At 41.6% G+C, this 265,371-nt stretch overlaps 1 protein-coding gene and 2 long non-coding RNA genes across 27 annotated transcripts; 2 read left to right on the top strand and 1 right to left on the bottom strand.

Moving 5' to 3' along the window:
• Positions 1 to 59,877: 59,877 nt before the first annotated feature.
• On the bottom strand, positions 59,878 to 201,209 carry SVIL (supervillin). 23 transcript variants are annotated; one of them, XM_071805274.1, is made up of 42 exons: positions 201,056 to 201,209; positions 172,008 to 172,096; positions 130,251 to 130,317; positions 125,830 to 125,962; positions 120,634 to 120,691; positions 120,314 to 120,465; positions 119,046 to 119,730; positions 114,200 to 114,283; positions 111,264 to 112,148; positions 110,761 to 110,931; positions 110,066 to 110,100; positions 108,782 to 108,843; positions 108,294 to 108,433; positions 107,421 to 107,516; positions 105,967 to 106,219; positions 104,439 to 104,462; positions 103,069 to 103,372; positions 101,015 to 101,228; positions 95,440 to 95,569; positions 91,322 to 91,399; positions 90,642 to 90,710; positions 84,595 to 84,745; positions 81,823 to 81,912; positions 81,647 to 81,733; positions 80,414 to 80,591; positions 79,939 to 80,111; positions 78,566 to 78,721; positions 77,671 to 77,807; positions 77,018 to 77,165; positions 76,749 to 76,894; positions 75,171 to 75,346; positions 74,934 to 75,075; positions 74,339 to 74,615; positions 72,306 to 72,457; positions 71,016 to 71,121; positions 69,992 to 70,199; positions 69,215 to 69,348; positions 68,395 to 68,550; positions 67,862 to 68,005; positions 63,573 to 63,694; positions 61,281 to 61,436; positions 59,878 to 61,159 (listed from the first exon to the last, which is right to left on the bottom strand). In XM_071805274.1, exons 5-42 carry the CDS (start codon positions 120,639 to 120,641, stop codon positions 61,073 to 61,075), a joined length of 6,516 nt encoding a protein of 2,171 aa, XP_071661375.1. In that variant the 5' UTR covers positions 120,642 to 120,691; positions 125,830 to 125,962; positions 130,251 to 130,317; positions 172,008 to 172,096; positions 201,056 to 201,209; the 3' UTR covers positions 59,878 to 61,072. The 23 variants fall into 23 exon arrangements, with proteins under 23 accessions (XP_071661375.1, XP_065687955.1, XP_071661377.1 ...); XM_065831883.2 differs by having other exon boundaries at positions 125,830 to 125,921; XM_071805276.1 differs by lacking the exon at positions 120,634 to 120,691 and having other exon boundaries at positions 125,830 to 125,921.
• Positions 201,210 to 210,393: 9,184 nt separating this feature from the next.
• On the top strand, positions 210,394 to 228,070 carry LOC139827290 (uncharacterized). Of its 3 annotated transcripts, none has more exons than XR_011737769.1 (4): positions 210,394 to 211,152; positions 211,275 to 211,446; positions 215,563 to 215,630; positions 226,619 to 228,070. It is a non-coding gene; the product is annotated as an uncharacterized lncRNA (long non-coding RNA). The 3 variants fall into 3 exon arrangements; XR_011737767.1 differs by lacking the exon at positions 226,619 to 228,070 and adding an exon at positions 223,226 to 225,191; XR_011737768.1 differs by lacking the exon at positions 226,619 to 228,070 and adding an exon at positions 218,227 to 218,537.
• A 15,043-nt stretch (positions 228,071 to 243,113) lies between these two features.
• On the top strand, positions 243,114 to 254,447 carry LOC139827450 (uncharacterized). The gene is made up of 4 exons (XR_011737989.1): positions 243,114 to 243,586; positions 251,738 to 251,936; positions 252,045 to 252,127; positions 254,309 to 254,447. It is a non-coding gene; the product is annotated as an uncharacterized lncRNA (long non-coding RNA).
• The last annotated feature ends 10,924 nt before the right edge of the window (positions 254,448 to 265,371 follow it).

Raw genomic sequence — 265,371 nt, 5'->3', positions numbered from 1 at the left:
TCTAAGCCATTTCTCGGTGTCCTTGTAAATGTTTAAATTTAGAAGCCTTTTTTTTTTTTTCTGAGCCTGAAAGCATTCTTATGTTTCAGGCTGTTACGATTATGGTAGATTATGGAAGGTTGGGATTTCTGAAAACAGCTTTGCATTAAATACAGATGTGTCCTTTGTTTAAAATGTATTTCTTTGGCATTTTTGTTCATTTTGATAACATTTGGAGGTATGAAGTGAGCCTTATTCACAGCAACATTAAGTAATGCGTGTTTGCTGTTCAGTGGAAGAGTTTTTACAAATACAGTTTGCTGTTTACCTTGAAGCTGGACAAGTTAACATCTGGTTTTGCCCATAAATTATATTTTCAAATTGTTAAAACGAATGTTATTGTTTTTGTAGCTGTAGTTTTGTTCCCCTCTGATTTTTCATTAAATCTCTGTTTCAGCTTCACTGTTCAACTTTAAAGCTGTTCCTCACATGGAAAGTTGTTCCTTCATCATCACACCATAAATAATCGAAGCTGGATGAGTTCCATCACTTCTCTGGCTTGCAGAGCATTGCCCTGCTCCAGCTGCAGAGCTACAGTTTCCTATGGCTAACTTGACATAGCTGCTGGCAATAAATGTTTTACTTCATTTCTTTATTAGAATTTAGATCTCTGCTGTTTAGCTCTGTCAGAGTTTCTGTCATACCTCATTAGGTACTTATTTTATCTACTATTCCCTGAGCTCTTTAGAGAAAGTGTCATAAGAAGGATGAACAGGTTTTAGGAGAGCAGATTTCAACCCTAACTTTGTGCAGATGATGCTGACGTTTGAGAATCACCAGCTTATCTAGGCTCAGCCATGTAGTATATTATATTTCTACAACACATCCACCTACATGCGCATCTATTTTGGAAAGAAATGTATACTTCAGATTCAACTGTCAGTTATTATTATCAAACCTGTACAATGTAGGTTGGCGATTATTATGCATAAAGATTAAAATGCTATTAACCGTAGTAGATTTGCTTGTCAAATTCCTTATAGCTCAGAAAAAGGAAAATCTCTGCGTGCTTAGTATGACACAGAAGAAGTTGAGTCTCGTGAAGAAAATTCTGATGGCTTAAAAAGGTTGTCCTCATTTTGTTGTGTGCTTTTAGAGCTGATCTGTCACATTAGGATTTTCTCCACATTTTGTTAAATTGCCATAATTTTTCTTGAGTAAGAATACTGAAGAAAACCTGAGCCTGCAAGCAAGTTTCAGGAAAAAATGTGTTTGCTTCCTTTCTCTGTGCAGACAGACATGTTTGTGGGATGAAATTAGCCGTGGTGGCCTTACACAGCCATGCACAATTGGGGCAACGTGCAGGATTCGGGCTTCGGCGCATGACTTCGTGTGGCTGACTGTTCTGCGGTTCCAAAGTAGAAATTGCAGATTTGAGTGTAAAAAGAAGTTACTTTTCAGACTTGAGTGAATTTCTAATACATTATTGAAAAACCTTCAAGAAATCCTAAGAAATAACAATAGCATACTTCTCTACTTGTGCTTTGTTTAGCAATTTTATTGATGTAGTAGTACCAGGAGTGTTCTAAAATATGATAGGTCTGGTGCTATCGAGTACAAAGAAAACTTTCTTCCTTCCATTTTTTTCACATTTTATTGACTTATCCATGTAAGCCTTAGAAATGGTGGGATGAATTGTGATTTCTGCTGCTGACAAATCTCAGAAACAGTATTCCAAAGTTATTTTGCAGGAATTTTCAATTTCATCCAGAATAACAGATTAAATCAGTGAAATGAAATGAGATGAAAGAGGTACATAAGCAAACTGTCACGTCTATGGACTTCTCTGCGCAATTACACTGCTGTAGATGAAATTTATCAATAAAAGATCTTCTGCTGGTAAGTACAGACAGTTTGTTCTGTCCAGAGTTACTTAGAATGGCGAAGGGACATAAGAATTAAAAAAATGTCCATACCTTCTCTTTGACTTGAATTTTGTTAAATATTTGTTGTACCGCTCCAGATCATGGTCCAAGGCACATAGATACTTGGACACTCTCTTGGGGATTTACAGCGTAACTCAGTGGGGGAAATTGGAAGAAATATGTGAAGGAAGTAGTGATGATGAAGGTTGGTGCAATGTACTGAATATGAGGTCAGAACGTGCAGGTGTCCTGTAGCCTTAGTCCGAACTTCTCCCTTTACCTGTTCCATGGTTCCAGAGGCTGCTCCCATTTGAGGTCCTTTGGTCTGGAGCATCCTTGGCTTCCTTGGGCACGAGCTCTTCCAAGTGGCACAGCTGACCTTGTGAATGTCCTTGTGGCGTCACAGTCAAACGCTTGTAGGTAGGTGAGCCACATGCTGGCTGCTGGGACCAGTTGCTGCCAGACTGGATTGTGGTCTTTCAGAGTGTCAAGGAAGGCATCTTTTAGCTTTAGTCCGTAAAAGTGAATTAAAATGCTGCATCAATCTTAGCAAAATAGGAAAATGGCTCACTCCATTTCCTGCAGATACAGCACTGAGAAGTAGTAGGTAAAAAAGTGAAAGTTTGCTATAAGAAAAAGAAACTGCTAAATGTGATTTGAGGTCTTTATGTGATGTTGGAAAAGACTAGAATGTCCCATCACCAGGTTAGAATCATAGACTATAATCAGGGAAGTTCCGTAGAAGTGTCTCATGCAGATCTGATGGTGTAAAGCAGCAATTCAGAGGCACCGTGACTGAGATTTTTTTCTTTTCTCCTCTTTTCCCTTCTCTTTCACTGTTTTACTTTTGATTTTCTGTTTTCCTAGCCACCCTATGTTTTCAGCATCCCCTGTGAGCTGCTCTGGCTGAAGGCAATTTATAAATGTCTGGTTCAGCAAAGTCAGCATTGTGTCTGACATCTTTGCTGCTAGCCAAAAGCCCGGCATTGAGTTGTTGTGAATGCTGTTTCACAGAGTGTTTTGCAAAAAATGGTTGCAGGGTACCCCAGAGGTCAGCCAGGCCAGCCCAAAGCAGGGCTTAACACCAGCCGGGCAGCAGGGCAAAGCTCGGCTTTATGGAAACTATTTCTGTTGCTGTTCCCACCGGTCCATCTCCAGTGGTGGAGTCGCAGAGGTAAGCAAGGCTTTGCTATGGTCACTGATACTTAAAGCACAGTCATAAACAATTTTGTGACATTTGTAAAGAAAGTACAAAACTTGAGACAAAAAATTCCCCCTCGAACCAAATAAAGTTGTAGTTTCAGCTTGTGATCTGTCAGTAGTGAGAACTTCTTTTGGCACCAAACCCTGTCGTTTTTGTTGTTGTAGACCATGGCCAAACCTCTTGTCTACCTGCTTGTGCTCCTTCGGCTACTCTGCTTTTTCTGGGACTTCAGTCTCTGTGCCTTTCATATGCAATGAATATGCTACTTTTTTTCTACAGTTGATTTAGGACAAAAATAAAGCATTTTATTTGCTGTATGCTGAGTAATTTTGTGCAGCTTCAGATTTAATCTGACTTTTGAACATACACCCGATGAAGGAGATCAATATACCTTCCTAGTGCTAGAAGCTATAAATGACATGGTGAGGGAGGAAAGCAATAAATATCCCTGTGACCATACCTTTGAAGCAATGCAGTTGCTTTCCACTGGAAGTTTAATTTCTTTGTGTTTTTAGCTAAAAGCTTTTATTAATTTTAGCTGAAGTAAATACACTGCTATACTTTGCTATACAAATAAATCCTTTTTCAGCTCGGAGTCCTTGGAGTTTGAATCCTGTCCAGCCATTTTCTGCTATCTGCCAATTCCTTGCTAAGTGCAAAGCTGACACTCTTGCCAATAAATCCACCTTCATGCCATTTCAAGTCATCTGCCATCTTTTCTCTGCAGCTAATCAAAGTTTGCAAGAAGATGTTTTTTAAAGGGAACTGGCTCTAAATTTGGGCCATTTAAATTACGCAAGTTAATTAAAAGCAATTGCAGCAAACTATAAAACAGAGAAGAGGTACAAATTGTTTGGAATCTCACTCATTTTTATTCTCTTTTGTGAATAATTGGAGAGCATATTTTCCAGGGAAGAATTAGTTTCTTTTTCATGCTGCTTTATGTGCTGCTCTCCTAATCCACTTGTTAGCCTCTGCCGAGTACAGCACAGCAGAGCCCAGCCATGCTTCCTAAGTCAATTGTATCCTGTTAAACTCAAAGCACCATTTTATTTTTACCTTGTGAGACAGCTGGGCTGATAGATGGATGGGACACCGGCACTCCAGGTGACAACCGCCATGTCCACACAGATTAATAGTCTCCTGTCTTTCAACAGCAGCATTTCCAGTGTCTTTACACGTGCACACACGCACATACACAGAAGTACAAAAGGATTAAGTGGGTGGAACATCTTTAACTTGTTTGTTAGTGTCACACTGTACGCAGTGTATTCCAGTTATTTTTCTTTTATTACGATGCAGTAACGATGTTGTTATATAGCTAATGTGTCTGTGGCTGCTCTGAAGTCCAACATACACAGTGGCCACCTGAGTTCTTCCAGGAAATCGGATTAATTGTTAAATTGCTGGAATTTCTTTTAAAAAACGTGCTACTCTTGCTGGTTAACACCACATGTAGGGTTTCAACTCTATTTCTGAGAGTGATTTATTGGTCCAGCAGAAAAGTCTCGTGCTAAACCTCTCCACTGGGATTTGCTTACATTAGGCAGCAATGCAGGTGGCAGTCCATTTCAGCGTGGAATGGATTTTTTCCCCTTTCTTGCTGATAAATGAAGTGCTTATGTAAGGTGAGATATTGAGGAAAAAATGGAAAGCCTGAAGCCCTTAGAGGATCCATGTGAAACTCCACGGTTGGCAGAGGAACACGGGGTAAATCTGCTGCGGTTTCAGTACCTGCAGGAGCCCCGATGGCGCCGCGGCCGCTTGTCCCGGGGACGCTGCTCAGCAAAACCTCCTCGGAGCAGCCAGGACTTGCAGTTGGAAACATTCAGCATCATGGGCAGCACAAGAGGGTGTTTTGACACCAAACTCATTTCAACCATCATTCAATAATAAATCATCCCCATATCTTCATGGTAGGCATCCTTCATTCTTTCAGCTTTCATCTTGTGTTTTCATTTTGTGCATAATAGATAGGATCTGGGTTTGAATTAGTGCTCAACAAATTGTCTGAAGCTTTACTGTATGTGAGACCACTCCCTTTGGCTACCAGTAATATGTATTGTCTTTCTCCCGAATGATTCATTTGGTGTCATTTAATGACAAACATTTGGTTGTTCTCTCTGTCAAATATATGTAAATCTCCTACCAGTGTCGTGTTCTTAAATAATTGCAGTGCTTGATTAAATTAGCCCTTTTAAAAAGGATCCAGGTTGACTAATAGCGTTTCCTGCAATGCGCACCTCTAGAGAAAACTGGGATCTGACTTCTATAGTCAGAACCAATTAGGCTCATCCTTTCCCACCCCCCTTCTCTCTGCAGCGCTGAGATGAATCGCATTTTTCAGGCACAGTTCAAGCAGGCTGCCAGGTCTCCGGGGCTCTCTGCCCCCTGGGCTCCGCATTCCCACTGTCAGCTGTGAAAAATAATTCCGCTTTTGCAGTGGTGTCCAAGGGAAGTAAGATGATAAATCCACAAGTTAGATTTAAGAGGGGGAAAGTGCATTATTGTTTACTCAGCATCGAACAAAGTTTTGTTCTAGGAGATACAGCTGCTGTGAGACATGGGAAAGCCTTCTCAGGTTTAAAGCTTTCTAGCTCATGAAGTAGTTAGGATTCATTTGCACTTAGATGAAAATTTAGAGGTTTGCTCTTATTCACAGTGTTTTTGGAGTCCCTAAAATGTGGCAGTGGTTTTGAAAAACACCAGGCTGAAAAAAAACAACAAACCAACCAAAAAAGTGAATGGTAAACACAGTATAATGAAGACTCATTAAAAAAGTAAAACAAAAATCCTGAACATGTACAGGCTATCTGAGTGTGAATAACTTCTTTCAGATAAAGTTTATGATAGAATAGACTTCTTGTTCACTGCTCTGATGAAAACAATATAATAAGAGCTCCTTTTGAAGCAGAAGAAAATGATCTTTGAGCTTTGGAGGACTGAGAAGTTCTCCCTGCAGTAGGGGAGAGGTGCAGATGTGAAGTTTGTCGCTTGGAATCATTGCTCAGTTCTCTGTGCAGAGTTTGTTTGCAATATTCTCTGCTGTAATGCCATAGCAGTGCTTTGCTGTGGAAAACAGATGCTAGAACTTTAATCACTACTAAGCCTGCAAAGCTGTATCTTCAGTTTACAGTGACAGGAGTCTCCAGTTAAAAAATAAATAAATAGGAGCCATTATAATGAAGCCTTAAGTCTCTTTCCACTCACCTTTTCACCTTTCAAGTTTCCTACACCTCATTATAACAGTGCTAGAATTAATAGACATCAGTATCAATTCAGCACAGCCATCCAGCGTCCTTGCTCTGTACAGGCAAGCCCTATCACTCTGCTAATAAACCTTTAAATGTATCCAAATCCTTCTCAAGGCTTTCAGACAACACAGCAAACAGTGCTTTGCTCACTGTAAAACTGAAGTGATTAGTTTATATCTAAATGCCAAGCTTCTGTGAAATAAAGCAGCACGGTAAATGCAGCCACCTTCCTTCTTTAACTTGGTTTTAATAGCTGGCAGTACTAATGGCCAGAACTGTAATTGGGTGGGATAATTTTGACCTGCTCCATATTTCAACCCATGGAATATTATTATATATTGAAAACATTTTTCTAGACCACAAAAGGCTAATGTGTCTCAGGAGCTCGATTCATTCATGAGGGGCCAAGGTGGCTGTGCATCGCGGCTCACCTGCGCCCAGGCGTGTCGAGTCCTGCCCCTCGCGGTCCCCTGTCCCCGCCCCCGCGTTCCCCCATGGCAGCTGCCGTGGCTGCCCAGGGCTCCTTTGCTGTTCTGCTCCGCCCGGGCGCAGCGTGGGCCAAGGCCGCGGTGCTGCCTGCGCCTGTCAAGAGAGGTTCTCCTCTCCCTCTGCTCCGACCCGGTGAGGCCACATCTGGGGTACTGTGTCCAGTTGTGGGCTCTCCAGTTTAAGAAGGACAAGGAACTACTGGAGGGAGCCCAGTGAAGAACTACAAAGATGATGAGGGGCATAGAGCACCTTTCTTATGAGGAAAGGCTGAGAGAGCTGGGGTTGTTCAGCCTGAAGAAGAGAAGGCTGAGACAGGATCTTATCAATGCTTATAAATGTCTCAAGGGAGGGTGTCAAGAGGATGGGACCAGACTCCTTTCAGTGGTGGCCAACAGTAAGATGAGGGGCAATGGTCACAGACTGAAGCACAGGAGGTTCCATCTGAATATGAGGGTTCCTTATGAGGAAAGGCTGAGAGAGCTGGGTCTCTTGGAGGAGAGCTTGGAGGAGACTGAGGGGTGACCTCGTTAATGTTTATACATATGTAAAGGGTGAGTATCATGAGGATGGAGCCAGGCTTTTCTCTGTGACAACCAATGATAAGACACGGGGCAATGGATATAAACTGGAACACAGGAGGTTCCATTTAAATTTGAGAAAAAACCTCTTTACGGTGAGGGTGCCAGAGCACTGGAACATGCTGCCCAGAGGGGTTGTGGAGTCTCCTTCTCTGGAGACATTCAGAACCCGCCTGGACACATTCCTGTTTGATCTACTTTGGGTGAACCTGCCTTAGCAGGTGGTTGGACTGGATGATCTCCAGAGGTCCCTTCCAACCCCAGCCATTCTGTGATTCTGTGGGAGGAGCTGCCTGTGGAAGGTGCGCTCCCCTGCCCACCAGCAGCTCCCCAGCGAGCCGTGAGAGACGGTCCTGCAAAGACTTAGTTTTTAGGCACTCTCAGTATTTCTGTGATGGTTAATGGTATTTTCATTGCAAGCTTCTGCAGGACTGACACCTGTGGTGTGACATCTGTAACACTGAGCTCCTTCTGGTATGTGATGGTTGTCCATCAGCAAACAGCCATGGCACTGGGCAAATGTACACGGGCATACAATGAAAAGGGAGAATTAATTTGAATTACAGAGCAGCGTACCTTATCTCTTCTAATTAATTAATGAGAAAATTGCACATGTAACAGCAAAAATCTGTTCCTTGTGCTGATTACAGTGATCTGAACAAGTCAAGAAATCTCGATACAAGAACCTTACTTGGACTTCAGCGGATGTCCTCACTAGTAGGTTACTATCCTGCAAGCATTAGTAATCGTGGGATGAAGAATGAGGTTCTGTCAAGAAGCCTAAACTGAGACAGAGGAAAACCAAGGAGTAGTTTCAGATACTTAATTACGAATAAAGAGGTCAATTGCTGTGTGCGATTACTATACAAGTTGGAATAAATTGGTCTGAACTCCCCACCTTGCAGTTTGCAGAAGGTACTGAACCAGGGCAATAAAAGTTGGAGTTGAAAAATTCAGAAGTATTTTCAGAGTTGGATATTTGGTAAGAATGAAGGCAAATAAAGATAACTGAAAAAGTACATAGGTTTTTTATATCTGCCAGTCACTGCAAGGGATTAAGAGGAATGAGTATTTGGTTCCTCATCCTGGATTAAACTCACTGGAGAAATTTTTCTCCCTCCTGTTTGCTCTTTCGCACATGGTCACATCGGCTGTGCAGACTCTGCACAGGTACATGAGGCGCAGGCTTAAGATGCTCATGCTGACTGCATTGGGGGTTTGGCTGCTCAGGTGGAGAGCGGAAAAAAATCCTTAATTGTCATTTTCTTTACTGTAGCCTGTAAAAAATCTCACATAGTATCTGTAAAGAATAGCTGTACCTAATGCCAAGTAGAAACTCATGGTTGAAGAATGACTAGCCATGGGTGGCCAAAGAGTGCTGACTTTCTCATGGACTTCAAAAGTACATAGTTCGCTTTAGATTTTTCTCCCTCACAGTTTTCCTACCTGTAGCACTAGTTATTAACTGATGTTTTATATAATAGGTGGTCTGGGAAAAGTAATTAAGACAAGCAGGTCTGGAAGTATTTTTAGGGATTTCAAATAGAGAAAGATTTAAATATACTTGGAGAAATAGCCTTGAAAATGTAACAGCAGCTTGGTTTTCAGGTGTGCTGTGACAGTCAGTATTTTTTGTTGTCCTTCTAGCTGTACCCCTCTCCTGTCTGCATGCAGCAGTCCATCCCAGCAAAATTTCTTTTACTCATTCAGTGTATAAGAAGCTTTAAAAAAAATGTTAGAAATGAACAAACAAAAACCTGGGTGTTTTTTAGCAGGTAGTAAAGCGGACTGTCACAGTTGACTGAAGTGTATGCATGGACATGTAGTGGGATCCCTTTTCCTTTGGGGAGATGGGCTGCCCGGGGAAGGGGAGAGGTACCAGAACACAGAGCCTACCACTGTCACTTGAGCATTTCCCAGCGCTGCTGAGCCGCAGCCTTCCCAGGGATGGTGTTACCGCCACCGGAGCTGTTTGCAGGCTCCATCAGAGTCCGAATAAGAGAAACGTGATTTGTTGCTGGGAACAGAATACCTTTTAATCCCATAAAAATGCTTTGCCAGTGGAATCTGACACAGGCTTCATGTTAAAATAATCAATGCAAAGTTCAGTTTGCTGCACCTTGGTATTTCAATGCTCAAAGCACTTCAGTTAATGAGCGGGAGCAGGGAGCACACAGCCCTCTCCTTTGCCCCTGAGCCCTGGGGCGCTGGTGGCAAAGGAGGGAAGGATTTTGGGGATGGTGGCAGGTTGGGAAGAGCAGCCCATTGCTTTCACTGCCCAGCTCCGAGGATGGCTTACAGACTCAGCTGGGCTTCAGAAACACTCCAAGAGCCATGTGGTTTAGTTGTCTCTAGTTCTCCGCATTAGGTGCGAGTTCCCTGATCTGGAGCTTGAGGAGAGACCCGCTCCCCTGTGAGCAGCCACGGAGCTCAGGCGCTGCCGGGCGGGAGCGTCACGGCTGTTTCAGTGCCTGGTAGGAGAAAGCCTGAGTGATCACGGCTGAGTCTCAGTGCAGTAGGAATACACTTCCCAGGTCATAAAGTTTGATCTCCTTCCTCACTGCCTCATTGCTCTGGTAGCGCATACTCATCTTGTGAGCCAATAGTCCCCCTCTTTTGCTGTCAAAGCCCAAGAGCAAGTCCCCATGCTAAAGCTACAGTTCCTCTTTGGTGTGTGCAGGTGCATGATGTGGAGTTGATGCGATCGAATTTAATCCATTTCTAATATTCCAACCCACAAAGTCGTCTAAGTCTCATACATAATGTTCCAGTATTCCTGTCTTCCTTACAATATCAACTAACCGCCAGAAACACAGATTTCCTTATGATTCTCACACTTAGTTAATAAACAATGTTAAATAAATTATATTATTAATAATTTAGTGTAATAATTAAATAATATTCAATGGGATAAATATTTTTCAATAACTTGAAGTGTTGAGCCTTTGAAAATGGTGGCACCCATCTTTACTTGATGGCTGCCACCTTAGCACAGCCCACCGTTGTTTTCCTCTTGTCCAGCTTCTGCCTATGGCAAAAGTACTTTGTTCAATGACAGGTTCCTGCATGGCACCTCTTAACTGAGGTGCAGGCAGCTTACATCCAACACACCCCACTGTGCAAAAGGTCAGTTGTCTTACAGACGAACTGTATGAGACTGGGTTGCAGGTAGACAGCTTTTGGGAGTATATATAGACCTTTGTGGACATCTTTCATTGTCATTTGACTACTTAAAGGTTTTCAAATCGTAGTTCTATATTGAGGATAGACTAAAATGGCTACAGTTGTTGACATTGCTTGGTTTTCCCTCTTTATGATGTATTTTTGGCTCACATATTGATGCTCTTTGTTTGATAGATATTTTGCAGCACAGACAGGCTGATCATTCCCAGTTTCTGTGCAACAATTTATTTTTTTTTCAGGTGGGATACCAGCACTTCCAGTTTTACATTCACATTCCCATTTAATTTCCATTGCAGGGTCCCACTGAGTTTGTTGACATCCCTACACCTTCTTACCTGTGAGAGTTAACTTTGCTTTGCTGATCAGTTTTGTTTTCAGCAAGTCATTCTGTGCTTACTCCTGCTTCCCTCTCTGAGGTGAGAAGATAAGGTCTTCCCTCCAAGCTTTTTATCCTTGTTTGGGATTCTGGCTTTTAAACAGCATTTTATGTTTTTGGAGAGAAACGTCATGTTTGTCCCACACTTGAGTTCTTCAACTGATGTCATTAACCTGTTTCACTGACTTCCTAAAGTTTGACATTATTAGAAGTTGAAAGTTTGGCTCAAATATTTACCTCAATTGCTTTTTTTTCCCCCTTTAATTTAGAGTGAAGGAAATCATAACGAAGTGGCATAAGCGTCTTACCTAGATGGACATCAGCTAAGGCAATTTAGCTCAATTCCGTAGTGGTTTTTGGCATACAGAGCAGTACTCGGCCAGGCTCAGTATCAGGGAGGTGCAGAGATTCCCACCGTGGACAGGGAAACCACGGAGCAGAAGGAAAACATTAAGTGTATTGAAACAGTTGTAAGGGGCTCTGCAGGATTTATGGCCTTCGGGGGCCCATGAGAGGTTTATGAGGCCGGAAGGTTTCTGGGGAGCACTTTTGTGTGGGCTTTTGCAGGTGGTTCCCCGAGATCATACGTCTGTTTGCTGGAATCGCCTCCATGCTAGAACTGGTGCTGCAGATGTGAAGGCAGCAGAAGGAGCACAAGTTATCTTACAGGGTGCTGTGTCTGTGCACCCTCGAAAGGCTCTTCAGGCGTGCTTTGGCTTTCTGAACCACAAGTCACATCTTTCTGGGAAAATGGGCAATTTTGCTGCAGAACAGTGGTTGCATTTTCAGATCCTCTGCATCACCAGGAGGATGGGCAGGCTGCTGGCAAGTAGCATCAGTATCAGTAATCAGTGAAGATCGATATACTGCTTTGGAAAACAGTTGTTTGTAAAATGTCTGTGCAAGGCCAGAAGGAAAAAAAAAAACATTGTATTCAGGTCAGCCTTAACTGAACACATTCATTCCTCCAGGTGGTTTTATTTTTTCAGTGAAACTATTTGTAATACAGAAGATAGCAAGTGATTTACTGCAAAAGTCTAGTTTTATGCATATTCTCTTTGAATTTTTATCAGAGGCCTATTAGATGTTTTCTGATGATCAGTTGTTAGAATTTCTTTAAATAGCAACAACATATTTGTAAGTGGTTTATTTAGTGTAAGGCACAAAGATGAGCCGGAAACCCCTCCAGGAATGGTGGCCATGTCAGTGCCTCCTTTCCTGAGATTATCTTTCTAGCCTTTAGGAATCCGCTAAAGCTATCAAGCCCACCTGGAAACAGGTGTCCTTGCCAGTATTTCATATGCTTTTCATCCATTGATCCCAAAGGCTTAATTTGCCCATCCACCCCAACTCCCTGTGTGGCTCTGGTGGGGTTTGCAGCTCCACGCCTGCTCTCCACAGGTGACCGCAGGGCTTCCTTCCATGGGTGACCTGTGCCATGAGGGGGAAATGCAGCCAGGCAGGTGTTAAACTCCATGACAAATTAATTCTCACAGAGTGCTGGGTCTCCCCTTCGCAGGGTTTGAGGTGACACCTCAGTGAGAGTGAAGCCCGTGGCTTCCCCACCTGGCCTGGCTGGGCAGCAGCCGGTCCCAGTGTCGTGTCCCAGCCCATGATGGAGAAGTTGGGAAACTCCCACTTGGGTCCTGGCGGATGGAGGTTACTCTGATTTCCCCAGGCTTGCCTCGGTGGCCACCCCTGCCTCCCAGACATGTTGGTGTTCTGCTGCCTTTCTTGTCTGTACTTAACATCTTTTGGCTTAAATCCCATTTCTTATGGCTTTGGCTAGAAAAGAAAATTATGGAGATGGAGGCTGCATGGGGGTTCCCCAACACTTCCCAGGCCAGAGCATGTCCTATTGCATGTCCCACCTGCAAGCTACAGGCTGGTAAGGTGAACTCAAGCATTTACTGAGCTTCCAACTAAATCCCTGCTGGGGCTAAGAGCCATGAGTATCGATAGTATTTAACTGGAGCCTTTGTTTACACCACTGGTGCAAATATTGTGGAAAGATTATTGCAGAGAGGTGGATGAGGGCTTTTTAAAGCAGATTTCAGAAAGAATGCAGGAATTGATAATTCAGTTTTATGAATCACAAAACTAGGCAGCTAAACCTGGAACAAGAAGCTATTTGGTAACTTGTAGCATAACCTACCCACCATCTAAAGGTATTATCCATTGTTGAAGAGGTTGTTTTAGCTTTGTTTTAAGGGATATACTTGAAGGTAGTTATTTCTCTTGGGTTTTGCTCTCCTATACGACTAGCAGCTGGACAGCATGCTTTCTGATCACATTTTGGTCCTATTTTCAATTCATTTCCCCCACCTGAAAGTATTCATCAGCTGCTATAACCTCTTGTTTCAGACAGCTGCTAGATCCTAGCTGATGGAGTTTATTGATTTGTGACTCTGATCTTGCACATCTTATTTCAAATTCATCACCTGCCAGGGCTGCTGTGGGAGTCTGAGCTGAACTGCAGCAGATTATGGATGAGAGAGCTCTTTTGTGGGCTTTCTTGTGCCACCAGCTGCAAAGTCCCTCCGTGTTCTCTGCTCTGGAGCAGCCCACCCTGATGCTCTGAGAATTCTCAGAGCAAACCCTGTCCTGTTCCCCTCCTGCAGCCCCATGCATGGCTGTACCAAATACCTTGGTATGCCAGCACCGGCCATGCCACATTGTACCACGGGAGAGGGGAGACGAGGAGCTGTACACAGCAGGGCGCAGGCAGTGGCTTGGTGGCCTCATCCCAGCCCACCTCCAGCCCTGCTCTCCTCACACATGAATTATGGTCCCATCCTCTCCACTGCATCAGAAAGCCTGAAAACCTGAACCAGATGCCAGGTTTCACCTGAGTTTACAGACAGCCTGGAAGCAATAACTCTGAGAGGTATAAACTGTTCCTTTCATCGTAATAAGATGTTAACAGGAGGAAAGCCCCGCTGCTCCAGGCACTCCTCTATTAACACCACCACAGCAGCTGGGAAAGGGGGATCTGCGGGATCAGGTTCTGCAATGCCCACCCCCATGCATCCCTCCCTGCCTGCGGCTCAGGGTCTCCAATTCAGATGTAACCCCCTGACACGGTCCCACTCCCTGAGCCAGAGGGTGACTGGTTGTCCCCCTGCACAGCTCAGGGTTCCCCAGGTCCTGAGGTCTTTGGTGAGGGCTGTGGGCAGTGGTGCACGGTGCTCCTTGGAGACCTGAACAAAACATCTGTTTGCCATCGCTTTGGGTTGTTTATAGCATTTTCATGCTCTCTTCTGCAACACTTTATTTTAAGGAGCCTGGTGATACTCCCATGCAGAGTGCAACAGAAGTGTAGCTTGCTCCTGGTTTATGTATTTCAGCTCAGGTTGCCTAATAACTTGTGAAGTTCACAGAGCACGTTCCCCTCTGATGCGAGGCCAGATGCAAGAGCATCATTCCCAGCTTCACGTCACCAGCCACAAGCCAAGCTGCTCTACTCTCCCTCTTGCTTTCCATGGAAAGGGATGTTTGGGCAAAAACAAAATGACCCTTGTTTGATTTGAAGTAAAACATCACATTATGACTTTGTAAGCCAGGCCGCAATATCTCATCTTGCAGCACGAGATCAGAGGAGCAAAACCAGGCAGTGCCCCTCTCCACAGTGCTCTGTACCTGTTCGCTTTTCCATGGTAGAAAGTCCATGTATGCGGGATGTGGCTCTGGCAGCATTAAGGAGGAATGGAGTGTCAATGTGTTTTCTGCTGGGCAACCTTATCTGCTCTGATTGCGCTGGATTTTCAGCTAAGTGTGACTGTGAAGGATAATTACCATCATGTGTTACCTGAGATTACAGGGTTGCTTTCCAACTAATGACACTAGGAGAACCAAGCAGTTGTTAATATTTAATCAAACTCTTGGCTTAACAATTGGATAAATGAGGTGTGTAATTACACAATTACAGAAGACATTTCAGATAGGAACTGTGCTGTTATTAATAGTGAAGGTGAAAGCTGGTGAACATACACTGTTCAGTCCCATCAAGCACATCATTAAAAAAGATCTTCAGCACGAGAAGATAACAACATGTCCTATGAGATGGTAAACAAAGGTTTCAGCTGCTTTTGAGATAAAAAATCCTACTTGGCCAAGAGCGTTCAATGTTAGGAAAACACAAGACCAGATGTTTTGTTGATGTGGCAAGCTGTAATCAGGGGTAGCTAGGGAACATTTAAATACGTACACAGAGTATACCACGCGTTTATTGCTGTGCTTTATGTATCATTTCTCAGCAGTCAGGCAATTATTTTCCCTCGGTTATTAATTTAAAACATTATAGGAAACAGAGAGGTACCTTTTAATTCACTGTAGTACTTACCTGCCTAGTGGAACTTTTCTTTAAAATAAATGTTTTTCGTATAGCACGTGCAAAGTGTTGTGTTTGATCACAAAGTATCGGTCAGAATTGAAGATAGAGATGCTCTCTATAATAATCTCATTAGTCTGTTCTTTTAATCCTGTGCTTTATCTCAGTTCCTTAAAAACATTGTATTTTTTTCAAGTGATATTGATTTTAAAAGGTTGCAATAGTTGCAGTTCTTTAGTCAGCTCCACTATAGTGAGCACTAGCTGTAATTCTCTCGAGACTCAATTAGCAGGATACTGGAAAATTAACATAAAAATCAAAGAACTTATTGACCAGCATGATTGCAGGTTAGTGATATGAATCTGAATAATGCATGAAATTAAATCTTAGAAATGCTTTGCACAATGCAATGAGGCAGCATTCAGGTGTTAATGTGGTTTCTCAAATGAGAGGTTGTAAATCAAGAAGCACATTTGTTGGCAGATGCTATGGGCAATAGTGTTTTGATCCTCTTCTCTTCCCAACTAACATTCCTGAAAAGTTTGCAGTGATCCCAATCTGGATGCATAGATGTCGCTGGGTTTCTCAGTGTCCACTTCTAACTGTGTCTAGATACCACAACCTCTGGTGTGTGCTTTGAGATCATGGAAAGAAATGTCCTGTCGAAGTCACATTAATGTTTGTCTTCTAGAGATATTTACATTAAGAAATCATGTGATCAGAGGAATGGCTGTCATGCTCACTGCTCAGCTGAGTGCTGGTTTTGTGCCAGCAGCTGAGCTGCACCAAGAGCTGTCAGGTCCTCCCAGCATGTGCTTGCACATCAGGTCCTGTTTAGCAATTTGTACTTGGTGTTGAGCACATACTGTGAAAAGAGCAGAACCCTTCAATTACAGTGATGCAGAGCCAACAGAGATAATTAGGAAAATAAGCTCTCAGCCCCAACGAGGTCAAGGTTTACCTATATGACATATTGGTGGAGAATTGTAAAGGAGATACAAGAAATGCACAACCAGAATAATTTCCCATATCACATTAACTTGTGATCCAGTTTAGTGTAACCTGTTTCTTCATCCTCTTTCTTCTCTGCCTCACTTTGAATCTGCTAACCCTGTCTTTCCTAAACTGGTCCCACTGAAATAGTTTTCCTGTATTCTGACTTTGTGAAACACCTTCGTAAGTCTGCATCTCTGCGGTTCCCAGCCTCACTTTTGAGATCTATATAGCCATGTACTGTGCCTTCCAGCCTCCTTGGCAGACCTCTCTTGCTTGTATGTGATACCTACCTCCTTGTGTTCCTCATTGCTTCTAGTACTTTCATTATGTTGCCATCAAGAACGTCTTTGATAAATAAAGAGACTTACAGCTCTTCTTCAATACAGGACGGACTCCTCTGTTTTGCTTCGCCCATGGGCTACCTCTGAATTCCTGGATGAAATATAGTTTAGAAAGCCAGGAACCGTGGAGTTGTAATGTTTGATCATTGCCCAAACAAGCTTAAATATATTGAACCTGTTTGGTTAAAATTCATCTTTCCTTTCTGCTGAGAACCCACCCTCATAGCAGCTCTGTCCATGAATTGTCCAGGCTCTGCACTCCTGGAGGAAGGACCACCTATGGCACTTGGCTGTGAAAGCACTTCATGTCTTTATATCCCTGCATAAACAGATTGGGGATAAAGAAATGAGCTACATGCAAAGCTTTCTACTCCCATCCTTCAAATCCATGCTAGCCTTCCCTCTGAGGGGTGAGTGCCAAAGTGGTGAAATCTCTTTTGGCTCATTTGACACAGCTTTTCAGTGAGCAGCATGGAAACCGCTGTCAGCTGGTGGGTTTGCAGGGGGATGCAGGGAGAGCTGCCCACAAGGTCCTGCCTGCTGGGAGCACGAGCATGGCGATGCACAACGCCCTGGAACAGTCCAGCCTCTTCCTGGTGTGCTACTTTTAAGAGATGGTTTCATTATCTCTAAAGCTTTTTATTGCATCACATCCCGTCAGCAAAGACATGATCTGTGCCCAGTGCTGCTCCGGCAGTTAAGATAAAGGCCTTTGCTGTTGGCTTTTGGGGGAAAGCCCAAGGCTGACAGAGCGACTTTTCTAGCTAAGGCAAGCAAGATTTATTTGTTAATTAACATTCGTGACACCTTGAAAAAAGAAAATGCTGCATGTGTTCTTATGTACTTTTCTAATGCCAAAGTGGCTTGCATTTAAACCTTTTGAAGCCCTAATAACTCGATCTGTGAATTCCAGATCTATTCAATCATCTATAAAATTAAAAATGAAACAGAAAGATATTGAGTCCTGACATCTGAAGAAGATTCCTCTTCTCCCATGTGTGGGGTATTCCCCATTTTACCTCTCTGAGCTTTTAAGTGCAGAATACTGCAGAGTCAGTGACCATAAAGTACTTATGGCATGAATGCATAAAACATGTATTTAATTAAAATGTTAAAATATGTGGACTATTTCAAGGACATGACTTTGTAGCTTTTCGCAGATTTGGCACATCAGTTTGTTATGTACTGTCTGGCTCTGCATGTTGTACTGGGTTCAACTATCCTCAGCTGATACATGGACCATGGTAGCCCTTCCACTCTCTGCAGTACCTTGGTGAGACAGGATACTTTGGGAAGGGAACACACAGCAACAAATGCTGCCTCATGAACACTGGGAGCAGTGAACACACAGATACACACAGACAAGCAATTGTAAAAGAAAGACAAGTCACTCTTATCTTGGTGGTTGGGAGTAAATTTACCTTCCTGCCAAACTGATACCTCCATTTCCCTAGTTATGAATTGTGAAGGAAGCTTTCATGGGTTTCATAAAATCAGTTTGTTCCTGTCTTGTCCTTTGAAGAAAGTCAGTGTCACCCAGACCTCACAGAACTCTCAGCTGGATGCACGTGTTGGCTTCCCTGTTTGATCCCCACTGATCTAAATGTGTATGTTTGCATTTAACCTCCTTTGAAGGGAAGGAGAACCCAGCAATGTACCATTTCTCTGTGCCAAGCCAGGAGGGTCCTTCCATGGGTTTATCCCATAGCCCTCAGAGATGGCATTCAGGGCACTTTGTAATAACTTAGAGGCATCAGCTGTTCCTCTATGTAATAACTCCCAAAAGAAAGAATTAAAAAGAGATTGCACAGAGTGTGGATAAACTTTGGGTCACATCTTACATTTTAATGAAACTCTATCAAAAATAAATCTGCTGCTGTGAGTGATGATAGTCAATGGAGAGTAATTAGAAGGCTTACTCAGTTTGCTTTGAAGGTTTGAATAAAGAAGGGTTTCTTTTGATGCTTCAAGTTCTGGTCAGTGGTGTGTTAAGTCCAATGCAGTCAATGAAGTGCAGAGAAGCAGAATGGCTGGGGAAGCCCAGGGAGAGGGAAGAGGGGCAATGAACTTGCGTTTTGGCAAGGAGGTGACCGCAAGTCTGAACTCACTTCAGCATAGAGACAAGTGAAATAAGGCAGTATTGGGTTCTGCAGGACTCACTTATCCTTTATCTGTAGATTTTAATTTCTATTTGTAAAAGAATAGAGGATGTTATGCAACATTTTTCTAATACTCCAGATGTACAAAACAAAGCACATCTGGTACATAAAATAACAATGAAATTATCAGAAAGCTGTACTGTTCTTAAAAGCAGCTACAAGTACTTGTTCAAATAATTTGCTGGAAAAGGACGTAGCCAATTTGTCAGAAGATAATACATAAGCTTAGAAGGAGGGAAAAATTAAGCCAAGAGAAATATTGCACTTCAGAGAGTTCAAATAAAGAGGTTTCTTTCTACCAAACTTCCGTGGGCTTGCAAGGCATAAATTACACAAACAGCATTTAAAAACAGGAATGCAAAAATCAAAGAGCAAAATTAAAAGCTCTGTTCATGTTCCAGCCGTGTAACAAGTGTGTAGCAGATGTCGGAGGCCTATGGTTCAGAAATCCCCTGGTCTGGATGCACAATTTCCAGTGTGTCCTGCCGGCACGCATCTGAAGGCAGGTTGTAACAAACGTGCTGTCAGCTGTGTAAAATACACAGCCCATGAGAAGAGGAAATACTGCAAATCTGGCAATGACACTTTCCCTTGTGTTTCTCTAAAAAAGCTGCTATTTCTTAGCGTTTCTGAACAAGGAGGCACCAGTGGCTCGAGAGCTGTCACACTCCATCTCGGTGGAGATCCATCTCCTTTCCTGGTCCCTGTCTCATGCTGGTGCTGAGGTTTCCAGTGAAGCACAAGGTAACTCGCTGTGTCTCAAAACGGAGCAGTTCACCGTAACTGCAGCTGACATTTGGAAGCAGAGGATATATCCCACTTTCATGGTCCGTTATAACCTGTTTGGGTGAAAAGACCTGTGCTGCCACAGGCAGAAAGGAGTAATAAAAGTAAGAATAGCATATTGAAACAGTTTAGCTGAGAGGAATTGTCACAAGACTATTGATTTATTTATTTTTATGTTTAAGGTGATTTCTAGCGCTACAGTTCGGTTATGTTCTTTAAATATGTCAGACTTTACATGTTAAGCGATAGAAAAATACCATGCCTCCTACACTCACAGCAGCAGGAGAATCATGTTGTGACGACTACACAAAGTCCTTCCTGCAACTGAGTTGTTCTTAGTTTAAATATTTTTAACTACCAAACTATAATAAAACATCAGTCAATACCACACACAGATCCCAGATGAATGCAAGACTGAATGCAAATTAAAGTCTTTGCTGACGGACCAAACAAGAGGGTTTTTCATGCAGGTCTGCAGGCTTAACATTAAGGATTGGGTTCTCATTTAAATAACTCCCCTTTACGTCACCTCTGCAGTTGCAATGGACCTTACTGTGGGAGTAAATTACAAGCCCGCATAATCTGAGAGGATCTGGATTAAATGCAAATTGTCATCCTGGGTGTGCAGGGATGGGCTGATTGGGGAGAGGGAGGTGGCAGGGGGAGGTGCTGCCTATGAACCCCAAATTAGCTAATTCTGCTCTAAGTACACTTTATTGCTCAGAATTGCTGTGAGTCTGAGATGTGATAGAAAATGCTGATTGTCTGCGCCGCCTTCTTCGTATCACTAAAAAGATTAAGAAGAAGTATGTTCACATTCACATTTCCAATATAGTTATTAAGATGACAAGTAGAAAGTTTTTGGAGTCCAGCACTGGAAGAGCAAAGCACGGGAAGGGAGGCATAAAATGTCCTGCTTCATGTCGGTGGCAGCTACAGTTTCATTTCTGTGGTGGAGTGATAAATGTCAGGAATTCACAATTTTCTCCCAACTCCCTTGGAAGATGTATTCTATAGAATGAAAATAGAAGCACTGAATTATTAAGAATCCTCCCCTTTACATGCTAAAATGGTATGGTGTCATGTTAAATACACTGTATTAAGAGGTCAATTAGAGACCTATTTTGAGTTAATGGAATTAGTTCTTTTTTTATTTTACATTTTAAATGCAATCTTTCAAGGTACGCTGAAGATCAAATGAACAGAAAATAGAGTAATCCAGTTAGAGGCAGTTAATGCATGCAGAATGCCTGAGAGCAATTCCGGGGCATAAAAGGGTGCGATGGGGTGCTGAGCAGGCAGCACCCTTTTATTCCCATCTACATGGACTCCCCTATTCATGTGAGTGAGAAATGATGGGGGTTTTAGTACATTCCCTGTATCCGAGTAGACCATAAAACAGTGGAAAATATGCTTGGGCCGTGGCTCTCAACCACAGTCTTCATTTCACTAAATCTCACAGCACTTTCTTTAAATCCTCTTTGGTTCAGTGGAAAGTGAGTATATAGAAAAGTCCTGAGTGCAATATTGCAACTGGTCAAGGTACAATTGTTGCATTAGTCACCAGACAGTTGTTCAGCCATGGATTTGTGTTGGAATCAGCTCCAAAGGGAAATAGCTGCAATGAGCTTCTCTACTCCTCAAAGGATTTGCTGCTCTCATGATACCCCATGAATATTAATGCACGTAAAATTGCGCCCACACTATGTTACAAGAGTTGGTTGCAAAAGGAGAAGACTCTGGACCAAAGGACAAGACAATAAATGAGGGACTAGGAGTATTTTTGGCATCTAAGGACAGTCCTACCCAAATACTCCCCAGGACCCGTGCTAACATTTCCTTCCACCCTGCCCAAGCACACGTACATTGTGGTGGTTGCACTGGGGACTTGGATTCAGCTAGAAAATCAAACCAAGAAAAAAAGACCATAGGTTGGTTTTCTTCCAGTTGACTTATTCTTGCCCATGTGACATAAACTGCTGCCACAATATGTGTATGCTCTCCTTTTGCCTGGTCTCTAGACAAGGTGCACACAGCACTTCCCTTTTAGGAATACTGTTTAAGGTCACAGAATCACAGAATCACAGAACCACAGAATGTTAGGGATTGGAAGGGACCTTGAAAGATCATCCAGTCCAATCCCCCCGCCGGAGCAGGAACACCCAGATGAGGTTACACAGGAATGCGTCCAGGTGGATTTTAAATGTCTCCAGAGAAGGAGACTCCACAAACCCACAAACTGAGTATTCCTTCCAGCAAACATCAGGGAAGTTAAAAACCCCCATGACAACCAGGGCCTGTGACTGTGAGGCTGCTGCCAGCTGTCTGTAGAAGGCCTCATCAACTCCCTCACCCTGATCTGGTGGCCTGTAATAGACACTCACAACAATATCACTCCTGCCAGCCTGCCCCTTAATTCTCACCCACAGACTCTCAACTCGCTCTTCTTCCGCCCCTAGACAGTACTCAATACATTGTAGTTACTCTCTCATGTAAAGATGAACTCCACCACCTATAGACATACAGGATGGCAATTTTTGTCACAAGAGTTACTGCTTAGCTAAAAGAGATGATACATACAGTGCATGAAAGGGGACGCATCTGTGCTGCACAGAAGAGCCTGGTGATAGTTGAGCTCACACTTGTCCCTGTGCACACCCACCGCCGCTGCTGTGTCTGTGCTGAAGAGACCAGACCCCTCTCCAAACAGCACCGCTGCATGAGCACGGTCCCCACGGCTCCATTTCTGCAACAGCACAGGAAGAAACTCCTCTTGATTCGTTTTGTCTGGTCACAGTTCAGGGTTCCAAAACATTTTGGGCCATGGATTTACTTTACTTTGTTGATTTGCTCCCTGCAGAGCTGATTATTGGTACCTAACAAAGAAAACCATCAGATGCTAAGCAACTCCAATGCTTCTATAATGGTAATTTGAAAACTATATTGGGTGTAAGATTAAAAATGTTGCATTTCCAGTTGGTTCAACCATGTAACTGGGCAGGGCTCTTCTCTCTGTAGCTGCTGGGACTAAAGGGTGGAAGTTGATATTAACATTAGGAGGAAACTTGTCATCTAGGCCTTTGCCACAGAGCCCACATTGCCACCTCCAGCTACTGCTGCATCCCAGCCTGCACCGGAGAGTTGCCGGCAACCACGCCAGCCCTCCCGGCTCGGGAATGAGAGCCACTCACTTTCCTGTAAGCTGGGCCACAAGACCGCTCGTTTCCTGGCACTCTCTGACTCTTGATCTTACTCCACTGATTTTTTCCTTTCCAAACAACAGGGGAAAAGCTGGGAAAGCTGTGGAAAACAGAAAGGAGAAATAGGTCACACTTGAAATTCTGAAACCTCAGCAAAGCTCTTGTTTAAAGTGATTAATTCAGTGACCTCTGACCACAAGGCAGACCTTCAATTTGCCATCAGAGGATAAAAGAGTCAAGATGTGAATGAGTGAAGAAGGGATGAAGGGTGAGTTAATGCTGTAACTGTGAAGGAACGTTGGAAATAAGAATACTCAACATATATTCTTCTTCTTTTTAGTCCTTCTATGGCAGCAGTTTATTTCTGAATATGCTGGAATATCAGGTATTCTTTTTGATCTCCAGTGTTTGATTCAGATCCAGCCAGCAGAGAAGACTGATGCTCTTAATGCTATTAAGTAGCACAGTCTGCATTTATCTGTTTTTCAGAAAAGGAACTAAAAAAGTACTTGCAAAACGGTACATGGTTAAAAGAAAATGAGGTACTCCAGCAGCTTGTAACATTTCCATCTTTATTTGCTGAGGTTTCTCATCCTCAAATACACATTTTTTGTGATGGAAAGAGACAAACTGCTTAGTGACATTGAGCCTGAATTGACTGCAAAACTCCCATGCAGAATATAATCTTTCATCTATAGTTATAAGCCTTTAAGCTGCTTATACTATTTTTACTCTAAATTCACCTTTCATTTGGTTAGTCTCCAGCAATTCAAACTAAATTTACACTTGGAAGTTCCCTAGTAATTTCCAGTTAATACCATTAAAAAGTGAGAAAGAAGTTTTGAAATAAATTGTCTCAGTAATGTATATACTTTTGCTGCTGGATAGCAAGCAGATACTTCACTTGTAGTATCTGATATCCTTCTTATGGTAGCTTTGATAATACCATTTTCTCCCAAGTAGAAAAGAAGATTTGTGGGAAACCTATTTTGAAAATGCTACTGTCCAACAATGCTAATAACGTGAAGACTTCTCCATACTTGTTTATGCCAGTAGTACTTTAAAATGAGAGTAAAAAACCTTGGAGTAACAAAAATTGCCTGATCAGTAACTCCTGTAGTCCATTACTTAGTTAAGGTTCAATCACTAAAAGTTCATACATTCCTTGAACAAATTTCTACATTCATGGGGGCTTTAGGTTCCATTTTACGGCAGCAAAATATCAGACTATTACTGATTATTTGATTTTACTGTAAGGAATAAAGGAAGAAGTGAAGATAAAATGTATAATAAAACCCTGTCCACAACATCATGAATTTTTTAAGATTCAACCAATAACTTATTAGACTTCAATCCATTTCTCAAACAGAAAAAAACTTCTTAAAATTGTGTGTTAGCTCTTTTTTCTGAAGTGGGAGGTTTTTTATGATGCTCAGAAAGGAATCCTGAGAGAACCAATAACTGTCTATGTCTGCACAGCAGAACTACCATTTGAGTTGTCTTCGATTAAATCATTATCTTCTTTCTTCTGCTTTATTCCCTCTGGAGACATATGAAGACATTAGTAGCAGGAATAAAACTGTTGAGAGTCCAAGAAACAAAAATGGGAGATTATTTATATTTACCTGTCTGGTAAAAAAAAATAAATATAGAAAACTGAGTAATTATTTTATACTATTATAGTAAAGGATGAGGTAAAGTTTTGACTTGTGACAGATACGGTATGATAAAACCAGAATTGCCTATAATTAATATTTATTGTTATTATTTACTAAGCATACTAAAGTTAGTACTGATTTACAGGGAAATATACAGATAAAATCCCCCAGACAGAAATTTTATGTAACAAAATAAATTGTAACAAAACTGGTGATGACAAGGATGTTCAGTAGCAGTTAAGATTTATGATGGCAACCCTATAATATAGAACTGTTAATGAAAACAGAAGATTGAAACAATACTGATTTATTGGGTCAGGCACATGAAGGCTTTAATGAGAGCATCTTCCTATTGAATGGCTGCTTGGGGGTGTCCCAGTACTGCAGGGCCCTTGGTAGTTACAGCCTTTACGCATTGATACTGCTAGAATGGAATTTAGAAAAAGTTTAGGTTTTCCTTCAAAAAGGACTGTGAATATGAGGCTTCTGATGTTCAAATACTAGCTTTGTGTGCTTAAAATTAATAGCAAAAATTACAGATAAGAGGCAGAAAAAGTACATTAATGCCTAAAATATGTGGTGTTCAGGAGCAAATTTAGCATAGAAAAAAATGGGTGAAAAATCATCTAACTATGCAGCAGCCTGGCAGGTTGTAGGCACTTATATCTTCTGAAGTAGTGATACTCAGGCCTCTGAGATCCCCTGTTACACAACCACAGACCTGTCCCATCTTGGCTGAACTTAATTCAAGAAAGGTTTGATTTAATATTCAAACATCATTTGCACTCACTGCTAACATTAAATTGGGTAGAGTAGTAGTTGTGTCTGCCTTTAAAAAATGCCAAAAAACAGAAAAAATCCCCAACACAGAGAGACACTTTTTCTCTGCTTCCCTTGTGGCTCACATGCCCTCACTGAAGGGACACCCACAGCTTCTCTGGGCAGTCTGAGCCAGGGCCTCACCACGCTCATAATGAATAATTGCTTCTTTATATCTAATCTAAATATACCCTCTTTCAGTTTAAAGCCATTATGCCTTGTCCTATCCCTACATGCCCTTGTAAAAAGTCTCTCTCCAGCTTTCTTTTAGGTCCCCTTTAGGTACTGGAAGGTGTCCCCCAGAGCTTTCTCAAGGCTTAACAACTCCAAATCTCTCAGCCTGTCCTCACAGGAGAGGTGCTCCAGCCCTCTGATCATCTTTATGGCCTCCTCTGGACTTAGTCCAACAGGTCCATGTCCTCCTTATGTTGGGGGCCCCAGAGCTGGGTGTAGTAGTGCAGGTGGGGTCTCACCAGAGCAGAGTAGAGGGGCAGAATCACCTCCCTCCACCTGCTGGAAACACTTCTTTTGATGCAGCCCAGGATAGGGCTGGCTTTCTGGGCTGCAAGCTCACATTGCAGGGTCACGTTGAGCTTCTCATCAGCCAGCACCCCCAAGGCCTTCTCCGAAGGGCTGCTCTCAATCCATTCTCCTCTCTCTGTATTGTGCTTGGGAGTGCTCTGACGCATGTAGAGGACCTTGCACTTTTTGAAAAAAACCTCAAAATTCCTGAAAAAAATTGTCAGCATAACCTGATGCTCTGAGAAGCTGGGGTTTGTTTTTGGTTTTGTTTGATTGGTTGGTTGGTTTTTTTTTTGTTTGTTTGTTTTTTTGTTGTGTTTTGTGTGTGTAGTTTTGTTTGGTTTTTTTGTTGTTGGGGTTTTTTTGGGGGGGTGATGAGTGTGTGTGGTTTTGTTTGTTGTTTTTTTGTTTGTTTGTTTGTTTGGGGGATGTGTTGTTTTGTTTGTTTTTAATCTGAAACACCATATTCCTAATGTCAAAGTCTGGTAACTAGGGAAGACATTGTGGTTTAGAGTTTCTAATCATAAGTAGTAATAAATAAATACACCTGTCTACCTATTTGCCCAGAATTCATTACATATATTAAACAGAGTATTTGTGCATACATGCGATTTCTCAAACTAAGACTTAATAATTCTTGTCTAACTAATTTTTCATTCACTCCAAGAGCATGTGGACATGAAATGGCTACATAGCTAAGCATACATGCTCATACCTATTAGCAGAGACATGAAAAGCGAAGCTCACACTTAAGACAAAAACTAGTAAAATGTGAGTGTTGTGACCCAGCTCAGTAAAATGTCATTAGTAAAATTAAGGTGAAACATTTCTGAAGACTTAAAGTATTGAGAAAGAGCTGAACACCCTCCATTAGTTTTGGATTACTCCAGCTTGTGAAAGATGCACTTTTCTGCTTATTCAGGGTAAGGAGGGTTGTTATCCTTGGTGGTTCTTGCTCCCAACAGAAGGCTGCATTAGCCTTCAGGTCCCTGAGTCTGGAAAATATCCCGCGGCAGCTCAGGTGGTGCCCACAAGCCAGAGCTCTTCCCTGCTTCTGTGAGCGTAAATGTCCTGGGCTCAGGTTTATGCAGCTCAGCAGGGGTCAGTGGTTTCTGATCCTGGGGACCAGTGTGCTTTTCAGCAGCATCTCCATTTCTCTATATTCCCCGAGCTGGGCAAGGCAGTCCTGTTCTGGCTCCTGCTGCCAGCCAGGGGGTTGGAAAGCAGCTGGGCTTTCCTCAAGCAGACGTGACCTCATGCCTTCCTTTGTTCAGGACTTTCACCAAGTTTTGCCTCTGCTGTTCACTCAGGAAAGGCTTTGTCCTGTCCCTGTCACCCAAACCTGCCATCAGGACAAAGGCTCGCTGTCAGTGGCTCACCAGTGACCAGCTTACCTGCACCTTGCTGAGGAGAGTGCTCCCCTTGACACAGGGCCTGTGGCTCACCAGGCACATGCTGATCAGGCAAGAGATGCTCTCACACTCCAGTTTCCCATCCTTTCAGCTTCATGCCGAGCAGTACACAGCTTCAGGCTTCTCACACAGCCCCACTGCTCCCCAGCATGCCATGGTTCAAGCTCACGTTACAGCCCCAGCGTGGAGGAGTGTTGCTCCAGGGAGATGAGGTGCCTGGAGAAAGGTTTTATTGCTAAGATGTGATGATTTCCAAGGATAAGATATAGACCCATACCAACAGGATTAAATTATTTTTCAAATCAGGAAGAACTGTGCTTGCCGTCCTCCTGCAGATCAGCATGGCAAGGAGATATCTCAGGCCATGGGCCCAGTGTCCAGAGAAGAAGTCGGGCTACTGCAGGAGCAGACCATTCCCCTCTGCTCTGCTATCAGCCATTTATCACTTGCCCTTGCCTGTGATCGTGTCATTTATGTCTGTCCCCGCATAGGTGGCCCATCCCTTTCTTTAGCCTTAATGAAAGAGCAGAAGTCACTGGAAGCCATAGTACCCAAACGTCCATGTGCTTCCATAAAAGCTGTCCCTGCTCTGACACCTCCTGGAAGCTCACGAGCTGTGAATACCACTGCCTGTCTTGCAGATGGCTGTTCCCTGGCCACCTCCAGACTGGCTATTCAAGTCTATGGGTGCCTCCTGGCCAGCACACACCTTGGTGCCCCAGGTACCCCTTAGCCACCAAGGAACGAGGAACCACCTGCAGTAAGGGCTGGTGGTGTTGGGACGGTATCTCACACTCCCAGGCCTTGTGCCAGAAACATCATTTTTAAAGGAAACCCTCTTGGGATCGAGGTGAAGTCTGAAATCTTTCTTTATTCCTTCCATGTCCCTACGGGCACAGCAATCACATGCAACAGGCTGGACCCCCTTATGCTTGGCACCATGCAAATAAGTAGGATTTTCGGTCTGCCCCCACCCCCTGGTCCTCACCTCAGATTTGATGTATTTCTTCGTGATTGCTTTCCTACCTTGTTGTGGTTAATCGAAAAGCATTTCTGGGGTTTTGGCTGTAACTTTATTGGAAATGTGATGCAAATCTTGTAAGCAGATGCAACACAGTTAATGACTCCTCACAAACCTGGCGTGACATATGGGCATCAGTGCTATTGTCAGCATTTAACAGCTGCAAAGGTCAAAGCTAAAAAGGAAGGTGCAAAGAATTATGCGAAGGACACAGAGAAAAGTAGCTGGGATTAGATTTCAGGAATTCGTTCTTTACCAGCCTTATTATTAATTGTTGGACCAAGCCCTACTCTCCAATGTGGCTTTCACATGCTTCGTGAACACGTGAATTTTCCAGTTGATCAGCCAATAATTTGTCCTTTAAGGTCTGTGCAGGGCACAATTCAAATCAGTGGGACTTGGTGACTGAGGTGGATTGATTCGTCCTCATAAGCAGTATTTACAAAACTGACTTTAGTTTCAAGGCACACACCTAGTAACGGTGAAGTCAAAGGGTGGTCATGGCTAGGAAAAAAGTGTTTGACATTTCACTGCCGTAATTTCTTCTATTTTAGTTATATTATAGCTTAGCTTGTTTTTCAAATTCTCTTTATGTTAATATAAAAAGGAATTCAAGCTGAAATAGTTACCATCTGCCTGAAAGAGGACAGGAAAACGTGGTTACAAAAGAATGTCTAAAGTGTGGAGCAAAATATGGTCCTGCTAATGGTAACTTTTCTGTCATTAACATTAAAGATTAAAGGCTATAATATACAGGAAAATATATTGCATGGCTTATCACATTTTTAATGAAGGGTTCAATGTTATAGCAGGAAAGCTCTGAGAAGAAAAATGTACCTCTTGGATTTTATTTGCTCTCTTGGGAAACTACCCTATCATGATTGTAGCCTGTAGGATCAGCCAAATGAACACCAGGCAGTAAGTCAGAAGTCCCCAAAAGGTTAACAGAGCTTCTTCCTAATGTTACAGCAATGATTAAAAAAATTAGCTCACATTAACCTTTCACCTTTCAGTGGATGGTTCAAATCTAGTGTGGGTTGGTAGTGATTGAGAGTGGTTACTATAAGTTTAATGTTTTTTTGGTGGCCTACACAATGTGAGTGGGTGGTCCCACACTGCTTCCCAGGGGAGGCATGTCTGTACAATTAAAACCCCAAAATAACTTGCCTCAACTGGTGCTAGTTAGGAACCTCCCTGGCAATTTCAGCAGAGAACCCTGTGAGGGCATGGGCACCAAAAAAGGTGCTACAGACCACGGCTGCAGCAAAGGTCACCCTCTGGCTTCCCAACAAGGTTTTTGAGTTCTGAATTTTTTATTAGAGAGGATTTGCCGCATCTTTGGTGCTGAGTCTACCCAGGGCCCTGCTCTAGCTTTAGTCCCTTTGCCCCACACCCCTCAGGTCCTCTCATGGGTGGTCCCTAACTCCTTGTCCCCACGCACAGGACATGACCTTCATGCATGGGTCTCACTGGACAAAGTCTGAGGACGTGGCCTGGCCATGTCAGATTAGGGGTCTGTCCTCTTCAACTAATACAATTTAGGGTGGAGGGGACTTTTACCCTATGATCACTGGCAGTGAATGCAGCTGTAGCAACCCATTTACTCCCTGCGTTTGTGTACCTCATCTGCCTCCAGCCCATGGCCCCTGTCTACTTCCCCAAATCAAAATTCACAGTGTAAGCATATCCATGAGATGAGAGCCTGCAAACAAGCACTGCCATAAGGGAACAGGCACATCATGGCCCAAGAGCAAAGAGGTCTGACCCGATGATGTGGCTTCAAAAATACCATTTTTAATACACCCCTTAAGGTTCACCATGATGACTAAGGTGACACTAGCACAACCCTAAGATGTCCTAGTTTTCTATGTGCCTTCAAATCTCATACCAATTGTAAATATTTAATGAGTGATACATGCACAAATGCGTACTCTCTGCAAATCCTCCTTGTTTTCTGTGGAAAATCCTTTACCCAGCCTAACAAACTACTCCCCTTCCTCTTCTTTTGTATTTTGCAGCTAGAAAAAAAATCTCAGGATCTGTCCATGTGTATCTCTTGCTTCTTGGGTGAGAAAGAAAGCAATCAGCGCTCAGGGTTTTTTTCTTTCATGAGTAAATAGTTTTTGTTAAACCAACCTAAGTAAGGTGATTTGCAGTATGGATTTTTCCCATCTAAGTTATTAGAATAAGTTCAGTCAGCACATTCAACCCTCGTCTCTAGTGGTACGTAAATTTAACGCAACACTCAACTCTCCTTTGGTATTTTTGGTGTATACTTGAGTTTTTCTTGGCACAGAGAGAAGTGGCAGGTGGAGTGATCAGAGACTTTTTTCCTTCAAAGTGAGATTACATTTTTTTTAGGTTCCTTTGTTCTGTAAAAGCCTTGGTCTAGTACACTAAAAGCTATCTAGGACTGAGAATTCCATTTCTTTACTAATTTATATGTTTAGTTTAAAGCTGTGCACTGATCTCAGTGGAGTTCCTCTATTTTTAGCATCCTGCTAAGAATTTTTAACCAAAGGGTTTTATGTACAAGGTTTTGCTGGGATTTCTTATTTTTGCATTCCACTGTCAAAGGCAAATAGTTTCCTCTTTCTTCCCCCTGCTAACTTCTTATCTCAGCAAGAGAAAGTGGGACACCCAGGCTAGCTCGAGGCAATGGAAACCTGCCAGCATCCATTCAGGACAACACCGATTGACTTGAGCCCAGGCTGAGCTGGGTATCTTAAAGTTAAAATCTCCCAGTGCATGTAAGGAAGTCTGCTTGGGAAGGAGAAACTGGAGAAAGAGAAACAGGATTTGCAATGGACCGTCTTCTCCAGCAATATACTAAATACAATTCACCTGGCAAAGAAAATGGGAGAAGGCATGCAGCTTTCTTGGCAGGTGTGGAGAAGGCCTTTGACATGATTTAATGGTGGTTGAGAAGGCAAGCACTAGAAACAAATGGGAGTGTACTGGGATGAATTAGATGGATTAAGATTCAATGTGATAACCCAACAGCCTCAGGAATAACTAATGACCTACCCTAACAGAAATGTCTGCTGGGTAGGGAACAAGGCAAAGCTGTTCGCTTTAATGATTTTGCTGGCATTGAAGCCTCTCATTTGGGACGCTCAGCAAGAACAGCTTATAACAAGTATTGGCTGAAGTCCTCCATTTGTGCAAATTGTCTCAGTTTCTTTAGCACTGGACGTGTGACCCTCTGCCCCATTGGAGCATCTGCCTCATTCTGGCAACAAGACAGAAATCAATGCAGGCCTAAACGTGAATGATATATGCATGGCTGAGATGCTCTTTTTTTATAGAAATGCTTTCATAATACCAGGAACAGGACGGCCCAGAATTTAATATCCAGAGGTGCTAGGGACTGCCCTAAATGTTTTGTGTGTGAACAGGTAACAGAAATGATTAAAACATCTGAAAAGGTGACTGTGGCATACAAGCCTTTGACATCCAACAAGATTCCCTTCCATAGCTTTGCTTCTGTAACATTTGAAATCCGAAATGCATGATACTGTACCCAAGAACTGTCTTTAAAATGAGTACTTTGCCTCAACTTCTTTTCAGTCTTACAATTATTCACTGCATCGGTTCAAAAGGAAAATTATCATGATCTTGGCTGAACAAAGTAAAAAAATCTCCTAGTGTGTCAGTTAACAAATTGTATAAGAGCATTGCAATTAATTTGTCTAATTGAAGTCCTTATTTCTTAGCAGTGCCAGGCTGATTCAGTGCCTTGAAGGACACAGATACTCTGCAGAAATGAAGAGAATGTGCTGGTCACAGGAATGAAAATCCCCTTTCCGCAGTCATTTACGGGATGAGAACACTGGGACAAGTGTCCATAAATCTCAGCTTGGCCAATTTTCTTGCCAGCAAGCCAGGGCTATGAAGAATCTACCTGAAAGGCAGGGGGCCTGTTAACCATGTGGTGCCTTCACCGCAGCTATGAGGGGCTGTGGGTGTCTCTGCCAAGGGACCTGTGGGGAAAACATGGAGATCTCCTGTACATTCAGACTGCGTGGTGCAGATCATGGTGGCATGCAAACATGGCTTAAATCTCTTATCCACAGCCTTACATGGTACTAGGGCAGCCCTCAGGCTCTGCATAGCAGCAGACAGCACCACTGCCAAAACACCAAGCATACTTCCCAAATTCAGATGGGATGGGGTGAGGTCAGTTCCTCTCTTTTCCTATGTTTTTGTAATGTATATGCTTGTACCAGCACTGCCTCATATTCCCTTGGACAACTCTTTCTTTCTTATTGCAAAAAATGTTACTGAGCAATGAAGAGCTGCACAGCCATTGAGCCCTTGATGGTGAAACAGCATATACATGTGCAGATGTGGGTGTGTGGCCCGCTAATTGCAAACCGTGACTGTGTATAGCACATGCAATTTAATACAGTTGGGAGTTCGGAGTCTGACCTTCACAGAGGCTACATAAAAATGCTTCCCTTGATCAACCCCAGTTCATTATTTCAGCTGTGGCACCTCTGAGGCATTGCCCTGGGTTTGGAAGATGTCTCTGTCCTGCAACAGGGCCCTGGGTGACATTGCGCTCTATCAGCTGTTATCAGCCCCTTCAATTACTAACAGGTATGTTAGAAAGCATCCAAATTGTAATCAGGCTGAAATGGAGTTATAATGATATCTGATCTGGGAATTTAGTCCAAAGCTTTCCTTTTCCATGATGGTTTTCATTTCCTGTAATTTAGAGCTGGAAGCATTTATGGAATATCACATGGTTTTAGTTTACACAGGAAATCAGCTGCAGTTGTGGGAAGATACTGACTTAGGGGTTTTAGGGTTTGTTTTGCTGGAGTTTTTTTAAGAAATGAAGATTGCTTCAGAGGAAAACATTGCAGACTTCTACCTCTGCTGTCTGAAGCCTCTGTTCTACAAAGTGATCTATGATTATATAGGAACAAGCAGTTTATTTCTGTTACATGATAATCACTTAATGTGAATGAAGCAATAAATGCCTTTCCTTTTTACAGTGAAGAGATAAACCAAGTGCAGGAAAAGATGTGGAAGAGGGTGAGGGGAAGGGATGCTGGGCAGCTGCAGCAAGAGAAACCTCTGGAGCAGGAAGTATCAAATAGGGTGTGCATAAAAAGCCTGAGATGATCTAATCCGATTAAGATGGGAAAGGTGGTTATGTTTTTTGAGTCACAGCTTGCCATTTTAATCACTCTCTGCATGACTCGTGCGGAGGGGATGGGGTATGTCAGTACTAACACTGCATGATGCTGCACCACCCAGACCTCGCCACAAAAGCCTTCTCCATTCCCAGAGGTGAAAAGCTGTTTCTCCCAACAGTGCCAGGCACATTTCTCCTTTGGGTTTGGGTGCAAGTGCTGAAGTTTCAGTCTTGGAGGGCAAAAAGCACTTTTGAACTGCACTCCCACTGGTAACACCATTTCATAACAAATTGCTCCTCTAAAAGCGCCAGCAGAGCGGCTGGGCAAGCTCTGGCTGGAAGGCCGGGGCAGGGTGTGCTGGCATCCCTCAGGAGGCAGGCTGAGAAGTACCAGTTGGGAGATATCAAAGAGCAAGAAAGGCAGCAGGAAGGGGGTGGAAACCAGCAAAGTGCAATAAAAATGCATCTCTTTCCAAAGAGCCCTGCCCACTCCCTGGGTATCTGGTGCCAGAGCAGAGGGAGATGGCAGGCTGCGAGAGGAAGGAGATGGACTGGTAAGTCAATAAGGACGAATGAACCATGTTGGAAATGCTGTCAAAAGCAAAGAGCTGGATTTGCAGGACGGTGAGAGCAGAGGAGTGCTGGCTGCTTGCTTTTTGCACACAGAGGTACATTATGATTTTAAATGAATCCAGAACAGCTGAGGCATTTGTGGACTAAAAGCCAACATAACCATGACCATCTTAATCATCCCCTTGTAAAATGAGCAGCCATATGCGTGAAATCAGCCCATAGATTTTATGGAGTATCTGTTGTATGCTGGACAAGTACTTGGACTGAGGTTTATTTTCTCAGGACTTCAACTCCTGAAATATAAACCATGTAACCTTTCTCTTCATAAAGCCAGAATGTAGAGAGGGGAGGGGGAATTCCCCCAAGATTTACACCGCGTGGCGTTACCTCTCACATGTTGCTGCACTTGACAAAATCTGGTGCTATAGGGATGCTATAAACAATTGTTTCTTTACCATCCTGCATGAACAGCCCTGGTCATGACAGGGAAGGGTATTTAAACAAAGGTGGCATGGCTTTGTTAGCAAGATATCAAGATATTTATGTGCACAGTATTTCTTTGCTATGCTTCTCAAAAGACTGAGGTTAATCAAAAGGAGCCTGTTCCTGAAACAAAATCTTATCCCAAGATGCCTGCTCCTTAATCCCCAGAAAGCAATATCGTATTTCCTTACTGGTGGCTTCTCAGCTAATTGATTTAGTATCAGAGGCAGTGTTACGCTGCATTAGGATTTCTCAGGGTAGGAGAGCTCCTCCTTGACCATACCTCTCCCGGACGCAGATTCTGCAAGGTTTTGTGCATGTGTTCAACCACCTGTGCTGGAGTTATTCCTCAGGCCTCAGCAGTACCATTCAAGTGTATTGTTACGAACATGCATGGGTCTTTTCAGGAGCGTGGTCTGATCGTGTTTTATGTTGTACCATATCCTGTAATATATCACATTGCCACTGACTTATATGTCATGAGTTTCTCCAGCTCCTGGAGCAAATTGTTGGGAGCACGGTGTTTCACAATGGCCAGAGAGCACTCTTTGTGCTTGTGGTCTCATCTTGGGGTTTTCAACTTGTTCCACTTTCATAGAATCATAGGATGGTTTGGGTTGGAAGGGACCTTCAAAGGTCATCTAGTCCAACGCCCCTGCCATGAGCAGGGACATCTCTTGTTCTATTCTGGTTCTTCAGTGTTTCTGAAGACTCCAGGCTCACTTTTTCCTCTCCTCTCTTACTGATGTCCTTGTAGAACAAGCAGAATGCCATAGCCTGTCCTACCATGTCCCAGCTGCTGTTTCTACTACCTGGCAACAAAAGCAGCCTGCACACTCCCATGAATAGTGTTAGAATGGAAACATGTCCAGAGGAGGGTGTGGGAGAAGAAGATGGGGTTTAGCATCACTTATTTGAAGAACACGTTTTTGTTAGGGGGCACAGGACTGGGGGAAGCAGACTGATTTAGGAGAACAGATACTGACTTTGGAAATGGGAAGAGAGATGATTTTGCCTGAGCAGTACTTGTGGACAGTGAAGTGGGGCAGCCAGGAGGGCAAGGAAGCCACTGGTGATCCCTCCTCTTCCAGAGAGGGCACCTCTCTCCTTAGGGTGATCAGCAGAAAAATTCTGCTGAAACAAAGATTTGCTTTTGAGAACCAAACAAAGAATATTTTGAGCAAGAGAGAGGATCCAATACAGAAGATACCACACAGCTTAATTGCTGGGGGATTTTTGAGAGGATGTTGGGTCCTCCAGAGCATTCCTCACTGTCCTCACATGCCGGACATGGACTTGCAGCAGCAGCTGCCTGTGGCACTGGGTGTCCCTGCCCTTATTCGGCCCAGGGGCGGATAATCCTGCCCAGGCACAAACAGTGTATGCTGGGGAATAGGACGTGAACCTAGGATGAAGATCAATATTATTTCATGGTTGATCTCAGTTTCAGTTGTTTTTTGTCTAAGAGAGATTTCCTGGATGCTGCAAATGAAGATAAACTCGCGGGAAGTTTAGTCATAACTTCTTAAAATGTGAATTAGCCTCCCCTTCGTTCCTTCCCTTCCCCTCCTCTTGGGATCAACCTCAAAGCTGGAGCCAGGAGTCCAGGCAGGACATCTGCGCTCCTGCCTCTGCTCCAAGTGCCTTATCTTGAAGTTGTGTCCATGCAAACAGTGTCTGTTGGAACATGATGAATTTGTGCAGATGTATTTACCATCCTGAACTACATTTTAAACAAATTGACAATTTAATATGCATTTATTCCTGTCACATTAAAAAAAAAACAACCCTGCTGGTATTATGCCAGAATGTGATATATAATGATGTTGTTTAGCGGCAACTCTGTCATTTGGTGTTGTTGACAGTAAAATAAATTAACATAATAAACATAATTTGTTCAAAAACATCTAAGTAAAAACAGATGGTTAAAATATTTTGGCAGGACCCGTTAGCCGAGGTTTACATGTGTGTTTAGACGTTAGTGCTGTTTGTGACATATGTTACATATTTTTCTGCTTCCATTTAATATGCAAATGCACACCTCTTCCACAGTTGTACGAACAGGTACTTCACAGCACAAGCAACACAGAGGGTGGAGGGAAAGGATCTTTTTTTTCTCCGTTTTCTGTGTCAGAACCAAATCTTGGCCGTGTAAATGGGAGAAGAAAGTAGCCGTAGAACTGTAAGAAACAAATAGGACGGAAGGTGGAGCATAACAACATATTTGTGTACTGACACAATGGACCTTTTACTTGTGCAAGGCGCCGGTTTTCGCTCGCTCTCCTGACCATGCCAGAACGTGCTGTCCCCATCGGGCCCACAGCCTCCTGCTTACCTAATGCTCACAGCGCTGGCCTGAGCCCCAGCAGGATTAATGGTCACATCTAGTCCCATCCCTCCCTTCCTCCCTCCTGTTTGTGAGGGCTAATGTGAAAAAAAGCAATGGGAGAAAGCAAGCTGTTCTTTTAAGGCAACCTGACATTGGAAAGGAGCAAGCTGGGACTAAGTCTTTCTTCTTAACTACTTCTAAGTTGTGGCTGGACTGATGCAGGCATGTGAATGGTATGAAACTCCTGTTAATGTTTAAAAGTTAAATGTTTGTCAGACATTTTCAAGGTACAGCAGATGAAAACAAGCTTTGTATTGCAAGAGAAACCAGGTGAATCATTCCTGGTCATATTTTTAATGAGTTTATGTATATTTTATATAAATCATATATACATGTGTACATGTACTTAACATGTATGTAAGATGCACCTTTTAAACCACATCTCCAGAACAGAAGGAGCATGAATTCATGGGCATAACATGGATCACCAGTGGCTCTCAGCGCACAGCTGCTTCAGGGGAGCTTTGAGCCAGAAAGCAAAGGTGATCTTGAGTGTCCTCCTGAGAGAGCCTGGGGTGTGCTCGTACCAATGGCACCAACCACACAGGGTGAGGTTGGTTAATATGTGGGCTGGAGAAAAAGGTGATGCCGGTGGTGTGGACTCTTCAAGTCGGTAGTAAACTGTGCATACTTCAGGGTTTAGGGCATATGGAATGTTCAGTACTAGGTGGCCAGAGGTTGTCCCTCCACCCAACTTCGTACCTCTCTTTCACATTCATGTCACATTTGCAGAGGGACAGTGGCTGTTTGTATCTCATCCTCCACTTATCCTCCCCAAAATCTTCTGCACCCCTCCCTTGGAGATCTTCCACTGTCTATCACATCTAAACACCAACAAATACTACTGTCCCATTTATCTCTCCCCTCACTGGCAGCTCTCCCCTCTCACCCCCTGCCTGCCCAGCACCTCCCAGCAGCCTGGAGGGCAATGCTGGGAAAGGGTCTGGGCCACCTTTCTGCCTCTGGAGCAGAGGGGGATGAGACAGAGAGGGGATAATGCCGTTACTCCACATACCATCCATGCTGGGCCTTGAAGCAGTGACCACAGCATTCACATCATGAGTGGCCGGGACCTCATCCCATAGAGGGGAGCATTTTCAGAGGTTCCTCAAAATGTCGTGTTCCGTTCCTTGTGTGGCTCTGCGACATATGATGTCTAAAATAAAATATTATTTGTGAAACTTCATTTTAATTGCTGCTTAATGACTTCTAATATATTTCAAATAGGCATCTGCAAGTTCATTTTGACATTTATTAGAAGCCATTAGATTCCAATTTAATGGTGATTTTATGACAAATGTCTGACATTATTAAAAATGTGATGGTTGATAAATTATAACATGATGTGCTTTTGAGCATTAGGGAATTAGACTGTTTCCAAATGTGACTGGTTTTGATGTTGTAAATTAAATTTTATATCCAATTGATTTACATTTGTGGGCTCTCAAAGTGAAGAATATTAGAAGTTGAAGAGTTAGTGGGGGAGCAGGTTCTGATGAGGGCGCATGTGGTCAGACAAACCAGTGCATGTCCTGATTGCTTGATTTGGGTGAAGGAAGATGGTATTTGGAATAATTTGCTTTTTAGAGGAATTGCTTGATCTCTCCTACCAGTATTCCAGTAAGTACTTTCCCCTGCATTTGTCTAATTATTTGTTTACCACTTTTATTGTTGTGTCACAGAGTATCATCAGTCATCCTGGACCATTATCCCCGTGTTCCAAAGAAAGGACAAGTGTTGGTCCTGCCCAGGCAGCTTACAGTACAGGCAGGCCCAGAGCTGAGGAACATGAAGACAGCATTAGCATCATAAACAGCAAACGCTTGTCTTTGGAAAGCTTTTCATAGACATCATGGCAGAAGAGTTTTTTTACAGACAATTGGCTAATGATTCTTCTTGAGCATGAGAGGGTAAACGGTAGAGAAGAGAGCTCTGCAAACTGAAAATGGGTGACATAGGCTGCCAAGGGATCCTGAACAACAGGGTTCAAGCAGATCATGGATGTGCTTAGCAAAGGAAATCTCTGTCTCAAGTTGCATGGAAATCCCACATTCACATTAACATGTGCACAAAGCAATGGAACACAACCATAAGTATATCTCAGATTTCAAAGTCAGTACAAGACCTACAGATGTGGGAAAAGATGTTTTCTCACAAAGGGCTGCAGGCTTTAAGGAGAACAAATTACTAAGACCACTGTGTATGCCTAGATGGAAAATAGGACTTCTCAGAGATGAAGGTACCAGTCATGAAGGGGAGGTCAATTTGGCCTCCAGAGGTGATAAAGAATCTGGATGTGGTGGAGGAGAGGGTGCCTTTGGGGTTTGTGGTGTTTGGGATCAAAGAGCTGAAGCAACCCTGTGCTCTGATGCAGCTCTGGGGTCTCCTGGCCCCCCTCATCTCCAAGGTAAAGGCAGGTGCTGACAGCTCTGAGCTGCTCTGCTGGTGGAGACCTGAACCATCGCTGATGACCTTGTGGCTAAGGTATTCAACCTTTCTGTCTAATGACTGTCCCCACTGCCAGGTTCATTGACTCTCATGGGGTGGCACAGGAATACTAGGAAAGCTGCCTAGAAAAAGTACCTGGAAAGTGGGGAATTATGTTTCGTAGTCTGTGTTTGAGGGTAATTACCCAAAGAGCCCACACTTCATTTCTGTCCTCGTGGTCCAACAGCTCAACAGTCTGGCAGGACTAGCACAGGCAGTCAGGACTGGCACAAGCAGGCATGCCTGAGTGAGCAAAAATGCTGATGGTGTGGCAGCATCTGTTTCGGTATGTGTGTCTGCAACCCCCTGGGCATGCTGCGAACGATCCTGGGTAGCTTGGTGGCCATAGCACATCTTCACTGATGCCTGTATGTGTGCCTGCTGGATCAAGGCTATTTATTTCACAATTGCCATCACATCACAGTCTGTCTGACAGCTCCACATGGAGCACAGCAGAGTCTCCGTCGGGACATCAGCTGTGGCTTCTTCATTTAATTCCTCATGTACAGCTGAAGGCAGTGGTCATGAAACTTCAGAAGGCGCGCAGGAGGAAGAGAAGGGTGTCAGGTACACTGTTCGCAACGCAGCAGTGGCATGGCCAGTGTGCTGCCTGCTGCTTCACAGGTTCACCACTGGCTGGAGCACACAGCCCTGCAGCCAGTTCAGGTGAGAGGGCCCACCAGGTCCTTTCCTGGGCTGTAGAAGCATTCATCCTCCAAACCTGAGCTGTGAGCTTTACCCAGATACTTCACAGCACAGCATTCAAGGTACCTGCATTTCAGTGGCTCTTACACAGGCCTGGAGTCAAAAACAGTGTCCTCAGTAAAACTGCATTTTCCCAATTTTAATACTGAGACAGGTGACATCATAAGTATCAAGATTGTTGTTAAACAATTGCCCTCTTCTGTAGGTTGCAAGGATAAACCGGAAGAGCTCCACAAAGTAATTATACTGTGTCAAAAGCTCTGCCAAAGCAAGAAGATTTTCTTTTTTAATCCTTACAGGAGGTGTTTCCCTAACACACTGAAGAGTCCATTTTGGCCTCATTAACTTATTTTCTTGTCTATTTTTCAATTCTTTGAATGTTTTTTTCTATTTCCTTTGGGTAAATATTGTTTTACTATATGGGGGTACATGAGACAGATCATGCTGGAAAAATAAAGGCTTAAAAAGAGAACACTTTGCATTTGTACCACCATGGTGCATCTGAGGGTCTTCAGATTTGACAAAGCGGAGCTTTGCTCTTCTTGACTAAGGGCTTACCTCTGCCAAGAACATTATATACAGTGCTAAGGTGTGACTTCACAGCACATTCATCAGGACACGTATGCGTACAATACTTTGCACAAAGTGCTTGGCATGCAAGAGGTCCAAGAATGCATTTGGAGGAGCCAATGCCTTGGAGTAGATAAACCTCAAAGTGTTAAATGGCTCATTCCAGGACATGGCGAAAAAAAAGATGCAAGTCCAGGGCTGAGCTCAAATTCCCTGAGTGTGGCTGTGCCTGTGGCCCAGCCCTGTGCCACCGACCTGCCCAGGGCTCCCCCGGGCACTGGGCACCTTGCGGTTCTCCTGCACTCCTGCGCCTCTTCCTCGCCTTGTATGGAGGTCCTCTGCACAATTAACATTGTTTTGGTTGTGCTTCTCTGGCCTTTTTCTCTCTCCGAATTTTCTGAGAGAGAGAGAGGGAGAGTAAGGGGTGCTGGCCAAAGCCGAATACACCATTCCAGGAGAGGAAATACCATTATACTGGCATCATGAACAAGAGGGATCCTAGTGCTGTATTTAAAGCAAACCATGAGCCCTGGGTACATCTGGGTTATGTTCTCAGTTGTGCTCCGGGTTTTCTCTGAAGTTTGCCATACTTACTCAGGCTCTCTACACTGCAGCCTCTCTCCCTGTGAAAACAGGGCTGTAATATTTTTCCTGCCATCTTAAAAGTATTGAGGTTGTGAAAGACTCAGATACTTAAGTGAAGATGTAATTAAAAACGTAAGATAGGGTGGTTTAGTTCTACCCCAGGTCTCTGGTAACAGAAGCCAAACGTCTAGTTCTGTGGTTTTATAAGGAAGAAATATGTATTTGGACCATGCTGTGCCATCAGGCTCTGCTCCCCAGTGCTGCTGTATGGGAGCTGGGAAAGCTTTGGTGGGGAGAGCCCGGATGAGGGCACCCCCCACATCTGCACTGGGGTTGTACTGCTGCTGTGATTTACTGAAGCACCAGGGCCTGATTCGGCATGCTGCCGAATGCATCAGGAGTTGCTGAGCGAGCAGGGTGCTGCCTCCAGCCTGGCTTTATAACCACCCCAGCACCAAACAGCCCCATTTTGGTGTATGGGGCAGGCTTTGGGGTGTTTTTTTTGATATATGTCCATGCATGTGCATCATGCTGTTCGACTCCTCCCTCCCTGTATAGATGTGTGTGCATGGCTGCAACATGCACACCCTTCTTGGCCAATATGCCTGGGGGTAAAAGATGAACCCAACCACAGATTCGGTGTGCTGGGGTTAACCTCCAACTTGCTGGCAGCTGTTGCAGCTCCAGCTCTGTTTCTTGTTTTGAGAAGAGAGAAAAAAGCCCAACCCTGTTTGATTTGTTCCTGTAATAGCAGCTGATCCGGGATGAATTGTAACCAAGTCTTTATGTGATTATACAGTCCAATCCCCACAGTATGTACACAAAGCTATAAAAAAGAAAAAAGAGACATTTTAAAATACTGTCTGGCTTTAAAAAGGCCTGCTTAAATTGTAAGAAATACTGAATTTCTGCCAGAGATTTTGGTATTTGGGTGAAAATTGAAATCCCCTTACAAGATCTGTTACATTATTGAGCAATTACAAGTATTACTAGTTAAATAATGAAAAAAAAAAAATCAAAACCAAACCAAAACCAACCAACCAACCAAAACCAAAAAAGCCCAACAAACAGTTTTAATGATCTTCTGTTATTGAAGTGTCAAGTAAAACTAAAACAAGATATGCCAATGTATGAACAGTGAAGCAGAGTTCCTGCAGGAGGGGAAAAGCCTGCAAGCAGATGGATATCTGTGGTGTGTCTTTCTCCTGTAGAAAGATGACAACGTAGAGGAAGGAAAGGGTAGGGGAGCTCACTTGTGGTGTGCGTAAGAATTGGCTGAGCAGCAAAGCCCTTATTTTCTCTGCATAATTTTTTCCTAACTGAGCAAAAGCCTGCTATAGAAATGTCAAACATTTTCCAAGCAAGGTTCCAGGTAGAGTGTTGACTTGCGTATCTGAGAAATCACTTAAACTTCCAACTTCATGAGCAGATGTCAGTGTTTTGAATCTGTTTGACATTATTAAAGATGCAGGTGGCACATTGGCACCATTGACTCAGCTTTGGGCAGCGATGGGCATTGCCTGAGAGATGCAGTATCTCATCACTCTTCCCAAAACTCTGGTCAAGCTCAATGAGGAAAGCCAGATTAAGATGAACTATAAATCTCAAAATACATATTTTTAGTAAAAGTTACGTGTGAAGTCCAATTTTAAAAAATTATAATAATATTGATGTTACTGGTGTGTGTGTCATTTGCACATGTAACAGGAAACACACCAGATCTTTCCTGTCATCTCAGGCCAAACCTAGTCAACTGTGAAACTCTAGAGGAGAACGGGATTTAAAAATTGCAGTTTTTGTCTCCAACCTCCTGTTTTCTTGCCGCTCACAGATCTCCCCAGGTGCCTTCTCATTTTCAACAGCTCCCAGCAGCCAGGAACCTTGTAATCTAATGTATTTTTAGAGTGTATTGAGTTCAAACGTCTAATACTCAATGACTGAAACATGGCTGGTCAAGTCTGCCTTTCACGTTCTTGCCTCTATGCCTGGCCTGATCCTGCAATGAGCCCAGCACCCTCAGCTGGTGCTCTGCTGCAGGTGGCTCAGAATCATAACATGGTTTGGGTTGGAAGAGAGCTTTGAAGGTCGTGTAGCCGTGGGCAGGAACTTCTTTTACTTGATCAGGTTGCTCAAAGCCCTGTCCAGCCTGACCTTGAACACTTCTACGAACTGAGTACCCAAAGCTTCTCTGGGCAACCTGTTCCAGTGTCCCATGACACCCACTGTAAAAAATTTCATCCTTATGTCCATTTTAAACCTACCTGCTTTCAGTTTGAAACCGTTGTCCCTTGTCCTGTTGCTACAAGCCCCTCTTCTCCATGGCAGCAGCTTTCATTTGGCTGCCTCGTTCATGGGCCAGGGAGCATGGCAGGACATAATGCCCAAAGGAGCATTAATTCCTTCCTATGGGGGCTGGAGCACCTTCCAGCGAGGCTGTGCTCTCCTGCTCCTCCTGCCCACCAATGCTTTAACCGGAGCAGGGTCGAGGCAGCAGCAATTTGTAATTCCTGGTCCATGGTTTGAATGTTGATGCTGCTCCTTACACTTTGTACAACTCATCGTGTCTCTAAAATAGAACTTGGTGGGGGGCTAAACCTTGGGCACTTTTTTGTGCGCACATGCGTGTGTGTGTGTGTGTGGTTTTTTTTTGAAGTGTGAGCGCTTTATGTCCCAGGTACAAGCATTTGCAGGGCAACAAAGGCCACAGTGGGACCATGCCTGTTTCTAACCGGAGCCGGGTGAGAGACCTGCTTGCCCTCTGCTCCTGCAGAGGACACTGCTGCTCGGCCCTCCAGTGGACATGGCCCAAACAGGAGAAATGAGTGTGTGTGCTGGGCTAGCTTCGTGCCAGGTGGCAGAAAGGACTGGGACTAACACATTTTCCTTAGGAGTTTTTGTGTCCGGACCTCAGACTGATGGAGCTGGAAGGGACTGCTAGAGGAGGAACGTGAGGTGAAAGCTCTGGAAAGTATAGTAAGGTCCTATAGGTTTAATCTGAAGCCTCTCAAACCATGTGAATTTGGCAGGTTGAGTTTCCAAATTCATCTGGCCGAGACACTGAGGAATCTGAGAGAAAGAAATCTCCTTTTCACTTGGTTCCAGGTGGAGTAAGATAACTTGTTCTGGCAGCCTTTCAGTGTCCCAGGAACGTGTCATGATGTATGCTGAAGTGCATGCCCCTACGTGGAGAGTTCAGCATCTGCAATAAACTTGCGCAGCCTAAACCATGCCCAGAACAGGAGGATGCTTTTCAAAAGAAGCTGGCAAATTCTTATCATTGCCTTCAGCAGTTGCAGTTCAGCCAACTGATTTAATAAGGGACTTCAATGTATGTTCTGCTTTCAAAAAGTCAGATTCTCCTTTAATATTCAAAAGGCAACAATCAACCCAGGGAGGAAAAAAAAGGATGTTTGCAAATATGATTGTTTCCTTCAAAATGTGAGTTAACGCTGCATTCCTGCTTAGCTGGCACTGTTTTGACACTTACATGTGAGTATTTAACATGCTAATTAAATGCCTCCTGCCACACAGGCATTGGCCTCTTTTAGCCCTTAGCTGAAGATTCCCCGAGGAGCCAATGCCACTGCCCGGCTGGAGCAGCACTGGGACCCAGCCTGGGGACAATGAGTCCCGGCCACTGCCAGGTCCCCTGGGCTTCTCTGAAACACTTCTGGTGCAGGAGAAAATGAAAACTGAACCAAAAGCATTAACTCTTTGTTTTTCTCTGGGGAAAACCCAGGGAAAAAAATATTCCTCAGTAATATCCTGGAAGAGTGGTTCATGTATAGGATGTTTATCAGTGCTGAGAATCACCCACGCTTTCATACACAAAAAAATATTACAATGATTTCTTACCTGAGAAACCTTTTGATTGTATTTAATGAGCTTCCATTATATTGGTTTATTAGAAGAGAGACAGTCCTCATTAAAATAATTTCCAGAATTAAACTGGAAGCATTACTAGACATATTTGGGGATATAAAAGTCTCATCTATGGGAAAGGCATGTATTTGTCTGAATGTGAAAGCACAAAAATCCTTTTAAATGTGGGGAAGGTGACAGACAGCAACAGTTCAGTTTTCCAAACTGAAATTTTAGCTCTAGTCGATGCTTATTCTCAGGTTCTTCATTATTTCTGTTAGTATTCTTGTTTTCCCATTAAGAAATATGTTAGATAAGGTTTGGAAGCAACTAGATAAACAACAACTGAGTTTGTAGCAGCTGCTAACTCAATTCTGTAGTCTGAAAATAAGGGACAGAAGGGTTTTGTCCCAGAGACACAGACTGACAGCTTTGTGCTCGGCTTTCAGAGCACCTCGGGCTTCTCTCGGAATGATTTATTTTTCACTTTACTCTGTGTTTATTAAGCAGTTTGTGTGATGCATTGTAATAGCTGGAAACACAGCAGCAAAATCCATTTTCCTCATGTTCAGCTGATCACCAGCGCCGTGGAAGCCCTGGCACAGCCTGTCACCACCGCACGGGTCCGTGTCAGACACACGTTCAGTTCCCGAGCCACAAAAGAGGGGAAAACCTGTTGAAATGTTTGCGTGCTTGTGTTGGACGGGGCAGCCTGAAACCTCTGCTTAATGACGCGAGAGGAGTTTACTGTAATTTAAAGCCACTCTGATCACTAATCTTATAATAAAGAAAGTTGTGGGCTTTTTCCACTTGCCCAGCTCCCACCGGCTCTATTGTCCATTGATGTCAATAGGAACGAGCGCCCTGGGTCTGCAGTGGTGAGTCTGACATTTTAATGAGCCACAATGCAGGATCTGAGCAGCACTAAATATCCCAGCCTCTATAGATTATACAGAATTAGGGGAGTGGGAGAGTAAGAGAGAGACAGAGACAAAAAAAAACCCTAACTTTTCTGCCTAGCTTTACACTGACTGGAGTGGAAAGAGCCATCAGCAGGTGACAGGATTGGATCCAAGTCCTGATTTTCTCCTTCAAAATGCTTGTAAAAGCCAAAGCCTGCAAAGAGTTTGAATAAAACATGAGGTGAAAAATTGGGCCTGACTTCTACTGTGAAGAAAAAGTAGCAGTGGAACAGTAGCACCCCTTCCCCGGTTTGATTGTTGCTGCGATCCGAGGAATTAATTACCGCCTGGACACTGTGTCCCTGGCCAACAAACACTCCCAGTATGTTGTATGGAAAATTTATTTCCAGATTTGTTTAGCTGCCTCAAAACATCTTTTCCTAACAAAAGTACTTGCTCCACTTAAATCACAGAGTGCCTGGCCATTGGTTTTATTCAGAAAATAAACAAATATAACGTTTGTTTGTACTATACCTGTTAGACAGTCATGTTGCAGTGCAGCTCGGGCACCTGAAGCCGAGCACCTGAGTTGCCTGTGTGGTCACAGGACCACAAATGACACCCAAAGGATGACCCAGGGCACCCAAGACAGGTGTTGAAAGGCAGGAGGTGTGACTTCACCTTCTGTATCAATTCAAGTGGGAGGTGAAGGGACCCATGATACTCTCATGAGTCATCATGAAGAAAATCTCTCTGAAACCCTTTTTTTTCTTTTTTTTTTTTCTTTTTTTCTTTTTTTCTTTTGATTCACTGTGCTGGCCAGAGGGACCTGCAGTGCTACAACATCTTACATCTGACAGCAGCATGCAAGGTGGGCTGACAGCCATGTAGGATGGACCTCTCCACAGAGCGGTGTATGTGTCTCCTGCCTCTCTTAAGTGCTCCAGCCATGCTGGGTAAAGTGTCAGTATAAAGATCTCTTTATTGATAAGAAGGGTCCAACAAGACCTTGCTGTCTGCAGGAACAGGACTGCAAACTCAATTTTCATGCCACTGACCCCACTACGGAAGTTCCTTTTGGAAATGCACAAGGCCTATTCGCCTCATTTCCCAAAGGCAAATCAACAGTCATGGCATAGGAGAAACATTTTGTCTCTATCACCCTGACTTAATTGGAATTTAATTTCCAGAAGAATGCAGTGTGTGATGAAATCACCTTGCCATTGCTGGTGTGCTGCCAGTGACACGGGTGATAACTGGTTGCAGATAACTATCCCTTTTTATGTCCTCTTGCCTACCCTCTGCAAAATCCACACAAAGCAGGACGTTGGATCTCCTTGTTGTACAAGCAGTGGAAGTTCCAGGTGATGATGAGAAATGTCTTTCACCAACGTGGGAAAAGAGCCTCGTACGCAGCTGGCTTCTGGTGCGAATTTTAGAAAAAGTAGTTTTGCTATTCTACGAACATCAAGCCTCACAGCAACAGACCTGAAGGCAGAGGAGCTGACTCATCTGCCTCTCCTGTGCTGGACTGCTCCAACAGAACATGGCCTTATTTTCTTTTCATACCTGGAGTTTTGTATACGCCAAGGGGATTTCCACCCCTACTTTGGGAAACTACCAACTTTCGCTAGGTTGTACCTGTGTCCTTGCACAAAACACAGTTTTTCCTGTCTCTAATTTCACCCCATTACATCTAATCTTATCCCAAATGAACCACCCTTGGTTTTTATAGCCTTCAAATACTTGCAGAGGGTTATCATATCCTCCCCCTTTAGTCATCATTTGGAAAAGTTGTTTATGCTAAATTCTTTCAGGCTTTCCTCATCCAGCTGTTCCCTCCCACCTCTCATCTGTGGTGGTGCTCTTTGAAAGTCCTCCAGGCTCCCTGCATCACCCTGGGCCCGAGGTGCACAGCAATGATTGCAACAGCCCAGGGGCCGCTCGGGTAGAGCCCCATTGCAGCCCCAGCACAGCCCCACTCTGCAACGTGATGCCTCGGCAAGCAGCCCCAAATCACACAGGCTTGTCCTGTCCCAATGGCTGCTGCCAGTCATCTGCTTTCCAGGTTTCTCTCTCCTGTTGATGAGCAGCATTTCAGATTATTTCCCCCAAATGTATTAACTTTGGTTTTCCCAGGCACAGTCTAATCTGGTTATTTCCTTCTCATATTTCTAACCTCTGCAGCTTCCCCCATATTATTACTACATCCTCTCTCATTTGCTTTCAACTACTTGGGCCAAATCAGAGAGAAAGAAGAGGTGAGCCAGGATGTGTATCCAGGCTCTCTGCCAGCCATTTTGTAAAGAAATCAGTCAGGCCATGAGGTTCCACCTCTCACAAGTCACAGCAACAAACTGGGTTAGCAAATGGACCTGCTTTTTCCAGCCACCTTGGCTACAGGGGCAGGATCACCAGCTGACCCACATGGTCACAGGGGCCTGAAGGTTTCCAGCTCCTATAGTGACCTGTAAGGTGCCTCTGGGTCCTCAGGTATTATTTCCAAGCAGTTATTTGAGGTTAGACACAAAAATGAACATGTCCTGATTTTCAGATCCCAAATGCTGATAGTTTCCATTGGCAATTTTGGTCATGGTGCTACCTAAAGAATGGAGCTCTGGGCATTATTTGACTGAGAGCAGAAAAGTTCACCACCTTTGAATTTCACTTTTGAAATTACTTTCATGGAGGCAAATGAATTTCAGCAATTCTGGAGTTGTTTGCATGCTCATGTGTACATTTCTGCAAGTGTTTGTGTTCTGGTTTTGGAGAGAGACAAAAGGCAGAGGGTCATTATCACTCCCTGAGAGCACAGAGACTGAAGAGGCGATGACAAGGTTCACTGGAAGTCTATGGCCTCACTTGGGAGTGGGGTGGCCTGTGCTTTAACTAGCAAGCTGTTGCATATTTTCCCTCCTCAGAAACAGCCTGAGTCACCTCACACCTACATAAGCTGCTTTCCAGGAGGTGACCTGTTTTCCTGAATCAACCATTTAATCAAACTGGGCTTTATTTTTATTTTAGTTCTTTATGTGAAGTTACTCCTGGTTCACAAGCACTTTCAGCAGCTGTTCATGACTTTTCATCATTGCACCTCTCACTTCCTCGGGGCTTTTTCCCACTTGGTGACTGAGGCATTGTGTCTGCCGATGCAAAGTGAGTGTTCCTAACTTCGCTGCCTTCAGCTTTTAGAAAAACAGCTCTTTAGCAGGAAACAGCTTACATTTCGCTAGACTGCAAGCAATTCTGCAAACTAATATTTACTAAACCAGACTCAATCTGGGGAGTGTTCCAGGTACCCGGCTGCCCGACACGTGGGCAGGCAGGGCCAGCTCCACGGAGGTGATGTGATGTGGTCCCCAGACCCTTAATAGCCAGTGCTGAAGTGCCTGGTAGGTGACACAGAAGTCACCTGCCCAAGCTCCCCCTGCATGAGCCCCATCCCCTCTGCTCTCCTCCTACACTCTGACATCAGATGGTCAGGATGATGACCTGGAAGGTAAAGGCTCTGCAGCCCCTCAAGCCAGACATCAACCTCAAACCTCTCCATAGCTCCAGTTACAGTGCTACGGGGTAAATACAAGCTAGTGCTGCTTCTGCCAGCCGAAGAGCAGCCAGGGCTGGTGTGCCTTGCGCAGAGGTCATGAGTGGAGACCCATGTGCCTTGCAGTCCCTCAAGGAGGGGAAGAGGACCCCGAGCTCCTGCTCAGCTCTAGGTGGGGAGTTGAGGAGACTTGCTGCAGGGTCAAGGGCCCAGGGCAGACCTCCCATGCAGAGCCTGAGGTTACTGGGAAAACTTAAGCACCTCCAGTGCAACTGCAGCATTCCTTTCTCCTCACTCAGACATCTATAGTGGAGCCGTATATTCTGAGCTTCTTCGCAGTCATTGAGTAGAGGAAAAAAGCCTTCTGGATACAATTCACCTGACTCCACATACCTTCTTCCTTTTGTATGAGTTCACACCAGCAGCTGAACTGAGTAGAGCTCTGCTGACTACAAAGAGACAGTGGTGATTTTTTTCCCTGAAACTTCCTCTTAGCTCTTGTGTGGAGACAGGAGGTGCATTCCGTGCGAGTTCCTCTGCAAGTCCGAAGGCTGAAAATGGACAAAAGGAAGAGTAGGCAGGCAAAGCATAACAGTGGCTGCAGTGACAAAGCCATTTATAGCTGCCTCCATGCCATTCCTTAGCTTATCCATTCCTGGCCTTCTCCTTCTCCATAGGCAGGAGCAAAAGCTGAGGAACTATTTGGCCTTCAGCTTTAGTAAGTGCCACAAAAAGTGAGGGAGACTTTAAGCGGCATAGTTATCTTGGCCCTCAAGTTGTCCATGCCTACCCAGCAACAAAATCAGGCAAAACAGCCCAGAGGCATCCCGGCTGGTGGGCTGGGAGCCAGCGCAGGTCCCCTGATGTCAGTGCAGTACTGTGCCCAAGCTAACAAACCCAGGGCTTATTAGCTTAGGTGCAGTGCCAGGCAAATGTGTGGGAACTGCCATCATACCCACTGCTACATCTGTGTGACACCGGGCTGCACCTCGAGCCGTTAGCAGCTCTGTGCAGGGGCAGCCCTGGGCTGCTGCCTGGTTCTGAGCGCAAGGGGCTCATAACAACTCTTGCTTCAGGCCAAATCTGCAAGACCCACCTCCCTCTCTCTTCTATATATACAGCAATAAAACCCATGAAAATGTCATAACAAGTGAGATGGAAGAAAGTCCAAGTCTAGTTTTGGTCACCCATTTGGATCTATGCCTTGGAAATGAGCAAACTGCTGACAACCATCCATCACAAGTAGTTTACCCTCGCTCTGTTAGTTCCCATGTCCATGTCCTTCACTTCTCACTTGGTGTCAGAGACCTCCTGTCTCATCATAGGTATTAAAGTGTGTCTTACATGTTGAAATTGTTGTGGTCCCAAAATGCTTTCAAGAGACATGATATATGCAGGTGACAACACAAACTGTCACCAGTGCACTGGGGCAAAAAGCCTGCTCTTGGTTAGTCCATTAAGCGCTTTCTAAGAGTCTTCCCATTCCAAGATAAAAAACACTTCAGTATTCAGCACTTGAAGTGTTTAAAAATAATAGTTTTGTGTGTGTGCAAGGGGGTGGGGGGTGGCTTCTCTGCAAACTGCTGCGCTGTGATCTGGCTAAATATTTAAGCAGTGGAATAAAAGCCCCTCTCAAACTCCTCCATCCCCGAGCATCCAAATAAGGGTGTGTGTATTCAGCACAAGCAGTCCTCTAAACCCAAGTTCCACATGCTAGCAGGTGCTGCTCCCTCTCTTTTCATCGTCTGAGCGTAGCTGATGTCTCTTGCCAATTACAAAGGCGAGCGAGCACAATGGTGACGGGGGACGAAGCAGCTGGGGGGGCGGCAGGGAGGGGGCACGGAGGGGACCCTGCTTGGCAAGGTGAGCGGTGCCCGCCGGGCTGGCGGGCGGCCCTGCCAGCTATTGGTGCGGCTCTGGGAGGAAAGGGGGGAAGGAGGAGACGACAGCAAGGGAGAGAATTCAAAGTGAAGAGCCTGGGGCCAGCGAGCCGTGGCTGATCGGTGCCAGCTGCCATCCACTGCTCCTCCAGTCAATGTGCCAATTATTTTGCTGGAATAGGGAAGAAAGAGCTGCTAGATGTATGTGCGCACTTGTGGCCGATGGGGCTGGAGGAAGGCAGGGTGCATCTTCGGCAGTAACTCACCCATACACACCGCACTGATCCACAGCCATCACAAGTTCCCTAACTCCTGGCATTCGAGGTGTGCTCCAAGCACAGCCACAGCCTGGCTATCTCAAACTTCTGGGTCCTGAGGGAGAGAGAAAGGGTGGCCATGCTCCACATGTCTATCCCAGAGCAGAGAACACCACAAAACCGAACTTGTGTCTGCCTGGGAGCCATGCCCTGAGCTGCTGCACGGGATGGGACCTCAGCACCAGCTTGTTTATACCAGTTGCCAAACAATCAACTGGCAGGGAAAAGGTTTGGTCCCAAAACTGCCCTTGAGCTGAGGCTGCACAAAGCCGAAGCCCCAGGGTCAGCAAAGAAGGCAGTTGGGTAGTCTTCTCCCCTCTGTCACCTGGGCCACAGTCCCCGAGGGGCAGTCCTGTTCTCACAAACAGAAGATGGCTTTGTCCTTTTCATGTGTTTCTGGGTGGAGGAATGTGGTTCATGTCAACCACAGCTTCTGTCCCCAAACTGGGATTAGCACCACCTGTGTGGGAAGAGGGTTGGACAGGTTGGGTCAGGACAGCTCCAACACCCACGTTGGGATGCTGGGGAGGATGACATGGACACGGCTGCTAAAGGCTTTTGCAGAGGGGCTCGTGCAGCACAGTACTGCTGTTCCATAGCAGAGCACCATGGGCACACGGCAGCCAGTGTCGGCCCATGGACTTGTCTGTAACCCCACCAACCCAGGCAGTGCAGCCCAGGACCAGCAGAGATGAGCTGGCACAGCAGGGTGACCCCTTGGGAAGGCAGCAGCAGCCGGTGGCCCCGGGGACATTTACCGGGCACTCTCAAGGACCGACTGTCTTGCAGGCTGAGCGTTCGGTACCGAACTTGCCGGCCGTGCAGCCCTGCGGGGAGCCGCTCCGCAGGGCACAGCCCAGCGTCCTTGATCGCAATAACCCATCTGGAGCTGCACGACGAAACGGCACAGCCTCCGCCGGGGCACACGGGAGCCGCACTGCCCGCCCCGCCGACGTGGGCCGAAGAAAGCAAAGGCTGCGGCGGGGTCACCGTGCCGGGCCGGCGGTGCCACCTGCCGGCGGCGGGAGGGAGCGGGCCGGGCCCTGCGGCGGAGCGGGCGGGCGAGGGACCCGGGGGTGTATCCCCGAGCTGCGGCGCCTCGCCGGGAGCTGTGCGGAGGCTCCGGAAGGCTCTCCTGGGTACCCGGCGGATGAGGCGCCCCGTGCCCGTAGCCCCGGCTGCAAGTCTGTCCTGGGACACCCTGGCCCGAGGCACCAGGCGGCAGCGGGTTGACGCCGAACCCGGCGGTGCGAGGAAGGGGGTGACAAGGAGGTGACAGCCAGGCAGCGAGGCGCTGCTGCCTTCCGCAGGCGCTTTCCCCCGCGGCCATGGCTGAACGCTCGCCCAGCTCTTGGTTCCCGGCGCCTGGGGAGGTGCCGGCTGGCTGCTGCCCAGCCTCGAAACACGGGGCCCCCGGCAGCGCTGCGGGGAGAAGAGCTGGGTCTGCCACAGGGACGGGCAGCTCTTATGTCCCCTGTGTCACCTCTGCAGCCTGGGACTGTTAAACGGCTGCCGCGGTGAAGGGCACCCGGTGAAGTCCCCCGAGGCGATACAACAGCCTGTGTCCAGCCCACGTTCAGCCTCCACGGGATGGTGCTCTCAGGGCAGGTGAGGGGCAGGAGGTGATCGCTGTGAACAGCTGGCCCAGCCAGCACAGGTGAGAACAGAGCAGGAGCACAGTGATGTGTCCGTGTTACCGATGTCACCCATAGGGAACAGAATGAACAGAGCTCACCAGCCGTGCTCTGTGTGGTGCAGCAGCCAGTCACCTGCCTGGTCATCTGCCCTCACAAGATCCTCTGGCCGTGGCTCACATGATGTGGCGTGAACATGGAGCAAGGACAAGCTGCTATTAAATTCAAGCAAGGCTGACAGCCTTCAGCCACTTCTTAATATAGAATGAAAACACCTTTTAATCACTCTGTGCTGGCATTTTTCCAATGTTTTTTCCTCATCTCTTCCCTTACAAGAAGGCTCAATCATTATCCTGTCTACCAGGAGTGCTTTCTCATTAGCAAACATCCTCCACCTGCCTTCGCTGGGCTCTGCCTGGGTCCCCACGCACGGGTCAGTTGCTTCTTTGAAAAATACTGCATTAAAGTTTTTTTAAACTTTTCTTAATGAGTTTGGCTAAGAAAGGGGATGGTTTGGTGCGTATCCTTCGGGAAGAAACATACCCGTAAGAGATCCCTCAGGCGACAGAGCGAGGAGGCTGCATCTGTGTGTTTCCAGAAGCTCCACTTCCACACTTGCTTGTGTCTGATAAGGTCCATTTCATTCTAGAGATACAACCTGGGAGTGAATCTGCTGTTACCGGGCCCTCACAGACCACTGCCTGTTTTGTGTCATCAGAAATCAGGCAGCTGCAGCAAGATCCTCAAATACAAACCCACATATTCTTTTAGCACTTGGTCTTATGGTCTATGGTGTGTTGGATAAGGTGGTATCTTATTTGTCCAACTAATATGGGCTTCTCAAGAACCCTACTGTGTGGAGTCTTTGCACATATTTTAAGGTCAAACTGTAGATCTTCTGCAGCATCTACTCTGTCCAAACTGGTACCAAGACCAGTGGTGGTTCCAGAGGATCTCCACAGGATGTTTCTGAAGGGCTCCAACTTGTCCTTCTGTTGCTCAGACTCTGGGCTCTCACAGCTCATTCCTGTTGCTGCTTTGTGTAATTTTGGCTGGTCCTTCTGTGCTTCAGGTTACCCCCAGCCTTGAGTGCTGCATCTGCCTCTGCAGAGTCTGTCTTGCAATTCTTCGCTCATCCAGCAGTCATGTGTTGGCAGAACACATGGCTCTATCTAAATCAAAAAGCATTGCAAAAATTAGATCTGTTTTGTTGGGAATTTTGATATTGAAGGAAACCAGAGACTTCTGGATAAAGTAAAAACCTCAGACTATTTCTGGTAGTTTTCCTCTTGTGAAGTGTGCTATGTTCCTTAGTATTTATTCCACTGGTGTGGAGTGGTGAGGTGCAGCGTGGTTCTGCTTCTGGTCTGCAGCCAAATGTTGGAAATCTTTTCTGAAACAGAGAATCATCTTTCCCAGATCACTAATAAACCACTTGGAAAGAACTGGGTGTAGGGGGGGAAATACTCCCCCCAGCTGTGCAGTAAAGCACCAGCAATTGTGTTCCTGAAATACAAAAGTTAGAATTGTTTGAAAACCAAACCAAACCAAAGCACATATTTAAACTGTAAGACTTCAGTGAAATGAAGGTAGCAGACAGAGTTAGAAAAAGCATTAGAACTAGCTGAGATTTTACTTGGAAACTACTTGCATAAATGACTTAAGTTCAAAAAGAGCTATAGAAGTGAAATGATGAAATATTGCCTGGGCCCACATAAATAAGTCAAGTTAAATCAATTACTTTTCTTTCTATAAATCATGAGCAATTTATAAAGCATAGTGTGAATGAACAGAAGCACTCATAATAAAGTGTTACCACTTCAACAACATTATTATATACAGCATCCAATTTCTGGAGCTAGGAAGCAGGTGCCTTTCTTCACAGCGTGTTGCCATTACCAAGAGTAGAGATTGTATTGAGGCTAATATATGTTTACTGGCTGCATAAAGACAATTAATAGCCCTGCATGTAAACAGTTACCAGTTTATACAGCGTATTTCAAAATTAGAGGGATTAAATATCAGAGTGCTGCTATCACAGCACAAGTGGCTCAGCAATTTCCACTGGAAAATGAATGTGCTGGTTGGTACAACCTGGAACCCTCAGGCTGCAGAGGGGGAGGCTGAGCAAACACCACCCTTTAGGGAGTGTAAAACTGAGGCTGAACTGGTATCAGGTAGTAATATGGAAAATGGAGACAATAGAGGTTGCTTGTTTCTACCTCTCCTTCCAGCAATGTGTGTGCTCTGGGACTTTGCTTTGGTTCAGTAACCTGGTGGATTGCTCCGTGGACAGGTCCCTGCAGGGGACAGAGCAGAGGTTTGGGGTGGTTTAGGTGATGTTTGCAGCCATGGTGTAGGCAGCCAGGAGAGATAAGCCTTCAAGGACCCATCCAGCTTAGTTGTATTGATAGATTCACAAGCACAGAAATGCGAGAGTGCCAGGGTTTGGTAGCACAGGGCTGGGCTGTGTGCATGCAGACACGTGTAGCAGAGCCAGGGACCTCAGATACACAGTCAGTAGCTTTTACCATGAAAATCTACAACCAACTCTACCTTTTATTTGAGGAAAGTTTTCTCCAAATGCCCTGGTTGTTTATTGTTGTTAGAGGGCAGGAAACAAAGCTGGTTGTTGGTTTGTTTGGTTTTTTGTGTAAATATTGGATCTTTTTGCCACAGGGTGTAAGAAATTTATCCCGAGTCTGGTACTTGCTGTGGAAATATATTCCTGTGCTAGTCTAAGGGGTGACACTGAGCAGGAATGATTTACAAAGCTTTACGCGAGTGGCACTTTACGGTCTTGCCAAAAAAGCAACTGGTGCTTTCTGCTTTGTCAGCGCATCAGGACTGCACATGAACACCAAGTCGCGGGGCTGCCCTTACTTTATGGCTGTGACTGCAGAAACAGGATGGGGCCATCTTTGCCCCTTGGGCTGCACATCCTTATGGAAAGCACAAGATTTGGCTTGAAAGAGTGTGAAGATGAAGTCCCTGCTGCTGATCTCGTGTGCCTGCTGCCTCGCCAGCAGGGCACATTGTGCTGATTCTCTACGGAATGAAGGGCAGGGAGCACCTGAAGGCAAAGCAGCTCAGCTTCAAGGAAGATGATGGTGTGCGCACAGCATGAGGCGCTCCCTGGTTTTCACCATTCCTCTGAAATATGCTGAACTTCAGGAGAAGCACAAGTCAGATGTAAGGATTTTCTTTGCTTCGGCTCCAGAGCATGCAACCTTATGGGATGATGGGGACTGCTTCTTCAGCAGCTTTCCAGCACCAGGAGTCGTTCCTGCATGACTCTCCCCGTCCATGCTGACCCCCAAAGTGCAGAGGAACCTGGAGGAGGGCTGTCCTCGCTGCAAGGCGCCGCATGGCTGGTGAAATACTGCCACTTGGCTGCATGCTCCTCCCATCTACCCCTAAGTATCACAAAACCAAACTGGAAAATCCCGTGCAAAATGTTCCTGATACAGAGCAGGTCCTGGGGCTGTCAAAAGGGAGTTTAAGACTACCTGCGAGTTACAGAGCAAGTGGGATGCCTCGCAGCCAGCACTTCTGCTGAACTGAGGGGTGCTGATTTGAAGGGGAGAGGGACCACCCCACAGGCAGGTCCCAGTGTGCCAGCAGCGGATTCCCTCACAGGAAGGGCAGCAGCTGAGCAGCACGGCCCCTGGGATTGCCCTCCTGCTCGAGGTCAGGAAAAGCTGCTGCTTCATCCTTTTCATTCTAGCCTTGCCCCTTTTTACTGCCCGGGTATTTGGGCCATGCCTCTGTCTGCGGAGGGGTTTTGCACTTGTTCACCTCCAAGTTTAGAAGTCGGTGCCCAGAAAAACACTGCTAGCAAGAAGCCAGTCCAGCTCACATGGTAAGGCTTCATATGAAGGGAAAAATATTAGTAAAATATTTTAGCTCTTTTTTTTTTTTTTGTATTATTATAATTATAGGTGTAGAATAGTTGGATTTGATAGAGAAAAACTAACACTGACAACACTACCCCACAGTCACGAGGTTTAACAAAACTTAGCCACAGAGCCAGCATGAATGAAGAAACTGCGCTGGCTCTCCAGACTTCTTCTCCAAGCAGCTTTAGTTACTATTTCCCCAGGAAAGCAGCAGGAAGAGGAGTTACTCAGAATTAGCTGTTCTTCCAGGTTCTTGTCTTATTTCACTGATCAAATAATAGGAAAACACCACAGAATCAGCACTAACCTTACCGCACACATGAGACCGAAGGAGGGTAGGAACCAACCTGGTGTGTCAAGCACTGCACCTCAACCTCCTTCATCCCCACCAAAGACCAAGTCATACACTCTATCTCAGGAAGGTTAAAAGTGCTCTTCTAATTATGGCAGCATCTCAGGTTTGTGTGATCAGCCCCATGCTGTTGTCCAATGAGAAGCAAAGGGGACCATGTGCCCCAGAACCAGTACTGACTGACTGAGCACGATCCTCACCCTGTGCCCAAAAGGGATTTCCCCACAGCAGATCCTCACCCTGTGCCCAAAAGGGATTTCCCCACAGCATCAGCTGTCGGCTCCCAGCGTCACACTGGGAGAGCACATCAGCTGAACTGGGGCTCATAGATTTGAGCCATGATTTGGGTGTACAAGCTGCTTTCTCCTACTTCTAGGCAGCAAGGACCTATTATTGCAAACCTTCAGTTTCAACCCAATGGGATGTGGAAAGCGGACACTTTGGAGAATATTATTATTTCTCATCTGCTACTTGATCCAAAAGGGAAATTCACTCCGTGGGTTAGCAGCAGGAATTGGTCACATTGTTCCTTCTGCCGCTCCAGCCAAGCAGGTTTAATGCTGCCCTGTGGGGAGCAGCTCCCAGGAACGGTCTCAACCAGCCAAAGCCTCTGCACTCCCCCTGCCCTCTCCCATGAACGCACCCCGGGCTTTCAGACCAGCTCAGAATCAGCTTCCACCAGTTGTGCATGTGGGTCCAACAGCTCCTGCTCAGCTAAACACCTGTTTGGGAGACTGACAGGATGGCAGAGGACTGAAACAAGCTCCTCCAAACTGTTAAAGATTAATGTTGTTTTCTCTTACCCAACCTACCATTCGTTTCCCCTCCTTTTCTGGCTGAAGCATATGGGTTGCAGATTTTTCAGACATCATGTTTGATTTGCTGGTTTGGCATACAAATTTATCCGCGTTTCCAGCCCATTTCACTGCTAACAAATCCTTACGTGTGCAGGAATGTTTGTGTAATCAAAGAGCAGTATTTTTAAGAGTCAGGACTGAGCAGTTTAAAACCATAGGAGATAAGAATCACAGCTCAAAGCCTGGAAACTGCGAGGCTGGCAGAAAATGCAGAATGCTGTGTTCGAGGTACTTGGGTCCCTGTACCAGAGACACTTTGAACTCTCCCAAGATACCAAGTGTGTTCTTGGGGGTTTCTTTTACGCAAGCAAACCTCTCTCCCTGTTACCCAGACTGGTCCCATTTGAGCTGTATTCCCCAAGCAGGGCTATAAAAACAGCTCAAGATGATTTAAATGGCCCTTTCCCATTTCTGACCATAAATGGCATCCCCACGGTTGAGATGTGCAGCAAATTAAAACATAACCCACAGTTGTGTCTGAGGCCTTACAATGACTTGCTTTCTGTTGTCAGCTTCACATTTTGGGATAGCGTTTTGATAAGTAGCAAGTATATTAAGGACAACAAAAATACTTTATTTTCTGCAAAACCTTGAAGATTTCTTACACAATGTTAGGAGCAAAACACTTAAATAGGAAGCTGGGTTCTGTGTCCCGGTTCCTGGAACTGAGACTCGAGATATCAAATTGTATATAAATGACGGTAACTCTGAAAGCTGACAACAGTGAATTATGTTCCACTGCTTGCAGGTCCCCATGCCGGTTTGTCTTGTGTTCTAGCTGAGATTCTAAAGGCTTTAAGGGTGGGTGGATGTTGCCCTTCAGCAGCACTTAGAGGACTGACAGTGTATTCAAAAAAACAAAAGCAAATGATACCACCCTGGCAGAGGGAAAAACAAGGTCAATCATGCCATGCAAATCAGCTCTCTGTTGGAGAGAAAAATCAAAACAGAGGAACCTGCTACCCCCACAGTACAGATTGAACATGAATAAACAAAACTTCATTCCTGCTTGATTTTATCACTAGAGAGGGTGAATGAGGAAAATATATGGGTGCAAAAAAACTTAGATGAATACAGCAGTGACTTTGTAAACCTCTTAGTGCTTAAAAAAGAAACGTGCAGACTTGATGAAATCTACACCGCACATGTTTGAAGATCCTACTTAATTTCCCTGGGCCCAGGAGAATGACAACAGGCACCCCTGCAGCTGATCCCTTTCCACCAAGGCAGGAGCAGCTCTGAAGGGCTGCAGGGCTGAAGATAACTTACACGAGCAGGAATGAAAACATGAAATCCACTAAAGCTACCAGAGGGGAACCACACAAGTTGTTACAGAGATGCCAGAAAAACATTTCAAACAATAGCAAATTTTTACTCGAGTACTCTATTCAATGTGCTAATTAGCTGGACGAAAACAATTTTGACTCTGGTGTATATTGAAAGAATGGACACGATGCCATATGTGTTTTCAGTTTAAGTTTTACTCTCAGTCGCACAATGGTTGAAAAGACTTTTTCAAAGTTTGAAAACCGGCATAATAATTTTGGTTTCATGTATAAAACAGGGCAGCCCGAAGGATACAGGAGTTGTGTGACCGTTCCAATGTTCAGCAATAAAGTGTTGCACAACCTAATTTTATTTCATACATTGATTTTTTTTCTACAGTATCTGCTTCTCAAATGATAACTCTGTACAACACCTGCAGATATCTAAGGTTAAAATATCTTGATAAAATACCACGTTATGGAAGGTTCCAATGACTTGGCATAGATTACAGTACAAAATAATGACAAGTCAGAGCGTTGCTACAAGTTTATTCAGAAGCTTTTAGTTTTGGTTCTTATATCACAAAAGACGTTTAATGTTTACAACAAGTATTAGAAACTGAGATGTTTTTATTTCTACTATTATAAAAGTAACATAGGAGACCATTCTAAGCCATCTTCAAAAAGCAGACCAATCTTATTTTTTTTTTGTATATAAACTGTACACAAAAAACAAGGCACTATACATTTTTTGGATAATAAAGTATAAAGGTTGATTCGCATAGTTTCTCAAGAAATCCATGCTATAAATACAAATGCTTTGTTCGGTTTAGCACCTGAAGCAGCACTGAGAACAATTCATTACCTATTGCAGAGAGAAACTTTTCAGAATGCGCAGGAGATACATATTGGTGGTATAGCTAGTTCAGTACGAGCAACTGCCATCCAGCTACTTTTCTGTAGTTTGGACATGAAAGTCTTGAAAGTGAATATATATTGCATTGTTAAATACATACTTGTTCTATGTGTTTATATAAATATAAATTCTTTGTAATCCACAAACTAACAAAATAACACTTTACAAAGAGAACTTCTTCAAAAACAAAAATGGCAAGTATTGTATATAGCCAAAGGACACCTGCAGCAGTAGCTAAAGAAACTACTGTTTAAGTGCATAGGAGAGCAGAGCTTAAACACATAACCTTTAAGAGTCAAAATCGAATTCCATTTCCAAAGAGTTCTCTTGGCTTTTTATAATATTACACACCTCCAGATAGGTAGTCACTAATAACTTCAGATTATTTATTCTGTAAATGTGGGGTACAATTCTTGTAAAGGGCATAGAAAGTGAAAACAGACATCCCTTTAGTGCTCACTCCAATAAACACAAGTTAGAAAAGTCCTTTTGCCTTCTTCAGATTAACTTGCTTCCAAGATGGCAGCGCGTTGTACTCTTCTCTTGTCATCTCCAATGCAGCCTGCATTTAAAATGAAAGGATATGCCATGGGTAAAAACACACATAGCAAAGCTGACAAATGACTTTGCAGCACGACTAGATACACATGCAGAGAGTAACAGTGCACCTATTCCATCCTTACCTCAAAGTCCTCATCTGAAAGGTAAATTTCAAGCTTCAGTGGATCAACTCCCTCAGGTAGAGGCCTGGCTAAGAGATCTGCGAGCGGATACACCGTTTTACACAGCTTGGCAAGCACGTCCTCCACAAGGATTATCTGATTAGAAACATCAGCATCCTGTAGGGAGAAAAGGAAAACAGAAGAAGATCACAATGCTGAAGCCACCAACTGCTCCCACTGTTTGCAGGTGTCATGGGATCCACCTGGCCCATGGAGCACAAAGCCACATGTCCAGGTCCGTACAGAGGCAGACAGTCCTGCCCTATAACAATTTCACAGCTAAAAAAAGGTCTGCTCTTAGCAGGAGGATATCCTGTACTCTCAGAATCTCAGTTTAAGGCTGAAATCTGTGTTGAATCATGAAGCCAGCATTGTCCACCAAGGATGGCTGCAGAAGACTTACAAAGCAGAAAACATGGGAAAGTAATGGAACAGCTTATCCTTGGTGCCATCTCAAGGCATATCAAGGATAAGAGGGTTATTAGGGGCAGTCAACATGGCTTTACCAAGGGTAAGTCATGCTTGACCAACCCCATAGCCTTTTATGAGAATGTAACAAGGTGGATGGATGGTGGCAGGGCGGTGGATGTGGTCTACCTTGACTTCAGTAAAGCCTTTGACACAGTCTCCCACAGCATCCTCACAGCTAAGCTGAGGAGGTGTGGTCTAGACAATAGAGTAGTGAGGTGGGTTGCAAACTGGCTTAAGGAGAGAAGACAGAGTGGTTGTCAATGGTGCGGAGTCCAGTTGGAGGCCAGTATCTAGTGGAGTGCCTCAGGGGTCAGTACTGTGGCAAATATTATTCAATATATTCATTAACCATTTGGACGAGGGAATTGAGTGTACTATCAACAAGTTTGCTGATGACACTAAGCTGGGAGGAGTGGCTGACACGCCAGAAGGCTGTGCTGCCATCCAGAGACCTGGACAGGCTGGAGAGTTGGGCAGGGAATAACCTGATGAAATTTAACAAGGGAAAGTGTAGAGTCCTGCATCTGGGCAGGAACAACCCCAGGTTACAGTATAGGTTGGGAAATTACATATTAGAGAGCAGTGTAGGGGAAAGGGACCTGGGGGTCCTGGTGGACAACAGGATGACCATGAGCCAGCACTGTGCCTTTGTGGCCAGGAAGGCCAATGGCATCCCCGGGTGTATTACAAGGGAGGTGGTCAGTAGATCAAGAGAGGTTCTCCTTCCCGTCTACTCCACCCTGGTGAGACTCCATCTAGAATATTGTGTCCAGTTCTGGGCCCCTCAGTTCCAGAAGGACAGGGAACTCCTGGAGAGCATCCAGCGTAGGGCAACAAAGACAATTAAGGGAGTGGAGCACCTCCCTTATGAGGAAAGGCTGAGGGAGCTGGGTCTCCTTAGTTTGGAGAAGAGGAGACTGAGGGGTGACCTTATTAATGTTTATAAATATGTAAAGGGTGAGTGCCACGAGGATGGAGCCAGGCTCTTCTCGGTGGCAAACAATGATAGGACAAGGGGCAATGGGATCAAGCTGGAACACAAGAGGTTCCACTTAAATTTGAGAAAAAACTTCTCAGTGAGGGTGACAGAGCCCTGGAACAGGCTGCCCAGGGAGGTTGTGGAGTCTCCTACTCTGGAGACATTCAAAACTCGCCTGGACATGTTCCTGTGCGACCTCACCTAGGTGTTCCTGCTCCAGCAGGGGGATTGGACTGGATGATCTTTTGAGGTCCCTTCCAATCCCAAACACACTGTGATACTGTGAACATCATCTGCCTTGAGATGCCCCTTCGCTGAAGGCTTTTAAAGCAGTCACACGGAATTCAGATGTGACTTCGCTTCCCAGGTGGGGAAGTTCATGTTGGGGCTCTGGGACCAGCGGGTCCTTTGCGGGGCATTTTGCTCCACTGCACTTCGAGTCCGCAGGACAGACCAGAACTGCAGGTTGCTGCCCGTTTCATGTGATGGAAACAGTGGTTTTGCTAAACTCTAGCACATCTCCTTCTAAGAGATGATTCAGCTAACACTTTCCTCCTGTTTTTAACAAAAAAAGAACATCAGAATTTAAATGAAAAGACAATCAGGAATGCGTCCAATATCCACACTCCCAGTCAGAATTTAGCCATGTTGTTATTTTTTTTTCCCCCCCATGCGGACTCCTGAACTTTCTAAGTTCATCTTCTGGATTTTGAGGCTTGACAGCACAAACAAGCAATGTTAACTGGCAACACAAGATACAATTAGTAGCAACAGGAAACAGTTTCTGCAAAGAAAAGATTTACCATTTCTGTGATCTCTGCGATGTCTTCCCTGTGTTCCCAACTTGGGAACATATTAGTGAAGGTCAGAGGCTCTAGGCCAGCATGAATTAGATACGATTTGGGGGGCTTCTTTACATTTTTTCCTAAAAACAGTAAAAATAAATAATTTAAAAAAAAAAAAAAAAAGAGAAATTACAAACAGTACCATATTTAGCAATGTCACCCATGATCTAAAGCTGCCCAAGAAGCATGTTTAATTGATACCTTCCTGAAAAGCTGAAGTAATTTAAGGCAGTAGGAATACATTTCACCAGGATTTTTTTTAATGTAGTAGGGCACTTTTTAACATGCTTTTCAGTATTCTTAAATCTGCCTTTTACTGTATCTGAACACAAAGGTCAAACCATGCATGCTGAAAATCCCCCCCAGTTACTTCCTAACCCAATGTATTCCTTATTTTACAAAAAAAGAGTTAGAATCTGAGTAAACGGAGTGTGATGGTCTGAAATTAGCCAGATTCAGGTAAATGAAGCCTTCTGGTAGGCTCAGTAGAAGTGTCCTGCCAGCAGCAAATAAAGCTTAAGCTTGGAGGCTTAAGTGAGAACATTTAAACTATTCTTAACTTGGTATACTGAGGTCTAACACCATCATTTGGATATTACAAATTCAAAAGAATAGGATCTAAAAGTTAACAGAGGTATTGCAATAGCTGGATGGTAATTAGTGATGACTTTTCAAAGACAGTCCTGCTTCTTTAAAACATGTACATATGCACACTATATAGGACATAACCCTGCCCAGGAGCGATGCTGTGTCAGATTAAGTGGTTAAAGTCATTATGCCAAGGACTGGCGAAAAAAGGCCCTGTTGGTTGAATGATTTAATTCTCCAAAGATTCAAAAGCACTGACGAACTCCAGATATTATTGGAAAGAGGTAGACAAGCAGTCGGGGACTGGGAAGAGCTATCTTTCAAAATAATATTGTACCTTCGTCTTACTTGGATTCAAATAACTCAGTCTAATAAAATGTTTCTTCCAGATAGGCAACAGAAAAGCTGAAGATGTTGTAAAGTTCAGAATCAGGTGAAACTAAGAGAGCATCATGACAGCACCTCACTTCTGAGGGCTGCGGCTTCCCTAAAAACTATTTATTGCAAAATTCTGTTATTCCCTACATTCAACCTCAGAGCAACTTTAATGCACTAAGATTTCCTCCAGAACATATAAATCCGTTACAGATGATCCTGTCTTTTACTGTAGTCCCCACCTGCACTTGATGCAAGTGGGCTGTCAGGCAGAAGGGTTGAAAAGAACTCATCCCCCTTCTCCCCATGGCCAAGGAGCACCCCAGGGAGCCGGTGCAAGCCCTGTGCTGAATGCGAAGGGAGAGCCTGGCGGGACATCCTTGTTCCACTGGGTTTGCAAACCTGCACATTACAGGTTTGGCTTTACATGAGGTGTTGGGAGCAAACTGATTAGAGAGAGTATGTTCACATGGAAGTGAATACTAGAGATAAAAGCTCTGTGAAGTAGTGTACCAAATGTATTAAAACGTGAGCATTTTAACTATACAATTTAGACAGGAGATCTATCATTTGAATACTTGATTTTAAGCCTTCTTTTCCACTTATTTTCACTGTGGTTTAATTGCTCATTCTACCATGAACAATTCAACAAGCACTTACAAACTCTGCATTGAAAAAAAAAAAGTGTGAACTTGCTCCAGTTGCACTGCTCCACTCTCACTAACTCAACCAAGAAATAAAAAGAGAGTGACATTTGCTGATGTTCCAGTATAGGTAAGATGAAAATGTATGTGAGAGGTGAAGCATTTTCCTTGCATGAACTCTGGCCTCGGCATAAGCTGATCTCACAAGAATCACAGACTCTTCTCTCTCCTAGTGGGCTGCAGCTCAGCTCTCCAGACTGCTGATTTAGCAGATAAAACCACAGAAAAACCTTAAAGACATTTTGACAAGATAAATAAGATTTATGCAAAAGAAGAACTTCTAGGTATATTAAAGGGATATCCAAAGTTGCTAATCAATCTTTTGCATACCATCATGTAGCTAAACACTGCAAGCCAGGAAAAAAAAGAAGCAGGGAGGGAGAGAGAGGGGAAAGGGATATAGAGGAGGAAAGAAATGGAGAGAGAAAAAGAAGAGAAAAGCATTTTAATGCTTCTGATCACTCAACTATATTCTGATAGTCAAAATAATTGCAGCAGCATTGGTATCTCCTGAAATTCAATTTCTCCACCCTGATAAGTAACAATGCATAAGAGTCAGTCAGCCCTGATAGCTTGATGCAATGAAATTTTGAGGTGGTTGACAGAATCCTAGATTGTGGAAGTGACAGACCACCAGAACAGCACAGTTTACACAGTAAAATCTACTAAGCAAGTTCATGTCAGCTTTAGTAATGAAATAGTACAAGTAGAATTGGTCCTTAACAGTAACAAATGTAGTCCGTACCCATCCAACCACACAGCCCAAAGCTGTTGAGAACTATCCCACGGCAAAGAGGATAAAGCCACAACTGCCGCAAAGTCATGGCCACAGGTAATGAAGCGAGTGCTCAGCAAAAACCCTTGCCCTGTGATATGTATGCTAAACTTCAGACCACTGAGGATTCACTAAAGAGCTTTCCACTGTGTATCAGACTTGGATGCCGCAAATTCAGTCCAGTGCAGAAGGTGTTAATCTCTTTTCCCATCACCAAACTCGATGAAGTTCAAGAAATCTGGAAGAGTATTCAAACCTCAGCATGTGTATCTGATTCCATCTCGGCTGGGGCCAGAAAACATGATTTTCATTACCAGAAGATTACACAGGATAGCATCAGGAACACTAAGATGGGGATCTTACTTCCATCTCTCTTGCTAGCTTGCTGAGCAACTCTGGGCACTTCTTTGCACTTTCCTCTGTGCTGACATTCAGTTCTGCTGTGAAGCACATTTATGAGGTCATTTCAAAGAAATGCATCTTATCACTCCTAACTTGCAAAAACTGGGGATGAGGGTAGTGAAGGACAAGTAACTGGTCTCTTCTTCAGAAATTCAGCAGTCACTGCCAAAGACTCCTGCAATTACTGCCCTGTTTTTAGCACCCCATTCCTAAAGAAATGCTGCTGTTTGGCAGGGCAGTGCCAGGGACACCAGAGGTTGAACCACGTAGAGCAATGCTGCAGTCCAATAAAGGTCACACTTCAGTGTCTCCAGTGCTGGTTTTCAGCTGTCTCCTGCCAGGTGTTACCACCTCCCCCCACTGACATGAGACAACTGAGTAGAAACACAACGCTTGCTCCTACTCCTAATCGACCTGTAGGTGGGGAAGGAGAGACTGGCTTATGCTCTTAAGGGTGGAATCCAACAAGGGTATCACTTTCCCTCTTCAAATATGCAAATGTCTATGGGAGAAGATGACAGTTACCACCAGCTGTGTCACAAGTTCTAAAGTTTATTTGCTACAGAAGAAATCTGTGGCACCATGAGGTCTCAAAGACTATAAGTGATCAGGCTTTCCCTGCAAGAGGACATAGTTCACACCAATTAAGCCCTAGTGAGAAATTGCTCTGAATTAACAGAACATGGCTGTTACTTATGCCCTCTCTCCTGGATGGCAGCCACACACCTTTTTCTATTCATCCTCCACCAGAAGAGGCAAGGTCTGTTCCCAGCCTCACACAGCCTTAGATGAAGTGAGAGGAAAGCATTATGGTATCTCAAGGAAACTCTACTAGTGCAGATAATAATCTAGCCCATGTACTCTTACATGACCATCAATTGCAGCCTGAATCACGGCATCTGAGTAGCAATAATTGTCTGGTAGAAACGAGCACGAGCCTCAGCTCTGTGCTCCAGCCTTTCCAGTGGCCACCTGTTTCCATGTGAGACTTGTTCCTGATCTTCAAAGTCTTTCCAAATCCCCCACTAAACCAAAACCCAGTTACATCATCAAACAGTATCTTCATTTGGTCTTTAGATACACAGAAGCTTATGAAATTTAAGTGGAGCTACGACAGAAAGCATTCAGGTTTAAAAGGCTGTGTTCTCAGAATTTTAGGGATCTGATGTCTGAGGCACAAAAGAGAAATAAAGTCTTTACTCTGAGAACTGAGTCAGCAGAGCGCCTCCGCAATTTGGGAACAATGCCATTACTAGAGAAATGGTTTGCTAAGAAAGAGTAGTGAATGTATCTTCAAATACACTGATGCTTGTCAATAATGACTGGGGAGCACCTGAGTACCTTTCAGCTCGGGACAGTAGGGCATGGGAGGGTGTGCCATACTCAGAACAGCAATCTGTTACCTTTGCAGTACCGGAGCACTGTCTCCATGGCGCATTTCCTGTCTGTGGCCCACCTGATTCGAGCTGATCCGGCTATTTTGTTTTCCACAGGCCACCAGCCTTGCCACAGGTACACTTCATGGTGATTGTCAACAAGGAACAGTGCTACGCAGTCAAAAAAACAACAAATCCATCACCAGCCACTTACTAGTTCTCAGAATCCCCAAAACAACCCATCTTATTTGCTTGTCAGCATCACAACAGGACCATTTTGAAGCTTACCAATCCCTTTGGCTATTCAGCCAGCTAAACTCAGATTCTCCAATCTAAACAATGTATATTTGTAGCAAGCTTTTGGGATACATGTATGTTTGATTATTTCTCAGCATCTTTATAATGGAAAAATTAGTGTTATTGCTAAATGATGTATAAGCATCACATGCACACATTTTTCAGTGATAAATCAAGATAAAACTGATTAGTTCCCGAATCACTGCCCAAGGCAGGATATAATTATCTGTTTTCTTGTTACTTAATTACTGTAAAGCATATACCTGGCTGTGGGGCAGTGTAAAGATCCTCTTGCAAGAATGGCATGGAATTGATGACAGCAGGGTCTCTTGAAGGGTAAACGTACTCAGTGGCTGAGAACTCTCCTGATGAACTACTGAGGCTGAACAGGCGGGGAGTGAAATTAAACTTTCCGGGATCTTTAAAGAACAAAAATCAAGAAGATTTCCAATAGAAAATGCCAGAGATTAATGTAAAAATAACAACAACAACAAAACCCGACTTCTAGGGTGACTGCAAATTCTCTGTTTTTTGAAAAATCAAGAAAGATGACCAGAAGTCTTCGGGGACTAGCAACAGCTGTGAAGAACTTGATCTAAAAGGCTGGCTGCCATCACCTTGAATCTGATCCTCACGAGTTGCTATCAGACATTTCATAACTGGCTGTTTTGCAGCTTATGTGAGGCAAGCCCATCCCAGACTCTACTTTTTAACTGACAAATTTTCCACTTGGTAAATTAATTCCCCTGCTACCTTTGTTGGCAGTTCCAAAGCAAAGACTGGACAAAAATGTGTGCAGAACTGCCTCCTAAATCCCTTCAGAAGAAAAGCAAAATGTGTTGGTAACAGCATTAATTGTTGCTCTGTGCTGCATGAATACAGAGGGCCTGCAGAACAAAATGAAACACGTGGTTTTCCAGCACTTTCCTTCTAGAACAGTATTACTTAACTCAGTAGGATTTTTGGAAGCACCTGAAGGGATCATCTACCAAGAAGTTCTTCAAAAGGTTTACATTAAATCTCACAGTGCCAACAGACCAATAAAGTAAAATCCAAGTGCCAAATGCAGGAATGCAGGTCTACCTTGCAACATGCAATCATAGGCCTTTCGATCTCTCCTTCCTAATGCGTCCCAGAATCCTAAGGGCTCTGATCCTTCATCACATTCATGAATCGTCACCTTGCTGCTGCTGTGCAGCCCTGCCTCCAGCGGACATCTACAAAACATAAAGAAAGAGAGTGAACCCAGCTTTCCTGCCCCAAACACAGCTAACACAAACCTGCTGGCCACCTGCACTATTAGAACCCAAAGGCATCCTGCAGGCTTGTTGCACACTTCATATCGACATTAGCTTTCTGAAAATGATGACAAAAATTATCAACAAACAAGACATGGAATGTCAGCAACCATTCTCATACCATTTCTGATCACATTCCCAGGTGGAGGAGATGCTCACATGAGGTCACTGCCTGTTTTTGTAACTACTGCTGTCCTCCTCGCATGCTTTCCCAAATTAATTTCCTTATTCACAAGACTTGATTCTAATTTTCCTATCAACTTGGGGTTAGTTTACTATTCTGATATTGAGCATCTCCCTCCAAATGCAAAAAGACTATCTTTTTGCAACCTTAATTAGTACAGAATGAAGAATAAGTGCATTTGACATTCAGTGATTAAATAACATGTGTCCCACTCCACTGAATCAACTACCTGTCATTCCTACTTCTTACTAAGCATGCACATGCTGCAGTTGTACTCAGAGGACAGCTTTATTTATTTTAACTTTTCTTTGAGGCAGACTATTTCAAGTAAATTGGTAGCCTGTATAAACATCTCCAAAACATAAGTCAGACACTCACTGTTCTTTTATTTTATTGGCTGCTGTTCTTCCTACATCCTTGGTGTGAGACTGTGCTTTGCAGCCATGCCACAGGTAGATAAGAGCCTTATTTATATTGAGGACAATCATGGATGTCCGGGAACGCAGGCTGCTGCAGTGACATGCTACTTCAAGTAAATTTCCTTCATTGGGAACTTCTCCTCGCACGCAATATAGCCTCCAGTCACCTGGAGCAGACAGGAACAGTGCAGCAGTATTACACAGTTACATGGGACTGAAAATTCAAGACCTCTGCTCTGGAACAGCTGTTCTCATACTGGATGAATTTCACACATTGCATGCCTATATTGACAAAGAATAAACTGGCTAAGCATCAGGCTTGGCTAAGGCTACTCGAGAAATGCTGTTGCAGAAAAGATGCTTTCTGAAACCTTGCTACCAGGGTACAAGTGTTGAAGAGCTTAGAGCAGAAGAGTCAAGTTTCTGCTCTGTTTCATACAGGGGAAAAAAGGAAAACAAATACAGTAGTCCATCTATTCAGCTCCTCTTCCCCTGTGCACCTTAGGCACTGGAGGTCACATTCAGATGCAAACTGGAAAATGTCCAAACTACACTTGCATCGAAATTCTCCTACCTCAACTGCAGCAACCAAGGAATATGTTGCAAAAAATAATGAATGGGTAACAAAAACTTAGAGCTCTCCTTGGAGCAAGAGGACTGCTCATAAAAATAATCTTTCGCCCAGACTATGTAGAAAATAACATATTTTAAACCAAATGGGCACATTGCTTAATTAAAAACCAAGAATGATTAATATACATATCAATACAATAAAGTTAGCTTGCTCTACGGTGACAAAATCCATGCTATGCACAAAGAAGAAACAAACTACCTTGAAACAAAGCATTGCAAAGCTGTCTCATGGGTTTCATGGCATTAATTTCCCTTTTCTACAGAGTATGGTAGTTGAGACTAAATTCAAAGCCCTTCACAACAGGTAAAAAGGATTTTGGGGTAGAAGCTCTTAACTAACAGTAATTTACTTTGTGCATTTTCTTCTTCCTCTTCCCTTCTTCCAGCATGCACAATCATCCCTCCTTGGAAGCATTGCAGGAAGCATGGTGGTTCTTTCCCTTGAAGCACTTGGACCTGGAAATTGAAAGCACCATTCTTCAATGAAAAAATGAAGCAAGTATACAGACTCAGGAAAACTGGTCTCTATGGGTTATTAAAAATTACATAGTTACAGCCACCCACAAAGATGGCTTTCCTTCTACTTTACAACTGCTGACTATTGTTTAAATTACCACATATATCAGCATGCAATGGGTTTCATATGTGACCTGCATATAAAAAGAAACCTCTAACTGGAATCCAACAATCAAGAGTTTCAGAGGATATGGAATACCAAATAAACTTGAATTTCAATTAGCTTAAACTAACCATTATTCGAATCCTTTACAGGACTGGGCCATCTTGCCTGATGTTCTTTGAAACTATTATGGAAAAAAATTAGGAACTGAGGTAGGTTAAAAATTTGTTGTAAAAGTGGTTTACATAACAAAATGCATGTTTCTTTGTTCATTAAATGCTACACTTTGATTATGGAACCGATATAGCCAATTGCTATGTTGCACAAAATCCCATACTCTGACTCAAGCTTATTTATGTATCTCCCCTTTGTAAATTTCTGTCTTACTGGTCATGTTTATGCTCCTGTTAAAAAACCAATTACAGCATTATCAAGGTACAGAAACTAACTTTAAACCTCCCATCTTATATGGTGGTAATAATCAAGAAAACCCCAACTCTATCTAAAGACAAAGCAAGCTAGCCTCTCCTCTGTTTGAGCCTCAGACTAGCTGAATCTGCTAGAATCTCTGCAAAACAAGGCAATGAAGTATGTAATTACACACTACACAAACTGAAAATTTCAAATGTATTTTCATGCCTTGGCCTGGCAGAAAGTGCTTCTCCTATTCTCAGCACTACGAAGACAGTCCTGTTATCTGAACGTATACTTGAAGTGAAGGCACTAATTTGTTTAACTGTGCTTTACCTGTTCCTGCAGGGAGAGGAGACATTCTCCTTCAGACATTCTCAAAAATATTATCTTTAGAAGTGGGATCTGAGAATGACAACTTAAAAAGGAGCTTATGTGTCTCTAGAAGTTGAAATAAAGCCAAAAGTAATTTTAAGGTCTGGCCATTTGTACTGGCAAGAACACCTCTATAGAGAACAGGCAAAAAAACCATAATCTGCATTTACCATTAGTGGCTACTCGGGCATGCAAGTCTTACCAGGTCTGCCACCCAGATCTGCAGGAAGCTCACCTGTGCTCCTCTCTCTTCATCAAGTTCCACTGTCATCAGTGCTGATGTCCCTTTCTCACTCACTGTGGAGTGCCTTCCTTGCCAAAAGAAATACACACATTTCTCTTTTCCAACAGCTCTTACTTGTTGCTCTCCTTTTTGCCTGCTTCCAACTGCAAAACAAAAAGCACATGCTGAAGAAAGTACTCTGGCTATAGGTTTAAACAGCACATGGTTTAATCTCATCTGCCAGCTCAGCACTATCCCGTCCAGAACAGGAAAGATAAAATGTCCAATTGAAGGAACATTAGGTCTCCAAGCCAGTATGTCCCCATGCAAAGTTGGCGTTGTCTCATCAGGTGGATGTAAGCCCACAGATGCCTGTGCTGGCCAGAGAAAGAGGTGTATGAAGAATTGGTACTATCTGGAGGAAAATAACTGACATCACTTGAGCCAATCTGCATGTGAAATGGTACGTCCAGTCATGTTACCAGACGAGTGCATTACAGCCCATTTTCCACATTACACACTGTTCTTTGGCAGCAGGAGAGTAGCTGGCTGCTGAGGGATACTGGAAACAGCAACAGCTGAGAACGCTACAGGCACAGAAGAAAAATCTTTCTTGGTAAAGTGATATACGAAAAGAAAACTACGCCAAAGCAATATTTTGCAATTATAAAAAAAGTTAGAATTATGTGGGGTTTTTTTATTTAGTTTTAAAAATTAACTCAGCATTTTATGTTGGTCTGTGCTAAGTGGCTTAGCAGTAAATATATATATATATATTTTTTAAAGGATTGGTATTTAGTTGTTATGATAAGCAAATCATGTTTACAGCAAGTGAAGTTCAACAATACCACGAGTTATGGAATATTTTACTCTTTCCAGTGAATACTGGATAAACAGATACGATTAAATCAAAGATTTTAAAAAAAAAAAAAAAACCAAGAGCTTTAAACCAGACTCTGAAAAAAAAACCATTAAAATTTCTGCCCTGATATCAGCAGTGCTGAGCAGCTTCCAGCTGAAGTACTTAGGAGAAAACATCCTGTTTCTTTCAATCTGAGAATACTCAAACCACTAGTTACTTTTAAAAATTACGGCTTCCACCCTTATCTGTGCATTCAGCCCATAAAAGTACTGCCTCCTACATAAAAATTTATTCTGTTTTGGAAGGCTGGAATATAGTTTCATCCATTTGGATTAGGAGCCTGTTTACAGTTCAGTATTAGCATCACCCACTTCTCCCAAGACTTACAAGCTTTTTTATTTTTCTTGGATTTGCCAGTATCTGAACTCAACAATCCTGAATAAGACCTACCTACATTTTTTGGCTGAAAGCCTGAAGCTGCATAGTTGTTATACTGTTTTCAACCAGTTTGAATATTTTCCTATTTGGAACAATCATTTTTAGACTATTTCTATGTTACATACCACAAAAGCCACCTATTCTTAATTTAGTGCCAGAAGGGAGAGTTCCAACGATCATATGTTGACCGATTCTCAACATTTACCTGCTGCTCTCAGGCTCTTTGCTAGAACACTGCTAAAATTTTCCACTTGAGATTGAAACCCATAGCAGAGGGTTTCCAGAAAGACCAAAAAGGACAGCATGGGCAATGAGCTGGCAAGGGCTTTTCCTGTCATTGTTACTGTTCTCCATTACTCAGCAAAGGCTTTCCTTGTCGCTAAGCCTACCTCTCTTGCAAGACATTCAGACCACTGCAATTAGTCCAGCTGACTAGTTATTTTGGTGTTAAGCTGTGGGCACAATAATGAGCTGTCCTGTGAACACGTACAACACCACTGTTGGGTAAAAGCAGAGATGAATAGTATTACATTTGATGTATTAAAAATAACTACAGCTTTTTTAATGCTTTAAACAAATTAAAATAATAAGCTCTGCTTCTTAGTGGCCTAGGAAGGCTAAATTAGCATTTCTAACCCTTAAAACAGTTTCACATGCAAGGAAGTCTAGGTCTGTATCTCGCCACTAACAGCAGCCCTTTTTGCGCTCCATATTTCAGCAGGATGAAATGGAATTGCTCACTAACCTGTAGTGCTCACCATGTACTTCCACTTCACCACATATGTGTCTCCCTCATGGAACTGCCCTATGCTTTGCTTTGGCAGTCTGCTATAATCGAATTCCAGGATGTGCCAGACATCCACAGATGCAGTGATAATTTCAAACTGCCTCCCATCTTCTCCTTCTACAAGTCCATAGCCCCGGCCAATATTCATTCCATCTAAGACTGTGCCTACAGTCGTTTGGGGCACAGCTACCATTAGCATGACATCATATGGTTTAGAGTCAGATCTGGAATCTTCCTGTCAAAAAACAGAGAAAAGGTTTCTTTCAGCATAGTTTTTTTTCTTCTTATCCCACAGTTTCAGCCAAACAGTTTGATTCCTGCATATTTCAGGACTTTAATATCTCATCAACATTTAATGCCTTGTCAGAGCCACCTTGGCAGTATTCATTGGGCTGCCTGGCACTAATATAAAGCAACTCTGTGGGCTGACTGTAGGTGGTGGTGTCAAAGCCCACAAAATAAAGTGCTCTGGATCCTTTAAAGCAAGCTTCCCTGGCTTCCAACCCAACTAGGTCATCTAGTTTGAAATACCTAGCATGCTTATTATATGCACCTTCTGGTGAAGGGATTCACTAGAACTTTTCTCGAGTTTCTTCAGCTCTGTCCAATCAAGAAATTTTTCTTTGAACAGTATGGTCTCGTTATGTTCTGTGAGTCTGCCAAACACTGCCCAGTCTGGACGTCCTTGTCCCTTTCTGTACAAGGGAACAAAAGAAATAAAATCAAACATATTAAATTAAGGGCAAAAAACCTAAGTTTCTGCAATGAGAGTAAACTCAAGTTTTGATACCTGGGTATAAGAGGATTGCATTCCCCTGGGTCCAGAGGATTTATGTCACAATTGGAGTAGTCAAAGGTGCCATTCCACAAGTGCTTTGCCAGCTGGAATGCCACTTTTCTTTGTGCTAAAGTAACTTCCTTTCCATGCCAAACATACACTTCACTGCCAAAATCGAATACCAGCACCTAAAAAACAAACAAAAAAACCCAGCCTACCATTAGGTTAGGTGTACCCTGATCCTCCAGTTCCCTTGTGCTGCAAGCTGACAGTGCATTGAACACAAACTCCTCCAAATAACTGAGTTTCTGCAGTGACACTAACAACTAGCACTGCAATGCCCCTCTGCTCCATGCTGGTGAGACCCCACCTGCAGTGCTGCATCCAGCTCTGGAGCCCTCAGTACAGGAAAGACATGGACCTGTTGGAGGCCAAGAGAGGTCCAGAGGAGGCCAACAAGATGATCAGAGAGCTGGAACAGCTCTCTTATGAGGACAGGCCAAGAGAGTTGGGGTTGTTCAACCTGGAGAAGAGGAGGCTCCAAGGAGACCTTACGTTGGCCTTTCAGTACTTAAAAGGGGCCTACAAGAGATGGGGACAGACATTTTAGCAAGGTCTGTTACAACAGGACAAGGGGTAACGGTTTTAAACTAAAAGAGAGGAGATTCAGGCTAGACATGAGGAATAAATACTGGCCCAGGTTGCCCAGAGAGGTGGTTGATGCCCCATCCCTGAAGACATTCAAGTCTAGGCTGGACAGGGCTCTGAGCAACCTGATCTAGTTGAAGACATCCCTGCTCATTGCAGGGGAATTGGTCTAGATGGCCTTCGAAGGTCCCTTCCAACCCAAACTGTTCTGTGATTCTATGATAATGCAATTGAGACCAGGGGAGTGGTCTGCACTGTGGTGTCTAATTGCTGAAGAAGACTGGAAGCATGTACAGGGAATGCTATGAGGTGTATCTTCAGGTGGCAGCTAAGTCACCAACAGATTAGAGAGCTCTTATTTCTAAAAACCTGGTTCTGTTGCATGACTGATTGCTGTCCAGTTACAACAGCTTTCATTGACATTTAGACCTATGCTTCATCCTGCAGCCAGAGAAGGCTGACAGAACATACAGCATGGGTAACTGGTTCAGCAAACAGGCAGCAACTTGAATACTTTCAAGAAAATGCATTGTGTCTTTATTTTGGAAATCTGCTCTCATTCCTACTTAGATGGATGAAATGGTTGTTTAAAAGGAAAAAGTCTGCTAAGGATAGAAATAAAAATGCTTGAAAGGGAAACCAGGTTTTTATTTTGTTCTGTTTTTGCAAAGTGCTACCTGTTTCGCACTTCATGACTTCGGACTGAGCCATGGTTGACAAAAAGATGTACACTTCCTGAAATAGTATTTCACTTTAAAGATAACAAGAGCTAGTTTCTTGAGACCTGCAGCATGCTCTAGACAGCCAAGTGTTCAGAAGCTTTTCAGAAACACAGAGGACCCAGTTTTCAGTGAGCCTCTCCAAGAGCATTTGCAGTTACTGAGAGTCGTGATCAGCTCTATGCTCCTGCACTTACCACAGGAGCAGTAAGTGGCACGATACCTCTTTTGGTTGCAGCAGGGTACATTTTGGCACCTTCCCCCAGTAGTCATCCTCAGGAATGAGTTTATCTTCTACGAGGCGGTAAATGCAATTTGTTTCTATTATTGCAGATTCATACATTTCATCTTCTTCAGGACTGCCAGCAGCTTAAGGAGAAGATTTTCAAAAATAATACAAATTTTTAACATCCAACTATCTTCACCAAAGAGAGCTGACTCAACTATTTTACTGTGATAAAACATAGATACTGTAATTTTAGGAATGCTTACACTGGTAATTTGTCTGTCCACCAAGGAGTTTCCAGAAGTCTTTGGCTGCATGGGTATGGGTATTTATGCCTTCTTCTATAGTCTGTATATAAGAAGCTCTACAGCCAAGTTCCCTCTTTGTCTGAATTAAAGTTGCAAGTTCTGAAGCCTAAGAGATCAACAGTTAACTGAACAGATTACCTAAGCCTTTGGAATACTTCTGTGTATCTTGTTCAGGGAGAAGGCAAAAGTAGATCGTATATAACAGAGCAAAGAGGAGAAGAAATGGTTATTTGTTAACGCACTAAATAAACAGACACTAGAGAAAATGTTACAGAAATACATTCATTCATTTGCCTTAAAACAAGACTTGATCTTAATGAACATGGGAATAAAAAGGACATCCTGCTATTCAGGCTATTTTTTCTTTGAGTGCAAATCTGTTTCCTGAGGATATCCTCTTTTTTCTTGCAGCTTCACAACCTACACATTCTGATGTCAGCTTTCATTCAGTGCACAAGCTAAAACATATTTACAGGAATCCTGCGTATCTACCTGTCACTATCAGTTACATGTCGCTTTTTTGTGACAAGTGATGCTAAGGCTCAATCACAAAGAGACATACACTGCGACAGTTCTAAAAATAAATAATAACAGACCCAAATAGTACTAACCTTTGCTTTTTCTATGACATTTGCAAACTCTCCTACCCATAAGAAACAGAAATGCGGAGTTAACAACAGGAAACAGTCTCCACTGTTCAGTGATGAGGCCCTTGGTTCAACTAATCTTGTTTGAACATGTCTTCTTCCTAAAGAGAAAACAAAGCTAATTATATTCCTCTGACTACTGCTATCAAATGCCAAGATCTAATTTGTTTTGAATGAAATACAAACAATCCCAGCACATGTAGCAAAATATGTGGAAACAGACTGCTAAAGAAGAATTAAAAGACCACTACAGTGGAAAAAGGGTTTACTCACAGGAAACAAAAAAAAATGTTGCCTCCTATCAACTAATATTTCTATTATTTCCTGTTCTTGCTTTAACAACTTTGTGTCCTTTTGGCAAAAAAATAAATTAAGTAAATGGCAGATAGCAGCCAGATTCCAGGATCCTTTATATTTGCTTAAGTGAAGCTATGGCACAGTTTCTGTTGACAGTAAAAAGTTTTAAGAATCTTACGTTGCCAAAAAAGTAACTATTATTTTGGAGAATGAGAAACATTACCATGCACTGCAAGGGGAAGTGGAGCAAGAAGACTGTTGTATCACTTCCAAGCAATACTAAGCACTGGAAGAATAGGACAGTTAAAAAATTTCCACAGGAGATGGCTAGAATTCCTGAAATATTCTGTTTTCTCCTTGGAAAACACACAGCAGTGGCCATAATGCAAACCTATTTGTAAGGTTTTGCATTTGTCACACAGTTCTCACTTATTCTTTCAGGTTTTGGACATAAATCTTGAGCTCGAGATCTAGAACAAGCTAAGCATCCATCTGTGGTGGCAACTCCCATATGTTACAATCAGCCTGTTATGTACGGAAAGTAAAAGCAGTTGCAGCATACCTTTAATTTGCAGCAGCATTAGCTTCTTGTATGGCACAGCGCTGTTGTTAGAGTTCTGTTCTGTTAGATTAACACTCCGCAGGCTAACGTTGCTGAAGTTCTCCTTGCTTGCCAAGCCAGCAAGTGCTACTTCTGAGAAATTTGAGTTTGTAGACACTTGTGCATAAAAAGAAGTTGGAGAATAAAACACAAAAAAGGACAAAATTATTAAAAAGTGGTTGTTGCATTAAAAAAAATATTTCCCCCCATTATTCTCAATTTTTCTCTTCCTCAAAGGCAATGGCAAAACCAGGCTGGACTCAGATTAACTGTCAGCCCAAAAGTTTCTGGGTTTAGCCGCACCTAAGTTTCTAGATATCATCCAAGGGTAAACTGTCAGTGTTAGGATTATGTTATTTGGCAAATATACGAACTTTGCTAGGAAACATGTCTTATCCATTGTTTTGTGAAGTACCTAATAATTGATTAGAGAGAAAATAAAGCAGAGTATCCAAGACTAATTAACTGAAATTCCCTTCAAATTTGTCTCAGCCAGTGTGATGTAACAGCTATTTACATTTTCGAGTCTTAGTCACATTTTACTGTAAACTTAAAGCCTAAATTCTTGGCTACATTTGCTTATTTCTCAACCAAAGACAAAACACTTTATGAATTTATAACTCAGGGAAATGCTTTTCTATCAAAAGAGAACAAAGTATTACACATATAATCAGTGTTTGCATCAATACAGGCAATGCTTTAAGATGACCTCTCTTTATTTGAATGTAATAAGGAAAACTTGTATCCAAAATAGTAAAAGTGGCTTGACAAACCTTTGAATAAAATTTACAATGAAGTCTCTTGCTGTCCATTTTGTTGTCAGGAGAAAGCAACGTCATGTCACAAGTGAAACACAAAGCTCTGCAACAGAGCACTGATCCTTTACAGAAATTAATCTTTCCAAGTCAAGAAGGCTAATTCCAGCTTCTGAGAAAAAACTAGGATTCAAAACTGAGGCCAGTATACCTGAACGGAAGTTTATTTGTTCTTGCTAGCTCTCGCCCCCAGCATCACATAACGCTAGATCTACTTGCCTTGATCTCCTGTCCTCACCCTGTAGGAACAGTGGCACTTTCTCTCTCTGCACAAGGTGACTGCACTAAAAGTAAATAATTAAACCTTAGGAGGCTGTAGGTAGCTTTCCCTGAGGATGTCATTATGGCCTTCTACACAGACCTCCTAGACAGTCTACATTCAACCTTACAGTTCAATCAATGTATTGCTTCTCAGAGAGTATGTTCCATTTCTTCAGTTGTGGTTTCTGTGTTGAGATTGTTTTGTTTTCAATTAAAATAGTAAGATGGTGTCTTGTGCAAAACATCCTGTTAGCTTACTTTTTTCTACTTTCATTCGCTTTGACTCCATGAAGGCAACATTCAGTCTTTGTTCAGTATATTCATGAAGAATATCTTCTCTTGCTGCTAGCATTTTCAGGGGGTTTCTTGAGGACTGGACTCTGCGCATAGGCCTAACTGCACGTTTGTGCTCTGCTACAGAAGATATTAGCCTGAAAGACAAGCAGTGTTTACAACCATCAGTTAATTTACCTAGTCAGAATCATCTAACGACAAGAGATTTACTTTGATTCTGGGTGTGACACTTGTTAGGAAATCAGGATCAGTTCCTTGATTCAGGCAGAAGAGTGATTTCAGAAATGTGTAGAAGAAACGGACGTGCCCAGTTCTAAGATATCTACAAGATTACTTAAAGCTGAACATTTTGATCACCACCCCTATGTCTGCATTTAAAACAATGTAAAACAAACAAACAAACAAACAAGCAAACAATCAATCAAAAACCAATTCTTACTTTGGTGCATAAGGATCAAAGATGGCATCGAAGTCCTCATCAAGGTCCAAAGGCACTGAGGAGGAAGGGAAATCCACATGGCGATAAAATTTGGAAAATGTTTCATCGTCATCCAGCTTCATCACCTCTTTCACAGATTTTCCTGTGACTGTCAGCACTGTCTCCTGCATCCCAGCAACTGTAGGAAAAAAAACACTTCACCCAATAAATAATCATACTAGAGTTTCTAACTCTAGAAAGGGTAAACATGGCTTGTTTGGTAGTTGTTGGGGTGTGTTTTTGTAGAGTGTTTTTTTTATTTGTTTTGGATTTTTTTTTGTTTGGTTTTAATTGATGGAATTTGAAGGAGAGATGGTAGAAAAGTCTGTTGAAAAACAATGATAAAAATGGAGTGTAACTACTACTCATATGCAATAATCTTTATTAGAAAATGGTTGGGAAATATGGTCTAATAAAAAGCCACTATAAAAAATTATTTGTTTTGGTAGGATGATACACGCATTTTGTGGTCTCATATATTCCATTTTTCCTCCAACCACATAATTCCCTCTTTTGAAAAGACCTACAGGAACTACTAGTGGAAGAGTCACTACTTTGGACTCACGAGCATGGCATAATCATTATCTTATGCTAGTGTCTCCTCTGTTGAAATGTGAACATGTCTGTTTATGGTATTTGTTACCCTACAAATTACAAAAGGATTTTTGTCTTACAAATGGAGGACAGACATACGAGATGGCAAAAACAGAGAACTCTAGACAACTTCATAGGGAGCCAACACGCTATACAAGTTGCTACAGAAAGTTCTGAAAAATGCAGGAAGGTGAATGAATTGTGCTTGGAAGCACCTTAGTGTCCTATCTTGATTTTAACAAGATTAAACTAAATTTAAGCTTTTTCACTGCATATGGCAATATGGTTCAGAGACTGGATGTGTGCTTTTGAGACACTTTGCTCACAAGAAGAACGTGTACATAGTGCTTATAGAAAGAAGAATGTTATTTTAGCGTTTGTGATTTATTTTATTGTGCATTAGTAATACAATAGCAAAAAGCTTTTTTGTTGAAATTTAGCAAAGACTGAATCACAAAAATAAACTGCGTGATCAGTAAGTGCAGTTTCAACACAGAAATATTCAGTTTCTGTTACCAGATATTTTAACTAAGAGGTACTTTAAGCAATTTACAGAAATTGAAGTGCAGATACACTGGCACCTTTGATAAATCTACCAACCTTTGTTATTCAGCCTTCCCAAGAATGACTCCAACTTGTCAAGTTTCATATCTGATTCCAATTGCATATCAGGCCTGGCTTCAATTTCTAAGAAAACCAGGAAGTAAAACTTGTTAATTGAAAGGAAGTGAAAAAAAAAAAAGCCTGAACATGTTTTGGCCATTTTTATTCCTTACCTTCCAAGGGCTTCGTCACCGGAGTGGTAGACTTCTGCCGGTTACTGAAAGGGGATGCTACTGGCGTTAGCGCACTTGGAGAAGCCAGGCCTGTGTCAGAACAGAGAACAAAGGAAATGCAGTCCTGTCTCAGCCTGTATTTCCACCAGTGATGACGGGGAAATCATTTAGGGAAAGCAGATGAGTCTGGCTACTTCCTACAGTCCCTCATACTTCACCAACCTCCACAATTGCTGTATTAGGAATGGCAGAGTGTGCTGCCCTGCCTGCTCCTTAAATCAACAGCAGCCTCAGAAACCACCCCATTCACAAGAGCAAAGCTCTGTTTCCAAGTGTCTGTAAGCAAGTTGACACAAGATACACGCTTTCTCTTGAATACAGTCATTTTGCTTGTTTTCAAGTTAGCGGATGTTTGCTTGGTCTAAATTTTGGATTCCAGTTCTACCACAAGCCACATTTTAAAAACATGCAACTCTTCTGAAGGGACACTACCAAGATCTTGCTTGGCACTTCCACCACCATCGCCACTCCCTCATCTCCCTTTTTAAATTTAAACCCCTCTCTATTAATACACATAGCAGGAGGCATCTGACCTGAGAATGCTGTCCCTGGATTAAGCTGTAATTCTTGGGTCCTGTTGCATTTTTAAGAACTAGTGGAAATGGAAGTAGAAATGGAAGTCAGAGTCCCTACAGTATCAAGCACTACTCCCTCCTTTTGTTGTAGTCTCCTCCCTTGTTTTTAGTAACTAACATAAATCAATTCATTCTGGACTCAGCAGATAGAATAAGGTGATTTTTGTTTAGTTCCTTTCATGTGAATCTAGGTTACTCCAGTAAGAGAAATAGAACTCTATGGGTTTCGTGTGATTTACTAGGTAGAAAAGCATTTTGAAATAATGATTTGCACCTATTACCTCTTGTTGCCTAGAGTTTCAGTAAATGGGGAAACTGACATTTAAACTTTCCTCCAATATCTGTTTTCCATTTAGCCACAGCTTACTGGAAAGCCACGTAAGTTTAAGCCTTTAGTTGTTTTGATAAGATTAAGCTGATATTGTACTAGGAGAATGTATACTAACCACATTTCTACTACCTTTACTGCAATCTGAGCAAGTCATAATTGTCAAACATGAAGACAGATTTAGAATACAATTGAGTAGCTTTTCCACAAACTATTTTTTCCCTGTTGCCCAACAGACTCGAAATTCCAGTAGGTTTTAAGTCAACCAGTAAAGCCTTCATTGAGATGTATCCGAGATGATACAGCTATTAAGCAACTCTTCCAGGAGTTAATCCACAAGACTACATTGCTTCAGAAGTTAGTAAAGGATCACCTTCCAATTAGGACTGAAAAATTTTCAGCCACGAGAAGCAATTAAGATACAGCATCTGTGCACATATATATAACAAAGATTTAATTTTGCATTGCTTTCTCATCATCTCTTAAATTAAAAACCTGATCTCTTAAATTAAAAACTCATCACGATAATTTATTCTTTTAGGCAATAAAAATAGCACACATCCTAATAAAATCCCACTTGGGTTACATTTATTGATGCCACTGTCACTGAATTACCTTGCTTCTCCAAAGGAATGATCATAGCACCTAAAGAGATCCTTTCAAGGTTTTTTTCTTTCCCCATGAAGAAGAGCAAATGCTATCACCTTCCATTCCTTTTCAAAGACCAATCTACTCAGCAAAAAACCAAAAATCCCAAAAAGCAGTGTGGACAACTAAACACTTTTTTGGTGACCCTCCAGAATATGTTAGTCTTTAAACACCGGCCACTAGTGTTTCTAGCAGAAAAACAATGTAAGCAACAGCTAAAATATGTTATTAACAGATGTAATTCCTAATACCATACCTCTGTTTATCTGCCAACAGAATGTGGCTTGAATTGCAAGTAGATTACTCCCTGTTGCAACACTGCCCTCACCCTACAGTGTTGTTTGCTTTTTTTTTTTTTTGGTGTTGTAATTTAACTCGAGGTTCGTTATTGTTGTGTTTAATAACCAAATTCTTGTAACAAAAGAAAATTTAGTATTCATTAACCACAAGAGATCAGTTTAGGTGCCTTCTTCCCAAAGCTGTCATCTTGCCAGGTGCACTGCATGAACAGCTGTATTTCTACCATTCTACAGGCATTAATATTTCTACAGGCTTCGGAGACTCCTGTCCACATTGGAAGAATGACTGCATCTGGAAACAGTGACTCAGTTCAAGAGATCTCAAAAATGTGAAGATTGCTCCCTTGTCATTTCTACTCCCTGGTTCTATGCAGAAATCTGTTCAGTGATTTCTTCAGCCAAACACAACACTTCAAGTTGTTGTCCAAAACAGCATCCATAAAAATAACATGTGTTTGCTAAATATTCACAGTGATCCTAGGAGTGGGGGAAGTGCGAGCAATAGTAACAATTAAATTTCACAACTTTTCTCTGGACAGTGCACCTGGGTTTTCAAAGGAGGAATAAATAAGAAAGAATAATCCAGCTGTGTCCTGTGGGTCATATAAGACGTAAAAATGAAATGAACTGTTCAAGGGAGTACCACCAGCCAGACTGAATCCAGTAATAACTGGCTGGCAGTGCAACTGTGCAGAACAAAATGGACCAATACCAATGGTCACAAGAAGCTAGATACTCAGCTGAAGATAAAGTCTCCTCTTGCTAAACATGGATACTGTTTCTGCATAGCTTTAGCTTGACTTTATTTTGACTAGACAGATAAGCAGTGGCTTATTTATATTAGGATCATTTAATCACTGACCTTTTTTTACCATTCGGCCAGCTACAGTGAACTGCGTGGAGTCATTGGCTGCTCCTTTACCCTTGGACTTCCAGGCTTCTTCTCGAGCTGTAATTAGGTGTTTCCTTTCTTCAATGGTCATCTGACTCTCCTGGTTATCTGCCATTCTCTGCTTTTTTTGGGGGAAAAGAGAAAGAGATTTTTTAAAAACAGATAAACTGACCAGGATATAGCAAAGGACTAGCTGAACATTTCAACTGCTAGCTCGAGAAGGAAGAGAACAGGAGAACAAAAGGAAAGTCACAGAAACAGTTTAGTGACCCAGACAAGCTTCATTGTCTTGCTGCCCCATTACACTGTGAAGATAAGGTTTTGGTCTATGCTCTTTGACCTTTTACTCAAACTACCAGCCCAGGTAAATGGCATCCCTCTGAGCAAAGCAAACAATTTACTCCACAAATGATATAATTTTCCAGACCTTGTTCTTCTGAAGCATGACTTGCTACACTAGTGAGATTACTAAACTGACTTTCAGCAGATGTTTTCAAGGGTGCAAATCTGCGGGTGGCACAGGGAATAATAATGAAGAAATGTAACTTCAGCTTGTGACTTCCGAATTACTTTCTCACAGTAACTCAATTCTACAAGCAGTTAGCAGCCTTATCTCTCCAGAGCCAGCTCACTGTAGTTCCTATGTCAGCTTGCTCTACTGAGTATTTTTCCAATGACTGTGACCACCCCTCCTTTTTTTTTTTTGAGGTCACCCTCAGCTTTCCTTGCTTGCTTTAGAGGGTAGCAGCCAACAGCTTGAGTGATTAGAAGCAGGTAGGAGCACTAAGTATTTTAGTGCCCTCCTAACACAAAGGATTGATGATGGCACATTAAACAGGAAAGAAACTGAATTTATGTGCTCCGCTGTACCTAAGGCCAAAAAATACAGCTTCAATGCACTTATCTTAAAAAGTAGCAACATTTCAGGGATTATACTGCATAGAAATCAAGTATAAAAGTATTTTTAGTGCATGGGACTGTAAACTCTAGAATTACTTCCAAGTAGTGTGCCCTTTGGCATTTTTCTTCACAACCTAGCTGCTAGAACTGAAAACAACGCATGAAAATCTAAAGCTTTATCACAGCCCTAGCTCATACAACCACAGAGGGGAAATAAAAAAGGACCTAAAATCTCGCTAACATAAACTCTATGCTCCATTTTAAAATGGAAGGAAGAGATATAAATCCAGATATTCTTGTTTATTTATTTTCTTAAAATGCAAGAGACTAAATAAATCAGTTACTTTATATAAAAACTCTTGTGACTGCAGAGGACACACCAAAATAGAGATGTCGTAGCTTTCCACATTTACCAGGAACCCTACCCACCAGCCAGAAGAGCAAAGACAAGCCAAGAAACGGCTTGAACAAGGACTAGGACACGAGAACCCTTCACTGCTTGCCCCGGTTCTGGGAACCTCTGCGGTCTTCTGCAGTAATGCTTGCTTCCAATTTATTAGGAAACATGGCTGGGCAGCCAGACACTATGAGTGCAAGTCATGATAATCGAGATAAAAACCTCAGATTTTTCCCTGGAACTCTGAAATGTTCAGTAGAAATAACAAGATGCAAGTCTATTTGATATTGCTTCCTCTTTTGCAAAAGTATCTGAATACTTTACGTAAAAACACTGGAAGTAATTTGTGTTCACCTCCCCCAGTCTCCACCAATTCCAACATCCAAAGCACAGGCACCTGTGGGATGAAGAGCTGGTAGGAAAACAACAACTAAATATAACCAAACAAAAACCCAACCAACAACCAAAAAACCACAAAACCAAACCAAACCAACAAAACAACAACAAAAAACGGTGACAGAACCCCACCACACACCACAAACATACACACACACACAACCCCCACAAACAAAAACCACAGCAACATACTAAAGGAGTTCTTGGTAGGAAATTAATATATAACTAATGAAACCACAAGTGAAATTTCATACACAAACTAAATACTTAGTGAGGATGCTGACTTTGATTACAATACGAGGGGAAGTGAGGGAGAGGCCGGATGAAGTAGAGTCATATGGATTATTTCATGTGTGTTATTTATATTTTTTTTTAAGTAACAGGGGGCTTAACTTTGAATTTAGTTTCCAGCAAATACTTGGAAGATTCAGAGTCTGAAGCCTACTGGAAATTCTGATGACACAGACCTCGAATGCATTCGTGTTAATCACTGCACATGTAAACGGTAAGAAAAATCATGAGTAATTCTCAAGCCTTGTCAAAGGACAAAAGAGAGTTAAGGAGTTGTCTAAGGGCAGAAACAAACTTCTTTTTTTTTTTTAAATGGAAGATTTCAAGCTGCTCCATTGGGTATATAATCCATGGAGTTCCTAAAAAAAATGAATCAGACTGGAGCAATTCCATATTAGATCTCTACCTAATGCAAGATTTCCTAATGCATGAGGACTCCTACCTTCCTCTATTAATAAACAAATTAACTAAAAAAAAAAAAAGATAAGTTGAATAGACACCAAGCAATCCCTAACCCGTTTAATTTGCTCTAATAGTCCTGGTGAAAACCAAAAGTATATGTGATGCTTAAAAGAAATAATAATTCTCTAAAGCTGGAAAACTAACATATGCCAATGCCATTGTCAAAAGAAATTTCTGAACAAATTCACTTGGCAATTGGGAGTTGTTTAGAAAGCCTTCACAATCACCAATTAACAGCATTTATGGAGGAATGAGTTGGTCAAAGAACATTCTGGTTGGAAGAAAATATGGCAAGAAAGGTAAAACTTGAGAAGCTTTTAAATGCAAATTTTATTTCCAACTAAAAAAAAAATATTAAGGTAATTTTAAGGTAATTTGTAACTATGATATTTTGATAAGGAGAGCTAAAAACCTCAAGAAAAAGACAAAACAAGAATTATTGTAGTGTACCAGGAATAAATAAAAGCTTAAGAAGACAACAGCTCCAACGCTATTTTTCCATTAAACAAAAAGGCTGTTACATTCAATGAAATATCCTAAATTTTCCATGAAAAATACATCCATGTGTTCACTGATATCTCTTGTTTCAGACAAAGGATAAATTCCTAAAAGGAAATTAAACAGAAAGAGGATCAGACTAACTGGGATCCAACAACATGAACTATCTGGAAAAGGAAATGCCCCAAACACAAGCATTGCTTTTGAAAAAAAAAAAGGCTTTGAAAATGGGAAAATGTGTAGGACTGCTAAAAGCTCAGATGGGGACAATATTTAGAACAAGTAGAACTAAGGCATACAGGTACAGGTCACACAAGCTGTGTGTTGGTTCCAGTCACTCATGGGAAGACGGCTGTAAGACAATCAATAAAAAATCCAAGCACAGGCGCATAATTAATGCCATTCCACATGGCATTATGGAAAACAGGTTTAATCAAAACGGTAAGTTTGATGAGATCAAGGATGATTAAATATGTTAACAGTTACCTGATTTCTTTAATATATTTGACTTTATCACAGATGACATTGAGGTTTTTTTTGAGCAATATAAAAGTATTTGTGCAGCTTACAGGCTGCAAACTAGTTAACTGACTGAAAAAACATTTCTAGAGAGAAAAGAAACATGCAGTGATCAGATTCATCCCAACTTTGAGCAAAACATTTTCATGCACGTGGAAAAAAAAGACACAGCTCTGCTGAGAAGATCCTCAGGATGACAACATACAGAAGAATGTTGACGATAAGGAAGAAATAATCACATAGATGGGTAAAGAAAAAAAAAAGTTATCAGAAAAATCTGGTAAACAAGGCTTCTAAGAAAAATGTTACTTGAAAAGGGAAACGAGTGAAAACCAGCCAATTAGGAAGACAGAAAAAGAGGAGATTTCCCATGGAACAGTTGTTCTGAACAGATTTTCTGTACTGCAATAGCTTATCCATTTCTAGCTTCTACATTTCTAATGCAGGATGCTGAAAATTTTGAAAGGTTTCAGGAAAGGGATAAAATATTTCTTCAAGATTTGAAAAAATTTACCTTATATTAAGCGAGTATTTATTTTTACCAGAGAGGGTTAAAAGTTCAGTTTTACCCAGCAACGGTAATTACACATGAAAAATTACTTAATATTGCAGAGAATTTTCTGTATTTGACAGTTTAGAATAAAGACTATATTCTTCTAAGAGATGTGTTTTAAGTCTGAGAAGCAGCTACAGACTCAATGCAAGAAAAGCTAGAAACAGGGATTACTTTTCTCCCAATGCTTGACTAGGTTGGATGATGATCTTGGTCTTTTCTAGCACTGGAATGTGTTTCTGGGGGTTATGCACAGCCACTCCATCGCTCCTGCAGCACCAGTTCATGCTACAGAAGGGCCCACATCAAGGCAGTGCTCCATTGCATACCCCACACTTTTCCAATCCAAGCTCTGTCCCCATTTAGCTCACAAGAACACAACTGAGAGTGGTCCGTTAGCATGATGGTTTGGTTTTTTGGGGTTCTGTTTTTTAATGCAAGACATAAGAGAATTCATGGCTTTCAACATTGAAGATCAAGACTGCCGCTACCTGGGGGAGTTCAAACCAAGAAAAAGCATAAAAAAATGTATTTTTCAAAAAGGAGGATCTATTTAAAAACAATGGTATAAATTAAAGAAAAATCCATAAAGGATCTATATGCTTTTTAATACAAGTACCTCCTCTAGTTTAGGCTCCTAAGACAAAAAAAGCACAAGAATTATCCACAGTTGTACAAGTATGGAAAAGCTCCTGCATTGTTTTCTTCTGCAACTTTATGTGGGTCTTGTTATAAGGAAAAAACTCATGCAAATACATGATTTTCTCTTCAAAAGTGGTTTGAGCAAAACAGAACAAACTCAACTCCTGTTTGGTACAAACAACAAAAGAATTGTTCCAGAAAAACAAACAAACAAATCTGTATGCACCCTTCCACTATGCTAGAATGGCATATATATATATATGTGTGTGTGTGTGTGTGTATATATTTTCTATGCTTAGAAGCTTTCTAAGAGGGCAGGATGTAGCTCACCATGGTCAATGGAAAGAGAAACACTTTTTGGGTGTTCTCCTTTTATAACAGATGGGATGAACACCCCAATGAAGGATGTCCTCTCACTATTGGAGGGATACTACATTATTAAGTTAGATTATATATTTACCTTCTGGAGTTTTGAACTATGTCACAACAAAATGAATAGGTTTTCTGAAGTAAATAGTAATAAAGCTATATTAAATCCACAGCTTGCGGAGAAGAGGTAACACCAACACATTTCAATTACTAGCCCCAAAATTAATTTTTTATTCAAAAAAATTCAAAGATAATCCTCAAAACCAGCTATGAAAGTGAATGTGGAGATGGTAAGTATCAGTAGTCAAAAACATTAATGTCGATCCAGTAGCGTCTGCCATAACCATCACGCTCGTTCTAGCAGTGAGTATCTGCCCCTTGGATTCACTGCCATTACGCATGCTGGTGAGAATGCTTCCCACTGTATTTTATGTGGGAATGAAGAACCCAGGGGAGTCCTTGTAGTACTAGAAACAGATATGAGAGGGGAGGCAAGGGACAAGGAGGTGTAATAAAGCAGAATTTATTTGCATAGATCTACAGGGACTTTCCAGTGAACTCTCCTTGTTTTCTTGTGTTCTAATTCAACTTCTTTCTTTGCCTGCTCCTGCCTTTGCTTTTTTTTTACCTCTGATCATGTGAAACAGGGACCGTTTGCTCAGATCCAGTATTCTACTTCTGCTTGAAGACAACCTTGTTATGTAGCTCTAGCTGAAGGAAGTTCATATTTCTCATTATCTAAGAATTCTTCGTAAGTAAGTTTCACAAAGGGTTTATGATAGAGTTGCAGCGGTATGGACATGATTTTTAGTACTTCACATGAAGCTTCTTCAACATTTACTGAAACCACAGAACTCTATTCCCACAGAAACACAAAGTTAACTCTGTTGCCACAAGGTGCTTTGGGAATGTGCATCTTAGATCTGAATGTATTTTTCTGTCTTACTCCTCCCTCCAATAATGAAATAGAAAGTTTATACAGCGTTTCACCTTCCATCTCCAAGGATGACGTTCATCAGAAATCAGAGAGCTCGATTCTTTCAAACTAGTACTACAGACCTTAAAGGAAGAGAGAGAGAAGCAGGAAGATGGGACAGTCAGAGAATAGAAGCAGGATGTGCCAAGGCAAAAATCCTTTAGACAGGGACTAGGGAAAAGGACTACAGGAAAATCACCTCTGAACAAAAGCAGCTTGTCTTTTTACAGTCAATAAACTAGATGATTTTATGTCTTACATTGTATATGTGCATTACTTACAGAGAAGTCAGGGTTCACAGCATTTTATTCTAAAACAAATGCTATGCAGTTACATATTGCTCCTTTTATACACCCTTTTTAACAACTTGAAAGTTTTCAGTGTTATAACAAATGCAATAATGCCTCCCTCATTCACTTTCTCATCTATACAGTCTAACAGAGAATGTTCAGAAAAGCAACCATAAAAGAAACACTAGCAAAATGTATATTGAAGAAGAGTACACAGCACAGTAGCATAATACTGTGTTTCTTTAAAGCAGCATTTACTGAGCTGGCTAATCAGTTAAGAGGATTATTAATTTCCTATGTAAAAACAAACAAACAAAACCAAACCACAATAAAACCCAAAACCACCTGTCAAAATGTGCTTACTTGAAATTGTTGAGCATTTACATTTTGCAGAATTTGCTCACCTGATTAATAGGTAGAAAAGGATGAAATTTATGGAGAGCGGGTATAACGGGAGAGTAAGTAGAAGCATATACAGGTTCCTATGACAAGGACAGAAGCAAAGCAAAGGAATTAGAAAAGAACTGGACTATCAGAAATTGAGATGGGGCAATAACTCATCATCTCCTAATTTCTTAAAATGAAGTAAATCTGAATCTTTTAATCTTCTAGAAATATTTTCCTTATTAGAAAGCCAGAGATCAAAATGTTGCCATAATACAACAGTATGTTTACCAAAGCCATTCCATGCAGGAATTAAACAAGTTAGTAACAGCATCACAGCCAGAAGACACACTTTTCACATAAAGCACCATTAAATTGATGAACCATGTCAACCACAGTATGAATAATTCTGCTGCAAGTTTAATCAGACCCTGCTAAACAACAAGCCATTAATTTTCTGGATGAAGGGAAAGAACGCTTACTAAAGCTGGGATACTGAAAAGCCATCTGGAGGGAATTGCTAAGCCCTCAGCACTCTGCAAAGGTGAGTTCACCATTCTAAACAAAGCCTACAAATAACCCCTGCCTCAGAGCTGGGCTTACCCAAAGCTGATTAGACATGGCTTTATCATCTATAATTCTTCTTCCGTTCTGTAGGTTAAAGCAAATGTGGAACATTGCACAGAATATGGGTAAATGCAGCTTGTTGGAATGGCTCAAAATAAAGCCTCCTCATTAGAGTTTCAGCGTTGATTAGAACTGGATATGAGCACTTGGTGGATGCCATGTTTGAAATGGATAAGACTATTACCACAGCATGAGACAAACATTTTGCCTAAAGGTCCCTTTTTATAGGCTTACCCACTGCAAGATTTTTACACACTTCATCACTGAGTGATTCTGAATTGAGTGTTCAGCCCCAGCCCTTAACACCAGTGCTGAGCTGCAATTTGAACTTGCTGTAAGAATTAAGTGCATTTCCAATGCCATTCACTGCTCCATTATGACTGCAATGCAGCTGGTAATCACATTAATCACGGACTCTGTTAAAAATGGCTGACCACAAAATAGGAACTTTCATTCCAGTAAATCTTGCTATTTTAATATTAAGGAAAGATTTTTAAATTAATTAATTTTTCTGTCCATGAAAAAACCCAAAGTGGAAGTCTTCCATCCAGCCTAAGATGATGAATACAAATATACTAAATCCAAAATATTTTTCCCAAATAAAAGGGATTTTTTTTTTCAAGTTAGACATTCCTCAGCGTACAGTTGTTCCCCTGATGTTAGAGCTATTCTTTGAATTGCCCGAGTATGTTTTACTGTACATATACATAATTTAAGAAGTCTTACAGCTTCCAACAAACTTTCCACCTGTGTGCTGCAATCATCAAATCAGAGGCTGAACCTCCAAGTAAATCTCATCTTCCCTTCTCATCTGCAACTCTTTGAGTTAATTTCTTCTTCCCTTTTTTTCCCATTTGAGGTTGCTCTGTTAGGTTTTCCATTAATTTTACGGGGGGGAGGGGGGGATGGTTTGGTTTGTTTTTTTTTTTTTCCTACATTTTAGCTTACATATAAATGATAACAACACATTCGGAGAAATATCTCACCATGCAGAGACATGTGAGAAATATCTCACTGTGCAGAAGCATTTTGACTAGAAGTGATCAAACAGCACTATTTAGTACAACTATTTTATTAAAAGTATGAATATTCTTTTGTTATTAGAAATCTAAATGTACTCTAACAGCTTCTATTCTATACAGCTATGCTTCGATAATCAAATCTCCAGAACAAGTTAGATAACCTTTTAAAAGAGACATACGCACAAAAGAAAGCCTAAAAAGATATCTGACTACATTAACAGGAGTGACGTACTGTAATGAAAAGCTTCAGGCATTATTTTGAACCAGCAGGCCGTGACAGAAGTTTACACACCCTTGCTGTCAATGCATGACTGCCATGTGTGAAAATTGTATTTTAACTAGGTCAAAACACAATCAATACAATTCCTGCACTTTTATTGCAATCCAGCATAAGAAAGCACTAAGATTCTTAAGTACATCATAATCTCAAAGCTTTTCTACAAATAGAGACTTCAGTGGCACACTGCTTCATGGTCCTTAAAGGATAATAGCCATCGTATTGATTAATGATCAGTAATAGTATTCCACATCTAAGGGCAGCTAACAGGGTGTGTTGGAAGCAGTGTTGTCAACTTAGTGAAGCGTTACATTATTTATCTTGTATCACATTATGAATCAGGATCACAAATATCAATACAGTCCATGGAACTGTGTATCTAATAAGACTAACATTTTTTCTTATACATCTGAGAATTCACCCATTGACAGACATGCAAATCCTTTAATTTAGGCTTTAAATAGCCAAGAGCTAACATGAACCAACAGAGTGGGTGACTCAGTGTCACCGAAACCCCCACTGCTAGCATTGTCACTTCAAAGCTTGTACCTTTTAAGCACTTCATGGTCTCTTACTTGCTTTAAAAGCCTAACTTGTGCTGTGCTGAGTGAAGTTGCTGCGTATGGTAACACAGCAGGGAGGATACGGGTGCTGGGGAGCGAGCAGAGAGAACAAAGGTTTTGTCTCTGCCTAAATCTTGGCAGCTGCTTTAAGCTTTTTCTCAACCCCATTGTCTTTAGCTGGAGCACATTTGTTATCTGACCTCAACAGTTGTCATCTGGGAGACTAGTCTGTTAAAAATGTGACCACAATTTTGCTTTCCTCACTGAAACTATTTTTGCTTTAGGCCATCTTTCAAACTAGCAATTGGATTTTTGAGCAAGTCCACAGGGCAAAATGAAAACAAACCCCATAAACCAAACTGCAAAAATCAGCATGCTTCTTTCTCTGTCCACTTAATACACCACCTTTGATGAGTCACATGTTCAGGCACAGATTTTTCCTCCATGATAACAGACTGTGTAACAACTCCTTACTTATAATATACTGATGGAACAGAAGACTTGGTTATTTGCCTATACTAATTGATAGAAGCTGCATCTTCACAACTAAATAACTGAATCCCAAAATTACTGACCCCACTAGTAAAACTTATAACACATATTTTATCTTTACTTGTCCTCTTTGAAAATAACTCCTTCAAAAACGAAAGACTTTTGAAATAGCCTATTTTATCCGACACTGTCGTTTTCAAAATACTAGGCTCGGAAGGGAAGCAAGTCTACATTAATCCTGCAGTTTGAACCAGCAAATCTCCCAGCCATCCTCACTTTCTGTGCTTTGGTTCGCATTGCAGAATGCACAGACTTTCGGATGAAACTAAGCCCCGAAGCACGCTCCTGGATTCCCATGTACCGCCACGGTGGCTAACGGCAGTCAGGCCAGAGGAGCAGGCTAAATGGAAGCCTGATGGAAAGCTTCACTGAAGCAAAACAAGCAAGTATGACACAGATAACAGGTCCTCATCAGTAATCATTCTGCTTTACAGACCCACCCCTGCTGGGCAACATCATTTACTCATTTATAGACATAGCCAGAGCGTGCTAACAATGCAGACTTCCCCTTCCGCTACATCTTTCTACCATTTCCTGTTCTATTCACTAACTAAAATCTTTGTCCAAATGGTTTTGGCTGTTTACAAACACCAAAGATCATGCAAGATAACTAAAAGGCAAACGGCTCATGAACGCTCTGGTACCTGCATTTCCTCAGTGTTTCTAGGATCCAAAATTACTGCTCATAAAAAAGTATATGCACAGAGAAAACACAGCTTTAGGAACTTGAAATTTGTACAAGCTCACCCATATTAAAGAAAACACCTTAACAAAGTTTTAAGCCAATTTCACTGGGGGGGAAAAAGGCTCAAGTAATTATACCTGTAAATGTTCCAGAAGCCTAACAGGTCCACTTACTGGTTCTTAATCTGCTGATGAAAAGACACTGTAATCAATATTATATGTCCCAAGACAGTGAGGACATTCTCATTTAAAGAGCTCTCAAGCTGGGAGAATTGTTTGTTAAACAAACCTGACAACAAGAGGAATAGCAGGAGCTAGTAGCTAATATTAGGCATGCCTGTCTAGTTAGATGCATCTTCAAAAAGCTGAAGCATCTCGAGCAAGATTTTTTTTCCAAACAAGGATAGAGTTACCTTCTTCAACAGCTGCTCAACTTCTTGTATCTGTGCGCTACGGTCAGTAACAGACACTTTTGCATACTCCTGCTTTTTGCTGAGCCTGCTCTTCCAATCTTCTTCACCACTCTTCTTCAGCAATGCCAACCTCGAAGAAAAAACATACCAACAGGTCTTTAATCACTGTACTTCCCGTTATCCTCAAAAGCCATCCTTACTGTTTCACTAATGTTGCATTAAGGAGAATTTGAAATTAATTTTTCTAACATTAACTATAGTTATTTATGTTTCATACACATATACAAAGCTCACAAACAAACACCAAGCCTTTACTGAAGATGTTGAAGGGAATCATCTGTCAAAACACAGACATCTAGATCTCAGACAGGCATTCCAGCTAATTTGTATAGTTGGTGGAAATTGCCAACACGGTAAAGGGAGACCAAGGTACAATGCAGATCATCTTAGAGCAGACATATAAATAGATTAATCACTATTCTTTTTCCTTCCTGTCTCTCAGTAAGGCACAGAGAGCGACTAGCTTAGCTATGGATGCTTGTGCTCTAGATGTTCGAAGTTAATAAGACAAATCCTACCTTTGGTCTTTATTGTACTCATTAAAAAAAAAAAAAAAAATTAAAAATATTTTCTTTAAAACTCAATAAGAGGTCTGTCCAGTAGGCACCCACCAATTAGGTCTCATCAGGCACATCAAATGACAACTCTGCAGTTAGTGCTTTTGCTACAAGTCCAGTGACTGAGTTTACTATCAGACTCCCAGCGATCACCTAGTATCTCCTTGCGGAGCTCAAGCTATGCTGTGACACAAATCAGTAGTACCAATGCACTAGTAACTTGGTGCTAACTATAGTACAGCTGTGAAATCTATCTGCAAAATTCAACTTGTTTAAAGGATGACTTACATTTGAAATGTGGATTGCCATTAATCTCAGGTAAGTGGGATCTTTCAAAAGTGCTATTTCCTAATCTTGAGCAAACTCTGAATATTGCACAAAGGGACTCTAAATGGGTCTGCTGGGGACAGCATGTAGATTAATTCTCCTAGAATTATAACCTGTTTATCTGCACAAACCCTGAGGTGATTAGTTTTGGGGGTAGGGGAGGTCAGTTAGGAATACGAGGGCTACACAGGCAAGATCTTCAACTTACCTTCCTCAGAAATTGGTATTTGTATTAATTTTCTAGCTCTCAGAAATCATTCTTAGTAATCCATGAAATGTATACCTGCTTGTGGACTGATGCAACTCTTTGCACTAAACTTTATTTTAGTTGAATTAAGTATTACTACATAACTTTCTTTAATCCAGGTCATTTCAGTAAGGATTATACAAAACCCTTAACCCTATTAATCTTCGAACAGGTTCAGTCATTAAATTATTTTGATCACAGGATATAGAGATTCCTTTTTAGAGATGTGATTACTGTTAACCTCACAGTAAGTTTTGTCTTGAAACGCTGGTCTAGCCAGAAGCCAAGTATCAGGCAGCTGCTTCCTGCAAAAACCCAGGGGGTGCAACCATGCTGCTGACCTATTCAAGGATGGCCAACTGGTCCTGAGGCAGTCATTTGAGAAAAACTGAGAAAGCAGAAAACAGCAAATCCACAGAATACAATGGCAGTAAGAATGTTAGTATTCAAGAAAGCAGTTATTTCCTCTCCTCCTGCCCAGGCAGGCAGTGCTGGCAGACTTCACATTGCCTGGTTGCTTCATACCTCACAGCACGGGGTGAGTAAGGGTGAGAAGGACTCACAATAAGGAGTTGAGGCCATGGTCATTGTTTCCAGAATGTATACAAGATTTCACAGCCCAGAACTAATCCTCTGGAGTGCATCCATGCATGTGTGAAACTGTGGAGGAGACCAAGATGGGACTGAATTGCCACCATACAGTTGAATAATCTTCAGTAGTTATGTTCTCTCTGGTCAGCTTTGCTTAGAAATTATCTGCGATAACTGAAGCTGCAAGGCACTTTGGTCAGCTTTGGCCTAAGATGGGTTTGTTTTTAAAAATGTCTATGGCTGCCCAGTATAGCAGGCAGAAGGCAGAAAACCCTTCTCGTTTATTCTTTTTCTTTTTTTAACCTGACATTCCTGCAGGGTATTTGCCCTAGACCTTTGCCCCAAACAGCTTTGTTGATCAGGAAGAGAAAATCTGTAATTCTGAGAATGCCTCTGTGCCTTTGGAGACTCTGTTTTCTCCTCTGTTGTAACGATGGATTCTAGCCCTCCACTCTTCACTTGTGTAAGTAACAGAACAACTCATTCCTAGACTGCGAACACACATTTGTGTCTTTTGAGCAATGAAATCATCACTTACAGAAATCTGTATAACATTGAAAACTTCACTGCTGTATAAAACCTAAAGCCATGCATTTGCTTCGAATGATGGAAACAGCAACAAACTTGGACTGTCCTGATTCGGAACCTTTTTGTTTGAATGAAGATGTAAGCACTACTTAATTGGTTCACACAAGCAAGCCCACCAGCTCAGTAGCTTAAAGTAGACAGCAATGGATTCTTTGGAAAGTCTGCAAAAATAAGGTAATTATTTGGTATAATCCCTGGATTTGTTTCAGGCTTGATGCCTAGTAGTTTCAGTGCATATCTCTAGTTTTCCATTTTTGATATATAATGAATAATCATTCATTATTCACTTTCACAGTTCTATTCATACTGCTTCTGCCTCCATAAGTTCATTTTCCAACCTGAAAAAAATCTGTGTTATTCTTCTTGAAAGAACAAAGCTTTTTAAGTATCTGCCCATCTTGGACAGCTTGCTCCATGTCCTTCTTTCACCTGCTACTGAGACAGAATATCTGCCATCAAGACAGAATGATCATCATCCCAGAGGAGTCAGAATGGGTTCAAAGCAAAATATTTCACAAGTTAATGCAAAATGTTGGATTAATAATGAAGAGAAATTTAAAAAAATAAAAATTTTCAACAATGGTTTTGCCTAAGCAAGGAACATTTTATGAAAGGTCTTGGAAAAAGTCCTGGCAAAAAATGTCAAAAATGACACATCTTTCTTCTGCAGCAATATTTCAGTATCTTAGTTGCTAGTGTTATCCTTGAGAGAGATTAAACTGGACACAGGCTTGGCTTTCACAAGTACTCCACTGGCTACGCTTGACCAGTTCATTTCAGCTAAATCATAAATCCTGCAGGTAAATATGAGATAACTAATTACAGAAAGGAAACCAACTGTTAAAGAGTTCATAAATTCACTATAGTGGGGACTAGACTGCGTAAGTCTTGCTCTGGTATCCATACATAAAAAACGGTTGAAAATTAAGTTTAGGCTGGGCTCTTTCTGAGAAGGAATAAATGATGGTAAGATCTCCACCAGAAATTAGTTATTGGTAGTATGTTTAAATGGTAATTGTGACTTCTAACGTGGAGCTGACAGGGTGGCCTTCTGGCGACTTTGGTCTCCATAAATGCACAAAGCTAGGTACATGCAACTGATGCTCTATGTGAAGTCCTCCAAGATATTCCTCTTCCTGAAGGCAAGGCAATTAAAAAAGGTTTCCACCACTCATATGCAACACATCAGTGAATTGGCCCTGGCTGCCTGAAAGAACACACAGCCAAAACTACTCACAGATATGAGCCTCCAAGCTATGTGTTTGCAGAAGAAGAGAGGATACGTGTCTTTTCTTGCTTCAAAAATAATTATTTTCATTCTTTTGTATAATATAGGTAATTCTGAAAATGCCAAGTATGCACTCACAAGGATAATACTAGTTCAGTGAATTAAGTCTTTGTGGAAAATCACTTTCATCCTGACCAGCATGCATGCATCCTGCCCAAATATCATCACATCTGTGGAAAAGCTGTTCTTCCATAAGGTGAAAGAATGTCTGACACAGCCAGAAAAATGCGCTGGATGGGAAGATGAAGTTAATAAATGCAAAAGGAAAGAAAAAAAAATCCAAAGTGTAGTAGTTAATCTTTAGCAGAAACGTTCTTTGAGGTTTATGAATACTTGGCATCAGCTATAGTCAAGTAAAAGAAAATGAATGGTTGTAGTTTTTTAATTCTGGGCCAAGAAGTAGACTACTGTGGTATTTTGAAAGGCTAAAACAGTTTGATACCAGCTCTGCAATTTACAGATGTTTGCAGAATCAGAATGTACAAATTCTGGACAAGACAGCAGGTATTTTCCTTTGTCAGCTTTGGGACTGACTGGGCAGCCTTGGAGGCCTAACGAAAGCTATTCCAGATTTTGAGTGTGACCAACAGTCTTTAAAATGAGTTCCTCAAGAGATCAACTCCACTGAAACATTAAATTTAGGACCGAAACAGCTGCTAATACTTGGATCTTCCTTCCAACCTCTTTTTCCTCACCAGGATAATTTACCACCTATAAACCAGAAGTTACTCGTCTTAAACCTTATCTGTTCAGACAGCTGACATATTTACAGAAGTGGGATGTAGGGGTGATGAAGGCTGCTTTAGGGAAAACAACAACAATAAGCTGAACAAGTAAATACGTCCTTCAGAAGGGGGACTAAGACTGCACAGATGATGTAGCTGCCCCTGCACCCTGTCTTTATGTTCAGGGAATAACAGGCAGTGGGGATGCTCTATAAAAGAGGATGACTTACATAGGTCCTAGAAATACATGAATTTAATAAGTATGCTTTGGAACCATGTTTAAAAAAAAAAAAAGGTTTGGAGTTCCTAATATCACACCCATTTCATGAATCGCGGGAATACTTTACACAGTGAAAGTTTAATCAAGCAGCTATTTTATATATTGGTTCTGCTATCACTGCAGAAAACTGAAGTAAAAATAGGCCCATTTGTCAACCCAGAGCAAATAATCGCAATTTTACTCACTGGACTGCTACCAGATCATTTTACAGTTCGCATCTGAGTTAATACTCTCAAAGTTATAACTAAATTACAATGACTTTTACAAGTATTACAGCAGCTATTGCAGTTCTAACTGTGAACTCCTGCTGTCTGCACAAGTGCAGAACACTTAACATTTTTGTTCAGATCAGAATGACCTTGGGTTGGAAAGAATATTTTTAATACTGCCGTAAACCTGTCCAACCCTTTTAAAATCCCGACAGAAGGTTCTCAGTAGTCAAAATGGCAACCATGTATTTCTGAAGTAAAGAGGGAAAGAACACAGTCTATCCCTGACTCCCTGTATTTGGTTCATTTAAAAGAGACTACTCCCATAGACCAACTCAAAACTATTGCCATTATACCTGTTGTAATTGAAAGCAGAACCTGGGGAATTGTATTGAGTATATCAGTATAAACGTAACTAGAAAAACTATTTTTACAACTTTTGTTTTCTGATCTACTTATTGGTTTTTCAGGTGGCTCTTTCAAAATCAGATTATCATGTTCACTTGAACGGTAATTTTCATTCACCACCATCTGCTTTAAAAGCATGTCAGGCAGATTAGCTGCATATTTCTGCTGTTAGTTTTCGACATCTAATAAAGCCTAATAATCACTGCTTAGCTTTTTCAGAAACAGGTTGAAAACTTTTTATACCAGTCTAATAACTGTATTTATAGAGATTTTTTTTAAAGTGAAATTTAAGTACCTTTCCTTAATTGACATTGTTTTGCTTGAATTCTCATCCTCAGTTGTCTGTGCTTTGTTGTCTCCAATGGAAAACATTTCACAGGAATTCTTATAAAATTTGCCTTCTAATTGTTCGGAGAGGTCCTGCAGTCTACAGGATGCCACAGCTGCACTTTGTGAAGCTGTCCTCATTGCTGACATGCTGGTGAGTTCAGAAGTAGTTTCCGCGTGGTCTGCCCATTGAAAAGAGAAGTGCTGAATTAGAGTTAGTGTTATTCTCAAACATATTTTACATTACTAATACTGAAGCAGCAAATTTTTTAACATCCAAATCACACCCCATCCCAACAGAGAAAAAACTTCTGGCTGAGTTAGAGTACAAAGATTAATTAAGCAATATTATCTGCTGCTTAGACTGGCCATTTGTGACTGAAATTCACATATTCAATACCCAATTCTGAATTTTATATGGCTGAGGCACAAACTGCTGCTCCTTTCATCACACCAACAGGAAAACAAATGGACAGATGAAAGTGAGAAGGGAATAAGGAGTAGGGGAAGAGAAATACACAAAATTTAAATAAGAAATTAACTTATTTGTGAAGCAGTTTAATGCATAAGTAGCATACCAGGAGGACATTTAACAGCTTAATAAAGGTACTATTTTCTAGAAGGGTTTTGGGGAAGGCTTTTTTTGTTGTTGTTGTTTGTTTGTTTGTTCGTTCTTAGGGTTTTTTTGTTTGTTTTATTTGTTTGGGGTTTTTTTTGGGGGGGGGGGTGTTGTGTTTCTTTTTTTTTTCTAAGCAGTAATTACACCACAAACAAAACTGCCTTGATGAAAGATAAATGCACTATTGCAGTTATCTTTAAAAAAATATAAGCCATCTTCATTTTGAAATTTTACAATCACAACACCCTTCTGATAACACAACTGCTTCTGTTTTATCCCACTCTATCTGCCCTGCAGTCACTGAGAGTGAACTGGATAGAATGGACACCGCTTTTCAGGAATACAGGCAGAACTATACCTTCCTCCATACGTCTGTTCAAAGACCATCAGATTCAAAATAAGTTAACTTCACAGGATGAAGACAAAAGTGCTTCTACCATTACAGGGTAATGTGTTCCTCTACCCCATCATAGTGAAACAGAAAACTAATATATCATTCTTCTAAATTCAACAGACTAGAAGGCTTTATGCAATGATCAAATTGACTGATTATTTCCAAAGCACTTCATTTAAAGATGGGTGAGTTCACTTATTAAATTTGAATTATGCTGTGCATAAACAAATCTAATTGCTTTGGGAATTACCTGACCGCATTGCATGACCACATTCAAGAGAAAATAAGAGCAGTTTTGCAAAACTAGTTATCTCAGAATTCTCCACTACTCGCTGTATAGGTACATCTGTAGTTAATACATAATGATATATGCACAAGAAGGCAACAATTAAGAGCAGACACTTGACCCAGAGAAGGAAGTTCAGCTTGTTCAGCATTTTGGAGTCAGGGGCAAAAGAGGAAAGGATAAATCTTAACTTCAACATATAATACCACTTCTTTCAAAGTAAAAAAAACCTGAATAAAATTGAGCCATTTTTAAAGGCTGAAAAAATGGATTAATAACAAAGAGAAAACTGTGGTTGTAAAACTTAAGATTTGAAGGCTATTTCTCTACCTTTAAGTTGTGTTAACAAGAGGAAAAATAACCAGCCTTGATAATGCTTGAAATGAATATGTTCAAAACTAGAGAAACACATTTGTTTGCTGAACAAGACTACACTGAAAGCAAATATACGCTGCACCTCTTTGCAAAGTCTTGTTTTTCATAACACTTTCAAAATCCATCTTTTCTTCAAAGGACTGGCCTTCTTTGACTTCCCATTTCCCTTGCATGTGAGTATTGATTTCCTTCTGCTCAAGAGGCTGAAAAACTGCTTGTGAACTAAACAGTTCCACACTGCCCTTATTCAGGAAGCTGTATGTTGCCTCTTTATGGTAGTCTCCTGTTTTTTCAGGAGCAGGATGTGTGGTATCTTCCTCAAAGAGCTGTACTTTGTAATTTCATTACCTTCATGTGTTAGAAACCTCTTTCTCTCTTCTTCATGCTTCTTTGATGTTCTGTTGCTTTCTAGTGCTTCCATTGAGGGCTGCCACTGTTCTGACTTCTGTGTGCGTTTTCCTGAAGAGTCTGACTTTTCTGCTGGAGAGTGGAATCTCAAATCAGCTCTAGCGGTAGCACTCACACTTCCATCACCAGCTGGCTTCATGTGCAGGTCTCCAGCACGCAGCGCAGAAAGGGCAGATGCCATTGTTGAAACTGACGTTGCAACTGCAGCTGGCAGGGGAGTAATTTTTTCACTTTCACTTTGTACCTATGAACAAAAAAAAGAAGACTTAAAAGCTCTGAAATCATCAATTCCTGAAGAGTCTAGTCACATCAGTTCTTCAGAGGTGTGCTTCCATATGAATATAGCATTCTGTAAGTGTAGATTAGAAACAGATGAGGGGAGTAACAATGCCCCCATAATTTGTCTGCAGATGGATTATTCCACCCAGGGAAGAAACAACTGCATGTGAACAGCAGCATCTTTAGTAAGAAAAGGTGTATGTGTAGCATGCAACATGACATTGTGCCAGAGCTCCATTAAAAGTTCCATACTGACGTGGTACTGTGCAGCACTGGGGAAAGAAATCAGTTCAGGTTCCAGATGCTGGGTGACATGCCATGTGCCCAAGCTAATCAACTCTGCATCTCAGCAGGGCTAATTAGCTTTGGCACAGCTCTGCTCTGATACGGTTATGCAGCTGCCAGCTCTGGAGGTAGCTCAGCGCCAGAAACTCTGCTCCGTGCTGTCCTGCGCAGCACAGGCGTTCCTGATGCTTCTGCCACATAAATCACCTTCACGCAGCACTGTCAGTCTGTGACTTTTTCAAATACTAACATTGGCTCTCATGTACATCTCTGAGCAAAGTATTTGAAATGAAGAAGAATACTAAAAAAACCACTCCAAGTTTGCTTTGCCTGCCTCTCCAGTGGAAGAGTTATCTTTTCTATTCTTCTAACATAATAATTGTATGAGGTTTTCCTAGAGACAGTTAAGGTGCAAAACTTTTCTGACATTTAGAACTAGGCTTTGTCTTCCTCAAAGGAGACAAAAGCTATGAAAGAGACTGACAAACATGCCTGCATACACATCACAAGAGGTTTTTTGTTTGGCTTTTTCTGTTGTTTTCTTAAACTGCAGGGTTAGTGAACCAGCATGCAAAAGGAATGGACAAAATCACACCAGTAGGAGGAAATCAACTGAAAACTTAAAATGCACATGCAAATCCCAGAAAGCAGGGACATCAGAGTCACTCATTAAACAAATTGAAAAGCAGAGCTAAGACTACTATGCTAGTTCAAAGATTCCAAAGAAAGATTAAGAAAATAGTTACCAGATTATTCTTTTTCCATTGCATCTATCAGAATTAGAAAATTAGAAGAGATTAGAAAAGGGATTTCAGCTTTAATTACAAGATATTTACAATTATGTATTTTGGTAACATAACCTGTAGTTATCTATTTTGATACCTTTCTTTTGTTTCTTCCTAGAAAAACTGTAACTGCATCTCAAACCGTCCCAACGCTCCAAATGAACAGTTTACTATAGAAAGGCTTTTTGAAAACACACAGCCATTGAATTTGGTTCAGAGTCAACTCTGATTTCTTTTGCAAGGTTCAGAAAGAGATGACAAGATGTCTTTACTCTGCATTTCCCTGCCTGAAGACTAAGTTCGTTCTGTAGAAGCCTGACAAACCAATGTGACTGTCACTGACTTCTTCCCTACCTGCTTCAGCCCACTTCTGTGGATCACCTTTCTGACCCACAAACAAGTTAGTGACACAACCATTAAAGAGGCCAGGCTATGACAGTGGTTGGCATGTGGAAAATGAATGGAAAGAGGACTATGTGAAGTGTTGAAATCTTGCTAAAATAAATTTGCCAAATATTTACTACTACTTCATGCCTAAGCAAAGTAGGCATAAAGTACAATTATCTATCCGCAGAGTTTTGCACCAATACGGTTAGGGGAATCCTGCCTTCTCACTATTCTATTATTATAACATGGAAAATGTATAATCATAAGTGAACCACACAGAAAGAGAAGGGTAGGAACCTTCTAACACTCAGATTGATACAAATCCCTAGAAATACATGTATAGCAGTTGTGCTTCACTGTTTAAGTGATTTCTTTTAAAGCTGTAATACTAAGGGACTGACGTTTCTGCTGTTGTGAACATCAGCTCTGAAAGACCACTGCTGGCCCATTTTATGCTCAGCCTTCACTAAAAAGGCATTCCTTTGCAGTTCCAATTATATGAAGGATTCCAGAACAGGAAGACCAATTCCACTGCACATATTAAATAATTCCATTTTGATCATGGCTTCCTGAATTTAAAGAGTATCTTGTTTTTAGGGAAAAAAAAATAAAAATCAATGCCCCCTCCCAGGGGAAAATACAGAATATGTCCTGACTGAAAATGGAAATACATAGTGCTTTCAGGAAAGAGTCTGAAAGTTGCACATGACAAAGCTCCAAAATTCCCTGAAAATACACCTAAAGCACAATGATATATGTCAGAGGTTTTACCCCTTCGGTCAGGAATTTACTTTTAGAAGACACGTAATATTCTACCGGAAAAGACAGACACTGTGAAAGGTAAAGCATGCACCAGTCAGGACGATGATATACTCTTGAATTACTTAAAAAAGAAAAACACACCAATGGAGTTGAACATTTTAGAGGATGTTGTTCCTCAATGTCAGAAGACGGCTTCCTGACAAGTTTTTTCCTGTGAATATGTCATGACCGCAGCGTGCAGCTCAGAGCAAAGGGAAGGCCAGCTGTTACAGTATCTTACACTGAAGCTGTTTTCTCCAATAAAAAGAAATAAATGAAGAAGAGCTGAGATTGTACTTACCTGCTCAACTTCCCCAAGAGTGACTGGCTGAGTTTGGTAACGAGCATTCATTCTCCTGTGCCTAATATCTCCTCGACTCCTTGTGGAGATGGCCCTGGATACTGGTTGAGACAGTTTGTTAAACAAAGCCATTTTTTCTGCCAAACTTAAGGTGGAAGAATCTGGTTCATCCGACTGATCTTGCCCCATTGCCTCTTTGGCTGCTCTTATCTCCTCTTTTGCTAGGATTTTTTGGTGTGCTGATGCCTGCAAGCTGAAGAAAGAGAACTGGAAATGAGTTTTGAAGGAGCCATCATGAAGTTTTAAAATCTCAACCTGATAGAAGCAGAAGAACTGCACGTGAAGCTCAATAGCCAATGTAATGTAGCAGCCTAAGTGGTTATGCAGTGGTTCAACATTGGCATGACGAATTCTAATTCAACAGCTGAAGAATTAAGAACAAGTTAAATTTTCATTTACAATTTCATTTGATTTGGACGCAACGAATTTTTTAAAAGGGGAACTCCAGACTGAAGAGAAACTTCTCAGACCAATCTCTTCACACAGAATACAGAGCTATGGAGAGACATTTAAGATGCCTCCTGTAGAACAAACATGGGTCCTACAGCGCAATTTACATAAAATCCAATTTTATTAGAAATCATTTGTGTAGCAGAAATGATAAAAACATTTTAAAGACGGATTTAAACTTCAAGTTAGTGTTGGTTTTAGGTTAGCATAAATTGTAATGCCTTTTATAATTTGAAGTGGAACAGAATTCAGACTTTTGTTTTATCTGGAGTAACTCAAGAACAAACAGTTTTGAAATATATACTCCATTAATTTTGAAGATTGATTGACCAATGCTGAAGGTAGCCACATTCATTCATAAAAGCTGTAACTGCATTTGTCTCTACAACAATATAGCTAGATTCAACCACATTTATGGAATTTGTAGTATTCTTCATATTTTCTTTTTTAATTCTGTCGTGGTGTCTGCAGGCAAACAGTATTCTGCAACTTTACCTATAGGTGGTGCAATTTCTTATCTTTCCTTTAATTCTGGAAGCTAAAAAAAACTGTATGTAGAGACAGACAAAGAGCATATGTACTGCTTGTGAAATCAAGCACCCAGCTTCGCTATTTTCATCTCAAGATGACATTACTGTATTAAAAAAAAAAAAAAAGTACAAAAGCAAAGAGGGTTCTGAAAGGTTTGCTCACATGCAATTACTTTATTTCACAGAGAAGAATATGTTTCTAGAACAGGTAAGTGTGGTTAGAAAGGTCCTGAAAACAGATGCTTGACAAAAAAAAAGCTGCAGTGTGTTATCATGCAAACATAAATGAAGTTGACGAATGTTTTAAATATTCTTGACTTGACACATTGAAAGGGCATTCAAGACTTTAAAGATGCATCTGCTATTGAGGAATCTTGTGCTCCATGTAACATGCATGTTTATCCCCCCCAGTACCTGGTAGGTTGTACAGTGCTCTTAACTACAGTGGGACTAGGTACTCTTGTCACTACTGTGTGGCTATTCACAGAACGTGAAGCAGGGGTAGATTCACTTTAAAGAATTGCCAAGGAGGGAAAATTCACAGGGAGAGAGAAGAAAAAAGCATTAAGAAAAGCAATACATGAAGTGTTAACTACAGAAAAGACCAAAACCAAAACAGAAAAAAAAACAACCTAACAGCAATGATTTTTAATGAACTGAGTTATCTGCTGTGACCTTTGCAAAATAGCTTCAAACACTTTGAACGAACTAAACACCTAGAGGAGCAAACAGGTTGTCTCGAAGTTACTCGTTACCCATAACATAAGCTACCTTTTAGTAGATCATTAGATGAACACCCATTCACCTTTGTTTAATTTTCCCCCCAAATTACTTCCCTTTTTTCAGGAAAATTTCATGATGTATGACCAGAGTGAAAGAAATGCATTTCCAAAAAGTACATTTTTAATTTCAGAGTGCGAAAGGTTTTCCCCAACACAAATACATTCCATAAGAAATGGTGCAGATTTCCCTCAGCACAAAGTATCTTTTTCATTTGAGTTACAAACCAATGCTGTGACTAACCTAATTTACCATTTCCATAACCATTTACCTAATCTACAGGTTCATAAGCTTTCTATCAAATTACAGTTCATACAAGTTATGCTTTACTAGTCCCTCTACTCAAAGTGAATTTCAGTGTAGCTTCCCCTGTGGTTCTCAAGGAAGTTGGCTCTTAACAATAAATGTTTTCCATGCTACAAAGTTGTAAACACCACATATGTGGAACTTATTCCCCGATTTAAAAGCTGGAACCAAAGTTAGAGCCAACACATGTACAAGACTTACGTAGCTGCAATGACCACTTCCTCACTGGTAATTGGTTGTGTGTGCGATCTATCCTGCAAACGCCGCAGTCTTCTCTCTACTGCTGAACTTCTTGTAGGTGGCTTAGGAATATTTTTCATTTCAAATGATTTTTCCATTTCCTAAGAGGATATATGTCATGATTAAAACCATGGAAGGAAAGTTCTAAACCACTACTTTCTTTTTAGTTTTGTTGAATGCAAAGTAGTCAATTTTGCAAATAGCCATCTTTGAATAGCACAGTAGGCATAATGGAATTAAAACTAACTACATATCTCTCCAAATGACCTCCTTAAAGAAGGCCTTACAGCAACAGGTCTACTGTATAGGCAGGTAAGAGAAAGTAAAAAGTTATGTAGCTTGGACTTGGCTAACTGCATTACATTTCATTCTAATGCACTTTGGGTTCTTCAGCATCTTGTATATGAAATGTTTCACTCAACTTTCTATTAAGAAAATGTAATACTTACTCTAAAAAGCAGCCTCTTTGCAGCTACGCTTAGTTTGGCTCGGTCATCCAATTTTTCTTCATCTACACAAAGGAAAAAAATGGAGGCTGAACGTAACGAATTAAGTGCAAGGTTTGGGGTTTTTTCGACTAAATGATTTCTGAATTGTTCAAAAATTATGTTTTACTAAGATGAAGCAATATAAGTAAATAAGATGGCTGCTACTCCCTTTTAACAAAAGACTTATCATGAAGCCAACTGTGTAAACTTTACTTGTACTTACATGTATTGCATCAGAGGAAAATTCTTAAGAGGATTTGAAAACAAAAGACTTGTCTTCTGGACAGTTCATATGCTTTCAAGTTATGCAAACAACCTTTCATGAAAAATCAAACTTATTATACTAGATAACACATAGGCTAAGAAAATAATTAGACCGAAAGACTGTTTCAAAGCTTGGTATTCATCCTGCTGTATAGAACATCTATTTTCTACTAGTTGACCATAAAGGTGATCTCTCCTGGAAGCTCATCATTCTGATTGCCACCTTCTGGCCCCATTTTTCAGAGGCTCAGCTGGTATCCTGAGGAGCTGAAATCAGCATACTCATGATCCAAGTGCCGGCATCTCAAAGCTGCAGAGAATACCCAGCTTTTAAATAGCATAAGGCATTAAATCTAAATTTAGGTACTCATGAGATTACCTACTTAATTTGTGCCAGACTTGACAAGAGGGAAAGAGAAGCAAGATGGCAGGCTGAATTATATAATTCAATATCCAGCATTTTGCAACTTCCTTAGCTACAAAATGTTACCAACATCAGTTCCACGCTATAGTAAAGGCTTTTGTAGTTATTAGTCCTAAATCACCCACTAAAATGTGTATTTTTTTCCACCAAGTAGCTTATTTATTGTATAAATCAGAAAAAGAAAATACAACACCACCAAAACCAAACAAAAAAACAACAAACAACAATCAAACAAAAAAACCCAAATAAAAACAAACCCCAACCAACCAAAACTAAACAAAACCAAAACCAATCTATGTTGAAAAATGTCAACCCATTCCCCTTTTCGCCTCCCATATGGAGTTAGGTATCCATAGTCAGGCATTTTGACATAAATAAATTTGAAATCAAATCTGTAGTAGACATGGCTCATGGAAAAGTGGTACTTCAACACATTACAGGTAAAGATAGGTATTTTCAGTTGGATTTTGTTTGCTTTATCAAATAGCTTTTCGGTTAAAACAAAATAAAACACACTTGGTCCCATTTCTTCCTTAGAAAGTAGCTTAGTAACATACCTTCAGCAGTTGGTATTTCTGCACTCAAAATTGACCTAGTGAAAAATTATCAAACAGAAAGAAATTAGTTGGAAACAAGATATCAAAAATTAAATTCAAACTGCATCTGAAGTAGCCGGACCTCAAAAGTCTTAAGAACGTGGAAACTTTATCTACTTTTCAAGTTTCAACAGTTTCTACTCTGACATCCTTCAATATGGCAGAAAGGCAAGCAAATGCAGCCAAATTTAAATACAGTAAAGGAAAATTATTTCCAATTTATCTTGCAGAAGGTAAGAGTCTGAGATTTGCTGCCAGCTCTTTTAACATAAAATAGGTAGCCTTGGTTGTTTACAAAAAAAAAAAAGGTAAATGGTAAAGCAGAGTAGATGGAAAGGAAACTGTTCATACAAAACCAGACAAAAGCATTTATCATTAGACAGAACCAGTCAACTATAATACCTTGTGATGATTCACTGTTCATCATTTTACATGGGAGGGATTTACAACAAATTGGTTTACAACAATTGATTTACAACAAATTGGCACTGTTTTATTTTTTATTTTACAAGAAGCTATAACAAATACTTGATCGTTTTTAAAGAGAAACAATAACCTTGCAAAATATTTATGTTAATAAATTAACAAAGTCTCTTCACAAGCTGTTTCATGTCTGCCTGCACCAGAATGCTACACAGAGCTAAGCATGTGCCTACCTATCTGTCTCCTTTCGTTCTGCTGATGTTATAGGTTGGGTTTTAAATCTCTCAGAAGTCTTTCTATTTTCACCAGGAGAAAAATAGCGCCTTGGCTTTCGTGTCCCTCTTTCACGGTCACCATTGGCAGACAAAGCGCTACCTGCCGTTGACATCTCAAACCGAGATTCACTTTTAAGCCACATGATAGAAAGCATAAAGAAAATAAAATAGAAGAGAGAAGTAAAGTATAGATGTAAGCATCTCAACAATTCACTAGAGACCACTCTGCATGCTCCTCCAGTAACATGCGCAGACGTACACATTCCAGCCACCCCACATCACAACTTGCACTAGCGAGCAGAAGCACAGAAGCAGGATTCAAACCATCTCAGCCTCCAGTGCACACTGGTGAGAGCTAAGCTGTGTGCTTTAAGTGCCGAACACAACTGATGTTGAGTGTGTGTAATTTTTGCCAAGGACGTGCAAGTTTCACACGAAAATATATCTGAAATGTCACCTACAGTTCCGTTTTCTTGTTGGCATTAGCAGTCTCCAGAAAGACATTACGGAGCTGGGCAACAGAGACTTTTGTGTCAACGGTGCCAATCTCACCGTTGGACGCATTTGCTTCCATGCTCTCCTTACTTTTAAAACCTTCTAACTTAGCAGCCACAGTATAGTCAGACATCGAGCGAGTCAGGACTTTATGCTTTGCTGTCGACACTTTCCAAACAGGAGCTTTGGCCTTGGCCGGCTGTGATACAGACCCACTCTGTATGTACATAACAGCTTCACTCCTTTCTACGTTCTCAGGGGTCTTGAACTGCTGCTCAGGAACCTGCCTCTTGCTGCTCTCCAGCTCTCTCTGAACTTCGGAGTTAACTTTCAGCTTGCTTGTGAAAGAGGAACTCCCCACCGAGGTATCCAGTTCTTCTCCTCCGAAGAGGCCTTCATGGTTCTTCCCTTGCTTGCGGATCTCGGATGGCAAAATTGGTCTTCTGCCTTTGGAAGCTTGCTCACCCTCCAAGGAATCTTCATCGGGCTTTGCTCCATAACCAAGTGCCTCTTTCTTTTCCCTCTCTGATGTGGTGGCAGCTGACGATTTTGTCAAGAGGCTAACGCTGTCTGGGGGGAGGTGGTTGCCAACGGAGATGTTTGCTTGTTCTTCTGTTGCCATCAGCTGAGCTGTGTGAGCAATGCCAGCAGGCTGAATATAGCCATGTATTGGTTGGCGGACTGAACTGACGGGCTGATTTATAACCCTATCAAAGGCAGATGTTTCTGTCTGAAGAGGCATGTAGTGAGCTGGCACTGGATGGGATTTTCTCTGAGATACTGTGTCTGTGGCAAGTTCCGGGCTTCCACGAGCACTTTCCTCTTTCACCAGTTTTTCTCTAACTTTTACTCTTTAAGAAAGAAAAAGGATTAAACCTGAGAACAGCAATACCCAATCTGGGAAGGAACACAGTCACCTACTGTGAGTATAGACAGCAATATCATACTAAAATAAAAAGCAAAAGCACAAAAGAAAGCAAACTTATGATGCAACCCATTCCTCCCTCCTGAATCTTAGCTGTAACATTGCTTAAAAACATTCAGCTGATTCACAGGCCCTGGAACATGCACAAATCCTGAGAAGGTAACTGAGCAAGCTCTGAAAACGTACAGCTTGTTCCCATGAGGTCACAAGTGTGTTCGTCAAACAGCACATACCCATAGTCTCAAACAAACAAGATGATCAAAACTGCTTTTTATACTATCAAAATGTTGGGTTCAGCCTGAAATTGCGAATTCCACCAGCAAGTGTATATATAGTCAGATTTTCGAAGGTGTCTGAACACTGGGCAGCTCATGTCATATCAAGATGCAGCTGCAGTGGGGAAAGGGATGAAAAGACACGTTGTTATCTCTATCTATCCCTTCAGATGTTTTGCCAGAGACTTTTTTTACTTGCGCTTTTGTGTATCATATAAGACATCTAAAATGTGGCATGTACTATATGCTATTCCAGTAAATGAGAAAAAAAAAAAAAGAGTTGAAGCCCAAAATGAAACTATGGTATGGCTGTTGCTCTTCAGAGGGCTTGCTGGGAAGACGAGATTAAAAAAAAAAAAGGGGGGGGGGGTGCGGGACACACAAAAAAACCCCAGGCATTCTGTTTTAAAATGTTTTGTTACATACGTGCAAAACTTACAGGAATGTTCCCCAAAGTTACCTTACTTCAGTGTATTTTCTAGAAAGACGTCTAGACCAGTGTGACATCCATGCAAACCAGAGTTGTGTTCTACCTTTAGACAGCCCCGCTGAGGGCAGGTAGGCACAGCCCCACGCAGCCTTTGCTCTAGGACTACAACTGCACATAAATCTGCAGCAGTTTTACAGCCACGCCGAGTGTTCGGACAGCTTACAGGGCGAGTGTTTGTACACATTGCATACACAACATTAAAAACCAAAGCTCTGTGCCTCCTCCCCTCCCAAATGGGCATAAAAATTATTTTAATTCTGAGGAAGGAGAGAAACTCAAGCACAGTAGGAGACTAGCTCTTTATTTGAAAATAAGTAATCCAGCTCAAGTATGTGCAATTCCAGGCTTGTTACCAACAGATTTTTTGGAGTTTACATTATTTGAAAAGAAAGATTTAGAAAAAAAGGCAAATGAATATCTGAGAGAATAATTCAGGATATCCAAAGTTGTCTGAAAAACCAACCTTTCTAATACTTTGGTGTTTCTTATCTCTGAAGGTTGGTGCACTTAGCAGGGAAACTTCTCTAAGTTACTTTAGCACAGAAAGTGTGTTCAGTCTGAAAAAGCGATTCTTTAAACTACACGTACCAAGCATTCTCCAGAACACCCACACTGATGTTAGTACTGGGTTATAAGAATTACTTTAATCAGGAACATGGAAAAGAGTCTTCCTGCAATGCTTCTCATGGTGGTCTACCTGTGTATGTTACCAAACTGGGAGAAAGCAGCTGCTTGTAGCTCAGATCAAGATCATACTTTACTTAAATATGTGTATATATATATATATATTTATATATATGTATGTTATTTTTTTTCCTTCTCTTGTACCATCTCCTTTAGAATTCAAGGAATTAATTGTAGGGAATGCTAAGATGGATTGGTGCACGGTGTGAAAATCTGCTGGTTTGCAGAGTACAAAGTAGGATAAAATAAGAAATTATAAAAAACAGTGGAAGCCAGTATGAAAGTAGCTGTGGAAGAAGCTAAAGGCATTTGTACTTCTTAATGAAAATACCAATTGGTCATAAATTATAATAAAAGCAGATGCTTCAGGAAAGCTTCAACAGCTGTTTATCCGCAAGAAACAACACTTCCTAACTTGCTGCTGTTAAAAGAAAATTAAAGGCAAGTGTTAAATGAAGACACAGTAAAGGGAAAGAAAGGGGAGGTTTGTAGTCTGATTGTTAGCCACACAGCTACATTTTATGATACCTGGAGGGCCAGCTGATAAGTGAAGGTGTGTCCCCTTCTGAATCTTTCTGAAGAAACCATTCAGGTTTTGCTTTCCCTGCACTACTACAGAAAACAGAACTTCAGGTAACTTTTGAGATTTCAACACATGCTCCCATTGCTTCTCCCAAACTTCCCTCCCCAATTTGCTTTTTGTTTTCTAATTACTCAATCACAAATGACTGGTCATGAAAATAAAAGCACAGCACATCAATTAAATTGAAAAGTGATAAACTGTGAAACAAGCTATCATATTAATTCCATAAACATCTAAAGAGTGCTCTGAATGTTAAATATTCTGCAAAGACAACTTCACCAAGTGTGCATTGTCCAGAATTTGAAGTGGAAGCAAATACTTTTTTTTTTTTTCTATTTGCAATTGCAGGGTTTATGTAAGAACACCTGGAAAAGTTGCTAAAAACATTCCTTTAAGTTGTAGTTTAAAGTGGTAGAGACTGCTGGGTCCAAAACAAAGTAGTAATATGAATTTAACAAAGTTAGAAATTCAGATGGCTATAATCATACTTCCTAAGAAATTCTCAGGATCCTCTTATATCCCCTGTATCACAAAAGCTTCAGAAATGCAAACCCAGTTAGTTCAAACAAGACACGCTGTGCCACTGTGTGACAGGGGAAAGGAAAAGCTCAAAAAACAAAGTAATCCCCCAATTTGATCTTGTTTTGACTTTATTCTGTTTCCATTTTGGGGATGAAAACATAAAAAGAAGTAAGAGCACTGCAAACTTTTAAAAGCCCTGAAGGAAAGGGTATTTGCAGACCACGTACAGTTTCTTAAATGCTTTCTTAATGCCCACCTTCATCTACAGTCCCTCAGCAACAGTAGATCACATCAAATACTTTTAACCTTGCAAGCTCAGACTGTCCGGCCACACCAACATTTACAACCGCCCCGGAGGTGACAAGCAGCCAGGCTGCTTTCCATTACCTATACCTACATCTGAGAGAGCTCTTCACATTGCAGTAGAGCTATTTGGGATGAAAATCCCAAATTAAGCTCCAGGTCATCTACTTCAATTTTTCTTAGCTAGTCTTCTAATAGAAATAGTTGAAAACAGTCAAATCAACTGCTCTTAAGATAACAGTGGATCTACTGCAAATAAATTTAAATTTGAGAACTCACCTACAGTTGTCACCTTATCCATATCAAGCTTAGAACAAAGTCAAACACCAACTGTTAAAACACCTTTTGTTTTTCCACATTTTGAATTCCTAAAGGAACTGACCAAATAGGAGGTAAAAAACTTTCACAACAGCTGACACGGCAGCTGGAATTGCTTTGAAGCAAACTTCCTTCTCGTCTCTTAATGTGTACTTTGGCACATGTTTATAATGGGCATGGCCCAAACTGCAATTATTTGTACTTGATCATTCATCCTTTGAAGAGAGCAGTCAGAAGAATGCAAGCCATGTTTTGAATTTGAGTTAATCAGCTACTTCAGCATGCAAATGCAGATGATGTCAAATGATACCTTCACAGCACCTTGTTGTCCTCTCAGTGATGAATACTAGGATTAATTATTAAATCTTCTTAGGACTGAATGCACAAAGCTTTCATATGTATTCCAAAGCAAGCTGCATTTATTCTCCAATTTGAGCTCAGCAAATTTAAATTCAACAAAAACAATTTTGCAACCTATCTAATGTGGAACTGACTTCAAGCCAGCAGCCACTTAAGCTGCACTAGCCCTTATATTGCTTGTGCAAATGCTTTATAGGAGACTACCACAACAGTAACTTCAGACTGCATGGAAATAGGCAATGACTTCTTTACCACTCAGAAACAGGGACAAGAGTTTCGGAGAGGTTATTCTTCAATCTCTGAATGTCACAGTAGTGAGTACACACTGGAAGTTGTCAGGGATATTAAAATGAAGAACAGGTTCTTCACAACTTGGCCTTTAAAATACCACCTATTGCCTACACACATATCCAAACAAGAGGCCAAACCCTACATTTAAACTCTTGGCTGCTCTAAGAGCTATACCACATCTTGGTGGGTTCAGATGATTTCCTTCTCTAGGATCAGACAGTAATTGTGGAAAACCAGTCTTCACACAAATACTGACCCAAGCCTCATCCAGAAAGAATGTGAAATTCATGATAATGCAGCCAGCAATTTGTATCAAGTTATGACTTATTCCTGCTGCTTTTGCCCCAATCTCTTATTTGTTAGTAAGGCACTACTGCAAAGCAGAGAAGTAAAAATGATCATAACACAAATAGGATGGAGCTTACACTCTGGAACTGTTCTAACATCAGAACCCACCCGAAAATGGATCTTATCCATTTTATTATCTGGAAATGAACAACAACTAAGTCTCAAAAAAAAAAATGAAGACCTTGCCGAAGAGGTCTGTCTCCAGTGCTTGCCAAACACAGCTGATCCCTTAGTGTTTCACATAGCATCAGATCCCATAGGGATATATAACTATCAACAAATGAAAAAGTATGCCCCTATTAAAACCAGTTTCCTTAAATATTTCACTTCTGCCCAAATTTTACAGCATCTTCTATTATAAAAAAAATAGGTAGCGCCAGAAGTGGTGGCTTTAAAGAAACAGCTGGGATTTTTGAATGTTTGATAATGCCTTCAGCCTGCACAGTCTGAACTTGCAACTGGTTTATGGAGCTGCTTTAGAAAAAACACACGTTTGCCAGCTACAAGGAGACCTGATTTCTCCACATGAAAGGCTAATTTGTGAATAGGCAGATTCAGGTGTCTCTCTATAGCCAGAACGCTGTTTCACTAGAGCAACTGCTTTGTGCAGTGCAGCTTCTCCTGAGTTGGAAGAGATAACAGCCTAGAAGGAATTTCATAGTTCAGTGTTTCATTGGTTTCCCCTCACAGAAACAGGGACTGGGATTGCTTCATGAGAGTAAAGAAAATAAAACTCGTTTTAGCACTGCAGCAGCCACATTCTTGGCTATAAAGTTTGATGGGCTATTCTCTTTGCTTTCCTAAGGCTGAAAACTTCATCCCTTCTTTCACCTCAAAAAAGAAGTAAACAACCTGCCAAAGGTTCATTGCTCCAATATCCCTTCCTATCAGTAATTGGATTAGTCAGGAGATTTATCTCAAATTGACCATGTGAAGATAAGGGATAATATTTTGTAGCATTTGAGTTGAGACTGCTTCAGAGACAAGGATTTTAGAGCCTGGAATAAACCTAGTCCGCTCAAGGAGTTTCAGTACAACCCTGATCTCAGTTGTATGGATGACCCTGCAATGACTCTTTTCCTTAATGCAGTAGCAGAATTGTAAGCTTAAAGCATAAGCTAAATATAAGATAGTACTTCCTAAGTATGTCAACATACCTTCCCCTCTGATGGCTTGTTTGAAATGACAATATTCCTTTAAAATTTTGGCTTAATTGGGAGAGTCCAATAGCCAGGTAGTCATGCAAAATAAGGTTGGCAGGATTAGAAGTCACCTGAATAATGGAAAGCTGTTAAAAAATATTCAGGGGCAACTACTGGTTGTGTCCTATGCAACATAATGAAACAAAAAAGGTAACTAAGTACATCTGAGCAGTTTACAAGCACTGTAAACTTATGACTTAATTAATCCACCAGGTGGTTAACCTTTGACATGGAAGATTGGTTCCTCATTCAAATTTTAAGGTAGGTTTATGTGAGTTAATACGAAAGGCCACAACAAATAAGAATCAAGTTTTGCGATTTTGATGGGAAGGATAAAGAAGTCCAGTCAAGGTAGCTTGTGTCTGAACCTACTGCGAAAAAAACCCAAAAAGTGTAAATGGTTCAGTTTATGACAGTTCATCTCAGGTTTTTAGAAACAGTCAGCACTGCTCAGCATGGTGAAGATGTGTTTATGATTAAGTTCACATTACAATTTACATCATTTTTAGCTGTAGCATTTTAACTTTTTACAGTTATTATTTTCCATCTATCCACCACCTACCTAGAAATTAAATCATCACACTTGGAGAAAAATCAGAGTTTAAAAAAATTCTTAGTCATGTGTTGTTTTCAGTACCATAAAAGTTTGACAGTCTGTTTCTGTACTACGGTGAGAAATTACAATATGAAACTAGGGAAAACTATTTTTCTTCCTTCTGGAAGAATCTGGTTACCCTATCACTGGAGTAAATTTGTCAAATCTGAAATAATGCAGCACACCATGAGGGAGGCTACGTTTTCCAAATTCAGCATAAAATTTAAGCTGTCTCCTCTGCCCCTTCACACACATACCCTGGGTATTAACTGAAAGATTAACTATCACAGTTCAAAAGGGTTTTTACCCTTTCACAGCAGGAAAATAAATGAACTATTATTTGAACTGACTCAAGACACTCCTCAGCTTTTAACTCTGAGACTTGTTCTATTTTGGCAGAAGCTGTCATTAAGCTACCCAAATCTTTACTTGGAAGCCTGAACCCAAACAATTACAGGATATAGAGGAAAAAAGATAAAGGCTTGCTCTAACAAATTATGAAAAAAATAAAAAAGGCAGATTTAGAAACAAAACTGCTTCAATTTCTACTTTGTATAAATATATTAAACATCAGTTATTGCACTCCCTTCCCAAAGGGCCTAATTTTAGCATAAATTCTACAAATATGAAGTGAATCCAAGGGCATACCTAATCATACAAATAGATACCCACTTCCCTGTATCAGAAACACACTGTGATTCAATAAACCAAATCAGTCCAGCTTGAGACATCCAAAGCCACTAAATATATTCTTAAGGGTAATAAATACATTCTCACAAATACTGTAGATGCTGCTGCAGAAGATGAATAAGGAATCTACTGTATAAAAAAACAATTAAAAATCATGCTTACCTTTGTCTGATGTTACTATGCAAGGGCTGGTCATTCTGCAAATGGATTGGTGAGGCTGCCCGCTTCGGTGAAGAACGGGACTCTCTGCGGGTTTGCTTTGGTGATATTGGCACTTCATTATAGGAGGAAGAATCTCGTCCAGAAAGTGAAAGGGAGACAGAACTATCCAAGGCTGCTGAAGGGTCAGAAGCCTGTCTAATGGCACTGTCGTCATCTGCTTTTCTATCACTCTTTTCAATTGAGAGGTCTTCTTTACCTGGAACACCATCTTTTTCATGGCTGGAGTACTCTTTGGATTCAGAAACCACACTCTTTGACTCCTTTGTCTCAGTCCTGGACAAATAGAGAGAGCCACAGTCCTTGTTTTCATCGTCTTGCCTTTCACTTTTCACTCCCTTTCTTTCCACACTGTCGGCATCTTTCCTTGCCCGTGTATATCTGTATGAGTAGTCAGAATCCAAATCAGAATCAAGAGATAATCCGTATTTTTCTGCCAGCTGGCGCCGCCTCTCTGCCTTGTACCTAGCTATTCTTTCTGCTTTTGACTCTAGTTCCTGGACATCCATGTTTCCTGTATTATACAAGGACTCTGTATTACCTCCTGTGATTTCTGCTCGGTATCTGGATGATCTGGGTTGTTTTTCTACAGAAGAATCTGAAGTTTCCTCCTCTTCATTTGATCTTCCTGTCAAAAGTACAAGTATGAGCAAGTGCACCCCCAAACCCCAAGTACCTTACCCAGCATTCACATCCAGTGAACTAAAAGCTTCCCATTTTCTTACAAAACAAAGTGTAATAGGGACTGTACACTTACCCTACATTACATTTTTGCACTTCTGTCTCCAAAAGCACATATGAATGATTAAGAAATGTGTGTAAGTTATAATTCATTAAGAATCGTTATCAAATTATTGTTGTTTTAAAACAATATGTACAATCAACCTTTACAAATACGACGACTAGAGAATTTAAAAGGCAAGTTAAAAAAACCTTGACCACAGCTTTTCTATAAAAGTCCTCTCCATCACTTGGGTTGGAAGAGACCCTTAAGATCACTGAGTCCAACCATAACCCACTCCAGCACTGCCCCATGTCCTGAGAACCTCATCTCCATCTGTTCAACCCCTCCAGGGATGGTGACTCCACCACTGCCCTGGGCAGCCTGTTCCAATGCCTAACACTCTATGATTCTATGTACTGCACGAATGATAGGTCAGTAAACACAAAGCAACACAGCAGTGCAAGGTTGACCGATATATACTACTTACCTAAGTGGGGACTGTACGGATCAGTTGCACGCATATATCTTGGTGTATCTTCCTCTAGTAAGCGGTGTGTGACCGATCCTGGACAGTTTTGGAGAAGTATAGGTTGTGTATCATTTTCAATTCCCTCTAAGCGTCTAGCTATTCTCTCTTTTCTGGGAAAAAAAAAAAAAAAAAAAGAGAAAAAAAAGGAGAAAGAAAAGAAAAGGTGAAAAATGTGAAATTGAGCATGTTTGAAGATTAGAGGGGAGAGTTTCTAAGAGGAGGTAACAAAACAACCTGTGTGTTTTGTTTTACAGGCCAAAGACTTTTTTTATTTTTACCTTTTCATTTCCAAAAAATCTTGGTTGTTTGGTTCAAACAGTTTTCTTAATTCTGAAACTGAGACAACAAAAGATTATATAGTTTATACGCTACTAAGTTTCAGAAACTCACAGAAACTTGCTAAAGTGCTTTAGAATAAGAAAGAACAGTCAAAGTTAAGAGGTTTAAACCAGCTTTTTTTCAGGAAACAAGCATTTCCCTCTTGTTTTCCTAGTTTAAGCTTGTGTTGCCAAAAGTGCACTAGGCACATGGGTGTATACACCAAGGAGCCCTCCCCTCCAGGTACTTCCAGTCTAACTTAGAATCCACTCTGCATCGCAGCAGTTTTCAAGATCTCATATAAACTGGGCAAATTGCATTTTGATTAGGTGAGGTCAGGCTTACACACCATAATAATCCATTTCAGAAGCAGATAGTACAGAATTACTGCTTACATTGTTTACAAGGTTGGGGACTATGTCTAAAAAGAAACGTTTCTTACTTTCCTCCACTCCCTTCTATTGAGAAAATCCCAAGAATCCTAGTGACTTATGGCTGGAGTGCAAATTACTGTATGCCCTCATGATATTCCTGCATGGTTAATCACTTTCTACTTCACTAATTTTCCCTTGTAGTTTTAATTGGACATACTTTTCTTCTCTCCCTCTAAATGGTTTGGTGGTGTTGTCTGCTAGCAGACATCAGTCAGTTCACAAAATAGTAGTGAACTAATAGGAGGCATGACAGATTAAGTAATCCCTATATATCTATACAGACATACACAGTTATCAGTGTTATTTGCAAACCACACTGGAGCAGTGGCTGCTACATAAACAAGTGTGGTGTGACTTCTTAGCACCAGGAAGAGAACCCATCCAGGCTGTCAAAAGACGCAGCAGACAGGGGGGAATGTGTGTGTGTACTAACACTAGCACCCCCTGCACCTCCTCCGTATCATTCCTTGGCAAAGATGTGGTGCAAAAAGCTGTGTGCACCTATTCTGATGCAACATACCTCTGGTGTTCTGATCCTGTTGACCCAGGGATCAACAGTTAAAGCAAGCTACAGTCTACAGCCTGCTAAATCAGCCCTTAATTGCCATCAGAAACAGCTGATGAGTCAGGGGTGTCTACTAGACACTGATCCACATCACTGCAGAAGTGAATCTATCAGCCTTTTCCCTACCAGACTTTGTCACTCTACTTACAAGGCAGACATTATTGAAACACTACCTCAGATACAGAGAGGCACTATTGACATTGGCTGTCACATCAGCCTTATGTGCTGAATGCCACTAGGAGTCTAGGTAAAATGTCTTGGATCAGTAGGAATCAATGTATGAATCATGACTACTCACAGAAGCAAATGAATGTGGTATGAATACAGTGTCTGATGCTACAGATGACTGCCTACTGAGAATGAGCAATGAACAGGGGAAAGAAATCAACTTGGCCACTCTCCAAAATATCTCCTTTAGTCTACATTTTTACACAGACCCAAGCTATCTGCTTCAATTTCTCAAGCCAAGTTAGCTTAAATTGTGATCACGCCATGAAAAAAAAATCAAATGTATACACATCTGATTCAACTAGCAATGCAGAGTAGCTAAATATGCAGCTACTTAACAGTGCTAACCCAAGGGACACCTCATTCATGCGTCGCTCCAGCATCTGCAGCAAAGCAGATGGAAGCCTACACTGTTGACCAGGTTGGCAGTGCAAGACAGGCTCTGAGAGTCAGCAAACTCCAGGCACAGACCTCTGGAGTTGGGTGGGAACTGGACTTGGGCAATGCAAAATTTGCATCCCAAACCAACACCAAAGCAAAGATGAGCCATTATGTCTTGTGTTTATAGACTCCTCTCTCAGTACATGAGCAGTTCCTGCTGCTGTCCTGCCTACTCAAGCTGTGCTAACAGTGGAACTCTATTAAACAGAGAACGTATCCATACGAAACCAGCCTTCGTCTCACAGTCACACCAAAGGAAATGATTTCTCATAAATAGTTCGCTCTCACCTCTGCCAAATCTACTTCTGTTTAAGTTTGTTCCCTCTGACTTTTACAGATTTCTGTTCCATCTGTTGGCTATACATACATAAAATGGTCAAAACAAAACCCATAATTGTTCTGCCACTTCAGACGAGTCAAAGGCCTCCACAGTTCACACTTAATAAAACCACATTCCATCCAAATCCTGATCATTTTTCTTCCCTAGTCACCAATTTATACAGTTCCCTAAAACCATCATCAGAGAACAGGTCTTTTACACAGCTCCACTAAAGCTCTAAAGCATGGTTTCATATACTAAAGCTGTCTTTTTATTTCTTGCCCCCAAAAAAGGAAACCTGACTATAAGACATCTGCATACAAGAAATGTGGAACATCCAAAGAACTCCCAGCAGCTCAACACCCTCATGCTACGTGTTAGCTGAAGTTCCAGAGATTCTACTACTGCTTTGCAGTCCTAAAAAGAGCACTGGTCTCATGAAGCATCTCTCCAACACCTTCCCAAACAAGATGGGACAAAAATAGCATGGGACTACTCTATGCTGCCTTACACTTTTTCCACACTTGAGATTCCAGACAGTAATTTCAGCTAGGTTCGCCAACACCTGCAGAGGTTTTTGTGAAAGTAGTTTCAGCAGTATTCTTCTTCTGGGGAGGCAGAGAAAAGAAGTACAAAAAAGAAAAGAAAGATAAGATAAAATGCAGGAAGTCTTCTCCTCTAGTGATTACTTTTTGCTAAATAAAGTATTTGATGCCAAAACATGAAAGCCAGTTAGAGAAATTTCACTCCCAAGGACACTGGTTGGTCCTTGCAAGCTTGGGTGATCAGTTTTATCTTCTTCAGTTTGCAATTTGAATAAGTTTGTGCTGATTTCCCATCTGTTCATGGGGTGTTTTTCCACATGACCACCAGAAACTACACCATTTCAAAGACACCCATGACAGCATTAAAGAATAATAACGCTTCTACCTAAAAGGTAGCACAGAGGTCTGATTCAGCACACAGGAAGAGACTAAGAAGCTTAAAATAATTAATTTCACAGTAAAAGCTCCTTATCTAAGTTACTTCATGCCAACACACTTTGTAAGCACTGTGTTGGTCAGTAAAGCGAAACAGGAAGAACAATCACAGTTCAGAAACACCCCTAAACTTCAAGGTTTTATTTTAGGATGTTGAGCAGGATGCCATGGTAGGATACCCTCTAAGGCAGACTGTCAGGAGACAGGTTAATTTTGGTAACTGTAGACCTTCTGAGCAGCATTTACTTTATAATACAAGTATTTAGCAAAAGCAGTATTTTTCCATGTCTTGTCCCAGAATAAAAAAATTAAAAGTACATTCAGAGTGCGTCTTATAAAAATGTTCAAAAAACCCATTAAGGTGAAAAATTTCTTATAGAATTCTGAAATCTTTCAGAAACATTTGTTACAAAATATGAACATTTTTGCTGAAAGCGCTCTTTGGTAACAGCAGAGGACTAAACATGAGGATAAAGTTACAGACATGTGACAGCAGCTTTATTTTTAAAATACAGAAGCTGTAAAAACTAAATCAAGCCTTCCGAAAGTCCTCAGCAGAGAGTGAGCACATACATCTGCGAAACCTGAGCAGACACTGATCAAAGGTTTACCTGCCAGAGGCTTAACTTTAGTACAGTAAGTAACCATTGCAATGCAGGTATACACATTTTCATTTTGAGGAAAATTTAACGCAACAGTGAAGCCTACCAGCCTGATCCCTACCTCCTCCTCTTCTCACCTGCAAAGGTGATGGTCTACAAACCAGGTTGGAGACACATTTATCTTCTGTTTATGCTAGTAGAGGCATACTAACATGTTCAATGCTTAACTGCAGGAAGCAGCATGTGAGACTTCGGACAGACTCTTTGAACCTCAGCTCAGTCAGTATCAGCTGAAAATTAAATATATTCCTTCAATTTTCCAACACGTGCAAATCTGTATCAAAATTAGGCCCTAGATGGGACAAATAATCTGAATTTTCAGAAAGTGTTTTGCCTCAAGTAGTCCCCTCAGAATGTAACCATCAGCTCCCACTGCTAACTTTTTCCTAAGTCTGATACACACCAAATCTGATGCTTTTATTATGAGAATAATTTATTAGGAAGTAGAAACTGAGTTCACTGAGAAGCAACTTACAAAGAAGGTTTCTCAATTGAAGAGTCTCACAATTAACTTGTTGGCCAGCATGACTGTAAGGCTAAGTATATGGAACAATGAGGGTCTACCTGTTCTTGCTGACTACTGCTCTCAGGAAGTCTGTAATGTATAACTCTGTATCACTCTATTGCATCACTCTGTCAATGAAGTCTCTTTCTGAATGTCTGTCAGGACTACATTATAAAAGCAAGCACATCACATATCACTTGAATGTTATGCTGAGAAGTGCTCCTTTCTGAAGGAACTCTGCAACAAATGACAGTAAAAGAACAAACCAGTTCCTTTATGTTGGGATTAGTGCATCTAGCCTTGTAGTTTTTCTGAAAAGGGTAAAAGTAACATCAGAAGACACACACAGTTTTAATCAAAGTTCTGAGATCCACAACATCCCTGAGTGAAGGGAATATCTTTATGCCAGTTACATGTAGTTCTTCAGTCAAATGTGACCCTTTACTGGACAAGAACTATTTCAAAGCAGATTGTCATTTCCTCTAAATAATTCAAGAGAATTAATTCTTGCCCCCACCTCAACTGTGTTAAAAGACAAAGATGGAACTGCTGTTTCCTCCATAAATTAATCAGACTAAGACAGAAGTTTTAAAGAGATAATCCCAAACCCCATATCTGATGCAGGTCCTTTAGTATGCAAGACTGAAATTCAGTGTGTAGTCAGTTAGTCATGGAAGCACAGTGATTATACCAACTACTGAAGGGGACTGGACTGTGATTACCAGCCAAGTATTAATCTAACTGTACAAAGAAACTTCTCTGAAGTTTTGAATTTCAACTACTTCTTAACCTATCAAAAACTAGGTAAACAAAGCTGAAGCAGGGATGCAACAAGGCCTTGTGAAAGAGCACTGTGGTTCATCCCCTCTTCCATCCCCTATGTATACTTCACAGGGAAAAGAAAACTCGTTTACAAAACATCTGTGCCTATGTGATTTTAACCGTACCTTGCAGTTGCACAGACTAAACTTCACATGCTGTTAAATTACCACTTGTGTTCATAACATGTCCCCCTTACCTACCTTTTGGAAGTACTGCTAAGAGATTAGCATCGATATCCTTTGTGCTGTTTGCAAGTTCTTCTTTATCTTCAAATGAGAACTCCTTCTGAAAACTGAAAGCAACATCTGGTTTACAGAACTGTGGATGTTTCTGCTACAAATCAAATAAAGTCAAGATGTAACCAATTTACTGCGAGATAGTCAAACAGAGATATCAAAGAAAATATTTTCCAGAAGAATGAAATAAGAAATAACCCCAAGAAATTCACAGAGCCAAACCTAACATAATTTGAAACTTGTTTAGAACTGACTGTGACACATTTTTGCATTAAATTACTGACCAGAGACTGTCTTCAAAATGCTCCACTAGCAACTACATTTGAAATAACCCATATCAAATAGTTCTCCATAAATATTAAAACATATTTCATCAAATGCAGTACTGTATTGTACACTCCACCTAGAAGCTTTCTGGATGACTGCTCTGTTGTTACTGCACTGATCTCTGGATCTTATGTGGCTTATAAAATAATATGCTGATACAAGCAGCAGATCATCTAGTTTTATGCCTTGTCTTTTCAAAACAGCAAAAATGCCCATTTAGATGAGACAAAATATTTCTTCAAATATACTCATTAAATATACAAATTTTAACTGCAAAATGTAGATGTCATAATGGTCTAAAGCAGATATTGTCTACAGAGACTTTTTGGAGGAAGTTTATTATCCTGTAGGTATACAAAGTGAGATTTTTCTCTCCAGTGATTAGAAACTGAGAGAGAACTGCTCTTTTCTGTCATTATGACTTCTAAACTATCCCAGTCAGGCATAAGAAAACTTACACTAGTCTTAAAACCTTCAGTAAACTGTGTAGACAGGTGTAACAGATACAAATCTCCACAGTGATCCTAGGGTCTTTATTTGGCCATGGTACTGCAGTGCCACACTATCTACCATCATTTCGATAAGACAAATTGCACAGCCTTACTCTTGGAAAATCCTTCCTTAGGACAGTTTCTAATTGGCCTTTAAAGAACTGAATACCTTTTCATCAAGGGTATTTGGTTAGAAAATAAAAAAATAGTAAAAACCCCAAATGTATATAACTATTTTGCACTTACTATTACACGTACTATTCCAGAGAACATTTCTCATTGAAAAGTAACATTTTACATTAACTCCAAGAAGTATTTGATTCTTTATCATTTATAAACAGTATTCCTTTGTAAGACATTGAAGACAGAACAAAACTGTTGGAATGACAATGAAACCCTTGAAATGACAAGAAACTGGGCTATGTCACATTCAGGCACTGTGCCACCTGCTGCAAATCCTCTCCGACAACTGCACTTACAGAAATTGTTCCAGGTACTGCCAAGAAAAACGTTAGCCACTACAGAAAAGAGCAAACAGAAGATGAAGAGCTGCAATAAGCTGTCCATTACAGAAAACTGTGTATCTTAACAACGCGAAAACACTTTAATGGAACTAAATAAAAACCAAGATAAACTAAAAAACAGCCCACAACAGCCACAGCTAAATGGGTGCGCATGTGTCATCTGAGGCTGGGCAGAGTTTTCCACATCTACTCAGCTTCAAGATAGGCTGTCAGTTTCATTGATTATCTGTAAAAAAGTTGTCTATTCCAGTTCTAAGTTATCTGTTTTTGGTATATGGCAAACAGGACTGGATAGTCTTGATTCCAGAAATGGGTCTTAGCAGTGTCTTATAAAAATAGGAATTTTGATAGAGAAAGCATTATGACTAGTCAGATGAACATCAGGATCTACAATACATTTCCCTTTTTATATCTACACTATATTAGTTGCTCAATCCTGCATGAGGAACTAATTTGCCAAGGCTTTGCTTTCATCAGCTCCAAGTGACAAAAATTTATCAGCCCCCAAAGTACAACTGTGCACTCAGCATTATTACATTACATTACATCCCTTTTCTTCCATTACATCCAGTCCTTCCTGTATGTGAGCTCCCTCCTCGTTAGTACCAAGGGTGGCTTCCAACCTTTGCTCACTGGCAGATTTCATAAAAATTCTTTTAATAACAAGCTTCTTAAGCTTAACCCTTGCTGGGCTACAGAGCACCACAGGTTATCTGCTTTCTGAAAGTTCCTTCACAGTCTCCCTTCTGCTTTAATTTTCCATTTCCCTCTGGACAGACCGGCAGCTTCTATGTACTTGTTTATTTTTAAACTATTAGGTATTTTCATATGCTAAGGTTTTTTTCTTTTCTCTTCAGAGGCATTTTTGCTCTCTCTTGTAAAGCTGCAGGTTGTATTGCTTGTTTTGAATACTTAGACATTACAAACACACCATGTTTTAAACTGATGTATCAATTACATTGCTTTCACTTGCACAGAGAATTCAGAGACAGAACCGCTCTGAGGATGATACAGTCAAGCCAAACAATTAGGTATTTATAGATACATGCATAGAATTAATTCTAAAAATGAAAGTAGGCATATTTAGGACAGGTCACAGTATTCAATAAGAACATTCATTAGGATTCTACATTGAATCAGAATGATGCTAGAGCAATTCCAAATAGTTTAAAAAAAAAAAAAAAAGACAGGACACTACTTATTAGGCTTTTAAAACAATACATTTATAAGGAATTCCTCACCAAACTTCCCATTTTTCTCAAAGGGATCTATCCAGATGTCTCCCTGCTTTATTAGTTTATCTGCTAATGGAGCAGCTGCAACATTAATTTAGAAGTATCCTAGAAGTATCACAACTAGACCCACTCATCTTTACTTTTCTTAATTTCTCAAGTTATGCTACAAATTTATGTGCAGATTTTGAAAAGCAGCACCAGCAGTTTCTGCACATTCATTATTAAAATGATTTAAGGCATACTTGAGTTTCGCCAAATGAAAACAAAAAAAAAAAAGTTTGCAAGAATTCTTTCTTCCTAAATTCCCTGTCAAATCTGGATACTGAAAAGAGGAACTTCTCTTTTGTTTGCCTGAAATGCAGCCTCTGATCATGGTTCATGAAATGCAATCAACAGCATGAGGTTCCACAAGTTTGTTTCACACAGGATTTGTGTGTGGTTTGGTCTCAGGCTCCTAATAAACTCATAATACTGGCCAATGTTCAGGAAACCATCCTGTTAAAACACAGGCAACAATATTTCACAGCCTCCACATTTCTTTCTTTAAAAACTATGTATAATGTGGCATTAGTAGAGTTATTTGAGAGTCTCAGTAGTTATACTGCTCTTGCAACATCCAAAGTAAGTGTGGGCTGCTTCTATACATCAGGGATTCCAGGCTGAAAACTTCATCTGCTGCTGCAGCAGCAGCATACAGTTTCTAAATAGCTGTCCCACTAACCTAGTTACATGCCCAAAAGAGGCAGAAGTTTGATCCAAATGCCACTGGTAACACTGCCCTGCCATCTGGATTAAAGCTATGGGATATACTGAGATTTTGTGATTGAAATACAGGCATGAAAATCCACTTCAAACTAGGTGTTTGATGTCCATTTTTCTCTTTCTCTGCCTTCAGGAGAATTTCCTTCCCTGGGCTCTTATATTCTACAGTCACATCCTTTTCTACCCTTCTCTTTCCTCCTTTCCCCTACCTGCCTTCCATAACACAGTGCGTCTTGTACACCTGTTCCCTCCATCTCTCAGCAGTACCTAAGAACAACACGGCAGAGAATCAGGGTGTGTTGACTGAAAAGATGCTTGCAAATCTGAGCCTGGGTGGCTAAGGCCAGTGGATTCCTGTGCAGCTGAACCAACAAAACAGCTGGTTGCTAGGGAAAGAGTTGGTTGCAGCTCCCTGGCCTCCTCTCTGCGCCATTATGAATGAGTCCAGTAAGTGCAAAGGTGGACACCAAGAACGGTTGGAGTGAGGATGGGAAGACAGAGGGGACGTGACTTGTCACCTTGCCCAGCTGAGAACTGTATCCCCTTACTCAGCCTTGTGGAACTGTGCCCTAAGACTGCAGGCGTGAGGCAGCATGGCCCTGCAAGGATGCAGCAACGTCACCTCTCCATTCATCTCTGTCATGTCCTCTCCCATGTGCTGATGAAGCTCTCTGCATGGCTGTATAATTAACTCACCCACTTCAGCCACCTTCTTTTTCAGACATCAGTTTTCCAAGCTGGTGCACTAAATGTCTGCACTGTATCTGTGCCACGCAAGGAAAAATTGGCATTGCAGTGGCAGGAGGCTCAGTGCAGGGTGGGACTCTTCCCTAAGCAATGCCCGTTACAAATTTCTTTATTACTTAGAAGGCAGTCGGTGTTTTCAATATGTGTTCAGAGCATCTCCTATAGGCCAAAGCTTAGTCCTGCTAGAGAACCAATAATCATTTTCCCTGACAAAAGAATGAACACAGATTCAAGGAATGACTGCAAGTTACAATCATGCAACCAGTCATCTTCACTGGACAAGAAAAACTTCACCTTACCTTAGAGCTCTCTTCCTATGGAGCAATCGTGAAGGTTTAAATCTGACTGAATTTTCTTTGTCAAAATCTGTGGGGAAAAAAACCAAACACAACACCATAGTAAATTTGCTCTAATAAATGGGGAACGTTCAGGAAATTAGGTTATGGCCTCCAATCATAGTACTTTCCCACAGGAAAAGACTGTACAAAAGCCTCCCCTCTAATCAAAGTAGCGTAAGCTGGAATACTCACGATGGTGACAAACCAAAGCCTTGCAAAAACACATATAGACTGTAAACATATCAAAAATGTCAACACTTTATGGAACTGCCATGCTCTAATCTCAGTATTCATGGTGTAGCACAGGAGTCTGGCGCTATCATTTAAACTCCTTGAGTCCGTTTCCCAGCTTACTAAATGGGTGGAAGACATATTCAGGAAGCACTCTGCAAATGAGAAATGCTGCAAGCACCAAGAGCCTTTTTGGCTGCAGTTTAGCAATACCATAAAAACTGCATATTCACTGCAGAAGTCAGAGATGCCCAGCTGAGGATCTGTTGCAACAACAGTATTACACTACCTATGACAGAAATATTTCTACAGGTTGTCTATTATTTGGGAGCTCTATTTTTTTTTCCTGAATAGCCTTAGAACATGCTTACTCTCAGAGAGGGCAAGGGACAATCTCCCCTCTACCCCAGGCCCAGAATCAACTTTTTCATTTCTGCAGTCACGAGCATCATGAGACGGTCTAAACGATGACCAGTGTTAAGGTGGGACCAGTGCTCCAAGGACCAGCTGCCTCCATTCAACATTGCACATGCTATTAAGAGACCTTGGAGAACTGCGAGCAGGAAGCAGAGGAGCACCTGGTCTGTGACTGCTGTTGAAAAACACATGAAGCTACTAATAATTTACTCCCAATGGGAAAATTGCCTTCCATCTCCATCTGTATTACATCAACTACCCCCAGACCCTAAATTAAAAAACAATTGGTCACTGACACATTGTTCACTTTATTTTTCAAAGGCAGACCACTATTACACAACCTAAACTTTAGAACAATTTAAAAGCAGCAATATCCCTTTTACTCTACCTCAGAACTGAGATTTAACTATTTCAAAGAAAAGCTAACTGGCAAAAAGAATATTATTTGCTTATATAAAATATTTTAAAATCTAGGTAGGATGTTTCTTATTTTGCAAAAAGGGTTTAATGAAACTTACTATAGCTGACAACATGGGTCTTAATTTATGGAATCTGTCTTCTGTCTATGCTTTTCAAAACTTTTTAGCCCTCTCCGCTCTTCCACTTCTTTCTGCCACCTCTCCAGGTGGCAGAAATATAAATATAATGTATATATAAATATATATATAAAATATAAATACAATATAAAAATATATATTTTTTTTAAAAAAAGGTAAAAGAAAAAAGACCATTTTAATGGCTTGATAAAGATGTTTAAAATGTGCAAAAGAGCATTTTTAGGCATCTGCTACAAGTCACTTCAGATTTCAAGCAGCTTTACTAATAGCATTCTTCAACTTTAATAGGCAACTTTTTCCTGTTTTTGTTAACATTCATTTTCTCTTTCCAAGTAAATGGAGAATAAAGCACACAGATTATGCAGAAACATCTTGTTAGACCAAAACAAAGTATTAAAAGAAAAACAGTGTGAATGGTATATAAATCATTATATTTTACACTACAACAATAAAAAGAATACTCCATATGACATAAGTATCCTCTAAAAAGGCCAGATTTACATTACTGTGAGAAGAATATGCAGTAACTTAAAAAGCCCAGTTCAGAATCAGCTTAGCTAATCAGAACCAGGCATATCTGAAATTTATAGCCGTTCTAACGGGATACAACCCATCCTATAGTTTTTGGCACTAAAACAGCTGTCCGCTATGAAAACCACAAGTAGACCACAGAGAAATTCTCTCTAGCCCAGCCAAAACTGGAGAGGGGACGTGAGAAGGGAAGAAAGCAGCTTCCATGGCTGCGCTGGGAGAAGAGAGGGAGAAGGGCTGCTACGAGGGGGCACACAAGCTGGTTTGACTCTTGCTACCCATTAAACATATTCAGTAATATTTATACACACCACATCTAAAATGCCTCAAAAACGTCTTAAAACTTCACTGGATTTCACAGACGCAAGCTCCTCTCTTCCCTGCCCCCCTCCCCCCGACACAGAAAACCCAACCAGAAAATTACATTCTGTTATACAGTTTTGATATTTTATGTATTTCCTCCTGTTCAAATTAAACCCCATGAGTGGGGATTAAAGTCCAATAAAACTTACTTAGTACAATATGGAAGTCTTACAATTAAATGCAAACACAGGAGAAAAAGTAAAACAACTCTGCTTCAAAAGTAAATAAATATGCCCACAAGAGAACATCAGTTTAACGCAGTCTTAATTCAATGGTTAATTTAAAGGAAAAAACCCACCCTCACAGAACCTGATACACAGAAGGAAAATCTTTGCAACAGCATTTTGTTCCTTCTTTCTCTGAAGAATTCTAAACATGCTCATAACCACATTAAAACAATTTTAAATATTTGTATTTAAAATTAAGAGTATATTTACTGAGGTCTAAATCACAGTTGCTCACAAGTTTAACCATTTGTTCAGTCTATAGTCCCCCTCCCTCTTAGGTACAAACTACCAGATAAAACCACTATCCACACTTTAGTACATAGGAAATTTAAAAATGCTGAATATATTAAAAAAAAAAAAAAGTAGATGCAACCTTGCAGTGTTACTTAGTATATTTAAAGGCCCTAAGTCGGTGGCAAGCTAAGCTAATTAAAAGATCCATCTAATCGGATCTTTCAAAAGTGTCCTTTAGGAAATAATGAAATAGCCTAGGTGACTAACTGCATACCGATTGCTAAAGTAGCTAACGTAGCTGCAGAGGATCCAGTCAAACAATATTTACAGATGCATACATATATACAAGAGAGATTAAACACACACAAATGAATTGCATTTTCTTCTATCTACTTGGAACTCTTACCTTGCTCCTCAGAGTATTTAACATTTCCCAAATAGCTGGAGATCCAAGGATTTCTGAACATGGTTGCACAAACAAAGGATTCAGCAAAGAGAAACTACAATAGCAGCTAATTCTCAAGCAGCCACAGCCCTAGGCCTGTCTTAGCAATATCATGTAGAGATTTTTCATAGCACAGGACCGGAGCTGTCAGGCTATCGCGTCCCAGGGAGTATAGTAAATGCATAGCAATAGGCTGCAAGCTGGAGCAGCTCAAGCCAGTAATCAGATTACAAACAGAAATTAGGCACATGAATGCTAAAACAGATTGGGCAATGGTGATTGGGAGATTTATAATATTACCACTTCAAAGATCCAGCCAAATCACACATAATATTCCTGCAAAATGAATGCAGAACCCCTAAATCCTCATACTAAAAAAACAAAACAAAAAAAACCCAAACCAAAACACACCAAAAAAACCCTCAAAACAGAACACCACACCTCCAAGAAGAGGAATAATTAGTTCCTATCTCTAATCAGGATAAACTGCAATGCTTGCTTGAGAAAAGCAGCATCCAGGCTGCCATTAAAAAAAAAAAAAACACAAAAAAAACCTCTGTTAATCATATCATTATGCTAAATATTTTGCCTAACTATTAGTTGGAACATTTAAAACAGACAAGATCTGTGGATAACATGTGAGCAAAATTACTGGTGGGGGTGGAGATTTAAGAACAGATACCAAAGCTTCAAATATTTTAATTCAAGACAGAAGGTGAAAAATCGCACAGAAGTACTGTCTAGCTACCATATTTTTTTATTAAGCATATTTGATGGATTTCGGATTGAAGACTCAGAAACCTTTATAGTTAAATTTGAAAGTCTGGAAGTATTTGTTCAAAATGGTGCAAATAACCCTGGCTCAGCCTTCCACACTGAAGTACCTGATTGCCTAACACACACAAAGAAGCATTAAATATGTGACTGAAACAGGTCCACGCATTCAACCCCATTGAACCAAAGTCCACTAGCTTCCCTCCAGCAGGTTTCTTGCCTTCAAAGAGATTTAAACTAGTACCAGTAGAAAACTCATCACAAGGCTGGGGTTGTCAGGACCATGAAAAGGCAGCTTAGAAACACAAGACAGAAGTTCTTGGCTTGTCTTGCCTGCTTTTATGGTAGTTGGCACAACAGGATCCTGATCCATGCTGGGAACCTCTATGTACAGGCAAAATATAAGCGATGATGCTGTGAAAGAGACTGCTTAACCACAAGTGAAAAATATAATCTGGCAAAACCCTACGAATTTCTTTTGGCTTAGCATGATGTTGTATTTAGCCTGTGTAGGTCATCAAAACACAGCTTTTCATACCAACAAGTTCTTGCAGTGCATAGAAGAATACGTACTCCACCTTGTGTAATGCCCCTGCTATTTGTATTATTTTTTAATTTATTTTAAAATGTGACCTTAACCAAAGCACCTTTTATTAACCAATCTTTCAACAGCCCAGAGCTCCCTAGAACGAGAGTCACCCAACACATGGAATAGGGCATTGAAGCCTGACTCATCAAATAATATCCCCTGCTCAGAAATATTTGATGGTACATACCACATTTTTTTCTTTGCCTGTAAGCTTACTGGCTCTTGTGTTTAATTCTAGCCACTTCACAGCACTAGTCACTGAACACAAACTGAACATTGCAGTGCTCTCTTGACCAGCTGTGAAGGTCTCCATGTACTTGAGTCTAGTACACACAAAAGCACTAACAAAAATATGAAATCTGTTGACAGCGGTCCAAACCTGCCATCAACCTGAAAATCCACTTTATGTCCTAGACATAAGTGTAGGTGTGCTTAAAACACAAAAATCAGACAGTGCAGAAATAACAAAGAAGCTGCTGGTAACAGCTAATGGGGACATTCCGGACCAGTATCTGTGTGGGTATATCAGTAAGAGAAGCGCCATTCTAGAAAGGTCCCCTCTTCCTGAACGCTGTTTGTGGGAAAAGCGTTTACTTGATCTTGTAAATACAGGTATTACCTGGAGCATTTTTAAGCACCTATAACACATCCTGGTGCCCATTAAGGGAACAGTTCGCATAAAGTGCAGATAAATAACACTAACTTGATAAATCTCGTGGCAGCAGTCTCTAGCAAGGTTGAAGGAGAAGTTGGACAATGCAACAGCTCACAGCTGCCAAGACAGACAGTCCTACCCGTTCCACCCTGCAGGACCTCCTGCTCCCCTACTGACCCAGTCGGATGACTGAACTGCTAGTAAATATTCCCTTTTATTTTTGCTGGGTATGCTTTTCAGGAGGTGCCAGAACAAAGAGAAAGGCACAGGATCCTATGACCATGAAAGGGATCAATCCTTCAAGCTAACAAAAGAGGTGACCTTAGCTTGATTGTCATCTCCATGTCTGGCGATATCCCATATGACAGAGAAGGAGAAGTGTGTGTGTGTATTTGTGGAGGAAGGGAACAGGTTTCCATATTCCTATGCTGTAATTATCTCCAACATTTTGTCCTCAACATCCTTCTGGTGAACATGTTGCAGAAGGTAAAGCACATAGAGCTGCACAAACACAGAAATGCTCTATAGAGTGCCTTTCACAAATGTGCATGTTTTAAACAGGTTCTTGCTTGTGCTGTTCAAATTCTACTCACAGGACACAGAAAGAGGACAACTTCTCCAACAGCTCTGGCTACCACCTGGGGAGGAATACTTGTGACAGGCTTTGGTACAAGTAGGACTCCTTTCCCTACTATTTACGGCTGCCAGGTCAAGATTACAGGAGCCTACTCATGGGAACAAAGGGAATTATTATAGACGAAAGTAAAATATGCAATAAAAGGAACACCTGTATCAAGGTCTTCACAAAAATCCCAGACATAGCCTAAAGTCTTGTTTCAAGCTCTCTTCATGTTAGGGTGGATGGTGATCACCAGTTATGGCTCTGTGCATGGTATCTATGAATTTGCATTAATGACACTGCCATTAATACTAAAACTGTGCTACTGTGCAGAATCTGTGATCTCAGAGCTTGTTCTGCTTCACTTCAAGATGAGAGGCAAATGTCAACACTGCTTCCAACGTTAAAACTCTTAAAGCCAAGAGATGCTGGAGCCGTAGGGTATTACACCAATGCTAATCACTTCGCACAGCCCACTGGGAAGATGATTGTATGTAACTGACAACTTCCCTCCTTCCCTTCCAGTTCTGGCACTGGAAAAGATAAAAACAGATAAAAACAGACACCAGGGTCCAGCAATGAAGAAAGAAGAAGAAAGAAATGAAGTCTTAGATTTAGCTTTTTGCTGCTTGTTCGGAAATGTTAGGTTTAAGAGCAAGTCTTTCCCAGAAGAAAATAAACTCAACTCAAAATACTTGATGAGGGATGAAGGAAGAGGATTTTGCCCTTCAAAGTGATCCACTCTCCAGGACCTAGAAGTATGCTCAGCCAAACTGTTACAAATCAGTAGTAATGTTCTTGTCCTCCTCTGCCATCATTAATTCTTGAGTATTAGCAGCCTCCAACATAAGCAAACAAAAAGAGAACAACAGTTCAGCCATTAGAAAGGGGAGCAGCCCAGCTAGAAGCTAAGTTTGCAGTCATCTGGGCAAAGAGCTAGAGGTTAAGCGTGCATACATTTCAAATCTGGGACTGCTCATGAAAGACCAGCTGGCAGCTAAATGTTGTTCTGAAGCTTCCCACAGGAAGAAAAGGAAAATATCTTCCTTTTGTCTGGCAAAACTAATCACTGTAATCAAAACTGGAGTTTAAACGGCTTGCAAAGCTGTTCCCAACTTACAGGGCTGTCAGCCCCAAAGCACTGAAGAGTTATGAATCAGGTCCCACCAAGATCAAGTCTTTTTTCTTTCTGAATTTTGATTGCTTATGAATTTATATTTAGAAGTGCTCTCTGTGATAAGGAGAACTAGATACTTTGTTGTGGCTTGCAGTTATTATAAAAACAAAAAATCAAAGAAGCCTGTGACAGCTGTTTGAAGAAAGCCTAAAAATTAAAAAAATCAAGAATGCAGAGGAAAGAAAACCAACAGTGACTGCAAAGAAACTTTCAGCAAATATGCTAGTTAGGTAAACAGGAATCTGAGCAGCATGGAAAACGGAGATGATCTGTATAAACACGATGATGAAATCATATTTACATCCACACTTCATAGATAGAGGTCTAAAGGAGCTCATGAATTTTATTTCGCTGCTCTGCTTCTGGACAAGGAGAGAGGGCACTTGAAATAGGAAGTCAAAGAGAGCTGTGCCAAAACTTGAGATGCTGTGGATGATCTCAGGAATGAAGGTCGGAAGAGAGAGCTAAACCTGACTGCTCTCTTCCATCGCTCCATCTGACCTCTTTGCCCAGGCTCCAGGCTACTCGCCCACCACAAGCCACTCTGTCAGGTTTTGGCACATAGGGATATATTTCCAGAAGTAAGTGGTAAGGCACTAGAAGACCATTCCTTTCCTTATTTTCTCTTTCCCCCACCCTCCAGCAAATTCTGCCAACGTGTTCAAGAAATCGTTTAGCCTAAAGCTAAGGGACAGGTCAAAAATCTATCAGATTACTTCAGTAGCATAATCACTTAACATGAAGTTATTGTCTCAAATCATGTTCAAGAGTCTCAGCTTGCAAAAAGAATGTGTGTTCTTGGTTGGCAATGCCAGTCTGTTTTCTCTTTTCTATGCAAACTCCATATACGTAGGCAAAGTGATATTCTCATTTCTGAATGGAGGCCACTTGTACAGACTTTTAAGGTAGAATAGTTTCATGACATGGTATCATTTCTCCAGGGAAAAGCAAGTTTAATCCTTTTTACTTTGCTTTTTTCTCCACTTCCGCTTTTTTGAATAATGATCCTGGCAAGAAGATTTCCGCTTTTTGGGTAGTGATTATGTTTTGGACAAGTTTTCAGATAAACTTCAGCACTGTGTTACCTGTGTGGTGTACTTTAAAACAGGTCATGTGCAAAGAGATTAAAAAAGATTATTAGTAAGCATTGTACAGGGGACAAAGTTTTTTTAGGAGAAGGTGACAGATGTGTTAGAAGAATATGGATGGTCTTTTTGTACTGAATATGTACTCATGTGCTCTGGGAAAAGGGAGAATAACAGCTATTTTTCCATGTGTACTCTAAAAAGCCTTTCTGTCTCTGGATCGCTATTTCAGATTTCAAGAAATCTCACTCAAGTCATTAATTACAGCACTCAAAGTCTCTTGAAAGGAGGTTTGGGTACCTTTCATTCTTGCAACACATTTCAGAATAAGGATCATGAAGGCAATGTTCCCCTGCATGCCTACATCTCATATCACTGTTCACAAAACCATATGACAAGACTGTGGTATAATTAAAGATCTTCAAGGTTTTCCTCTTTAGGAGTAGCATCAGTCTAGACTAGCTCCTTAAAGGAAGTTCAAAGGCCACACAACCCTCTCACATGGGGTAATCAGCTATACCAGTGAGGCACATTATCCGAATTGAGTCAGATCTATTTGTCTGCAGGCCCGAAACAATAACAGAAGATGTCAGGTGTGCACAGGGCCGGGGTTAGGCATGGAATAAGCAAACGGCTGGAACGGAGGAATAACACAGGAACACATCCCCGCAGCATGTACAATTTAAATGATTAAACAGCCCGGGGAAAGACAGGTTTTTACCTAGCGAAACAGCATCTGAGAGCATTCCCGCTATGGCTCACTGTAAAGCAGCTGCAGTTCAGAACATGAAGGCACAGGGTCAGGCACAGCTCTGTGGACATCCGGCACTGAAGTCGTGACACAAGCAGCAGCTTCTTCTTTCCTGTTGCAGTGAACGAGAGCTTTGCTGCTGCAGCGACTGATGGCATAAGCCATCGCTGGGAGAGACTGCAAAACCGTCTGCCAAACAAGTGGCCAGGGTTTCTAGGACAGGCTTCCCCATCTCTAGATACTTTTAGTCTTTTCAATCTGTGCAAAACTTTCTGACAGAGTGCAATACAACCAACACAAAGCTGCCTCCTTGCCTGGAGTGGCAAATGGCCCCCTGCAGTTAAGGACACAAAAAGTACAGAGCTCCTGAGCTTTCTCCCGGCTGCTCTTGAACAACTCTGCGCTGCTATCAGCACTCATAAGAGCCCAATAAGGGAGCGGAGAGAGGCATGCATACCACAAGGAAGAATTTATAACAAAATTCTTTAGCTCTTCTCGATAGTCATCTAAGGAAAACACCAATTTTGTTTACCACTGTGATGTGACATTTTGCAGGCCACATCACATCCCTGCATACTTACCTTGAAATACAACTGCATTTTCAAGCCTCAGGCAGACAAAAAAATCCCATGACCCCAGCTCCCATCCTGTTTATAACATGTTGCAATGCTTTCTCAGAAAAGTAACTATTTAGTGAAAGAAATAAAGAAAAAGCATGTGCTTTATTCAAGAGCCCATGGTCAAGGTAGGACAGCTCAACTACGAGTAGTGTCACTGAAAATAACATCACCACAGATAAGCACGCATATCAAGCTTAAGCATGGCTAAGCAAAAACTAATAAGAAAAGAAAGCCTGGTTAGCACAGTGATGCTGCAGTTCTGGAGCCTGTTCTCTAGAGGGAAGGTTTAAATTCATAGCAGCGATGGCCTTTATTGCCCTCAGAGACTCCATAGTCCCCTGCAAAAATCACAAATGTGCCCAGTGCTCAGGAGGGTACACATCACTAATAACAGTTAATCACAAGTCAGATCTGAAGAGCTACTCTAGAGCTGCACATGAAAGCTTGCACAGCACCTGCCTGCACTGTACTTGTCTAAAAATATGGGGATTTTACTAAGGGAAAAACACAGACTTTTTTTTTTTTGAAGCCTTCTTCGATGCGAAAGTTGGTTTTTATGAGGTGGGTATAAAGCAATCTAGTCAAGTCCTGGTTTGCACATAGGTAACACGTGCCAATATTCCCCTTCTCCTGGGAGCAGGGTCATTCCTTTAGCTAGTAACAGTCTTCCAATAAAGGGCATAAAACTGCACAAGAGAGAAAGAAGAAACAAGTCCCGAAGCCTCTCTCACACGAAAAATCATTGCTCTTAGTTCAGGTGTGTCTCTGAGAGCAGGCAGCACAAGGAATGAAAACATACTTCACAAAGGCGACTGCAAAGTATTCCCGTATATGGAATGACAGTGTGAATTGGCATCCTAAGGTTATAACCAAGCACATGAAAAATATGTCAGGAAAGAGAACTACAGTTATTAACATTTACATGGAAGGATATGTATTTTTTTAAAGCTATGTCTAGCATAATATTTGGTATTTGCCAAGCAGAGTTCAGTCTGACAGCTGCACTCGGCAGCAGCAGCTCCCTGTCAGCGCCGCAGTACTGGGTCGTATCTCGAGGGGCCTGGGCTGGATCCGTTCTGGGCTGCGCCCTCTCTGCCGCCATCCAGCATGTTCCGTCCCCAGACGCCGCCGCAGCAACTTGCCTAATAAGGCCACGCGCGAGTTGACTGGCTGGCTTATAGGTCACCCAGTGTTTACCTTACGAGCCGGCAGCGCAGCGGCAGCTGGAGCCGACCTCCCCTTGGGCAGGCGGAGGGGGTTCGGCCAGCCCTCCTCGACTGCCGTGCCACTGCACTGCCACCCCCGGGCTGGCTCAGCCACGGGAATCTCGGCAGATCCGCACTGCTCAGGAGCTCTCGCTGCTCCTACACCAGAGGTTAAGCTCAGCCAGCAGCTCACAGCTGACGGAGATCACACTTCAGTTTTACCACTGCAGCAAGTTCAGCTACGGTTTTCACCACAGCACATTTTAGGACCACCAGACTGAAAAAATAATCCGGTTTCTCACTGTATGAATTGCTTGAAAGTAGGCCAGCAGCGTGGGGATAAACAGACACCTTCACAGCTCCAAGACAGCAGACAGGTACTTGTCACGCACTAGAACCAAGTGAACTAGATGAAAGCTAGGTACAGATACTCATTTGAACACTACTATTCAATTATTTAGCACTCTTGATCAGTTCTGGCAAGATTCACGGCAATTCAGACAGATGGCTTCAAAAGTAATTATTTACTCTCCCCAAAATAGCTATCTGGCAAAAAAGCGCTGCTTATGCTGCTTGCTGCCTCTCCTGTGATTGAGACTAGTTTTTCCTTTATTGCCTCTCAAAGGCAATTTCGAGATGCCAGATCTGGACACCATCCTACCCTCTTTCCCAGCACAGAGTCTGCAAGTAAAGCCACAAGACCTCTCTGTGGTCAGAGCTGCAGACAGCAGAGAACAGCACAGGTCACCCGCTCCAGCAGCACTGCCCTGAGCCCCTGCCCGTGGCCACGCAGGGGGGCCTGTTTCCTACAGGTCAGTACACACAGTGCAATCCTCTCCTTCATTCCCCCATGTCTGGCACTGAACAGTACACTACCAGGATGGTTCAGATGTTATTTGTACCCTGATATTTCTAAAATCAGCATCTAGTCTTCTAAGTGCTTTGCTGCCCTGAATGAAGCATCCCAGCGAGCTCACTGCCAGGGTGCTGGCAGGGACTGTCCCGGGGCAGCAGGGACAGGCACAGAGGGCGCAGCTCTGCAGGAGAGCACTGGAGAGCGAATGGAGGATCCTGCACATTGCCCTGAAGACTTTCAGTTCCTGTGTTTTGTCAACTCCATGTCACAGCTCCTTCGAAAAATAACACCACCCTGTAAGGCAAAATACCTGCTTAGTACTACCAGATGCAACAATATATTTACCAAACAATTCTCAGAACTCTCAAAATCTCTAACATGCTGGGAGTAAAACCAAACCATCATTATCAGCCCACTGAAAGAAACCAAACTACAACAGTGATGTCCTGTTCCTGCAATGAACCCAGGGTTCACACTATTATAATCAAAAAGTGATAGCATATATTGGCGACTCACTCTTTAAATAGTGCATGTTAAAAAAATGCAGCTGGGAATCATGCTAGAGTTTGTAAGCTCAGTCATCATCATATTGAGCCAAAGCTGCGCTCAGATGCACACACAGATCTTGGCTCAGAACTGCTGATTTTCTGCTAAAAATCTATTCTCACCCAACATATTTTCCACTAATAGAAAGAAATGGGGCATACACATCCAAAAAAGAGCCAGTCAGACATGATTACACACAAGTCATTCTAAATTAAGCTAACTCACTTTGTGTCCAATTTGCTTAGATCAGCACTATGCTCTTCTGACTATCTAATATCAATAATGAATGCTGTAGGAAACTAAGCAACACACTACGAATGAGGTGGACTGGTTTGTGCACTTTAGATCTTCCTAAAACTCTGTTAACAGAAGTCAGGATAGCCCTGAACTATGGAAGTCAGTCACACTTCACAGGCATCCAGTATGGGACAACAAAAAACTTAACAGGCTTGCACTACTTGCTAGAGGACATGGGTCCACCCATTCAGTTCTGGTCTCTCAGAATACACACTGACAAACCCAAAGGACCAGGGGGAACAATGTCTCTCCTCTTGGTTAAAAAAGAGAATCTCAGTAAACTCAGGGACATCCAGAAAAAACACTGTGACACCCTCACAGGTTACTGCTTATTTGGCACCAGTAATTTAGGACTGTTTGTGTAACTACGTACTAGCAAATGCTTTCAAATGCTTTTATGCTTCTGCAGTTTTAATTTTAAATGGGAGGTAAAGTAACAGCTGACTTCTGTCCATTGTAACACTCCCGTTTTCCATCTTCGCTCACAGACGTTAAGAATTCCAAAAAGACAGGCTTCAGGAAGGAATTTTTGGGACAGTTTAGAAATACAGCAGTATCTTCTCCACTGTGCTAAAGATGGAAAAAAATGAAAAAAGAATTAACATTTTTTAATCTGTCTTTTGAATATCTTAAATGCACAAGGACACGTAAGTGGTACAAAGTCACTCTCACAAAGAAGCATGGCTTTTTCATTGCTCAAGACAAAGTACAGTTATTGGACTCGGGTCTACCCGACTGGTACAGAGATATAGAGTGAAGTTCTCACTGAAATCTTCAAGAACAGGGTGGAAAAGTAAATTCAGCAAAATCTACGCATGTCAAAGGCAATGCTGAAAGAACAGAGTAATGGTTCATGTAAGACCTCTACTTTAAATCAAGGCTGAAGAATATTTTCCGCGCACACTCTGCCAAATAGGCCACTTCCTCTAGTGACCTTACAAGAGTCAACTACCACCCCAGGCCTCGGTCACACAGGAGGAAACACAGCTACCACGTAATCAACAATAATGTGCTGCAGGCACGCACCGCCCAGAAGACAGATGGGGTTTCAGTGAGGTAACTGGGAGGTGTTCTTCCCCTGGTGGTACAGAAGGCCAGTTCAAGCTCAAAAGCAAAACATCATGACTTTGTTCAAATGAAATGGAGTGAGCAGAGAAAACAGCCTACAAATGAAAGAACAAGGGCAGTTGCCTGGGGAGTTGAGAGGTTTGTTATAGTCCAGCCTCCCTGAGCCACCTTGGGGATATAGAGAGGACAGCCTTCAAGGCTGGTGCAACCTTACTGCCTGGGTGATGGGTGGGAAGGAGGGCTCTGCCACACCACAGCTTTTGCTGCCACATGGGAGGTGCTCAGATGTACTTGGCCCAAAATTCACACATCTTGCTGAGACTACAACTGCCATTCCCAGCTCTACTTCTTCTTCTGTCCTAGCTCTCATCTTTGCCAAACCTTCTCTGATTTAATTTCTGCTGCCTTCTGCATACCTCCACCTTCCTCCTGTACCCCACCCTACGGGCAATACCACCATACTTGTACTCTTCAGTGTTCCCAAATCTACTTGCACTCTCCACTGGCTCTTCTCCAGCTCCCACTGCAGACTCTCCCATTAGAGATCCAATGGCTTTCTTCTCCCACTCTACTCCTTCCCCAAACCAGGCCACCTTCCTGAGCCGGGCTTTGTTTTCCTTCTCCAGGAGGTTTCCCTAAAGGGCTGTTCAATGAAGCACTCAATACATACTCCCTCCTTCCCTAGGTGAGATCTGCACATGGGAAACTGAGGATGTGCATTTGTGAGAGCTGAACCAACCCAGAGCACACAAAGCTGAACTTCAGCACCACACTACAGAGCAGGCCAACAACCGAAGGGTGATGATGTAAGCATGCTGATGGTCTTGGACACTTTTCTTTTGTAGGTAAACTCCCTTCATCAGTCAACTTGTTTGTCCCATGCAGAGCACTAAAGGAATGCTATGCTGTTTGAAGCAGTGAGTGCGTGTAATGGAAAAAAGATACATCCCTTAAAGGAGAAAAGGCAGGCAGCTTGAACAAATTAGAGCTGGAAAGAATGAAGGACTCCCTAGATCTCTTGATGGTCATTGGTTATTATAGTAATATATTACACTAACAGCCAGTTACAGAAAGGGTGCCAGACTAGGTCCTTGCAAGGCAGGCCTGCCAATCCAGGTTTTGAAAATATACCTACAGTAGTATTTCCTTAAAAGTGAGGCAAAACTACTTCTGAGGAATAGCACATTACCATTGAAGTCATGGACACGCACAGTGTAGTGCTTCTTAGCCAGCAGGACACAGCTCTGTGCCAGGTGATGCTACCAAATTCTCAGTGACCACGGGCCTGTCATGAGTGAAGGCAGCCTAGTGCTGAGCAACACACTCAGCCAGCTCAGCCCAGGCACCACAACACGCTCGGCTGCTGCAGGACAGGGCTCAGGGTAGGCACAAAACCCAGCAGGGAAACGGGGCAAGTTCTGCAGCAAGACTTCTCATTGCCACACTCTCCCTATCAAGGAACTTCCAGTTCTCAGGAGCAATGAGATGTCACAAGCCTTGGGGAATTTCGGAGTGCATGGACCCTGAGAAGCTTCATTGTTAAAACGCCCCATCATCCACACAGGCCCCACAGTCACAGCTCGTGATCCAAGCCATAAACAACTTCAGCACCTTATCAGAGAATATACAGGACAGGTACACAAGAAATTCACTGAAATGTACTTAGTCCATTGCCAGCACAGTGTCCTGCTCAGTTTGTAAAAGGTATTCTTATGGCATGAAAACAGTCCTCCTTCCTACAGCAGGGAGCCCCCAAGAGCCACTTGGGAACTTTATTTCAGCACACCAACACTACTGGCACATTTATTATTAAGTTCTATATCAACACCCCACAGAAAGGATTTTGAAGTCCAAGCAAGATGCTTGTTTTTCTCACTGCCTTCCTACATCTGGTCTGATTTTTCTAAGTGCTAATGGAAAAAACTGAATAAAATAAATCTGTACAAGAGCTACGTAATCCAGCAGCTTCCCTAAATAAATGACTGAACAATTTGCGTTGCACTTCAGCATACACATATTTTGCTTTGACTTAAAAAACCAAATTCTTAAATAGTCAAGTAAACAGAAAAAAGCTCAGTCAAGGCTACAATTCAAGACATTTGGACCATATTGTAAGTGTATTGTTTGCCAATGGCTTTAAGTCAAACTACAGCAGTGTTTTAAACTCCCATGGAAAGTATGCCTGCATTAAAACCCAGTACAAGAAACTTAAACATCCTGACAGCATGTGGCCATGCATGAGATCACTGTGAAAAGCTGCAGCATTTTCTTCAGCTCTTATTTTCCTTTCCTGGGAAGTCTGAAACCATAATCATCAGCTTATACCCAAAGTCTAGATGTCAAGACAGCACAGACTGGAGTATGTCCAGGAGTTGCATTAGCTTACAATATGCAGTAAAATAACAAAATCCTATCCAAGGAGATCTGGAGCATTAGAATGCTATTTAACGAAGGCTGAACAAAACTAGAGGATTGCTCCTAGAGAGGACACTATACAGGGTTTTCACTTGGAAAGCATAATTTTTATAATCGTTTTTATAGTCAAATTCTCACTTTCTTCCCTCAAGGGTGTGTGTGTGTGTATTGAAGTATTCTATTAAACAATTTGGCATACGTAAGTTTGCAACTAGTTGCTTTTTTGGGAGGTTTTTGTTTGCCAAGAGTTATATGTATTTCTTGCAAGTCATTATGAGGAACAGTGTGAGAACATCCAGTTTCTGATATTTCAAGAGTCTGAGGGTATATAAAAACCATCTGCATAGAAACTGGATTTTACAAAGTGTTCACAGGAAAAGTTTTGTTGGTTTGAGATTTTTTTAAAGATCTGTTTTCATTTATTGACTGCAAGAAAATTTTCCGGTAGAATAAACACACAACTCTTGATTAAAAGAATCTTATTCACCTATTATATCTTTTTGTCCTGTAATCAGGAAGCAAAAGAAGCAGAAGGCAGGCAGCTTGGTAAGTAACCTTGAAAAATGACCTCCAAACATAGAAAGGCAGGGAAGAGAAAGGAGGAGACTAAGGGATGACAAGGTGAATCAGCACCAGGAATGCCAGAAGTCTGCACCAGTGTAGACCACTGCGTTGTTTTATTTAAAAAGCCAAGCAGTGTTTCTCTCTGCTGAACTGTTAGCTGCAGTCCTTTTTTTTCTAATGGGTGAAGCATGCCAACCCTGAGGGTGTTCCACAGTCACTGCTTTGTGGCAAACACCTTAAAAGGAACATCCAGTAATACACGTTGTTAAATACTGTAACAAATTTATCCTCCCCAGAAAAATAAAACTTACATTTTGTTTCTATTTCCTTATCTAAAGGTTTAGCCGCTCCTGTTTGTAGACTTTTTTTTTCCTTACTATCTTAGATTGTGAAGAAAATAAACAAGTGTGGTTTCCTTACAGGATAGTTCAGTTTTCAAGTTCAGGGACTGCAGCAGGACTTTGATTTCAGTTCTCTTTGCTAAGAGACAGAGTTTGGAAAATAAGATGGTAAGAACAACTCAGAACAGACTTTGGATCTCATGATGTCAGAATAATGTACAGTTGTACCCATCTTTATCTACTGGGATTGTTACAAATACCTTTTTTCCCCCCTCCGCATTTTTAATTTCATCATTATGCCAGTTTATTTTCTCTCTTTCCAAGCACTGGTAGTATTAATGCATCAGGATGGGGTCCCATAAAAACTCTTATTCCACCTTTACAGAGAATGCTGGCTACTTTTGTAAAAGTACCTTTCATTTATGGCAATGTGCAGCCAATACACAAAAAAGACCTCATCTGTTAGAACTAAGCCACTCCATTAAGCTCCAGTTAGATTACATTTTTTTTTTCTGTAACTTGTTCCACATCAAAAATTATTTGAATGCCTAGTGCTGCTACTTCTTTCTGGACAAGTATTAAATCAGTATATTAGTCTTAGCTTCTAACATCAGCTTCTCTGTGAAACTGCTACACAGAGGCCACACTCAAGCCACTTAATACCTCAAGACCAGTCTTAGGGTGACTTGATGTCCAGCTTAGGTTTCCAGCCAGTCTCCTGAGGCCCATTGGACAGGTTACTAAAGTAGTGGTACTCCTGAAGTGGTTGTGGTGAAGGGCATTCACAACTAATTACAGGTAATTTCTTGAAAAATTTGAAAGCAAAACACAAAAACCTTGGCTCCAATGCTAGCCATGTGACTGAAAACTTACACGACTGAAGCACTGTGTGAAAGGGATATTTGAACATACCTTAATCTTTGAAAGTTTCTGTGAAACTGCCTCCAAGGAAGCTGGGACACAGATATGCCATATCCCACACATCAGGGATCATGGAAGATGTTGTGGTCTTTCCCTCAATGTATCCTACTTGCTGTTAAACTGCTCCAAACACATGACACCTTTTTTTTAAATTGTTAGTTCAGTAGGCTGGAGGAAACTGGCTTCTGGCAGAGGAAGACAAACGCTAGCACAGCTACACCCCTTTCCTGGCAAGTAATTTATCTGAATTAGATTAAGCCTTTTTGACCTTCTCCACCTCCCCAGAGCCTGGGTTAAATGCAAGGGTTACCTATCCAGCCCCTGGTACTAACTGGACACAGCTGAGTAAACAGCTCTGCCCTCTTAACATACAGCAGGGAGACTCAGGGAAAAAAAAAAAAACACAAAACAAACCAAAAAAACTCAGGCTTGTTCCTGGGACTCCTGACACCAAACAGCATAAATTGTTTGGAGCATTATAATTGCTATTGAACATCAGTTTTGCATAATAGAGCCATATACCTTAACTTTAAAAGCAACTGTTAATATATACAGAGGTTAATTTAGAACGCATTTGTACAGACAGCCAATTAAAAGGAACTAAGAAGTCAGACAAGCAAGTTAGAATATGACTTCTACTTCAACATGTTTAATCTGACACTGCTTCAACTATAATATTAACTATTTTAGAATAAAGCACTACAGAAAAATAGTGAAAAACTTTAGAAAAAGAGTAGCAAGTAGTTTTCCTCTGCTCTCCGCAGTGTACAGTCCAATATACATGGACAGTGCATCACCAGATGTGAATTGAATCCATGTTGATAAAGCATCCTAATTCAAAGCTTAAAACAGCACATGTCAACTATATTAGCAGCACAACTAAAGCATCTGTCATTCTGCAAAACCTTAAGATTGTTCTTTAATATTTCAACTCTGAATTTTGTTTCTGATTGAGGAAAATAATAGGTTAAAAAACTACTAGCATTCAGGGCTCTTTGTTAGAATAGATTTGATCTGATTTTGGAAGTAAATACTTTGTGTTGTTGTTGGGGTGTTTGTTTGTTTTAAGAACAAGCAATAAAGAGGTTCTTTTTTTTTCTGCCATTACTTTTACAACTATAACTCCTTAAGTTAGAAGTGTAGCATAAGGATGGAAACCAGCTGACAAAGAATGCCTGAAACTAGATTTGACTGATGAAGTTAATTTAGATAAACCTGACGCTATTTGTCTACAAATGACTGATCTTGCAATCTTGATTGTCAAAAAGACCTACAAAAATAAAACTTTCCAAAGAGAAGTCAAAGAACTAAAATTTCCCAGTTCCCCTAGATACTGAGAACAGCCATGGGCTCATCAGTTACTGGTTTTATAGTCTCCCCCCTGTTCAACAGGCTGTAAACTCCTTATTTCTTTCTCCACTAAAACGATTATCTTCTCACCCTCCACCAGCCACTAAAGGAATATCATACCAATGTGCTCTTCTTTGACAGTTCAATGCATGTCTGATTAAACTGAGTAGTTTTTTGTAACTTCTGTTTAACCTTCATATCTGCTGCTTCTATTTCAGACCCGATGAAGTGATGGGGTGCCTGCAAGCTTGTCTCATTTTTTCCCCCATACCAGCTGGTCTAATAAATTATCTCTTCCTAAGAACCTCACGTTAGCTATGTCATTAGATCATACACAGCAAAACACCATTATGTCAGTTCAAACTTGTATTAAACCCTGACAAAGAGTACTTCTGGCTTAAGAAATAACAAAAAGCAAAGTCAGCCAAACTGCTATAATACCTTGCATGATAAAGGCAGCCATTCAACTTCTCTGCTCATCACATAGATGAGAGTTTAAATGCATAGAAAGGCTCACTTATTAAATACCCTCCAGGAACAAAAGCATTTTCTGTTTCAATTGCTCTAAATGTAGAAAAAAAATATATCGATTGGACATTTTAAGAAGTTTGAGGTGACTCCTGGGCTGATGGTCAGGTTCCTAAACTGTCTGCTACAGAGCATGAGTGTAAAACAACCAGTTTGTATTAGTTAAATTTAAAAGCAACTTTTTCTATTAATCTGAGAAAGGGAAGCGGGGCCGGGGGAGGATGGGGAAGGAACAGTTTGTTGCAGATAAATCACCTCTTTTCAATCCATGGGTAAAAGGTCCTTTTTAATTTTTTTTTAAGGTCCGGCAGTTGGAGGCTTAGCTCCCCTTCCAGACATGCCTTTATTTGGAAACAATGCAGGAGCAGGCAGGGCCGGGCAGGGCTTTTTCATAAATGCTGCCTGGCCACATGCAAACCAATAACTTTGCAAAATGAGTGGCAGCTCCACACAATCAACACAGCCATACGCTCCTCTAACGAACCCTGTACAAAAACAAATGCGGAGATTATGGTTTGACAAAGCAAACAAACCAACCAACCAAAAAACAACTTTCTAAGCGCTTATTAGTGATTAAAAAAAAAAGAGAATTAAAGTATCTGATTTTAGGCAGGGACCAGAGCTCCACATAAATCCTGCTAAACTTGAAGCTCACACAACTACACTTTTTAGGACACTTATTGCCTATATCACAGTGCTGTCTTCAGGACTGCAGTGTGTTTGCTCTGGAGAGCAAGGACTGGCTCCAGATCAGAGGGCACAGTCGTATGAAATGCACAGGCAGCACTGGCTCTGAATGAGGGGGAGACAGGGAGCCAACTGAAGTGCTGACAAATTACTGGACATAAAACTTCAAATTGGGCACCATCAATGGACCAAAATGCAGGAACAAGACGTGGCTCATGTCGGTGTCAGCACTGGTTTGTTCACTGCAATACCTGCAAGATGGTTCCTTGAGATCACATCCCCCTTCACTCTACAGACTATATTTACACAGCCGATGACCAGCCCACTTTGACAAAAATAAACAGAACTAAAACTTGAAGCCAGCCATCTTCCTGATACTCCTGTCTTCCAGGAGTCTCTGGAACATTAGCAGCAGAGGAGACCAAGTGAGAGTAGGAGACCCCAGGAATCTTAAATTATAACTTGATCTCAAGTGCAACATCAGGATCTGTTTGCTTTTCATTTCTCCACCTTGCTTTCTCCCACACCAAGAAATGCTCCCAGCTAGGAACGCTACCATATCTTCAGTAACTCTTCTTTTTTCTTTTGGAAAAAAAGAGCTGATCAAGTTCCATTCCTGAAATGGAAAAAAATGTCCACGGCACTGCAGATGCCCAGCAGTGGAGCTGGGTGGACCATCACCACCACACCAGCCTCTCACTTCCAGCCTTTTTAGACCACAATGTTCACAGAAACACCTGGCCACAAAGACGGAAACCATTTGCATCCATCCTCTGGTGGACAGTTGATTTGATGGTATCAGTCATTAGGCGTGTGGATTCTGGGCACCTTAGGAGAGTACCCAAAGAATATCATGAACCAGACATGGTCTGCATCTGCATGAAGATGCCAATTCTCCATCTAAAAAGTCTGAACAATACAAACACGAAAACTAAGTACAATGGCAACATAACAAGGCAATTATGGGAAGAAAGGAAGGGGGATACGTACTAAAAAACTTAATTTGTTAAGGAAAAGCCTGGACTTCAACCAAACAAGGCTTTTCTTCCCAGAGGATAGATTTGTGATGGTTGTTTGGCATTTGTTCAGTTCCTTCTCCATGGCAAGTAGCCTTGTTGTCTCCTGCAGGGATGCGATCAACACAACTTTGCCTGCCTGCAAGTGGCATTTAAAAGGCTCTCATCCAGAACAGTCTTGAACTTGGCTTTCCAAATGTATAGTTTTATTTTTCCTGCCTGATCTCACGTAGAGAGGACGCACAGTTAAAGCATCTTTGGTAAGCTTAAAGCAGGAAGATGAGTGTGCGTGTAAGAGTTTCTGTCCCTTTATACAGGACTCAAGCAGTCAGTGCAAAAGGATACATGCTAACTTAATCATGCAAACTGCAAGATTAGGTAAGTGATAAATAAGTTTTCCTCTCAGAGGATTCCAAAGGCCTCTGTCAAAAAGGCAGCCCATGTTTCACACCCAAAGGCAGTCACCCTACAACAAGGGCTGCTGAAAGCTGGGGTTAATAGGGGATTTTCCTTCTCTCAAAACTGCAGCATGTCTCAGTAGACATCAGCGATTTCCTGTTGCACTCCCCCAAGTGGTGTGAGCTCTTGAAAACATTATTTCTGATAAAGTAATTTCAAAATGTAAGAATTTTCACATTTTTATGGCCAAATAGCACCTCTATTAGACTTACTGACTGCTGAAGAGTTGCCTCTTAAGAGGAAAGATTTCAATTTCAAAACAAGTTGGAATTATTTTCTGAATCCTCTTTCCATGCTATTTGTTGGGATTTAAGAACTGCTTTAGCTATGTTTATAGTGTTTACTTTTCCTTAGTCTGGCAAAATAAAGGGGGTAATCAGCTGTTAGAGTTGCTTGATCAAAACAAATTACTAGTCTGGTTTAGATTTAAACTTCACACCACATCTAAAAAGAATTCCAAATACTATTTTGTTCCTTTTCCTCCTACAGGTTGTGCTGTTAAGAGGGCCCTGTTTTACTGACTTTGATTCAAGAAACACAGTAACATATTCTTCCTTTTCACTGTATTTCAGAATGAAAGAAGTATGTATTAATTGAAGAGGAACAGTAACATTGTTTTCAGTAAGATACTAAAATTCAGGACTTTAACTACCCTGATTCCAGGGCAGCTACAATCCCCTTCAGTGCTTTTTCCCATTGTACCAGGAACCTTAAGTGACAAGGACACATGAGGGATTTGCTTTGTCATTTCTTCTAAAGTTTCAATCAATACTGTTGCAAAAAATGCAATAGGAAAAATAAGAGTACAGTGACTGCTACCAAGAGTTAGAGATTTTTCAATTAATTTCTGTCAAGTGGGACTAGAACTGTGACCTCTGTAACTCTCTTCAACCGCTCAGCAATTCTGACAGCATTATAAAACACCACTAATCCTACAAAACAGAAATCAGATATTTTTCATAACTCTTTTGAGAGGAACAGAGTCTCTTAAAATAAAGCAACAATCCTTAAAACTAATTGCTACCTTCAGTAAGTGAAGTTACTGCAGTAACTTTAAGTTAGTGAACATTACAGATTGCATTTAACAACTGGCAATTTTCAAGAGAGCCACCACACACTTCCCAGCCCAGCAGGGCACTTTACAGCAAGCAAGCCAGAAACTGTGACCAACTCAGTAACAAAAAAAAGCACAAGAGAAATAATCAGTATCTCAACTACCCGAGGCTGATTTCTTTATGCAGTAGCTGGATGTAAATACTTCGTCTTCTGTACACTCCAAGACTTGCAGTTCAGGGAATGTATCAAGAGATTCAGAAACTACATCCAACACTGTGTCTCCCTCTGATTGTTGTGTTGTGTAAAAATGACTGTGAAAGCATGTTCAGCCTAGTTAGCCAAGAATTTTACCATCTCTATAATTAACTCTGGAGTCTGACATCATCACCCCCTCAAGGTTCTCTTAAAATTTTAATAGCCTGGTTTATGAATATTAATTTACCAGCATTATACTTCCAGGGATTTATGAAAACCCAACGGTGTGTCAGTTCCCAAACAGGTTCGATTATTCCTGCTGCTTCCCTGGCATATTTATTACAAGCCAATTTTATGCTGTCAGGAAGCTCATCAAGCCTGCAGTTGGTGCAGCCATCTATGTTGTTTCATAGAGATTAATGGACACAGCAGACATCTGAGTGCTACTGCTAAGGATGCCTATTAATCCCTCCGCTGGACGTGATGCTTCTTCACAGGCCTCATCGGTTCTAGCCTATAAAACCTCTTTCTCCCTTACCTCCTCCTGTTCCTCTCCTCCTACATGCCACTAGAATTAAAAGCCAAGCATGTGACAGCCAGCCCTTCAAAGGCTGCTCCTCTGTAAGAGAACAGTCGCCCAAACCACAAAGGGTTTATGAGATGTGTACAGACAACTATTTCACACAGTCAACTTGCTTCAGCAAGTGCCACAAGTCCGATGAAACTGGCACACTGCAACAGCTAAATAAAGTTTGTGACACATTATTCCATTACCAAGAGGCATAAACAGTTCTTCTGTACCAGAACATATAACTTGTTTGAGAGGTGTTTATTTTATTCAGAACTGTGACGGTGCTGCAGTTTCAAACCACTGGCTTGGACGTTACTGTATTTCACAGACCTGTGACCCAACCAGCCCCAGGTGTAAAGCATCTCCACTTCTGAAAAGAGAGCTCAATGAAAGTTCATAGTGCAGGTAAATCGGAAACCCTTTTGAACTTGCATCAGGCAACAAATCTTAAGAACACAGTTTGCAAGGCATGTGAAATTTAAGGGTACATTAAATGTATTAAGCCAGATGTTTATTTTTAGACAGTTATTTAGAAGCTTCCTAATATTCATGCTAACTGGAAAGCAAAACTAGAAAGCCAAATAGTATTTGTCATTTCTCTCATCTGTTCCTTGACTATGCTTCTCCTTTGCCAGCAGAGACACAGCTCAAAAAAGCTCAGAACTACTAATGAAATTGAACTACTAACAAAATGAATTTAAATAGGTCATTCTGAAGGCATCAAACCTTCCCTTAGAACAGTTTATGCACTTATGTGATTTTGCCCTCACCACTAACCACTTCAGAACAAACATGGCAAGAGGTTTGATCTGTCATAAAGGAGCATTCAAAGTTTCTGGGTTTTGTTTCTGCTCCAAGTATTTACAAAGCGATGAAAACCTCTCAATTTGGAAGAATCATTTCCAGCATTACCATTTGGCAAATGCAGTATTTAAGGGTGCCTCCAAAAGGAACCTGTAGACTACTCACAGTTATCAGGGAAAAGAGAGGAAAGAAATACAAATAAAGAATGACTTCGGTAACAAAAAAGGGTGCAATTCTCAAAGGGAAAGGGAGGGGAAATAAGAGACGAGCAACTCAGACAGTGAAGAAGAAAGGTCAGAAGTCCTGAAGGATGGAATCATGATCCTGTTTTAAAAAGTGAAAGGCTAAAGTTAGGACTGATACAATGATCTATTGGCCAGTCCAGAAAGTCTGAAGTACCATAAATAAAACGGCTTTACAGAACATCTTCACCTGCAATTTTCCCCTTGATGATTCCTCTAGATCCCAGGCCACAGCTTTGGCTGGAGAGAGTGTTTGGGAACAGAATTGTAAATGCTTACCAAAACCTGATGAAAAGCTTTTGTACTACTGGCAGTTCTTGACACTGGTCAGGGTACAGCAGGCACAGCATCACTGTGGTTAAATTACAGTCTTCCTGGTTTGCTCCTGTGGAGAAACCAGGCTATTTGGGCTTGTTTTTTTCTTTCTCAGCCTTCTTTGGGGAGGGAATAATTTATGCTATGTCTTCAGAACACAAAGACCTATTGTCAAAGTCACAAGCTGCCTGTTTGCCCTAAGAGGGACAGATCCTTTGTGGGGGAGGGGGACCTTTCACTTACAAGAGATCTCCTTTAGAAGCAGAATGGCTTTGTTGTTATTATTTTTTAAACAACAACAGCATGTTAAAATAATAAATAATTTACTTCAAGAACCCCTGAGGTAAAAGCTCGATTTTTGCTTTAAGAGCTCCAAAAGGAGGGGAAAAAACAAAAAAACAAACCACACACACAAAACCCCACACAACACCCAACCCGAGGTCTGCCCCACAAAACTCTGTTCCCTCCTCTCTGCTCCCCACACCTCAGCTCTCCCAAATTATTCATATATTTTTAGTGATTTACAAGCTAAATCTCTAGCCTGCAACAAAACCAGGTTTGGATAGCTGTCAACACCTAAAGCTAAACAGCTACAACACTTGGCAAGTGGTTGTAGGAAGGACTTTTAGCTACAAGGAAAAACATGATAGGCTGGGTAAAGCTGAATGCCCAATCTTTTTTGGCACCTGATACTCTCAATAGGATATATACAGCCATGTTGGCCAGGGTCAAGGTCCCGAATTATGTAAAGACCTCTAAATGTTTAGAGCTTGTCTGCTTTGCTAGACCACCCACTGAAAGTACAGCTTGATGGCCTGGGAACAGTAGCACCAACTACATTTTTTTACTGTACTCTACTGAATACACTTAACCCCAGTGAACTGACAAAATTACTCCTCAGTGTCAGGAAGATTCACAGATGTCTGCCCAGTGGGAGCTGCAATAAAACATCCCTTTGCAGGCAGAAGGGCACATCTCAGCTCCATCGGCTTTCATGCTCAGGTTTCAGCACACTGGTCTTAGAATATGCAAGGGCCACGCTTGAGTTTTGCTCCTCTGCTAATAGGAAAATAGCGTTCAACACAAAAATCCAGGTTTGTGGAAGCAACACAAACACCAGAAAACTACTTGGCAATTCAACTGATTGTCACATGTCACAAGACAGAAACAATTTAGAAATGTTAATTCATCCACAGTTCATTTCAAATCAAACCGTTTGTAAGACTCCAAAGTGAAACAGTAGGTTGTGTTCCACAGCCACTGAGTCAAATGAACAAGGAGTAAAATATTCCAAGGTACTGAGCAAAAGCATTGTCAGGGTACACGATATGTAAGTGAAGTCACATTGAGAATGAGTCATTTATACCTCCTAGAGTGTAATCCCATGATGAAATACTCAGATTAAATCTTAGACTGTTATCCCAGCATTTCAACCCTGTCTGTTCCCAGCACAGAAGTGACCTGAAGATCCTGTTTAAACTAGCCCATTTATCCAATCAAGACAGTAAAAACAAAAGCACAAGAGAGCTCCTCTTCTCGAAGTACTTCCCTTGGCTGTCCTTGAAACCAGCTCTAGGTTTCCATCTCAAAGACCAGTCCCTAATCCTTGATCTCTCTCAACTCCTGCTTCCTCTCCTCTCTGTCTCTCCAAAATCTTGCATAGGCAGCAACTGGCCTGCTGCAGAAGGCTACCTGCAACACCAGGAAGACAAGCCAGGGCAACTAAGCGTACTAGTTCTTGATTCATCGTAAGTGTTTGTGGAGAGGGGTGTGTATGGAGTCACTATTTTTCCTGACAATTAACTTCCACCGAGTTGTGTTGTCATGACATTTCATTGTCTGCATTCAGTCTCGCACCATCAGAGACAATAGCGAATCACTCATAAAAGTCTACTCAATTACTGGCCCTCAGTTTAATTCAGAAATTCACATCTGTTCATGGTTTCCCTAGAAACTAGCTACTTCTGGGCTGGCTTCAATCAAGTGGCAAAGTTTGTGTGATATCAAACATAAGTCTTTGGTAGCTGCACTTCAAAATTACACCCTGGCTTTATTTAAACCTATTTTTACTTAAGTTCAAACATTCCAGCACAGGCATCTTATAAGCCTTTGTAATACAAAAGTTTACTTAAATTTCATATGAAAGGTGCAGAACTAGCTAATTTTAAGCAGAAGACTGTTCAGACTTAAGTCCCCGTGATGCTCTCTCAGTAGCATGGCACAAAGACAATTAGATAACCGGGTGATTTCAACACTGGCTTAGAAGAAACAGCAGTAGACTTGGTCCAAAAATCAATATGGTGTCCTAAAATAAGAGATAAGTTCTCTTTGGCATTAGAATATCAGCACAAGTGCACAGCACATTGTCCTACCTGCCTTACCATGGTCTGTTTAAGCCTTTAAATCAAGCAGACTCAGACTATTGTGAACACAGTATGACAGACCTCGAGTCACAAACATTTAGATGCTGACATTCCACCCGATGTGGATGCAAAGCACTGACGTACATTACAGCTCATAGGGCCCACATTTTTTGTCCCTTCTGCCATCTAACCAGAGCCAACAGTGTTCTCTACTCACCTGCCCTTCATTCTCACTCCCACATTGAGCAGCTCTTTTCTAACCCTGACTTCTCCCACCCCCACTGAATCAGCACCTGCACTGGCATGGCCATGGTGAGCAGGACTGGGGAACCATGGGACTAGAGAGGAAGGGGGAAAAATTCTCAGACAGAGCAGTTCCCTGATCTATGCAGCCATGCAGCCAACTGATGTACATAGAGAGAGTGGTTCAGGAGCAAACTGAGAATAGGGATGCAAGTGGGAGGTTTTCCTAAACTGGTACTTTAAAGCAAGGTTGCCACTTCCACTATTCCGATCTGCCAATCCAAACCATCAGCTGCCTAAAGTAGTCAGAAGAACATATTTGGTAACACTAGCCTTAAACATTTGTAGGAACATGATCCAGTAGGTGTGCGTGTCTAACGTAGGTAGACAAAACCATCATTCCTGACAGCAGTAGGAAAGAATGTGGCTGGCCTCACCAAATGGTGCCTGAAGTGCCTACGTATTTCTAAAAGACATGAGGAGACCTCAGTTTGAAACTCACCACAGCCTAAAACCTGAACCAGCTTCAAGACAGCCCTAAATACCAGTCTACAGGCAAGGCTGCTCTTGACCTCCCTTGCTTAAAGCAGGGCAGCTATGAAGAACACAAAGTCTTATCAATGATCTTATGGTTTTTTCTGCAATCAGCAATTCCTATAAATTGTCCTAATTAATACATCTGACACACATTACTTGGTCATAGTACAAAATGTTGGGGTGAAGTGTATTGATGCTATGTTTTCTCCTTTGACTCAACCATTACAAATCCTTACAGCCAGCAAAATATACATAATCCAAATAGCCAGGAACAGCTTAACACTGGAAAATCTAAGCCTTTATGGCTCTGAGTAAGTGCCAGGATGGATCATTTTCCATGTGCCCACCTAAACAGAATCCTTACACATAACGGATTGTGAGTTCATATGATGACTGATCAGCAAAGGCTTCCAGTCTCTGGTCAGAAGATAAACGCCAATCATTTGCATGTACGGGAGCTTTTTTAGCTTTGCAGCTCTCTGAGTTACCAGAGTTCCTCTGAGCTGAACACTCTCTTATCTGGCACAACATGCTACATGTCAGCAGATGATCATCAAATCTGTTCTGAGGTACTTCAAGACAACCAATTCTTTGCTACTCTTTCAAAGAGACTAACCAAACCAAGTTTTCTACAGCTTAAATATCCCATTTCCATCTCTGTGAGATGTCTAGCTGGACAGGTCACTCCTCAAATACTCATGGCAATCAGTAGCTAGATGAAGACTTGGTGCAGATTCCTACACGCCAGTTCCAGCACCAGCACTGTTAGCCTGCTTGGCTCTTCACTGCATGACTTGCATCTGCTAGAAGTGGCAATATGTTCACATAAGTCTATCTACCCTTTACAGACACATGTACCTGTACATATGTACCCTTAAGACTGCCTTATCCATACTCCTCCAAAATCTTCAGGAGATGTCAAGGGTAGACTTACATGGCATTTAATAAAATTAAATGACCTGACCTGTGTCAGTATATGTGCTTAGTTCAGTTAGTCTTTCTTGCTCTGAATAAGACAAAAGACCCTTACCCTTTCTAGAAATTTCAACTAGGAAAAAAATATCAAAGTTGTCCACACACCAAATACGAACAATTTTTGCAAACAGAATACATTTCTTCTAGAGGTGTTCTGATTCACTAGTGTTTCAGGTACAAAATGACTGCAACCAGATGAAGCACAATTCTAAGTGATCACTATATAAGCAGAACTGACCACAAAAAAAACCTTCTAACAGTTCTGTTCATTCTCAGTACAGTTGGTTAAGGTTGACTGAAAGTGCAAAATTCTTTATTTTTTGCAAAGGTGTAGAAACATTTTGGTGTTAATTGCTCAGTTCAGTTCTAAATGTCTGAGTGGCTGGATTCACCCCACTCCAAATACTAACAAGACAATTGATAAAACACGTGTAACTTCAGTATTTGCAGATATAAACTGACAAATGCATTTTGACAATACAAAAAATATAAAACCTGCAAAAATTAAATTTGTACCATACCTTCATGTATCTGTGTACTGATAATCAGAATATTTTAGTATGTAGAGCTCTATAACCAAAATGTATTCTGTGCTATTTTATAAGGTATAGGTTTTTTCTAGTAATGTTTCCCTGCTTTTCTACTAATGTTTCCCCAATAATAATTTAAGAAGAAATGGAAGTAAGAAAACATGAGAAACCTCAACCTGAGAATTCAGTATTTAAACCTGTAACTATAATGTGGTCTTTAAAGACATGAGTTCATTTTACGGTTATAAAATTAAGTTGCCCATTCTGAAACACATCCTCCAGCTATGAAAGTAAAGATTCCTTGCTTGCAAAGACGACCCTTACTATCCAATCAGAATGAAAGGACGGAGGTTGAGCTATGTTTTCAAAGTCAGCTTGTGCAATTCACACGTATTTCACTGAGTGCAACTCAGGTAGTTGGCATATGATTTTTGTTTGAAGTAGTTTTAGTATAAACTAGCTCTTGGTTAGGGTTTTAAAGGCATGCAGTAAGCTTAATTTCCCTTAACTTCAAGAGTTTATCATGTTTTTTAGAACCACCAACATGGAATCTTGGAGTCTATTTCTTTCAAATATATCATTCAAGGTTAGCTCTGCTTAGTGCAAAAAAATAGCTACTTGTCTTGACAATGAAGAAGAAAAAGTGAAATCCAACGCTGCTGCCAACAACTGCCTTGGTTGTTCAGCTCCAGCTGCCTGTGTTAAAAATCAGGCATTTTTTTTTAATTGGAAACTGAAGGCAGGCAGGTGTTACAAGTACTGACATCAAAGCCAATTGAACCCAGGTCTCCCAACTCCCAGCCCTGATTTGTGGCTACAGGGTTAGCATCACCAGCCCAAATCACCGCTGGAGGGCCAACAGCTGCCCAGAACATTGCTTCTGGTAGGATCTCACCTTGGGTTTGGGGCCAGCTGGCACTTAATGGAAAATGACATTGAAATACTGTCCATTTTTGACTGTAATATAAACAGTTGGGGCACTTATTTTCTAAGAGTTAAAGAGTTATTCTAGCAGTCTCTGAGGCTTAACTGGGATTCTAGTCAGAAAGGGTAAGATTGAAAAAGTCACATGTGAAACACATACGACTTGCATATTCCCTAGATCATCTGATGCAACTGTTTTTAAACACTAATCTACACTCCTCCCTCCTTCCACAGTGAGCTATTAGGAGACAGTGTTAGCTTTGTTTTATTTTAGGGATTTATCTTAGTGTCTATGTGATGGAGCAAGAATGAAATCATGTAGGTCTGCTGACTGCTGAGAGTTTACAGGTATAAGCCATGAGGAGCACATTTGGTAGTCATTAACTCCAAGGAAGTATTATTAACTTCTCACAGTACTTTGCCATGCAATCTCTCAGCTAACACCTGGATGCAGTTCCTTTGTACCAGACCACTAGTAACAGCATGGCAGCTTTCGGTGTCAAACAGCTCAGTTCTGTGGGGAAATCACACAGTTCCTGCCTAACAGCCTGATGGAGCCTTAAGTTGTTTTAGAAATGTATCTGGCCTTAGTTATTATGACATGTGATGCTTCGTGTCAAAGTTCATCACGATGCTTTTGTGTATACCTGAAGAGACACATGCTGGGAAAACTCAATAATTTTAATCCGAGTCTTTGAAACCTTACTTCACAGATTATCTTTTTTAAACTCTGAAAACTGGCATCGTTAGGGCAAAGAGACACCTTCCCATCAACTAAATCCAAATAAATCAGCAAGGACTTAATGCATAATTGCTGTACCCTCTCTACTGAAAGACTCCCTTCAACACACCACCATGTGAGTAAGTGACATCAGAAACATTTTTATCACCAGTTACCCAATGCATTCTTATCTGCTTAAGGCAGATTCCAACTAGGACATGTTTTGCTCATTAAAAATCACGACCTTCCAATATGTCTGTTAACTCTGAAGTGCCTAGTTGGGAAAGCAGCGAAACCAGTGAACTAATAATGTGAGACTACTGTGCACAGTGCTTCCTTTGAGAGCTCACTATTCCTCTCCATTATGTCAAATGGAGGCTTTTCCATGGAGAAACAGGAGCCTATGCATTCAGCAAGAACAGACACTGCAAATTGCCATGCCTCTGCAAAGTGAATAATCTCAGTCACCCAGTTACTACAAGCTATCCTAGAGCTTTTGCCTCTCTAAAATTGTAGTGAAATTGCCATGCACAACAACTAACACATTAGGGAACAAATATGAATTCAAACAATGGCAATTTAAACTAAATAAGCTTGTGCAGTTTTCACCTACGTTCATTATATGAAAGGTTTCGAATCACAGAATCATAGAATGTCCTGAGTTGGAAGGGACACATAAGGATCATTGAGTCCAACTCACATCCCCGCACAGCACAACCCAAAATTCACACTGTGTGTCTACACTTTATAGACAAGAGCCAATGTGTGTTCTAAGCAAGGAAAATGACAATGTTGCATTAAATAAAATACAAAGCAAAACAAACAAAACAAAACCCCACAAACAAAAACAAACCTACAAACTCTACACATTATTAAGAATGTTTTGCATAAACTAATATACTAGCACTATACAAAGCTTTCAAACCACTTCATCAACATAAATCTAAACAAGAGAGAAACCCTGGCTCATAATGTGTTATAATGTGTGCAGGACAATGCACAAACCATATTTCCACACAGAAAATTGGCAAAATACTCCTCTGATCTGTCTGGAAATTCCTTGGTCACAAATGGCTCAAGTCCACCATCTCCGATTCTACCTTGACTTGCTGTGAAGAAGAAATGTGTACTACCATTTCATGTTTTCTCAACTAGATAGCTTTGGGGAGCTTTGCGTACAGATACAGTGTCACCTCTCTTCTCTGTAAAGAAAGTAAAAATGGCACAGCTAGATTAAAAGTGCTTGCCTGTCCCCATTGCCTTTATGCCAGGCAGACTATCAAATACAAGGAATTTAGTGAAGAAATGCCAAGTACAAAGCTATAGTCCTCCTAGAAATCTGAAATCTTCCTTCCCACTGGAAATGTTTGTCAATAATGTAATTCAGCAGTGCAATCACAACAAAACAACATTGGAAGAGGTAGAATTAACACTTAAATTGACTAACTCCCCAGAGATAGCAGGGAAGAAAGTTTCCCTGGTCCAACAAGTTTCAGCATCTGTTGCACAAAGAGGAACTGATATTGTTACCTCTCATCAATCAAAATGTTTCCTGCATTACACCCTTAGCACATTTGAGCCTGAAATGCAAGTTAGAAGCTCTAACAGTGTCTTCCTGCTCTTGTGCAGACTCTGGTCTACCTAACTTCCAAAACTGATGTCTTCGTGATCTGTTTTAAGGCTTTTAAAGCATTGACATAAACAGGTTTACAGGAGCAAAACAGAGTAATTCTAAAATGGTGGAGCAATTTATATCAACTTGCTTTTTAAAATGCAAGTAACAAAGGAAAAAAGTCAGATCATATAAAAAAGGATGCCTACTAAAAATACTAATTCTACTGGAAGCAATGTAAAAAGGTTTTCAAGTCAGGTATCAAACTGAAGTGCACATCTGTTAATCCAGGACAAAAATTACCAGGCTGTCTGAAGGATATTGATTGGACAGTTTCTTACTAAGCCTCACTGCCTCCGCAAGTAGAAGTATTCAATCTTCTATAAAGTATGTACATAGAGGTGAGTATTTAAATGTATATCTAACAAGGTCTGTGTGAGAAAGATTAAACATATGGGGGATTTTTATTCCAATAAAATATTCTTATCCTTGAACTGATAAAGCAGTTTTTAAACAGTAACTCTCCAGGCATGTTCTGTCTTCTGGTATTCCCTAGGCTAAAACACAGGTTTATGTAAGACAGAATAAAAATTCTAGATCCATTTGACAGAGAAATAGAGACTTGTAATCCAAATAAAATGGAAGATGGCCTTAAATTGCTAGCTCCTGAAAGGGAAACTGAAAACCAGAAAAATTATTTCCTTGGCAAGGCCACATTTCTTCTGTTTTTGGAGATTAAAATACAACTCCTCGAACATCCTCAAAGCAGAGAACCTCCTCTTCCCACCCCTTCTGCCCCTTATGCTCTCCCCTTTTAACAGCTGATACTGCTGCAGGAGAGGAAAGTAAAGCAGTGCCAGTAACACCTGTGGTGTCCTAGTAATGTTAAAAATAAGAGAATGGAAAGCTGCAGGAAGCTTTCTTCAGAATGTTCCTAGTCTCAAAATACAACAGACTTACCTAATGCAACAGTATTCACACGTGTTTATAGAACTTCTTAAACACAAGAAAAAATTTCTACTGAAAAATGTTCATTTTAAAGAAGTGTTCTTATAGCTGCTAGTAGTACTACAGCTAAGGGTAATATATTAAAATTGAAAAAGGAGAGACACCTCACACACAAACCAACCAGCGACAGGACTTTCCATTCATGGTAGAATGAACTCATCCTCTAAGCAAAACCACCAGAAGAAAAACACAAAATGCCTTAAGGAAGGCTGAATGACTGGCATGCACAGGCTGGAATATACCCACTCACATTTCAACCTGACAAAGCTGCAAATATTCCCAAACAACTGGCCCGAGTGACTGCGTGCAAACTCTCCGAGTGAGGTGCTACTTACTTCAGAATCCTGTAAAAAATCCACTTGTCTGCCTTTACACAAGGGAGAAAAGAAGGTACGGATGCAGCAGAAGGGGTCAAAGTCTTCTCAAAATAGTTACAGTTAATGCCTGGAGCTCTCTTTAGTCAGGAATTTCATAATTCTTGTTTCAGAAAAGTTTCTCACTTCAGCTAAGATTCTTTTCCAAAGGACCTAACACTCACTCCCTAAGAAAACACAAAACAAACTTCACTAAAGTTGCCAAACATCAACATGCAAGGCTGGCAAGGACATGTGCCGTCAAGATGATTCAGATAAGTCAGATAAATTTAGAACAGCGTTTTCCTAAAAGCATGCATTCACTAAATGCAGTAAATATGCAGAAGCTATATCCAAGTGCTGATTCCAAACGTTAGAGCAAAAAATGTATCAGTGAAAGTCTCCTTTTAAGAGTTCGCCGCCATCTGAAGTCCTCAATGTTATTCCTTGATCTGCCTTTAGTGTTTCTATCCATCACTGGATTTCTCCACATAAAAAGCTATAGGCTCTCCAACCTCAGACGACAGCCAAATGCAGTGTGGCAACTTCACATAGGACCAACCTTTTATGGTTGGAACAGTAGAGCTTTGATACAGCTAATCTACCATAAATAGCTCTTGAAACTCAGAAGGATCAAATCAGCTGTTGCAACAGTCCCAGCCTGTAGCTGCTTCAAATCCAATTATACTGTCAACTCAATCTCGCAGCTTTCCTTTTATTCCCCACCATCCAAAACTTTTTTAGTCCTGCTCCTGCGGGAAATTAAAAACTGCAAGACAAATGCAGCAGAACAAGATGCATTTAATAAAAACTGAAACAAGTGGATAAGTATTCTCACAATTATCTTCAGGAACAGAGGTTTTCTTCTGTTAAAAAAGAACAGCTAAAAGAATTTGATGCTCATAGAAAAAAAAATTATCAGCCCTGACTTGCAATTCAAACACACAACTTGAAATAAGTGAACAGTTCCAAGAACAGCAAACTCAGCTTTAAAAGGTGTGCAAAATGCCTTATGCCTTAATCTGGGACACAAATAGTTCATGGAGCACTATCTGTGTCCCAGATTAAGGCATAAGGCACTGTATTCCTTGTATATTTTTTTCTGTAACTTACATAAACTTGAGAAGTACTAGAACTCACTGTTATAAATCCTTGTACTACAATGTTTCCTTTCAGGCTGGCAGAACCATTTTCCCACAAAGAAGCTGAGAACTATGATTTAAGCATTTGTAAGGAAGCTTCCAAAACGTATGTTTACTAACCATACAAGTCAACATAACTCTGAAAATTACCAGTAGTGCTACTAGAGCACAGCAATTCCTGAGGAACCAGTGCAATGACAATGTACTGGAAAAAGATACAGGTTTGAATCCAGTGAAGCACAGGTAAGCAGCATTATCTTTGTGGTTCACCTCAGAATGCAAAGAAACCACACAATCCAAGTACATAAATATATGCAAATAAAAGAGGGATTTTTTTTTAAACTATATATTGTTAACATCTCCAATGTCTTTCCAAAACAAAGAGATAAATTACTCCAATGCAGTACAGGAACTCTGGTACTTCAAAGGGGAAGAAGTGTCTTGTGGGCAAAGCCTGGATCTTTATCTCCCATGAGCACTTAAATGCTTAACATTACCAGGGCACCCTCGTATAATGCTAGGCATGACATCTACAGTCTAGGCATCGGCCCTTGTACAAACAGGGGAAAAAAAGGGGACTGCTAACTCTGGGTATCCAAGCTGCCTTCAGAAGGGCCTGAAGTTCAGATCCTCTAGAAACAACTCTAATGAATGGGTCAAAATACAAAAAATCATCATCCTCCATGTCATGAAAAATTGTCAGTCATATGCCACTATACTCTATGATCTTGCATTAAATTTTATCATCTCAGAGGGCCTGAATTTTAACTGATTTGCAAAGCACGTAACTTACATTGAACACAAAAACAATCACTGGTTTCAATCTTGCCTACACAGATGATGACAAAGCAACTTCAATTCAGTGTGGGTGGGTTAAATGAAGTGGTTTGCTGTCTCCTCTAAATTGTACATGAAGAACCCAGCTGGGTCACCTTCTGCAAGTCTCAAAAAAGTCAAAGAGCTGGAAGAAGGCACAGAGAGTTTTCCCTTTAGGCCCTAGCAAATGCCTAACTGAATCAATTTGGATGCAGAGGGGACAGTGAGCTTTTCATTAGCATGGAATAATCTGAGCATGTGACAAGTAGATAAAACAGACCATCAAGATCTGCCCGAATCAGTTTATCACTTTGAACATGGCTTGTAGAACTTGTCATGTTATGCTTCTGCACTGCAGTGAAAAGAAGAGGCCGAACCAACTGCTGACAAAAGTTCAACAGAGCTCTTAAAAATGCAGCGGGCATGCTTGCAACTGGTAAGAGAGAGAACAGCTGGGAGCATGCTGCCAGAGCACTACCACTGGTGCTTTATGCCTTATCCATAACCATTTAAAATCCAAGGTCTTTTATTACAGAGGAATTTGAAGGATGTGAGTTATGACATGGAAACACACCCCCTCTCAAGAAGTGGGACTGGGATCGCTTGTTTCTTTTATAGAAACCACTCTACATTCATTCTCCCTATCACACACTGAACTATGCTAAAGATTCCACTTTTGTGCCTAATATTTTTTTTTTTTAATCTTATGTGTGCTCTTTTCACATAGACTACTAGACTTCCCTGGCTATAAACACACAAAGCCGAACTGACTACCACGGAAATGCAGCAGCTTTCCTCTCTTCCTCCCCAATACAAGATTTCTGTAAACAGAGAGTAGAGGAAACCACAGCCAATACACTGGTTCCCTACTAACTCTTCACAGCAAGCATAAGATTCTAGCGTGTGTCTCCCAGAGACTATGACCTCTTATTATCAAAGAGAGTGAGACACCACGCACTTCTCAGACCACAAGTTCTGTCCCAATGAAGACAGAAGTACAAATTAATGGACACGCTTTCGATACCAAGGTCTTGCATTGCAAGAGAGGATAAGTGCTTCACTGAGTGACAGTCGAGCAATAACACCAGTGTAACACACAGTAAAGTGCGCACAGCTTGAGAGGTCTGGATTAAGCATGCATTTACTTAAGAATTCAGCTTCCCAGTGTACAGATATCCTCTTTTCAGCTGGGGATGAGAAGGAGAGATTTCCCAGGAAAAAAGACAGACGAATTTAATAAAAAGTGACTTACCAGCATCCATTGTTAGAATCATGACCCCACTTCTGTGTCCCAGGAAGCAGGAAGCCTTACCCATCCAGTGTGTGCGAATGACTCAGAAGGATAGCATGGCTTTGTTTCAGCTTATATCTCCCAGCTCATTCACCCCTCCTCCCTCTCGTGGGATAAAAGTGTTGCCTGTGCCTGGCCGTCCCCATTGGCTCAGCTAGCAAACCAGCTCATTTAGCATATTCACGTTTCTGTGAGAGCATAAAATGACCCACAGAGCACTTTTTATTTATCTTAAAACAAACAATCAAAAAAAAAAATACAACACAAACCCTTTTCATATTTCTGGGATAACAAACCATTCATTCTTTCACTATCACACACATATTACAGTTGGTGTTACCACCACAGGGTCAAACAACTCCCTGGGCTCTGAACTGATGAGAAGGTGGCAGGTCAGGGGGGACAGTCCCACAGGTTTCAGCAGCCCCCAGTTCGGCTGCACTGTCTGTCCGTGGGAATAAAGCCACATGTTTAGTGTCAAAGCCCATGCCCCCTCCAACCCAGCTTATCTTCAATGCAAACTGTATATACCTCAAAACTGAAGATCTCCCAGTTTGCCAGGGTGTGCTCTTCCATTTTATTTTTAAATAGGCAAAACAATAAAAGATTGCTGTCTTAATGAAGTCACACACCCAGACTCTACAAGTTAGACTCTGCAGTGAGGAAAAAGTATTTTTTCTTAAGGTGTAGGATTTTCTAAATGTAACAACTAGTATAATGTAGGCTCTGCTTGAAGAATTTGGAAAGCTGTTACAATCTATTTGTGAACCACTACTCCAGTGAGATTACACAGCATTAAAAATTCACCACCATGTAAGTGAAAAAATCTATCTGATCAAGAGATATCACAACCCTTCATTAACTTTGATTGAACCATTGGACAGCTTAAAAAGTGCATTTGGAAAAAAATAAGGTGGAAGGGGAAAGGAATTTCTTTCTTTCTGTACTGCAAAATCCTTAAGAACTTGCAGTCAGACCCCAAAAGGTGAGCTTCTGTATCTTCAGAACAGTATCTTCTGAACTGCCAACAGACTTGGTATCTGTACTCAGGGATTCAGCAAACACAGTGAATGAAACACTGGTATTCCTGGTCTCCGATAAGAACTACCTTTTCTAAATAAAGCACGGACGTATTAGGCTACTGTCTCACCATGTTAGTCACCACTAGATAACCTAAGATTCATAACTCTGCAATACAACCACAAGTGTATTTTGGAAGTGTTGCTTGTGGCTGTCGAAATAAACAGAGTACTCCCTCTCCTCCCTCCCTCTGTTTTTAGAAAGGTATCAGTTGCAAGTCTCCAACAGCAAGGTTTGTAGAGTCACTAATTCAAAGAAATTAGCAAAAGCAGTACAATTGAGTCATCACTTCTCAGATTTCTTGACCTTCTCTTGCTCTGCAATGGCTTCACACCAATACTCTTGAGTCACTGCAGTTTGGGGGAAACAAAATATTGCTCAAGATGAACATTTCTGACATCTTCAGTAGGACATTGCAATAAAAGCTTTTGAAACAGGGATGAGTAATTCAGATCCTAGAAACAAATCTGAAATCTTTCACTGAATGGAAATAAGGAAGAAATGACGCAGGTGGACATGCTGCTCCTCAAAAAGCCTTACTATAAAATGAAGTACAGTGTCAGAAAGGATGGCAGCCTGAATGGATTGGTGGTTTTATGCAAAGTTTACCACACTCACATAGTCAGGATGCTGTTTTGTTGACCATAATAAACAGCTAAAGACACGTGGCAACAGCCCAGGTCACGTGCAGGCAGGCATGTTAAACTTCTGGGAGTGACATCAGGCATAGCATCCTTTCTTACCAATAATTACTTATTTGAAGAGAGATGCAGCAGTAAGGAAGACGCTTTTGCACTGTCCCAATCCCACCCTTTCTCACCTGGTAACAGCTTTACTAAAAACTCCCAATGCTCTAAACAAACAAACAATAAAAAAAAAATCCATGACAACAAACACGAAAGCTTGGAGTATGCCTTCAAGTAGGGCAATCCCAAAGCTTGAGAGGAACTGTATAGAGAAAATAGCAAAGACCAGTCCTTACCAGCAAGGTAGAAGGTGAAGAGCTGGCACACTTCTGAGCACAACTGAGGATCTCGACCCTCTGCACAAGATACCAGGCTAATCCAACACTAACATTTCCATCCTCAGGCAAACTGAGCATCAGTAGTATTGCCAGAGAACACCAGGCACAGCAGGTACTCCACCAGACACATGTGTTTTAACAAAAGCATTGTGATCCATTGTATAAGAACAAACCACTTTCAATAGCATGACATTCCCTGTTAAGCGTGGCTTTTGCAAGAAGCCTAGTACTACTCTTGTGCAGCAGTAAAGTGCAAAAGTTCAAGAAAACTGTTCTCAAAACAGAAAAAAAATATTCTGGGTCAGCAAGAGATTGAGAGGTACTTCATGGCATTATTTTTTAACACAGTGCAAGAAACAGAGTACAAAGAATTCAGGAAAGTAGTTGAATTGAAACCATAGTAGGGGGAACAGTCTTATTGATATCTGAGAAAATAAATAGGAAATAAATGTTTTTTTTGCCTTTATCCTCAGAAGGGAGAGAATGAAGTTTCCAGGGAGGTTAGAGACCATATAGCACAGGTGTTCAACATGTGACGTTAACCTGAAGGACACTGCTGCACTGACAGGGAATTTATAAAAACTGGGCATCCCTAGTGTTTCAATTCTATCCTAGATGGCAGAAATGAAACAAATCACTGTTTTGCAAGCTACGTTAGACAGCAAGAGTTGGCTGAAATTTCTGTAACTAAAAATAAACCAGTATTAGAAGGAACACTGCATGCTTCTTCATATATAAGCAGTGCTGCTAAAGCGAGCGTCCAGGCACACAGCACATGAACTTGCAAATGAAGCCTTGGCCTTGCTGCCTTTTGTGGAAGTTACAACAATACAGGTAGTACACGATAAATGTTATGCTGCTAACTAAGCCAACAAAACGTAAATTTATATATACATATGTTCATAAACTGTATCTATTGGAATGGTATGAAAAGAGAGTGTGACTCAGCTGACCATGCCCTGCACATTTCCCAGCCTCTGATGTCAACTGGACAGTCTTATCCAGATACAGCTCCAGCAACAAAGTAGAACTCTAGATCATGACCTCCAGAGATCACCAATGTTCTTCCATCATTTTACAGTCTGATTATCTGGAGCTCATGTAATTGCTTACTGAATATTTATTTTAAGCCACTTATGGGAACAGTAAATAGTATTGCAAGATGCTGTGGAAAAACTTAACCATGGTCATCTGAAGATTATATATCCAAGTAGCCTGTGGTTTAGTTATCAGAACTTCTCAAGCTATGTCTTGTCATATCTTAACCACATTAGATCTGGAAATTGCATACTGTTAACAACATTTCGTTGTTTAAACTGTCTACTGAGATAACCCACATGGATGTTAGTTGTTGATCTTTTAAAAAACACAGCCAGAATAGCCATTCACATAGTCTGACAGCATCATTTTCTGAAGGTTAAAACCATTTTACGATGGTATATACTAAGAAGCAACTTCAGCAAGAAATTCTCTGGAGGCTTGACGTACTTGATTCTTTGCTGGAAGAAGTTATTTAAGCACGTATTTCCCTTTAAAACCTAAATTCACAGGGCTGTTCACATAATTTTCAGTACATGCTTTAGTCTTGCAAGAACTGGCTACTTCTCCTCACCCTCATTGAATTATTCACTGCACAGGAAGTATACAGCTAATAACTGTGATGTGAATGTGCTTGCCCTAAACAGTTTTGGAGGAAACTTTATAAAAATGCTTAAAATCAGAATTGTTGAGACTCAATACATTTTTTTCTATGACCATGCTCCAAGCCCAAATCTTCAGGAATTGAGGTCAGGTTTCGCTTTTCTACTGCAAACCCTTCTAACTTTTCAAGCTCTTGAGCACGGTAAGCACTGTCCCCAGTGCCCACCCTCCCCCACCCCCTTTTTAAAGAAGACTTTAAATAAGCTTTTATTCAAACTTTCACTCTTTAGACTGTGTTTCTTCAGCCTTCAGAAGCCATGGCGAGTTGCAAGGAAAACAGTTATCATAGAATTTTTGAGTAACAACTAAAACTGTGCCTACCATACCCCTGAGAAAAAGCATAGGCTGCATGTGGTAAGAGAAACAGTAAGATGGCAGTTCTTTCCAGGCAGTATGGCCAGAATTCGACATCAGTTCTCTTTTAGTAAACAAAAAGATAGAACATCTATATATCATTTTGCTGATAAAAACCAGTGATATCTTCCTGATCATGTCCAAGAAATCACATCTCTCCACTCACAAAAATTACACAATTCTCCAAGAGCTATTAATGCTACATACATACTAGGAGGCACACATAAATTTTTCTTTAAATGTTTGATTCCAGGAAAGAAAAAAAAAAAAAAAAAATAAAATGACCCATAGTTCTTGGCTCACATCTGCATCCATTTTTCAGCACAGGCTCACCTTAAATCCCAACCATGCTGGCCTGACCCCCTAGGTAGATCTGCATCACCACGTCCAAGTGGCTCACAATCCAAAAGGCAGTCCTCCTCCTACAAGAAGTAAACACAAAAAACATATGGGTTAGAACCGCAAATGCACATCCCAGGGTACGAAATGAACTTCACAACTCTCAGGCAGTTACACAATGGGGATAACCTGACTGACTACAGGGAATGAAGCAGTTTGGAGTGTATTGCTACCTTGTCCATTCACGTATAATAAGATCATCACCGCAAGCAACAGCACTTTTCAAAGTCCAGCTATTGATGCACCGTATCTATACTCACAGAGAAGTAGAGGTCTTGCAAGTTTGCTAGGAACCCTGAGGAACTTAACGCTTCAGTTACCACAGTCTGAGCCTTTTACATGAGACACATTCTTGAACTACCAACATCTCCAGAAATGCTGAGTTTTTCAAAGAATCACAGAATGGTTGAGGTTGGAAGGAACTTCTGAAGATCACCTAGACCAACCCACCTGCTAAGGCAGGTTCACCAGAGCAGATCACACAGGAATGTGTTCAGGCGGGTCTTGAATGTCTCCACAGAAGGAGACTCCACAACCTCTCTGGGCAGCCTGCTCCAGTGCTCTGTCACTCTCAAAGTAGTTTTTCCTCATATTCATACTCATATTTTACTTAACCACTTCACAGATATTTGTCTGTAATTCAGTTTTCAATAAGGTCAAGCAGCACAGAAGACAACACCAAAACAGCAGCATCTACTAAAAGACTATTACCCTCAAGATCTTTAATTTTAAACATCAGTGGATGCAACTGGAAGGAGCCAGCTCTCTTCCTAGAACCACAGCAATCAGCAGACAGACCTGAGACCTCTTGTGGTGAAGAGCACTTGACTTACCAAGCAACTCCAGCTCTGTGGGCAACACCTGCCATGTGGCGTCATTTTTGATTCCCATACCTTGAACCACAACTGCTTTTATGTTTTTCTTTAGCAAATACAAAACATCTCTGGCTCTGCCTGTAATACTAACTGCTTTCCCACAGGGTGATTTAGCTCATGTGGAGATTCATGTTGATGCAGTATCCAAATTAGGTTGTTTCAAACTAGCTGTTTTGCAATGCAGACCTGAACTCCCTGAAACAGCCTGTCATGTTGAACAGATTATTCTCTCCCTCCTGCAAATCAGCTGGTAGCTAAAACAACATTTTTCCTCTTGTAGGATGAGGTGCAGCACACCTATGTATATTTTTAAGTGCAAAATATACTGCTTTCACTTTCACTGCTGCTTTATTAGACTTCTTTTTCAAGCTACTAAGACGCACAAAATGAAGTCATGATATCCAAAGTGACCAGAGCAACAACTGTTAAGACCTGTCAGGTCACTGCTCTACTTCCACTGCAGCTGCTGAACATGTCAGACACTAATAACAGCATCTAGAGAAGAGGTCAAAACAAAAATAATTCATTGAAAAAACAGAAGGACAGACAAGATGGGAATTTTGCCCAAGTTGGGAAAAAAATTGATTTTAGAAGACAAACAAACCTCCAAACATAGACTATCTTAGAGTCCATGGGAACAGATAAGGCAGGTAAGTCCATAACGTTATGCACCTGTCCATACATTTTAACTAACCCAGTTTTTATGGTCTACCCACATTTATCTTTGTATTTCAGGCAGGAAACTTGCCTAAAGTTCCCAAAATATGGTAAAACACATGCTATTGTTTTGCCATTTCCAACTTCCATTCACCCCAAATGGTCATTCCTGCAGGATAAATGAGTGGGGATTCGCTTCAGCCTGGTAGGAAAGCTGAGGAAAAAAGGTGGTCAGCAAGCGGTAGTTGAAAGAAAGATAAACTATTATATTTCTTCCACAATCATAGCCACAGTTACCGAATTCCTTCTTGCTGCTATGCCTTAGGGTTGCCTGAATACTTCTACTATTCCTACCTTCTTCCTTTTTACATATTAACATTTTTAGAAGACAGAAAAGCCAAGGATTTGAAATTCGGCTATAGCTGCAGTGAAGAGCTGACATTTATAATGCACAGCATACAGTTAATCTGGTGTGCACTGCCACTATTTCACTAGCATATTTCATTATTTCTTCTGATTTGGAAAATGCTACATCTGTGTGTTGGAACAAGAGAGAAAAGACCACAGTGCTGCAGTTTTGAAGGCTTGAAGCTTTGAAGCCTGTCAAAGTCTGTCATTTTTAAGGAATCTTGAATATCTGGTGTAAGCTGAACTATATTGACAGAGTTGGGGGTTTGTTTGGTTTGGTTTTGATGTGGGTTTTTGTTTGGTTTTGGTTTTTGCAGGTTTGTTGTTGTTGTTGGTTGTTTGGTTGTTTTTTTAATATATTTGCCTGTGTCACTATATTCTACACACCCTTGTTAGTGTCAAAAGTCTTACAAGAAGTTTTGGCAAGAACACACAATGAGACAAACACAAGTACTAAGAAACAGAGAGAACCTACCAGGGAACATTTGAGACTGAAATCAAAATGTGAGAGCTGGCCATTGAAATCCAGCCTTTTAAAGATTGACCTTGGCTGCAATTTTTCCACTCTCTCTCCAGTTCAACTGAGAAGCGTTCGGCAAGCACTTGAACCATATATCTGATAACTCCCATATTTTGAGAGTTTAGAACAAAAGCAGGAAGAGACACTCCAAATAATGTTTTTCCCTTTTTGATGGACTCCGGTTTATTACACCATAGAGGAATCCTGGAATCAGTCAGTACATCATGAAGGAAAAGATAGACATCAACATATTATTTGGATACTTGATATTATGAACCAGAAAAAGGGGCTAGTGGGTAATTGCTTCTGCTTAGCCACAAATGTCCATCATTTTTGATCCAGGAGAATAATCAAACTCCCAGTTTTTCTAGAGAAATATTCTTCTGAAGATAACATCAATATTTGGACTAATTTAACACCTGAAAGGTAAATCAGGAAAGCCTGTCACTATGTGCACAGCAGACAGAAATACAGTTGCTCTGCAAGAATCTGCAGTGACCCATCAGGTTATTCATTAGGCTCGCCACAGGACAGCTACAACAGCTTCTCTTCTTTAAGATAAACCTCACAGATCTGGAGCTCTTAAGTGCAGAACAGACTTTAAAGAGTTTCACTGAAACAACTGAAGGTTTCATCCCTCTAATGTCAAAAGGAGAGAAAAAAAAGAAAATTTTAGGATGTTTTATTTATTGCTTACTGACTTACGTCACATGAGTTCTGAAAAGCCATCCTCTTCTCAGGTTCTTCAAACCCAACTCAATGAAGCCTGACACCACAAAACTTAAAGATGTTTTGATAAGTCCCCATTCTGCAAAGCCTTGGTCCATCTTTAATTTTAAAAGAAAATTTAAAAAAATGCAGCCTGGAAAAACCTGGGAAAGAGGTAGAGGAGTGCAACAACTTCCCTGTGAAACCAGGAATCCTCACAGAGAGTTCAATTACACCAGAGTCTAACACCTCCTTCACACTATCTCAACTGAGGTGTCATCCTTCTTGATGCTCCAGAAGCGTGTAACAGAACATACTGGGCAGCAGCCAAAAGCAAAGGACATTTTGGGACTGCTGGTTATGCTCTTACAGTGTCCCCTCCCTCTTCCACTCCAACAAAAGAAAGGCCACAAAGACTTTCACTGGTCCAGGTCTCTCTTGAACACTCAGAAAATCACTTAAGAACAGCAAAATTCAGCCTGCACTTACCCTCTATATTCGTGCTAGACTGTAAATTCTTAATATCCCATGTTCCAATTTTTCTTGTTTTCCGGGCTTTTCGAGAGAACCTACATAAGAGTAACAGGATACTGGCACTTTCGTTTGTAGTCAGTTCTCTTAGAAAATACAGTAAAGATCTCAAATCCACCCTGCTGTTATTTTTTTCCCATTCCACCATCTTATTTAAGTCGCTGTTTGTGATGTGATCTGCTCCAGGCAGGACTCTCCCTCAGTGGGTTTCTCTCACATTTGACCTCACATAACACTGTCGTAGTTTGACTGTCTGTTCTGGTCCCCCTGCCCAATAATTTTTTCAGAAAAATTCTGCTTTTGCACATTCCAGACGTTTAAAGAAATTACTTTTCTGAAGAACTGAAGACCTGCTGAAGAGACAATCTCTACAAGTATCAGGAGAATCATGTCTGACTATGCCTCCCTCAGCACCGCAAAGTGAAGCCATTCACCTGAAAGGTATCAGCTCGGGGCCCAGGAAGCTGAGCACTACACTAAGAACAACAGGTGCATATGCAATTCTCCCACCACACCATTCTTAAGTTTATACAGTGCATGAATTAAGGATGACTCCTATAAATAGCATGGCATATAGAAATGTATCTGAACCTAAAAGTTATGTTATTGCAACACAGGATGAACATCTGAGGTGCACACTGGAACAATTAAGTGTGTATATTCATGTTTACCACATTAAAGTGCTGTTATTGATACTTGCCAAATACTCCTTAAGCAAGGAGAATTAAAAGCAGGAAGCTCAAAAAAGCCCTTTAGCCAAGAAAGTCATAAGACATGTTAATGTGAAGGTTTTTCTACAGTAGCAGGCTACAGTTTCTCTTAGAATCTGGTTTCAAATTTGATGAAATAGGATTCTGCAACAAACTCTATACCACCTCACAGAAGCTCCCGTCATACACTGACCTCTAGTGTAATAAAGATTCAAGACATCAGAAGTCTCTCCAAAACTTAGAAAAGTTACCAAATTATTTCCCCATCACTCTGAAGGACATTTGCATGCAATAAAAGAGACTGAAATGAGAAGGGCCTCACAGGAATACTCTCAATGAGTAAAACAAGCTACATAAATTGTTCAAAGGGTGTGAGGCTACTGTGGTGTTTACATAAAGCAATCTATAACAAAGCTGGATTTCACTGCTTCGAACACCAGCTTAATTTAACACTTAAACATTCTGATCATACAGAATTGTTTCCTAACTACAGTTTTACAAAGCTCAAATGAAAAACATTGCAAACAGAAACATAGGGTTTCAGCAAGTCCTGTACCAGACAGGTCACCGTTAGATCAGCCCAGGTTCTCTATCAGACTTTTGCAGGGCATGTGGACAGAGCTGCTGACTCTACCTACTGTAGCCAGCACTCAAGACAAGAAGCCTGCTCGAAATGTGGTATAAAAATCCTCCTGAGTCCTCACTCACTAAAGATACAGGGCTCACAGTCAGCAGTAGAGGTGGGCTCTTAGATTTCTTAGATTTTCAGGTGAAGTGACATTTTCAAAGCATCCAAGCTTTCCAATGTCTGTACACACTGCCTCTGAAATGCAGGCCGACGTGGCTGTGTTACAACAAGAGCTTCTACATGCACTCTTGAGTGTAAGCTCTTATAAACTAAAATATTTTCAACAAGATATTAAAGGCTTCAGAAGTACCAAGTTCAAAAAGAGTTCAGCACAGCATGAAAACAGCCATCATAATTTCAACATATGAAGGAGGTATTCAGAAATCATGTCAGAGATAACTGTTTGAAACTAAGTTCAGACCAACTAAAGGAGATCCTTTATATTTGTGCTCCCCGATTAGTCTGTGAAGATGACCTAGAAAGTAAGGACTGAGTTTTAAGACTGGTTTACAGCTGTGAGCAACAGAATTTAATAAATCCTTGTCTGTAATGACAATATCTGAAAGAATAGCTTTGCATTATTTAAAAGAATTATATACTTAATGATGTGTTCAAACCTAAACATGTGAAGTTTCAGACCACTTCTGAAATATATGCAAGTCATCAGGAAAACAACTATTAGTGTTAACCACACTTGCCTTCTGCACAGCAGGGAGCTTCTTGACACCCCAACAATGAATTCCACTTCCACATAAGCTGTCACCCACATGCTAAAGTCTGCTTTTTGGATGTCCTATATCCTGCAATCTATACCTAACAGCTTCTCTTGTCAGACTGAGGTGATAGCACCAGGTATACAAGTTGCATTGAAGTACAGCACCTTTCATGCAATTTGTTAAGCAGTCTAGAAGAAACGAGATTCCTTGTTAGTGGTCCAAAACACTAAATGTCAAATCTTACCTATAAGAATTGCTTTTCTTTTCTACATCACAGTCATTTTATAGCCAAAAACTCTTCCTCCAGTTACAACATGGAGCCAAACGGTAGCACTCAGGATTTACAAGGATATCGGTAGCTAAGTAAGGTCATTTCAAGCAGAGTTATGAGTAAGATTCATGTTTTACCGAGAGATCCTGGTCAAAGCCACTCAGCCACACTTCATTTCCAAACAAGTATGCCAACTCAGCCAGATACTACCTCACACACAGCCCATACGTCACTCAGACAAGGAACTACATCAAGAAATCTCTTACGCAAAACTTCAATTTCTTGCTAGAAAATAGTCTGCCAGTGACTAGAAAAGCACAATACCACTCTCCCAGTCTAAAGGGGGCAACAGTTAATGCATAGAGCACATCAGACAGACTCCGAATAAGAGGTGGATGGAGAAGTGCGTGAGTGAGCTCTGACAACTTGCACAAGAGATCCTTGCCATTGTGTTTGACAGAATGTGTTTTTCCAACTATTTTTTTCCTAAATTCTTGTATTTAATTGAATGCATGTGGTGGTGGGAATGACTTTTAGAACAGTGATGTGCATCAGTACACAGATGTTTCACATTTATCATGTCACACGAACTTTGTGGCTAACACCCAACCATTAAATGTCTAAAAATCCTCCTACATAAAAATCCACATGATGCATTTGTTCCTAGAAGAACATCACACAGTATATTAGATTGCTGGAGACAGATTTCTCCTTTTGAAACTGCAACAAGCTTTCTTTAGTTTCAAGAAAAAGAAAAAAAAAAAGTAAATACACAGAAATTAAGTTTAATGGTAACTTGACAAAATTTGCCAGAGCTAGGAGAAAGCCCTTCAAATTGAATTACCTGTAGTGTATTGTGTAAAGAAAATGTACATGTTACACATAATCATGTCCAGAATTTTTTTTAGATACCTTTTTCTAAAGAAACTGTGAAAACACAGGAGAGTGAAGCAGACAGCTTCATAATCAACACAGACCTCTAAACTCTTCACTCATGGAAGTTTCCTATTTTCTTCCTTCCCAGATGAATTAAAACAAAAAATAAGGCACAGAAATCAATGCCAGAATACACAACCTAAGTTCTGCCCTCAGATATTTATATTCAGCACTGCCTTAGTGATAAGTAATATAGCTCAAAATGCTGTATTTGTCAAGAAATTTGTGTGTCCAGCATTAGTGAAATACTGCATTTTATATTTTGCATTAGGCCATTGATAAAGCCTCACACTGCAGATTATGTAAATTATCAGGCAACTGCATACTGACTGATTTTTTTTACTGAGTTGGCCATATAATACTGCATAAGGATTTGTTTCAGACACTAATTCCTGAGCTATCATTACTAAAGGGCAGTAGCCCTTAAACATAAACACACTGTAGTTGACAGATCACCGTCTATCCAAAAAAATCACATTTCTAAGGGAAAGTTACCTGAAGTAACTATGTATTCCTCATGAAATGCACCCAGCTTACAAGTGAAGACCTACAGTTATGACCAGCTCGGTACATTTGGATTTTGGCACACACTAGAAAGCACCTGTTAATTCATACATCTGTATTTGCAAGCAAACAATTAATTCAAGTAGAATAAATCTAAAGCCACTTCCTACCAGTCACTGCATATGACAGACCTGCAGTCAGCACCCTATAACACATGAGAGATGGTTTCAATTTCTTGCTGACAGAAGCTTGTGTGACCTTGGAAAAGTCACCAGGGTTGGTCTGTGGCCCCACAGCAATCAGGGCCAGCTGCTGGCTGCCAGGTTCCCACTCCTCTCCCTGGCTGCCTGAGTCCATCCTGCCCCTGCTCCACAATGTGTTTAATCCTGCACTGACTCATTTCAGACCAGCGACCATAAAAATAATTCAATTGCTTCCTTACACATTAAACACTGATGATTCAGTATGGGGTCCAAAAAGCACAGGGGTGTAAAGGGGGAAGCTGGTACATGTGGGTGAGAATACGGTAGCTAGCCCCCATTATCTAGCTCCCAGTCCATCATTCAAGATGAAGAGAACTCTCCAATTTCACAGGAGTCTGGTGAGGATAAATAACTTAAGTTTAAAAAGGCATTGAGATTCATGTGAAGTCTCTGGAGCAATATTTTAGATTATGTGCCTAAGGAAGGGGATATTTTCAGGGAATACCCATTTTGGACAAGTCTGTGGCTCCCATCACCTGAATTTCTACATTCTCTGGGGGCTCTGAGCCAGAGACTTACTGAAGTGAAATAAAGCTTACAGAGGGATCCACGCAGAGACAGAATACTCCTGGACAAGCCTCTGTTTTGCAGGAAGCTCCAGTACAAGGGAGGTAACAGGAACAGGCCCTTCCCTTCTACAAGGCTGCATGCTCAACAAGATCACCACTTGCTGCTGTTTCTGTGATTCCTTCTGTATTTGAGTGTGGGGCATCACACAGCAGATTTAGCTGAAAAAGTGCAAAATCTTGGCTTGGAAGATAGATGCCGCTTTATCTCAATTAGACAACACTTAGCCATAAAAAAATAAAAACGCAAGACATCATCTTCAGGAGGTTCCCTAGATAAGACGTCCCCAAAAGCTGAATCTGATTTCTCCTTTCTCAAGAAAGGGAGAAGGGCCAATCCACAAGGAAGCTACAGCTTCCAACAATCTACAGGGCAGTGGTTGTACCTCCATTGCCATGTGGGGTTCGCTACCTCACAAGCCAGGAAAGACAATCCATTAAGAAGTCTACCGCCTCTTCTCAGCTATCTCTCCTCTAACACCTGGTTCTGGGGAGCATTTCCTTCTAGACTGCTGCAAGTGTTGTTTTCTTCCTAGTTCTTTTATTAGCACAGTTGTCGTAGGTGGTAGAATTACACATGATACATGGGATCAGACCAGGTATGAGTTAATAGCACCAAAGCAGAAAGATCACAGCGAATATTCACTTTATTAGCACAATTAGAATATAGCAGACAGAACACATTTAGCAACATATTTTATCTAGCAGAATAAGTAGCAAAAACCTCACACATTTAAAGTTTATTTCAAAAAGAAGATTATAAAGCAAACTCTTGGAAACACAGCTATATTGGTAAAGAAATTCAGCACATATCTAACAGTAAGTTTATTTCTCAGATGTTCTTTCTACAACTGCGATGTTTCTCCACACACATGCTTTAAACAATTAAGTGGTAGCCATTAACCCATCTGCAAAACCTTAAGTAGCCTCTGGAGACTTTAGCCTCCTTGTTTGTTTTATGAAATTACATCACAAACAATCCAGTCTTCTTCATGAGCTAAGCTTTGGAAATTTTTACACAGTGGACTACATAATTATGGTAGAGATTATCTAGTCCTGTGGGATACACATAGTTCCTTGCTAAGTGTTTCTGCTATTAAAATGTTTATGTTGCTTACAGCTTATTTATGGACTTAGGTTCTTTTGTTTTAAGGTAACTATGTCAAATTATAGTTTAAGTCTAAGATCAGAGCAATTTTGTGGTATACTTCATTGTAGAACACCAGCCTTGTTATCAGCAATACAGCTGTGAATATAGTATGTAGAACTTCATGGAAACAATATCATTATTACTCAGTTTGCTGGTTTTGCATAATTCTGTTCAGGAGATATCTATGCTGTTTGGCAGGCTCTCAAGTAATGGAGGGGAAAAAAGCAAGCATGATATGTAGCTCTTGTAAAGGGAAGCTATGTATGTTTATTACAGCACCAGAAGTACTTGTGATAAGATTTTCCATTTTCAGAGAGCAGTGGTCTGTCTATGCTGACAAATTCAGTTTTGAAAACAGAAGCAAGTACCAACAGCCAGAACACCAGTAACACTGGAAAAGCCATTGTTTGATTTCTCAGCATGTCATTTAGACGCCAGAAGCGTCCAACACAACATGTGACAGAAGTTCATCCTTGGCTCACGTAACTCCTGGGAAAGCAGGGATGTGATTCTTGCAGAAAGTTTACTGTGATCACCACCCAGAGGCCTTATCACTGCTGGCAAGCTGGGTCAGCACTCCTCCTCTCCTCACAGCTGGGAAAGACATCTGAGTCAGAGCAGACCTCCCCGCTTCAGACACTTGAGAAATGCAGCGTGGAGATACCAGCTCACTCCTACCCTGCACAGAGATGTGCCCTCTTGCTTTTCCCCAATTCCACGCGAATTCATAACCTACACTCTTAGGGCAGATGCTCAGTTTGCCAGTTAGTCAGCAGTAAGTAGAGTACATTTTCTGAAACATACACAAAGGGCTACAACATAAAGGATAATTCGATTTCTTCTAAAATTGATTTTTAGACTGCCATGTTTCACTTCAAATGACAAAGTGAGGGGTTTTTTTAGGCTGGTAACAAGGTTCTGAAAAGCTAGACACATCACAGAAAGGTAATTCTTCTTGGCTAGGTAACTTGCTACGCTGAATCTGGAAGGGTAAGAACCTCAATGAATACAAAAAGTGACTATTGGATGAAATCAAAGATGATGTAAAGTGTAAGGGAATTTCCCTACCTACAGGCTAAAAAATAAAACAAAACCAAACCACACACACACAAAAAAACCACAACAAAATCAAAACAAACAAACAAAAAAAACCACACACACACAGGAGAAAGAAAAATAAAACCAACAGCACAATACAAACAGATTAAAACCCAGTCTACTGCAAGTCTATGAAACAACTATTGTTTTCAATCTCTTCTTTGCAGTTTAGAGAACATGTGCTGTAAAACACCCACTTTATGTATCAGCAAACTGGCAGATCCAAGTGTTCTGGATTTATGTTATCTGAGAGAATTCTAACCTGCATTTGCACAGCTCTGCTTGCCATAAATTGGGATTGTGAAGATTTGCAATGTGCACTCATTATGGAGAGAGTCACCTCTGACATGTGCAAGTGTGCAAGCAACAGGGCTGGAAATCTCTTGTGACAGAGCACCCTGGGACAGGAACAGTGACCAAAAACGTGCTATAGTTAGAGCTTCAGTCATGAGTTCAGAGCACAGTGACATTGCTTGAGCTCTCTTAAACTCACTCGCTCCTTAATCTTCAGCTTGAATTCCTTCCTCATCTTTTATATACCAATTAGATATAACAAAATAAAAGCCAAGTACTAGCTGCATAAACTAGTTCATCTCCCAAATCCAATTTAAAAAAAAAGAGAAGTGCAGCAATTGCCACATGCTCTAGACAGTATGAATGTGGGTACCCCAGTGACAAATAGTATAAATTCTACATGGGATCCTGTGTACAGGTTTCATTGGTTGTAGATTCAAAGAACTTCAACTTTGACTAAGATATATCTGCCAAACACAAGATTCCTTTTATGTTTGCAAACCAGCTGCCACTGACTCAAGTCTCAGCAGTCCCATCTTGAACTCATATCCTAACATAGGCACACACCAATGTCTAATGAGACTTGCAGTAAGTTGCCATTCTCAGCTGTATCTGAGCAAGAACATCTTTTACTTTGAAAATTTTCTCATAAATCCCTAGAAATAGAGCACACCTGTGATTAAATAAATGCCAATCCTAGCCAAAATAAAATGTGATCCTAGATTTAAAGATTTCATTATTTAATATGCTCCTATACAACTAAAATGTTGCATGGGAGATGGTTCCATTACAGTGTCTCTCTTAGTTCCTTTGGCCGGGACATCAATTACTTAGGACATCTTCTGAAAGGGCTGCAAAACCAAATTATAATGTTCTTAGTCTCATTGAGTAGCAACACTTATGAAAGAGCTATTTTACCAGCATGTAAACCAATGACTTCTGTCAACCTAGTAAGTACTATAGAGCAGATTTCCACATACGCTCATTAGATTGTCTTCCAAGTTCTCAAAATGAATTTTTTTGAAACATTCCTTCAGGCTCAGAGACATTCTGATGTTCTGATTTCATAAAAATGGCAGTTTTCTCCTTCAGAAGACACATGCAATTATGCTGCAGATTATAGTTCTTAACCACCTCTTCAAAAAACCCCGTATGTTCAACACTTCATCACCACAAGGTAGCTTTTATTTGATTTGCCTAGTTTCTCTCACTTCTCCGACTCATTTTGCAGCAGTGTTACCTCCTTACTGTAACTTAAGCCTATAGCATTCAAAGTACATGAGGTTTCAGTGTTAATATCAAGCATTAAGGTCTGAAAAATCATTCTTTCAAGCCAGAGTGCATTCCTTTTCTCCGAAACAAATCAGCTTTCACTTGCTTTCATCAATTTTGATACTTTACTGTCTCCCTCAACACTTAAATATAGGAAAAATACTGAAAATTAGATGCATCATTCATCTCTAAATGGGTTTACAAACAGGATCTTGAGCACATTTTAAAGTGTGGAACTGTTCAGTTTCCTCTTAACTTAATTAGTCCAAAGACACTAGTAGCACAACATATTTACTGCTTTAAAGATGTTGAGCTTCTTATATGTTGAGAAGCAGCAGTTCTCAACTGTTTAACACAGGACCGCAGAGGAACAGACTTGCTGCATCAAGCATGGAAAGCAGCAGGTACCAAGGGATACCAGAGTCACCACTGGAATTCCAGCTCATCACAAGCAACACTTGCAGTTTTGAACTCGCCAGCACTAACAAAGTTGATAACATAGACAGGTGTCCATTTTTACACTTCAGGAATTTATTAAAAAAAAAAAGGAGATTCTACATTTAATAATCGTCCAATTTTTAACATCAAGTTTTTCAAGTTAGTCTCCAAGGGCTTTTTTTTCTGACACTCATTGAGCCTTTACCTGTGCAGACAAAATTTCTTGAGACAATATCATTCACGTAACTCATGCCCTCCTTCCAAACTCATACTACTGCTGCACTATAGCAAGATCATTGAGTGGTCCACAAACCAAAATAATGTAATACAAATAAGACGTGCATGATTTCTTTTGGCCAGAAAAGAAAGATACTGCAAATATGGCTAATGGAGAAGATTTGGTGGAGGTCAGGCAAAGGTAGAAGTGCTAGTGTGGTCAGCAACTCCAAGTCCTTGGCCAGCCAAGGTGAAGTGGCAAGTCCAGGAATGTCCTATTGAAATAAAAATTGGGAGAGTGAGGGAAGGACAAACTATGTTTAAAGTCTTTGCTGAATAAAAGCATTCTCACTTGAATTGGACAATTCGGCTTGATTTCAAAGTCTTCAGCAGTTCAGTTGACCAAGTCTCCATTTAATTGGTCTCCATGTGATCCATCAGGGACTTCAAAATCTGGCGAGTAACTCTGATCTTCAGTTACATTCAGCTATACTGTGAGATCTGCATTGCATAGGAGCACATGTTCCTTTTACATCTCCACAAAGGAGGAATCAAATTTGGGTTTGGCAGAGATAGCAGTGATATATTGGCCATTTTCGACCCAAGCCTGACTAGCAATTACTACAACTCTGCACTGAAACATCATCATTCAGTGGGTCTGCACAGCAATGGCAAAATTGCTTTGAGTATCTGGATAAAACCAGAAACAGCAGAGTAATCCAAAAAGTTTAAAATATGAATTAAAGCTGTGCAGCTCTTGAGAGACTCATAATAGAAAACCAGTCTCTTAAAAATATACCTACTTTCCAGCAGCTCTTCCCCTAAAGCTAGCAAGAGGTCACCTAATTCAGAATCCTATTTTCCCCTTCATTTTTCCACAGTCACCTCTCGTGCTCAGATTATTATACATCATCCCAAAAAGCACAAGCACATCATCCAGCTCCAACAGAACGCAGGATATCTTGGCTGTTGGGACTATGTGAATCAACTGGACATGGCCTGAGTGTCTAGCAATGAAGTCCTCATAGCAAGTCAGGGAGGAGCGCACAGCCAAAAAAACCAGAGAACCCCCCCAAAAACACTCAAGAACAGACTAATGACAAAAACAGACCATAAAATCCAAAACAGAAACAGTTGAATATCCTACCAAAGATAACAGTCACAATTAATTACAGCCTCCAGAAAGGCCAGATTCAGAAATGGAAAGAATATTAAACATTTAGCTCTCTCAGACAAGGCAGAAGGACATGACTAATGCTGCATGGTCATTAGTGGGTAGGTCATGTACTAGCCTACTCAGATCCTCTCTTAACAATGGATTCAGGACACATTTCCTGGGTTTAGATTTATCTCCTGGGCTTAAGCATCTTGTGACGACATGACTGAAAACATCATCCTCATTAATGAAATAAATTTCATTAAAATTCAATAAACGTAACAATTCCTGAAGTTTAAAAAATATATTTTTCTAACTAAACAAAGTTAGGGGCATACTGGATTCATGCAACATATTGCACTTCTGTTCACCTATGCAAATTTTAAAAAATGTTTCATCTGCTAGTGACAACATTACGTTACACTGGAGAACAGAAGAACTCTTACTACAATCATCATCTGATCTGCAATGCCTCAAAGCATCTCAGCTTCCTCAACAACTGAGATAGCCCTCTTCACCGAGCATTTATAGAACAAGACTGAAGACTCACTTATCCATGAGGGCAAGAGCAGCAGTTGAAAACCCCTCCACAAGGTTCTGGAAATTGATAGTGCCACACAAGAAACAGAAATGAGGCAGTAAACAAGATGAAGCAAGATTCTCAAGTGCCTAAGACAAACAGAACATAGGAGTGATTCTTGTGAATCAGGTGCACAAATGAATACATGCTTGTTCTAAACAACTGGACTCAATACAGAACACATTATTTAAATAGAATCAATCAAATAGATGCTGTAATTAAATCTGGAGAAAATATAAAGTAATATTTGAGAGCATAATTCAAACAGTCCTAACTAAGTTCTAGCACCACATTTCAGGATAAGGGTCCTCCATGCCACATCTATTATGTTAAATACGTTGGTGCTGCAAGACTTCAGAAATAGCACTTGAACAACTAGAGAGCCATAAGCAGTGCTTAGCCAACAAACCTTGCAGCTCAGCTGGGCAGTGAGAGCATCTCTGTTAGCAATTAACACTGGACCACCTCTGAACAACAAGGATTATGCTATGGGGATATTACCTTAATTTTGAGTCTAAATCTCAGATCTCAATTATGTAATATTTTAGGCAACAAGATCACCAAACTATAATATAAAAAAATGAATGAGAATCTTTTCGGAACACTCCTCCAAATGAAACCTGTGGCTGAGGTTTGTTTATACAACTAAAATTCAAGGCAGTCAAGCAGTCACACTCTGCTTATTGCCAGATGAGTCTTAAATTTATTTCATCCACCTGCAATGCAGAACACGCTCCCATGTCTGGAGCTTAACACAACCATTAGTCTCCCCTTTGCACACTGGATGTGCATCTACTGCCAGAACTAAGTGAGAAATCAAGCAGTGTTGTTTGTTGGGGGTTTTTTGGTTTAATTTAAATACTTCCATTTCCTCTATAATGAGCAAAGGTTTCGTTAAGATGTGAGAGAAGATAAAGCTGGTTTTACTTTGGTCAAAACTGTATCTGTGACTTATCCTGGAGAACGCAGTGATAGTACAGCACAGCCTTCTCTAGAACACTGCGGCAAGGCAACACTTGCAGCAGCCAGTAAAGCCAGCTCAGGTGTGCTTTGCACTAACCTGGAGATCTTGGTCTGGAAAATGATGTCTTAGAAGACAAGACTTCTGTACTGTGAGGTAGGTGCGTAGGGCCAGTCACCGGCAGTAAACTTACCAAGCTGCACTCACCAGTGCCACAAAGTCAGCAGGCAGGAACAATAGTTTTGTTAAACAAAGCTGGTGGTTCCGAGGAAGCCAGCACACTTGGAACCCACAATCCACAAAGCAGTCTTGTTAAATCCAATTACTTTGTTTCAAGCCAATGTTTATAAATGACCAGCTTTTAAGCTATATTCCAGTGGTTTTGGGACATTCAAAAATCCTGGAGTTTATGCAGGTTGTCATAACTCTTTTGTTGCCAAATATGCATTGGTGGCACTACTGAGCAGTTACAGAAAAGGCTAGGAAATCAGATCATTGCTGGGAATGTTTCCAGCCAGACACTTGTATTCTGCGAACTCAAACAAGACACTTGCATCCTTTGTGCCAAAGCAAATCCCCAATTGCAAAACTAGGTGAAAAAGCAGGCCTTCACTGAAGATCACAAGCCAAAGCTATCAGGTTCAATAGCACTTATTACTCTCTAGTAAACTTCTAAGTACTCAGCCAGAGTTTGAACAAATCTTCAAAACTTCCTATGTTGTTTGTATTGACCCAAGTACAGTTATTTCAAACCTCCTTCCTCCCAAGCATTTCTTCCCCATTCTCTTTAATTTAATCCCCAGTACAGAAAAGACATGCTGTTACCATGGCTATTGCAACTTCAAAATACAGCAGTTCATGCTGTCTTAAAAAGATGCCGGATGCTCTCATAGCATCTATACAATCTGATGAACTAGTAAAGGATCTGCAGTTTTAGATTACTAACAATCATACACAATCAAAATCCAATAGAGCCAAACAACATTATACAACTGCAATAGTTTCTGGCCTTTCCCAGCTGTGATCTTCCCTGAAACGCATAAAGTTTCCTTTAAACAAAGAACTTTTTAAAAAGTAGTGTGGAAAAGTAGCCACAACCACAAAAGAAAAAATAAAAACTTCCAATTCCAGCATTTTAAGCTTCAGATGAACACTACTGCAGCATTCAATTTCAATGCTTTTAATTTGTCAAATCACAGCTGAAAGGTGTGATGAGAAAACCCATGTTCATACATACATACAGGAAGTGAACTGTGAATAGCACATATTCTTTTGTCCAGTCTGATTCTGACCCACCTTGCTCCACCAGCATGAAGAACAAGGCTCAGAAGTCAGGAGCTGATCAACGGGCCTTGTGCCACCAGTAATCCCACTCTTCTCCATCCCCACTCCCTGCTGGGCAGACCCCACCACACCAGCTCCCACATGCACTGGAGGTCTGAGAGCTTCCTTGGTTTGCTAGCACAGCAGAACACTGATGTGCTGACGCTGCAACCAAAACCCAAGATATGGCAGCTTGCAAAGTTGAAGGAGTGGATGAGAGCCACCCCAGAATAATCAGCACATGCTTACAGCTGGGAGCAGGAAGGAAAGAGGGAAATGGGAGGAGCAGGGAGCCGTTAGACTCAGAACTTCATCCCCAAAATGGTAAATCGCAAAGCCACACAGACATAAAGAGTGCTTGAAAGGTTTCAAAACTTATTAGAATTGCCTCTAAAACAAAGTTTTCAGAGAAGGGTTTCAGCGAGAGAAAGGAAATAATTTCTCTGCATTACTCCGCAAAGTCTACACCTTCTAGAAATGAGTTCTGAGGCTCAACAGGGTAACCTCACTATCCTGTGCAGGGAACATTCAGTAACACTGTAATACTACTGTAAATATAATTTACAATAAAAGTGTGCAAAATGAACAGCTGTTTGGAGATAAACCACAACTAGAGAGGGCAGCCAACACTGAGGCTACCACAAGGGAAAAGTCCCAAAGCCCAAGGAAGTCAGTACACAAGCCATGATTTCCAGAAGGAAGGGACAAGCCGTGGGTAGCACACTGGCAGGATGCTGCTAGGGCTGGATCCCACAAGCCTTGGTGTGTGCAACATGAGGCAGTGTTAACAGCATTTGTGAGAAGCACAAATTTATTTTGTGCACACCCTTCCAGTACAGAAAGTTATGCCTGACCAGAAAGGAAAGTTAATTTGGCTTAGTTTAGCAAAGTCTTAAAACTCTGCCAAAGCATTGTCCAGACAACATAAGACATAGCTACTGGCAAGTTCTTGCTCTCAGAAATCACAGACTTTCAGAGAGTCATTTAACCTCTCTGTAGTTTTATTTATTTGCAGTATTTTTAGGTTGTAGAAAGAGCAACAGCTACATAGGTAGAGTATAAAGGCAAGAATTGTTCAGGCTTGGGGAAATCAGACTCTAGACACACCATGACAGATGTCCTGCTTTAAATAGCAGCAGTACGTTCCAGTACTTGAGAGCCCAGCTAACACTCCAAAATACTGGAAAGTATAAAACATTAATGAAGTTCATGTGATAAATCTGTTTCAAACAAGTAGCCTGCTCTGCAAAGAAAAAAAAAAAAAAATCACTTTTATCACTGCTATCTTATGTAATTTGCTACATCTCCACTCATTGTTCTTTCATTAAAAAGAAAAACAAGAAGAATGTGCTGTGTAATTTGAGTTCTACTCTTGATTGTGTATTTGAAAGGAACAAATTAGGGATGGAGTTCTCAGTGAAGAAAGAGAGATTTACCTTATGTGTAGTCTAAAAAACCGATCGTTTGAAATCCAGAGCAGGGATTAAAGAAAAAAACAAAACAACAAGAGATTGAGAACATCAGGTTGTAAAGAAAGAGACTAGCATAAAGAAATAGAGGGATGTTTGGTATAATCTCAGTGAAGTGATACATGTAATTTTTCAAGTCATCTGAACCTCCCACTCCCAACCTGTGGTGCACACATCACACAACTAGTGGTACACAAGTCACGTTCACATTGCACACAAGTGTTTGCCAAGTGTTGTCCAGGAGTGTGCACAAGCACATATATGCCTGTATGTGTGTGTGCACACACACTGGTGCTGATCTAGGAGCTACCCAACCACCACAGGCAATTTCAAGTACACCAGTTTCAGCAACTCTAACAAAGCAACTCAAAGACATGGCTGTATTCAATAGAGGGATCGTGTTTTGTTGCAACAACTGTCATACTTAGAAACTTGAGGGCGTAAAAATAATTGAGGAATAAAGATGGTCTCAGGCTTGTAGGTATTTGACAAGTATCCAAGCCCCAGTAGCACACACTTTGAATAAAAGTGTCACGAAACATTTGAGCAAGTGATCTTCTATTTATCAAAAGAATAGTGTTTCTTACAGATCTCTAGAGGCCACATACACACAAAAAAAGAGAAAAAAAAAAATAATTAAAAAAAAAAAAAACAACAAAAACACTAGAACATTCTGAACAACTTTAATACACGAAACTAATGACTGTTTTATAAGAGTTTTCCACAATAAGAATTTGTGGTTTCCTGTGCAAGAAAGAATGTCAATTCACATGAACTTGTTCATGGAAAAAGTTTTTTTCAGGACTTCCTTAAGAAACCAACCTCTGTAACACCAAATTTATTTGCTTTGTTTCAGCAGAGACTGGCCTGATTATATAACTCCCCATGTCAGTCTTTGAGTAAGAAAGATCTAATGAAATAGCATTTGTTTTATTGGAAGGATACTGTCTACTATTGCATCATGAAAGTATATTTGTGTGTTACTCCAGGAATTTCACAAGTAATCATAACTCTCAAAACCAGTAAAGTGTTCCCTCTCTTTGTTGCATTTGGAAAGATCTTCTGTCCAGGCTGAAGTTCAGCACAAAACCATTCTGGTCCTCCATTTCCTTTCTTCATACACATATATGGGCCTCTTGGGGTTTTGCTTTTGATTTCAGCAGCTCATTACCAGCTGGTCCCTCCTGGGAGCCCAGAAAGAGCACATCCAACCAAACACTGCTTTAAAGATTTCATTGAAAAATAGGTGAAAACACTAATACCAAGTCAGATTAAACAAAAACACTGGTAACTTCTTTTTTGTAGCTCCCTACTGGAAGGTAGATTAGGTTCCCAAATCAGGGAATAGAAATTTATATCTCACCTGGAATGTTTCATCTCCCATCTCCCTGCCCACACAGATCCCTTCAAGTTGTCTCTGGCTGTAATATCCCAGCAGAGTACACAACACAGTGCATTTCAGACATGAAGTTTATTACAGAAGTATTAGCTGAGCATTTCTGTCTTAAACCACAAGTTTTAAAACCTGAAATGCGTACCTAGCAGCAGTTAATTATGCTATAGTTGGCTTTTATTAAGGTAAGTCCTAGAAAGTTGTTTAGCTGGGTTCAATGCCACAAATTCAAAGTTCATTTTATTCAATTTAATTTAATTTCAAGCTAGAAGAACTAAACTTGCATTCCATACCAGGAATGCATATAAACAACTTATTTCCATACTCTAGGCTTTTGCTTGCAGTAGGAAGCCAGAACAACTTTGTTGCCAACCCACAAATACAAAAATAGGCATTTGTATGCAAGCTGTAAAGTCAAGCATGCAACAAATATTATGAAAACAAGACAAACAAGTGTACTTTAGAAAAAACAAATCCTTTCTCTGTCAACTATTGGTACTCTACAATATTACAGGAAGGAAGAGGGCAGGGCACTGGGAAGAGCATCCAGGAGAGGGTAGGTGCAATCCCACGGTCATGGTATTTACAGAGTTCTGGGGAGTCTTTATTCTCTAAGCTTTGCAAGGGTCAAGTTTTGTACAAACTCCTTTGAAGTAATATTTGTCACAGAATATACTTTAAACTACAAATGACAGAATACTGTAACTTAAGTAATTCAAGCTGAAAACCAACAGTGTGATCCAATGAGGAATACATAAGCTAAGCAGTTCTTTGTGGAGTAAGGCAGAAGAAGAAACATCTACCTTTTAGCAGATAACACCTAAATGCTGATTACAGATGAGAGTGCAGCCACATGCACAGCACACAAACAAGGCAAAGCATCCAGAACACAAGTTAACTATAACAGGCAACCCTAACAACAGCAGCCTAACTAAGCCAGATCCTTACTGATAGCTATTACCTTGATAAATATACTTTGTTTTCTTTTTGTAATTTTGTTCATTTTTGCAACTTTTGCTTAAGTAAGCAAACCCTTGCATCTTTCCAGTGACAGAGATGACTGTGTATAAGTAGGCTCTGTGGTGCCCTACACATGGCTGATCAGCTGTATACAGAGCAGTGTCATGATCTGCACAACCTGTGAGATAACAGGCACCCAAGCTCACCAGCATGCAGAGCAACCCACGGTAAGAGCTGCAGTGACCAACATGGAAAGAAACAATTTAAATTGCCAAAGCGAGAGATGACAACTCTCATCATATATCAATCTGTGGCTTGGGGAAGCAGCTCTACTTCTAACTTAACACACACTGTAATTTTTAGCTTCAGAGAGCAGTAGAAGAGTCATGGAAGTGAGGCAGGCAAAGCAGCACTTACCACTAGCTGTGCAAATGAAATCATTAACAACAGCAAAAGGAAACAAAGGTTGAAGGGATTAATTCAAGTTGTATTTCTGGAACAGCAATTTTCCTGCTGCTGGAAATGCTGCTCTCCTGTGCAATCCACAAAGTCTCCTCCTCCTCCAAGACTTAAAGTTGTCAGCTTTCCTGGAGTTGGAAGGCGTTACATAGACAGACATGTTTTTAAATTGCCTGGGAAGCCAGTTTAAGTTTAGAGGAAACTTTAAAATAAATATTTTCCCCTGTAGGGGATGTAGCAAATTTAAGCAAAGTTACAACATTGACAGAAACTTTCATTTAAAAGAAAGAAAAAAAAAAAAACACAACAAACAACAAACCTCTAACAAAAAGCTTCCTTCAATGCTCTATTTCTATGTCTTTCCAGAACTTCTTAATTAAGAACAGGTTTTGGATGTGAGTGAGGGGGTAACCCCTTCTTTTTCCCCAATTTCTTTTAAACATCTTTAACAATTTACTGCCATTTAAAGTCTTATCACTTTATTTTTAAGGACCTTTAAAGGTCCACTGCAACCCAAACTATTTTATGATTCCCACCACCTTCCAGTAGAAGCATCTGTTTCTTCTAAAGCCTTTAATAATTGAATACCTCTTATTAATCAGTTACTGTCTTCCTCCTCTGCTCAACCAATGACAAACCAATACCTCCTAACTTGCATACTTCGTATTTCTCAAATTCCACTCCTCCCAATCTCTTCTATGTCCATTCCCTAGACTCAGCCCAAAGGGCTTTATGAATTAATCAGCAGCACTCAAAAAAAAAAAAAAAAAAAAGATACATTCCCTAACCTTCCCTATGACAGATGTTTTTTCTCCACTTCTCACCTGTCTTTCCCTGCCCTCAGTATCACACTCAGTTGTCTTCCTTTGTTTTTGAAGCATGGACAGTCTGCTGTTCTGGATGAGAACCCTTGTTACATGTTTTCTGAAGAAATGTTCATATATGTAGTTATTAAATCCAGAACAAACATTCATTTCCACGTTTTCTGTAATAACTACACATTTCAGCTAATACCATGACTCTGCTCAGCTAACATTACTATTTATCTAATACGATGATTGCAAACTATAAACCTGTATTTCTGCTATGATTTCAGACAAATACTGATTTAATACTCCAACACTGAGTCCTAAAGAATTAATTTTCCAGAAGACAAGAGCAAGCGTCTAGCCAAAGACAGTCAGTGTTTCAACTTCTTTTAAGACACTAACACTAGAATGGAAAAGTTCAAATTCTCAGCTATTTAGAGCTATGAAAAACAGATCCTAAAATACACTACCTTAAATCAAGAAACTTCTTATGTTTATGTTCTGTTTTTACAGGGCAATGCATATTACTAAGCCAGAGTCATCTTATTAGCATAATTTAGGTAGCATTGATGTTTAACAGGCATACAAAAACTACAACCAGCTAGGACAGAGTAGGCCTTACCAAAAAAAAAAAAAAAAAAGGGGGGGCGGTGGGGGGGCAAATATATCTACAGTCACCCGAAAATTTCCTCTCTGAATAACAGGATTTTCAGATCAGTTACAATGGGTAACTTGGAGCCTGGAGCAGAAGTAACCTTTTCTGCTATCAACAGCAAGAATGCACAAGTCATTCCCTTCCAGTCTCCTTTACCATGAAATGATTCACACAGCCAGTAAAATTCAAATTTACATTCTTCAACTGTGAACTGCATTAAATATGTTTTCAAGCAAAAATCTGCTTTATCCCCTTGTACAGGAGCATGGAATGAAACCAGCTCAAACCTCTGGAAACTTAGCTTTATCACTATCTCTAACCATCTCTTGAAACAACCAAATACATGTTCCTTCTCACTCGAAGTTTCAACCTGACATTGTAGGACAGATTAAGTGTTTAAAACAGACTTCAGTCTTCAACAGAAATATCTCCCTTTTCCAAAGGTGCTTGAATTTACTCTGTTCAAAACTCTAATTGAAGTTCACCATACTTCAGTATCTCCAGGGAGATAGTTACAGATTCACTGCTGCAGAAAAAGACAAGTTCAGCCACAAAAAAAAACATTTTCCAGGCATTTCCTATCCTTTTCATAGCAGTGGCACCAGGTTGGATGAAAAAATCCAGAAGGTAGGGCTCAGCCTATGGTCCCTCACCTGGTCTGAGCACACACTGAAGATACAAGGCACTTCAGAGCCCCTGTTCTTTCCCCACCATCCCATGGGAGCAGTGTGGCCACTGAAAAAAACACTTGTTTCAAGAACTGGTAAATGAAAGCTTGGCTGACAAGATGTCTTGTTAAACTGAGCATTGTTCAGATAAGTGGGGAAACAAATCACCTGTTGACATGGCCTTAAGGAGCACCCTTTCATACCCCACTTATTTTGGATGTTACTACCACAGGCTGTGGATGTACATATATATGTAAACATGATTGTATTTCCTATTTGTGCTGAACCTAAGAAAATAAGATTTTGATGCAATCTGTCCAACTAGTAGCCAAGAAAACTTCTGACAACACTGAGACAGTAAGAACAGTCTACATTTCTTTGAAGTCCATTAGAAGCAGGAGAGGGTCTTGCAACACCCAGCATTTAACAAGTCAATTTTATCCTCACTAATACTTAACACCAGAGAAACAAATGCAGCTACAGTTGCCTGCATTAAGCAGCTGGCAAGCTCAGAGATGGAAAAGTTGCGGAACAGCTGGGGAATGTGAGACCCTTTTGAACAGGCTGCTATGTGATCCAAAATAATGATACGTGTTTACACACAACACAATGGCAGCAACAGCCAAGTGCAGGTCTGGCGAACGCCCTACAGCTGCTCCTTCCCTCAGACAAGGCACCTCGAGCAGATACAAGACAGTTCATATTCGCAAAAATATGGCTTTCATCTTAAAAGGCCACAGTCTGATTTCCAAAATAGACAGCTGGCCCTCCAACTGGACTAAACTGTACAAGATTCTGTATTAGAAGTTACCCTTTAAAACAGGCCTGGATTAGGGTCATAAAGCTTTCCAAACGGTTGCCACCACCGTTTCCAGCAATGAGTTATTCAGACCAACAGGTTGCCATCTAACATAAAAAAAGAACTTATCTTGTGACAGTATTTTCCAGCTGGAGTTAGGAAGAGAGACATATGTAAATTCTTAACAGGGACACTGACTTTGCAGGAGCTAGCTATCCACACTAGTGAAAGAAAGGAGGGTCTGAATAAACATAGGCTACTTAACAGCTTTTTTTTTTTTTTACACTAGTGTTGCACATGGGTGCAAATTAAGTTGGCACCTGAAGACAATACATCCCACTGCTTACACCTAGACAGAAGGATCATCCTTATTTGCTGCTGCTTACGCAATGACTGGTAGGGTGTTGCAAGGAGCACTAGCTTGTTTCACAATTGCCATCTGAAGACAACACAATTTTGTACAGGACCTTGCACAAAAATTGCATCACCTTAATTTGAGTGATCTTCCCAGTTTTCAAGTCTCAGAAGCACAGTATCAGTGGTACCATCTGTCTTGTTCAAGACAAACCATGATTAAATAGTGCTAACAAACTGGCTACTACTTTATATCATAACCGCACCACTCCTAATTATGCTAGGCACCAAACAGAGTTAGTAATGGAATGTTTTGACCCACTGCATCTTGAAGACCATTACTCAGAAGAAATATTTTTTGACTGGAAGAAGGGGACAGCACTGAAAGACTTCCGCTTATATTTCCTCTGCACGTAACCATTGATGTTACAATCCCAGTTAAGAGCTATTCAGAATATGATAGTTAAAACTGGACAAAGACAACCACCATAGCAACAATAACAGATGCAGGCACAATTTTTAATCGCCTTTGCTTTTATAAAATAAAATGCCACTAATAGCCATCACAGAAAGGAGGATTTTGACATATGATTGATAAGATTTTGTCTTGCAATTAACAGGACTCTGTCAATGGTTAGCACATCTCTCAGCACACCTAAGCAACCAAATTACACATCTGTACACTTTGATTTCAGAGTTCTGATAAAGACTTTTTAATGAAATCCATTTGTGAGTTAAGCCACATTTCTAAGAAATTACCCATTTAAATGAAAGATACATACCAAATAAATGAGGAAAACAAGTAGAGCTTTGAATCACAGTTCCAAAAAAGGTGCTTCTGGTACCAAAATACTACTAGACTAAGTGCCCTTCCTGCAGGCAAAGCAGTAACAGGCATCCCACCCCCAAATCCTAGCATCTATAAAGGTAAGAGAGCATAGAGTTGCTCTTCCAGCTGCACTGATGCCAGGGGCAGCTGCAATTGCTGTTGTGACAGAGGGTGCAATCGCTCATATCCCCAATAGGTCCCGAGCTCTAGAGCCCCACCTTCACCAGCAGCTTTTTCTTCAATGTTTTGAACCAGTTCTGCTACCCAGATTTACCCATCTTCGAGCACTGCTCTTGTGTCTCTAAAGTCTTGTTCTCAAAACAAAAAAAGTAACAATGGAGGCTTGAAACAAGTGCAGGGTGTTGGAATGAGTTATGACATCAGCAAAGCTTAGCAGAGTTAAAACAGATGATTTTCAGCCATTACAGGTAATGCATTGACAGTCAACCTACATGGGCAAGTGAGATGTGAAGGATCTGGACCATCCGTAAGCTGCACCGAACCTCTCCCAAATTACTCTCCATACATACCATAATGAATTACTCTTTCAATCAAGATCACAAAAATAAATTCAACAAAAAAATGAACCCAAAACCTAATTAAGAAAAACACAGAACTCCAGTTTCTCCTCAGTTAGTCTCCACTAAACTAACTACTGCTTTAAAGGTGAAGATATTTGTCTTTAAATTCAAATGCTGTACTTACTAGGTACAGAAAAAATAAGTGTACTTGGAAATCATTCTTTGGTTCCACTCACATAATATATTATAGTTTATTTCAAATTAAAAGATTTATCAAGGTATTTGTATGCATGAATGGCCCAGTGAGTTTCCATCTTTCTGATAAGTTCTTTTTAACAAGCATTTTACATGTGGCTATAAACTCTGCTCTTTCATAAAACAATTACTGCTTACTTGCCACAGAGAAACTAAGAAAACAAATCTTTTAATAATTTATTCCAAATTTTACTATAACTGCACACAGATAAGTTTTGTTTTAAATCGTTAAGACATACACCTACACCAAAGTTTACTTGCCATAACAAAGATTTCCCTACCATGTAGATCTCTTGACAGCCATGTCCCAACAGGCTCCAAATCATTTATGCACATACCAAATATTGTTCAAAGCAGACTTGCTTCAAGCAAGATTAAATACCTGTTCAGTTCGAACTGTCCCAGTGCCAGGATAAACTACACAATCAACTAGTTCAGACAGTTATCCCGCCGGGCATCAATGGCTTTTTAAACTCCCAGTACCCCAGAATCTGCTGCTTCTGGGAATTATGCCAGGAGCTGTGGGATAGCTCTCCACAGAGGACATTACAAATTAAATATTTTAGAAGTGTGCTTGTGTTTACAAGGAGCAAGGCTGCAACAGTTCAGCATATAAGTTAGCATGATTTGCATCCACACAGAACTGAGCAGTGCAGTTGGGAACTATAAATTTTCCAGGGAAACAAAGAGCATGAAATTATTCCCCCAGGGGAATACAGTCAGGCTGCACCTAGCAGGAAATAACACTCACCTGAAGACAGGAATTTTGTTCAGAACTTTATTGCTAAGAAGTCAGTGATTTTCTTGTGGCAATTTCAGAAGTTTCCACACAGGACAGGCACTTTGGTCCTGCCTGTATCAGAGAGGTTAATGATGATATCATGGCAAGATAAACTTACAGGTATGCACATCCGTGCTAGGATACAGCTCTTTAAGTCTTACAGCTAACACTCAACTCCTTTAAAGTGAAAGCGGAAGTGTATCTCCTATCAGGATAGCAAAGAAAAAATTAAAATGCATCTCACTTAACACAATAACATCCAACGAAGTCTTCTAACAGGTAAGCAAAGCAGAACTGAAAAAGAGGACGTTACTCCAATACATCTCTCCAATGCTGTTACCTACGGCCAGATGCATTTAAGAACCAGGCCAACACCCTTTTATTGAGGCCTCAAGAGACACAGGAAAACAGGATGACCTATCAAGCCTCTGATAATCCACCAGGTAAGAATTTCTCATGGCAGGAACAGCTGTCAGACCTGTGTTTCAAGAGCTGAGCACATTACCACTATTCCTTCCTCTTGTCCCCACAACAAGCACCTCTGTTTTGCGGATGTTTGATGCACACCATCAAGAAAGCAGGACCGTTTCTCTGAAAACACAGGTTGGACCACTACCACCGTTAGTCACACCAGGCAGCCCACAAAGCCAAGGACAGCACATCCTCACCTTGAATTGCACTTTCAGGTCAGAGATAGTGACGCCCCAACATAGTAACATTGCACACAGTTCTGTTGTCATAAACCTCATTAGCCGTGTGAATCAGTCAAGAGAAGTTTCCATTTTCAAGTGGCTTTTGTTTTCATTCTTAACACAAGAGATTAAGCTAATTACAGGCTGAGAACATTTTTCAGTATGATATAGTTTAGTTTACTCTTAAAGAAACACACTTGCCACAATAAAAATAACCAGACTAGTTCAGAACATTTTCCATAAGCTATCAAAGTGACTGTTCACACACCCAGAAGAGCTTCGTATCTTCCAGGATAAGAGTACGAACTTTCAGCACCTGAAATGCTATCTGAGCTAAGATCAGCCTATGATGACACTACAAACTGTCAAAGACTCAGAACAATTTCAAAACTAAATGAAGAATTTTCACCTCCTATTTTATTTGCTTCCCAGTCCTCATGCTGCTGCCCCCTGGCAAGTAACAAACTTGAGTACACTCAAGTCTTTGCAAGACCATTTAAGTCTGCCTTAAGAGAGTCATAATCCATGATCACGTGCAGACTTCAAGAAGCATTATTAATAAAATGGATCCAAAGGTATCATTATTAATTAGTCAGCTCTACAGCATTGAGTGTCCATGCTCTATGTAAAACCCTACAAGCACTGCACTAATAACTATCAGCATACCCTACTCATTTTTTTCCTGTTAATTACAATACTTCATTGTTTGCCCCCTTTCTAAACATATCATTGTTTTGTGGATTTTGAACAAGTCGGGACAAGCTGCAACCTCATTGCTGACCCATTTAAGCCAGTGAAGGTAAGTACTCAACCTCTCCAGCACGGCGATTGGGCTCTGGGCCAAAAAGGTTCCGTGCATCACTAAATAAGTACCCTGTTGATTTTGCCAGCCCACTGTGCTGTAACCAACCAGCATCATAAAGTCCCTCTTTCTTTACACCACACGTGCACGTTGCTGCCGATGCTTTTTTTTTTTTTTTCCCAGCCGAAAAAAGAAACAAAATCCCTTCAAAAATTTCTCAGCCCCGCTGCAAGTAGCCCTTGCGCCGAGCGCGGCAATGGCAGAGCACCCTCTGCCGCACCGCCCGCTCACTGCTCCGCCAGCCCCGCCAGCCGCCCCGCACAGCGCCCGCCGTCCGGCCCGCACACTCTTCGCAACGCGCACGGCCCCGCCGCCCCCAGCACGAACAAGGGCCGCGGCGCTGGCCGGCGCCTGCTGCCGCTCGCCGCCGCGCTGTGCCCAGCAGCAGGTGCCCCCGCAGCCCGTGCGGGAACCGCGGCGGGACCGAGCCCCTCGTCCCCCACATGTTGCTGCGCTGTGGAGAAAGCCCAGAGCCGGAGTGACAGCTCGGCCCGAGGGGGAAGAGAGGAGGGAGGAAGCGGAGAAGTTTCGTGCAGCACCTTCGCGACGGAAACCAGCCCCCCGAGCGAGCGAAAAGCCCGCGGCGCCGCCTCAAAGGCTGCGGCCGTGCCCCGGGGGCAGCGCCCGCCCCGGCCCCGCGCGGGTCTCCCTCCCGCGGGGAAAGGGCGGCGAGCGCGGCCGCGGCTACCACTCACCTCGCGGCCGGCGGCTCGGGGGCAGCCACAGCCTCCGGCGGCCTCCGTCCGTCTGTCCGCCCGGAGGGGCGGAGTGGGGCGGGGGCAGCGGCGCGGCCCCCCGCGGCAGTGCCGGCTCCCGGGCGGGCGGGGCAGCGCCCCTCGCCTCAGGCCCTGCGGGAGCGGACGTGTCCGACCCCGGCCAGGCGCGCGGGAGCAACGGCCGCGCGGCGCTACACGGCCCCACGCGGGACAGGGCAAGGTGGGAGGCACCCCTCGCGCCGGCCCCGGCCCCGCCCCCGCGCCCCCCGCCCGGATCGCCCCTGCTCAGCGCGCCTCCTGGAGGCGCTGCGCCGCTCCTTAAAGGGGCCGCGCCCGGCGCTGTGAGGGGCGAGGCGGGGTGGCGGGGCGCCGGGGCGCGGGGCCGGGCCAGGGCCGGTCACCCGCAGCGACGTGAGGGGCACGTTTCGCCCCGGCGGAGCAACCTGCCGATAGCCCCTAGCAAACGTAACGGCCACCGGCGCCGGAGTGAAGCCGTTAAGTGGAGACTGAGGTGCGGGGCCGGGCTCGGCGGGGCCTGAGGAGAGTGTCGGGTCCGGTCGCAGTCGCCGCCTCGGGCTGCCGCTCTCCGGGTAGCGGGATGCGGGGATGCCGCCGGTGAATGCCGGCGCACGGCGGGTACCGAGGCGCAGCGTCGCCGCCCATCCAAAGCGTGGAGGCCAGGCCAGGGGCAGATCGGTTCAGACCCCCAGCCCTGCCAGCAGGAGGGTGTGAGGCGGCATCGTGCTGCCGGCCCGGGATCCCTGTCACACAGGTGTGAGGGTACCCGAGACCTGGGCCTTCCACCTCACCAGCCAACGTGTTGAAGTGTGCTGGGAGTTTTTTGGGGCCCTTTCATCATGGCTGGCCCAAAGAATAATTAATTATTAAAAGGGACCCAGGCCCAGCAAGAGACTTCCAGAGCAGTGAAGGAACTTGGCTAACTCATGCATTAATATAAGTGTATGGATGGCTCCCGCATTAACAACATTTCTGGGCAGTATTTCTTTGTAGTTTGTATTCAGAAACATAGGACTTCATTCTCTTTATTAACTTGCACAACTTTTCCAGGCTGTCTCAACAAAATTGCCAAGTTTGCTCCTGCTGGGCTGGAGCAGATCCTGGAAAGCCCTAAGGGAGCAGGTTGTCTAAAGGAACAATTCAATGAATGTCCTGCTTTCTTCCTACTACTGTGACCACATGGAGCAGAAGTTTGGTGAAACAAAGTTATCACCACTTCTTGTTTAAAGGGAGAAACTTTTTTTTTTCTCAGAGGTGTGTGTTTGAAGTTGAGGCATCATTAGGAAGATGGAGGAAATAAGATTATCATGTTGTAGACCTCACCTCAGTAGTGCAGCAAAGGTATTTGACCACACAATAAAAGGCAGACAGAGCATTCAAATTTTCTCATATTAAACACCCCAGAAGGTAGAACATCTTTTCTAGTATCTTCTCTCACTTTAATCTTTTACTTTAGACAAATGTTTTTCTAATGAAATTATATGGAGAATTTAAGCACTGCTTCTGTTCATCAGATCTTACAAAGCAACCTGAAAAATGACCACAGCACATACCATATAGAGGATTACCAAAGGGGGAATCAATAGAATGAGTATGTTGAATCTGAGAATTTAAGTAGAGAACACAACTGAACAGAATAGGCGCTTCTGTTACATTCAGTTGCATATGCAACAGCAGAGCCACCTTCTCTTCTCTTCTCTGTATCTGTGTGAAGACTGTACAGAGAAGCAGAAGAAAATCTGAAGGTGTGGAAACATGCTGAGATGAGGTAAACCTAAAAACTTTAAAGTCAACACCCAACTAGTATTTAACAAGTCGCGCTACAAAATATCTTTGTCCGCAGCACTACAGTGGCTTTGTGCTCCAGATGGGTTCAGAGCTGATACTGAGGGCTTAGCTTGAAAAGTTGCTGGGTTTTATAGCTTTGTGGCAGGCAGAAGTTTCTTAATTGCAGGATAATGATGTGGTGTGGGCTCATGCATTTTGCCTAGTGGTTATGAATTGCTTTGTGCAGACACATGAAAATAAAAGCATTGACGTGTCTTTCCAGTCTGACTGAGGGAGAGAAGGAGGAAAGCTAGGATGGAAAAGAGGTCAAATATAAACCTTAGGAAGGTTAAACATTTTTTATTTAAAAAGTGACCTTGAAAATGTGGTTTATTCATCTGCCTTTCAACACAATCTGTCCTGTTGTTCAACATCCGTATTTGAAACTATCCAAGGCTTTCCGTTTCCTTGAGGAATAAAAGAGGCAGCACCTTCTCCCTAGAATTGTCAAGGTTTGAAGATGGAATTCTGCTTCTTCAAAAAATTCCCTCTAACACGGACCTGAGAGAATTGTCTAAATGCACAGGAGAAAAAAGTAATTGAAATGTTAAATTTGCTTTTGTTGTGATTGACATGATGCTGTCTTTATTTGTTTTCAAATACCAGCGTGGTTTCTTGATGGAACTTTTACAACTGAAAACCTGTAACCCATTTGTTTGGATTTAGCTTTAGGCACAGTCCCTGCAATCTTCTGCCAGAGATTTTTCTGCTGCAAACTTAATCCATGATCCAGATACATGATTATTTCAAATTTACATTTTAAAAAAGAGTAAAAGATTGATTTGAATTCCAAGGGAAGAGAGGGAAGAACAATGATGTTGTATCTTTTGTTCCCAGAAGAACGAGGAAAGAATTTAAATTATTAAAGAAATATAATTTGGGTCAGACAAAACATTTTAATTCATGTCAGTTAAAAATACTATTTTCTCAGCTTTTTAATGTGTTAGACACAAGCATGTTTGATTTATGATGGGTTTCAAAAACATCTGTACTTTGGGGCACAAGCAAATACTTATTTAGACAATGGGTCTCCCTGGGGATTGGATATAGGAAAGAAGTTACATTCTTTTGCAAAGAAGTCTGTGTTTTCCACTCTGTGAAGTATCTTGCTTTGTTTTGGAAAGACAGAAGACACAATGACTCAACCTATTATAAAGCAGTCCAGAAATTTTCACCTTTATGTGACTGGTATGAATATGAGCCAGGCTAGCATCAATGAAGTGGTGTTACTGTTTCTTGCCTTTAAGTGACCCACATGAAAATAATTGGTCATCTCAGTCTCATTGGCAGCATACAAGTATTCACATCTTAAAAACATTTGGAACCAGTTGGCAATCTGAGGCCTTGTCTGCACTCAGGATTAGCTCTGATTTCAGAAATGATTTTAGCTTCTGGTACAAACCCACTGTAAGGTTGTGCAAGTTGTGATCTGTGCTGCTGTTTGCACCATTTGATGGCTGAAGTGGGGACTAGTGCAAACTGCAGAGGAGGCTGAAGGAAAGGAACCAGTTTCTGAATGGTTACATGTCCTGAATCAGCTCTCATGATGTGCTTGAGTAGTTTATTTAAACTTTTTCAGGAAAAAGTGTTTAGTGTATCAGCAGATAAACATCTGTAGTGTTGTTTTAAGTTCAAGGCTGCACTCAGTGGAGATTCTATTCTGTAACCAGACACTGTGCTGTGCATGCATTGATATGATTAAAAGCAGGGCTGAAAGTAACATTTAAATTTGCTAGTAAACTTCTCAGACTTCAGTAAGCCAGGTCTGTGAATGAATGTTGTGCCCGCTCATTTTAAGTCCATGATCTTGAATCCAGACATCTCTACACTTAAGGGTTGTCCTTGCCAAGCTTTGGAACTGACCTCTGTAGTTCAGCACAGTCAGTATACTGTGACAATGATGTGCCTCACTGTAGAGCCTAGTGTAAACTATTGATGTCAACAAAGAGGCCAGAGAGAGAGACAGAAATACGTCTGTTCCTGCAAGGTTTCCACATATGGGGAAAGCAGAAAAAAAGTAATGATCTACATTTCAGATGCTTTTCTAAATGAACATATTCAACAATGTGGCAGGGTAGTAGCTTTCTCTTCCTGTGTAAGACCATGCCAAACTGGAGTTTAAAAGAAGGTGTGAAAAACTCTGGGACAAGTGTAGAATTTTAGAAAAGAGCCAAAGCCCCTGTCCACTCTCAGAAGAAGAGAATGACAGAGCTCTGGCAGCCATTGCAGCCACCACCGCTTTATTTACGAGTTCCTGGAGTCAGTCCAGTGTAATTATGGGCCTGAACTCCAGATCGGATTCACTTGACATTTGAGAAAGACTGTGGAAAAACAGTAATAATAAACTGATAATAACCATCCATCTCATAAGCAACAAAAAATAAAGGGAAGAGAAAGGGTAGGTGGGGAGAGGGGACAGCAACATAATTGCTGAAGGATCTGCTTGTCAGGAGATCCTCTCAGTATATACCCCTATGTATTTTCTAAAAGGACCTATGGAGAATTCTGGAGTAAGTCCTGACTCATGTCAGTGCTATTGCAATTACTGCACTGGAAAAAATGAAAATGGGGGGTGCAAAGGAAGCTGGGATAAGTTGGGGCAGCAGTTTCTCTTGGTGGAGTAGAGAGTTTGTGGCCCACATGGCATTTATCCAAGCTCGATCATCACCTAAATTATATTACCATGAAGCCGTTGGCTTTGGAAAAAAGATGTTTGAAGAAACTATGCTGTAGCATATGATTTGTTTTCAATTTCATGCACAGTACAGAAATGTAATTTTTGTATTTTACTGCAGTCTCTGATTCTGCTTATTCATATCAATGATAGAACATAGATGAATATCAGGGTTACAAATCTTTGTATTTAAAACATCTGCAATCTTTTATCAGGATTTATATTCCACTGTTAAATTATTTCCATTTGAATCACTCCATATTATTTTCTATTGGTTTTCTGTAAGACTACTTTAAAAACCCAACTCTCTGGGAGTTTTCCAGAAAAAAATATTTTTGAAGTAAGATAAGCTGATTAGCTCTTCTGAATGGAAAAGGTGTCTTCTCTGACAAGAAAGAGGGCTGACATTTAGTTTACAGTTGTCTCAAGTATTTTATTTCAGGTGATGGAATTGAATTGCAAGTTATGAGTGAATGTGTAGCAAAGTGATAACAATTAGTTACATTTAGGCTACACCTGAACAGCATATTGTGAGTTTTACCCATGTAAGTTTCAGAACATGTCACCTACATATGCACAGGTAGAAAGGAGTCCATATATGTAAGTGGATTTCCTCAGAGGAAGCATTCCAATTAGCTGCTTTCATCGAACAACAGCAACCAAATGTTGAGTGCCCTGGCAATCAATATCGAGCGCAGTAACACTAGACAGCGTGTGAAGGAAAAAGAATCCTGGCTGAACGAATGGGGTTATTGGCCCAGAACACATTGTCTTCAAGTGACCTGCTTTACCGTGCTCACCTGCCTTCTCAGCAACTTCCCACTCACAACTGGAGTAACTCCAGTTCTGAAGGAGGAAGGATATTGAAAAAGGAATCATCAAAACTATATGCAGAACAAATTCAGTTCTCAGATATCCCATGAACATACACTTCTTCAGGATAAGTGTATGGGAATCACACACATGGAAGTGGTTTAGCCAGAGTTTTTCAGCCCATTCTCACTGATCTGACAATGGTAACAGGTATTTCTGCTTAGGAACTATACGTAGAACTAGCGTTCTAAGTTTTTGAACTTTGGGGGGTTTTAATTTGGCTTTTTATAGAACTTATTTGACAGTTAGTCAATACTTTAGATTATTGTGTTATTTCTATATGTTTCGATGCTTTAATCTGTAAATATGTGTCTCATAGGTCTTGAGCAGGCGACTTAGCAGTCTGAAGCATTGGTGCAACATCAATAATAAAAATGTAATATATAGGAATGGATTTTTTTTTTTTCTTATCTGGCTTTCACCAGACATGTCGTTTTTTCATTCCTGGTAATTTTGTAGGGGCAGAATTTGAGAATGCTGACAATTGTCTGGAACAGTCTTACCAGAATAGCAACACTGCCTGGGCTGCTGGGTATCTGGAAATCCTAGACACATTCAATGTGCACTGCAGATCAGTTCCACAAAGCATGCAGTACTTCCACAGTGTTAGACCTTCTGAGCATATGTTGCCCAGATGAACTGCACAACCCATAGTAAACCCACTTACGGTGCAAAGTCACATCAACTACATAATTTATGCACTGTACATCTGATACTTTGACATGATGGGCTTACAGTCATTTTCAGTTCTGCACATGCTCATAGATTTCTACTGGGTATTTCTTGGTGCAAATCAACTGACTTTTTATTTGCTTGTTTGCATGTCTCTCAATGATGAGACACTGTTGCCTGGAAAAAAAAACTTATTTTGGGATCAGTGCATAAAATTCAGCGGGACTCTGTTGTAGTTGGTCAGCTGAGATTGCATCCAAACCACTGAACTCAGTGGAATGTTGGAGCACTGGGTCATACTGAAAGGAGCTTTCAGCTACTGACAGCATCTGAAGAACATCAAGAAAATGTTGAAAGGCTCAGTAAATATCCTTCAAAAAGTAGCTGGCACTGATGTATGGATTTCAGCAAAGGCAGTGGGACTGTCTGCCGCAGAGTTTTCTTCGTGTTATTTAGTGTAACAGTCCTCACATGAAGCTCATAGTTGTTAAAATAAATGCTGCTTCTAGAATAACACGTGGGATTTTGAACTCCATTCCTCAACTTTGGCTTTCACTACCATCTAACAGTCTCACAGCAGATACTAAAATGTTAAACAGTTACCATGCAAGAGGAACTAAACTAAGAATTCCATAATGACAAGAAACGTCAACATTAGCCATCCCAGTTTGCTGTTCGTAAGAATTTTGAGAGTTATTGGCATCAAATATTCACAGTCTGCAGTGTCAAAAGGAACTCAATGTTGATATTCCAGAAGTGCTGCCTTAGCCTGGCAATACTGGATGGCACTCAATTGCATCCCTGTGATTTCAGAAAGGTACATATCTGCTGTGCAGACAGTGATATAGTCATTTACCTATCAATCATCTATAACATTAACAGCTTTGAAATACAGGTATATGCAAGAGGCATAAAAGGAATTCTCAGCCTTTCAGACCTCGTTGGGCTGTGTAACTGTGCCATGAGTTTGTAGTCTGTTGTTGCCTTCTGGAATGACACATGTGAAAAAGAGATGGAGCAAAATCAGTGTCAGTCCATTCACATGCAGGGCTCTTCCCAAATGGAAAACCTGCAGGTTCCAATCCTTGTTTTAAGTCCTTACACTTATGTAATTGAGCTTACCAGTTTATTGTTTTGTCCATATGCCCTTCCAACTTCTGTTTCCACAGAGGTGTTGTTTTATATGGATGTTCTTGTGTTTCCAACACTGTGAGGAAGTATTCAATTTTTAAATAATGATATAAATAAAAATATGAGTACATTCAGGAGTTCACTCACACAGTCTTAACATACATTAGCCTTTATGAAAGCCTTGTATGGAAGTAAGGTGTTTACTTGCAAACATCTACAGATAGAGCTTTAATTGCTTCAGTGTGTGCAACATGCGATTGCTTATATGGGATAGTATGAGAGCAGTCTACCCTCTGGGAGTCCTGTCGCTGTAGAACTTCTTGGTTGTAGAGAAAGGATTGCTTTGTACGACTTTGGAGCAACAAGGTTTTTATTTTACATATTCAAGTCATTAAATAAGTTGCATTCAAGGGCACAAGAGTATTTGGAAACATCAATCGAATTTTCTTCATTGTTTCAGCTGGAAAATAGGAGAGAAATAGTCAGAATAATTAAATGTTTAATTTTGATATTTTTAAGTGGAATGTTTTTACTTTGGATTTGGAAGTGGCAGCTCAATTTTGTATTTGGCTTAGTTTTTAGAAGAACCGCAAAACCCTTAAATAAATGTAAGCATAAACCAAAACACTTTAGAAAAATCACAGCTGTGAAAGTTTTAAAATTTTCTTTTTTTTTTTTTTCATTGCAACTCACTGAATCAGAAATCCATGACCCATTTGTCTTCATGGGCTAGTCTGACCACTACTCAAAGGTCCGGTATTATTGTCCGTGTGAAGCTGTGTCTTTGTTTCTTGAGCTGGAGTCATTGTGGTTGAAGCTGAGAGATGGAAGTGAATGATCCCAAAGGATCCACTGGCAATAATCATTTGTCTGGAGTGCTTTGGTACTTAAATACAGGCTTCCCATGAAGACCCACAACAGCAAATACTTAAAGATACGTGAAAAGCACAACCTTTTTAAAATAATCTCTCCCTAATCTTGTAGCTGCCAATGTCATACAAACATACAGTATAAATCATGTCAGCGCTCCCAGGAGAAGTCTGAGGTTTTAGCAGTCTTTCACTAGGATCCTGAACTTTAATAACCTGTTCATTATTTATTTTTCCTCTTACATTAATGTGTTAGCAACAGATATGAGAGGGGCTAGGAAAAAAACAAAAACAAAACAATAAAAAAAAAAAAAAACCACACAAGCAAACAAAACAAAAACCAGGAAACAATGGAGACACTTCTTACAGTCAACCCACATTGAAGGATATAAGACTGCAGAAGGTAAAACTGGAGCTTAGAGTGACTTCTGTCTACAAGAATGAAAATATTTGCAGTCTCACTTGCCATGTTTGCAGTCAGAAGAGCTACATGGAACCCATCCTCCTCCAAGCCAGTGTGATCATATCCCATCTGTGTGAAATAAAGACTCCATTTTTTGGCTTGCCTAAAGCACCTTTTCAGAGAAATAGAATAAGGTTATTTGAATAGGAAAGCCCTAATTTAAACAAGTAACACTTTATACAACTCAGAGCTTTTTCAGCGAACTGAATTCATGAAGGAACAAAAAGACTAAACAGAGATGTTTTGTCTCCTAATGAAACCCCCCAACCTCTTTTAGATCAAAATAAAACTTTCAAGGCAGGAATTTAATAACCATTTTATGAAATAAGTTCTTGTTTGCTACCAAGTTGTACAATAAGTAGTCTGGTGACCTAGCAGTTGCTCTTTGTTGCATGATTATATTGTGGTCTTTCATATGAAAAACATAAATAGTGTCAATGTGCTGTGTAATGGAAATACTGTCTTTCATATAAACTGATTTTGCTAATGCTCTTATATATTCACAGGTTGTCTACAATGTGACTCAGCAAGATTAGAGAGAAAACGCAGTGTGGATCATCAGCTACAATGCACAACCACAAAAATGAAAGTTAGGTTGTCTCTCAGCTGAGAACTCAGTCTATGAATATATTGAATTTGTGTGAGAACCACAGCACACATTTCCAAAGTGATATATTGCCATTATGTTGTAAGCAGTAAGGCAGAAAGGTAGAAAAAATGTCTTAAAATACATGCTTGCAAGTTCATTTACAACGCTGACACAATTCCACATACACATTTCCCCCAGCTCTGAAGATGCTGTTGCCAAAAATTTGTGTGTGGTGATAAGCAACAGCAGAACATGAAAACATAGTAATGCCAGCTCTGACTCTGTGTCAAGAGGTAGTTTCCATAACAATGATCATTTTGAAAAAATCAGAAATTATTTAGTGATAAGATACATTCTCCAAGCCGACAGTGAGTGAAAGCACCTTAAATCAAGGACAAATTATTTTCTGCCAATAAGAGGTGGGCTTAATGACATGAGAAGGTCATGAGCAGTGAGCTGCCCAACTGCCCTAGGAGGCCTTTCTCCTACTGTGAACTAATGGCTACATAAGGTACAAAGGAGTGGAAAACCGGACTCTAAAGATATCTTTCATTAGATGCAAAATGTTTACAATTTAACTAGTTAAAATATCTCAGTGTGTTCAAATCATGTGCAAATCCATAATCTTGAAACCTGTCCAAAACCCATTTAAGAGGCTATTACCTGCAACAAGGATGTCACAAGTCAAGGAACATTGAATGTGCTGCACAGATCTATATAATGAACACATTTTGGTGGGATTGCTTGTAGGTTCACAGATTTGGGCTGGCTTGAGCAGGCTTAGATCACTTTACTGGAAACTGCATCCTTTTACACTAGGCCTGGACCTTCTTCCTGTGCTTCTCTGGTTTTCTGTTATTCTAAACATAATTATCAGCTATCTATCTTTACACCCAGGTCCAACTCCCTATATGCTGCTTAACCATTCTCACTAAAGCAAATAACCCTCCCCAATCTGATGTGAGTATAATTATATTTCATTACTTCACAACTGAGCCATGAAAGAGCCATAAAATGTTACGTTTTACTCTAGAATCAGTGAGAAAAACAAGGAATAATATAATACTATGTCTCCTTGACAGTGCTGGAATCTGTGAATGGAAAGGGTTTGTGGTGCTGCATGTGTGCACATCATCAAATACAGAAGAATGAAGGGGGAAAGTTCAGATAACCTAGGAGAGACTGAACTACCATGATGAGAGTACTTCTGCGGGGCTACCAAGTTATTTTTTCCCAGTGGCAATAATGCGAAAGGTGAGAGAAAGTGTGTAGATGAACATCTTATTGATGAGGACGACTGTAAGTTTGTTCTGCAGACATCCACTGTTGTTGTGTCTCCTGCTCCTTTGTTAACATTTGAACTTGAGTGAAAATGAGCAGTTGTGAAAGTTGGTGAAGACTTCAAGTTTGGTTTTATGCTACTGTGTGACCTTTTTATGCTGCCAAGGTGGCACAAAAAAGCACAAAGTGGGGAAGGAGCAGCTGCCGCTAACAGCATCTCTGGGGGAGATGTTCTGGTTACAGCCCAAGCTGTGGTGCCAGGGCAGAATTCTTTCCAGGCCCAGAGAGACAGGTGACCCTCAGGTGACTGTGCTGCTAGCTGACCTGCCAAGTGTGCCAAGTATAAGATGTAGAGAACACTTATGTAACATTTGTGGTATTTTTTTAGGAAAACTTAGTAGAAAATAGTAACCACAAATACTCTGAGGCAACTACCCAATGTGTTCCTAGTGCTGGGCAAACATTTTCTAAATTAGTGTTTTCCATTTTGAAAATGCTGATTCATCAGTGGGAATATGTCAAGGTGGATGTTTCATGTTGGAAATATTCATACTTAGTAAAAGGAAATTTGGTTAAGGCTCATTGCGAAGGTTTTGGAATAGTATATTTCTTATTTATTACTCCTCTTTCAGAAGAACTCTTATTCTTAAAAAAAAAAAAAAAAAAAAAAAGGGTGAGGGCAAAAAACTAAATGGATTTTTGGATTTTAACAAAATAGCGTATTCCTATTGATATGACTTTTTTTGAACATTTTGTTTTACAGAACTTTATAAATTCTCTACTTTTCCCTCCCTCCAAGCCTGGATATGTTTCAAAATGTCGGAATTTCCTGTGAAATAAAAGTACCAGTTCTGTCATAGCTCTGTCTGTGGAGCCTTTAGGATGGGGAACAGTAGTTAATCTCTGTAATTACCCCCATAAACCCAAATTTGCAGGAGAGAGAAAAAAGTAATAAAAAAAAAAATTAGAGAAGAAATAAGATGCAGATTTTTGTAGTGAACATGTCCTCAATAACTCAGGCATACATGCAATTTTTCCTGTAACAGAACTAGTTCTGCTTATGTACAGGAGCTTTCTAGCAATAAGCCTGTGTCTGCCCTCTGACACTGCTGTATGAAGGAGGCATCAGTGGTATGGTACAAGCCATTCTTCTAGTGACTTTTTGCAGCAGACTGGAATAAGAAGATGGACTTTGTTTCAATCTCTGACAAAAATCACTCATAAAATCCTGGAATCTGAATGTAACCATTTGGGGCCTTTTAAAGCTGCCTTGCTTTGCTTGACTGTGCTATTTCAACTGCTCGTTATTGGCATACTGAAATATTCATCTACAAACTTGGAAATCCCAGTTCTCTTTCTGAACTGAGTGCCTCTAATTTATTCAACTGAAGTTAGGAGTTTCATTTTTCAAGTAAATTTAACAAGTGCTTTCTCTCTCTCAAATCCCTTTTCAGAAGATTAAAAGAGGGAGTATCTAAAGAGGATATAATATCCTAAGGCATTCACCTTCTTAATAAGATTGATCCTGCCTAAGAAGACTATGGATAATTCAAGCCATCTGATCAAATCACTTTTCATTTCTCTAAGTGTCTTGGTCAGGTTGTATATGTAAGGTGGACAAAGGGAGAGAGATGTGAAGGCAACAGCAAACACAGCCAGGTAACTCCTAGTAGACTAAACACCGGAGAGAGAACTGCACAGATTAGGAAGAAGGTTCTGTGACACTCTGGCTTTTATTTTTTTAAGTCAAAAAGGAACCAAAAGGAAGTTCATGGCTTTATTTATTCCAAGAATGTGTTAAAACTGGACACACAAAGAAGTAACAAACTATTAACATAAAACATTTCCATCTACTGGCTCCTCCCATCTGGATTTACTGGATTATGGCCAAAGAGCTTTAGCTGCCAGATTTTCTCTAGCAGAAAATCCATCTGAGCAGAATTTAATACTGGCAGAGGACGTTTGGAGACATGTGTGAAAAATTAGGAACCCTTTAAGGGAAGAAGTCACCCAATTAAAAACGTGCAGAAAATAATCTATCATACATTCCCATCAAATCTCTTTTGATTTCAAGTACCAGAATAATGACTGGATCAAACCCAGTTGAGTCTAGAGCTGGCTGCACTGTCTGTTATGGATTTATCATTATTTTTTGAGAGATAAAAAAATCTGAGTTGTACTTTTTAAAGTTTTTAGTTTGGCTTTTTATGTACTTTCATAGTTGAATACCTTGCACAAATAATTTTCAGTCCTTTGGCTATTTAAAACAGCGTCCTTTGAGTATTTCAGCGCATTTATCCATGTTGTGTGTTTGTAGCTTCAGGTATTGTTTTTCCCTGACTGGATAACTCTTAATTTTAAAATAGAATTATAAATAATCAGGAAATAAAAATACCAAACTATAGCATATTCTGTTTCAAGAGGATGTTCATTTTCCTAAAATGTGTGAAACATTTGTGTCCACAGGCGTTTGGAGGAAATGCTAAATAAGACAACAGATTAATAATACTACCAATTAACAAATCACATTCTTCAGCTTATTAACAGGCATATTTGCTACTTAAGGGAGTTTTTTTTTATTTTGCTGTGTAAATACTGACTCAACCCTACCACAGAATGTGTGGTACTGGGCCTGTAGAACAGAAATCAGAGGGGTAGGATTTTTCTATTTTGTAGAGAAAAACAAAAAAGTGCAAAATAATTCTTTGATGTTTTATTTTCCCCCTGAAATAGAGCTGTTTAATTTTGTAATTATTATCAAAACACTTTATTGTTTAAAGAAATAACCCCCTTTTTTAAGAAAAAAGTCAAAATAGTTTCCTTATTTTCAAAGTAAATATTTATTTTTCAGCATTCTGGAACAAAACCATTTGGGTGGCATTCATTTGACCAGCTGTAACCATCACATATCACATACATATCTTTCAGTAAAGTGAACTGACATCAAGACAGGCCTGTTTCTCTGAGCTGACTATAACTATGGAGTTAGACAAAATGCTTAACTCAGGTCTGGCTACAGATAAGTATATTCCAAAAAAAACCCCAAACAACCAACTCCTCCCAAACCTGTCCTTTTTGGAGTAGGTTTGAAATGACTTCACATATGGAACTCTGAAATTTGTGAATACTTTTCAGTTCAAACCTGAATTATTCTGCATATTTGGTCCAAAACCACTTCTGAAGAATGCCCCAGAGAGAGGGGAAATGAATATACAGTATTTAATTCTCCATGTCTATAAAGATTTGAATTCTATTATTTCCTCTCCAATTATATCTCTTTTATCATAGCTGCAGGGTGTGTTACAGAGTTACCCTTTACTCTGCTAATCAAGAAGAATGTGTCTATTATTCTCCACATTTCTTTTGTGGTGACCATCACCGTTTCTGGGTGTGTGTGAGCAAGATGTTCACCTCGCCAGACATACCACTGGAAGTCTGAACAGAAACAGCCCCATGAATTTCCAGTCTTGCAGCTTCTGTGATGGATTAAATAGAGATCTGTGCATTTCAGAATGAAAGACAAACACATCCTTCAGGAGTGTCTTCTGCAACCAATGTGATACAGACCTTAGAAATTATTTGGATATTTAGTAACAAGAATTTAGCAAAGATCTTGGCTTCGTTGGGAAGCTGCTGGACCTCAGGAGCCTCAGGCGTAGGCTGTCATCACATATGGCGTCCCAGATACTACCAGTGAAGATAAAATAATTTCATAATGAATGTAAAATTTGTAGGCTATATTCCTATATTGACAGAACTACTTCTTGACATAATGATAAGTAATTTAGTTCCTTTTTTCTTGTGCAGGTTGTGGTATACCTGTCTCCTCGTGTCTGATTTGGCAGCTAGTTGCAGTATTTTTCACAGAATCAAGGCACAATTCAGGTTAGAAAGAATTTCTGGAAGTCATCTGATCTAATCCTCTGCTTAAAACAGGACTAACTTCAATATTAAATCAAGTTGCTCAGCATCTTGTCCAGTTGAGTTTAGAGTAAGGATGATGTTTCTGCAAGCTCTTTGGACAACTTGTTCTGGTATTTGGCTCCCCCCAAGGAATTTTTTTTCCTGATCAGAATTTCCTTCTTGCAGTTTGTCTCTGTTGCCTCTTTGACCTCCAAGAATAACGTGCCTCCATCTTCTCCATAACTACCCAACAGGTAAGTAAGACAGCAATTAGATCTCCACTTTTGGCTTTCTATTCTCAAACTCAATTGTCTCAGTCTCTCCTTGTAAGTCAAGCAATTCAACCTCTTAACCATTGTAGTTGGGCTCTACTAAAGTATGTTATAATTTTCACATTTTCTGAAATTTCTTAGAATTGCTACCTCAAAAAATCCCAAGCCCTTGAAGTTAAAATAGGTTTTTATTTGTGTAGTTGCTGATGCATTTGCTGTAACCTGATCATCCCAAAAGAGAACCTCTTCAGAAATGCAACCAGTTTTTCTAGTCATCTGGTCTGTGAAAGAATGGATTACTCCATCAAGGCAGCCAAATTTAACACGAAAAAAAACCAGATTTAGCAACCATATCAAAAGCAGACATTATTTGAAGAGACATAAGACTCATATTCCACCCAGATATCAACCTAGGCAGTTAGTGCAAACAAGTTCCTAATTCCCATTTTAAGGGTGGATGAAGAATGTATTTATATAGAACTGTTTAAAATCCAAAAATAGTAGTGACTGTGTATATAGGATTAAAAATTACATTTCTGGAGCCATGCCAGGGAAGAACAATGTGTGATCAAAATTAGGGCATTGAATCTCTTCCTACCAGAAAATATTAAGATCTAACATAGGGTATGGAAGGCATGATTGGAATTAATATACCAGTTCCTCTTTGATTTCAGTAGAATGGCATCGATGTAGACTGGCAGATTTCTCTCCCTGAAGACTCCTTAACTGCACATTCAAACGTCTGCACCCAGTCCTGTTTCCATGTCCATAGGAACAATTTTAAATATTGGAGCAGAAGCTGAGCCTGTGCTCCTGGCTTTATCTATTGCTTGCTCTTGCACAGGGAAACCCCAGCGTTAGTGTCAATCCAAAACGAAGTGAGTTATGAGCTGAAGGGAGGAGTAAGTACTGTCCTGAGCGCTGGGGTGGGTGCCTGCTGTTCCCAGTGGCCATTCTGCAAATGGGTCAGTGGCTGACTCGTGCTCTTTGCCTGGTAACCAGCACCGGCTGCCTGTGGGGAGGGAGGCAGCTGAGTCCTGGTAGCCCTGCACAATCTGGTGGTCAGGGCTGAGTGCCTGCTGGTTCTTCCTCTATGCCCTCTCTGCAGTGTGGAGAAAGTTAACCCTGCTTTCCAGAGAGTCCAGGAATGGGTGTTTGTTTTGGGGGGATGACTGCAGACAGGCATTCTTAGCTGCTTGTTGGTTGCTGTTTGACTTCTGAGAGGGAGGGCTGAGCAATTTCCCCAACCCCAAAAGCTTCAGCCATGCTCTGAGGCTGACCCGGTGCCAATATGGTTCCTGTAGCTGATATATTTTTATCTCATCATTGTCATCAGTGACACCACCAACTGCAACATCAGCTGCAGGGGAGAAGAGAACCTCTGCCAGGTATGGGGTTGTCTTGTTATTGAAGGAAGTGGCATTGATTAGTCATGTCACAGGACTCCTGCCCATTTAGGGATGACTGGGAAATAATCCTTTCCCATCTGTTTAGATCACTACTGGGGCAAAAGGCACAAGGAGGAAGTCAACAACCTCTTAATCAAGCTGGTTTAGTAGTGGCTTAATCTGACTTCATTTCCAGGATTTCTGGATTTACGCCCAGAAAGCAAACCCAATATATAATATAAATTATTAAGATAGATACTATTATAAAATAATATATTATAGAAATTATAGTAATATCAATCGTTATTATATTTTCACACTGAATAGGTAAGCAAATATATCTAGATATCTGGGCTATTAATGCCCAGAAATTCTTCCTGTGTGCACTGTGAAAAGGCAGGACTTTTCTCCTGCTGTGGTGAGGATGCAGCAGACAGAGGTAGAGTTAGTCTCGGCTCTGCTATATATTTATGATGTTATTGAAGTGTGCATGTGCAAAATGTCCATTATGTCCCAAACCTTTTAGATTTACATGTCTCATTCCCAAGAAAAAGACAAAGCAACTATGGCTTTAGTCTTGCCACTCTGCCTTTTTTGTTTTAAAAAAGAGTTAGTGCAGAAATTTCCGAAGGATAATTATCTGGGGAAATACTTGTGTTCTGTGGAAGCCAGTAATCATTAAATACCTGCGGATTTACTTCAAAGGAGGGGAAAGTTTAAATACAGAAACATCGGCAAATTAGCTCATTTCTATTTTTCATCTGTCTACTTTAGATTTGTAGCTACAGACAAACTTTAATGTAGGGTAAACTTTGGCATAAAGAGGCACCATTGTCTGCTATGAGACAGGGGTCAGAAAAAAGATCTGGAAACCATTTGTCAATAAAACCCTGATAAAACTAGGAAGCTATTAATGTGATTTGTATTCACACTAAGTCTTGTAAGGCACTATTTATCACGGTGACAACCACCAAATAAATCTCATAATTATAAAGAGACACTGCTAAAAAGTTTCAAAACTACCATGTTGAGTTGGAGCATCAGACACTCAGCTGAGCCATGTTCTGGGAAGATACTAGAAATATCTCATAGTCACTTAGTGAAGGAAAGCATATGGTCTCATGTAAAAGAACTTTACTACACAAAAGTGTAATGGGAAAAGGAACAAATGATGCTTGCCACCTGTTCAGCATGAAAGGATACCTTGAAATTAGAGGAGGGTGAGAAGAGGACTCAGATGTAAAGGATACTTTCACTGAAGATGGTTTGCAGCGGATTGTTGTCCCTGGAGAAGGACAGATACATCACACCCAGGTGATGATCCTGCACACAACAGTTGCAAGGTTAGCACCATGTATGCTTTTCCTGGTATGTTTAAAACATTAGGCAGTAGAGCAATGAGTTGTCATGGGAAGAAGAGAGCCAACAGCTCTTGTGACTGTGAGACAGCAGGAGTTCTGAGGCCTGGAAAGCTGACAGCGAGTCTTGAGATGGCTAGTTAATCAGCTGAGTAGGCAGAAGACTTTGACCCTCTGGTTCTCACTTTTTTCCCTATTGAAAAGCTCTGTTTTTTTCAGGCTGGCCTGGCTTCTCTGCCCAAAGGTAATGAGTTTGCTTGATTTTCTGTGAGGGTCTTCACCAAAAGGGTCTGTGCCAGCTGCTATATCACTTCAAGTCTAATGTGGTTCAAGGCTCTGTGGAGGCTGCTTGGAGGAGACAGGCTGCACAGTTCCCTGGCTGGTTCTTTTTCCAGGCCAGGGAAAGAGCCAGCATAGATCCCTTCTAGCAAATGTGCAAAGAAGGAAACTGGAACGGCTGGTACCCAGCACTGTTTTAAGTACAACTCTCTTAGAAGAAAGAGAAGCCATTGGTTTCCTGCTCTGTTCCTGTTGAATGAGTGAACTCAGCTTTTCCTCTTTCTCATCTTTTGCTCCTTTATTTTCCCTCTCCCCATATCTCAGTCAGGATTCTGAGTGCACCAACAGGCTCGAATTGCCCCCACCTTTCCTCCTATTCCAATAGTCCCTCTTGTCTCCTATTTCAACAATATTTTCCCCATGACATTCCTTGATTCCAGGTTTATGTAATATAAGTAAAGCAAATGAATCAGAAAGAAATGGAGCTAACAAGCCATGCATCTCTCATCACCCCCTGCCTTGATTTGTCTCTGCTATTTTATCTCACAAACTTGACCATTGTTCGTCCTTTCAACTTGCAAGTTATTAAGGCCAGGAACTCTACCTTTGCATGCACTTGGGCAGCACACCATTCAGCAGGGACCTAATTTCTGCTTGGGGCATTTCTATAATATTAATTACAGTAATTGAGAGTCTCAGGTGTGCTTTGGCTGGAGTTGAACCATAATGAAAAGCAAGCCTGTAGACTATAAGCAAGGCAGAATCTTACTAACAGCCCTGACAATGGAGTTTCTTGCTTTTGCCAAAGATGGAATAACAGTCTATATTTTTCTTTCCCGAAACAGCATAGCAGATTCCCTGTAGCCCGGGGCTTCTAGCCCAAGGTTTTCCTTAGTAAGGTGGGCACAGAGCTGAGAAGTGCCCTAGAGACACCTCCATTTGTCTATCCTGGTATATCTGGATGAAAGCCATACACCAAGAACTCCCTAATACCACCTCCCGCTCAACTCACTTGCAGTCAGAGTTTTTCTGTGTCCAGGGATTCACCCTCCACGCAGAGTACCTCAGCAAGTCCACATTACACCCAGCCGGCTTCTTCAGAGAGCTTTTAACACTAAATGGGGACCTCGTGATTCCTTCATATTATCATTACACTTCCAGTTACAGCTGGAATTTCTACTGATTTTAAGAACCTTGCTTCCAAGGCAATCAGACAGTCTGGAATCAGTTTTTTCTTTGTCTGTACATGTGCATATATTTTGTCAGGACTGGTGCAGGACTGGTCCGTACATGTGCATATATTTTGTTAGGACTGCTGCCCTGCTAGGCAGCTATCTCAAGCCTGCACCTTGTAGACTAAAGTATATTAGATGGTATTTACCTTTGTACACCGACACTGGTCATTTGTACTCATGTATATGACAGAATGGCCTGAACAGTGAGTGGCAGCTCCCTTTTTGTGTAGTGATAGAGAAATATTTTAAGATTTGTCTAATGCTCATAGTCACTGGCTTCACTGGGTTTCCAGCTTCAAGACTGGGTCTGTCAAGCTGTCATGCTGTTTTACCACAGCAGAAAATATCAAGACAGAGAGCTAAGATGACAGGAATGCACAAACAGCTAGCACGTTCATTAACCTGCAGACACTTTCTGGGAATGTGGAAAGAGGGCTGTGGACTAACCTTGAATTCAGGAGACCTGGCTTGTTCCCATCTCTGCCACTGCAACAGTACACAAGAGGTTTCACTTCTCTGTTTTATCTCCTACCTGTGTTTGTTCTGTAAATAACCATGCCTTGTTACTCAATCCCCATAAAATTCCTGTTAGGTTAATCTATTTTTCAGTTATGAAAACACATCCAGAGGGAGGCTGTAAGCTGGTCTGAAAAGTTTGAATGGAAATGCCTTCCCTCACTCTTACCAGCCTCACTCAGATAAGAAACTCTCCCTGAATGGCTTTGCAAGGCGACATGACAAATCAACTCAGAGCCAAAAACAGAAAGCAAAAGATTTTATTAATAATTCCTGGGCATGTTCTCAGAAGATTGGATCCTTGTCCTCATTCTGCTGTCATTGCCTGAGGAAAATGATGGATCAAGAACCAGAGAGGAGAGAAAAAAAGGGATCTTGCTGGCACAGTGAGCAGGGTCAGCACTCGGCTTGGGCAAGACCTGTTTTGACAATTGGGTAAAGAGAAGGAGTTTTGTAGAACTTTTGACAGTTTTTCAATATTAAAAATGTTGTCACAAAACCAAGCTAGCATGGGAAATATTTGCACCTTAATCGCATTATATTTTCCACATTCAGTCAATGATGAATCATATTTGGTTTCTTCTCTGGCACTGGTTAATACCAGATGTTTCAGAAAAAAAAAATGTGCAGGTTACCTTGTAAGTAGATAGGCTGAGGTTAGTCTGTCCAAGGCAAGTGTCTTCCTAAAGCCCAGTAGCTGGCTGATGGCCTGGCCCATGAAGGTTTGTTTCCCCACAATCATGGTTCAAAGATTCCATAGATTACCTAATCATCACATTGAATTGTTTGTTAATGCAAGGTACAAGTTATTAGAAACAGACCAAGAAGGAATGTTTTGAACTGTCTTGGTTTCTAACCTACCCAGATGAACCAGATCACTGGATAATTATTTTAAGTGTTCTTCAAAGAGCGTTGTAGAAGAATTTATGGCTTGAAAAGAATGTCAGTTGCATCCATTTTTGGGGCCATGCATCTATTCTCTACATGTTCCCCCTTCTAAAGAAAATGAATAGTCAGAAGAAGGTTTGGGTAGTCTTCATAGTTTTCATACTCCGGGTTCAGTCAAGTACCTGAAAATGAATGTTTATTTGTCATGTACATATATCCCATAATTTAGCAGATGAGGAATCAGTAAAACATTCACTCACATAAAAATTTCCAGTTCTGGCACTGGCCAAAATCCCTGCAAAACCAGTTTTTCTTGTGGTATTTTGGCCTTTTTGGTCCTGGTCCCAGAAACAAATGGGAAATGTAAAAAGAAAATCTAAAAACTTACTCATGAAAACATTTCAGGTTATTACAGTCTATCTCCGAAACAGGGTCCTCTAGAAATGTCCTCAGTTGGTGACACTGGCAAATCCTAGGGTATGTCTTCTGGGTGGGGTAGCTCTCTTCATCTAGTTGCTTCCACTGCTTGTGGTGACAGAAAAGAAACATTCAGGTTCAGTTTGGTTTTAAATGTTTTCACTGTAACCCTTAGAGTTTGTTTGCTCCTTCATAGCCTGCATGTCTCCAAGCAGACAGCAGCCATACTTGCGTGCTCTGCCTACTTGCCTCTTCCAGCCAATATAACATATTCCTGAAGACAGAAAAGGGAAAAAAATGCCCCTTCTTGTGTTCTCAGTCTTTCTCACAAATTGCACAGCAGTAATGACCAACTTCTTTATGCTACTGTAGTCTTTAGAGAATCATGTCTGAAGACACCTCAAAGCCAGAAATACCTACTTCTCAGTAACAACAGCATAACCAGTACACTATTGCCTATGTACATGCTCTGGGAGCATAGCTTGGCTGCAGAAGAGCTATATTACTTCTTCTCAGCTCCTCAAGGCATTTTCTATGCCTTGCCACTATGGCAACACCCCATTTGTCTTGTGTAAGGTCACTGTAATTGAACTGTATGTAAATTATTTTATGAACCACACTTGGACTCACAGTTGGCAAGCTGTTTTGTTCTTGCAAGCTTGTGCAGAGTCAAACACAGCCAAGCGAGGCTGTGTACTGATCTAAAAGCATTAGCAAAGGTGGCTTGTAGCAACCTTTCTGCTCCTGCCCTTACCCTGTACAGAAGCTGCTGTTAGCCCATGGGCACAACATCAAAGGCGTTTAAGGTTCAGTGCCTTAGTAAAAGATTAAGAAGTTCTGGAGGGACACCAGCATATTTAGGACAGTCAAATCAAGAACTGGTTCTAGAAGTGAATTTATATTTACTTGTGGTGGACGTGCACATCTGGAAAAGCAGCACCTGATCTCGTGGTGGCAGATCTTGCGTTGCTAGATCATTTATTTGTGAGGATGAGATTTTTCAACACCTACTAATTCACCAGCCAGACTGGGAGTGGAAAGACAGGCAAATTACAAGCAAGGTGACAGGAATTGTGCTTTACTCCAGATTCTGGTCAACTGTCGTGAGTTTCTCTTGCATTAAATATTTTGAAGCCTCAGCCACTATCTGAGAGTTGGGCGAAGGCAGAAAGACAGCTGTACAAAAATTAATGAGATGTCAAGTGAGGAGGCTGATGTTCCCTGCTTAGATAAGGCAAAGAGACCAACTCTTGCCATCACTCAGGGATTTTTTAGTGTAATACAGCCCATGGAGTTTATGATTCAGGCTCCTCAAGATAATGTTGTTCTGTCTTATGCTATAACAATCTCCCAGTGTGAACAAGTTACAAAGAGGGCAGTACATAATGTCATATGCATTCATGTTTTGAAGGCCAGTTAAATGAGCTTGCATTTGTTTTAGAAGGAATATATTCAAACTTTGTGTGTTTTATTTCTTTCTCCCACTTGGAATCCAGACTGGATCATGCTCAGAGGTGCTGTAGAGGGAAGAGAGAAACGGACCTCCATGAAGTAAAATGCCTCCCACCATTAACTGAAGCAAAATGATCCCATTTCATGCACTGCCCTCCACAATAACTATATTAATGCAGCACTTCAGCCTGTAACAACAAAACAGAGAGGCCATTGCTCACCCTGCTGCAGTCTCAGCTCTGGCTCTTCTCTGAGCTGTTTTTTTAGCTGTCCTACCCAGACAGACCCTTGGGCTGTGGCCCCTGAAGCCATCTGCTGCAAGGCCTGATCCAGATTTCTGGTCTTACTGCTCCTCCTGCCACTACCATCTGCTCTGTCTCCAGCATGTTTTGGGTGTCACTGTCATCCAGCTGCTCATTTCACAGAACATGGGTTTGTTCTGCCCTTGTACCAGCAGTTTACTAGAGCTCTGGCCCATCAGCAGCACACCGAGCCACCAATCTCCAGCATTGTTCAACTGGGATGAGCTGAATCCTGAAGAAATTCAGCAGCCTGCATGTAAAACAGTGACTACATGTATAAAAACTCACCAGTAGCTTCCAGTTGGTAGGAAGTGAATGCAGATGGTGGTTATAATGCCTGGAAGTGCAGACTCAAGGAGAGGTGGGAAGTTTTTGTAGGATTCTCAAAAGGCAGTGACTGCTCCCCAGACTTTAAATGAACCTTAAGCAGAAAACAGGTGGGCCAGAAGCTTTCTTACTTGAAAACCTGGATTTTAACCAACTGCCCCTGTAAGGCAAGCAGTCCCATGCTTGATGAGCTTGATCTTTGGTGGATTTTGTGAATTTGGTAGTGGGCTCTCACTAAAGCCCTGATAAAATCCTCTAGGATAAACCCTAGTTCATGGTCTAATCCTTTATCTCATTTTAGTCACTGAATATTCACACGTGGACTTGGTGGTAAGTTAAAAAAAAAAAGAGTAACTAACAAAGTTTTACTGCACCAGTTCTCTCCTAGATTTGATCTCTTGCAGGTTGGATCCTCCATCCATCTCTGGTGTCTGTTTATCCCTCAAGTGTAAACCTCTTCAGCTCACATTGTTCTGCTTGGAGAGCTAATTCCACGTGAGTCATGGTGCTGGAATGGCAGTAAATATGGCTGTAACCATGCCTCAGTTTGTTGTTGCAGATCATTTTGGCACAAAATTAGGCCTGCTCTTATCTTTGTGCAGCTCTTTGCAAAAAAGGAGCTTCAGGCCTGCCTATGGCCTTTAGGTGCAAAAGCAGGAGAAAGATTTCAAAACAACAGAAATAGTTCATACTTCATTGAACCAACCTACAGGCAGAGGTGGGCTTCCTAAACCCCCCCAAAGTGGGAAGTTCATGCTTCTCTCTTGGAGGGATACTCTCCCTTTCTGCTAAGTCAAGGTATTGCTACTTGCTAATTGTGATAGGATCAGAAGAGGCCCAAATGTCACTGATATTAGGTAGGAGTCTGTTCCCAAAATCTTTTCCAGTGACGTTTGTGTGGTTAAATTTGTTGCTCATCAATTACATATGGAAACAAAAGGTGAATACTTAATAATTCTCCTTCTTTCCTCCCTCTCTCTCTCCCATCCTCCTTCTCTGACTCTCTCTTTCTCTCCCTTGTTCTTTTTCTCTTTTAAGTACACCTTAAAACATTTTTTTTGCAACTCTTCCTCAGGAATAGTTGTCAAAAAGTCCTTCAGATGAAGTGAAATCACAAGCAGGCCCATGGCAAACCCTTTCCTAATAAGGTTGTCCATGTTGGCTGGTGAAGGCTGTCTAATGAGATTCATGTCCCTGGGGCATGGAATGCAGTGCAGTAATTGAGGCAGCTGTTTATAAGCTAGTTGAGACAAAATTGTGTTTATCTAATATTTAATCATTTATACAAAGTTTTAGAAATAAATTTGTCTCTTGGATATTGTTCTAGTATGAAAAATTTCTAACCCAAAATTCAAAGCAGGAAAATACAGGCAATGCAAAAAGCAGCCCAAAAGAGTTCTGTACAGATCCCTCTGAAAATCACTTTGGTTTGTATTACATTAAAAAAGGAGGGCTGTTTAGGCTGCAGGTTTCTGGGCCTGACTAGCAGGGCCATTGCATCTGTAAGTACTGAGAGGTTGTACGGTGCCCTCTGCTCTGCCTTGACCAAGGGAACTGCAGCGGTGTCACCCTGTGGAGGGGTGGCAGGTTGTTCCCAGCCCCAGCACAAAGGAGATTCTGACTCTCTTGTTGTGTTGGTGTTGAGCAATACTTCGTAATGAATGAGCCATTATCTTGAAATTGCTGTGGAGTGAGTGCCGCTGGCTGGGAGCCAGCACACTTTCCTCCTTTCTGGAAAGGTGTTATTTTATTTGTGAATATCCTTGTTTTTCATTTCTTTTTAGTGACACTCATTTCTAACTGAAGTAACGTGCAGTCCCAAGGCCAGTTTTTAAGCCTGGGTCACTAAACCTGCATTTAGTCACCTGTCAATAGTTATGTCTAGCAAGCAACATTCAGAAATGCTTCTCACGTGGGTCCAGATACACACCAGCGATGCTTCCTATGTTTTCTGATGACAGCGGGGTGCGGGAGGTTACCTGCAGGACAGAGCCATCCCGTCACAGTAAAGAAGGACACAGACTTCTGTTCGTGTGTTTTCTGGGAGAATTTCTTCATCCAAGATTTCTACACAGTGGCCACAGTTTCACTGAAAACTCCTTGATAAGAGTTAAGCAAAATAAAAAGATTACATTTGTGTTTACAGCACAAAGCAGAGGAGTATGTATTCACACCAGGGGAAGACCGCATTAAATCTGCTTATGCAGTACAATGCTTATACATTCTTCTCCAGGGCAGCGTGCTGGGATTGTGATTGATGAGGACAGTGCCCTTTAACATCTTTCATGACAAAATCCCGTTCCTGCTGAACCACAAAAATGCAAGTTAAACAAGCCTCCAAAACATGTTAAAATTTTAAATAAAATTATCTTTTCATCCTTCTGCTGTGAAGCTAAAGCAAATGTGGTACAAAGACCACTACCCAAGGTATCTTTTACACTGAACTAGTCTAGTGGAAAAAGTCTTATATAAATAACTGTAAATATAAATAAGTATGTGCATTTTATATAAATATATATTATTTCTTTTTATATATGTGCATAAATGTATGTATATGTGGATGTATTGTTATATGCACTGCAATGGCATTGGAATTTTTGTCCCACATAAAGAATATCTTTCTTTTTTGAACATTCCCTAAAAAATCTACCCTCAAAGTGGAACATTACTTAGAGAGCAGCTTGTTACCAACCTTGGCCCTATTAACAGTAAACACTATCTTTCTCATCATCAACAACAAGAGCTTAAGGAGATCTATAATTCACTGACAAGAAACAATTTAATTACCTTAACTGTTGTAACTTGCAGATCAGTCAGCAGAGTGCCCCAAGATAAGCTCCACAGAGGTTGTACCTGAGAGCTCCTTGACTCAAGTGCTTTGCCCCGGTGAGCCCAGAAACTTTGAAGTGGGGCCAGGTCCTGACTCCAGAGGCCCTTCCAGCGCTGGCCTGTGGCAGCAGCCAGGTGAGGACCCAGAGGATTCTATATCCTTCAAAACAGAGCTGGAGAGCACTCTTGCCTGATCTGTTTCATGTGTGAAATTCCTCCTGGCATGTATCCTAAGTGGCTCCAGAAATGAGATCCTCCAGTATTCCACCACCTGTCGTGTGATGTATGGAGTCGGCGGGATCCTACATTCGTTGTCGAGGGAATATTTTCAGGCATCCAGTCTTTGATCTGTACTTGGATTATGCAGATGTTTCAAAATGAGTCTAAATGTATTCCTGAGTGTTTAAGAACATAGTATTTTGTTTTGTCCTGGAATGAGTTGTGCTTTTTTCTTCTCCTTGGAGCCTCCTCAAGAAAGGACTCACGCCAGATCAAAGTTTCTTATAGCACACAAGGACCTATTGTTTCAAGAACTGCTACAAATTAGCAGCTGCAGTTAAAATAAAGGGTGGAGGTATTTTTCTTAGCCTCATTTAAAATTGTTTGGGGTAATTATCCAGAAGTGCATTGATAAAATAAAAGTCCCTTAGGGGCTGCCTGTTCTGTAGAGATCCCATTCAGCTGCACATTGTTCTTGGATATCAGATCAGGACATGATGATGTGCTGGAGGCAGAGTGAAGCTAAACTGCTCCAACTGCTCCCCACAAGACTGCTGTTGCCTCTGGCAGCTGTAACCAGCTTTAGTGGCGGCATCCAAGGATTTCTCCCAGAGTTAATGAGGAGAAAAGACACACTATATACTCTGACAACACAATGTGGGAAGGGAGGCATCCCTCTGGCATGCAGGTGTCTGGAGAGCAGAGATGGTAGCTGCTCCAGTTTAGCAGGTGAAGATGGGATCCTGCTCCAGTTGAGGATCTGTAACAACTGTGGCAGTTTTACTGTCCAGGTGAAAGTGCTTATGTGAAGAGGACTCAGATGCAGCTGGGGTAACCAGCTGGCACTACCGGTGAGCAGTGGGACTCTTTGCCTGGCTGGACATCCCTCAGGACTCTTCTTTCAGCTTGGGTTTGTGTGCTACCTACTGCAATGGCCAGGTAGCCTACATGTGTGCTCTGTAAGGGGATTCTGCTGTCACAGTTAACAGGACAGAGAAAACCTATGCAGAGAATGAAAGATTTGCCTCTGTGTAGCTGTCGTGGCTGATGCCTTCCCTTTGCTGTCCTGGAGGTCTTGAGCAAGGCTACAGAGAAGGGATGTCCCCTCACTGCAAAGCCTGGGCTGTCACTCAGAGCCCTGCTTGTCAAACCTTGACATTCCTGTTTTGCAGGAAATACAGGTGGTCTAACATGTTCATTCTTAACATAAATAAAACCAGCTATTTTTAAAATCACCTGTGAAAGAGTAAGTTAGAAGAATCTACCTGGAAAAAGTAATTTAACTTTTTTTTTTGTTGTTTTGTTTTATTTTTTGTTTTGTTTTGTTGTGTTTTTTTTAAATACAGTTTTAAAACAAATAATATTTTACACTTCCTTAAATGTTGTGGTCACTGTTTCATTGTTTTAGGAGAAGCCACTAGTAGAACACAATGTAAAAATATAATAGTAAAAATATTATATTGTGGTCATCACAAAATTACAGGGAAAGAGGTCACTTATGCTGTCCCACTTCCCATTTCGGGACAACACTAATAACAAATTTGAGGCATCTGCAACTGAGCATACATCAGGGCTGTATTTTCTATCTGAGAGTGTCTCCAGTTAAAATTGTTTGGATCCAGATTGGCTTGCAGATTTGATCACAATTCCAGGCACGCTCTACCCCTAAGCTCTCCCCTCTCCTGAGGCAAATCTCACTCAGAATCACCACAGAACCACAGAATATTAGGGATTGGAAGGGACCTCAAAAGATCATCTAGTCCAGTCCCCCTGCTGGAGCAGGAACACTTAGGTGAGGCTACACAGGAATGTGTCCAGGCGGGTTTTGAATGTCTCCAGAGAAGGAGACTTGTAGACACTCGTATGAGTTGAATCATAGAATGATAGAATGTCCTGAGTTGGAAGGGACTCACAAAGATCATTGAGTCCAACTCCGGTCCCTGTATATGACAACCCCACAGTTCACACCATGTGTCTGAGAGTGTTGTCCAGTCTCTTCTCGAACACTGTCAGGCTTGGGGCCATGACACCTCCCTCAGGAGCCTGTTCCAGTGTCCACCACCCTCTGGGTGAAGAACCTTTTTCTAATGTCCAACCTAAACCTTCCCTGGCACATCTTCCTGCCATTCCCTCAGATTCTGTCATTGGCCGCTAAAGAGAAGAGATCAGCGCTTGCCCTTCCTCCTCACCTTGTGAGGAAGCCATAGGCTGTGGTGAGGTGTCCCCTCAGTCTCCTCCAGGCTCAACAAGCCATTTTCCACTAGATCCAGCTGGCCTGGGAGGGGGTGTGAAGACAAAGTGCTCAGGGCTAGTGCATCCTGCTTTCCCACACCACTGTCCCCAACGCTCCTCCAGGACAGGACCCTCACCCACACCCCATGGCTGCAGAGCTGTAATCCAGCTACTCTTCTGCCACCTGAAGGAGTGGGGAATGTGCTCCAGGATGTCCCAAGGACATGGGGACAGGGCACAATGCCAGGAAAAACACAGTGACTCACCTCATCGCAGCAGCCCCAGTGCCGATCAAGCGAAGAGCGGCTCTGAGATTGTGCCATTTGACACAACCAGGACGTGTAGTTTGGCAACTGGGTCTGGGTCCCCGAAAGGGAGAGGGTTTGGGGTGCCTCATGTTTCTCTATTTGTGGGAAGTGACTTAATGTGTGCACAACTCCATCATACTTGGTTAACTTATTTATGAGACAATCACACAAATTCAGCTCCGAAGGCATCCAGAGCACTACTAGCCTTTATTCATGGTAATATGAATTCTCATTCCAACCTTTGCTGCAATTCACCACTCCCTCATTATTTTAAGTGTGGTTTTACTCTAAAGATTGACTGTATAAAATTGGTATCTGCTTCCTTAGCAGATAAATTCTACATGTGAAGTCAGAATCAGGTCTAGTGACTTCAATGGCAAGAGTTTTTTTCACATGCTCTTTTTTCATGTTGACGACACAGCGGTTGAGTTGCACTCTCGCATCTCAGGCACTGGCAGTACTGCTCTTCCCTTTTGACCCTAAGCATTTAGCCAAATGAAGGTGGACTGTGCCCTTTAAAAGGAAAAATGGTGATAAGGAAAGTATTTCTTTTGATGCATCTCTGTTATTGTACTAAGGATATATACTGGTCACGAATCACAGGAAAAAATCAGAGAAAAGGGATAATCTCTTTTCTTACTCCTCTAAGCCAGCCAGAGTCCCCTTCTTGCTTGCATAGTTTTTATGTTGCACTGTTGGAGTGTTTTTGTTTCAAGGGCTTCTTTTACATCTTTTCTGCTACCTTTCCTCGGCTGCTTGGCCTCTTTCTCAAACACATAAGCCTTTGTAAAAGGAGAGGCAGTAATAGCTCTCCCCCTTCTATGCCTCATGTGTACTTTCATCTGTGGTAGTGACACATATTTGCGTTTGATGTGGAGGTTCCTGTAGGTTTAATTATATGGTTTCTTGTGGAATGTAATCATTTCTTCAGCTATCAAGTGGTCATCACTGTGGCTGGCCAAAGACAGTATTAAACTTCATTAATACCTGCTCAGTCAGATTCTGAGCTCATTCATCACTCTGCAATCCCACAGAAGACAAAGGCAAGTCCCCGGTGTGGAGGGCTGGGGTACAATGGTGTGCACCATGCAGGGGTAACGCAGCGTAGCCGGGTCTGCAGGCTGTTTGGAGCCGGGAATGAGATGCAAGGAGGGGAATCTCAGCTTGACTTTCAGATCTAAACTGAATGTTTTTTTACTTAACGAATCAGGAAATTGTGATCATTTGAGAAAGAACTTTGCCAAAAAAATTCAGAATAATGGTATTATATAATTTAGATATTTTCCCATATTTCTCTGGAGAATCTAGCACAAGTTTTGTGGAATTTGAGGAAGATGATTGGTTTTTTTTGGAAAGAATTGTTGAGGGCAGGCAGATTTCAGAAAAGAATGGCGAGAAGCTTTCGTGTGTGCTGGCTACCAGATGTACCCCTGCACAATGCTTGCTCAGCACCAGGGCACCGAGGATTGTCCGGAGTTGCAGGCTTGTCATACAAATAGCAAAATATCTACTTGCACCTTATTTAGAGCTAAAGGAACAGAAAACACATGAAAAATACAAGAAATTTTGTCTATGTAAGGCCCTGAAGACCTGACAGCTATGAACCTGGGTCCAGCTCCCTGCCTACACCCCTTTCTGTTGTAGCAGAGTATCCTGTGGGATGCTGCAGCCTTTGTGTAGTTCACCTCCCCCATGCAAACCTGGTAGTAAAATAGATGCCCTCACCCTGAGCTGCCCTGTGCCCTGCTGAGCCATTAACAGCCCCCATAAGTGGTGTGGGTCTTAGGGCAGGCAGGGCTCTGACTAATACTGTCTGCACCAAGTCCTCCTCTCTTGTAGCCCCTTTCACTTTATGACAGACTTTATTACTGCAGCTGTGAGCTGGCCTCATGTCTTCGATGATTTTTCCATGATACTCTGAATCCCTTCCCTGCGTATTGCTCTGGGTGACTGGTTCCTCGCCCTCATATTAAATTATGCTACATTTTTCTGCAGCAAACTGCATTATACTGTATTACAAGCTGGTGTTTACCATCTGCTGGCCCAATCTCACTAACAAGCCAAACCTTTTAGAATAAAAGGCATTTTTCCTCAGAGTTTAGACTGTCTCCATTGCATTATTCTCAGTGGACCCAAAGCACATAATTATTTCATGGAGTATCCTGAAAACAAAATCAAGAAGATGCCAGGGCATCCTACAGAATATATCTCTGGCAATGTGTTCACAGGATTTGGTCTTTCCAAGGCAAACAGGTAAGTCAAGTAGCTATTGCAGTCTTTTTGCTGCCCTCTTATAGTAAATAAAATATCATTTCACAAGTGCTCTTAGCTGCCATCTCCTAATCTGATTTTTCATATTGTTTCCAGTTTGATCAGTTTTATAAACCAATTAGCCACAGACTTTCCCATAAAGGGCCATTAATTGCTGACTGCCCCAGAACCACTGGACTGTTATCACTGCCTGTATTCGTTTAGGTTTCTAAAAGATGCTCAATACCACTGTTCAACAATTTGCTACAACTGAACCTGCTGGAGTCCTAAGAACCATAAATGTCTCAAACCCAGGAGCTCCCCATCTCTCCCATCTCCCTCTGCAATGCCTGGGAAAGCAAATAAGCCTCAGAAACAGGTTCCTCCGCTGGCAAAACACAATCTCTTTCTTTCACTGCTTGATCGCTCCCCTGAATCTGTTTTAGCTTGTTGCTTTCCTTCATCTAAGTTTGAAATGTAAATTGGTCTAAAAAGATAAACTTCTAGCTCAGTCTGTGGCAATGGTGGTGGGAGGGATGGAAGGGCTGTGATGATGGTAAGAAATGACCCCCAGAGTTCAGGAAGCATCTCATTATCCCTGGCTGAAATGAGGTTGCTGTGAACTGGGGCTTTGGGAGTAAATTAAGAAAGGGTAAAGGTGGCCCCAGGCTAGAAGGATATTGAGCCGGTCAAAGTGGAGTGGGTACCTCAGGCTTTGTCATGAATTCACATGCAAAAACCTTATAGCAAGACACCTTAGTTTAAAAAGGGATAGCTGAACTTAGCAACCCTGGGAATATGTGTCTGAAGCTTGGTGCAGATTATTTCTTTAGGTTAAAAAAATGTACATTTTCTCCTGTACATGGAAACGTGTAACCCTTGAATCTTGCTTTGCAGGTCCTTTACCAAAAGGAGTATCTTAATCATAGCAGTACGTGTAGCTGTGCACAGAAACATGTGTGCGAGCCCCAGATTTGGCTGCATTATTCTCAGCCTGTTTTCTATGCTGGTCTATATGCCCTGACTGTGCTTGCAGTGCACATTTTTAAATGGCTGGAAGTGTTATTAAAGTGAGACTTGTAAGGAAAAAAAAAAACCAGCTTCCACAGACTGAAGAATACAGTGTCAGCAAAAGAAAACTATGTATACCGGCAGCATAACTGTATGTGTGAAATGATTTCTTATAAATATGTCTGTACCACAAAACAAAGCACTTCCCTGTACATTTGATACATTTCATCTATTTTAGGGCTTCTGGGTATTTCCACTGGTTGGCTGAAAAAGATAACATGCACATTTAAATATAAAAATATACCATTATATGTAATAACAAAAAATTCTGAACTATATTATATTATTATAATACCACATATAAGATACTGGTATAGTGTGTAATATAATGATCAATATGTAAATAAAAGCTTAGGCATGCTTTGAATCATCCTGCATGCTTCTGTTTAAGAACAAAGTCTCAGCCTTCCTTCAGCTGTACAGATCAGGGACAGATAATAAACACACGATTTTTTCTGCACATCTCAGTCCTAATACCTGAGTGCGGGTGACCTGAGGAAATGGGGGAGAAGAGCCCGTGTAGAAACTTGGGGACATGAAGGCAAGAGGGTTTCTAGAGGTTTGTGTGATGCTTTGGAAAGTTTGCAAAGAAGCTGTGGTTTCACATTAATTCTCTTAATCATCTACAGTTCAGGAAATAACAGGGTAATACTGGAAGCTGCAGTGACACCAAGTGTGATAATCTCTACTGAGAATATGCAGGCACCTTTACTGACAGGAGTAATATGTTCTAAAGGGCTTAGGAAATAAAGTCCTAAGCCTGTTTACTGGTGAGGGTAAAGCAAGAAGTTGTCAGAGTCAAATAGCCTCTGACCAAGTCTTTTAGGTGTTCCACACAAGGAGGGTTTGATGTTTAATATCAATTTTACTTATTTGTAGGTATTTGACATTGCATGGGATTCTGATTTCACAGACCGATACAGCAACATCACTATCACAATCACAATGCAAAATCACAATGCAAACACAATGTAGCAATTAGAACATAGAGTTGGATCGCAATGCAAACATGACTCCCATGACTGGTTGAAGGCAGCTCAAGCCCAATGCTCTCTTCAAGGTTCATTTTGTTGCTTGGTTAATTTTAAGACTCTGTGTTGAGCTGAGCCACAAATACACTTCCTCCATGCTGGTCTGTCTGGCTCAGAAGATAATAGTCCCCATCTATTATTTTAGCAAGGCCATTTACACAACCAGTTGACCCCCTCAACTGATACAGCTGTTAATCTAAAAGGCCATCCTTCAGTCCCCTTTGTGCTGAAATAAGTTCAGTTTCCTTTATGACAGTTGCGGTCACTTCCTACATGGTTTTCTAAGTTTCATGAGCACATCATCCTTGCCTGTCTTCTTTGAGCCCTGTTCCACTGAAGGGGTTTGCTGGTCAGCCACAGAAGTCCTCCAGGCTTCGAACGGGTTCCACTCAATAAGCGGGGAAATGAATTCATACATAAACCATTCCTGTTAGCAAAGGACTGTATCCCCATGTGTATGTTTTAGAGGCAGGATCCCACCATCTCCACCTAATTTTCACTCGTTATTAGCCAAATTACAAAGTCCAGGCTAAGATCTTACTTCTGGTGGCAAGCACTGGCACCATGGCATAATCCATCCTGACCATGTGTCCAGCGGTGAGCTGCTCTGCCTGCCAAGCCGTTGTGTTACATTAGCAGACTCCTGTTCTGTAAACTGTGCTGTACGCTGTGTAGCTTGAGTCCCTGCCATCGAAATAGTAGTGTCCAGCATTTTTTTAATGAGTGGTCATCTTTCTGGGTTTTGTAAGCCATTTTCCCCGTCTGCAGACCATACATGGCTAAGATTTATGTGTATTTATTTTCGATGGCCTATTCGCTAACTCTACAAGAGTGTGCACGCAACATGGGGCACCCAGAGCTCATCTATCTCAGAAACAGGGAGGAGCAGAGAAAGAACTGAAGATTAAACAACTGAGACCAATATTAAGAATATTTTTTTATAGCATTCTTTTGAATGAATACACTTTTATAACATATTTTTCTCCTAAATGATGTGTTCAGGCAGAGGCCCAGTGTTGTAAAAAGACACATAATTGGCACTCAAACATGTCTGAGTTATTGCCTAGTTGGTGTAATTTTACACCTGTCACTACCCATATATTTAGAAAGAGTGAAAAAAACAGACCTGGGGTTGTTTCCCGGCTGGTTGCCTTGAGGCTGCGCTGACACGCTCACCGAGTTCATAGCATGCCTTTGTGAAACGTGGTGCCTGCAGAGACAAAACCAAGAACTCATCTAAGACACAGCTCGACAGGGGTCAGCGAGTGGCCTCTGGTTACGGACACCACAGGGTTAGCACGGCTTTTCAGGTCTGGCCCTGCTTTCCCATCTCCTCGGGCAGGAAGCAGAAACCCACTCCGAGGGAGCGGTGCTGATCCCCATCTCCTTCTCGCCAAACATTGCCCAGCACTGAGGCACCAGATGTGCTGAGATAGCCACCTTCTAGGGGAAATTTTATTAGATAAGTTTTGTTGGCTTTCTTCCTCCCCGGGATTTGCTGAAAGTACCTATCCTGTGGCCTCGGCTGCTTTTCTTGGGCATATATATATATACAAATATAAGAACAGAAATCCAGAAGCGCTGCCAGCCGAGGTTGCCTAGACGTCAGTAGCATTTATCCAGAAGAATAACAGCACAGACCTAGTCCTCCTTAATTTACCTTCTTGTGGCTGGGAACATAAGGTGGACAGCACCACTTAGTTAAAAATCTTGTTCCGCTCCCTGCCATCACTTTTTGGGTCGAGGCGTGGTGCAGCTTGCCCTGGCGGGTGGGCTCCAGTGCCCAGAGGCAGACGTGGTGCTGGGAGCTGGGAGCGAGGCTGGGCTGCGGTGCTCGGGGAGGTTTCCGCAGGTGTCCTGACCCGGGGGGCCCAGGGCTGGGGGAAGCAAATCATCTGGAAACTCATCTCATGAGCTTGGATGGGCTAATCCCCTCTGCGGAAATGCTTGTCCCGGTACCGCGGGGCCCTCGGTGCTGCTTCTTAATCCTCCTCCATCATTTGACCCAGAGGGATGACTATTTTTTGCTCCTTTTTCTTTCTCCAGTTAAGTTAGTCAGTGAGTCAGAAAAAAAGCAATTGTCTGCAGAGCTCCAGCCACAATTTTCCTCAAAAGCTTTTGCACGATACAGCTGACCCCAGCAACTGCAGCTTGCTAACGCAAAATGTGCGAGTCCTGCCGAGGGCGGCGGGTTCAGGGCAGGCAGAGCAGCCTTCCTCCCATGCCGGGCTGCCCCGCCGTCCATCACAGCCCTCCTGCTATCCCAGGCAGGTTGTGGTATCTCTCTCTCACCTCTGACAGCTCTCTGGTTCTCAAGCAGAGTGGTTTGAGCACCAACACAATCAGCATCACTTTAGAGCTGTTTTCTTAGAAGATTCATTCAGCACAAGTTGGCCAAGCTGCATTATTAGGATGGAAACTCAGGGTATTTTCAATCAGTGCTGTAGAAAGACTGACTTCTCTGGCTGTAGGACTGACACACCTCTGAGTATGAGCTGGTCAGTGAGACCCAATAAACCTGATTTAAACTCATGATATTTTGTAGCATAACTTTGGACACCTTTTTTTTCCTCCCAATTTCCATGAATCACTAATTAATTTAATTTGTTATTTTCCATTTTTTTCCCCCCTGCAGCACTAAGAGCAAGAAAAATGTGTCTTGTGAACTGACATTTGCCTTTCTTGCCTGTCCAGATGGTAAGTCTCTAAGGACACCCAAAATGACAGGACTCTTGTGACAGCAGCTGGGCTGTTAGCAGGTCCGCTGTGGCCAGGGAATAGCAATACTGAACAAGAAATTATTCTGCACATAACACATTTTGTCCCTCCTCAGCTTAAACTTTTTAATTTCCTGTGGCCATAAGCCACTTAAGGGAAGGTCTCTCTCCTCCAGGCCGGGCACCATTACCTTAATGTTATATTATATTCACACCTGTCATAAACATTGCTGATGTAGATCTGCTTTTTAGTTTCTATCTCTAAATTCTAGCCTAGAAAAGTAGGGCGACCTGCAAGCCCAAACCACCAAAAGTCAAGACGGGGCCTTCGAAAGGGAAAGCTTTTCCAGAACAAACTTTGTCATTGTGAAAGGCTAAAATTATTGGTCTCCTGTGATTTATAGTGCAAAGGCCTTCAGTGTTACAGAGCACCTGGAATGTTCAGCAATAACTCAGAAACAGAGATGCACATTGCTGCTACAGCACATCACTGTAGAATACATAGCATCAGAGTACCCACACATTCTTTACACACCAAGAGATTATCCCGAGTTTGCTACTAATGTGTGTAAATATATTTGCTATTGTTGGCATAATTTACAATCACAAAATGAATGTGGGTACAACAAAGCCCTCTGGCTGCTCCATCAATTACTCCTAATTTGCTAGCTGTGACTTGTGTCTGCTTATATGATTATGAGAATCATTTAATTTATGGCTTTGCCACAAATTAAGTCTTAGGTTACAAGTATGTAATCTTTAGCACTGTAATGAAGCTACTCATACAGCAACATTCTTTACTGAACAGAAAGAACTGGTATTAACTTCTGAGTGCCTGCAGCACCTCTACCTGGCGAAGGGCTGGGCAGACCCATGGCCTGCTTCCTATCCAATGCTCCTGTGAGAGATCCCAGGCCATCTTCACCCTCACGCAGGTGTGTCAGCAGTTTAAGCATGCTTCTGAGCTCAGCTGCTCCTCTCCTTTCTCCCTGAGCCCCAGTCCAGCCCTTGGGGCCCTCCTGCCTCTCAAGTCCCCAACACCAGTGCTGGGCAGTGGTTGTTCACTGGTTTGAGAGAAGGCTGCTGTCTGCTAACAGGGCAGACCAGCCCTGAGCTCTGCATCTCTGTGTCCTATGATAGTTTCCTTTCCTGTCCCAAATCTGCACACTTCACCCCTCAGTCCATGGCATGAATGAGGGAGTCAGCATGAATAAGATGCGGAACTAAGACTTGAGAGACATGAAGTGGTGCCTGCCCTGCTCCTGGTCTGCTTTAGGTATCTGGACACTCTCTGGACCTGCCATTTGGATCAGGAGCTCTGTATTCCTCTAAATCTGCCCCTTTGACCTCCAGCTTAGTCACTGAACAAAGACTCTGACAGCCCCAGGAATAGGTGGGTACCTATAGCTCTGCTGTTTTAAGTCCCAAGAGCCATCCTGAATGCCCTGCCCTTTAAAATCTGTGGTTAAAACCTTTCTCACCAGTTCTCTGACATCATGGGATAGCTGGTTAACGTTTTATCCCTTCAGAGACAGCTAAGCACTGAAGCAAGTGCGGCCAAGCCTTTGTTGAACGACTTCCAAATGTAAATGTTACAGACATGCAGTGGCAATAGGAAGCAGCAGGCCACCATTCCCACTTATGACCTTGTAGTCGCTGGCAACTCTGTGGTTGCTGTTGTGTGTGTTTCCACACTGCCTGTGTTCGAACGTATTCCTGGTGTCCAGCCTTCCCTCTGTCACTCTTCTTTCAGGTGACCTCTGAAAGTCCAGTGTACCCGGACCATGCTTCAGACATCTCTGATGTTGCCCTGCTTTTTGGTTCCTCCTTTTTGCCTGTTCTTTTCTGCTTCTAAATGAGGAAAATTGTTTCACCCCAGCTACAGCCACACCATAGTCCTGGGTGGAGTGGGGGATGACATTTGTTGAGCTGTATATAGCCCTCTGCAAGTGCCCCTGTGGGGGTAGAGCTGGGCACCCATTCCCTTTCCTTTAACGTAAGACATAAGATGAAGGAACACCGGAAAGATGCCCAGAGTGTAACAAGAGATGAAGTCTCTATCATCAGAGCCCCTAGATGGATGCTCTCCATTGTGGCTGCCTGTGCAGAGTCACTGCCCCACGGAGACCTGCAGCTGTGGCTGCAGCCATCAGAGATGGAAAGGTTGACAAGATTAACCTAATGTGATGCTAGCAGAGGCCAGGGAAGATTAGGATTTATATGCCTTTTTTTTTGTAACAGTCTCATGCAGTTTCTTAGCACCATCAGCAAACACGTCATGTTACCACAGGAGGGTTTGACATCTCAGAGCCTGGTTCTGGGAAGTGCTGCGTGCCCCTGGCGCCAGTCCATGGCTCGGGATGCTGTCCTGGCTGGGACTCAGGGTACCACAGCACGGGGCTCCACACCTGAGATCAGCAGGGACAGTGCAGTGTGGCATGAAAGCCAAAACGTGAAGCTAGAGGAAGGTACACAAGGGAAAAAATGGCAAAACAGTGCATGTCAGGATAACTCCATACTGAGGCTCACTGAAAATGCCATCATGATGCAGGCAGTTTTGCCAACACTGGTAGCCGGGACAAGCATTTGGTCTCATTTTTTTCTGTCACCAAAAAGGATGGATTTCTGCAGGGAATAATATTAAGGTTGATTGATTGCAGATTAAGGGCCTGAATAAAAAGCTTAATTATGTCAATGGAAAGATTATCATTGGCTTGAGCCAGTCCCAGGACACTGCTCAACTAATGCAACAGACTTTAATTTATTTATTTTTTTTTTTAATGCAATTGTTATAATGTAAACGCTTCTGTTGGACAGAAGTATCTCATAGGAACAGAATTTTAAAAAGGCCCAGAAAAAAAAGAGCATATTTAGCTTCCAAAGATTGCTATTTCAGCCTGGATGTATGTTTATGTGATGTTCCACAGCAATGTGCTTTGCTCTTTGCATCGTACAGAGGGAAAGCTCAGGTGTGCTGGGTGACACTTAGCATTTGGAACCTGGGAGTTTCTCTGTGTAAACTAGAACAGACCTCTCTCATACAGTAAATGAAATGTTCTTTATAAAGGATTCTCTGTGCCTCTAAAGATCCTTCTGCTATTGAGACCTTCACCAGCCCAGAGTGATTCTTTCAGCCTCTGTGCTCACGGGAGTGTGTCATGCTCTGCACAGAGGTATAAGCGTCATTTGCAGGAATGATAAGGGCCCTGTCCCCTCTTGCCTGTGCCATACATTACCCATGAGAAGCACACTTATAAAAATATCCAACTTTATATTACAGGTTATTGTCCTCTTTCTTCAAAGCTAAGGAATTTTCATGAAGTGTGTATACATCTGGTGTAGGATCAATTCAAGATTAGGATAAAAAGATTATTTATAGCTCTGCATTGACATTTGTTTATTGTATAGATGACATCACCATGCCAGACCATTGCTTTAACTCAACATTTCCCACTTTTATTGCTTTTGCGATCCTGTATATGACCTCAGAACAAATCATTAAAGAGGATTGCTTGAAGGATAATGAGTACCATAATACTTTTAAGCCTTGCATATGCTCTTTAGCTGGACTCAAATTCTTTTGATCTGTTGGGCAAAGTTGCAAGAAACAGAAAATAATTGACATTGAATGACACATTTGCTTATAATCTCAGATTTTCCAAATCCCCCTGGTGTACCTGTGTTCTCCTTTTCCCCACTAATGAATTCTGACACTGAAACAGATGTTGCCCTGTAAATTCTCTTACATTATTTTATTTCCTGGTAACGCTGCTGCTCCAGATTGGTTTGGTAAGCAGCAAATGCTAAAATATGTTGACCCCTTCATCATGTCTTTTCTGTTCCCCTCCTCTTGCTGTTTGCCAGATCATGGTGGATGCCAGAGTGACGTGGGAATGACCAGTTTTTTAGTCAAAGCAGTGGTCAAGTTTCTATTATTTTATAAAACCAAAATATTCTGCTGGGTAATTTATTAAAGCAGGCAGGGAAAAACTAAAATATGGGAGGTTTTTAATTTGTATTTTTATGTTGTATTTGAAGATTTACTACCTAAGTGTACAGCTGGACCTGAGCCTGAGCCCCATCGAACCTGCCAGCCTGAGGAAACAGCTTTGCAGTGCCAGGCTGCCTGGTCCCCCGCCAGCCCTCCAGCAGTGCCTGTCCGGCCTCGCTCCCCAAACCCACCAGGGGCCACCCAGGTTGGCATCATCACCACTCGGGCTGCCCCTGGTCCAGCCATCGCTGGCCTTCCCCTCCACAGCAATTTGCTACGGCACAAGCAGCAAGCCAGCTCACCCTGTTTCATTGCTGGGGCTGAAGCATTGTTTGATATGAATTTACAGTTTTACTTGTAAAACACCTTCTTCTGGGCAGCTGCAGAAAGCAGCCTTTCTACCAAAGGAATTGTTCTGGCCAATTTTTCTTTCAGTGTTCTAAATTTTATGGAAAAGAGAGGTTTATTTGTGCAAAGTAGGAAGTGGATTGCACTGTCTCAAAAATGTTTATATAAGGGGTTTCACCAACCCCCATCTCAGACTAACTGGACAAATTAAGTAGCTTCCAACTTCATCAAAGTATGGCCTGAAATGTAATGTAGTTAAAGCAAGAATATTGTGGCACAACACCATTTTATGCCTCTGTGCACCAGATCTGCTGGAGGTGTCAGAGGCTACGCAAACTGAGTGAGGGTGGCCCTCAGTTTCCGTTAGGTCTGTTCAGATTTCTGAGAAAGGCCCATTTGCCAGATCAGATCCTGTTGATATTTTTTTCTTGAATAACCCCTGTTCTTCTCCCCACTCATCACTTTTCATTTTGCTTCCGCTGCTCTCTAAATTTTCAGAACTTCCACATTTTTATGATGTCTTGAAAGCTTAGGGTAACAAAGGGAAAAGTGAAAAAATAGGGAAAAGTGCTGCCCTGTGGCCACCACTTAGTTTATTATATTTGGCAGCAAATAAGAAACTCAAAGCTAAACTACCAGAAAGTTGAAATACTTTGAAAACATGCCACAAATTGTGCAAAAGGTAAAAAAATGTTCACCTCAGACTTTGCAAAATGAAAATATTTTTCTATTCCATTCTGGTTAGTTTTTATTCCATTCTGGTTTCTTATTGCGTTCACTAAAAGTCATAACTGTTTAGGTCTGAATTGTCCCTCCCAGTGTGGGCTGCAAGAGAAAGGTTCACAAGCATCTCTGTGGGTTTTGCTGGCTGGTCGTCACTTGGAAGGAAAGACACGGTCATTTGTCTCTCCTGTGGGAAAGGCCTTGGTGGCCGAATCTGGTGGTTTCCTGGGAAAACACATGCATTCAGAGGGAATTCTTGGAGGTGGCCTGCCCTTTACCTTGTGACCGGCTCTGAGTCCATGCTCCTTGCCTCTCGTCTTGTCCACCCGACCACAGCAAAGCACGACTACCAAGACCTGCAGTGGTGGTGGCCTTCACTTGATCCATTGCTGTGGCATCATGGGGTAGTGCTGAGTGAAAATTCCCTGTCACCTTGGGCTGTTGCACATGTGGCATTGAGGAAGGGCAGGAGATCAAGGCTCTGCACTACCTTTGGGAGCCTTGTTTGCATTTTAATTTGAATTCACAGAGGCAGGCAGCCCTTGCAGGCATATGCCTGTGTGAAATGGATCTCCCTGTGCCTGGGTGTCTGCCACGAGGACCTCTCAGCTCTCCAAACCAGCACGGCTGGTGGTGCAGCGTGCGAGGAGGAGGCGTGCAGAGGGCACCAGAGCTGACACCATGGCTCGCACACCTCTGACTGCTGCTGCAAGAAAGACCCACAGACACACAACTTTGTCCTTTCTGCATTTGTGAGAAACTCGCTTGAAAACGTTTTGCCTCGCACGTCAGACTGTGTATGTGCAGGCAGCCAAGAGCATCTTCCGTGGCAGGGGTGCTCCGCTTTGCACAGGCAGTGCTGGGCTGTTGGGGGTGCCGGTGCTCTGACTGTCCCCATCACTCCAGGAACTCTTGTGTGCCTGGGGCAGGGTGCCCTGTGTCACACAGTGGGGTGAGAAGCAGCACAGCCTGTTGTTAGCATCTCCATCGTAAATAGCTGGCAGGCTTCTTGATTCACAGTCATCTGCTTTCCTCAGGCAGGCTTCTGGATTCACAGTCATCTGTTTATAAGCACTACAAATCCAAGTTCCAAAGCCTTGACTTCCCTAAAACCAATGAGAGTTTTGCCTGAGTAAAGGATTGCCATAAAAACTAAACAAGCTCTTCAGAATCTGCCCTTCTAGGATCTTCTCATTTTGTCTTGGCTGCTGCCTATGTGTGCTCAGGGGATACCTCTAGAGCTCATTTTTTTGCTGCATTTGCCTGCTAGCTTCTAGCTTTCCAGCTTAAGGTCATATGTGATTTGGCTTGAGGACACATCACATGTTGCTTTACATCAGAAATGGTAGTCTGCCAATTGTAGGTATAACTAACAGACTGGAAAAAAACCCCAAACAATAGCTTCAAGTAGCCTCAAGCCAAGTTGTGGGTAGAATATTAAATAGACTACATCTTTCAGAGTTTATAAAGAGAATTTAATCTGTGGCTGGGGAGTGGCTCCCGGCAACCTGAGGGGAACACTGAAAGGCTCATTGGCTCGTGATGCTGAGATCTAAACTTTGGATAGATTGGGCTGTGTGAGCCTCAGGAGTATTTCCTGGGCTTTCACAATTTATACTCAGCCTCATAGCTCCTGTATGCACCTTAAGAAAGAGAGAGGATGGCAATTGCTGATGTGAGGTTCATCAATGGTCCATGACAGTCTGTTCTGCCCTCAGGATTAATAGGTTAATTGTGCACACAAGATACTCTCTGGGGATCCAGGAGATTTGGATTCAGTTACCAGCTTTGCTGTGGATTCTGTGGAGTCTGCCTTCTCTTGTCTGCAAAGTGGGGGTAAAGAACAATTCCCTTTTCTCCCTTGTGTCATTGAACGTAATGACTTCAAAGAAAAAAGAAACTCTTCTGGCAAAACAGGCTGTCACATCTCAATGCTGCTTGGAACCAAGAAACACTTGCAATAGAATTCAACAGGCACTATGGAGAACTCAGTGTCAATCAGACAAGGAAAAACAGCATGGGATTCAGGGCAGGACAAGAACAGAATGCAAAACCAGGTAATAATAATAATAATTTATGTGCATATAAAGTCAGAGAAACGTAGAAAAATAGAGTGGAAGTTACCCCAACAATTCTTAACCCTTCCTGGTTCTCCAAAATTTTTGCTGTTCCCCATGGATATTTGTCTAGGCTGCTGTCAGAGGAACCTATTCCCTCCAGCAACACCACATTTCCATGCCTTGTTGATGGAAATGGCAAAATGTAGCATTCGGTGTCTGGCTAAAGTCACTGCTCACAAGGCCTTCTACCCCACCACAGGACGAATTTCACTTTATTTCATGGATTTGATCTTGATGAATCCATTCTGAGTGCTATTTATTTCATTGCTATTGATGAAAACATTTCCAGAGGATTAAAATTAACTACTATAAGCCAAGATCTTGCCTCTTTTTCACTAATATGGATCACAGTGGTTACCTGGTTACAGCAAAGACTGATATAAAATGTATGCAATAAATTTAAGTCTTTTGCCAACAGTTGCAACCTTGTTGAGCTGTGAAGCAGGGCGTTCCTTGGCCTTTTTCTCTCTACAAGTGAATCTATCAAATGGTTACCTCTTCCTCTAGCTGTGTCTTCGAATCTACTTCTTGATGTGTGCTAGGATCTTCTTTGTCTTCTGCTCAGGTAGGACCTGCATGTTCAATGGTTCATGCATTTTATCAGCCATATTAACTTGTCTAATAGAGATGCTACTTCTCCATATGAACTCAGTTTCTGTGGTGCTGTAGGCCACCACCACTTGCAAAGCTACCATGGTCATGCCCCCTTTTGAGATGCTCCCGTTTTGCTCCTGTCTCTCTCTCGCCTCAAACTTTTCTCTCTTTTTCAGAATGTATGCTTAATTTACACAATATAGATTTCACTTTTTAAATTTCCCTGTAGCACCCAAACCCACTGTATTAGCCAAGGTAGTCACCACTACCCTAACTGGGTTATTTGTCCTTGTGCCCTTACCATCACTCATCTGAAGAAATGCCAGCTCTCCTTGGGTTCTTCTCATTCTTCCCACCACTGGAATCCATCAAGCAGTCTTTTTCTCTATTTATTTATCCACAGATATGCAGTCTCTGTGACATACTGTCAGAGAAGTTCTGTTCATGTCCTGGGGGTGTACTTTTTCATTACTGTTCCCATAAATTAAGAAGAAAATCCAGACACATGATTGAAAAATGTAAATTTTTTGCTTGTCGTCATTAGAAATTCCATATAGACTGGGGAAATTTTCAGCCTGAGTCTTAAGGATGAACAAATAAAAGAAAAATTAAATATATAAAACAATGTAGCTTGTCAAACCTTCTGGCAAAGTTTAATAAACCTGAGTTACTTAGACGCATGTTTATCATATATTTGTAGGAAAGTGGTATATATCAAAATAGTAAAATTTACTTGCATTCCTATAGAGACATGTTGTAAGGTTGGAGAAGAATGTCTTAGTCAACAACTGTCTTTTGCTTTCAAAAGCTGAAATATGTTCTCATATAAATAAAAGAACAAGACAGTAAACAAAGGTTATTTGAGTGGAGGAAAGTAACAGCTAATCCAGGAGTTTGATTTTTCATTGCAGAGAGCATTTTACAACTTTGAAGTTTCTTTCATTCCAGAATGAATATTGCAAAAGAATCCTAATTGTAAAGAAATACAAGACTGTTAAAACATCTCATGCTAACAAATATGAAGACTTTGATTGAAATAAGGTTTTGGGAAATGGTTATATTTTATAATACAGAGAAAGAATGATGACATTAAAATAGAAAAATGTTCACTGTTATTAAAATTATATTTTCATTTTTTTCTTCAGATGATTTTTTTTAATTGAAGGCCAAAAGTATCCTCAAGACAGTTAACTAAAGTCAGTATTTTGCAAGAAAAATCTTTCCACTGGAAGACTTCCAGACAGATCTCCATTTCAGTTCTGTAGAAAAGATAATTGATTTTTCCATCTAGTTGTAGTCTATCAGATGCATTTAGATCTGTATTATGCTGCCTGTTTAATGTGGGTGGCATATTTTATTAATTTTAAAGGACAATTTCTTGTTTCCAGTTTTCTCCGTGAAATTTTGCTGTTACTATCCACAACCTGGCACACAGATTTTGATGCTCTTATTCTTGCTCTCGCACTGTGGCATGACCTACCTGATGCTTTTGACTACAATTCTGTTTGGGTGACAGCATGCGCATGGACAGCTAGTCTGGACTATGAGAACATGGGTGTTCATGGCTCAAGATGCTACGTGGTAGCCACTGTGTGTGCTCCAGCCTCCAGGCCCTCTTGGTGGCTGGCCACAAAAGGCAGCAAGATCTGGCTGTGAATCCTGAGGTGTAATTCAGCCCCCAGAGCCTGACACCTAAGAGCAGGGGTCTCTACGGGTGAAGGTGTCTGAGATCCTCCTACTTTCAGTGGTGATCCGGTCAATACATCAATGGAGGGAGAGCCTTTGGTGATCATGCATAGGCATCTAGTTGAATGCCTCTCAACCCAATTGGTGTATTGGCCAGATCACTAAGGACCATAGTGGGGCTTAGACACCAATGTCACCTGTGGGCACAGATGTTCCGATCTGTGACCTGAATCCTGCCTTTATCAAAGCAGTTGGATCTGGGAATCATGGATCTGTTGTTCTGCTGCAAACCTCACACACAACGAAATGGCCCAAACCCTTCTGAGAATCTAAAAAAGGAGTAAAAAAAAACCCTCTTTTTTGGTTCCTTTGTCGGATATGTTAACCAGGATCTGAGCTGCAGAGCTACTCTGGTGTGCTGGTTTGTCACAATAGTTCCCACAAAGATTCAAATCAGAACCGAGGACTGAAGAGTTAAAGTTGGTTCAAGGTAAGTTTCAAGGAAGTCCCAAACTTTCAATAGTGTATCAAAGTCAATATTTCCAGTCTTGGAATGCTTGAGAATCATTACAGGCCATTTTGGATAGGAAGAAGGACCAGTACAGCATGTGAGGGAATTTGTGCTGCCACATGCTTAAAAGTATCATCAGCCTTTCAACAGAGGACACAGCAGGAGCTTTAAGAGGACTGAAAAGGGTATTTCTTATTTCTTGTTCTCACTGGTTTGACTTTCTTTCCCCTTACCCTACAGTTCAACTGCTGTGCTGTGTACCAGCAGTGGTAGGAAGAAGGTAGCATCAAAATACCAAAATTCATGTGCCTACAAGTTATTCATCAGGCACTTTCCACTGGCTCCTCAGTGTTTCCTCAGTGGGACTGGCTTAGCACAGTTTTAAGGTTTCTCTAGTCTGAAGACGGACACAGGAAAATTGCTGAATGATCTGCAATCTGAACAAGCAGCCAGTAAGACGGGGAATATTTTCTTCCACTGCAATTGTAGAATTCACACATGGATAGTCTGTCCCACCAGATTGAGAGTTCTTCAAGAAAAAACAGTGCCAGTTATATGACTTTCGGCTACAAAGAGTCTCATTACACATCTGTCTGGACAAACTTCAGGTCTGATCTGGAAAGCTGAGTGATCATCTCTTCAGCGTCTTCAACATCATGCATGCCTATCCTACTTCTGGCATTTGCAGAATAAGCAGAGTTTCATGGAGAGCATGTGAGCATTCCCTTGGATAATAGTTTGGTGCCAGTTAGAGTTAATGTTCCCATATTTTTTAAGCTAATAAATATGTCCACAAAAGAAATCTTAAAGGAAAGTGGTTCTTTACTTGTTTTGTTACTCAGCAATTATGGGAAAAAGGATTTCCAGGACACCCACTGCAAGATGTCTGCATGGCAGTTAACCCAATGTTTGGTTATCTGAACAAGCCTTTTTTAATGACTAAGTGAATGCCATCTAACATTAAATTTGCAACTGTCTCAGCTGCTCTTTCATCGGCTGCATCATTACTATTCTCATGTCATTCAGTTGTAATGATGAATGAGAGACAAACTGTTTTATCACTGGCAGAAAGAATGATTGTAGTGCACCTAAAATCTGATGACAGTGTGAAGGTATGACTGGCTACTGCCTGAAAGAGAAACTGAGAAGTAAGACAGCAGAAGACTTTTTTGTACACACAACTTGCTGGAGAATTGCCAAACGAATGACAGGAAAAAGTTCTTGCATGGCATCACCACAGACCTTGCTCTGGGAAACTCCTTTCTAAGATATTATGAGCAGCAGGAACTACAGAAATTAACAAAGACCCATAATGGTGACTCAAGACTTAGGACACAGACAGGGTGGTTAACAAAATTCAAGTTATATAATGACATCTGGGGTAAATCTTTGAGTGACTCTCAGGTTGTTAGGAAGGTTAGCACTTCTTTTTAGGAAAGTTGGTGTCTGAAGGTGATAGAATATTGAAAACTCAGGCAGGAAGGACCTATCAAGAAAATCTCTGCTTTACTGAAAAACACCTGCACTCCAAGAGGAAAGCCATGTCCTTGATTAAAAGACAGGCAAGGAACTCAGTCTGTCGATATCTGCAAACACCTGTGCAGTGCATAGACTGCCTCTGGTATGCAGAGAAAAAGCACTGAATACTCAGCTCCCTGCCTGAAACATTCATGACAGCAAACTTTGTCACTGTATCATAAACATGATTCCACAGGTATTTCATTCTACTGAGATATTTGTTTTAATGAGCTTTTTCTAGAACTTTATAAACAGTCAGTATCTACTGAAATTTCCTAGCAAGAGCTTTGCTTCTTCTCAGCCATGTCCACATCATCCTCTGATGGAAATGCTCAAGACTTAAGACGATGCAATCCACTACATACTTTTGACTCTGTGTTTAACATCTAAGTACAACACCAGTCAGCGAGGGTCTCCAAGCCATACATCAGAAAGGAACCTGCTTAGCAGCTTCTTGCTGGGAATAAAAAAAAAAAAAAAAAAGAGTTAGTTACTTTTTTAAGCCGGTAATTAGAAGACCATACCCCAATGACAGCTGGTGCACAAAGAAGATTAGTAGGAAAATGTGCTTCAGTTACTGAAGAGCCAGATGACGCTTCTGATACTGTGCATGTACCAGCCAGACTCATCATCACAGAACGAAGTTGAGAAATGGGAACATGGTGATGGTGGAAAACTGGTGTTCCCAAATGTGGCAATTCCAAATGGACTTGGGAACACCAGTGAATTGTACATTTTTTTAATGCTGCTACACTGTAAGAGGTAAAATACATGACACACATTTCTTTTTCTGAAGAAGCTCTCTTCTTGTACCAGGTTTTGCTCATCCTGATTTTCCAGATGTGCTTGGTTTTACTTTGTTCAGCTAACCAGTGGTCTATATTATTACCTAGGGTCTGTCAAGTGACATATTTAGGCATATTCCTGAGATTCACTTTTTGGAAGGAAGAATGTTAAATTTTCCTGGTTTACACAAGGAAAGGTTTAGAGGGGGAAATGAAACACCAAATCCATTTTGCATAAGAAAAAAGATCCCTCTGCAAATTATCTTTACACCTTCTGTGCACCTTTGTGAAGCAGCTTTGTCATCTCCGTAGAACACAAGAAAGATGTTTTGTTAACAAGAAGTACCAGCCAGCACCTTCTTGCACTAAACAAGTCCTCCACCATGCAGAGGGAACAAGACAAAGGTATCCAGCTTCTTGACCTATTCGGCAGTGACTGTGGAATACTACCTTTATTCAGTGTCACCTAGTGAGTAGAACTGTAGAGTAGGAAGTGTTCGTGCTGAAGGCTGTGCCTACACACCAAGCGTTTCAAGGGGGTCTTGCTTTGTGCTATGTGGATGTGGTCCCATGGACTGAATGCGCCTGCTGGAGAACGTTCCCATTTATTTGAAAGGGATCCATTTCGCATCCTCCAAAACTTGTCTGTGATCACAGTCAAAGCATGGCACATGGAGACCTTTGCTTCAGAAGTCCCATCCTTGATCTGCACTAAGCTGCTGATAGAGACACAGCCAGCTCAGGGGTCTCCCACTGTCCAATTCACCTGGCATGGCAGAGACACTCAGGGAGCTGAAGGACACAGTGAATCTCCGCTTTTATGACCTGTCTGGCAACACTTCCACAACTTCTCACAGTTGCAATACTGACGGCATGATTTTCCAGCTTTAACAGCAATGGCCTCCAGGTCCATGAAGTCTGGATCTTTTTTATCCATTGAGCCCTACAGGACAACTGCAACCGCACAGAATACTAATCAAGGCTATTCCATGTTATACATCCATGTAAGGACATTTGTCATGAGGTGTCCCCTTGCAGAAACCAAGGGGCTATCAGCACAGACCCTGAGTGGAGGCAGCTGCCTGCCCCACCATCACCTTGAGGCCCACCAGAACCTCTGGGCAGTCAAGCCATGCCAGTTGAGACCAGACAGAGCAAGCACTCAGATGGTGACTGATTAAATAGGGGTTATGAAGTATCCAAGGAGGCTGCCAAAGTGCCTCATGATTAATCAAAATCTTAAAAAAATGCAGGGCATCTGAGTACTGCAAAATCTCACTCTGTTTTTCATCTCCCAGGAAGGTAAACGAATGAGCCTGCTCCACATCAGAATCTAATTGGCTTGGGAGACCCTGGAGCCAACAAATCTCATAGCTGTTCCCAAAGTAGATCCCTGTCTCTTTCCTACAGACTGTTTCTTAGCTAGTGCACTCTCTTCCCAGCTGCTTCTGAAGTATTCCCCTCAGCCTGGCCCCCTGTCCCCTCTGCTCCTGGCCATTGCCCACCACCTCTATTCAGTGGTGGCCCTGGGAGTCCCCTGTGAGTGCTCCCCTGTCAGATGCAGGGAAAAGCCCATTGCACAGTGGTGGCAGGTGCACAAATACACAATGGCAGAGGGACAGGACTCTTGGAAAGACACAGCATAGCTCAGGCAGGGGAGACAACCTGTTCTGTTAGGTTAATTTACAATACAATACTATACAATAGGTGAAATCCAGCTCTTCTCATTCAGAGATACTTCCATGCTCCTTCCCTTCTCTCAGGTGAGGAAGCTTGAAATATTCCTGCCTCTGTTACCTGAAATGCTCCCTGATGACTCCAAGCATCCCGGGTACAGGGCAGCGGACTGGTCTGCCATTTATTCCAAGACAGCAAGACCAGAGATCCAGCAGCCAGCATGCCTCAAACATAGGGGAAGGACAGCCAGGAGCTACTCTCAAATTAGGAACCCAAAAGCTGTAATTTTGGACAGGAAGACAGAGCTGGTAATACCAGTTTTATTTGTGCTGCGATTGTCTGAAAACCAGAGAGAATGTGACGCTCATGATGTTGGGGTCCTTTGCCTGGGGTCTTCTTTCACCCCTGAGTATTCCTCACAGTGCTTCAAGAAGCCTGCACTATGCTAATGACTATCAGCTTCTTCATTTTACATACACCTGGCTTGCAATTTGCTGAAAGTGCATGTTTGCTTTCTCCCCACCCAGGGCCACCAGTCATGGGATGCTGGAAGCAACTGGGAAGGCAGCTTGAATGTCGGCCGTCACCCAGGGCCAAGGGCCTTGTGCGGTCCATTTCTGACCACAGCTGGCTGAAATATCCTGTGCTGGAGTGCAGGGAGACACTGAGAAAGCTCCAGCACATATGGACTGAGCTTTATGCTTACACAGACTGGATAAGCAAGCACTGAGACAGAATATAGCATTTTTCTTTCAATAATTTAATTTTACATGTCAATGCACATGTTGGAAGATCTTCGGGCTTGTGAGTAAATGGCATATGCTTATCTGCGAGACCACAAACATCGATACAAACCTGCAAGCTGTGGCTCTGTTTGGGCTCAGAGCTGTAAGGGACAGAGCTGTGTTGCTCTGGAATCACAGGCTTTACTGTCTTTTTTACTTTTTGCTCTCCTGTGTGTTGAGCTTCCTATGGCACCTTCTCAGTCACAGCTTCCATGAGCACTCTGCTTGGAGTGCACATCATCTCCCCACAGAAATAGGAAAATGAAATGAAACAAAAAATATACGCTTTGCTGACGTTTTGTTAATCTGCAGAGGGAGCCAGACAGGAAATTTGTACGTTGGTCCTCACTGACACTGCAAATAATATAAACTCCTTATTTCCTCCACAGCTGGCTGGAAGCTCGGCCCCTTCAACACAATGAGGGGAAATGTAATTTTCTGTTTGTTGTATTGTCAGAGATTCTCATTTTTACAGCTGCTATTTCACTCCCTCTATTTTTTATAAAAGGCTCTTGTTTCTCCTCATATGCAGGTTAACTCCCAAAAACTAAACGTTTGGAGGATCTGCTGCAGAGTCCCCAGCTCTCACACCCGTGCCCACGTTGTGTCTGGGAAGAGCAGAGGAGCCGTCAGCCCGTGGCGCACCCCCCGCCCCAGCCCTCTGCCCCCGCTTCCCAGCACAGTCACCCCCCAGGAACTCCTCTGAAATATGATTGAAAACAATAATATTGGTAAGAGCTGATCTAGACGCACCTCAAATATTTGACCTATCATACAAATGCTTGTGGTTATCCCACGAACCATACTCCAGATAAATGTTTTGAATTGTCTGTTTCCAGGAACCAGCTCTCCAGGATGGCCCAGAGCAGCTTTCCCAAACACGTTAGCCACGTCAAGCTAGGCGGGCAGCTCTGCAACACAGGTCAGTCCCTGCCCTCGTGCCCTGACCCAGTTGCCTGTGTGCCCAGGGATGCAGGCAGAAGCAGGCAGCGCAGGCAGGGGCAGAGTGCTGGGGGATGGACGGGCAGGGACAGGCTCTGCCCTCGCTGCTGGGCACCCCGCAGAGGCAGGATCCTGCAGGCTGCAGTGCCAGACGCTGTGCCGGGGACAGAGACGGGCAGCGCTGCAGTCCCTGACGTCAGCCCATGGGACGGGCACCTTACAGGTCCTGACAGTCTCCCAGGTCTGTTTCTGTGTTCTCTTTAATACATGGCAGCGTCTCGTTATCAAAGCTCTCCCTATGGGAAACTTCCCACGCAGTAGAGTTTGATCTGGCTCACACCTAGGCTCCAGTCTGCAGACTGTTAACAGTAGCCCAAATTAACAAAGCCCTTAGTGCCTTATGATGATAACCTTCATTAATGAGAGTGGGCAAAGTATATAACTACAATAAGGCTGATATGTATACACTAAGGCAAGATTAATAAACCATTGTCAAGCCTGGGCTAAGTCAATAAAGTGGAACTGATTGGAAGCCAGGACAGCGAGCAGGCAGGTAATCATTAATCTGCATGTGTGATATTGAGTTTAAAGACCAGATGTTACTTGAAACCTGTGCAGATGCATGGGATGTGTAGGAGGGCACTGCAGCCGCTGCTACCTTATACCCCTCCATGCAGAGCAGGAAGAGCTGCATTCTTTGTGATTAACCCATCCTGAACTTTGAAATATGAGTCCCAAATATTTGCAAGAAAATTGCAACTAAGACAAAGGATTGGGGTTGGAAAGGTCCTTTGGGTCTACAGTGTGGGCCAAGCTCCCTATGGGGCTTGGGGCAAGTCCCTTCACCTCCTGGGACCTCACTTCCCATGTTCAGTGTATGATTCTACCCCAAACTTATTTCCTTTGCACGGCATATTTCCAGGGGGAGTTAACACTGCAGTTTTAGAAGGGAAAAACAAGAAGGCAAAACTAAGAAATACCGAACCCTAAAACTCAAAGTCTGAGGATTCACTTATTTCAAAGAGGAAGACCATAGCTGGTCCCAAAAGTAGCGAAGGTTTCCAAATTCAAAAGGAGGTTTTGTCTAAACATCTGAGTAGCACTTTGTTACTCAGCTTATACTCATAATTACTGTACGAGAAGGCACCATGTTTCCAGGAATCACAGCTTCACAGCTCTAAGTTTTGTATTTGGAAAAGAAGGTCTTATAATGTGAGGGCTTTAACATAGCTGTTTTCCCCAGGGTTGGTTGTAGAGTAGAATAATGCAATTTCCTTTCCTCTTGCCAGAGCAATCACCATGGTCTCCAGAGGACAGGGAAAGGAGGGTAGTGGTGCCCTGGGTGATCTGAAGACCCAGAGGTGCAGCGTGCCCACCCCACAGGCAACATGTTAGCCAGGGCAGATTACTTATTTTACCCTTGTGAAAGTGCTTTAACTCAAGAATAAAATATTGTTTTGCCCTCTACCCTGCTGCTCAGCGTCACTGCAGTGTTATCTTTCTTAAGTATAACAAACCTCCTAAGCAAACAGGATTGAAGCTCTGCTTCCAAACCAGGCTGGATAAGGAGCAAACGAGCTCAAGTAGGTGCAGTGGCCAGTTCATTGTCCTTTCTTCTGCTTCTGCTCCCCCCGATCCTTGAGAGACAGAGCTTGGTCCTTCCAATTTACAGCTCACCCTGAACTGAGTAAATAAGCTATTTGTCTTCTCATTTGCATGGATATTTTAATCACGTGGAGCCAGGACAAAGACTCGGCAATGTTTAAAAGCAGTGTGGTTTGAGTGGATCACTTCCCCAGAGCAGGGAACAAGTAGCCCTGCTGTGGCTGCACAGGGTATTCCTGTGTCACCTGTGTGACAAACAGGGCTGAAGAAGTCGATTTTGCAAGGTGGCAATGGCTGGACAGACTCTTTCCAAGGTGGGGGCAAACCTCCCCATCATCTCTCCAAAGAGCATGGCCCTGTCAGCAGCAGAGCTGGGAAAAGGGCAGGGAGGGAGGGAGGTGATGGAAACTTCCCATGGGAGAGTCACTGCAGAGGCTGAACAGGCTCTGGTACAGCCAAGCACAAGTAAACGTAGCAAAGTCAGGCCCAAGTGCCCTGGTTTGTTTCATGACAGCACCTTCGAAAACATCTAAAACATTTGTTTTCCTTTGTGCAGCCTCACATGCCACCACCCAGCACCAACAAATACAAGCTCCTTACTTTTTAAGCACAGCCTTATGAGGAAATATTGTTACAAGGAGCTGTGGCTCAAGCCTGGCATGAAGATAAAAACGAACACAGGAATAGCAGGCAAGTGAGAGCGTGTGCGGAATCGAAATCGCAAGGAGAAGCAAGGCCAGGAACAACTGCAATGGCTCCCAAGAGTCCCATGGGGAAAAGGAGCCTTCAGATACTAAGAAATTCATGAGACCTTCTAGGAAGAACTTGCTGTGGAGTTAGTAAGAGCTGTTTTATTACTCTCTGGACTGAAATGGCCACTAAAAATGAGCAGGTAATTTTTTTTTCTGAGGTGCAGTGAACTGTGTTGCTGCTGTTGCACGGCTTTCATGGAAAGGAGCAACAGAGCCTGTCCGGTGGGCAGGAGCCTTGGAGAGTTCACATGAAATGTGGGGCCAGCAACTCTGAGCACTTGGATACCTATCTGTTCTATTTGACATCTGAACAGCCCTGATGCCAGAGAACAGGTGTTTAGCATGCTCCAAAGATCACAGCTTCTGAAAGACAGCCCCACTTGTCATCCCCAACCACTAATGCTTTTTTGCACATCCTGGCCTTGGGTCTCAGCCTACTCCACAGACACTAGTGCCAGTATGGGTGGCTGAGAGGAGAAGCTGGTGGGGACATTGTGTAGTCCCAGAGCCATGGACTTTGTGGAGTTTAAGGGCAGAAGATCACAAAACAGCCTGTAGATTAGGCATTTAGCCAGTAAAGTTTTGCTTAGTTACTTGTCACTTGAGCCCACAGGCACAAATTAGACAAATACATGCAAATCCTCAGCAAACTGAGCTACTAATTACTGCCAGCAAAGAGCAAGATTCACCCCACCAACAGTGACAACCAGTTCTCCAGCCAAAACCTCCTGGCAGGGGAGCCAGGCAATGTCATCTTGATGTGGGGAAAAAGAGTTTCAGTGTAGCCCCAAATTAGACACCAGGTATGTGGACAGGGAAGACATCAAAGCAAGGGAATTCTCTGCCCATTTCACATCCTGTCTCCTCAAGACTTAGGAGGTTTTTCCTACCCCTGTGTCATGCTGTGGCTCCCTCCCAACATCCCTCTTGAAGTGCAGACAAGGAAATTGCTTTGCACCAATCCTGCCAGGGCTGTGCTGGAGAGGGAGAATTCCTGTTTCTCTTTGATAGACCTCCAGGAGATCCTGGTAGGTCCAAAATTTCCTTAAGCCTCTATTTTGCTCCAGCCTGATGTTGAGCTCCTGCTAAGGCCCTGGGAGCTGTTGCTGGAGTGATGACCTCAGCCCTTGTCTGAGCCACCACTCACCAAGCACATACATCCCACCCTGGGGCTGTCATCAGTATTTATCTCCATTTCCATTCGCAAAGAGAGAATGGTTTGAAGGAAGGGGAGGTAGAACTGCCCATAAGGTCAGTTGGACTGTCCATCAGCTATGGGGGTCACAGCCTCTTACCTGCACAGGAGCACGGGGGTTGTCCTGGGTCTGGCCACCAACAGGGACTCCCCCAGAGACCTCCCCGTGCCCCAGGCCTCTCGTGGTTGCAGACTTGGCAGCTGGCACTAGCTGGCCCCACCACACACATCTTTCCCTAAATATTATGTTTTTCAGGGTGTTGGTTTTAGCTGTTGTATTTGGCAGGTTTTCTTCATTGCCTTTAGCAGCAATGACTTACTGATAGGAGGGAAAATCTGAGGACATTAACAGCCCATTCCAGCTCCCCAACTTTGTCTCCTGCACATATATTTGCCACTCCCTTATTACCATGCCCAGAAATAGAGCAAGGTGATAATGGCTGGTGCTCAGGTCAGTATATATTTGTGTCTTTCTCATTGCAGAACATTTCCAGGATCAGACTTTCATTCTATGTTGTTTTTTTTTTTTTATAATATTCAGCAACTTTTTGTTAGGATAAGATGTGGGGTAGATCAAGAGGTTTGGATTTCCCTGTTAGGAGACACATACAGAGTGTTTGTCCCTCCTAGCACTGGAGCCTGGCATTTCAAAACTCTCTCTTCAATGCCAAAAAAGTAGCTACTGTCTCATCAGAGTTCAGATCCAGTGTTCTGCTGGTTTGTAAGAACCTCCATGGATATAATAGTTGCTCCCTGCCAATTTCTGAAAAACTTAATCTTACTTCTACAGCTACTTCTGAATGTTTCAGCCACATAAATACATGGTCAGAAGAGAGAGGAAATGAAAGCTGGAAGAAGATGGGAAATGAAGGAAATAGAAGATTGACCTCTTCTTCCTAACATAGTTCTTTGATCTGTGAATATGGGTTGTTATGCCAGCACTAGGCTTTGGGCTGAAGGTTTATAGCAAAGACGTTGTAAAACCCTTCTCCTATTCCGAGGAAATAAATACATAAATATACAAACATTGAACTGAGACATCAGACGCTTACCAATGCCACCCAGTGAGCTGGCTTTTATTCTAGACCATCTTTCTGTTCTGCATTTCTACATGTGTTTAACTGTGGGCCGCTTGGCTCCAAGGGGGACCATGACCTACCACTGCTACATGGATGGCAGAGTGGGGCCTCCTGTGCTTCGCATACTGAGCTTTGCTGCACTCACCTTGCCAAGTCTCTTCCAGAATCAGCCAGAAAGCTCCTCAGGGTGGAGTACATAGGGGAGGAAAACTCTTTGGCAGGGCTGATCTCTGACCACACTGCTTGGGCTTCATCTTACTTAACGCTAGTTGCTGGAAGGTAACTGCTGAGCAACTAGTCCTTCCTATTTCCATTCCCAGTAGAGCAAGAGAAGAAAAATGGAAGAAGAAGAATCACTTACCCTGGATCTTCATGACCTGGGGCCTCCCAGGAGGTGAGGTGAGACCCACCCTGAGGAGCTCTGTGGCTTTGCTGAGAGCAGAACCAGCCCTTGTCTCTCAATTTGTTCTACAGACCTTCATGTGCTCCTAACACAACCGAAACCAATGTCATCCCCTGGGTTTTACTCTGAAAAAGGGGGGCTGTACACAAGGGCTAGTTAGTCCCAGTTCCAGACCAGCTTTACAGGAATGTGGGGCTGAGTCCCCGTCAGGCCTGCAGCCCATTGTGCGCTGTGCACGAACTGGGGTTCAGCCCCAGAGACACCCAGAACCCCTGTCCAAGCTGCGGCTGCTTCCCAAACACTGTTTGAATTTCCAGGCAAGACGAGCACTTCTTGTACTGCGTGTAATATATACAAGTTACAGGATAATTTCTATCTCCAGGAACTCACAGTCTAAATTAAGACAAGATTGCAGTGAGAGATGTCACGAGAACTAGCAAGAGGGAGAAAGGAGGATGGGAAATAGGAACTACAGTCTCATCCTTCTTTTAGCACACTGTCCTTTTGTTTAAAGCAAACTTTCCCGTTTTCTAGAATGATCTCCCAGCACATCCTACTTCTCTCCTGTTTATCTCTGTCAATATCTGGTGCTTATATGGCATCTCTAGATATATAATGCATGAATTTTACATATGGTATTAATAAGCTGTGAGTATCTGCACAGAATGCTCACAAAGAGCACCTGATTGACTGCATTGCAGGAGGACACCTGGAACTGTTTTTTTTTCCCAGATGAACATACACAGGACATACCCAAGACCATTTTTTTCTCCACTCCTTCTCATCACACACATATTTTCTGGACTCAAAGTCTGGACAAGCAGAACATCGCAATGTCAACCAAGGGAAGATGTAAATCTCCCTAAGTAATTTTTAATGAAAAAAAACTATTGAGTTACTCTGAGTGCCATAGTTTCTGGGTGGTTGGCTTTAACTTCAGCAATCCACACTTAAAGGGAAATTTTACAGTCTTAATATATTCCAGATGCTCTCCTAGTCCCAGATGAAAGTTCTGTCATCGTTTACTGTTAATATTTTTGTCAGCAGTAGAATTTCATTGTAATACCCCATCTTATTTGTAGTTACTATTAGTCATGAGAGAAACTTCCTCTACAAGTAATCCCTGGGTCACTCCTTAAGTGTCCTGTCCCACTTTATTTAATTAAAAACTATTAACTGCTTGTTGTGTCCAAGACTTGTCCGTATAATGCATGTATACAATGACTTTTTACCTGATGAAAACCATTTGCTTCTAGCAGTTAGACAAAAAAAAATAAAGTTATACTCTGCAGTGACAACAGTTGGCTTTGTAACAGCTCTCCGGTGGAATGAAAACATGAGATTTGCTTTGAAAATAAACCTCCATGAACTTGGATCAACAACAAGGGATTTGAAGATTGGCTGCAAAAACAAGAAACTTATTTCACACTGCTAAACTTTGATCAGATGTTAGTTTCTCACGAGGACAATTGTATTTAAATGTGGCAATTTTGATCCTTTGTAGTGATCGAAGGTCTGATTACAGAGGGAAGAGGATTTGGAGGAAAACAATAGAGCAGATTATCAAAGCATAAGTCCTCTGGATGGACCTCTGAGGCCTTTCCTTATTCAATGAAGACCAGCTAGAGTAAAAAATAATGTCACTGTATGGTGGGCTCCATATTATTTTCAGTTAGTATGCAAGTTGGAAGCTGCTATGTTATTCTTTTTTCGGCACTGTCTCTAACGATTAACCTGGATCTTGAAAAATCAAATCTCTCTGCTGCTTCTCTTGCCTCACCACCCTCCTCACAGGGCTTTGGAGCTGCTGACAGCAGCTGAGAGGGGCCGTGGGGACACGCACGCTCCCAATGCTGTGGCCAGTTCCTGGGCCAGCTCCTCAACAGCAGCAGCACGGTTCTGCTCTTTGGAAAAAAGAGTCTTCTCTGGCTAGAGCAGTGGCAGAGATTAAGTTTGCTGTGTCCTGAGCTGCTGTGTGGAAACTTGATGAGGATGAAGCATGCCTCTTAGTCCTGGGCTGCATTATCAACATGAATGTACTAGGCTGTGAGCCATACCAATAGTGATCTCCCTGACATGAGATATTCCCAAGCTGGATCCCATGAGGGAAATGGAGCCTGTGCAGCTACACTGAGGCAAGAGGAGGTGGTTGCTGGTTTTGAGCAAAGTCTCTGCTGGGCAGCACGGCTCCAGGCTGTGGCATTGCCACCACAGCCCTTCCTGTGTCATGACCCAGCCTTGCAGATGCAGCTGGTCAGTGATGGAGTAGATGAACCAGCTGTGTTAGACAGGTGGAATCTGGGCATGGCTGGAGGATGGTGAGCAGTGGGACCCAGCTGTGCTGGCACACACACGCTACATGTGATTTGGCTGGGAAAACTATTACTGAGATGTCCAATACTGTGGAGGGCCTATGCTATGTTAATTCTGACAAACCTTGGTCATGCTGAACCTCACCAAAATGCAGGAAGGGCCTTTTAAAAGGAAAAGGACTTATCTGTGCAGCCTGGTATGGCCTCGAGCAGCTGAGGATCTCCTAAGAAGGAGATGGCTGCTGGAGTCTTGCATCCCAATTTGCTAAACAGTGTTTATTCCACAATCAATGCTTTTAAGTCTTGACTAGAAACTGATTTTGCTTAGTGATGGACAAACTTTACTGCAGAAAGGTTCCTGTTCCAAAAACCTAAAACCAGAAGAATAACTAGAGAATCTATTAACTATTGGGGAGTATGACCTCTTTGTTGAATTCCATACCCAGAAATCCCAATGCAAACGGGAGCTGTAACTTGCCAATTTAAAGCTGCCTTTGGAACATACTGTGTGATCTGCAGCTGGGACATACAATTGTAAGAAAATTGGGATGTGGCCCTCTTATTTAAAGTCATGGATTAATCTCTCCATGAAAGGTGCAAGACAGTGGTGACGGGTGGGAGTGAAGGAAATGCTGTCTACTCAAGCATAACTTGATCTAAAGGGTCTAATTGGGCTACAACTCCCATATTTTCTCCTCCCTCTGTGTCTCGAGCTTCTAGTTTTGGTGCTGGGACACCCATGCTACTTCAAAGTCCCAAGGATATGGCTAGAAACATAACAGGTTTTATTACAAAGTCCTTGCTTGTACCATCTGGCTTGAATTTGAGCAAGTGCCAATTCCTAAAGGGATGTGAAGGCATGTAGAAAATGCCCAAGGCATCTGGTCTTTGGGGGCACCATCTTCCCGTGCAGTCCATTGGCATCTCAGGGTGTAATCAAAGCTTTTTTTCAACCTTTTCAAAAATTTCCTTTGAAGTTTACAAACATGCTTAGGGCAAGACTTAAAGTGCAAGCTAGAAGGATACTGGGGAGATAACTATTATGCAGAGGTAACATTCAGATTGCAGCAATAATGACACCAAGATTTGTCAGGTTTCTTCTGTCCTGCAGCTGCAGTGTGGTCGTGTCTTCAGGAAGCAGCCAGCAGAAAAGAGCTCTCCATTCAGCCGAGCTCTTCCCTGTGTGGAGCTATTCATAAGAACAATGGAGTTGCGACCAAAGAAAGGCAGAGGGGGATATTCGGCAGCTATCGTGTGTGTAATGAGCCTTCATATCACAGAGGCTTAATGAGGTCAGAGCTCATCTGAATGTCAGCGAGACACTAATGTACTGTTTCTGAATTTTCTTTTCTACAGCAGTACTGTGCGCTGCTTGTTATGTCAGTGAACCACATCTAATTATGGTTAGAAAAACTGTATCTGCTAATGTTAGGCCACCAGGTGAATTTCAGAAAGACTTTAATTTGAAGGGAATAGACCCCAGTAAGTGGACTGTGCCTTATAGACACCCTCCTTTCACTTTGGCACTCTCATCCAGGTGGTGTTATTACATGTGAGCACAAAATCTCCTGCAATGCCTGCACGGAGAGATGAATAATGACTGGCAACACAGAACAGGCCCAGCAGCAACTTCTGAAGCAGCCTCTGCTCTTTCCTGATGTTTGTGATAAAGATGGTAATTGGAAAATCTCATCTCTGGCCACATGGAAATTGCACATCAGTCTTTACTACTGACTTAAAATCCACCAGATTACTGAACAGTCTTCTGACACTGAACAGATGACACCACCACTGGATATTATATATTGCACTGTCTTTGAACCCTTTATGGCTTGAGTTGCTCTGATATTTTTTGAAGAGAGAAACCTTCTAGTTAGTTGAAACCTGCTACAACAATCTTCATTGTCTTTGTTACTTTCTACAAGCCCCGCATCTGTAAGCCATAGACTGATAACCCCTGGTGCTTACTCAGCACTGCAGCTGGCACACATTCAGATTTGCACCCTATTATGAGTGAGGAGCCAGGAGAAATATCAGACTTTACTGGGTGAAGGCCAGCTAATGAGCTGTACTACACATGGTCTGCTGGTTAGCATCATCTCATGGTACGTTCATGACCTCTACTCAGCAATCTCATATACCAGCTTACTCTTACTCTTCCATTTTCTTTGCAACCTGGCTTTTTTTTGTTGTTCCCTTTTTAAATATTTATTTATTTATTTATTTATTTATTTATTTATTTCCTTCAGTTGCTTATGGGATCTCTTTTCCCTAGTTGTGGATCTGAATTTCCTCTTATCCTCTAATGCTTCCCTATTCTTGAATTTTCTTCTTTCCACCATGCCTTTCTTCCCAGCCTTGCAGCCCAGCACCCTCTGGACCACCCTCAGCCCCCTCTCTTCCTACCTGTGTTCCCAGATACAGGCTGGGGTGACTGTGGCTGTCAGCAACCAAACACCTGTTGCAGCTGCTGTGGAGATTTATATTTGGCAAGAGAGTAGTTGGTACTAGAGCCTGTATTGGTTGGAAATAAGACACAAATGTGGAACAATAATTTCTTCAATGGAGCAGCCAGAGGCACTGTATTTCAATTAGAGATGATGCATTTTCCTTTTAAGTATATATTGCTACTGCCCCTCAATACATAATTCAGGTCTTCTTATTTAATATGGTACTTACAGACAAACTTTGGCTGTCAGATTTTTTTCTAATCAGTTCATAAAACTCTCTCTATGTAGAGTTCTGCCCCAGCATGCTTAGACAAGGAAAATGCTCTTCTTGTTCCTGCATATGAAGAGGTAAAGGGCATAATAAACTCAATGCATTTAAATAAGTTGAATGATATGACTCTGAAATTAGACCTTAGACCACTTTCTAGTGCAATTCTCCTAAAATGCACATGACCTGCTTGGTAATTCTCTTTCAACCTTTTGTCAACATTTTTTCCATGAAAGGGGCTGGATTGATTTAGGAAATTTTATTTGCTGGGTGAAAAACAAAAGAAAAGTCAGGTATTTGAAAGCTAATATATACCTGGAATTATATTGCTTTTCATTTTTTCTGTCTTGCCACTTTGCTTTTAATATAAGAATTAAAAATGAGATGAAAGAATTTGCTGACAATTTTTGGCCTCTCTTCCTTCTGCATGTTGTATGAAACATGACAGTTCACTAATAGCTCTTCAAGAGACTCTCCTGTAATACCTATAGTCAGCACAATTGTTACTACTCTTACTTATCCATACAAAATGGTTTCTTCACTCATTTTCACCAGTGCAAAATTCTTTTGTTTGTCTTCAGAGCGATCACTCTTGACAGGCCAAGGTTGCTTCTGCAGCAGTCACTGCCATTACAATTTACACAGGAGGTAACTTGAGTAACCCAAAGCGCTCAGACCCAGCTTTGGGTCACGCTGGCTCTGTTTATCTGCACTGCCTGGGTGACTGGCATCATAGCTCCGAGTACCTGGTCCATCCTGCCAGCTTTTAGCTTTTGGCTTTGGTGTCTTGGGACACCAAAATGTCCCTGTGTTTCACACGGTGACAAGACAGCTCCCTGCACAGAGGATTCCCTGGACCTTTGCAAGAAAACCTGCCACCAAGTGCATGAGGTGTTTGCTATTTACATACTCAGCCAGAAATTTTCTCCCATGCATGGTATTTTCCTACCTGGGTTCCTTTTCTGAAAACAAAGGTCTGCAATATTATCGTGTTTTAACTGGCAAAGACTGAAGCCCCAGGGACTCTCATTTCAGATGTGAAAATATGATGAAAAATGGAGACCCCTGTTTCGGTTTTGCTTTGCTCTGCAATTAAGATCTGTTAAAGTGCTGGGATTTTCCCCCCTTGGAATTCTAACACAGAAAATTCAACTTAATCAGCAGCTGAGCTGCCTGATGTCAGTCTGTGAAGTCCCGTCAACTCCTCCTTCCCCCCTCATGACCCATGAATGAAATGGATGTTCTGTGGTGTAACTATCAAGTGTCCAGCTGCATGGATAATCATGAGCTGATCTGCCAACAGGTGATCCAAATGGAATGGAGAACTGCTGAGCACTCATGGAGGCTTTTCTCTCAGAGAAGGCACTGACCTGGGTCTCTGTCCTTTGTGCAGCCCCCAGGTTTAACAGGACATGGAGGAAGAGCTTCCGTGGGATCCTCATCCTTCTCCAGCCTGGATGAATTGGCAACGAGCTGGAAAGTGCTGTCTGGAGGAGAGGAAAGGAGTCTGACAGGCAGAGTGCAACCACGGGAGCTTCATTTCCTCTGGAAAGCAGGCTTGGCAAAACACACACAGGCAATTATTTCTAGAAGGATATTTTTCTGTAGCTGCTAGAGGCCTAAAGAAAAGCTTTCACCCTCTTGAACTCCTCTTACTGTACAGTTTGGGCATTTATGTGCATATTGAAGTCTTATTATAATGGGCACAAGTGATGGGTTGGACCAGGACCTTAGTACTCCAGCATGGTCTGGTGCTGCTCTGCCAGGAGAGCACTGTGAAGGTGTTTGCCTTCATTGGAGCAATGGGCTCTCTCTCCATGGGTGCAGCAGCCCATCTGTGCCCCGGGAGGGAGGCTGTGCCCAGGGCCCAGCCTAACACCCTACTCATGGAGACCATGAGGAATGCTGCTGCTTCTTCAGAAAACCAAAGGCTGTTGCCACAAATGCCAGGGTAGTGCACATCACTTGAAAAAGCTCCTGCCAGAGGACCCAGGCAGAAGAGACCATGCTGTACCTCTACTTCAGAATTATTTTTATTTGTACCTGTGCAAGAAAAAGACAGAAATTTGCTGTTATTTTTAATGCCGCTCGACTTTAAGTTGAAAGGGGTGGGTATAACCCACACAGCACAAAACCTCAGGCCATACAACATGATACATAAATGAGGCTGTGGGATTCAGTTGGAGATGTGGAGAGGCAGCGACACTGCTGAAGGGGTGAGTATGGACCCTTGGTGGGCTCAGAGCCTCACTGCCCAACACAGCTGCACGAATGCCACATCCATGCGGTGTGAGCAGGGTTGGGGTGGGCACCCCATCCATGCAGCTCGGTCAGCCAACGGCCTTCAGGAGGGATCACTCTAGGTGGCTTCTGCAGAGCTTCTTTCCCTTTTTGCTTAACCCAGAACCTACACTTCGTTTGTGTGTGAACCACAAACAAGAAGTGGAGTTTCAACACAAGTTCTTGAGTGAAATGAAGCCAATCACCCCGAGTTCACTGCCTGCAGCACGCTCTCCCTCTCAAAGTGGAATGCAGCTTTGGAAGGGTAGCACCTTATCATAAACCAAGCTATTGTTGTCTGTGTTTGAGTGCAAGCAGATTAGTGATGAATCAACTTTTTATGAATGCCTATTTTCATCCTTTCCTTATCCCTCACTTATGTCTTGCTTTTAAGACAGATGGTGTAACTTCCTTTGCAACTTCAGTTCCCATTGCTCACTTCTTGTCTTGCCACTGGGGAGCACTCCCAGGTAGGGCAGCTCATAAATAAATCTTTCCTTACATTTGCTCAGTGACATGTGCAGCCTATAAAGAATCCAGCAATGTTGAATAAGGAGCCAATTCAAGCTGGTGACCCTTAAGCATGAACTGAATACACTGAATAAAGACAGCTGGGTTATACGTTCTCCTATTGTAAAACATGCTTTAAATTAAAATAAATACATTAAACGTGAACTTAGATATGATCCAAAACAAAACTCATCGTAAGAATTCCCAGATACACAAAGCTAGCAGTCAGCTGCTTAAACAGGGTGAGTAAATCAATAAGTAATTGTCATTTCAAGATTAAACTGTGTAATATAATGAAATTTGATGCATTATGGAAGACCTTGATACAGTTTTTGTTTCAAATTCATTGTTCTGAAGTAGTATTTCAAAG

This window comes from Patagioenas fasciata, chromosome 2 (assembly GCF_037038585.1).
Source record: "Patagioenas fasciata isolate bPatFas1 chromosome 2, bPatFas1.hap1, whole genome shotgun sequence".
NCBI lineage: Eukaryota > Metazoa > Chordata > Aves > Columbiformes > Columbidae > Patagioenas > Patagioenas fasciata.
This window is presented reverse-complemented; position numbering and strand designations above follow the sequence as displayed.

Bases quoted from the DNA above. Each gene is read 5' to 3' on its own strand.
- SVIL (XM_065831872.2), bottom strand. From the start codon at position 167,540: ATGGGTAAGGCTTCCTGCTTCCTGGGACACAGAAGTGGGGTCATGATT. The intron at 119,731-120,313 runs GTAAGTAGTATA...TACTTTTGACAG, and splicing joins TCCGTACAGTCCCCACTTAG to GAAGATCAAATGAAGAGGAG. The intron at 68,551-69,214 runs GTAGACCTGCAT...TGTTCTTTAAAG, and splicing joins CTATGATTGCATGTTGCAAG to ATCCCGGAAAGTTTAATTTC.